At 39.4% G+C, this 270,651-nt stretch overlaps 8 protein-coding genes and 2 pseudogenes across 16 annotated transcripts; 6 read left to right on the top strand and 4 right to left on the bottom strand.

Annotated features, from left to right (window-relative positions):
- Positions 1-4,450: 4,450 nt before the first annotated feature.
- LOC148844461 (protein serine/threonine kinase) lies at positions 4,451-54,567 on the top strand. Of its 6 annotated transcripts, none has more exons than XM_088954380.1 (14): positions 4,451-5,281; positions 6,158-6,350; positions 6,602-6,648; positions 6,783-6,853; positions 6,961-7,074; positions 7,216-7,391; positions 7,465-7,553; positions 8,374-8,491; positions 13,627-13,700; positions 13,851-13,898; positions 14,202-14,370; positions 16,615-16,743; positions 29,418-29,525; positions 53,912-54,567. In XM_088954380.1, the coding sequence occupies exons 2-14, from the start codon at positions 6,267-6,269 to the stop codon at positions 54,098-54,100; spliced, it is 1,416 nt and encodes a 471-aa protein (XP_088810506.1). In that variant the 5' UTR covers positions 4,451-5,281; positions 6,158-6,266; the 3' UTR covers positions 54,101-54,567. The 6 variants fall into 6 exon arrangements, with proteins under 6 accessions (XP_088810506.1, XP_088810507.1, XP_088810505.1 ...); XM_088954381.1 differs by lacking the exon at positions 4,451-5,281 and adding an exon at positions 5,609-5,936 and having other exon boundaries at positions 29,421-29,525; XM_088954379.1 differs by lacking the exon at positions 4,451-5,281 and adding an exon at positions 5,653-5,936.
- A 3,415-nt stretch (positions 54,568-57,982) lies between these two features.
- Positions 57,983-67,574, top strand: LOC148844460 (kinesin-like protein KIN-14B). The gene is made up of 13 exons (XM_088952845.1): positions 57,983-58,742; positions 58,829-58,927; positions 59,684-60,083; positions 60,171-60,254; positions 60,601-60,768; positions 61,394-61,500; positions 61,743-61,921; positions 62,357-62,518; positions 62,769-62,984; positions 63,294-63,331; positions 63,801-63,928; positions 65,277-66,813; positions 66,974-67,574. Exons 3-13 carry the CDS (start codon positions 59,741-59,743, stop codon positions 67,087-67,089), a joined length of 3,078 nt encoding a protein of 1,025 aa, XP_088808971.1. The 5' UTR covers positions 57,983-58,742; positions 58,829-58,927; positions 59,684-59,740; the 3' UTR covers positions 67,090-67,574.
- Positions 67,575-68,974: 1,400 nt separating this feature from the next.
- On the bottom strand, positions 68,975-71,182 carry LOC148844459 (pentatricopeptide repeat-containing protein At5g56310-like). The gene is made up of 2 exons (XM_088952846.1): positions 70,692-71,182; positions 68,975-70,398 (listed from the first exon to the last, which is right to left on the bottom strand). The coding sequence occupies exons 1-2, from the start codon at positions 70,851-70,853 to the stop codon at positions 69,286-69,288; spliced, it is 1,275 nt and encodes a 424-aa protein (XP_088808972.1). The 5' UTR covers positions 70,854-71,182; the 3' UTR covers positions 68,975-69,285.
- Positions 71,183-82,442: 11,260 nt separating this feature from the next.
- On the top strand, positions 82,443-163,423 carry LOC148844458 (Enhancer of polycomb-like transcription factor protein). Its single transcript, XM_088953979.1, has 13 exons — positions 82,443-82,810; positions 91,794-92,260; positions 120,203-120,332; positions 120,838-120,940; positions 129,119-129,242; positions 135,427-135,492; positions 135,715-135,753; positions 150,212-150,292; positions 150,457-150,504; positions 159,840-159,890; positions 160,018-160,086; positions 161,925-162,170; positions 162,842-163,423. The coding sequence occupies exons 2-13, from the start codon at positions 92,111-92,113 to the stop codon at positions 163,094-163,096; spliced, it is 1,362 nt and encodes a 453-aa protein (XP_088810105.1). The 5' UTR covers positions 82,443-82,810; positions 91,794-92,110; the 3' UTR covers positions 163,097-163,423.
- A 990-nt stretch (positions 163,424-164,413) lies between these two features.
- Positions 164,414-165,348, bottom strand: LOC148844457 (protein LYK5-like; annotated as a pseudogene).
- Positions 165,349-168,209: 2,861 nt separating this feature from the next.
- Positions 168,210-170,254, top strand: LOC148844456 (plant UBX domain-containing protein 10-like). Its single transcript, XM_088955090.1, has 4 exons — positions 168,210-169,111; positions 169,262-169,435; positions 169,523-169,702; positions 169,797-170,254. Exons 1-4 carry the CDS (start codon positions 168,551-168,553, stop codon positions 170,022-170,024), a joined length of 1,143 nt encoding a protein of 380 aa, XP_088811216.1. The 5' UTR covers positions 168,210-168,550; the 3' UTR covers positions 170,025-170,254.
- A 2,742-nt stretch (positions 170,255-172,996) lies between these two features.
- On the top strand, positions 172,997-200,748 carry EULS3 (hydroxyproline-rich glycoprotein family protein). Of its 2 annotated transcripts, XM_088954618.1 has the most exons (4): positions 172,997-173,706; positions 173,967-174,089; positions 199,606-199,834; positions 200,410-200,748. In XM_088954618.1, coding segments are annotated over exons 1-4 (984 nt in total). In that variant the 5' UTR covers positions 172,997-173,076; the 3' UTR covers positions 200,412-200,748. The 2 variants fall into 2 exon arrangements, with proteins under 2 accessions (XP_088810744.1, XP_088810745.1); XM_088954619.1 differs by lacking the exons at positions 199,606-199,834; positions 200,410-200,748 and adding an exon at positions 184,244-185,108 and having other exon boundaries at positions 173,017-173,706.
- On the bottom strand, positions 188,570-189,373 carry LOC148844455 (large ribosomal subunit protein uL5 pseudogene; annotated as a pseudogene).
- A 9,383-nt stretch (positions 200,749-210,131) lies between the features above and the next one.
- Positions 210,132-211,569, top strand: LOC148844453 (NAC domain-containing protein 2-like). The gene is made up of 3 exons (XM_088956071.1): positions 210,132-210,392; positions 210,478-210,761; positions 210,852-211,569. The coding sequence occupies exons 1-3, from the start codon at positions 210,215-210,217 to the stop codon at positions 211,299-211,301; spliced, it is 912 nt and encodes a 303-aa protein (XP_088812197.1). The 5' UTR covers positions 210,132-210,214; the 3' UTR covers positions 211,302-211,569.
- Positions 211,570-212,368: 799 nt separating this feature from the next.
- Positions 212,369-255,091, bottom strand: LOC148844452 (pentatricopeptide repeat-containing protein At5g15010, mitochondrial-like). 3 transcript variants are annotated; one of them, XR_016102549.1, is made up of 3 exons: positions 252,106-255,088; positions 248,969-249,053; positions 212,369-212,745 (listed from the first exon to the last, which is right to left on the bottom strand). XR_016102549.1 is itself a non-coding variant. In XM_088956069.1 (1 exon), exon 1 carries the CDS (start codon positions 254,055-254,057, stop codon positions 252,294-252,296), a length of 1,764 nt encoding a protein of 587 aa, XP_088812195.1. In that variant the 5' UTR covers positions 254,058-255,087; the 3' UTR covers positions 252,037-252,293. The 3 variants fall into 3 exon arrangements, 1 of the variants encoding a protein (XP_088812195.1); XR_016102548.1 differs by lacking the exon at positions 248,969-249,053 and having other exon boundaries at positions 252,106-255,091; XM_088956069.1 differs by lacking the exons at positions 212,369-212,745; positions 248,969-249,053 and having other exon boundaries at positions 252,037-255,087.
- Between the last annotated feature and the right edge of the window lie 15,560 nt (positions 255,092-270,651).

The following is a 270,651-nucleotide window of genomic DNA, read 5'->3' as shown; positions in this document are numbered from 1 at the left end:
ATTTTTCTTTAATATGGCTGATTAATATAGGATTTAATGAAAGAATGGGATTAATACCATAAATGTAAGACTTGATGAGAGGGATTTGAATGAGGAGAATAGTGGTTGTTCAATTTACTTTTTTGTCCTTACAATTATAGAGGGAACAAAATAAAAAATTAGGGTCTTTTAGTCAAACAAAAGTTTCACACTCTCATTCACATATAAATACATCTATATATATATATATATATATATATATATATATATATATATATATAACTCGTCCTGCCATGTCAGCACCTCTCTCCTTTCTCCCTCACCTCTTTCCTAATTTCTCAGAATTTTGAATTTTTTATTTTTTTAATCTACATAATATCACTAAATCCAATAAGGAACTCACATATGCCAAGTGGCACCACTTCACCCCCACTTCCTCCTAAATTGTCTCTAATTCCTATTTATCTCCCAAATTATCTCTAACTCATATTATCTCTTAAATTATCTCTAATTTAATAGAGATATTCTCTCCTAAAATATCTCTAATTCCTATTTATCCTCTCCTCCACTTTTTATCTATATCTATCTAAAGAAAGTTTCAATTAAAAAAATTCAGAACTATTTAAATGTTATAACGGAATTATATACTAAATTTTAAAATATTTATTCAAAACACAAAAAGTTAATAGATTTAATAATATTCATATTATTAATCATTCAATATTTTTACAAAATTCATCATGGAATTATGTAGTAACAATATAAAATATAATTTTATGAATTATTAAATTTAAATGTTATTCAAATAATAAAAACTTAACATTAAAAAAAATAAAACATTATTTAAATATTTAAATAAATAAAAAAATTAAAAATAGCTAAATAACATAACAAAATATTTAATATTATGTAATAACATTAAAATAAATAAAATTCAAATAATAAGATTTTAAATATTTTACATACTATTTAAATATATAGATATGTAAATAACAAAATATTTAACATGACACAAATTTAAATAGTTAAAACAAAGAAATTATGTAATAAATATTAAAAAAATCTTAAAAGTAGAAAAATAATTATAATAGAATTCATAATATTCATATTAATAATAATTTAATCTTTTACAAAACTAATACCGAATTATGTAATAATATATAATTATAATTTTATGGATTATTAAATTTAATAAATAATTAATATTCTAAGAATTTAAATAACAATATTATTTCAAAAATTAAATAATATTGTAAATAACTAATTTCACATATATCAATTAATAATTGTAGAAAATAACCATCAACAAAATTGTATTTATTAGTAATAATTTTACAATAATAGTGTATATTCATTGTATATTTATATATACTATAATTAATGTTTATTTTATTTTCAGTAATTATTTATTGTTTTTATAAATATACTTTCAATAATTGTTTATAAATCTATAAATAGTATATTTATAGATTTATAAATAATAAAATAATATAATTATATTATTGAGGTAACCCTTTCTATTTTACTAATAATATAGAAAGGGTTACTTTAAAATAATATTATTCTCATAACCCTTTCTATTTTTGAAAGGGTTAAATATACTATTTTTTGAAAGGGTTATTAATAAATATACTATTTAATGTTGAACGGGTTACTTTAATAAATATATTTTCAATAACTATGTTTCTGAAAATATGTAATTAACAGTATTTAATTTACACTATTTAATAAATATATTATTTAAAAAAATAAAATATTTTTAATTAAAAGTAGTTAACAGTAATCAATTATGTTGATTAACATTAACAATAATTAATTACTATTAATTACTTTTAATGAATTAATTATTGTTAATACAACATAATTGATTACTGTTAATATTAACAGTATTTATTAAATATAGTATTTACTAATTACAGTAATTTAATAATTACAATATTTTTTATAATTACAGTATTTTAATAAATACAGTATTTATTAATTACAAGTATTAACTGCAATTAACAGTAAACCAAAGTAACAAAAATAAACTGCAATTAACAGTAGTTTATTTATTAAATAACAGTATTTTCAAAAAAATGAAAATTAACAGTAATTATTCTTTATAATTAACAGTATTTTCATAATTTTTAATAATTAACATCATTCTAAAAAATACTGTATCTATTAATTAAGATTATTGAAAACAGTATTTAATTTACACTATTTAATTATAATAATCAGTGATTATCACAAAATTAACCGTAATTATTTTGTATATTATTTACATATAAATAATTGTAGTATCAATAAATACATTATTTGATTTACACTATTTAATAAATACATTGTTTTTTAAAAAATAATATATTATTAATTAAAAGTAATTAGCACTGATTATTGTAATTAACAGTAATTACAAGTTAAGCTACAAATTATAAGTACAAGAAAATTACATTTAACTAATTAACACTAATTATTAATTAACAGTAGTATAATTCACAGTATTAAACAGCAATTATAATCTAAAATAGCATAAAATTACACATAATTATCAGGTAATTATATTTATTTATATATAAATAAATAAATTTCTGGAAATTTTCATATTTTCAGAAATATACTGGTAATTTCTTGGCTAAAACTAATTAAATATAATTACCTGATAATTATGTGTAATTTTATGCTATTTTAGATTATAATTACTGTTTAATACTGTGCATTATACTACTGTTAATTAATAATTAGTGTTAATTAATTAAATGTAATTTCCTGGTAATTATAATTTATAGCTTAACTTATAACTACAGTTAATTAAAATAATCGGTGCTAATTACTTTTAATTAAAAATATATATTCTTTTAAATAGTGTATTTATTAAATAGTGTAAATCAAATAATGTATTTATTGATACTGTAATTATTTATATGTAAATAAATGTAAACAGTAATTATAATCTAAAATATCATAAAATTACACATAATTATCAGGTAATTATATTTAATTAGTTTTAGCCAAGGAATTACCAGTATATTTCCGAAAATATGATAATTTCCAGAAATTTATATATATCTATATGATAATTTCCGAAAATATGATAATGCCATGCCAGCATGTCTCTCCTTTCTCCCCCACCCTTTTCCTAATTTCTTAGAATTTTGAATTTTCTATTTTTTTAATCCACATAATATCACTTAATAGGAAATGGGTGCTCGCACGTGGGATCTACTCCAACAAGTAGATTCCATTTCTTGGATGAAGAGAGCACCCATTTCCTATTATTAGATATATATAAGATCAAAAACTCTAAAGTTAGTTTAAGATGGAGTTTGGGAGTGCTTATCAACATGCACTCATGAGTGTCCGGTGAAACAACATTTATTTCAAACAGGGGTAGCATAGCAATTTTCAAAATGATGTGGCAAGCCCCAACGGGCTAGAAAGGAAATAAGAACTTAAAATAAGCCCAAATTTTGGGCTTCTCAAATAAACACTTATTTGAACTTATTTTCTCAATGCAAATAAGCACTTATCGATGTGTTCCACCTAAAATAAGTGTTTTTTGAATAAGTGTTTTATAGGCATATCAAAGTTTAGTCTAATTAATTTTAAAAAGGATAAATTACAAAGACCCATCATACCATTGGACTAAAAACAAATACCCCTTATACTTTCATTTGCAACAAAGGCTCCATAAACTTTTATATTGTTACAAAGACCCCTCTCCATTAGCATTCTATAAATTAAAGTTTAAATCTCAAAACTGCCCTTTTATCAATTTTCTCACACAATTTTACACTTTAATAATCCCAAAGTTCCTTAAAAATATTGGTTTTCATATGGTTAAAATAGATAGTATGGCATATGTATACATAGGTTCTTATTCTATAGCGACAGCAATGAAAATATCTTATTCTTCAATAATGGGCTCGTTTGGGCAAATCAAAAAGACACGAAAAACCCATTTTGGGCTGATTTTGGAAAGCTTCAAATTAAGCTTTTTGCGCCTTTCGTGTTTTGTTCTCGTGAAGAAATACACAGAAAGAGGCATGAAAAAAATGCTAAATTAGCTTTGGACTGCTCAAATCTTCATGCAAAAGTTCAATGCGTATTTTAACTATCAAAATTACCATAAAATCTTATTGAAAAGACGTGCCAAATGGGCGAGGTCTTCCTCATAACTTCAAAAAATTTAGAGATCTTTATCACAAATAAAAGTACACCAGTTATCACTCACCCCAAATTACGGCCTACGAGTCTTTGTAATTCATCCATAGTTTTCAAAACCGGACTGGACTGAAAAAACCGGTAACCGTTCAGCCCTCCGGGTCCGATTATACTGTAAATCGCTAAATCCTAAAAAACCACTGAAAATGTCAAAAAACTGATGACCCGGGCGGTCAAACCGCTAAACCATTCGACCCGGGCAGCGGTTCGCGGGTTACGAATTTCATTTTCGTTAATTAAAAAAAAAACGTTCCCTCCTCTCAGTCCTCATACCCCGACTCACGTTTCGCGGCAGCCATGACTGATGGCCATTCACGGCGACTGGCGACCGGCGGTGAACTTCACCTACGGCGGTTTGCAGCGGCAGTAGCTGTGGCGATTTGCCGCGGCCAACCGCTGGCGACTACGGTGGAGTCACCGGTTTTGGGTAAAAATCCACAAGATTTGGCATAGCAACCGCCATCGACCAAGATTTGGCATAGCATCTCCTTTGACCAAAGAAGAGAACAACGACACTTGCGTTTTCAACCGAAGATTTGTAGCGGCCAACAGCCTTTGTGCACTTGAAGGTGACGACCAAGACTTGTAGCGGCCAACTTCTGGCAAACAGCAGCACACTTGCGTTTCCGAACAATCAACTGCCGGCTACTAAGATTTACAGCGGCAACCGGTGAACATAGTGGAAGGATTGCATCGGCCAACTTGTATTGAAGCTTTCTTGCACCGACAGCCATCTCTTGCTCTGGCTAGCATGTATTGAGCGGCAGAAACCTCTACAACAACCATTAAAGCCGAGTTGCCTGCTGGACCTCCGCCAGATACTCCGAGGTTGCAACCAGAGAGTTTGGGGCTGGATTTGATAGCTAAGATATGGAATCTGCGGGGATTTGGCTTGGATGAGAGAGATTTAGTTAGGGAGAGGGAATGGTGATTCTCTAATGTGGTTTTCCGGAGGTGAATGAAGCTATTAACGGTAGCGCATCGGAAATGGGTGGTTTACCGGACACAATTAGTGGTGTTGGTGGAAAATGCGGAGTTGATGGCAGTAGTGGCCATCCTTGCTGGCCTCTGGTGTGGTATCTGAAGTCTGAAAAGAGTAAGTTCAGACTTATTTTTTAATTTTTTAATTTTACCGCTAGAATGGTCCAACCGTTCGAACCGTTCAACCCGATAACCGAACACATGACTGGACGATCTCCATTCGGTTTTAAAAACCATGAATTCATCCAAAAGAACTCTCCGTCTAACTACTTATTATGAATCATGATTACAATTGTTTATGGGCAAGGTGGCCCAATGGTCCGGCCCGCTCGCAGTTAGGTTTGGACACGAACTTAAGCCCAAGCCCATGGGCTCGAGTTCAGGCCCAAAACATCAAATCCGTTTGTTTTTCAAATCGGATTCGGGATTAGTAAAAAAACTTACCCGACTTTTTATATAGTTTATTTTCTTAATTCTTATTAACCCAAAACCCTAAATTGGTGTTTTCCCTTTCCTCTCTGTTCGAACTTGAACAAAACATACTTCCTCAAGGCTGGAAGTTCAAACTTTCTCACTCTCTTAGTTCTCACTTCTCACACACAAGCCACATACCAGTTTAGCAGCGCTACAGCGAAGTCTTCTATTCTCCAGCCAATGGGAACGACGTCTTCTCTTCTTCGACACTCGACAGTAACGTTGGCAGCACCTCAGTCACCTCTCACCACCACGACAGAGCACCTTCCCATTATATCCTCGATCCCTTTCTCTTGGTTTCTCCTTTGCCCCACTGCTCCACTTCACATTTCGTTTTTTGCAAAATGTTTTTTTTTTTTTTTTCTTTCATTGGAGAAAAAACTAGGGACTATTACATTCATTATAATCAGTTTCTATTGTTTAAATTTCTCTTGACAAATCCCGTGCACTGTACGGGTCTCCGCTACTCATGATATAATTGGATTTCTGTTTTCCCCTTCGCCGCTCTGTTTTTCAGCTGCTAAAACACACTCAGACAGCGAGGAAGAAAGACGGACTGATTTTAATAAACTCGTAAGCCTAACTCGTTATTAAGTTCAGTTCTCTCTGTTGCCACCGCCGCCGCCATGAAGTTGGACGTGGATGTCTTGAGATATCTATCAAAAGATGATTTTAGGGTTCTTACCGCCGTCGAGATGGGAATGAAGAACGTTAGTATTTATCTTTATCCCTTGCTTTCTTCCTTCCAATCGCTTTCCTTTTTGGACTATAACTTTTAGGGTTCTACTCTTTCTTGTTTCTTCCTGTCTCCCTCTTAATTAACCGTTTTTCCAACATTCGATTAATTATTCGTTTTTTAAATTCATCTATGAAACCAATATTATTACTATATAATCGTATCCATTTTATACTAGTAATAATTAAGAGGGTCTAAGTCTATTTCTACTCGTCTGATTTCCAGCATGAAATTGTACCGTCAGAGCTCATTGACCGGATTGCTGGTCTCAAGTAAGTCTTTGTTGTTACTCATTTATTTAATTTCTCTCTTTGTGTTTGTTAGCGTTAATCCGTTAATTATATTTTTTGATCAATATTACTCAGTTAATTATAATTAAACCACATTACAAATAATGCCCATATAGGCATGGAGGCACTTACAAGGTGTTAAAGAATCTGCTTAAGCACAAGCTACTGCATCATGACTCTTCAAAATGTAAGTGCATACTATGTTTTATCATCTTGAGATGCGAAAACAATAACCTCCCTTTTAAAGTGCAATGTGGATAACACACAGCCTGGTCAATGCTTCTGTATATACAGATGACGGGTTTCGGCTGACTTATCTTGGGTATGATTTTCTTGCAATAAAAACATTGGTTAACCGTGGAGTTTTCACAGCAATTGGTCGTCAACTTGGCACAGGGAAAGAATCTGGTAATTCTGTTTTAGGCTTTTAGCAATACTTTTTTTGTTCTCTTTTTCAGTAAGCAGATTGTTTTAGCAATATTAGGTCCTTGTCATTTCATCATTTGTTAATGCTCATATTGGTGCTGCTTTTTCTTTTGCTCATTGAAGATATATTTGAGGTTGCTACTGAAGATGGAACAGTTCATGCAATGAAGTTGCATAGGCTGGGTAGGGTCTCTTTCAGGGCTGTCAAATCTAAGCGTGATTATTTGCTGCACCGTAGTAGTTATAATTGGCTGTACTTGTCAAGGCTTGCTGCACTCAAAGAATATGCGTTTATGAAGGTTGGTTGCTTCTACTTATTAGTCAGCTGACCAATATCAATTGGTGGTTGTATGACATTTTCTGCTTATTTAGGCCCTGGGAGAGCATGGTTTTCCGGTTCCAAATGCCGTGGATTGCAATAGACATTGTGTGATTATGTCTCTTGTCCAAGGTTATCCACTGTAAGAATTTCTTTTGCTTTTTTTTTTTTTTAATAATTCCTGATCTCTATGTCTTTTATATAGGCTGATATTTTTAGATTTTACTAATATAATAGATGGCATTGACTTGAGGATTCCATTGTGGTTTCTTTGCTTTTAGTATACAATGTTTAAATGTTTTTTGGTAATTGAATAATTAATTCACTAATCAAAAGATAGATCTGTTACAAGTATCCCAGAGAGAGGCATGGGATGCAGCCTTACTCTTAATAGAAAATTACATCTAACAAAATAGAAATGAGATTATACTCAATTACAAAGCTGCCAAAACAAAGAATCCCTGTTAACCCCTTGTTTTATAAGAAAGTCAGCTGTCTCATTTGCTGATCTTCTTACCCATTGGACTTTCACTGTCATATTCCTTGTTAACCAAACCACATTCTTTAGATGATCCCAGCAAGAAAACCACAAAGCTGCCCAGAAACCATCCCACAACTATCTTGGAATCACCTTCCATTGGCAATCTTTGTACACCAAGTTGACTAAAAAGCTGAATCCCCTGTAGAGAAGCTAGTAGCTCTGCTTTGGTGGAGTCTCCCAGACCCACTGGGTCTGAGAGCAAAGCTAACACAGTGCTGTCTTTATCTCTCAAAACCCCTCCTATGCCAGAGAGGCCAGGGTTACCTTGGCTGATCTGCCCTTTATTTTTAAGTTATTATCGCACTTGTACTTTGCCTTTATTTACTTCTTTTAATTATCTCATTTGTTAGCTTTCTAGAAACAATTGATCCATATTCAGTTGTTATGGATTAATTAAGGATCCTTTTTCTTTCTAATGCAGCTCACAGGTGAAGCAATTGCAAAACCCTGACATAGTTTTTGAAACAGTTATTGGTCTTGTTGTTCGTCTGGCAGAGCATGGTCTAATCCATTGCGACTTCAATGAATTTAATATTATGGTATGGTTATGAGGAACTCTTGATTTTTAAGTGGTGTAGTTCTTCATTTGCTAGCATTATCTTCCCATATAATGTTTTGCAATCCTTTATTCTTAAAGCAGAATGGAAATCCTAGTTTCTTTTCAACTCAGAGAGTTTTTTTAAAGTTTTTATTTATTTATTTTTATCTAGAAGCTTTATTGAAAAAGAAAGAGAGGGAAGATTGATTTTTTGAACAGCTATACATCATTGCATCAAAAATCGATCCATGTATGTGGTCTTGCCTATGCCAAAAACAGAAATGCATTATTATATTAATATGTTGTTTAATATAGACTCTAAAGGACTATAAAGAGAACTGGAAAATATTTATTCCCAATGTTGCTTGGAATTATCATAATTTAAACCTTCAAAAGTCTTCAAGACCTTTGGATGGGGAAATCACCGCTGCAAGATCAATTCCCTGACCTTTATGCCATTTACGACTTAAAAAATGAAATGATTTCCAATCTGGGTGTGGCTTCCCATTCAGGTATCAACTGGAACCTTGGTTTTAGAAGAGGCCTTAGGGATAGAGAGTGCATTTTGTTGGTTGATCTTCTTAGAACCTTGCAGATAGTTTACTTGGACCCTCCAAACTTGGAGGATTCTAGGTTCTGGGTAATCTCCCCAGATGGGCTTTTCTCTTGCTCTTCTTTCTTCAGACACCTTGAATCTGCTAGACCCCAAGAGGTGGTTCTCTAGGTGAAGGAAATATGGAGCAAGCCTACCCCCTCTTTCTCTAGGTGAAGGAACCCCAAGAGGTGGTTCTCTTGCTCCTCTTTCTCTAGACACCTTGATCTCCTTAGTAATGCGAGTACATGTGATTTTCTGTAGAAAAGGATGCTTACCACCTGCCTCTCTCCTCATATGTGTTTTCTTTGTAGGAATAGTGGAGTGCCCCTCTCCCACTTATTGATATCCTGTTCCTTTGTGCTTCGTATTTGGGATTTTTTTTTTGTTCTCTCTTTGACTGCAGTTGGGTCCCTCCTCAAGAGGTGACATACATCTTCAATCCTAACTTCTTGATGCAACAAAAGAAAAGAGGGACAATATTGTGGAGAGCTACTAAAACAGCTATTGCTTGGGGAGTATGGGAGGAAAGAAATAACATAATTTTTGTTGGAAAAGGTAGAACTTTGGAAGAAGTCATTGACAACATAAAAGTGAGGGTTGCATTGTGGATAAAAACCTTAGACACTTTCCAACTTTTCTCAATCATCCTAAGGGCATGGAAGGAAATAGGACAGTCCTCTGGAGAAAAGGAATTTCTAAGAGTTGAATGGAAACTGCCAAAGGTTAACAAAGTAAAACTGAATTTTGATGGAAGCTCTATGGGCAACCCAGGAGTGGCTATGGGGAGCAATTAGGAATGCAGAATGTAAGATATTGGCTCTATATTCAGAGCCAATTGGCATTACAAATTCAACAAAGGTAGAGTTACTAGCATTACTATAGGGGCTCTAGTTGGCAAAGCAATTGGGTTTTTGATAGGTGGAAGGGGAAGGGGATCCAAAAGTTATTATATCTTGGGCAAGATGTGGCAGACATGTCCCATGGACCCTCAAACACATCTTCAGGGAAGTGGAAAGATTAGCAAAGCATTTAAATGCTGATTTCAGTCAGGTGGATCAGGAGGAGTTCAAATGGGTTAGTAGAAACTTTAGCCAAACAAGGGGCTGCAAGACAACATCTATATTGGGCATCGTTGTAATGTTGGATGTAATTCTTGGGGATGATGTTTGGGTCATCAAACTGTACTGAATCCCATATATTTTAATTAATAAATCAATCTTTATTGCTGATTAAAAAAGTCTTCAAGATTAGTGTTCGTGAATGATGCAGGGAAACTTTTGGATCAATTAAACTATTGGAGGATTGCTCATTTTGTTAATGTGGATCCAGGCGAGAATAAGGTTTCAAAGTGGGTTTGTTCTAAATGGAAAAACAAAGCAAAGTCTAGTTTAAAAACTCAATTAGATTTTTTCTCTTTATTTTTACTCGCAAAGAGGTAGATGAGGTGCTTTGATAGGATATAAAGATAGATTGCTAGAGCTTAGATTGGGTAGATGGAATCCTCTTGTTGGAGCAATAAGAAATGTTGGTGTGGGAGTCAGAAGTCTTGTTTGTATCATTGTTTCGTGATTTCTCTCCATGTGTGGTGTAAACAGTCATTCCATGTTGTTGGTGAAAGGGGTTGTGTGTGTAAGATTCATGAAAATATACTCTAGTACTTGAGTATGGAAGAACTTGGTTGGAGCAAGAATTTTGGTTGAAGTTAAGGAAATACACCTGATTCCATTGTCTTTGTTGTTGCACTTTGCTAGAGAGTGGTTTGATATAAGAATCGTGGTGGAGGCAAGCATTCCACTAAGATGGTTAGATCATGGGTCATCACTGATGTTTGCAACTTGTCAATGGAAGAATAGGAAAATGTCATTTAATGGGTAGTTGAAATGGAAGAAGATAAAAGGTTAGGGTCGAGAGGTTAAAGATGAGGGTATTTCTAGAAAGAGTATTGGTTTGAGCCAAATGCGAGTGCACTTAGGGGTGAAAAAGAGATTGGATCATGATCCGAGATCCGATCCTATTTGGTCAAATTTAGACCACCCCTAGTTGGATCTTCGGATCGGATCAGATCATATAAATATATGATCCTATCTGATGTGTTATATATTTATAAATATAAATATATATAATACATATATATGTGTGTGTTATTTATTTATTTATAAATATTATTTATATTGTATTTTTATAAATTTGTTATATTATTTATTTTTTATAAAAAACATGTATGTATACGATGAAAATAATTAAAAAATACTTGTATTTTTGTTTTTCTTTATTTAAATTGGTATATTTTATTTTTCTTTTAATAATTTATTAATTTATAAAGAAAACAAGTCGGATCAAATCAGATTCGAAGATCCGATAGGATTCAAATTCAGATCGAGTTCTATCAGATCCAGTCGGATCTTTGGATCAGATTGGATCCGACATGAACATTATTGGGTCGGATTTGAATATACCCTGATTCGAATCCGATCCTATCCGTTTGCATCTGTAAGTGCACTGGGTCGAATTATTTGTTCTAGGCCAATACTTGACTCATTTAAGGGTCCGTTTGGTTCACAGTCAGAATTGGAATGGTCTATTCCCATAATCTGTTTGGTTTCAGACAGGAATGGGAATTGCAATTGGAATAAGCAGGAATTGGATTTCATTCCCAAGGGAGGGGGAGCTAATGGCCATTCCCTCAAATGGGGGAATGCCATTCCACCAAGAATGGGATTCTGATTCCACCCGACCAAACAGTTGGAATCGGATAGCCCATTCCAATCCCGATTCCAGGACCCTATTACTGTGAACCAAACAGGTCCCACAATTGATTGGGTGGGATTTTAAGAGAGCAATTTTAGGTCTGAAAAGGAGGCAACTACTACAAGTGTGGCTGTGATCAAGAAGGGAGAGAACCTGTCCATTTCAAGCTCTAGAGACAAAAAGTGATCTTTAGAGGGGGAGGATTGGGTTTGGGTAATTACAAAATCTAACGGGAAGAAGGTTTTAAAGTTGAAGGATGATGCAAACCTGGAAAAGGCATGGTTCTCAAGGCAAGAAAAGTCTAAATCTCTTTGATGCATACTCTTTCGATGACCTAGGTGAAACTGGTTAGTAGTGGCTAACACTTCTATTAGGAAGGACAGATATGTGGTTGAATGGATGCCACCTGGGGAGGAGTTTATTAAGCTGAACTTTGATAGGAGTAACCGAGGTAACCCTGGACCTTCAGGTATAGGAGGAGTGCTGAGAAACAAAGACAGTAGTATTTATTTTTGTATTCAGGTTCTGTGGGTGTGGGAGACTCTATAAGGGCCAAATTACTTGCTGCTGTGCAAGGAATCCAGCTCGCAAACCAGCTAGGAATAGAACATCTGATTATTGAAGGGGACACCCAGGTGACAGCGGGTTGGTTGCAGGATCCTGACTTCATGATTTGGAGCCATAGAGATCTCCTCAAAAAGGTTAAATGGCTAACAAGGAATATGACAATCAGAGTTCAGTGGGTAGGCAGAGCAAACTCAATGGCTGATTCACTTGCAAAACATGGGGTTTCTCGGGCTACTTTATTTTGGGCTTCTGTGTAATTTCTTTTGAACTTATAATTCTGTAACTAGTTTTAAAGGAAAGGTTGCACCTTGTGCCTTTCCATGGGTTGCCTGTAACTCTTATTTGCTGGTTTAATAAAATCTTATTCATAAAAAAAAAAGACAGAGGGTGGAGAGGTAGTGGAAAATGAGACTTTCATGAAAAATGTGGTGTTGGAGTTAGAGAGGATAAATGAATATTCTAAGGATTTAAAGGATTCTGAGAAGGTGCCTAATGCTGTAAAGCATTAAGCATTTGGAGAAGCCAGAAACATCATAGATCCATTCAGGTTTTGAAAGTTTTTGCTAGGTTTATTTGGAATAGGGTCCAAACAAAATGGTGAAGAAATCAAAGAACAGCCTTAAAATAGGTAAAGAGGTTCTGGTTTAAGCCTTCGAAGAAGCCGAGTAGTTGAGTAAAGTAGTGTTTAGGCTTTTGTTGAAGTCTTGTTTTTTGTGGAGTTTCTTGGTGGTTGGGCTTTGGGTGAGATTGATGTGTGCATTGATTAGATGGCTTGTTAGTGGAATTACAGGTTGAAGTCTAGTTGTTGATTGGATGAGTTTTTTTTTGGTTTTGGTTGGATTTTATCATGGTTGGGTTGTTGATGTTAATACATCTTAGCTGGTTTTCATTGAGAAATATGTACTTCCGCATTTAATAAATGCATTTTCAAAAAAAATGCAATTACCCTAGAATTTTGATGGTAGTCATTTAAGTATCATATTTTTAGCTTGTCAAGATATCGGATCTTTTCTGGTATTTACCTGTGCCTCCACCTGTTAACCTCAAATTGTCTCTGTATTTACTTATTGGTACTGACATTGATTAATTTGATCCTAGTAACTGGTGCTCCAATGGTGTTATTGTTTTTTTTTTTGATAAGTACCAATGGTGATATTGTTTTTTATTGGGTTTTGTTACATAATAGTTTCTTCCTCTAAACTGATGGATAAGTTCCTTCATTGTAGATTGACGACAATGAGAAGGTTACTATGATTGATTTCCCCCAAATGGTATCTGTTTCGCATGCTAACGCACAGATGTACGAAAAGATTCTACTTAATATTCTTTCATGAACTTTCTAAATGTTGCCTCAATTTTATATGCCTTCAATTTCTTGCCATTAATTTTTATTCCTACATTTTTAGGATTGTGTTCCATTCCATTTCTTAGAAAGCTTCCTCTGTTTCAGGTACTTTGACCGCGACATTGAATGCCTTTTTAAATTCTTCAAGAAGAGGTCAGTTATTTTTTGTTAGATTCTTTCAAAGTTGAGGTTTAAGGGTCGGAAAAGAACAGTTATTTGAAACTTTCCTTGCTAAGATTTAGCGATCTTTCTTTGTTTGATCAATTTCATTCATATTTCAGTGTTACCCAGCTTTCTATTGCGTATTTGATTCTCATATATTAGTAGTCTATTTCATTTATTGTTAATTAGACAGATTGTTATAAGTTCCTCCTTGCAAGTATGGAGGATTCCTAAACATTGTTTCTGTTCAGAATTCCTTTTTGTTGTGTGATATGCTGATTTCTTATCTTTCAGGTTTAAACTTTCTTTTCATGAAAACAAAGACGAATGTGATGCTTCAGAATCAGATGTAGATGAAAATGGCAGGCCTTGCTTTTCCTCAATTGAGAAAACTTCTGGTTTTCTAGACAAGGAACTTTCTGCTAGTGGGTTTACAAGAAAAGATCAGGATGAGATAGAAAAGGTACCACAATGCATGATCTATAACTTGAATGGAAGATTTTTTTAATCTTCATATGGCTGCCTTTATATGTCATGGAGAGGTTTTTTTCCTTCCCTCTTCTTGCACCAGGGAATGGAAAGATTAGTCTAGCCTTCATAGTGTTTTTTTTTTAATGAGCAACTGAACAATTTACTTAAAATATAAAATTAAATGACTACATTCCAGCACCCCAGTGCTCAATGCCCACTTTGCGATGTGCCTTTGCACCCCCTTCCACTCTCTCTACATGATATATTACACAATATTTACAACTGTCCCATGAACAACTGCATCCTTGTTGCTCCTTGCTTAGCAAGAAAATCTGCCAATTGGTTGGCTGATCTTTTTATCCAATGAAAAGTAGCCTCTAATTTCCTTGATAGCATTTTTATCTCCTTCAATATATATCTGCATTGCCATAATCCTTCACTATTTGTTCTCATCCAGCTCGCCACTATCTTTGAGTCTCTTTCCACTAGCATGTTTTGGACTCACATTTCCCCCCTAGCTTTTTTTTTTCCCTCTTTTTGAAACTCCAAACCTTACTCAGGTGGAGGTGCGGCCACCTTAAATTTTATTAACCATTATCAAATGGAAAATAACAAATTACAGGGGAGGACTTAGCCTGCCTTGCCCCCAAAATATACATAATGCACTCCCTTACCACCTGAATCTGCCCAAGACATAATAAAAATAAATGCAAAGCCATCAATCTAATTAAGCCTAAGATGCAGAAGCAAAAAGGGAGTCTTCAAAAAGACATTGCTGAACAATGTGAGAGAGCTCCAATTTGTACTCGAAAATATAGTTCCTTCTAGAATCACAAAAATGGTTTCAATTCATGAAATTGATGTCTCTTAATAGATGGAAATTTGTAGAAGAGAAAAAAAACTATAGAAGAAGAGAGTTAGGTGCTAAGGAAAGAACAGGAACGGACTTTAACTGAAAAAAAATCCAATAAAGAAGTTGAAACATGGAGATTCAAATATGTGATAAAGGAAAAGCAAGCAAGAGCTTCTGAGTTGTGAGAAGCTCTTAGGTATGGACTCCTAGAACTGTAAACAGCATTGCTGATGGTTTAGCTGAACTAGGGGTTAACAGAAGAGAATTGTATTGGGACCTGTAAATCTGAACTAAGAAAAAAGAAGGCTAGCTGAGCTGCCGAGGCTAATAGGTATCTATATATCTACTTTGTAATATTCTGTTTCCATTAATAAAATTTGATCAAAAAAAGGAATTGCCACTACTGCACACAACACATCCTGTTGACCCAATGACTTAGAAACTTAAAATCTGTCCTAACAATAGCCTAAGTAAAAGGTAACAACTTACAATATCTGGACCCCACATAAGATGCAAAATGATCAAACTAACACCACAGCTCAAAATTTAGAAAAGAAAATAAGAAAGAACAGAAAATCCTGAGAACAACTCTCTCTCTCTCTCTCTCTTTTCTCTCTCTCTCTAATATGCGCGTGTGTCAAAGGAACAAATTTTTTTACAAGTATGTACAAGTGTACCTGCACTGTGCTTGTTTAGATGGTACAGTGGCTGTCTCATTCTTGTTCCCTCCCTGGATGACCTAGGTGGTTTCCAAATGGAAAGCCATCTTTAGGTCATCAATTTCTGACAAAAGCACAACCCTGAGTCATACTAGGGGTTTGCAAAGAGCATTCATCAATATTAATTTGCAGAAATGACCAATGGTTCAATTTGTTACAACTAGGAATTCCCTTTCACAATCATCTCATAATTTATAGAATGATCCATCTTAAACTCTTGCAGGGGGTCAATTTGCTCAATTCTTGCAGCATTGCCTGTGCCAATTGATTATTTAAGTACAATATATATATGGGGTACATTCCTATTCCAAAGAACCAGGGTGACTACTGCATGATGTGCAGCTTGTTGTTTCTATTTTGGTTCCACTTCCTAATCATAGTTTTGTGAGAACAACTCCCTCTCTCTCTCTCTCTTCTACAAGTGTACCTGCACTGTGCTTGTTTAGATGGTACAGTGGCTGTCTCATTCTTTTTCCCTCCCTGGATGACCTAGGCGAGAAAGGTTATCTTTTCTCCATATTTGATGATTGATATATATATATATATATATATATATATATATATATATGTCAGTTTTCCTCTTGCTCTCCTTGTAAAGTGTATTGTCTATTTTTTTTCATTATAATTTCTGACTTGAGTTTCTCTATCACCAATACTTGTGCAGTTCATTGAAGGACAGAGTGATAGCGATACAGGTTATGATGAAGACAAAACTGTCGATAAAGGATGCCTCCATGATGAGGATGATGAGGCCAATGTCAGCAATTTGGATAACTTGCGCTTGGTAGATCAGGTAGATACTTTAAATTGTTTTCTATAACTCCTGCAATGATTCTGACTAGAACTGAGGAGATGATACTTTGGGACTTCTGCAGTACCTGCGCTGGCACTGGGATTTTTTTTTTTTTTGGGGGGGGAGGGGATAAATGTGAAACAACGAGTGAATTAGAAGGAGGTGAAGAGGTTAAAGGAAGAGGGATGCATACTGACTAGGGATAGGTTGTCTAAGAGAAACAATTTGTGCCTTCTTGGTAAATGATTATAGAGATCCCTACAGAGTATTGCAGCTTATGGAACTCAAGTATTGATTATCGAGAGCAAGTATGTTGTTATTCCAATGATTGAGATATTGGACTGGCTGAAAGGATCACTCCCCTCTATTTTGGACTTGCTGTGAGGAAGTTTGTTATCTATTCTCCCCTTTTCCATTGGCTTATGACTTGTGAAATATGATCTACTCCCAGAATAAGGGAGATTCCACAAGGTTTATTTTTTGGTTTGCCCAAACTCTTTCGGTCTTTTGTATATCCAACCTTCATTCTTCAATACTTTGTTTTTTCTTTCTTGAAGAAAACATGGCTCTTGGTAGAGCAAAATGGAGGGACAGGATTTTTGTAGCCAACTCCAAATAGTTGAGATTAAGGCTGAGTTTAGTTGACCTGTCTTTCTTGAAACTTAGTTATGGAGGGATTTTAAGGGTAATGAGGTATGTTTTACCAATATTTTGTCCTCCTCATGGTGGGCTTGGATGGCTGATCCTCACCCATTTTACTATTGGGATTACAGAAATTTTAGGGCTTGAACAGTCTTAGGTGTCTTATTATAACCAGGGACTTAGTGTCTTCATATCTCTTTTTCAATACAATATTCTTTTTCTAATCATTCATTTAATTTATTTTTTATGGATAATTATTTACAATTTAATGATACCCAAAATATTTAATCAGATATTCTGACCTCTAATTAATTAACTGATATATTACCCATTCACTGGCATTGAATTCAGGCTGATAACCTGAAAACCATTATCTATCCTTGCGTGCTGCTTTTGTTCTTCATTTGGCATTAAATGGAGCCTGGGATGAAGGCATTGCTAGTTGGTTTGCATGCATAATGCATTCTTTCATTTGTAATGAAATTGGCCAACAGTAAGGGACCAATTTGAAAAAACAAACCAAAAGTTGAAAGGTAAATACAGAAGACCCAAACCACATAGACTGTCTCTATAGTGGAAGTAAGACCCTGGCATAAACCACTCTATCTTCCTTTTTTTTGACGAATTAACAGATTTTGTATTCAAATTCATGAAAGAATCCTTGCATGTCCAACCCAGAGAGAAGGGACAGTACAAAAAACTGCATGGTGCTGACCAAAACAAGAGAAATGCATTAATGCAAAACAGGTTTAAGCCCATGGGCATGGTGATGGTGGTCAATCTCAAATGTCTGAGGAAGGATATGGTTGAAATGGGTTTGAGGAAGACGGAAAGTGGCCGGACCCCTAGAGTGGCTGTGCTACATACCCTCCGGAGAGGGATCAGGCTGCTGTAGTTCCCTGCAGAATGACAGTGATCTAAGAGGAGAGGCAAGTTGGTCTTCGAGAAGAGAGGGAATTTTAGAGAGAGAGACCGACTGGGAGAGAGAGTTTGGGTCTTGGACATCCCTTCAGTTGATTCAGGAATATCTATTGTGGATCTTTTGGCTAAATCTGGGGTGGATAGAAATTTTTTTGTATAGTGCTAATAGTTTGTCCCCTTAAGTGGGGTGATTTTATAGTTGTGGGATCTTGATGGTTCTGTACATCTTCTCATGTACATCCCCCCCTTTTTGCCCCTTTTGAATAATATAATTATCCTTTCTCAAAAAATATCTATTGTTTATCTTTTTCTATTTCTTAATGCTTCTTGGTGACCCGGGCTGGTCATTGGACCAGACTGACTTGGTTCCAGTTTGAGATTGTTTAAACTGGGTCTGTGGTGAGTTGGATGTCTATGCTCTTACAACATAGAGATTTACAACAGAGACCTGGGGCCTGGCATCCCCTAATCAGTTTAGTTGCACTTGCCCTGGCTAGGCTATCTGCAAGGGAATTAGCCAACCAGGGAATCCACCTGAACAAACAATTTTGGCTTCTTCCAATACCATATGCTTCTCTTACCAAAAATCTGAATCTTCAGCGTGGTTCCTTCTCTAAGGCGATCCAAGCAATAACCACTTGGCAGCCCCCTTCTATGATCACATCCATGTAGTTCTTTAATGCCAACAGCTTGAGGCCTTGAATTAGTGCCATTAATTCTGCTGTCAAAGAATTGTCAAAACCATCAGCTTCTGAAAAGCTTAATACAATGTTTCCTCTCTCATCCCTAATCACCCTTCTCACACCACAGTTACCAGGAATTTGAATCTGTCGGCTTCAGAAGGTTGCCAATTGAGCATTCTGTCAGGTTGAATTAGTGCCATTAATTCTACCGTCAAACAATTATCAAAAGAAAACCAACAGCCCCTGAAAAGCTCAATGCAATGTTTCCTCTCATCTCTAACCACACTCCCTCACACCTGAGTCACCTGGGTTGCCCGGACAATTCCAATCATGATTGAATTTGTATCTGCCGGCTTCAGAAGGTTGCCAATTAAGCATTCTGTGGGGTCTTGCAACAGAAAGGCTAGCAATTATTTCCATCTCCTTAGCAAATCATCCATCTTCACCCCACAAAATTCCTCACACAACAATACCCATTGAGTAACTTCAATAAAACCACCCTGGCTCCATGCAACTTCTGCAAGAGACTCTGCTAGGTTTTCAACCTTTTTTTTGTTACTAGAAAATTCAGGGTAGCTTAGTAAGACTAAAAGTGAATTGAGAAGTATACACACTCTTCCATTATATCATGGGTGGTAACCAAATATACGGATAATGAGAAGTGTACTTATAGTAGAGTTCCAAACTTGGCCTTGATTGTAACACATCCAGTATAATAAATGCCTCCCTATACATCCTTTGTACTATCTTGAAGGGAAATAGCTGATCTATAATTCATCTAAACAAGCTGTTCATTTTCGATGCTAAAGATCTAGCCTCACTGATTATCAACAGTCCATGAGTTAACTGAATTTCTCTGTTATTAATGAAATTTTTTTTGCAGATCAAAAAAATAAAAAAAAAACAGTCGTTGAGTAATCTTTCAATATAAGCATGTGCCTCCCTAATTAGTTTTTTTGAGTTGTTTTAAATTCCATGGAACAGGATGTTCTATATAAGACTAAGAGGATGTTTACATTTTTGGTTTTCTTTGTTGTATGTGTGAGATCTGTTGGTGAAATTTTTTTAGTATAATTTTTCACATAACATAATTCATCCAATTAGACTAATAATTGGGGTTTTTTGTTATTTGGGTAAGCCTCGTTCAGGAAATCACGCAGATGTCAATTCATTACATCTCTGCTATGGGTAGATAAAACCTTTTGATTTTGATTCAGAAGTACAAATGAATAGATTAAACTAAGTATCAAATTTCTACAGAATTTTCCTTTGAAAATTCTGGCATATATTCCCTCTTTATTTGAGACAATACCAACAAATAAATAAACAAATTTTTTATACATAAAGTTGTGTGAAATAAAGAAGGTTCAGACCTGTCTAGTAAGGAAAATAAACCAGAAATGAAGAGAAAAAAAGAGAGAAGAGAAAAGGAGAAGAGAAGAAGAGAAGAGAAGAAGAGGAGAAGAGGAAGAGAGAAAAGAAGGGAATGTGAGGGTTAGGCACTCTTGGTCTGCCGCCCCAAATGTTATTTAAATTAAGTCTTCAACATTAAGTGGTACAGTGACAGGAATGCCCATCACTAGAAACAACAAAAAAAATCTAACAGTACTGTAGACAAGAAGAACATATGAGCAGGTGGTGGGACCACAAGCTGGTCAACCATCCCCCTCAAGTTGGGAAAATATATTGATCATTCCCACCTTTAATGTATTTGGTTCTATCATGCTGTATTGTGCTGTGAGCAATGTTGATGGCCACCTAATTATCACAATACAACATCAAGGGTCTTTCAAACTCAATTCCCAATTCTGTAAGGAAAGACTTCAGCCATAATATTTCAGCAACACCATTAGCCATAGACTTGTATTCAGCTTCAACACTAGACAGAGCAACAACATTTTGCTTCTTGCTCCTCCATGAAGCTAAATTTCCTCCAACAATGGCACAATACCCAGAAGTAGATCTCCTATCATCAATACAACCTGCCCAATCTGCATAAGTGTATACTTCAATCTTCATATGGCTACTATTTTTAAAAGGTATACCTCAGCCTGGACACCTCTTCAAGTAGGCTAAAATTCTCTCAACAACAAGGAGGTGTGAGGTCTTGGGAGAGTGCATGTACTGACTAACAACACTTGTAGCATACGAAATGTCGGGGCGAGTCAGAGATAGGTAGAGAAGTCTTCCTACAAGCCGTTGGTACATACCTCTATCATTTAGAGGCTCACCATCCTCTACATTAATCTTATGATTTTGCTCAATGGGGAGTATCAACAGGTTTAGCTCCTAGTTTTCCTGTCTCTTCCAATAGATCAAGAACATACAAAAATGCCATGCTTGAACCTCACCACTTTTATCCCAAGAAAATACCTCAACTCACCTAGGTCCTTACTTCAAATTCTTGATTCAACAGCTGCTTAAGAGAGTTAATCTCATCAATTTCACTTCCTGTCATCCACATGCATAGATAGGAGAGTCAAAGTAGATTCTTTCTTCTTAAAGAACAAAGTGTGGTCATATTTGGATTGAACATAGCCAAATCTTTCCAAAGCAACTCTAAATCTATCAAACCATGCCCTTGGAGATTGTTTTAGACCATACATATCTTTCTTCAACTTGCAAACTTTCTTACCAGTCTCTGCACCATAGAAACCTGGAGGTAACTCCATATACACCTCCTGCAAGTCACCATTTAGAAATGCATTCTTTAACATCCATCTGAAATAGAGGCCAAGAGAAGTTAGCAACAAGAGATAGTAAAACCTTGATGGTATTCATTTTTGCAATTGGTGCGAATGTCTCCAAGTAGTCAATACCATAAGCTTGAGTGTATCCCTTAGCCACCTACACCCAACATGCTTCTTCTCTCTTGGTTGATCAACCAGTTCCCAAGTATCGTTCTTTACAAGGGCATCCATCTCAGCCTTCGTTGCTTCCTTCCACTCAGGAACAACAAGGGCCTCTCGAACTGTTCTAGGAATGGGAATGGCAGCAATGGAGGCTAAAAATGACTTATATGATGGTGAAATGTGATCATAAGAAAGGAAATGAGATATACAATGGGCATGGGATGAGGTACACTGACGTTTCCCCTTATGTACTGCAATCGGAAGGTCAAGGTCAGCTAAGGATGGCAGAGATACAGTAGTGGAAGAGGGTATGTCATCAGTAGTAGGAGGTAAGGAGGAAGCAATGCCTGAATCTGATGCTGCAGAAGAGATAGGAACTGGTTTGGACTGATCATTACTAGAACCAACTTGCCGCCACCATCTTCTGTGAAACACCCTCAATTCTTTACACTTTTGACAACTCCCTTCAATACACTCCCCTCCACTTGCTGGAATGGGCAAAGGAACATCTCGACCAAACACACCCTTCTCACTACTCTCCCCCTAAGGTGAAACCCTAGGGTAATAAGGGACATCTTCAAAGAAGGTGACATCCATGGATGCAAATTTGGTTCTCGAGACATGGTCATAGCAACAATACCCCTTTTGATTTTGTGCATACCCTAAGAAAATTCATTTGGCAGCCTTGGGATCAAATTTTAAATGGGTAGGCCCAAGGATTTGGACAAAACAAGTGCAACCAAAGGTTTTTGGAAGAACAAAGAACTGCTCCTTATCAGGATACAATAAGTTAAAAGGAGCTTTCATGTCCAAGGCCCGTGAAGGAATCCTGTTAATGAGATAAACAACAGTAAGAATGCCATCCCCTCTGAAACGAATAGGAACATTACTATTCAGCATGATGCTTCTTGCAACTTCAAGGATGTGTCTGTTTTTCCTCTCAGCTACACCATTTTGCTGAGGTGTATGAGGACAAGTGCTCTAATGAATAATTCCATGTTCAAGGAGATAAGAGGATATGGGTTCTGCAAAATATTCTTAGGCATTATCGGATCTAAGAGTTTTATGTTAAACCCAAAATGAGTCAGGATCATTTGATGAAAAATGTGGGTCAAAGTGGGAACCTCATCCCAAGAGCGCATGAGGTAAACCTATGAAAAACGAGAGTGGACATCAACAAACAATAGAGAGTATTTGTACCCACCCATAGCAGGAATATGATAAGGCCCCCAAACATCAGTATGCACAATTTCAAAAAGAGCATAACTTCTTTTATTACTTTGTGAATAAGTTGATCTACAATGCTTTGCCAGTTCACAACACTCACACTTCAGACTGGACACTTGGATTGACTCAAACAAATTTGGAAAAAGATTCCTTAAAGACCAAATCGATTATGCCAAAGCATAATTTGACTCACAGACTGTGACACAAGAGACTTCCCATCTTCTTTCCTCTTCCCAGGTGAATGTTCAAGCAAGTAGATTCCATTCGTCTCACGGTCAGTCCCAATCACCTTCCTGGTAGTCAGATCCTAGAAAACACAATGATCAGGGAAAAAAGTTACTGAACAGTTCTGGTGTTTAGTGATACTACTGACAAAAAGCATATTAGTGCTTAGTTTAGGAACATGTAGAGTTGAGGATAAGGAAATAGCATTAGAGTCATTGACGTCTCCCTTGCTTGAAATGGGGACAAGAGAGCCATTAGCAATAGACACTTTTTCTCTGCCAGAGGACAAGCAATAGGTGTGAAATAATGAAGATAAACTCGTCATATGATCAGATGCACCTGAATCAATAATCCAAAAATGGCTAGTGTTACTTGGGGTAGAGGCATGATAGGCAGAGGTCCTTGTACCTGATTGAGCAAAAGCAGAGGTGGAAGTAGAATGAGAGTGTCTAGAGCCACCAACTTCACTCTCCATCTGAGATAAAGTAGCCCTAGCAGCAGCCAATGCATCAAGAGAACTAGACCTAGTGTTGGGAGTGGATGGAGCTCTTGTGGTCACAACTGTAGATGAAGCTCCTTTGGTTATAGATGCATTAGTATTTCCCTTCTTGTTCCTAAGTCTTTCTGGAATTAGTTGAGGATGAAGCTTCCAACAAGTGTCCTTAGTATGTTTTGGCTTCTTACAATAGTCACAAAACACATCCCTCTTTCCATCATTCTTTATCTCCCTCTCCTTATCACATCCAATCTTTGGTTTTATAGCTGCTAAAGCTGATTCCAAAGATGGGATCTGCAACATAACTTTCCTTCTACTCTTGTCACTGTGTACCGGAGAGTAGGCTTGAGATAAAGAGTCACACTCTCTAGTGAGAAGATTTGAGAATATTTGAAACAATAACCTCTGGTCCATGGCCTTTTAGATTTCAGAATATGTGGCTGACTCACCCGGACTTTGTGCATTTGATTGGGGATTGGTGGAGAGAAGAGTTAAGAGGGGTGAAATGGAAGGGAGTGAGATTCCACAAAAAGCTGAAGAGGTTGAGGTCCAAAATTAAGGAGTGGAACAAGGAACATTTTAGAAGAGTAGAGGAGCAAAAAATTAGTTTATTGTCTAGGATTGAGGAATTAGATTCCAAAGAAGCCCAAAGGATGATGAGTGAGCAAGAAAGGGTGTTAAGAAGAAACGTAAAGAAGGATTTGGAAGAGGTCATTTTAAGAGAGGAAATTTCATGGAGGCAAAAGTCAAGACATAAATGGATTAAGGGGATGGGAACACAAAATTTTTCCATGCGCTGGCCAATGGGAGGAGAAGAAAAAATTTCGTGGCCAAGTTAGAGGTGAATGGCGAGGAAGTAACAAATCAAGATGAGATAGCGAGGTTGTTTGTGGATCACGCCCTCTTAGGAAAATAGTTGTGGAGATGGCCTAGAGAAAGGGAGAGGTTGGGGCATGAAGTGATAGCGAGTGTATGGGATGGGATGCGGGTGTATCACGGCAAGCAACGTTGGCATCTCCTTGGAAAGCAATCCAGTTTATCCTCCCTCAATTTCTCAACCTTGTCAGGTATGATGTCAACTTTGGTAACTCTGTTTTATTCTGGGAAGACACTTGGGTGGGTTCTGTTGCTTTAAAGGACCAATTTCCGTCCTTTGTTCTATTTCCCTTTACAAGGAAAAAGCTCTCTCTCATTTTCTCCCTTCTCCTTTTCCACCCTCGTCCTTAAGTTGGGACCTTGGCTTTCGGAGAGGGTTGAGGGATGATGAACTTAACAGTGTTTCAGACCTGTTGTCTCTGCTTGGCAATTCCTTTTTGGACCCTCTTAGTGTGGATGTGAGATTATGTTCCCCTCATCCAAAATGTTACTTTTCTTGTGCTTCCTTTTTCAAGGCTCTTTGCTCTTCCTTGAGTCAGTGGGGTTTTCCAACTCAGGAGATTTGGTCTAGACCTGTTCCACCTAAAGTTGTTATTTTCTGCTGGGAGGTGTTTTATAGAAAGATTAATACCTTGGATTTCTTGCAGAGGAAAAGGCCTTTCATGTGTTTATCCCCTAACTGGTGTGTACTTTGCAGGGCTAGTGGTGAGGATTGCTCCCACCTACTTGTATCTTGTTCTTTTTCTAGAACTATTTGGAGTGGATTTTCTCTTTATTTGGGTGTAGGTGGAATCTGTCCACAGATTTAAGCCAACTGTTTGATTCCTCCTTTTTTGTGTGGCCTACAAAAAAAGGAAAATTGATGTGGAGATGTATTAGAGTAGCTGCATTGTGGACAATTTGGGAAGAAGGGAACGCAAGGATTTTCAAAGAAGAAGAAAGAAGCATTCAGGCCATTGAGGATTGTATATTGACTAGGGTTTAATGAATTCTATAGGAGAGGGGTGATAAGTTCGGGAATGAACTCTACTTTTTTAGCATTGACCCCATAGAAGAATAATGCCAACCAACAAGGGGATTTTAGGCCAATAAGTCTAGTCACCATTATTTAGAAGGTGATAGCAAAGGTGCTGTCTCTGAGGATTAAAAAGGTGATCTCCCCAATCGTTTCTCAAGCTCAAGGGGCCTTTGTGCAAGATAGACAGATTATTGATCAAATCTTAATTGCTAATGAATGTGTGGAGGCTCAAAAGAGATTAAAGAGGAAGGGAGTGTCTATCAATATTGGATTTGTAAAAAGCCTATGACTTAGTGGATTGGAACTTCTTGATTGAAATTATGAGGAGTTGTGGATTTGGAGACTTGTGGTGCAAATGGATCAAGGGATGCCTACAAACTAGTCACTTTTCAGTAATAGTTAATGGGACAGTGTATGATTTCTTTGAAGTATTCCGTGGGCTTAGGTAGGGTGACCCATTTCTCCTTTTCTATTTACTCTGATTGCTGAAGCCCTAAGTAAATTGATTTCAAGAGCAAATGGTGTGCAATTATTTAGGGGTTGGTAAGTTGGGAGAGATAATGTATTAGTCACCCATTTACAATTCTCAGATGATATTCTTATTTTTTGTGATGGAGAAAGTAGGGAGGGAGAGGAAAATTTGAGGCTGGTTGTGAAACTCTTTGAGAGAATGTCTAATTTGAGGATTAATTGGTTGCCACACTAATTTTTCTTGTAAATCCTTTCTACATTCGATGGTTGCCACACAATCTTCTCTTCATTTTCCAGTCAAATAATTTGGTACCCTCCTATTCCCCCTAAAATCAATGCTTTTTGTTGGGAAGTTTTTCATAGTTGTATTAATACCTTTGACGTACTTCAAAGGAAAAGACCAAATTGGTGCTTGTCCCCTAATTGGTGTGTCCTGTGTAAATTGAGTGGTGAGACTGCTTTCCACCTTCTTATTATCTTGTCCTTTTGTTAGTTTTATTTGGATTTGATTTACTTACCCTTTTGGGCGCAGGTGGGCCTCTCCTGACAGGGTGGAAGGTTAATTCAACCCTAATGATATCAGTGGTAAGACAAGGAGTGGAAGGATTCTTTGGAGGTGTACTAGAGCAGCAATATTTTGGACCATTTGGGAGGAAAGCAATGATAGAATATTTGAAAGTAAAGAAAAGGCAGGGAAGCTTTAGTTGAAACAATAACATTGAGGGTGGCACATTGGGTAAAAAGCTTGAAGCTGCTTTCAGTTTTTAAGGTCGAAGACTTTTTCAGGGTTTGGGGACTTATTGCTGTTTCATCATCTACAAGATGACAGTTTTATGAGACCTGGACCCCTCCAACAGCTGGTTGGAAGAAGCTGAACTTTGATGGGAGTTGTATGGGTAACCCAGGCCCTTCTTGTATTGGGGGGGCATTAGAGATGAAAATGGATTCATTATTGCTCTGTACTCCGGTCTTGTGGAGGAGGGTGATGTGGCAAGGGCAGAGTTTCTAGCTGCAGCATATGGGATTGAGAAGGCTAAAGAGTTGGGGATTAATAGACTGATCATTGGGGGGAGACTCAAAAACTGTGTTAAAATGGTTGCAGAAAGGGGAAGGGGTGACATGGCAGTTGAAGAATGATTTCAAAAGATTTAAATGGATGTCAAGGAACATGTCAATTCAGGTGGGATGGGTTAGGAGATCTGCCAACAGTTTGGCAGATAGCTTAGCAAAGCAAGGGGTTCAAAGAACATATATGTTTTGGGCACATTTGTAATTCTGTCCTCGGTCAGCTTACTAAGCTGATTTCTTTTGCAACTTCTTGTTGTATCCTAAAGCATCTTAATTAATGAAATTCATTCAAAGTTATTGATAAAAAAAAGGGGGAAAATAAAACTTTCGCTTCCTAAGGTGACTAGTGGCCCTCCACTTAAAGTGGTTAAAGGAGGGAAAATGGCCATCTTGTTAGAATAAGACAAGTGGCATCCACTTTATAACTCTCTCCCCTAGGGTGACATGTGTCCTTCCATTTAAAGTGGTTAGAGGAGGGAAAATAACTCTTTCTCCTAGGGTGACATGTGTCCCCCCACTTCAAGTGGTTAAAGGAGGGAAAATGTCCATCTTGTTAGAATAAGACAAGTGGCATCCACTTTATAAATAAGTGGGATGCCTCACAAGAAAATTAATTAATATAGATTTAACTCTTTTAGGGCCTGCTATCCCATTAAATGGGCTCTACTGAAGGCCCATTAGATGCTTATTGCATTACAAACAAAGCCCAATTAACTAGGGGGACTGTTCACTAAACTGGACTGTTGGCCTCTTTCTTTCATAAATTATTTCAGCCCATCCATAGGACTGACTGGGCTTAAAAAAGTAGGTTGGAAAGAAAGCCCCGTTTTCTTTTTTTTTTTCTTTAAGCTGTGATTGGGAGTAGCTTAAAAAATGCTCCCAGTCCAGCAAAATTAAGGACTTAACAGGGTGTTATCTCAATGGACAGTCCTCCCTCCTTGTAATATTTTTTTTCTCAATACTATAAAATTTAATTCTATTTTACCATTTGAAACAGGAGAGCTCAAGTCTCTTGAATTAATTGCAAGAATCTCCATGGTAATGGTACTCATCTCACTAGCTGAACCAACCAAATTCTGAGAAGAAATCATCTAAGGTTATATGACAAGAGTCTCAGATCTCATAAAATTTCTTTTACTATAGTGCTTGATTAGACAAGTATAAGGAAACTAATGTGGTCTTCTAAAAGGCCTCCAGCAGTCGAGCTCTAGAAGCCTAGGGTTCAAAATTAATGTCTCATAAAATAAATGAATAAATAAATAAACCTTATGATTGCATATTTGGAAGACTCTGAAGATTGAGTAACCAATGGAAGGCTAATATCTCATGATGCTATTGGTTGAAGTGACTGAAAGTTTGGAAGTAGAATCCTAGAGAGCTACTCTAATAGTTGTCAAATCTTTAATTTCCCGAATAGAATAAAGATCATCATGAGATAAGGGGAGAGGTGTATCATCACTAGAGGGAAGGGGATAATTCGTAGAGGGAATGTGGAATCATTCTACAAAGACCTGGTGATGTTAACTATTGAATCAGTGGGGGGGGGGGGAGGCAAAGGCAATTGCACATTTCTCTCTCTTGTGTGGAGGAGGTTGGGGGAGTAGATAACCATTGTTGGTAAGAAATTTGGTGTTTAGAGTTTTGCAGTTTTTAGGTCTTTCTGTTGTTTTGAGTAGGGAATGATGATCTTATATTGTACATTTTTTTTTAAGAAGGGAAAAGTGTTTTTGGCCTTTTTTGGCAATAGGTGGAGTATTAGTGTACCACTAGTAGGTGCGGTGGGAGGAAGGCCAAGGAGATACAAAAGTTGTACATGGTTTTTGGGAAGTAACCATGATCAGCCTGTACGTAAAGAGTAAATCCATTCTGTACAGAGGCATGCTATTGCTCCATCATCCTCCCAATTTTTTGTTCATTTTATCATAGAGACCTGTTATTTGGCATCCAGGCTGATTATTTGGCTGCTAAGATGTACTAGTGGCATTGCTGATGACATTTGCTGCCTCTGTTATTGCCAGAAGGGTGTTATTTTTTTGGCCATTTTTTCTTTTTGCTCCTAATATTCTCCTTGTCTTGGGATTTTTTATTTTTTATTTTTTATTTTTTTATAATTCTGTTCTCTCTCTTTCCCTGATAAGGTGATTTTCATAAATGATTAAATAACAGGTCCATCTTTTGTTGAAATGATATTTCAGCAGGTGCTTCCCAGTGTGAGTTGTGATGACAATAACGAAATGAAACGAAATCAGCATTCTTGTGAAGTTGTTGAAAACAATGGGACTGGATCAGAAGCAAGTGAGAAGGTATGAATCCAGGGCCTTCTTTCTAGGGATGCAACTTGGGTACATGAGCTGAAGAGTTTGCAAAGAACCGTTCAAAATTTAATAAAATCTCAGCTCCAGCCTGCCCAAGTTGCACCCCTACTTTTCATTTTGATTATGGTCTTTTATTTTGAATATGGACTTTTGTTTCCCTGGATGAACCATGTTCCATATTGTGCAACATCTCTTTGAGAAATATACTGCCTTATTTCTTCATTTTTAATGAAATATATTATTGATTACTGATAAAAAACAGTAATCATATTGTTACCTGAGTGCAATATTTGTTTTTGACAAATATGACCCATAACTTATTCAATGTTTTCCATGCAGACATATACCACATTTTCAATTTCTTATTTTTATTTTGTATTAGATATTAAAAGAATGCCAATAATAGTGAAGTTTTAATATCAACACACATTACATCATTAATTTAGTAATGCGATATCACCTATAATCATAATCAATTCCTCACTGCAAAGTAGCAATTCCCACCACCACTCGGGTTGAGAGGGCTTTGGGTTTGGGGAAAGTACCACCCGTCTCCTCTTGCATTGCCTCTATGCCTCTCAGGTTCAGGAGCATTTCTTTTCTTTGTTTGGATGTGTTTGGGTAGGACTGCTTGAAGTAAAGTAACTTTTCAGCACCAACAGAATGAGATGTACAACAAAGAGGCAAAAGATTCTATAGCAGTGTGTTAGAGGAGGCGTTCTTTGGGGATTTTGGATTGAAAGAAATGCTAGAAATTTTTAGGAAAAGACAAAAGGGCTGCATAATTGATTGAACTCACTATGATTAGAGTGACTCATTGAGCTTTGGTTTTTCAAGATTTCTTAGGCATTACCATACATGATCTGTTAAGAGAATGGAAAGTTGTGCTGATTTCCAAGTTAGGAGACCTGAAAGGTTGGCAGAGTGTGTAATAGGAGCTGTTCTCCACATTTCTGCATTTTCCTTAAGACCCTTCTATTCCTTGTCCCAAGTTCCCCAACAAACTCTAAACGAAATGCAGCTCCATAAAACTTTGCCTTTTTCCTTTGAAGTCTTGGGCACTCTTGAAAATATCTTTTGGACTGGTAGGATGAATAGACGGATTCTTGAACAGAGAAAAGAAATATTTCCAAATCAAAGTGGCTGATCTGCAAGAGAAATAAATGCATGGCATCCTCTTTGTTGGCAAACTTTTGAGAAATTTTTGTTACTATTGTGATAACTGAGACAAAGCCGAAAACTTTAGGGTGAATTTATTTGGAATTTGGGCAAAATTTTGGAATCATTCCCGAAAATTTGGAATTTTGACATATATTTCTTTTAAAATATTACATTTTTTTGTACAAAATCTATTGAAAACATATGACATAGAACTTTTTACAAAAAAGATAATACTAAAGTTTCATTGATTGACAAAATCAGTGATATTTAAAAAATTATCCAAATTGATGAGTGTGAAAAGTAAAGTTCACTTTTTGACAAAATTGCCCTTCTCTTCTCATGGGTGATGCTCCATCACCTTTGAAAACATATAACATCGAGAATCAATGACAGCATATAATGAAGTTTTCTTGACAACAACATTGTATTGGGATATCCCCAGGTTGATTGTCTTCTTGGAAGTAATAGCAATCAAGAAAAGGCTTGGAGTTGGCAAATCAATGTGGCCAGTGGCCTAACATCTTCTATGTTTGTGGGAATTGGGTTTCCCCATTTCATCAATCAACTATTGCAATCCAAAATAGCTGCAGCTTCTTCCCTGTGTTCTGTAAATTTCTTCCTTTCTTAGGGAACCCATTAGTTCTTGAAACAAATGCATGAAGTTTTTCTAAACCATCAACATGGAAAAAAACCTACCAAGGTCTCTATTGCTTTTAGTGTTTCTACCAGCATTTGGAAAGAAACTATGAGGATAAGGAGATCAGACAAGCAATTTTTTTAATGGATAGATCTAATGTTCCTAGGCTAGACGGATTTATGATGGCCTTTTTTCGAGATTGTTGGGACATAGTTAAAAATGACCTATTCGAGGTATCCAGGGAGTTTGAGGATAATTTTGTTGTTAGCCCTGGAGTTAATGCTACTTTTGTAGCTCTTGTTCCCAAGAAGGCTGCCGCTAAGCATCCTAAGGATTTTAGACCAATTAGCTTGGTGACTAGTGTTTACAAAATTTTGGCAAAGGTTTTATCCTTGAGGATCAAAGTGGCACTCCCCTCTCTAATTAGGCAATCTCAAGGTGCTTTTGTACAAGGCAGACAAATAGTATATCAGATTTTGATAGCTAATGAATGTGTGGAGGAGATGGATAGATCAAGTAAAAAAGGCTTTGTCTGCAAATTGGATCTCGAAAAAGCCTATGATTTGGTGGACTGGAGTTTCCTTTTAGAGGTGTTGAGTGTGGGTTTGGGGAAAGATGGTGCAAGTGGATTAAGGGTTGTCAATGGAGTAGTTAAGGACTTCTTCCCAGCATGTAGGGGCCTGGGACAAGGTGATCCTCTCTCCCCCTTTCTATTCACTCTTGTTGCTGATGGATGTAGATTGATTTCAAAAGCAGATAGGGAGGGGATAGTGTGTGGTTGGAGAATAGAGAGAAGTAGTGTGCCCGTTACTCACCTTCAGTTTACAGATGATACTATAATCGTTTGTGAAGGTTGGGGACCTTAGGAACTTAATAAATTTCTTTGAAAAGGCCTCGAATCTGAAAATCAACTTAAGTTGTGTTGTTGGAGTCAATATGGATGATCAAGAATTGGAGGCTATTGCAGATTGCTTAGAGTGCTACACCTTGTCCTGGGCAAGAGAAGAAAGATCATTTGATTAGGTGGGAGATAGTTAGTCGAAGTAAGGAGGAAGGAATAGTAGGATTAGGGAATATTGTTTATAAGAATGTAGCTCTTCTAGGTAAGTGGTTGTGGAGATGGCCTTTAGAGAGGGAGAGGTTATGGCATGCAGTGGTGGCGAGTATCCATGGCTGTTCTGGAAATGGTTGGGATGCAGGGGTATCCATGCGGGCAACTCTTGCAATACCTTGGAAGGCAATTCATGGCATCCTCCCCTAGTTCCTCCACTTTGTAAGGTACAATGCTTGCTTTGGGACTCATGTTCGCGTATACCTCTTTGTCTATAAATTGGGACCTTGGCTTTTGTAGAGGGTTGAGGGATGAGAAACCCTTATCAGCTTTTGAGCTCTTATTGTTACTTGATTCTGTTTGTTTGGACCCACTCAATCTTGATAGGAGGATTTGGACTTTGACTCCGAAAGGGTTGTTTACTTGTGCATCTTTCTTTAATTCCCTTTTCTCTAGTTCCTCTCCTTGGGCTTTCCCAGTTAAGGAAGTTTGGTCTAGGCCTATTCCCCCAAAGATAGCTGTATTTTGTTGGGAAGTTTTCTATGGTAAAATCAATACGATGGATAACATGTAGAAGATCCCTTCTTGTGTTTATCCCCTAATTGGTGTATTTTGTGCAAAGCGCAGTTGGAGGACTGTTACCACTTATTGATTTCTTGTCCTTTTATTGCAGCCATTTGGAACTAGGTTTTTGATTTGTTTGAGTGCAGGTGGAACTTGCCAGCTGAGGTAAATTTGCTGTTTTCCCCATCTACCTTTGTGTGGACCACAAGGAGAGGGAGAATTATGTTGAAGTGTATAAGAGCAGCTCTCCTTTGGACTATTTGGGAAGAGAGAAATTCCAGAATTTTTCAGGAGAAGGAAAGAAGCATTCTTGAGGTCAAGGACTGTATTCTTACAATGACTATTTTGTGGCTGAAATCGTTAAAGCTCTTTGATAATTACTCCTTTGATGATTTAATGAGGAATTGGTCTGCAGTTGCCCTCACCTCCTCTAGGAAGCCTAGAGTTCAAGTAGCTTGGACTCCACCGATGGAGGGTTTTGTTAATTTGAACTTTGACGGAAGTAGTCAGGGTAACCCAGGATCGTTTGGGATTGGTGGTGTACTTAGAAATGCGAACAGCAATATCATTGCCCTTTTTTTGGGACCGGTGGGAATAGGAGACTCTGTGAGGGCTGAACTCCTAGCTGCAACACAAGGGATACAGATTGCTTATCAACTTGGAGTGCAAAACTTAATAATTGAAGGAGATTCCAAGGTGGTAGTAGGATGGTTGGCTGACACAGGTATTGTCACTTGGGAATTTAAGGAGATCTTGAAAAAGGTCAAATGGCTATTGAGGGACATGACAGTCAGATTTCAGTGGTTGGGTAGATCAGCTAATGCCTTGGCTGATTATCTTGCTAAACAAGGGGCTACTCAGGTCTCCCTGTATTGGGCTTCTCTGTAATTTTCTTTGTCCTTTGTTATGTTTAGTAATTAAAGGGTTGATGGTTTCCTCCATCTCCCCTCCTTAAAGGGGAGGTAGCATCTCGTGCCTCTCCCTAAAATGTACCATCTCTGGCTATGAAATAATAAATCTTACAATTTAATGATAAAAAAAGTCTTAACGTAAATACAGAATATTATAATTTTTTTAAATATTTAGCAAATTTTTTGCCCTGAATTTCAAATTTTAACATGCCACTTTTCAGTCTTTGTGCGTAAGTTTTCAGAAATTTAAACCGTAGCATATGATGTCTATCTACCTATCTATGTGTATGTGCCATTGAGTGAGCTTCCCTGCACAACCGGGGAATCTTTCATGTGGCAAATTAAGTGCTACAACTATACTTGCATAAATATTTGTGCTAATACCACAAATTACCATCTCCAAGATGGAGGAAAAGTTTGTAGAAGCTGCAAGATGGAGTAAAGCGATGAAGATTGAAGCAAAAGACTTCCTTTTCGAAGAGATAAGGATCAGATGTCTGCAGAGCTTGAAGATTAGGGAGGCAAAGAAAGCCATAATACTGTTGGAAGGTCTTGAAGTGATCGAATGGATGCAGAAGTTTGTTTTGGGAGCAAGTTCTAAAGGTAAACAAGTGAACTTTATGGGGTTCAACTTATATGGGAGAAAAAGATATGAGCTGAAATGTAAAAAGAATGCAAAACGATGCTACATAACTCTGGAAGAATTCTTTGGAGGAAGAAAGAAGCAGTTAGCATAGTTGTCAAGGTGATGTCTAGGTGCCGACGATGCCAGGGTAACTAGGCACCCTTGGAGGCTCGCCTCACCTAATCACCAAGCAGTTTTCTGTAGCGTGTTATGAAAATTCTGAGGTTATAATTTTAAAATAGACCTTTTTTAAAACTAAAATATTCATTTTGTGTGTTTATATACTAATTTCATTTTATTATTTTCTTTTTTGTTAGGGATTAATCAATACAAACATTGTTAAATGCTGTATTGAACCCTCAAAGACTTCAAAACCTGAACCAATAAGTAAGGAAGAACATAAAATGTTGTTCAATCAACACATTTTTCTTTTCTTTACTAATTTCGTGTGTTTATATACTCTTCTTCTTCTTCTTCTTCCACCTTTTCTCTTCTTCTTTTCCTAAAACAGAAATAGGGGTTCAGCCCCTATGTTTTTTTTTTTAATTTTCTTTTCTTTCTTCTTTTTCTTCTCATGAATATGCTAGAATATGTTGACTTTATGTACTTTAACATGAAGTTTATACTTTTCTTATGAAAATTATGGATATTTATTAAGGAAATATGATTATGGAAACTAGGGAACTACCCCAGGATAATGTTTTTAGTTAAAAAAATCCATCACCTAGGCACCCTTTGCTTCCCAAAAGGGGTCATGGATGGAAGGTAGTGGCAGAGTTACTGAGTGATTTTACTCAACATCTTAAAATAGAACAAATAGAAGTTGTAGCAAAGGAAAAGAAAGTGGCTAAACAAAAGAGAGAGGAAGGTAGAAGAGGGACAATTTTTCTGGTTGGGGAGGCGATATTCTAGTTCCAAACCTTCCTCGATGGAGCAGTGAATGTCAGTTGGTGCTCGGATTGGAGGGATAACTTCAAAACACCTAGCATAGAATATTTGGCAAGTAGAAGAAGGAACTCAAGAGGCTGGTTCGTGACCTTGGAAGAGAGATTTGAAAGGGGAGAAAACAGATGATTATTATACCAGAAGGCAAAAATATGGGGGGTTAGGGTTGCTAATGAGTTGCATCGATTTGTCACCAGTGTTCAAAGAACAGAGTTTCAAGGGCAAGTGGAGAAGCAGAAGCAAGAAGAAGATAGAATGATGGAGAGAAAGGTGGGGCCGAAGGAGGAAATGAAGGAGAGAAGGAAAAGACTGGAGAAGTTGGGGTTAGAAATTGATACAGAGGAAAATGAGAACACATTGGTCTCCCTCTCCACTTCTGTTCCCAAGATATTGTTAGAAGGAGAAAGTGAAGACTGGAGGAGGAAACTAGGTCTCTCTGCGAAGAACAAAGTGGGAGATTGGAAACACGTCCTAGAAGAAGTTTCCAAGAAGTTGGGGTTGAAGCAAACGATCAACCTCATACTGTTTGAAGAGAACAAGGCGATACTGGATGTGGGGTTGGAAAAGGTAGGTTTCACCACAGTTCAAACCAAGGAGGGCATTATAATGGTGGAGAACTGGTGTCCCTTCTGTAACTCGTAGACTTTCAACAATGGTGACTTTCGGTTGAAGCTGGTTGCGCCTTTCAATCTATGGCAAAAGTGCCTACTGGAGAAAATTGCAGCTGCGTTGGGTGGTGTTCTCATCTCCTACAAGAAAAAAAATATGAAGGTTGTTGGATTGCGAATTGCAGGAGTGAAGCCTGATGCAATACCTCGGTCATTCGAACTGTTAGCCGAGGGCTCATGGAGCAAGATATGGGTAGCGTCGGAGTTGGAAGCAGCATTGTGGATTGGGAGTTCGAAGGTTAAAGAAGATGGTGATGTGGCTGGTTGGGTGACACATGGTGGTGACAGAGAAGACGCAAGACAGTTGCGTAAGAAACATGGTAATTTATGTACTGCTAAGGAAGTTGAAAAGCCAATAGTCTAGAAGGGTCGGATTCCAGAAAAATAAATGTATTCAAAAAACGGGGTTAGGGAAGCGGGAGATTTCTCTTTTAAAGAGATATTAATGAATGGGGCTGGAGTAGAGAATGGGGTGGGCCCACTAGGGAGTAAATTAATCGACCATACCTTAGACGAGTTAGTGGTCCGAACCAGCTCAAACTTGTTCAACTTGACCCACCGAATAGAAAATAGGACAGGTGTCACATGATGCTTTAAGTCATCACGTGAGGCAACCCTTGGGACCTTTGATAGACAGAACCAAGGGTCTATCATCATCTTCTTCTTCTCTGACTTCGAACATGAGGCAGAATGAGGGCAATCTAAGATGGAGCCTGCGGCCAAAGAGGGTGATAGAGCACCCTAATCCAAGATTCTCTAGGCGGAGAATTGATATGCAGACAATTAGCGAGTTAGATTGGTGTGACTCGGAGGAAGAATTAGAGTTTTCTAGTTCGGATGAAAACTCCTTAGCTAGTTGTAACCAAGGTTTGGAATTGGAGTTGGGCGACATGGAAGCTTTTTTTAAGCTTAATCTAGACGATCAAACCGATCAGATTCGGTCTAGTCTGGAACTGCTGGCAGACATAAGGTCTTTGGGTGCTGTAGAAAACTTGCTATCAAAGGAGGAGGAACCAAACGATAGCTATCGACAGTGTTAGGGAGCATCTTTAGGATTGAGTGAGGCGAGCCAGGAGATAAACGTTGATGCGCAAATCAAGGTTAAAGTGCTAGATCCAAGCCAAGGCCATTTGATTCAGAAAGAAATTGACCAACCAGCAACACCCACTGAGTCGGGATTTGGGATGCTATCTGTATGCCCTCACTGAGTCATCCTATTTTCAACCCAGGTTTACCAGGTATCCAAGGTAACTATGTGAATTCGGTTTTGGTTACTAATGGTGATTGTGATTTCCTTGCAGACATTACAGCCGAGAACCATTTTTCACAGAGAGCCTCAAAATACTGTAGGTGCCTAGACTGCCGGGGGAGCTAGGGATGTGGTGGGGGAGGTTGCAACAACCAATGTTGTAGGGGATAGCAGAGAAGATGATGACAGAAGATAGAGAGAAAGAAGTTGAGGATTAGGGGGAGGGTGAATCCGATGAGGAGCTAACGCAAAGGAAGTGGGCTGAGAAGTTGGGGCTGAAAATTTTGCATTTAGGCCCAAACAAGTCTCAGAAGAAGGGGCTGATTGAAAAGGAAAAACTAGACAAGAGGCGGGTAAGGTATCTGAAAAAACAGAGAGGAGGGTGAGGGGTGGTGGGTTAGGTGGAAGGACAGGATGAAGATTAAAGACAAGTTAGGGTAAATGATGTGATGATGATATGGAGATCTTAAGCTGGAATGTTAGAGGGTTGGGGAGGGTAGCGAAAAGAAGAATCGTAAAGGAAGTGTTAAGGAGAGAAAAACCATATGTGGTGATGTTCCAAGAGTCTAAGGCACAAGAGATTGATAGAAGGCGGGTAAGAAGTATTTGGGGAGGTAGAGACATAGGTTGGACAATGGCCCCGTCGTGTGGTGCATCAGGAGGAATAGTCACTATGTGGAATGAGAATACAGTGGAATGTTTGGAGGAATAATAGGTAGGTTCTTAGTGTCGCTAAAATTGTAGAATTTGGATGATAATTTTAACTAGGTGTTGATCAATGTTTATGGGCCTAATTCGTATAGGGAAATGAATGAGATGTGGGAAGAATTGGTGGATGTGAGAGGTTTGTGGAAGGGCCCGTAGTGCTTGGGGGGATTTTAATGTGATCAGACATACTGCCGAATCGAATGAGACAAAGGATAACCACTAGTATGAAAATATTTAATAATTTTATAGACACATTTGAACTGAAGGAAATCGGGATTGGACAATATCGATATACTTGGACTAACTTTCAGAAGAACTCGATGTGCTCAAAGCTGGATAGGTTTCTTGTGTCTTTGGACTGGGAGGAATATTGGAGTAACATGTTGGGCAGGACGTTGCCCAGGGTCACCTCAGATCACTGGCCGATATGTATTGGACAAGGGTTGAACAGCGAAGGGCCGAAGCCTTTTAGATTTGAGAACATGTGGTTAACGGTCTCGGGGTTTATGCATAAGGTTGAGAATTGGTGGAAGGAAGATAACCCCTAAGTTGTGTGGGAAGGGATTAGATTCCGAAGGAAGCTTCGGAATTTAAAAGCAAAAATCAAGGAGTGGAATTTGAATAAGTTCGGGAGGATAGAAGAGAGGAAGGCTTCTCTTATAAATAGGATTGAAGAATTAAATAAAAAGGAGGTATCCGACTCATTGGGTGTAGGGGAAAGAGAGGAGAGATTTAATTTAAGAAAAGAGCTGGATTCTACACTCCTTAGAGAAGAAATGACTTGGAGGTAGAATTCAAGAGTGCGCTGGATCAAAGAAGGGGATGGGAATACAAAATATTTTCACATTGTTGCGAATGGGAGAAAAAGGAAGAATTTGATCTCTATGTTAGAATTGGAGGGTCGCATTTTAACTAATCATGACGAGATTGCAGAGGCTTTGGTGGATCATTTTAAATCAATCTTAAGAAGGCCTATCTCAAAAAGATGGAAGCTGGAAGGTTTTGATTGGCCAATCCTAGAAGTTGCCGTTAGTAGGAGTCTGGAGAGAAAATTTGAATTAAATGAGGTTAAGGAAGCAGTTTTTTCCATGGATCACTCTAAAGCTCTCGGGCCCGATGGATTCATTATGGCTTTCACCAGGATTGTTGGGAATGGCTAAAGGATGATCTGATGCGAGCTTTTGTGGAGTTTTATCTTAGGGGGATTGTTAGTAAAGGGGTAAATGCCACTTTCATTGTGTTGGTTCCCAAGAAATCTGGTGCCTGCCACCCCAAGGATTTTAGGCCAATCGGCCTGGTGACAAGTCAATATAAAATCCTTGCAGAAGTCCTCTCTATTCAGTTAAAAAAAGGCCCTCCCGTCAATTATATCTCATTTTCAAGGTGCCTTCATCCAAGAAAGACAAATTTCAGATCAAATACTCATTGCCAACGAGTGTGTGGAGGATTTCAAGGTAGCAAGGAGGAAGGGCATTGTGTGTAAGTTGGATCTAGAGAAAGCCTATGACTTGGTGGATTGGGAGTTCTTAGTTAAAGCTCTGAGGAAGTGTGGTTTTGGGGCAAGATGGTGTAAATGGATTAAAGGATGTATTCAATCTTCCCATTTTTCGGTGTTGGTGAATGGTACAGTTAAAGACTTCTTTGGTGCACTAAGAGGTGTGAGACAAGAGGACCCTTTGTCCCCTTTCCTCTTCACCATTTTAGCTGAGGTCTTTAGCAGATTGATCTCGAAGGCAGTGGAAGTAGGATTGTTAAGGGGTTGGAAAGTAGGAAGGGAGAGGGTGGTGCTAAGTCATCTACAATTTGCGGATGGCATCATTATCTTATGTGAGGCTGGTGATGAGTTAGGGGCAAGAAATCTGAGAATGTTGGTAAAACTCTTTGAAAAAGTGACAAATCTAAGAGTGAATCTCCACACGAGCCATGTGGTAGGGATCAATTTAGCACCAAAAGAGATTAATGTTTGCGCCAAGGAATTGAGATGCTTAAGCAGTGAGTGGCCACTCAAGTATTTAGGGCTCCCCCTTGGTGCAAATCCCAGAAGCATAGATTTTTGGAATCCAGTTGTGGAGAAGTTTGAAAAGAAACTTGCGGTGTGGAAGAGGATTATATCTCTTTGGGGGGAAGGATTACTCTTATCAAGTCTACCCTAGCAAACCTTCCATTTTACTACCTTTCGGTGTTTAGTTTGCCTTAAGCTATGAGAAAGAAATTAGAGAGAGTATAGAGGGATTTCTTGTGGGAACTGGGCGAGAAGAAGAAAGATCATTTAGTAAGATGGGATCTTGTAACTAGGAGGAAAGAATTTGGAGGATTGGGTTTAGGAAGGTTGTAAGGAAAAGAATGAGGCTCTATTAGGAAAGTGGTTATGGAGTTTCCCACAAGAAACAGATAGGTTGTGGCACAAAATTGTGACTAGTATTAATGGGCTCTCTGAAAATGGTTGGGATGCTGGAGTGTCTTACAGGGTTTCTATTGCTTCACCGTGGAAAGCGATTCATAAACTCCTCCCATTGTTCCTCAATCATGTCAGGTTTGATCTCAACTCAAGTAACAAAGTCAAATTTTGGGAAGATGTTTGGGTGGGTGACTCTTCTTTAAAGACTTTATTCCCTTCAGTTTTTGCTCTGTCCCGCTTTAAAGTATAACCAGTAGCTGATTTCCTGACCCCCTCTCCCTCGCAATTTGGGTTTGCTTGGAACCTGGGCCTGCGCAGAAATATGCGTGACTCGGAGTTGGATTTGGTGTCTGCTATTATTCAGTTGCTTGATGGGATTTGTATAGATTCTACCAAGCAAGACACTAGAATTTGGATTCCTAACCCCCTTGGTGAGTTCAGTTGTGCGTCCTTCTTCAAAGCTTTGACTTCTTTTCAACCTTGGGTCCATTTTCCATTCCGTGAAGTCTGGTGTCACCCTATTCCCCCTAAAGTGGGTGCCTTTTGTTGGGAAGTTTACCATGGTGCAATTAACACCTGTGGTCTGATGCAAAGGAGGAGGTCTGGCTGGTGCCTTTCACCTAATTGGTGCTGTTTGTGTGAATCTAATGGTGAAACTGCTCTTCATATTTTTGTTTCCTGTCCTGTAGCTAGCAGCATATGGGAGTGGTTCTTTTCTCTCTTTGGTTTCTGTTTGAAGCCTCCACTTTCTGGTGGCCAAAGAGAAGGGGGAAAACCTTATGGAGATGCACACGGGCAGCAGTACTTTGGATGTTATGGGAGGAAAGAAATCTGAGGATTTTTTTAAGGGAAGAAAAGGTGTAAGGATTTACTGATAGAGGGGATTATGTTAAAAGTGACTTCATGGGTAAAATCGATGGAGTCATTCTTAGACTTTACTGTGAATGATATAATCAGGAACTGGAGACTGTAGCTTCCTCGTCATCTTTTAAAAAGAAGGTAGTAAGAAGCTGGAATCCACCTAAAGCGGGATTCCTCAAATTAAACTTTGATGGGAGCAGTTTTGGCAACCCGACATGGCTGATATTGGTGGGGTCATTAGAGATGACAGGGGGAATGTGGTGGGGCTGTTTTCCGGCCCTATTGGGTGGAGAGACTCCATTACAGCTGAACTAAAAGCTCTGGTTTTCGGTATATGATGAACTTACAATTTATCTATAATTTTTTAGGACTTTAGCATGGATTTTTATGCCGGTTTTATTAATTTTTGCCTTAATTTAGCTTAATGCTAAGAATAAGTTCAGGGATAATTAATCCAAGAAAAGGAAGGAAAAAGGCAAGAAAAGAAGGTTCAAAAAAACCAATTTCAGTCCAGCCCGGTCGTGGAAGCAAGAGAGAGCACTTCGGCCCAAGAAGAGCAAGTGAATTTCTTGAGAAAACCCAAGAAAAGAAAGCCTAGCTATGAGTAGAATTCGGCCCAGCAAGGAAGGCCCATTCTCAGCCCAAAAGAGCAGCTCAATGTATAGCTATCATGTGCTAAGAGAGAGCCTAAGTGCAGCCCAAATAGCCAGCCCTTAGGAGGCTTTCAAGAGAGCTCTAGAAAGTTCAAGAAATGGGTGTAATACACCCCATTCTAGAGGCTTCAAGAAGGGGCAAGAGCCCCCTTGAAAAACTATATAAGGAGGCCTCTAGGAGGGGGGAGAGGTGTTCAATTGCTTGAGAGAGGCTGTTCATGACCTTGGGGTTTCACCAAACCAAGGCTCAATCATGATTTATTCAAATGATCCAAATTGATAAATTGCTGAATTCTGAGATTGACATTTACTGCTTACTCTTCTAACCTGATTTGAAGGCAATTGGGCCAATGATTTAGATAGATTTTAATTTAGGATTTTTTAGCTTTCATTAAAGTTTTGATTTATTTGTTGATCAGATAAGAAGTGCTCGATTTAGTATTGGTAATTGTTTCCTAAATCCTCGTGGGAACGATACTTCACTCACTACTTTATTACTTGAACGGCTAGTGCACTTGCTAGTGTCACAATGAGCTACACATCAGTATACAAAAGGCCTCGGAAATAGGTGTAAGGAAGTTGGTTGTAGAAGGCAACTCCATGGTGGTGATAAGCTGGCTGAAGCAGGATGGAAAGGCTCCATGGGTATTCAGAAATGAGATTAAGAAAATTAATCACTCCACAAAGGATATGCAGGTTTTATTTCAGTGGACTCCAAGAGCAGCAAATGGGTTTGCAGATCAGCTAGAAAAGCAAGGGGCTAACAGGGAACATTGTTTTTGGGCTCTGTTGTAAGTCTACAAAGCAAATTTTAGGTGGAATGTCTTTGGACTTTGGGGTAGCCGAGGCTACCCATTCTCTGTACTAATATTCTCTTTTTTAATAAAATCATTTTCACTGATAAAAAAAAAACAAAAGAGAGGAAGAAACCATTGACAAGAAATGGACAATTGCAGAAAAAGGAAGAAGAAACTGTAAACTGGTAGCAACATCAGGAAAGGAGGATTGGGGGAAGAAATTTGTGGTGGAAACTTCAAGCCCACCAAAGTATTGTAGGGCTATTGTGCAGGTGATACTCAGAGTTGAACCTGCCAAAGCCAATGGTGATTACACATTTACACCTTTTGAATCTTGTAAAGCTTTGATTGATCTGGGTGATGTTGAAGTAGAGATTTCAGCTTTAAATATTCACTCAGACGGTGGTGCTGTCACAGTCTCGAAATAGTGTCCTATCTCTAACACCAAAAGTTTTGAGGTTGATGATAAGGTAATGGTCAGACTGCTTGGGTTGCCTTCAATCTCTGGAAGGAGGAAGTATTACAGTCAATAACTATAACCTGTGATGCAAGATTAGATGGTGTCTTTGATTTTGATCTTCATTCATTTAGCATACCTTGTTTGGCTTGCTACTTCCATTGAAGCTCAGCTATGGAAGGAGGGAGGAAGGGACAAAACAGGCTAAGTCAACTAAGGAAACCAAGAAAAAAGAGAATAACATTATGACTTGGGGAAAGTCTGTATGGCAGGGTGGGCAGAGGGATGATTGATCCTATGTTCAGATGGTGATAGGAGGCTTAAATGGAGACAGGAACATGCAAGAAGTTCAAAATTCAAAAGGAGTTGAGCAAAGGTCGGTTAGAGTTCAGGTTTCAAACCATTCTTGTGAGCCGGAATGACGCAATCCGAGGTTCAAGAAGCACCCAACGATAGTGGAGACATGGTGTTCCTTCATTCCGAAGACGGTAAATCAGAATTTTACGGACCTTTTTGAAGGTTGTGCGACGGAGGAAGAAAGTAGTTCAGAATCAGATTTTGAAGACTCCTCAAGTATTGGAAGTGTGGAACTTATAAAAACCAAATCACTTAGTGTTGATGAGAGCTTTCACATCGAGCTGTTATTCTTGGAAAATGATGATGTGGAACTTACAGATTTAGCCCAGAAGAAGCCCTCTCAAACTCTTTCTTTACCCAAGGAAGTGGAGATTACCACAGTTCTTATAGAGGAGAGGCAGGAGATACTGATTTCAATTCCGCTCCCAGTTCACTAGAGCAGCCCAACAATGATAGAAGACTAGAGGAACAGGGCACATCTCGGTCACCATTCATAGAATCATCAATTAAGGGGCAACTCCTAAAGGCAAATTTTGATGCAAGGACTAAAACAACATTGGTTGAACACAATGGGAACCCACAATCACCTCTTTTGGAAGGATTAGCCATGACTTTGCCCCTTCTTGTTGGTTCTCTAGCATCATTGCCCACTTCCCACAACCTTTCAGGTAATCTTGTCATTTCATTTTTTGGTACTGATGTGGGTTCTGTGCCTGGAACAGGTTTGCAGCTCAATTTGAACCAGTGGCCATGGATGGAGAGTATTTAATTGGGGACAGGGAGGGTAAAGAACAAGAGTAAGAAGTGTGTAGAAGGAAAATCCAGGAAGAGGAGTTAGAGAAGATCTGGGATCAGATTTGTGTGTATTTGGAGGAGATGAATCAATCTCGAAAAAGCTGCAAAAGGAGGAATTAGAGAGGATTTGGGGACAGATTTATGCTCTCCTTGAGGAGTATAGGCAAACAGAGGATTCATTGGAGGAAAATCAAGGAATTTTGGAGAGGCAAAACATAACAAAGGCAGCCTTAAGTAGATTTGGAACAATTAACAACCAAAGGAAGAAGAAAATATCAGAGGTAGAAAGGTTGATATCAAATATAGAAGGAGATTTGGAATTTAGCGGAAGAGGGGAGAGAAGGAAAGCCTCCAAATAGGGGTCTGATCTCAAAGAGGGATGCCAAATCTTTTGTCTCCATGAAAATCATTAGTTGGAATGTGAGGGGGCCTTCGGCAGGTATTGCCACTTTTTAGAGAGAGGATGTTGTGGAGGTACTGGAGGAGCTGATAGGTAATTTTTCAGTGTCGTTAAAATTTAGGATGGTAGAGGATGGATTTACTTGGGCACTAACTAATGTGTATGGACCAAGCAATTACTGAGAAAGGATTGAATTTTGGGAAGAACTTTATGGGATTCTAGGGCATTGGGATGGTCTATGGTGTTTCGAGGGGTGGGGATTTCAATGTAATCCAATTTATGAATGAATCAAATAATCCCCATCAGGTCATTACAACCAGCATACGGAGATTCAATGATTTCATTAATAATTGTGAGTTGAAAGAACTCCCATTGTTGCAAGCCCTCTATGGTCCAACTTTTAGGAGATACCAACCTGCTCCAAATTAGATAGGTTCCTTTTCAATGAAAGCTGGGAAAACAAGTGGGCGGATTTAATAACTAGAGCTCTACATTGAATCACATTTGACCATTGCCCCATTCCCTTAGGACATGTGGTTGACTCACCCGAATTTCATGAAGAAGGTTGAGGAAAGGTGGAGAGAAGATTGAGAGCACATACGAAGGATTGGAATAGGGAGCATTTTGGGTCCTCTTTGATGACCCAAATAGAGGAATTGGATGCGAAGAAATCCCAAAGAATCATAAACTCTTAGGAAAGAGACCGGAGATGGAAACTAAAAAGAGATTTAGATGAAGTCATCTTGAGGAAGAAATTTCTTGGAGGCAGAAATCTAGATGTAGGTGGCTCAAGAAAGGAGATGGGAACACTAAATTTTTTTATGAACTAGCCAATGGAAGGAGAAGGAAAAACCTATTATACAAACTGGAAGTGGATGGACTAGTCCTTGATTCCCAAAAGAGGATAGCCAATTGTTTTGTTGACCATTTCAAATCCATCTTGAGGAGACCCCATAGAGTAGAGTTAGAAGGTGTGAATTGGGCAGAGGCTTCCAGAAAAGAGTACAAGCTACCATAGTTTTCAAGGCGCCAAGGCGAGGCTAGGCGACTAGGGAGTGCCTAGTCGCCTAGGCGATGGATTTTTTATGTTAAAAACATAGATCCTAGGGTAGTTCCCTAGGTACCATAACCATATTTCTTTAATAATTATTCATGATTTTCATACGAAAATTATAAATTCCATATTAAAGTATAGAAAATCAACATATTCATGAGAAGAAAAGGAAGAAGGAAAATAAAAAATATAGGGGCTGAACCCTTATTTTTGTTATAGGAAAAGAAGAAAATAAAAAGTATTGGTAGTAGTAGTAGTAGTAGTAGAAGAAAAATATATGGAAAAGGAAAATGTGTTGATTAGATAAAATTTTTAGATCTTACTTATTGGTTTAAGTTTTTCTTTGAGGGTTCGATACGGCATTTAGCAATGTTTGTGTTGATTAAACCCTAATAAATAAGAAAATAATAAAAAGAAATTAGTATATAAACACAAAATGATTATTTTAGTTTAATAATGTTTATTTTATAATTATAATCTCAAAAAAGAGTGAATAAAAAAGTATTTTATAGTAGGAAGTAGAAAAGTGTTAGGCGATTAGGCAAGGCGAGCCTCAAAGGGCACCTTGTCGCCTAGGCGTCGCCTTGACAACCATGCAAGCTGCATGGAAAGGAATTTTGAGGAGAAAGAAATTAGATAAGTTGTTTTTCTCCATGAACAAATCTAAAGCACCAAGGCTGGATGGATTTACAACGAATTTCTTTCAAGATTGTTGAGACATAGTGAAAGAAGATTTGATTGAGGTCTTCAAGGAATTTGAGGATAATTCAGTGACTAGTCGTGGAATTAATGATACTTTTTTAGCCTTGATTCCCAAGAAGAAAGAGGCCAAGCATCCAAAGGACTTTAGACCTATTAGTTTGGTGCCTAGTGTATATAAGATTGTGGCTAAGGTCCTATCTTTGAGGATCAAAAGGGTGCTTCCATGTCTTATCATCCAAGCCCGAGGAGCTTTTGTGCAAGGGAGACAAATAGTATATCAGATTCGAATAGCAAATGAATGTGTGGAGGAGATGAGGAGATCATATCATCAAGGTTATGTTTGTAAACTAGATCTTGAAAGGCCTACGATCTAGTGGATTGGTGTTTCTTATTACTCGTGCTAAGGAAGTGTGGGTTTGTGGATAGATGGTGCAAATGGATAAACGGTTGCATATCCCCCTGCCATTACTTCATCTTGGTCAATGGGGTAGTAAATGGTTTTTTCCCAACTAGTAGGGATATGAGACAAGGTGAGTCTATAAATAAGGAAAGGAATTGTAACAGAATTGTAACAACAGTATATAAATAAGGAAAGGAAGCTAGGTAGGGATTATCGATTTGGGAATACAATCTCTCTCTCTCTCTCTCTCTCTCTCTCTCTCTCTCTCTCTCTCTCTCTCTCTCTCTCTCTCTCTCTCTATTCAGGAGGCAGGCTTCCTCGAAAGAGTCCCTGAGTTAGGCAGTTCCTAACAAGTTGGTATCGGAGCCAAGATGCCAAGCACAAGGTCGTCCGCAATGGAGAACAGAATCGACAACATGGAAGGAGAAATTCCAAGAATATTGGCTAACATCAAAGAAATCAAAGAAAGCTTCGCATCCTTGCTTGAATGACTGGCACAGGCACCACCGCGCCAAATTAGGAAGAGCATAGTGACACCAGTCATCGAAGCGGATCAAGAACAGCAAGAATCGAGTTTCCCATCTTCGCAAGAGGAGATCCCACATCCCGGCTTCTGCGAACAGAAAGATACTTCAATTACCACAACACACAGGGACCTGACCGTGTTCCATTAGCTTTTGTACACCTGGAAGGAGAGGCAATCATCTGGTACCAGTGGTACCGGCGACGGCACCCAAGAGCCACATGGGCAGACTTCACTGACGCCTTTACCATGCGATTTGGAGTTTCGGCCTTTGAGAACTATGATGAAAGCCTTGCTAAGCTACAACAATCCGGCTCCGTCCAAGATTATCAGATGGCGTTCGAAAGATTAGTTGTGCGCGTGCAAGGCTGGCTAGTAAACGAGCTTGTCGGCAATTTTGTTGGACTCGGGGAAGAATTGCGGTTGGAGGTAAAAGCCATGCAGCCTATCACCGTTCTTGAAGTAGCAGCATTAGCTCGACTTCATGAAGACAAATTGAATTGGGCAAGAAGGATTAATCGACCTCTGGGAGCTGTGATAGACCAGGTACACCGAACCCAGAACTAGGTATCTTGGGTAAACCGGAGCCCAGATCAGGAGTAGGAATCACAGGCAAGGACGCCAGCTTTGGTTCAGGCCCCGGCTCAGCAAAGGTATTAACCTGGGCTGAGATGCAAGCCCGACGGGAAAAGGGCCTTTGTTATGCATGTGGAGACAAATTCGGGCTGGGCCATCGCTATAAGATCCCTCAAGTTTTCTTCCTTCAACCTGAAACCGAATATGTCGAGCAATCAATAGACATTGAAGAGCCAATGGACAACCAAGAATTGGGGAAATGGACAAAGGAATACCCGGAAGTATCCCTGCAAGCCTTGACCGGTCTTGCTTCTTCTCAAATTATGAGAGTAATCGGACTGGTACAAGGGTGCCATGTGTCGGTTCTGATAGATAGTGGCAGCACTCTCAATTTCATTACCCAAACATTGGTCAGACAACTAGGGATTCTAGTCCAATCATGTACAGCCTTCCGGATGCACGTAGCTAATGGGAGAAACCTGGTGTGCGATAGTACGTGCACAGAATTAAAGATGAAGATACAAGGACATGAGTTTGAGGTAGATCTGCACCCCTTGGAAATCAGTGAAGCAGATGTAGTTCTCGGTGTCCAATGGTTAAGGCAACTAGGGCCGGTGATATGTGATTGGGCCCATCTCACCATGGATTTTCAAGTGGGCAGTTCACAGGTGCATATTAAGGGCAGTTGTCCAAGGATTCATGACCCATTAGTCTCGCCTCCCTAAGGAAACAGGTAGCAGACCTAACCACATCATATTAATGCAGATAGACTCCCACGGGAACGACCCCATTCTAGCCAAAGGAAGTAGATCCGAAGAAGGCCGCACACAACTACAGCAGCTGCTTCAGAAGTTCTCAGTGATCTTCCAAGAACCTAAGGAACTACCACCGAAACGTGCCCATGATCATTGCATTCCATTGCTGCCCGGAACTGCACCCACAAATGTAAGGCTCTATCGTTACCCCTATTTTCAGAAACTAGAGATTGAGAGGCAAGTGCAAGATATGCTTGACAGAAAAATTATACAACCCAGCCAAAGCCCATTCTCCTCGCCAGTATTATTTGTGAAAAAGAAGGATGGGGCATGGCGGTTTTGTATAGACTATAGGGCTCTGAACAACATTACTGTGAAGGATCGATTTCCCATACTGGTAATCGATGAACTACTAGATGAACTCGGCAGGGCCACCATATTCTCTAAACTAGACCTGAGATTGGGATATCATCAAATACGGGTCCATGAGGGAGACATCCACAAGACTTCCTTCTGTACACACGAAAGGCATTATGAATTTTTGGTCATGCCGTTTGGGTTGACCTTGGAACTACTAGTACATCTACAGATCACCTTGGAACTGCTAAGGACTCATAAACTCCTTGCAAAGGAGTCAAAGTGCGCATTTGGACAGACACAAGTACACCATTTAGGGCACGTGGTAAAAAATGGCATTGTAGCAGCAAACCGAAAAATATCTCAAGCATGATAAATTGGCCCCGACCTCAAAATGTTAAGGAGCTGCGAGGCTTCTTGGTTTTAACAGGGTACTACCGGTGATTCATCAGAGGGTATGGACTGATTGCTGCCCCCATGACAAGTTTACTTAAGAAGAATGGGTTTTGTTGGACTAGGGAGGCCCAGAAGGCCTTCGAGACACTCAAAACAATTGTCTCATCCCCAACGGCGCTCGCACTTCCAGACTTCTCAAAGGATTTCATCATTGAATGTGATGCGTCAATCCAAGGAGTTGGTGCAATCCTCATGCAAGAAGAAAGGCCACTAGCATTTTTCAGCAAAGCAATGACAGCAAAGAAATGGGCCAAGTCAGTATATGAACACGAACTAATTGCAATTGTTCTCGTAGAGCCAAATTACTCGGCTACGATTATGTCATTAAATACAAGGCAGGGCACACTAACTAGATGGCGGATGCACTGTCACGCCAGCCACAACTATTTCCATTACTTCTCACGGGCCCAACATGTTCCATCATGGGTCAGCTAAGGGAATAAGCTGACAAGCACCCACAACTGAGCAAGCTCCGTTCACAGGTCCAAGAGGACCCTACTAGCCACCCAGGGTACACAATGGAGAATAACTTGCTGCTGTATAAACGCCGAATGGTGATACCACAGGATTCAGCCCATATTTAGCAGCTTCTGGAAGTGTTCCACTCATCACAAGCAAGAAGACAGTCAGGGATCCTACGTACTTACAAGAGACTATCCACCCAATTCCACTAGAAAGGCATGCGAAATTCGGTCCAAAAATTCATAGTCGAATGCATCATTTGCCAGAAAAATAAGGCGGATACCCAGTCTCCAACAGGACTGCTACAACCACTCCCAATTCCTACACAAGTGTGGGCAGATATATCCATGGCAAGTCCGTCATTCTCGTAGAGGTTGATAGATTTACCAAATACTGCCATTTTCTCCTTCTGTCCCACCCCTTTACAGCCTCAGTGGTGGCTGAGATTTTTACTAAGGAGGTGGCACGACTGCATGGTACCCCTAACTCTATTGTCTCAAACCGCGACCCATATTTTATTAGTCGTTTCTGGGCAGAACTTTTTCGACTACAGGGAGTGAAATTCATCTACCAGCTACTACCCTCAAACAGATGGGCAGACTGAGGTGGTCAACCGGAGTTTGGAAACATATCTAAGGTGCTATGCAGGGGATAGGCCACGTCAGTGGCTCAAGTGGCTTCATTGGGCAGAATGGTGGTACAATACCACATATTAGAGTGCAGCAAGAATGACTCTAGGCTCTATATGAACGGGACCGACGCCCCTACTCCCATATGAGAAAGGGTCTACAACAGCAAGTTTCAGTAGCACGCCACAGGTGGAACAAACTGAGCCCTAGGTACTTCGGCCCATTTCGGATTGTGGAACGCATTGGGTCAGTGGCATACACCATTGACCTCCCAACAACATCAAAATTGCACTCGGTGCTCCATGTATCCCTATTGAAGAAATGGCTAAAAACGGGAGTAATAACAACAACCACCCTCCCATCATTCTCGGAAGATGGCCAAGTTCAAACTGAGCCCACCCAGATAACAGATTTCAAGTGGATACGCAAAGGGAATCACATCGAACCAGAGGCATTGGTGGTATGGTCAGGTCTCCCAATTGAGGATGCAACTTGGGAACCTTGGATTTACAAAATAGATTTCCACATCTTGACCTTGAGGGCAAGGTCGCTTTCAAGGGAGGAGGGACTGTTGAGACACAAATAAAGGGAATACAAGTGTACAAGAAAAGGCCACGCCAGCCTTTAGAGAATGTAACTAACAGCCACTAGAACAAACTAACTAACAAACTGGACAAGTGGAGAGGCTGGTATAACAGAATTGTAACAGCAGTATATAAACAAGGAAAGGAAGCTAGGAAGGGATTATCGATTTGGGAATACAATCTCTCTTTCTCTCTCTCTCTCTCTCTCTCTCTCTCTCTATTCAGGAGGCAGGCTTCCTCGAAAGAGTCCCTGAGTTAGGCAGTTCCTAACAGTTCTGGAACCCGATGGTGGAAAAATTCAAAAAAAATATTGGCAACTTGTATGACAAACTATATTTCCTTGGGGGTAAAAGTTACTTTGATAAAGGCAACTCTAGCTAACTTGCCAATATACTTCTTGTCAATCTTTAGAATTCCTAAAAGGGAGGCAAAGAAGTTGGAGAAACTGATGATGGGCTTCTTATGGGAACCTGGGGAAGAGAAAAAAGACCACTTGATTAGGTGGGTGGTGGTGAGTCGAAGCAAAAAAAGGAGGCCTAGGATTAGGGAATGTAGTGAGTAAGAATGGAGCTCTTTTAGGTAAGTAGCTTTGGAGGTGGCCCCTGGAGAGAGAGAGAAACCCGAAGGGCTTTGCTCACAATATCATGAAAGGCTATTTCTAGCATTCTCCCCAAATTCCTCAGGTTTGTAAGTTATGATGTTTGTTATGGAAACTCAGTTCTTTTTTGGGAAGATATTAGGGTGAGCACTCAACCCTAAAAGACTGTTTAAAAAGAAACCGATTTCATGGTTCCTTCCCCTCGGTTCTCCCTTTGGCTTTAAACTGGGATTTTGGGTTCTGAAGAGGGTTAAGGGATGATGAATTTTCTTGTGTTTCAAAGCTCTTGTTGCTTGTTGACTCTGTGTTTGGACCCCCCTAACCCGGATACAAGGGTTTGGTCTCTAACCTTGGTTGGCTCCTTCACTTCTCATTTGAATTGTCTTTACATCTTATGTTTATGTATTTTAATTTTAGATAATAGGTTTTTTAAAACATTTACTTTAAAATTTAAGTTTATATTTTTTATTAATATTATGATTAATATTTTTTAAAACATTTTTGGCTTTTTTTGAATTTTTTATTTTTTAGCTTTTTTTTTGTATTTTTGTGCCTTGCTTCAAAAAAGGCATGCGCCTCGCCTTGTGCCTTGTGCCTCAGGTGCAAATGACAAGGACAGCAGTGGCTTCTAGAGTCGCTACCTTGTGGTTGAAATTTTCACACTTGTTGGCAGATTACTCCTTTGATGACTTAAGGAGAAATTGGGCAGCAGTGGCTTCTAGAGTCTCCACAAAGAACAAAGACAGCAACATGTTGTCTTTATTTTCTGGACCAGCGGGTGTTGGGGATTCTGTAAGGGCCGAGATACTAGCAGCAGTACAAGGTATACAGCTGGCCAATCAACTTAGAGTGAACAATTTGATAGTAGAAGGGGATTCCAAGGTAGTAGTGGGCTGGCTGACAAGTCCAGAAACAGTTTGTTGGGGCTACGGGGATCTGTTAAAGAAAGTTAAATGGCTGACAATAAATATGACAGTCAGGGTTCAGTGGGTTAGCAGATTAGCAAATACAATGGCTGATTCTCTGGCCAAGCAAGGGGTATCAAGGGAAGATTTGTTTTGGGCTACCTTGTAATTGTGTTATAGGCTTGTGTTTGTTTAGTGCTTATGGTTCAGTCCTTGGGGGAGGTAACACCTCATATTCATGGAATTAATAAAATTACTCTCACTTATCAAAAAAGAAAAAGTAGTCTCCAAGTTCCTCTGATTCACCTTCTATTCATGGAAAAAAAATCTTGGCCGGAAGCACTTTGCTGTTTGTGCAAAATAAGCCCCTTTTATTTATTTTTTTATCAATAACAGTAATACTTTATCAATGATGTGAAAATTTAAGAAGATTTAGATACAACAGGGGAGGTAAAAAGACTTAACTCCCCTACAACAGAATACAAAGACAGAAGTTCAAAAATTAGCCCAGAAAATAGCCTCCTCCCTATTCACCCCCTGATTGGCCAGTCCATCTGCAAGTGAGTTAGCAGACCTCTTCACCCAGCTATAGTGTATCTCAATGTCTCTGCCCTCCCAACAGAATTTCTTCTTTTCATTGTTATACCTCCACAAGCCACTGTCCTCTTCCTTCAGCCAGCTAATCACCACCTTCGAGTCACATTCCAAGACCAAGCATCTGATAAGTGTTATATTTAAAAGTTGAAACTTTGAACAGCTAATATTAATTATGAAAACCATCAAGACATGGCGAGACATATGGTTGATATGTGGTATGGGATTGAACTGCAGCCAATCCATTGTGTCTACTTGATTTTGTTTGGTCATTAGGTTGGTTCGTGTAGGGAAAGCTCTCTACTTCAACCAATTATGTAACATTTTTCCCACGTGTATCTATTTCTTGAGTATTCACTTCTGTCTCTTGTTACATTTTGTCCTTAAAGAAAGAGCTTTTTGTTGATAAATTACTCTGCTACCGATTTTTTGTTAAATTATTTACCAGTTATTTTTGAGTTCATTCCTGATTGCATGAATAAAGCTCATTTTAAATGCTATTACTATCTCAAAATCCATGGAGTGAAGTTCCTATGTTTTAGGAGGATGATAATCGGAATCAAGGTGAAGATGATGCTACATTGATCAAGCGTCTTAGCAAACAGAGGCGGCGGGCAATTGCAGCAGCTCGTGGGGGTCGCCGTTCTCTTGCCTCTAGAAATTCTTATAAGGACAAGGGTGGTAAGACCTCTTATAATTCCAAGATCCAGAAGCAAATGGCAAGTTTTTGATGCGATCAGCAGCAAGATCCAATGTGTGAAACTTTTCATAGAAAGCGAGCAGAAGGGATTTCAAGTCTCTTCATCCGTCCAAGGGCTCCTGCCACTACTGCAAGCAGGTAACAACAGTTAGGACAGGAGCCAGTTTGCATGGTGGACCCTATCAGGGATCCAATTGAGCTATACCCTTGTAGGCTACAGTGCTACACCCAGTGACCCAAATTCTGTCATTTCTCATACATAGACACAATATTATGCATTGTGGATTTTATCTATTATTAATTATTAGGGTAGCGGTTTTCTTCAAGATTACCCAATTCCCATGTATTGTTCAGTTTATGTTGTTAAACTATAGGTTATTAGGTCCCTATGACCCTAACATTGGTTAACTTATACCAACCTGTGCCCAAGGAGGAAGAACCACACAGATACATCTACTAGCAATGAAATGATGAATGTTAATTTTTTGTGAATGTTAATTTTTTGTTGCTACATGGTTGAAGGGGGGAATAAAGGTGATGGAAAGGTATCTTTGTTTATTTCTAGTAAGAAAATATTTTTGGTGGTTCAACCATCCCGTTCAGCAGTTCATTGACATTTCAACGGTTTTTGGAAAACAACCTGGGTCAGGTGAAAAACAGAACTGAATAAGTGACCGGTTCTCGGGTCAAACGGTTGCCTGCGTCAACAACAGTTTTAAAACCATGGTCAATGCAATCTGTTTAGTAGAAAATGTTGATGTGGTGGGCTGAATGTGTTCTACTTTCACTTTCAACGTCATATGAGATGGGTTCTGGTGGAAATGTTCAGGGGGTGTTTCTTTAATCGTCCTCTAGTGTGAATTTACTTTAGGCATACTGTTACATTTGCAGTTATGCATGCTAAATGGATGATGTAGCAAATTAAAAAAAAAAAAAAAATGTTGTCATACCAAATAGCCTGTTAGCTGGTCCCTAGCAAGTTGGTCTTCGGCATCTTAGTAACTAAAATATGCCTAGGGATCCATGTTTAGTGTAAATTCCAAAGAGTGATCTTGATGGGTTTAGTTTAGACTTTAGATGCTAGGAAATGGTCCTGCCGTCCTGGCTTAGCGTTTAGGAGACGGGATCGGCTGCTCACATATAGAGCGCCCCATAGCCCATCCCCTCGATGCATTGGGAATCTCTCTCCATGACTAGAACGGAAGATGTTCCCAACGCACAGGGGATGGGTTGTGGGAAGCGCTCTTTGGGCAGCCAATCCGATCACAGCGTTTAGCATTACAAGTTCTTGAAAACTCTTGTATTGGGTCTATTTCTATCTTGTATCTCAGGATGGGACTTGGAAAGTTGGAAGATAAAGTATCTCAAAAATACCATTCCATTTAGGGGGCGTTTGGTTGGCTACTTTTCTCCTGATATTGACTGACCAGTTGAAAAGTATGTCGTATTTCCCATCTATAAAATGGCTTTGATAAGTAAAAACATTATTAAAACTGAACAATTAGCAACTTATGTGATTAATTGCTTTTTGGTAAGTCGCTTACCATAAACCTACTGATGAACCGAATGCCACCCTACAAAATGAAAATACCTGCTGTTGTTGCTGTTAAAGTGCTAGCATTACTATCATTGCCTTTGTAGTTGAACTCCTCAGTCCTCACCCACCCATGTGCCCGGAAACGAAACAAACAAAAAGGTAATTGGATGATTGCCAGCAGTAGTCATTTCCCTGGAGTACATAAAAAAGCTTAGTTGGGTCCCCATGTTTTAATTTTTCTATAACACACAACACATCACGGGTTACATTCGGTACAAAGGTCCCACTTCATCTTTGATCTTTCCCAAAAAACACCAAATTTATATTTCTTTATCTAATAATAGAGCAACAAACAATAATACTAAAATGAAATCAGAGTTCGCCCCAGATCTAGAATCCCTACTAGTTCAAGCACAGATATTTAGGTCTCCTAGAAGGACCATACCAATCCTAGAGAGTAGAGATGAATCTAGGAGACGTAATGTGGGGCTGCCCTTGACAAGTTACGGCCAACTACAGCCAGTTTGCTCTAGTCCAATGGAGGGCACAGGCTGATGCTACTATCCTTAGTATCTGTCAATCGTAATACTTGAAAGTAAGGATAAAAATACAGGGCGATACACCGGTAGGGCGTATCAGCCTGTATCAGTGCTGCTTTTTTATGTTTTTTGAAACTGGTTCAGAGGGACCAGTTTAAGGCCAGTCTACCCCCTGAACCACTCGTTGACCCGAAACGCTTCTTGTAGGAACATAATGGAAAGGCTCCGATGCGATATATGCCAATATATAACAAAATTTTGATCCTTGCCTGAAAGCACACAAAAACCATTGTCATACCACTGTACTAATGGACTAGAAACCAAGGGTTGGTGTTGGTGACGATGATAAGCATTCTCGAACATTTCATCTGCTCACAAAATAAAATAACACATAATTTTGGGCATTGATTATTTATCAATTACAAACAACCAGGGAGCTTCAGGGAGGAGAGGGTATGTATGATTATGATTATCATGCACTGGAGAGAGAGAGAAGGAATAACAGACACCATGTACGATCATTTTCATTGCATAATTCCTGTCTGCACATAGTTCGGTTTTGGGTCAAATTATCTCTGGACATTTCAATTCTGTATACAGGCATGGCATTGAACACGACAAAGAAAATTTTGAAGGTAAAAGGAATATAATCCGTAACCATGCTTTGTTTTTTCCTTTGCGCAATACACTTATACACGCTGTAAATCTTCAGACTCAACAGTAATTGAGTTTTGGTTCAGAAAAGAAAGTAGCAAATTGCATGCGGCTATAAGCCTTAATACAAGAAGACCAGATTAAACTCTAAGGATCTAGGTTGAAAATAAATTGAGGTTATTATTGAACGTTGCATAAAAAGAGACTTACGACTTAATTTGACACCCAATCTGTTTCAGGTATGGAGTCACTAGCTTCATGGTGTCAAGTTTGATCTGAACAAATTAATTAACTCGAAAGAGTAATAATTGCAGTTGAGACCTCAACTATTTATTCAAACTAAATTAAGGAGATAATATAGAGGAGTAGCACAATGTAAACTTAGATCAGTAACATAGATAGTTGGGCTACATGTAGAAACTAGCAAGCAAGACAAGCAATCATGGTTTTCAAAATTGGACCAGATCAGAATCGACTGGTTAATCATTTGAATCGTTCGAACGGTTTTGATCATTTTTTTTGTTAAAATGGATCAATCATTCGGATTGAATGGTCAGACCGTTCAAATCGATAACTTGTCCCTGACTGGTTCGGTCACCGGGTCAGTTTTAAAAACCATGCTAGCAATTAATAATTGCACTAAAATATAAGCAGAAGACTCCCAACAAAACGGGGTTGGGGCTGTGGCCCGTGAGGATGGAATTAATGAAAATGACTCGTGCTGGGTGCTGTAAAGAAAAGAGATGGCCCCTGGAGAGTAAAATGACAATGTTGGGTGGAACAAGTATGAATGCGTACATACGCGTACATGTATACAATTGAATGCTGACATACTGTGTGCATATTATGGTTGAGTGGGTGGGTCTTTCCAAAAAGAGTGAAATAAAAGATACCGAGAGTGACATATGGCCAACTTAGATGGAAATCATGGAACCCTGAGGGATGCCTATGACTAAGTCCGCCGTAGGAATGGCAACGGGGCGGGGCATCGGCGCCTGACTTACATTGCCACGTGGCTATCAATATTCAATACAGAGGCGTTTTGCCATTATGGAATTGGAGCATCCACATAGCCCATGTAGTTTTTTTTTTCCTTTTTCCTTTTTAAGAGAGCCTCTTCCCATTTCCCCACCCATCGGCCATCCCCATATATAGTAAGTAGTATAGGACCACTACGAGGATCGATTTTCAAATTTAGTGGTCGAGGTCGAAGCGGAACACTCTCAAGTCTCATCCTCGGCCCTCGGGGAAATTTGTGCCAGTGCCATTGTTGAATGTTGATATACGGTACTGTAGGGTCATTGATGTAATTGTGCAGCTAATCTTAGTACCTAATCAAACAATATTTTCTTTGTTGTTTCAGAAGATGGAATGGAATTTTCTTCGTCCGAGAGTGGTCTTATATCGGGATGCGTAGTTTACACATGAACTTTTGTCCATGAAGAAGCAACAAAATAAAATATGCCACGAGAACAAAAAAAAAATTGTTGTTTTTTTTTTGTCTTTATTTTCGTTCAAAAATCAAGGGTCATGGTTGGTGAGCTCAATACAAGTCATTAATGGTGACCCGGTAGGTTATCATTGAATCAGGGAACAGTAGACAATAGTACAAATACAATGCACAACAACTTCACCATCTAACATTAATGAAATGCATTGCTCCATTCGTGCAGTACAACAGTGACTGCCCACCCTTAGCGAGTCTCCTCCTCAACAGACAATCTCTCTCTCTCTCTCGACTTTGAAAATAAATATGTTTTTTTTTTTATCAATAACACGTTTCAGAATATGTTTATGTATATCAGTATATGAAAAAAGCTTTATTTATTGAGGCTTCAACATGGATTGCAAGAGAAAATCTAATAGTTGGTCGCAGGCTTTTCTCCTACGTGTCTGAACGGCAGTTAGTCATTGGAATGAGACTGGAATACCTTTTCTTCGGCGTAAATACACTTCTATGCAGTCCATCTTCATCCTCTCTCTCTCTCTCTCTCTCTGAGTTTTGACTAAGTAAAAATTTGGTGAGCAGTGAAAAGTAGAACTTAACCTCTTCGTCTTGAAACAAAGGACGTTGCTTGGGGTGGGAGACTTGCTCTGAGATCGATATTTTCCATGAAGCTTTGAGGAGGTAAATCTTTAATTTCTTTCCATCATCATGTTATCGAATCGCTGTTATTGCTACAATCAATTTATAATCCCAGTCAGACCAGTTCATTTCAGGAAGAGCAAATCGAAAAATCATGACAAGCCATGACGTCAGAAGTTTCTTCTGTTTGCTTTGTTATCCAGGCGTCAATAGCTCATTTCAGGCAGTGTTGAACCAGATATAATGATCTCATGGCGTCATTTGTTTTATTTTCTTTTTTGTTTATCTCTAGTGCTTTTCCTAAGCCGCATTCCAGGTTACTTTTTTTTCTTCTCCTGTAACAGAGCTTGGACCGATTTGTTTAATTATGCAATGCACCATGAAACAAATATTTCTTTTATCTTCTTTGTTATCTCAGCTCTAGCAGTTCGGCCATGTCAAACAAAAGCAGAAGTCCACTTATTTGCATTTGTTATCCTAATAGATTTCTATCGTTTTGCTCCAGAGAAACCAATTATGAGTACCATCCAGATGCAGTTCCTTTAATCTTATCTTTGTCATTATAATCTCAAAACAAGGAATTTTTTATCCTACTTTGGTGCATCTATTAATATTAAAACAGTAAAATCTCAATTATCATTCTATTGAACTGTATGTTTATTGATGAATTCCTCTTTCTATCCTCTTAAGTCTTATGTTTGAACATCTTAACTGACTTAGCAGACCCCTTCCCCCAACAAATCATGAAATAGTGTCCAAGTAGTTTATTGAAATTCCTTCCCTTTGTCGCATGTGAAGGTTTTATTTGCAGTGCTTAGACATGGAATAGAGCAAACGGGAATCCCTTTGAATGCTATGGAGTCAAGAAGATCAGGGCAAAGCCTAGCCAAGTCTATCAACTCTCTTCTGGGGTTAAAGACACATCTAACATCTAGTTGGGCTGATTCTGTATGTAATATCATCAAGGATTTGCCATCTGAAGAACCACATAAAGGCTCTCAGACAAAATATCCAGACTATAATACAAAGAGTTCCTTTGAGAGCAATGATGCTGAAGTGGGGACTACTAGTAATATTAAAGATTTAACATCTAAAGAACCATCCAGTGACTCACAGGTGAAATGCCTTAACTTTGATGGTAAAGGTTCCTCTGAGAAAGAAGATATTGATGTGGGCAAAGAAGTTTCTAAAATTAAAGGTGGGATCCTTAGTTTATTTGGAATCTCATTTATTGCTTCCTAATCATTATTCTACCTCCTCTTTCACTTTCTTTTCCTGTTAACAGATGAACTTTCTGTCTTAAATACTCATCTAAGCCAGTTGAACTTGCAAAGGAGGCATGCCCTGAATGAAATCTTAGACATTAAAGGTTAGACATGCTATCTCTAAATGACGAGCAAAAACTTGTCCATACTAGTCTAAAAAAAGAATGAAACTTGAAAATTTCTTCAGTGTGCTAAATGATATGGTAAGATGTTGTGCACATGAATGACTATGAAACACCTTGCCTTCCTGAATTCCAAGAACAAATTGAAGTCATCTGTTTTAACTAGGAACAGTGGACTAAAAGAGGTTCTCTGGAAAAAAAGTTGCACCATTAATTTTAAGCTATGGTGTTTATAGCAAGTCATTACAACCTCAATAATTGTAATATGTACCAATGGAGAATATTGAAGAAGTTCCAACTGCACATTCAATTCATTTCATAATTGCAGGGAATATTCGTGTATTTTGTCGCATAAAACCCATTATCAGGGAGGAGAAATCTGGCTATCTGGGGCATGTTGTGGCATCAGATTCCAGTAATGTGGTTCTGAAACTTGATAACAACAAGAACAAAAGTTACAGTTTTGACAAGGTTTTCCACCAGGGTTCATCACAAGGTGCTCTTCATCGGTTCACCAAATTCTATGTTTTCTTTTTCTTCTTATGATATACATCAATTCCCAGCTTCCAGTCCAATTAGACTCTGATTATGATGATAACGAATTGTTCTTAGGGCCTGTTCGCTTTTCGGTAAGTTACTTACCCGGGTAAATGTAGTTACCTGGGTAAGTTTTTCCTGGGAAACACTTACCCGGGTAAGTGCATTTACCCATGTTCTTTTATTTCTCATGTAAATAAGGTAATGATCATTTTAGCCATAAAAAATCATTATTAAAAGGGGCATTTTTGTCCCATTCAAGTGTTGGCAACTTTCCCCCTACGTAGAAAAGTTATTTACCCACCTAGGAGATGGGTATCACTTACCCAGGTAAGTGGTACCCAGGAAAATAAACTTTCCCTGGTCCCCACATAAATCTGAAAAAAAAAAAACATGGGGTTCTTGGTCAATGGGAACCAAAATGACCATCTTTCCCCCCTCTCAAAATCCGAAAAAAGAACGCCCCTTTAATGGGATCAGGACAATATATAGCTTATCTGGATGTTCAGTTTGCAACCATAATTGCATATGTTTAATTTTTGTGGTCATACCTCACTGAATCAGATTGTTTTTCATGCTCTCAGATGAAGTATTTTCAGAGATCGAGCCAGTGATCAAATCTGTAATAGATGGCTATAATGTGTGCATCTTTGCATATGGGCAGACAGGCACTGGAAAATCCTTTACTATGGTCAGGATTCTCTTACTGGATGAACAAATGTCTTTATCATGCTTTCATCATATTCTAGTTGAAAAATATTTGGAAATACGAATCATAATTTGGGCAAGAGACGCATAAGAACCATGGAGTCGACCTGCCTGAGTCTTGTTTTTATAGTTTGAAAAGCTAATGAGTAATGAAGATTTAGGAGGACCCAATGATATTTAACTGTTACAACTTCTAATTGTTGAGCCTTTGCATAAACATTTTAGGAAGGTAAACCAGATTCCCCAGGTGTTGTACCCCGTGCAATTGAAGCACTCTTTAAGCAGGTGGAGGATACGAGCCACTCATTTCTCCTTACTTTCAGCATGCTTGAGATTTACATGGGTAGTCTCAGGGATTTGTTAGTCCCTCAGATGAACAAATCAACAGACCCCATTACAAAATGGTGAGTTTTAGTTTCCTTCACTTCTCCATTCTGATGATTTTTTTTTAATGTAAGCCACATGGTCCTTTAGTTTATGTGGTATGTTTTAAAATTGAAAATCTAGTCCTGATCCTAAATATAAATTACCTGAGATAGAACTCCTATGTGTGCATGTGACAAAACGGGAAAAGTTCGTTGTTCTGAAATAGATTGCTATGAAAAACTCACCTGTGCTTGTGTCTGATACTCTGATGTAGAAATGATATGACTCAAAAGTTTTCTGTTTTTTAGAAGGTTCAGTACTGTGGTTTTTTAAGAATTTATGTTTATGTTGCTTCCATATGCTTAGAGATAATTCTGGCTTATGAAAGTTGCAAAAACAATACTGTACAATTTAAATAGCACTTTATATTCCCATTAATTAACATTTTAAGTTTGTTTTCTTTATTCCCACAGTCTTTCAATCCAAACAGATCCAAAAGGTGGGGTTAAAATCAACAACCTTGTTGCCATCAGAGTGAGTAATATTAACCAAGCAATAAGGCTGTACAAATTGGGGAGTCGGTTCAGATCAACTGCTTCTACAAATTCCAACCTTACTTCAAGCAGATCTCACTGGTAACTTCCTTCCCTGAAAATTGTAATTCTAGGCAGCATATAGAACTCCATGATGGAGTTCTTAATTGAAAGCATCAACTTAGTTAAATAAGGCCTGAGAGAAGTCATCCCCAGCTTAGGAAACCAACAATTAATTTACCAATCAAAACTTATCAGAATCTTGAACATGGACAGTAATCAGCAGATAGTAAGCTGTTTTAATTTGAGTCAAGTTTTTTATTTTTTCATCCCCCCCCCCCCCCCCGAACAGCTTGATCCGTATATCACTGACTTGTTCAAATGCTCCTGAGAGACGAAGAGAAATGAATAAAATATGGATGGTTGATCTGGGTGGAAGTGAGTGTGTACTAAAGACAAAGGCATGGGGGAGAAGACTTGAAGAAGGGAAAGCCATCAATCTATCACTCTCTGCTTTAGGAGATGTCATTAGTGCACTCCAGAGACGAAAATCCCATATACCTTACAGGTAACTACAAGTGTGAAACAATTCTAACTTGCATACTGTCTTGGAATTTATTCAGTTTGATTAGTTCAATATAAAAGGCTTCAAATGCCTGTTCTCCATAGAAGCAGATCTTTTTACATTGATTGGATAGAACCAACAATGGGATGACAAGAAACTGAATTTTAAATGTTATAAGTAGGGTTTTATTTTTCAATGTTTAACTGATTGATGTTATTTTTGAAAAACGATGTTATCTTCAAAATATGTTCAACTGATTGATCCTTCAGCATCTAGCTATAAAATATTAATTCAACTTTTCACTTCTCATAGGAATAGCAAGCTGACTCAAGTTCTCAGAGATTCTCTTGGTAACAATACCTCTCTCAGCTCCATATTTTCTTCCTTTTTTTTCCCATTTTTTATTCATTTGCAAACCTGTTAGCTTGAATCATTCTATTAAGTTTTCTTAACAAAATGATTGCCCTCAGAAGGGGAGGACAGGAGCAAATCATCCTGATAACTTGTGCCATATATGTGGCACAGAGACCAGGCTGTTCATCCCCCCATTCTAGCAATGCTACCAGAGGGATCTTACCAAGCCATACCTTCTGGATGTCTGAAGAAAATTAGTATGGATTACTTGTTTCTGAGTGGGAGAAAAAGAACAAAAGAAAAAAAGAAAAGGCTTAGGCATCATATGGCTTTGATTGCCTTGTCAGGTGATTGACCAAAGTATGCCCATAAACTCTCCCTGTGCATGGATGGTAGAATTTAGTAGCAAGGCTGAGTCTTTCCTGTCTTCCTCTACACTTAAATATTGTGCCCTCTTGTTTTCAGGGGAGGATTCAAAAACACTAATGCTTGTCCATGTTAGTCCCAAAGAAGAAGATCTATGTGAGACAGTTTGTTCCTTGGGTTTTGCAACACGGGCAAGAAGTATCCATCTAGGGATGGAGGAATCAAATGTAAGTTGTTATAAACTCCCACCATGATTACTTCATGAAATATCTATTTATTTCTATAGCACAAAAATTGGCACCTGACTCAGTCTCTACTAAACAGTTGGCAAGTCAAAAGAAAGGTTCTGGAAAAAAAAATGTTAGTCATGAGCCTTTGACTATAATGTTTTATTCATCATTTTAAAATTTCCTTTAACAGGAATAGAAGAAAATATATGTGGTATAAATTATTAATGTATATAAACTAAAGAAACAGATAAAGGAGAAAAAAGGAAAGGAAATGGAATCTCGTTAAATCTGTGAATACAATTTACGGAAAGAAAAGAAAATGTCAGTCTCATCCATTGTTTTAAAAGGCAGAAGCATTTAAAGTGGAAGGAATTGACCCTAAGGCACAAGGGAAGACACTTATCAGAATGAATTGAGTCACCACTTAAAATAAAGGAAAATAAACAATAAAAAAAGCCATTAGTTCTATTGATTAGAGGACCGTGTTATTAACACAAAGATTGTTGCCTTGTATATTTAAGTCCTACATTGACAAAACCATTAAATGTTAAATATCATAGGAACAACTTAAATACAGTTAGTTACCTATTTAACATCATTTTTTTTATGTTTGAGAAAATGTGACGTATATAATTGTATTAATCAAAAAGATCCATGTACAACAAGAGGCTATTACATTGGGAATTTACAAAGAGTTGCTTCTGTATCACATTCTGTTTACAAGAAAGGAGAATCGGAGTCAAAAAAGTGCTAGAGGATCTTCCTTTAAATAAATCATACCTAGCCGCTCAAGACAGCAACATCCCTATGATCTTCTTAGTGACCAAGACACCTTCCATAGCCTTGTTTTCAAAAATATATGCATTCCTTTCTCCCCAAAAGGCCCACACAACTGCATCCGGTACCACATTCCACACCTATTTAACATTAGATTCAAGGTTAATTAAAACAAAAAGGCAGATGAGGTACAGCTGGGTTCAAGTGCAGCATACCCTATAAATGAGCTTCACCTGTAATTTTAGGTGTGCTTTCTAAAAACTGGTCTCACTTATAGCAAGAGCCCTTGTAATACTTAAACGCATCTATTGTACCATAGTAGAGATTTTATCTCTCTTATAGGGCCAGGAGACTTAAGTTTCTTAGGACCTTAAAAACAAAACCTCTAAATATATATTCCCAAAAGAAGCTAAAAATTCATCTTTAATAACAACTAAGAGTCAAATGATAGTATTGCAAGGATTGCATTGCAGGAGCTTCATCTCCTCACTAGCATAGGAACGGATAAGATGTATGTTGTTAGTCTGGACTTTTTCAACCCCTTCCTAACCACTGAAAATGAAAACAGGAAATACAAGCCAAGAAGGAAATTGAAATGACCACACTGCTACAGAAGGTGAATGAGCTTGAATACGAGGGTCAAACCATTAAAAGGAATATCAAGAAGCTAGAAGAAAGATTAGAACATCTTATAAGGACAACATCATATGATGAGAACTTGGAGGCCTTGCATCTGTTTAATGAATTGCCACTTTCTAACATGGATATGGATAAGCACAACAATAGAGATGTTATAGCAGATCCCTCAATAAAACTGCCAAGATTTATGAGGCCAACCATTTGCAGTAGAAGGAAATCTGGCACAGACAACCAAACTTCAAAGATTTTATGGAAGAAGCATGCACTCCCTGGAAGGAAAAGATCTTCATCTGTTTATGCTGAGACTATAGCCCGCTCCATTTCAGAATACAGCTCCATATGCAGTACTTCCAAGACTAGCTGTTTATTGAATCTAGATATGAATAGTGGAGATAATGAAACAGAATACAGTCAAGATGCATCAGAATGTGACATCAAAATGGTTGTTTTCCCAGAACAGGAAGAACCACCAATGAATTTGTCTCGCTCAACAACTGACCATATCCATAAAAGTAACGTGGAATATGCAAATAGAAAAGAGAATAGAACTGATTCCAAGAGAGGCCTAACCATGAAAAATTGGATTCATGTGCAGAAGAATAAACCCACTACTTACACATACATTCATCAGGGTAAACAGGTGATAGCTATTCCTATTCCAGAGAAGAAAAGCAGGTGTGATGGACAAAACAAGGGAGAGACATTACAACATGAAAAAGGCTGTAATCATAACTTTCCAAAGAAAAAGTTCCTCAAAAATGATAGTATCAAGAAACTGGATAATTCAGGGGCAGCTGGAAAGACTACTATCGGGGTAGTAGTTGATGAAACACCAAGTAAATTGGATGATTTTGTGATTGATGACTCCAGCTGCAACCCCACTTCTACATCTTCCATAACCGACAATAAGGTGATGGAAGAAACATGGGATTCAAAAGATGGTTTCACAAAAAAAGATGAATGCATCCCTACTCTAGCTGCTGTGGTGTATGATAGGTTGAACCAGGGCGAGGATTATAGGGTATATGGAACATCCATTAAGCAGGTAGATGGACACAATTCATCAAAAGATTCTATGTGCAAGGACAGTCAGTGTAACTACTCACCATTTAAAATGTGGAATAATATGATTCACTTGAAAGAAGAGTCCCATGATCAGGTTCTATATTCCAAATTGGAACCAGAAATTCAAAGGCAGCCCAATGAAACTTGCAATGAAGCTATGGCCTGCCCTGGATGGAGGGAGGAAAAGATCCAAACAGAAGCTATCTCATCCGATGATAGAATGAAGAGTGAAGATAACGAGAATGGAAATTCATGTGCCTCTCCTCAATACATGGAAACTAACACTAGGCATTTCTTATCCACAATGAGATCACAAAGAGCTTTATTTAGGGACCCAAGTCTTGCAGACCAAAATCTTGCACGGATCTCCTTTGGGTCCTCAGAGAAAATACACACGCTAGGTGAGAACTCAAAAAAATATGTTTTTCCTCTTATCTTGTACAGTTTCTACAATGTGTTTCTCTTAAGATATGATGCACCAATTAAACAATAGTATATAATGGTTTCCATCCATTGGAGCACTCTGTATCATCTTACAATCAGTTCTTGTTTTCTGGTTAGGGATATATCACCTTTTCCGACAAAAAATTCAGATCATATGTGCCGGTGCTCTTCTGGGATTGGGAGTTCAAAACTTAGGACTCAACCATGACTTCTTCTATGGGTTGACTCTCTAAAGGAGCTTTCATGGGACACAACATGAAGTCAGGCCATGGAAATTGCCTTAGGACATTAACAATCATTTTACTTGTTTCTTTTATGAGGTTTCCTTGGGTTGAACAGCCTTGACTGTATGAACTTTGTTAGCTCCAACATGTAGATATTTGTACAAGATAAAAGAGAGGTAAAAAGGCAAGCATAAGAAAGAAGTAAAACTATAAAGGCTTGACCACAAGACATTGTATTCTCAGGCAAAACTTCTTTACTGAGCACTAATGTACCTTAAATTAAATCCATTTTAGTTACACCCCTAGTGAAGCAAATAGAATTGCTAACTTTATCAAAGTTGTTTGTAAAAGAGCATTAGTTGTACCTAAATAGAGTTCCCTGATGCCCTCACACTTATTATGAATGAGGGGTCTAGATATGCTCAGTTGTAAGGCCTTAATGCACATTACCTCTTTTGTTTGAATAAACTTTTATTGGTTTCCTCCCTAAAAAATATATTTTATTTTATTAGCAATTAGATCATGTTAAAATTATTTATAAAATCTTGTGTCCAAGGCTGCTCCACCAAATTGATGGCCACCTCTTAAATGGACTAAAGTCAAAATTACCAAAACAGTATGAACTTTGATGAATGGCCACATATAGGAGGGTTGCTCAGCTATCAGATGATTTAAACTAAAAGTGGAAAATCCCTTGGTGAATAGAATCAAGCACGCAAGACATGTATCCTTTTAATTAATCAATGAAATTTCCAGTTATCGACAAAAAAATGGAGCCTAGACCCATAAAAAGAAGGTTCATCATATTGGCGTGCCATATATGAATATATGATATATGCAAAGATATGTTACCGGTTTTGTATTCCATCAAGCTACAAAAGGCATGCATCAGCAAGATAAGAAACAGTGCATAGTGGCAACATAATCAAACACAAAATAGAAGTTCTGCCATAGTGTTTGCACAACAGCTTCTTATAACAACCATATTGTCCTTGTATTAAACAAAAACGCTTATTGGAAATAGATATAGATTGCAAGATCATATTAAAAAATGTTTGGATGATGAAAATTAAAGTAAGTAGTCAATGCAACCAAAACAACTGTATGACTAAGGTTACTCTGCTACAAGCCTACAAGTTGGACATGCAAGAGCTGCACAACTTTTGGTTGCCTTGCTGGCTCATGTCAATATGCATTGGATTTATTTCAAACGTTAACGTATGTGTAACTACATATGCTTTGGTTCTACTATTATGTTCCCAAAAACAGTATGGTGTAAGGAGGATTTAGGCAGTTGGCGATACATGAATGTGCCCTTTTATTTGTCTCCTAAACAGCTGAAATTAGCTCTTATTTCTGCAGTGGACAGAGAGAGACTTATTACCAAGCCAGCAAAGAAAAAATTATCATGTCAAAACCATGAAAATAATGGAATATGCCATCTTCGCGAGAAATTTCTTACATGTTAAAATTCCTTACAAGCATAATGGCCACATCAGTACAGGTTTTTTTGTTAAAAACAGAGAAGCATTGCATGGGTGACGTCAACTGCCTAGGCGTAATTTCCTAGGCCACCAACTGGGTAGTGGGGGCAAATAAGTAATTATGCCATCTTTACAATATTGATACGAGTATATAACCCATTTCAGGTTGATAAGAGTATGTGGAGTTAAAAATATAAGGATCGTAATCCCTCTAATGTATGTGTCTCCTCTGAACCAGAAGGTTATTCAAAAACATTTTCATCTTCTATGAAAATCGGGTGTAAGTTGTCATATAATCAATTAGTCATTTAATTTATTGTTTAGAGATAAATTTATATATCTACGCCTAGCATTGAACATTTCAATCTAACTACGTACCTGATAGAGTTTGTCTTTGAGAACCTTCATGCACTAAAGGTCCATCACTTGTAACATCAAATCCATTAGAGATAATATCATATAGCAAGAGACCCAGTAAAGTCTAGCTTTCAGATCCAGGCAGTCTGAACAGTCGAAAGAACTCTTAAATTTGATCACCCGATTCACCTGTGGCGTTTGATTCAAGAGAAACCATTTTCTCAGCCCCACCACCCCAAATAAAAAAATTAAAAAGAAAAATCCTTTAGATTTCCAAGTATAAGTTAGATTCCTTATACAAATTATAGCAGCCCAGCCGGTCAGACGACGCATAATTGTTTCCTCATTCCTCATCATGGTCAAGTTACCCCTTGCATTCCTTTGGGACATATCCTGTCATCTTTAATATCTTGTTAATCTCATAAAGTACTTTATATATCCATTCAGACTGTGGATGTGACTTGTCTCCAGCAACAAATTCATGGACTCTGTTGTTCACTTCGATGGAACTTCCACCTGGCATCTTTTTTACTCCTTTATCTCTCATCATCTTCCTAACCAATCCGACTTCATGCCACCTCCCAAGGGCTGCGTATATATTAGATAGAAGTGTGTAGTTGCCACTGTTGTCAGGCTCGACCTCAATGAGATGCCACAAAGCGCATTCCCCGAGTTCAACATCACCATGGATTCTAGAAGCAGCTAGAAGAGAACCCCATATAGCTCCATTTGCTTCAAATGGCATTTTCCGAACTAGTTCCAGTGCCTCCTGAAGATAACCAGCACGGCCAAGAAGATCAACCATACACCCATAGTGTTCAATCATTGGTGTGATCTGATAACGCGAGCTCATGCAATCAAAATGCCAGCGACCTACGTCAACCAATCCAATATGGCTACAAGCAGATAAAATGGCAATAAAAGTGACTTCATTTGGCTTAACTCTTGCTCTTTCCATGTGAGAGAACATTTCAAGGGCTTCTCTGCCAAGTCCATGTAGAGCTAGCCCCGCAATCATTGTAGTCCAAGTAATAACACTCCTATGCTTCATGTTTTCAAATACTTCTATAGCCTTTTGTATGTTTCCTGACTTAGCATACATGTCTATGAGAGAATTGGTAAGAGGAATTATCTTGTACAGTCCACGTTTATCAGTATAGTTATGGATCCACTCCCCCAGCTCAAGAGCACCCAGATGGGAACAAGCGGAGAGAACAGCCAACATTGCAATTTCATCTGGCTCTACATTCTCAAGCTGGATTCTCCTAAAGATTTCTATTGCCTCATTTGGTCTGTTCACCTGAGAATAACCCGCAATAACTGCTGTCCAGGAGATGGCATTCCTCTCAGGCATGCGCTCAAACAGAACCCTTGCGTTGTCAACGTCACCAACCTTTGCGTAACCGGCAACCATTGCATTCCATGAGACAACATCTCTAAAGGGCACCCCATCAAATAGCTTCCGGGCATCATGTATCTGTCCACAAGACGAATACATCTGAATTAGACCAGTCACCACATGAACATTAGAATCTTAACCCTGTTCGAATTGTCTGACCATGAATCTCCTTTCCTGCTTCAATAGCAGACAGGTGAATCACAGCCTTCAATGCAAACGGAAAAGAATAAGTATCGGGTCGAAAGCCCATGATTTGAATTCTATTGAATAAAAAGATAGCCTCTTTAGCAGAGTCGGTTTGAGAGAAACTCTTGATCATGGTGTTATATAGATAAACATCTGGTTGTGTTTTAAGGGTGAAAACCAAATACCCATAATCCTTGAAACTCAAGATGGAGCATGTTTCGACGAATTTGCTGAGAAGAAGATTGTCCTGATCGAACCCTCTTGGAACCATGAACCCATGAATTTGAATTATGTGTCTGAAGTTTGAGCACTGGCTCAACAAGGAAACAAAACCTCGGTCTAAGCATGTATGGAGGTTCTCTCTGAAAGAAGATAGAGAAAAACGCAGAGGGAAAGATCTGAGCATTTGTCTTCTACACTAGGTTTGACATTTCGGAAATTTGTTACCAGAAAAGGAAAAACTTAATCATTTCGGAAATTTCATTCCATGTGAGCTTTCGGGATGATAAATTTTTAACTTCTCTTCTTTTTCTTTTGCTCCCGAAATCCCGAATTCCCGGTGACCTTGGAAGCCCCACAGCATATCCCAACCGTATATTGGTATCATCTCACTCACAACTTCATTTCGAATGCACGTTGAGATGTGCATGTGGGGTGTCTGTAGGGCACTCTCTTGAGGCGCACATGTGATCGATGGTAATCGAGGGCAATTGATGAGCACTCGTTACCCACACTTGCTCCCACATCTGTACTAATCGAACATTGATGCCGTGTATTGGAAATATCTCAATGAAAAGGGAGATATTCCTAATGCGCAACTGTTATGTTCTTTGGATTGAAATGTGAGAATAAGTAATGAGTAGCATATCAGAACCCTTGATGATGTGATATTTTAAATGTTTTAAAATCCTCAATTTGCCCATAGATGATAATACATTAAAAATTTTTAAAAATTAAGGAAATTACATATTAATATCTCACTTTGGACTTAATTTCATTTTGGTCCATGAATTTTAAAATGTGTCAATCTAGTACTTAAACTTTTAAAACATGCCAATTTAGTATTTATTGTTTAATCAATCGTCAATAATGTGTATCACATGATGACATGTGTTACTTAAAATTTTTTAAAATGTTAAAATTACCTTTCGAAACATTATTCATCATCTTCTTTCTTGGTAATTAAGATTGAACCAAAGTAATGGTGAACAACTGCAAACTCATCGAGAATCAATAAATATGATGGAAAATTCTACAATCACTTCTTTCCTGGTGGTCTTTTTTATGGAGAGCACAAAATTGATCTCGACAACATCGGCATGCATCTATCTCTAGAGTTCAAGAATTTCCAATTCTTTCTAAATCAGAAAATCGGAGTCCCTAACTTAGAAATTAAAACGTAAGAAACAAGTTAACCGAACTGTTTGGGTGATCTAGCAATTGGATCAGCTGGAAAGGGAAACCCCACCTTCATGGCATTGTATACACACTAGCGAAACAGTACATGCCTACCTTTCACATCCAAACACAATGACTAGAAATGAATCTCTATCTAACACACCCAAAATAACTAAAAATGTATAGCAACCCAACCTAGTCCACCCCCTTTGCTGGAAACAAACAAAAGAAATTAAGGAATCAGAGGATGGTTCTATTAAAACATAGAATGAAAGTCAAGCAGAATCTATTAATAAACCTAGAAATTACTCAATTGTCTGAGTTCTTTGCCTGTTAGAGAGGGGCAAAGCATGAGAAAGAACATGGTTATCACTAAATTGATTAAGGTTGTTAAACTATTTAGGATTTAGGAACCAAAGCATCAGCACAAACCACGTAAAAAAAGTGTGAACTTAAGTTGTTCAAACGTTAATGGGAATCCTAAATGAGAAATGCATATTAGGAAAAAAAAAAGGATAAACTTATTATTGGAAATTGGGGTCACTGGAACTTGAAGGAGAAGCTCTAAGGCGTGTCTGAAAACACTGTCTTTAGAACGTTATTTACCCCCACTCAGTTCCCTTGAGTTTGTTGTTGGGTTACAGCTTACAGGCAAATCCGTTCCTAGGATACAACAGAGCCTTGGGTGATAATATACAACTAGCAAAGTTGAAAAAGTTTTCGAAAAACTTTCTATGAGACAATAGCAGACCAGACTGAGAAAGACCAAATGAATTTTGAAAATTATGTGTGCAATTCATTGATTCACGCTCCTTAAATAATTTCTAAATATTCATGGAGTAGAGAAAGGTGTTGGTTCAAAAAAGGCTCATTGAATAGTCACAATTTAAAAAAATTGTGACTATTAAAAGGTAGTTAATAGTTATTGACTGTTAATTTTGAATAGTGCCTCTTGATGGCTCATTGAATAGTGCATCTTGATGTCATAGTCAAATAAGAAAATTTTAAAAAATAAAAAATACAAATAATCATAAAAATTAAAAAAAAAAGATAGAGAAATTTTTGGGCACATATCTAATGTTATGTATTTATAAAAAATAAAATATTGGGTACATCTCTAATATTATGCATTCGTTATATTGAACAAAAATAAGTATTATACATAAGAAAAAAATTCAATGATAGAAATGTAATACAAAATTTAATGTCAAACTAGAAATCAAACTATTTTTCTTTTTGGGTGGTGGGTTAGTGATTTGGGTCAAATGATATCATAGACAAACAAAAATTTAGTGTGATAAGTAAAAAATATTTATATAATATAAATGAAATATAATTTAAAGGGAAATTTATAGTCAAAGCCGGTTATACATTTAAAATTAGGTTGTAGGTTTGTCCAAAAACCAACAAAACTCTGATAGCCAACTCTACATTTCAAATTATAAAAAACCCTGTCATGTCATTAGAGCCTTATGTGGTTGTTGGCAACATGGGACTCATAATCCATGTTTGACACAAAAAAAAAAAACTATTCCGAAAATAGGTCTTCAATTTTTGTCTTGCTCCCTCTGTCTCTTGATCTCCCTCCATTCTCTCTCACTCTCGTAGTCATCTCTCGATCTCTCACTCTCTCAGCTTTGATATGTAGCCAAATCAAAACCTCAATCTCTCTCTCTCTCTCTCATTCTTCTTTCTCACTCCCAATCTCAGTTAATATGTCCTTCTCCCTCAGTCTTTCTCCCGTTACCTCTCTCATTTTTTTTTATTTTTCATACACTTTTATAATATTAATCAACCCGTATAAAAGAACTAAAGGGACCAACCGCTTGTACAATCAAATTATAAATTTCTATCAAGTTGGTGTAAATTTCATAGCTAGTAGTTTCTTACGAACTTTTATCAAATTGGTGTAATGAATTTTGAACTATACCAAATTTGGTCTCATGTTTTTTATACGGTCTGATTAATACCATATAAGTGCATAAGAAAATTAAAAAAAAAAAAAGAACAAGAGAATGAGTGTGAGAGAAAATAAGGGAGAATGATAGAAATTACAAGTGAAGGAGAGATTAACCGAGAAAGAGAAAGAGAGAGATTGGGGGATAACGATAGGTAGAGAAAGAATGAGAAAAATTGACAGAGAAAACGTAAAACCAGAAACCAAAAACCATTTTAGAACGAATAATAAAACGAATAAGAGTTGCGAGCTAACCTCGACCTATTAGAAGAAATTAGAGAAGTCGCTCACATTTGGACTAAAACATATCAACAACGTGTTGCGCGATACTATAATGCTAAAGTCAGAAAACGTAACTTCCGAGTTGGCGACATAATACTCAGGAAAATCATGATGCCTGAGCCTGAAATAGGGAAGCTCGGTCCAGACTAGGAAAGTCCCTATAGGGTCTCTAAAATTTTTGGTGGGAATGCATATGAACTTGAGACCTTGAAGGCAAAATGGTTCCCCAGGCATGGAACATAGACAACATGCACCAGTATTATGCCTAAAATGGAGATTCAAATAGCTTGCCAGCACCGGAAATTAGATCGCCCAATAGTAGGCAATAGATAAACCAGAAACAACACAACACAATTAAGTCACACACAACAGACAAGCATGGAACATTGAAAGAAACAAAGTCCTTTATTGTTGAAAAAAGGAAAAAGGGGGAACCAGAACTTCCCTCCCCCCCCCCCCACAAGAGGCAGGCCAAATGGCCGCCTATAAGGGGGAATCAACCTAACTTCACTTATAGGGCCCAAGTCCAACAAACCCCCTATTAGATGTGCACTCTCAATAGTCTAAAACCCAGACTCACTGGGACTACAATAATTACTCTGGGATTCAACCGACTCAACCATGTCAAACCTACACACAGTCCCAACAGCACTATCGTCCATCTAACTCCATGGCCCAAGAATTTCAGAGCCCACAAGGGTAGAACCAATTATAGTAGATGTATCATAGGAACCAACTGGTCCAATCTTACAAAGCTTAGCCACAACCTCCTCTGACCCATATAGTAGATGACCAATTCATGCAGCTGATTCTAAATCAACAACAGTCCATCGATAGATTAGAGAGCCAAATAGGACAGCTAGCCAAAGTCAGGCAAGAAGAGGAGTAAGGCAACTACTGAGTCAACCGGTTGCAAATCCTAGAAATCAACCACCGAGTTTTCCTCCACAGCAAATTCAACCACCTCCTATGAACCCTCAACTTTAAAATACCAAGGCTATTACAACCTTAAGGAGTGAGAGAATTTTAAAGGGCCCATGTGAGAAAAAGAGAGTTAATGAAGAAAAAAATGAGCAAGGAGACCATAAGTTGGGGGGATGAAAAAGGAAAGGAAAATTTAGAAGAATAGCCTATAGTGAACCAACCCGTAGTTCCCTTTTCAACTACACTCATAGTCGGGCCGGTGCGAAAGAACAAAGAGACTTGCAACAAGGAAAGTCGAGAAGTCCATCTTAATTTCCCTCTCCTCTACGCAATCAAATATATCCTGACCTATGCCAAGTTCTTGAAAGAGCTGTGTACTCAAACGATGGAGCCATGATCGGCCCCACAAAAAATGATGTTCTCGGCAGATGTTAGTGCAGCTCTCCTAAACCAACTTCCCTAAAAAATGAAAGACCCTAGTGCTCCTCTCATAAGGTGTGTCATCTCTGGAATCACCTTCGATCGGGCCCTATTGCATCTTGGGGCCAGTATAAATCTGCTTCCATTCATTATTCATGATAGGTACAGGATCGGCAATTTAAAACCTACCCTGATAATTCTACAACTCGCTGATTGGTTAGTCAAGACTCCTTGAGATGTTATTGAGGACGTCATTGTCACGATAGAGGGTTGTCATTTCCCATTTGATTTTATCATCATAGACATGACCCCAACCGAGAAACTGAACTGTATCCTGATAATCTTAAGATGTCTATTTCTAGCAACGGCTAATACAAACTATAAATCAGGAGAAATGGACATTTCATTAGGGGAGCAGAAAGTCCAATAAAATGTTTTTAGTGCCTCAAGTATCCAAACCTAGGGGAAGATGAGTGCAATGTGGATATAGTGGATGATTTTTTAGAGGCCCTGCCTACCCCTTGGTTAGCCCAATCTGAACCCTGTTTGTCGGAAGATGAAAGTGAGTCAGAGAGTTTAGATGAAAAAAATGTGTGCATGTGTCCAGCTGAAGACGTTAAACTTAGCACTAGTTGGGAGGCAACCCAACATAGTTTTAGTGTTTCTGATGTCAGGATTAGAGTTTTTCTTTTCTTGATTCGAGACCAGTTGGTAGACCTTGAACCACCCTCAGGAAAACCTATTAATTGTTCCCTTTGGCCCAAGTCCTTTTTTCATCAGTCTAGTTATGCCATTGGGGATAATGGAATTTAAGTTGGGGGCTGAGGAAAGAGAGAGAGAAAAATGAAAAAAAAAAAAGAATGAGAAGTAAAGCCTTTAAATATGTAGAATTAAAATTTCACTCAAATATTTTTAATTTTTTTCCATTAAAAGAGATTCCCAAATAGAAAAAGTTGAGAAAACTGATAAAAGAATATTGAATTTTTAGAAAATGGTACCAAGTGATAGGAGTCAAAATTGGTCTTATTTAAACATTGTTGAAACCATTTAGAAATTGGAAAATACTCACAAGTTTGCCCCTGTAAAGATAAGAAGAGAACGATTGAGAAATTAGACAAAAATTATTCAAATTGTTAAAAACAGTGGACTACCCTGAACAATGTTTGCTAAAAATAAGAGAGAATAAAAGGTCAATGGACACCCTAGACTTAATAACGGGGTCTCTTCACCTAAGTCAAGTGTCGAGATTCCCATCAAATGGAAAAGGGAATGGCAAAGACAATCACCTAACACTTAGTAATCGAGTCTCTTCACCTAAGGCAAGTGTCGACATTCGCGTAAAACGGTGAAAGGTAACAATAGAAATAAGTGTGCAAATCAAATTCAGGGGTAGAAATCCACCGTAAAAAAATGCTAAGAAGAATACACGTTTGATTTTAAAAATCAATCTCAGCTTATCAAGACAGTTTGCAAATGTAAATGTATATAAGAATTTTAAACCAAGTTTCTGTAATATTCAAAGTAAGATAGTTTGACCCCTTAAACCCAATACTGACCTATACAGAGTTTGAAAATTGTAGAATCAGAATGCTTGACTAATTTTGTTAGGGATGATGTTGAGATGGAAGGATCTCTATGATCAGTGTAATTTTAAGGTTGCATTGCTAAGGGACTAGCAATGGTTAAGTTGGGGGTGTGATAATTCTGCATTCTAATGCCTTAGGGGCATCATTTCAGGGGTATTTTCAGCTCTAGAATAGTCAAATTGTGTCATTTTCCTAGTTATTTTCAATATTGTGACCTCAGAGGGTTTATGTACAAATTTTGTGCAAAACTGAGAATGTTTAATGGCTGAATTGCAGTTATTGGGAAGTTGGTGTGAAGGTCCAACTAAGAAAGAGAGTGTTTTTGTGAAAAACTGAGAACAAGAGGGCATCTCCTATTTGCTAAACCCATAATGGCGCATCTCTTACTGTATTAGCATGCTCCTCTCTCCTTAAACCCCAGGGTGCCTTTTAACCCATTCTTTTCAGTTGTTTAATTTCCACCCTCCACTTCTTTTAATCTCCACCATTCATTCTAGGGCACTCTTTTTGTAGCTTTTAAATCCTAAGGCGCCACCTAATTGCTAATCCTCACCATTCATCCGCTAACCACTAGATCTCAACCCTTCATTCCATCTTCTATCCTAGCCATCCACTTTAGGGCGCTACTCATCACTTTTAATCTCCACCTTTCAGCCCTAGGTGCCTCAATCTCCACCATTTATTTCTGGACACCCAAATCTCAGCCCTACATAATATTGGGCACCCTGATCACCCCAAAACCATCTTAACCCTCCATTAGAAACCCTAGGGCACCCATATCTTTACTAAATCCTGGTTGCAGCCTCCCTCTTTCTCTTTAATCTCAGTTGTGTCCATCATTCTCTATAAAAAAGGACCCAAGGGCTCCTGAGAAGGGGTTGGATTCTACCTCTAGGTAAGACGAAAGGTTGATATTGATAAATTCAAGGGTAGAGGAAGAGGAGGACGCACAAGCAAGAGGAGGGGTTCCTACTTGTAGTTCGCCAAAGCCACTATTGCCACCTCTGGATTCGAATCCTAACCATTAGTCTTAGATTTAATTTTAGTTATTTCAATTCCAGTTTTGTTATTTTTTTTTCTGCAATTTATTTTCATTATGTTTGATCTTCGTTTTCTTTTCTACAGATCTGGAATTCGGCCAGGTAAGACGGAAGGCCTAGCTCAAGAAGTTCGAGGGTTGAAGGAGAGATCCGAAGACTGCTACCTCTGATCGGATTACTGATTTTTTGTTTTTTTGTTTCCTTCATTTATTTATTTATTTATTTATTTTTCTGCAATGTTCTAATTCTATCTTTTTTTAGTTTAATTACTTAATTTTTATATTTCTATACTTCCCTCTTGTGTTTCTTATCCGGATTTGAGTATGTATTAATTTTTCCCTCGCTTCCCTATGGATACGACCTGTTCTCATCATTTTACTGCGTTAGTAGTTGCTTGAGAATCATACAAATTTATAAATATTTAAATTGGTATTCTGAAGTGGTTAATGACACGCTCTGTATCACACCAATAGACATCCATAAAATTGAGTAGTTCATATCCCAAGGTCGCATCCACCAGGTGATCTATGTTGGGTGAAAGGAAGTTGTCCTTTGGGCAGGCTTGGTTTCAGGTTTGTAAAATCTATGCACATCCACCATTTGTCGTTTGCTTTCTTTACTAGAATTGGGTTTGCCACACAGCTCGGGTATACAGCTTTCCCACCTCCTTGTTCACTATGTTCCATCGTTCTGGGGCAAGGTTTCTCTTCCTCTGCCGGACTGGTCTATCTGTAGGGTCCACATTAAGTTTGTGAGTTATCAACCTAGGGTCTATACCAGGCATTTCAACAGCTAACCAAGCGAAAACCTCTAAATTATTTAATAAGAAACTTACTAGTTCAGATCGCATGGGTTCCTTGAGGCCAACTCCTATTTGGAGTGTTTTTTTAGGCTCAGCTTCGGATGTATTGCAACTGTTTCCTCAATTGGGCGAGTTCTTTCGTCCGCATTCTCTGATGGTGGCACTAGGTCGATATCGACTGTCATCTTGCCCTTGGCTTTTAGAGAAGCTACATAACACTTTCAAGATTCTAATTGGTTTCCTCAAAGCATACCTATCCCCGTATCTATTGGAAATTTCAATGCGATGTGGTACGTTGAGACCACAGCTCGCAATGCGTGTAACATTGGTCCTTTGGATTGCATTATATGGCGATGCGATAACCACTACCAGGAAATCATGCTCAAAACGCACCGTGTGGGGTGGCGAGCCCGCCTCGATCGGCAACCTGACTCTGCCAATCGGGCAAACCACTTCACCACTAAATCCCACTAAGGGTATGTCGGTGGGCTGCAGGTCACCTTTACTAAGTTCCATCATGTTAAAAGCCTCTACAAACAAAACATTTGTCAAACTGCCCAAATCTACTAGGATCCTTCTTACCTTGAAGTCATTGATGAGTAGTTTTACCACTAGGGCATCATCATGGGGGTACTGAACCTCGCGCATATCATCTTTTGTAAAATAAATAACTTCCTCCTTTCGGGGACGCTTACACAACTGACTGTCCTCTTGCTTTAGTTCTTGCACTGCATTCTTCCCGCCTGATGTGGTGTAGCCTGCTATTGTTGAGCCCTTAGTGATTACGCTTATGGTCCCTCAGACCTGCCTTTCCTATGTTTGTTGGTTTCGAGTAGCTTGCTCCTGCTGCCTGCTGTTCTGGGACGCCTCCTTGCTGGTTCCTGCCTCAGGTTGTCGTTCATCCTTGATGAAGCATCTAAAGTAACCTCGTTTGATGAGGCCTTTGATTTCGTTCTTTAAATTCCAACAATGCTCAGTGTCGTGTCCAAAATTCTTGTGAAAATGACAATACTTATTTGGATTCTGGGAGTTGGGGTCTCCCTTCATCTTGGGAGGCCATTTCACGTAGTCATTGGAATGAATCTGCATTATGATTTCCTTTCTCTTGGTGTTTAATGTGATAAACACTTTGGTGTATGCTGGTGGTGTTGCTGAATGCCAACTTGTTCTTCTGGATGGTGACCTACTTTTGCGGCATAGCAAGTTGCTACGCCTTCTCCTTGGGGATCTGCTCTTTCTTGGCGACCTGCTCCTTTGCCTAGTCTAGCTTGTGCTTGCCTCCATCTACTCGCTTCCTTTTCCATGCTGCTTCAAATTCCGTTCCTACTACCTCTTCTGCCCTGATGAAGTCGTGGGATACTTCAAGGAATTTCTCCATGGTTGTTGGCGGATGTAATTCGAGTTCCCATTTCAATTCACAATGCTTGACTCCTTTGTTGCTATGAGCTGTACGGAGGGATCCAGGTCAGGGATTTGTAGTCGTTCTATATTGAATCTTCAAATATACTCCCTGAGTGTTTCGTTGGGCTTCTGTACAATGTTGAATAGGCATGTTGTTGATTTTGAGTGTTGCATGCTAGTGACGAACTAGTTAATAAGTAGCCTAGCGAGCTGATCCTAGTTTCTGATGGATCTTGGGGCCAATCCTGAATACCAAAGCCATGCTTCCTCCTTCAGCGTGGTGGGGAACAAATGCATATGTTGGCGTGCCTCAAAGCTGTTAGCATGCTCTACTGGGTCTATCTTCCCTCGGTAAAATTCCAAAGCAGGAGCTTGGAAGTTTTTTGGGCACGGTGCTTTGAGGATCTCTGGTGCGAGTGGGATTTCGCGGGTCAAGCTAGGCTGTTTTGAAAATGGAGTCATTTTACTGGTTGTCGTGTTGCTCTCTCCAGGTTGGGCACCGTTGTTTGCGCGGACGAGCAGTATTTTTCCTCCCCGCGTGATGCGTACGCTTCTTCTTCTTGTTGCACTTAGTGGAGCTAATTGCATTAGTTTTGGCAAGTACCTCGGCTTGGCTTTCCGCAGGTACCTACTCGTTCCGAGCTGCTGCATCTTCTCTGTCCAGGATCTAAAATTGACTGTGGATCCATGGGTGAGGTGGTTCTTCCAAATTATTATTCTGTGGAGGGAGTTGTTGACTGCCTTGTAGTACCTGTTGACTATCATGGGGAAGTGGTTGATTTGGTGCCACGTGATGCTGCTGTTGGGACTACTATCATTGCTGATACTGCTGCTGCTGTGGTTGGAACTGTTCTTATTGTTGTCAGAATTGCTGCTGTTGGAATGGCTGTTGCTGTTGCCCAGCAATGAAGATGAACCTGTTTTCCCATGATCGTATCTGTTCATCATGTTGTGCACACACTATACCAAGTCGTTGAACTATTGTGCGTCCACCACTGGGGAGGTGCCACAGGATCCACAATCGAAGGTGGGGGTGGCATATTCATGTTTTCCGACACATCGATGGCGGGTAAAAGAATGTCAATCTGGCCTATTGTGTCTGTTGGTACTTGGCCATTGACATTGTTGGCTGAAGGGTTGCTAGAAGATGCCATTGAAAGATTTCTTCGAGGAAAATGAGAAAAGGTAAAAGATGAATGAAAGGAAACACTAGCTTTTTGCTGCGTTTCCCACAAATGACGCTAATTGGTGAAGCACAATCTACTCACTCCCTTGTGTTTAGTAATGTGGCTCGAACTGGGTTCCAACCCGACGATGCCAAGCTATAATGCCGAGCTGTGAGCTGTGAGTTCGAGGTAAGAAGAGTTGTACGAAAATAAGAGTTAGAGTGCCTGGGTAGATTTTACCAGGGAGACACTCCAATGCTTAAGTTAGTAAGTAGGACTAAGTGAGAATATGTAAGAGAGTATGAGAGCTTATGTGTGCATACCTTTTGGATTGATCTTGGGTCTTTTTATTGCTATATGGGGTTCAGGTGTCATCAGGCAACGTCTTTGACTCTACTGCGGAGCTATTTCCGCAGTTTGGGGTTGTGCTGGACAGTTAGTCGCTAGATTCACGCGACGGTTTACAAGTTGCTTACGAGTCTTGTGGCATACGGTTTAGCGAACTGTTCTTATAGTTGTGGTAACGGTGTTCGTGCGGGAGCAATGCGTGGAACGGTTTCGGGGGGAGTTGTTGTTGTTGGTGGGCCGAGCTCGCCTCAACTCGGCCGCGTACCTGATGTAGATTGCCACGTGCCAATTTGTTGAGCTGTCTCGCTGAGTTGGACGTTGTGCCGCTGACAACGTCCACGTGTCTATAATTGTGTGGATTGACCAAAATGCCCTTCATCACAACCTATAACCTGCTTAGCATTCATCCTCCACTTCCACAATTCTCAAACCCTGCATCATTGTTAGTTTTAGGCCATGAATTAGGGAACTTAGGATTGCATTGCTCCAATGGTCCCTAATGGGGGTGTCAATGGACCGGTTTCGGGTTGGACCCCGTCCAATCCGAAGGTATTATGGACGGACCGGACGGTCTAAATAATCGTATGGACTCGGACCAGTCCAAATTTAAGTGGTCCATCTATAATGCGGACTGAATTTGGACAAGGCCGCTGAATCAAAAGGTTCGTTCATTCGTTTGAAGTTTTCTCCAAAATTTTCTTCGAAGACCTAGCTCTACGCCTCACCGCTCCCTCCGGCAATTGAACGAAGAAGAAGGTTTCTCTCCGGCGGTGGTATTCCTCGAATTCCGACAGTACTTCCGGCTGTGGTTTCTCTCCAGTTGTTTTCTCTCGTCTCTCTCTCTAGCGAATAGCGATGGTGACCATCATTCCATCGTTCTAGTGTTATCCGGCGACCGACGGCACTCCCCAGTCTCTGCTGTGGTTATCTATCTCATCTCTCTCTCTCTTTATCCAGCGGTAGACTCCTTGCTCGTTCAGGTATTTCCTCTCTCTGTCATTCCAAACAGTTTAATTTTGTATTGTTTTTGGTTTTGAGTTCAGGAACTTCAAGAGTAAGACTATGATATAAGAAATAGTTATTGATCTGTTTTTGGTTTTGGGTTCAGGAACTCTGCACTTGAGCCCCCCCCCCAAATTTTCTGAGATAAAATAAGAAATAGTTATTGATCTGTTGGATTATATAAGACTATAATGTGACTCACAAATATGAAAAGATTGCTTATCTTTCATAGTGGAAACTTGCCAGCCACCTTAAATTGCTCTCATAGGGTCCTTTTTTTTCTACATGGATATGCAGAATTTCTTACTAATAATTTATATGAGAAACAAAAGTTAAAAAAAAAAAACAGAAAAGATTTGGAGAGAAAAAAACAGATAAAATAGAAAGAGAAAAAATAAGAAAAGAAGGAAGAGCTCAATATCTTCTAGAGGGCTTCTGTGTTTCAGAGTAACTAGTAGGCTTTGTTTTGGTTGTGTCTTCCACATATTTATACTCTCATTGGAGGAACCTGAAGTAGTTCAGTGCCTTCACAATAGAAGATACAACAAATAAATTTCTGGAGAAATTTAGGCATCTGAAAGTTGCCAAAACATGTGAGTAGAAGGAGAAATCAATGGGTGCACCTAGATTTGGAAGCTGGCAGCAGTTTCTAAATTTATGGTTTCTATTTTTGTGTTTTCAAACCAACTGTTATTTTCTGTGTCCTATTTTTTTAAGAAGGTCTGCACTTAGTAGAATAGGAAATTATTAGTTTAAATCAACTACTGTTTTGAAGAGCTTCTAATTTTGAATTTCTGGGTTTCTCTTTCAGTCAAGAAGAGTTCTATAAATATATGTATTTCGGTTCAAAAAAGACAAGGAATGAATTAAATTTAAGCTTTTTTCTTCCTTAGATATTCGTTCTACTTCTTTGTTCTCTTGAAAATCAGTGTTAGAGAAACACATGATCTCTTCTTTTCTTGTTATTTTCTAGTAGTTCTCTGCTACTAGAAAAAACCAGTACCTATTCTCTGGATTTTCCACTAGACTCAGAACATACCTTGTTGGATTTGAAGCAAGGCTACCTATTGACCTTGCCTTCTACCTACCAACCCCTACATTATAAGTTTAGAACCTCTCCTTCATTTTAATACAAAGTTTATCATTCATCAAAGAAGAATCATATGCATGCACTCCTAAAAGATGAGAACTGCAGAAACAAGTTATTGGCAGAAACTAAGTGCTCCAAAATCATTAGAAAGCCCCAACAATGACACCCTAACATTGCAGAGGCACTGTAATTATAGCACTAAATTTGGATGTGATACCTTTGTGGCAATAAGCTCTGCTTCCAATGCATCAACACGGCAAACAGCAGCATTTAACAGCTCTTCTTTTTCGTAAGGCATTTCAATTGGCTTTGCTTGAAGCATGTCTACCTTATCCTCCAACACCTCGAGTCTCCTCAACACAGATTAGAAGTGTTAAAACTTTGTACTTAGATTAGATATACTTAGCCAAATTAAGAACATTGTTAAGAAAAAAGATAATTGATAATTATTCACCTTGTTGATCAATACCTCAGCCTAAATGATGAAGTGTTAAAACTTGATCCAGATTTGAAGATATACTTAGCCAAATTAAGAACATTGTTAAGAAAAAAGATTATATTCACCTTAAGGGGACTGGCTTCTTCAATCAAAGCATTGATTCGAAAAGGAGGCGTAAATTCCTGGGTCATACAGTAATTCATCACATTGGATTGGACCAGTCCAATCCAGTCCAGGTTGAACATATTGAATATTCCAAAAGGACAGTGGATTGGATTGGACAAGTCGAATCCGGTCCAGGTTGAACATATTGAACAGTCCAATAAGCCAATGGATTGGATTGGACTAGTCCAATTTGGTCCAGGTTGAACGGTCCAATAGGACAGTGGATTGGATTGGACCAGTTCAATCCGGTCCAGGTTGAACATTTTGAACAGTCCAATAAGTCAATGGAATGGATTGGAGTAGTCCAATTTGGTCCAGGTTGGAAAGTCCAATAGGATAGTGGATTGGATTGGACCAGTCTAATCTGGTCCAGGTTGAACATATTGAACAGTCCAATAAGTCAATGGATTGGATTGGACCTGTCCAATCCGGTCCAGGTTGAGCAGTCCAATAGGACAGTGGATTGGATTGGACCAGTCCAATCCGGTCCAGGTTGAACATATTGAACATTCCAATAAGTCAATGGTTTGGATTGGACTAGTCCAATTTGGTCCAGGTTGGAAAGTCCAATAGGACAGTGGATTGGATTGGACCAATCCAATCCGGTCCAGGTTGAACAGTCAACAGGACAGTGGATTGGATTGGACCAGTCCAATCCGGTCCAGGTTGAACATATTGAACAGTCCAATAAGTCAATGGATTGGATTGGACTAGTCCAATTTGGTCCAGGTTGAACAGTCCAATAGGACAGTGGATTGGATTGGACCAGTCCAATCCGGTCCAATAAGTCACTCCATATTTCGAGTTTTGAAAAGGCTGTCCCAAAGAAAAACTAATTCCAGCTATATATTTATAAAAGTAATATATAGCATTCAGGGAATCAGTCAAATAGGTAAATAGGTACAGAAAACAGAGAAATAAATTAATCTCATAGATGGCTATTAAAGAAAAACCAAGGGAAAAACTGAAGTAGAGCATAATATCCACTGTGACTAGATATTGTCATGCTATTTGGTTGGCCAATATTGTTAATATTGGATGATAATAGCAATACTCACACCCATTTTAGAAGGGAGATGACATTATGACATTTTGGTTGATAATTTCTTAGGTGATTGTAACATGGAGTCCATCATGAAAACAAAAAAGAATAAAGAATAACATTCTAAGCAAATTGTTAACTAATTGGAATGTGCTCAATGTCATGTAACTGACTTGCATCTGTAACCACAGCATCAAAATTTTCAATCCGCACGTGAGGTGTTTGTTCAAATCACTAGAACACTCTGTCTCCTCCAATCTTTCTGTTTTCTTTTTTGTAATGCCTTTTATGTTCTTTCTTGTTGTTAATAATTTGTGAATCAGTTACTAACAGGCCTTTGTTTTGATATCCATTTATGTCTTCACTTGCATTTGGTTCCTTGGTTCATTCTGACCACCAGCTGGATTTCCTGAGCATGATATATCTTTTTCCCCATCAATGCCTTCATGGGCATTTCTTTTCACTGTGTCTGCAACTTGTGAAATGCCATCATTCTGCCTGTACTTAACATCAATATCAATATCATCCTCATCGCAGCACTCGTTATCTTCATCGTCACTGTCATCAGTATCTTCATAATCTGCACCACAGTCACCATCTTTATATTTTTCAAAGTTCAGAAGCTGGGTTTCATCCATGCTCATCCAGTTTACTAGGCAGTCCTGTTGATTGATTTCTTCAACGGCCCGGCATGGAATGTCATGCTTTATCTGTTCAGACAAGATTGAACTTCCTGCAACTTCTGCATCTTCAACTTCATCATTTTCTATCTTTTGTCTCTTGAACTTCTTAAAGCTTCTCTCTGCTCCATTATGACAATCATCCTGGGAGGGAAAGAATACCAGAATAACTTCCATAAGTCAACTTGAGGAAAAATTGAAACAAAGATAATGTAAGAACTGTGTTAACTCAACTCTAATGGAGATATGTGATTCTGTTTCGATTAGTGTGGACTATGGAGATATATAATAGAAACTAATCATGTAGCACATTAATGTTGATGAGATCTCTAAACCTTATGAAGTTCCAATTTTGAACAAAGAAAGCCATGTAAGGAGGATATTTCTCCATAGTCTATACAGATTAACATGACACATGAGCTTATAGAATCCAAAGGTCTAAAACTATAGTAACTGATGTTGGTAAATGGTAACATTGGCGAACAATGACTTCCAAATGTTTTACAGCATAAATAGACCAATGACTTCCAAATGGACACACGATGAAGAATTAACTTTTAGGCATCTATAGATTTTTTACACGAATAAAGAGATTTCTTGAATCTTTTGATGCAAAACGTTGTAAAAACATATTTTTGTCATTTAAAAACACATTTTTCCAGTAACAGTCAATAATATCTTTTGGAATTTTCGAAGAATGCATTCGCTCTTTGGAAGTTTCCTATATCGCATCTAAATTGTCAGTTTGTCACATCTTTTGTTACAGGAAAGTAGCTTTATAATCCCTCCGAGTCTTGCATTCTGAGACCAAATTGAACCTAGGCCCAGTCAGATATAGATATTCTGCTTATATCAGAATTTTGATAGTTTTCTCCAACATTTTCTTTTCTTTTCTATTCACATATCTAACATGTTGGATACAATATTTTGTGATTAGGATGAAGAAATTTTGTACCCTTGCTTCCCAAGTTCATAATATTTGAAAGGAACGTTGGTCTAAAATTGACATTTGATTCCCATTATCTCTGCATGGATCTTCATTGACTCCAAAACAAAACCCAAAATTCAGAGAACAATGATGCAGCAAATTTTAAAACATAATATAGTGCTATGCATGGTTTCTGAATTTCTTTTAGACAGCTGCTCTCCCAAGTTAATAATTTACTTCATCTGTCTTTTAAAACCACAATTTGGTTTTGCTTTTGTTCTAAATACAGGAAGAAGTTAAAAATTTACTTATATAAAAAAAAAAAAAACAGAGAGCCTACAGAAAATGCCCACACGGATAATGAATCCATCCAATAGAAGAAAAAGGAGATTCACATTGTTCTTCTGGTTTGCCTGAGATGAATAGCTAAGCCTCATAGGCGCAGTTAGATTAATTTATGGACTGGAGCATTAAAATTTCTAGGAACATGTAAGAAGTCTACAGGCCCAATATCTACACAACATTTCTTAATTTCATCTAGCTAGATTGCCATGAAATACTTTAACCAGCAAATTTTAGAGCCAAAATAACAGCTTGCGTATCATAGAACAGTGATTTTTTTTTTCCAATTCTTAGCTGTTTGCAGTGCTTCTGAAATTGCTAAGCTCTGATGTTTACTTGCAGAGGTTGTAATATCTGCTGCTTCACATGCTGTTACTGGGTTTCAGATTAGTGATCCCCAAAGGGTGATAATATTGGTCTCCACCAGTGGCAGGGAGGTGTAAACTAAAATTTGATGGGTGCTATTTGGGTAATCCAGGGATGTCTAGAGTGGGGGGAGATGTTAGGGACCATTGGAGGAATGCAATCCTAAGTTTTTTGGGTTCCGCTGGTTTTGGGAATTCCTAAAGGGCAGAATTGATGGCCCTAATTCATGGCCTAAAACTAACAATGATGCAGGGTTTGAGAATTGTGGAAGTGGAGGATGAATGCTAAACAGGTTATAGGTTGGATGAGATTTCAGAATCAGATTCGTGGTAGTTCAGGCCTATGGTGAGTTTGGCTTGCTAGGTTCAAATTTGAACAACTAATTCAACTGGGAATCCTAGGAGTGTTAACATGTTGGCAAATTCTTTAGCAAGAGCTGGGATTGGAAGAGACTCTCTTGAATGGGGTTAGATGTGAGTCTGTCCTTCAAATCTGATATAAAATTGATAAAAGAAATAAGAAAAAATGAGAGAGAGAAATGTTACAGCAGAATAGAAGAAGATGGAGAAGAAGAAGAGAAATAATAAGAGAGTTCGATGGTTCTCTCTCTCTCTCTCTCTCCCTCCCTTTACTAATCTTTTATTAAACTTAATTAATCATGCTAATTACAAGTTTTCCCTTTAAGTGGGCGGCCAGCAAAGCAGTAACTTAAAAGAACTTAAAAAGAGGTTAATAGGCCCATGAACACATAAAACAGATATAACATTACTTAAACATAAATTATTGGTAAAAAAAACATTACTTAAACATAAAAGAAATATTAGGGCCCATTTGGTCTAATCTCTCTGCACTCCCCCTCAAGCTAAGCATATATAGTGTGTCAGCTTTCCTTTTGGAATACCTTTGGTGAAAACATCAACCAACTACTCTTTTGAAGCAATAAATGGCAAGCGAACTTCCCCTAAAGCAACTTTCTCCCTTATGAATGTCTATCAACCTCTATGTGTTTAGTTTTATCATGCTAAACAGGATTATGTGCAATGTTAATAGATGCCTGGTTGTCATAGTAGAGCATTATTGGTTTTTCATGGTCAATACCCAACTCTCTCAAAAGTGATCTTAACCACAATAATGCTGACACTCCATGAGTCGTTGTCCTGTACTTTGCTTTAGCTGAGGATCTGGCAACTACAGACTGTTTCTTACTTCTTCGTGAGACAATGTTCCTTGGCATCAAGGCACAACATCTTGAGGTGGATCTCCTATAATCAATACATTTGGCTCAGTCAACATCAGTGTATGCCTCTAGATTCATGTGTCCATGCTCGACAAGCAGAATACCTTTCCCTGGAGTACCTTTCAAGTAACACAAAACTCTTTTTGCAACTGCTAAATGTGTATCTCTAGGAGAATGCATAAACTGACTAATAACACTTACTACATATGAAATATCTGGTCGAGTCATGTAGAGATATAACAACTTCTCGAGCAGTTTCTGAAACACTTCCCTATCATTCAATAATTCACTATTAGTAGCAGAAAGCTTATGGTTTAGGTCTATAGGGGTAGAAGCCGGTTTAGCACCAAGTTTACCAGTCTTTGCAAGGAGATCAAGAACATACTTGCGTTGAGAAATGAAGATACCATCCTTAAATCTAGCAACTTCAATTCCCAAAAAGTATCTGAGATCCCCAAAATCTTTGATATCAAATTCAGTGTTAAGAAATCTTTTGAGTTTAATCACTTCCTGAGTGTCAGTTCCTGTAACCATAATGTCATCAACACAAACAATTAGAGGAGTCACCAAAGAGTTACTTCTCTTTACAAACAAAGTATGGTCAGATTGAGTCTGTGTATAACCAAAAGAAACAAGGGCAGCTCTGAATCTCTCAAACTAGACTCTAGGGGACTGTTTGAGACCATAAAGAGACCTCTTCAATTTACACACCTTCCCTTGCATTTCCTTTCCATACACCCTAGAGGTAAAGACATATGGAGCTCTTCATGTAGGTCTTCATTTAGGAAGGCATTTTTAACATCAAACTGGTGAAGGGACCAATCGAAAGTAGCAGCTAGAGACAACAAAACTCGAACTGAAATCATTTTAGCCACATGAGCAAAAGTCTCAAAGTAATCAATACCATACATCCGAGTGTAACCCTTAGCAACCAATCGAGACTTAAGCCTCTCAATAGTGCCATTAGAATGATATTTGATAGTGAATACCCATTTAAAACCCATTGGTTCCTTCCCTTCAGGCAAGTCCACAATATCCCAGGTATGGTTCTTATGCAAAGCATCTAGCTCAGTCATCATAGCATCCCTCCATTCAGGTTTGGACAAGGCTTCTGGTACAGACCTAGGAATCACATGGGTAGAAACAAAGGCAAGAAAAGAATAATAGGTAGGGGATAGAAGGCTGTAGGACAAATGTTTAGAGATACAATGTGTTGTACACTTCCACTTGCCTTTGCAAAGGGCAATAGGATGGCCAAGGTCCGGTAAGCTAGTAGGTGGGTCAGAAGAAGGTTGACTTGTTACCTCAATAGTGATGGGAGGTGCAAGAGGCTCTGATGAAGGAGTGGAAACAACTTGCTCATGCTATATTCTTTGTCTTTGGTACCACCTTTGGAGAATAGGATGTGAGGAAAATATAGGAGGATGAGCTGGGGGAGGAGGGGGAGCAGGAACATGTGAGGTAGACATAGTGGAAGGAGAGGCAACAGAAGAAGTCGACTCAACAAAAGACTCAAAAGGAAGTAGAAGAGGAATAATTGGAAACATAGCAAATGATCCTCAGAATGCTCCCCCTCTGGAGGAATACCAAAGAAAGGAATAGACTCAGCAAAAGTGACATCCCTAGAGACAAAGCGGGTGTCATGAATCGGATCAAAACAACATATCCCTTCTGTGTGGAGGCATATCCTAGAAAAATGCACTTATGTGCCTTAGGCTCAAACTTGTGTCTCTAATGATTATGAACATGAACATACCAGGTGCACCAAAAAACTCAGAGAGGAAGAGAAAAGAGATCCTCATTTGGAAAGAGAAGGCTAAACGGGGTCTTGAAACCCAGAATCCGTGAAGGCATAAGGTTAATAAAAAAGTGACAGTAAAGATAGCATCCCCCAAAATTTAATAGGAACATGAGATGCAAAAAGGAGGCATCACGCTCTAATACCAAGATGTGAGTCTGTCCTTCAAATCTGTTATAAGACTGATAAAAGAAATAAGAAAAAATATGAGAGAGAAAGAAAGGTTACAGAAGAATAGAAGAAAAAGATGGAGAAGAAGAAGAGAGTTTGATGGTTCTCTCTCTCCCTTCACTAATCTTTTATTAAACTTAATCAATCATGCTAATTACAAGTCTGCCCTTTAATTGGGCGGGCGGCAAAGCACTAACTTAAAAGAACTTAAAAAGAGGTTAACAGGTCCATTTAGAAAAGGCCCATTAACACATAAAACAGATACAGCATTACTTAAACATAAAAGAAATATTAGGGCCCATTCGGTCCAGTCTCTCTGCAGGGTTGTCTAGGCTGGGCTGTAATGTGTAACAAGTCTCTCTCTTTTTCTCTTTTTTACTTCTTAGGCTTTTGTTTGGAAGCGGTCTTGCTGCCCATTTGTTTTGAGCAGCTGGTGTTTGCTTCTGACTAATGAATTGATTTCTGTTATTTATTGAAAAAAAAGTACAATTGATGGATAGGGGTTTTGTTTTATGCATTTAATTCCACTCTCTCCCAAGTTCATATTGCCACAAGGATGTGTAAAAAACTGTCTTTTCCCTTTCTTCTGTTGTCAGTTTTTTTTAAACTTGTTTATTTTTGGTTGGTTATTTAATTATGTACAGTTATATTCTGCTATTTGTTAACATTATTATTATTATTTTTTTTTGTTTTTTCCGGGCAGATGGGTCCCTGGTTGTAACTTCCCAATTTTAACACTTCCTGAGTTGAGCCTATTAGGGGCAAGTTGAGTGCATAAACCATTAGTTCGCAATGCTGTGTTGGTCCAACACAAAAGGATGTTTTCAATCGTCAATTGTGCTCTTTCTGTTGCTCGGAATAGATGTTTAATCTGCAACTGGAGGATTGCTTGTTAATGCCGAGTTTTGTTACATTTGAGTAATATTGAATATTGTTTCTTCATACTGCTCCTTGATTGAAAGTGTAATGGGTATGCCATGACCCATGAGAAATATTTGCTTCACTGGGAGATGAGTGGACATGAGTAGGTTGTCATTCAGGCCTCGTCCTCTAGATATTCATAAAAAGATTCAGATTGTTAAATCTGTTAAAGACTTTGAAGATGAGGAGGCGACAACTTCTACACGTAATTCACAGTTACTTCGTTTTGCTGCAGAGGCTGATAATGAGGTAATCCTTATGTCCTGATATTCCATTTTAAGCTTATTCTCTGATGCACTGTTTCAATTGCTTATTCTGCAACATATGTGTGGTAGCCAACTTTGTACTTCTTCAAAAGTGCCATTTTGTATTTTGTTCCCTTACTCACTAGAAAATATAGACATATTGCGCTTTCTTTCAGCTTTGTATAGAAACCATTTTTCTTTGTCCAATTAGCTAATCTAAATTGTACTGTAATAGATATAGATCGCTGTTTGGGATTGAAGGAGTATTCATTTGTTGTATGGTTCAACTGAGCCTGTTGCCTTTTCTATTGTTTTCTTTGTAGTTGTCAAGGGATCACTTAGGTGATAAGCATTTCTTGAGGGTTGCTTTATGTGGATGCTTCAAAATATAGCAATGGATTGTACTAACTTAGTTTAGAGGGCACCCGCCTAGCCTTGCCAAATGGCAAGATGGACACCTTATGCCATTTGTTTGGAGTAATACTTGAACTTTCTACCAAAAAAAAGTAACGCTTGAACTGTATTAATTTAATAAAAGAATAATTTATAAACAGTGTGCCAAGCATTCCATGTAATGGCTGGTAGATACCATGTAAGACAAAAGATTATGATCTTATAATTGAGCTCAGAACATTTGACCCCAGAGATGAGAGGTTTCTTGAACTGGTGCAAGATAACCGGGTTGTTTCAGTGGGTCAAACTGTATCATGTGATGTGACCACTTAATGTATCACATGCATGGGCTTGAAGGGGGGGGGGGTAAGTCCTTGGACCCAGTTTGAAGATTGAAGATGGATGTTTGGTAGACCTTAATAGGGGTCTGTCTTCACCTTCAGTGATCTCAGAAAGGGATGATATAGGAAACCAGAAAAAGAACAGGCCTGTAAGGAACGTTATAGAGATAACTGGTGCTGAAAGGGAGGGGGGGGGGTAAGTCCTTGGGCCCAATTTGAAGATGGACGTTTGGTAGACCTTGTTTTGTTGGGAACAAAATGGAAGGGAGAGAAAAGTTCACAGCTGCAATGAAATGGAAAAGGGAGTTACAGGTTGAGGCTAAGAGGATGATTTTCAAAGAGTGCAGAAACCAGGGCCAATGTACTTTGAAAATTAGGGAGAAGAGGAAAACTACCATACTACTGGTTGGAGAAGCTGCACAGTGGTTGAAGGGTTTTGTTGATGGGGCAATCTTCTCTGTTAGAATGCATGGTTGGAAAAGCTCGTTGAGTGTTACAAGCAGGAAATATGAAGTGGTTCTGAGGTGTAAAGGGATGGTTTGTAACAGTTACAGCGTTCTTTGAAGGAGGTAAAAAGCAAATGGTTTGTCTGCCAGAAGCGAAGGGATGCTGTGACTGGAAGCTAGTCAATGAGAAGATACAGCAGTACCTGATTCATTCTGAAGAAAGAAATATGGAGGATCAATTGATTGAAGAGGATGCTGATGTTGCTCAGTCTAAGGGGGTGGAGGAGAACCCAGGCTGTGATATGGGTGACTCTTCTTCAAGCGATGGTCAACGAAAGGTACATGGTTGGTGATTATTGCAAGTTCTCACAGGGACCAAAAATGGCGATAGAGGTTGAAAGAGAAGATTGTAAGAAGAGGTATGTAATTATTGCAAGTGGGAAAATCAATGCCTAGAAATCAGTTCTGGATGTGGTGGTGAAACGGCTTTAGATCAAGAATGCAGTGGTTATTCTACCTTTCGGTGATAACAGAGCGGTCTTCGACATTGGTGATGAAGTGGTGGAAGTTTCAGCTGTGCAAACTGAGGTAGGATTGGTTTTGTTTGAAGGCTGGAAAATGAGTTGCAATGAAAAGGAAACTGCTGCTTCGAGTATATTAGTGAAGATGGTGGGATTGCGTTTCTATCTTTGGAAGGAAGGATTTATTGAAAAGGTAGTAACAGCTCTTGAAGGCACTCTGGAAGATTATCTTTGATGATTTGTATTTCGAGATGGTTGGAGGAAGCTGGAATGTTATACCATGCTACTGTGATCTGCTGGTTGAAGGTTGGTGGAGGAAAGTTTGGCTTGCTACGGAAGATGAAGTGCCTATCTGGAAGGGCAACTCAAAGGTTGATGGTGATGGTGATTTGGCAAGATGATTCCCATGTGGCGAAAGGAGAGAGGGAGTAGGGGGGATTGGAAAAGACAAAATTATCAGGGAAGTGGAACAGTCAAATGATGTAGTCTATGAAATGGTTATCACAAAAAAGGGGAGTTTTTCTAATAAATTTTAAAACCTTGAAAAAAGAGTGGGGCCATCCTCTTATGTTGATGTGGTGAAAGGTGGAGCCCAGTCTGATCCTAGGTGGGGTCCAGAAAGACTAATGAAGGAAAAGATCCTGGCCCTGTCTGAACTGATTATGGGCCAGACCGGGAAAGGGTGTGGTTCTAAACCAAGTTAGGTCAATTTAATTGGCTCATATGACTCTCTAAATAGTCACTGGGAGTTGTGGCCCTTGTAGGTCAAAGAACTCGAGGGAGGACGATAACTTTGATCTATCATCTTGCCCCTTAGCTGCTACAGTGAAGATTGATGCCAGGCCTGGGTCAAAACAGTCAATGCAGTGGAGTCCAATAGAAACAAATGTGGAAAAAGGCATTGGTAGATCAACAGAAGATCGGCCCAATCCAAGATATAGTAGGGAGAGATCAGAGGAGAAAGATACAGTGGATGGAGGATGGTTGGATTATGACATGTCCAACGGAGATGATTTGGAGTTAGACACAGATTCGTTGATTGGCAGCATGTGTGAAAATGAAGGTACAGTAGAGGTGGAAGAGGATCTTAATATATCTGAACTTTTCTTTGAAGAGACAAAGGTGTTGGAAACAACCCCTGATTGGAGTCAGGTGATAGTTGGAAGAAATTTGAAGGAGGTGGAGGATGTTTTGGTTGTTGAGGAGGTAAAACCAAAGGCCAGACACAAGAATCATTGCCCTATAGAGACCTCTCGCAGGGTGTTTCATAAAGAGGTAATGGTGAGCCATCAGAAGCCTAACAAGGAAAATCCAGAAGGGAGTAAGATGCTGAATAATGGAAGTCCAGCACAGTGTGCCTCTTCTATAGGGAACTTGCCACAACAGACCCAACTCGGAAAAGCTAGTGAACCCCTTTCTTCTGATTTGGGGAAGGCTACAAAGTCTTCCCCTACACCCCCTCCAGGTATGGTGCTATAGTTGTGAATTTGGATTTGGGTACTGACTTGTGTGCTATGTCTGCAGCCTTTACTTCAGCTCCCCAGTTTGTCCAAAAGCCGCGAGCTCCTTGTTCTGAGAAGGATTGGAGACGAAGAGTTTCTGGGTCTATTTCTAAGGAGTAAGGGAGGAGAAATTTGGGAACTAATTGAGAAGTTTTTGGAGGACATGAAGAAGAGTGAGTTGGAGGTTGAGAGTCTTACTGATCATGTGGTTACTAAGGTGAATTCAGGTTCTAGATCTATAGAAGTGAGGGAAGAGATAGGGAATGGATGTGGAAAGAGTACAGAAAATTCAGTTGGTGATTTTGTGGTAAAGCTTGGGTGTAAATTAAAAGATCCAAATGATTTGAAATCTTTCCTACAAAAGAAGGAAGATGGGAAGATGAGGAAGAAAAAATTGAGTGTGTCAAACAAGCAGTTCGTACCAGAGAGGAGAAGACAGAATTCTGGGGTGAAGAACTGAATAGTTTGGCCCAATCCCAAGAGCCTCAATATATAGATTAAAGAAATAAGAATATTTACAGAAAAGGCCTTGCATTTCTAAAGAGAAAATAACAATAAAATAAGAGATACAGTACAACAGGGACTATATTAATGTGGTACATCAGTGAGACTCTTCACACTCCCCCTCAAACTGATGCAAAGGCATGAGCATCAGTTTGCTTATAAGGAACAAGTGTCTGGATCTCATCATGGCCTTTGTGAAGATGCCTGCAACTTGCATATTGGAGGCAACATGAGTGAGAGAGATAGAGTCCACAAGAAACAGGTCGTGGATAAAGTGGCAGTCCACCTCAATATGCTTCGTCCTTTCATGAAAGACAGGATTAGAGGCAGTCTTAATAGCACTAGTGTTGTCTGCATACGGAGGGATGGGTGTAGGAGAGGAATGACCCAATTCCATGCATCAGCAATCTTAGAAAGGAGTCTAAACTCTACTTTTATCACTTTGGTCCCAAAGAAGAAAGGGGCTGAGGATATTAACGACTACATGCCTATTAGTCTAATAATAGAAAGCATGTATAAAATCCTTGCAAAGGTGCTAGCAAAAAGGATGAGGCTAGTCATGGGGCACATCATTTTGGAGTGCCAGGGAGCTTTTGTGGAAGGAATGCTGATGGTAGATGGGGTTTTAGTGGCAAATGAGCTGATCGACTCAAGGATGAGAAGTGGAAGGGGTAGGCTGATATGCAAAGTAGATCTGGAGAAAGCATATGATCATGTGAACCGGAGCTTCCTGGACTATGTGCTTAGAAGAATGAACTTTGGGCCTAAATGGAGAAATTGGATGAAGGTTTGTTGGGTACTCCTTCCTTCTCAGTTCTAGTAAATGGGAAAACTTCTGGGAACTTCAAAAGTTTGAAAGGAATCAGGCAAGGGGACCCACTATCCCCTTCCCTGTTTATTTGCGTGATGGAAGTTTTAAGCAGATTGGTGAAGAGGGCTGGTTTGGGGGGTTTCCTAGAAGGCTTTAACAGTAGGTAACGAGAAGGTGGAGGTTAATTTACTGCAGTATGCTGATGACACCTTGATCTTCTGTGATGCATCACAAGAGCAACTCTATTTTGTGAGGTCAGTGCTAAAATGGTTTGAAGTAGTCTCGGGCATGAAAGTTAACTTAAACAAAAGTGAGTTAGTGGCTGTGGGAGAGCTGACCAGTTGGGCAGACTTGTGGGGATGCAAGGTGGGAAAGTTGTCTCTAAAATATCTGGGCATGCCCCTAGGTGCTAAATGTAATCTGAAAAGAATCTGGGAGCCAATTATTGGAAGACTTGAAAAGAAGCTAGCATCCTGGAAAACCAAGTATCTTTCTTATGGAGGCAAGGTTACCCTGGTGAAAAGTGTTTTATCCTCCCTCCCATATTATCTGCTTTCTTTATACCCAATCCCGGCAGGAATGGATGCTACCATCGAAAAGAAGATGAGGGATTTCCTCTGGAGAGGCTGGAAAGTGCAGAAATACCACTTGGTGAACTGGAACAAGGTATGCCAGCCCAAAGCTGTAGGGGTTCTGGGGGTTAGTAGGGTGAAAAGTATCAATACTGCTCTGCTGGGGAAGTGGTTTTGGAGATTTGGGGAAAGTCAAGGAGAGCTGTGGAAAAGGGTGGTGTAGGCCAAGCATGGTGTTAGAAAAATGGGATGGGATCCAGGAACTTCAAATCACTCCTATGGATACTCGGTTTGGAAAGGTATTGAGAAATCTTACCATTGGTTTGTAAAGGTGTGAAATTCAAGGTAGGAAATTGGGAGAGGGTCAAATTCTGGAAGGATGTTTGGTGTGGGGAGAGACCTTTGAATGAGAGGTTCTCTGTTTTGTTTGAAGTTGCAGCAAACAAGGAAGCTAAGGTTGTTGAAAGTTTGCAAATCGAAGATGATAATGTGGTTTGGATCTCACAATTGAGGAGGCTCTAAATGATTGGGAAGTGGAGGAGTGGATGGAACTTCTGCAACTCCTTTACAGCACTCAAGTGGAGGCAACAAGGGTTGATAGTAGAATCTGGAGGTGGGAGAAGACTGGAAAGTTTACAGTCAAATCTTTTTACATGATGGTGGACAGTTCAGAAGGACTTCTGTTCCAACACACATCATTTGGAGTAAAAATGTGCCTTCAAAGATTTTATTTTTTGTATGGACAACTTACCTCAACAGAAATACTTACAAGGGATAACCTCTCTCGGAAAGGTGCTCTGCTGGACTCAAATAGCTGTGTCCTATGCGAAGGACATCTGGAAACAGTGAATCATCTATTACTTCACTGCAAATTTTCTTCAGAGATCTGGAACAGAATCTCACAATTATTTGAAGTGAAAAGTTGCTGCCCAGGTTCAGTACAGGGTTTTGTAAAAGGTTGGAGAGTGGAGGGCTTGAGTAAAAGAGGAAGATTAGTTTGGAATTTAACCCCAGCAGTGGTTTTTAGGTGTCTGTGGCAAGAAAGAAACAGTCGGGTTTTCAAAAATAAGACAAGTTCTGCTGACTCTATTTTTCAAAAAGTTGTGGGAAAGATGTTTTCTTGGTTGTCTGGTAATAGGCTGGTTAGGGGTATGGGTTCTTAGTCCATTTTGCACAGGATAATCTTTTTGTAAAGCAGGGTGGGGTTCAAGTTTAGAGGGATCAGTTTTCTAGTTCCTTTAGCACTTTATCTTGCTGTATATTTTGTTCGTATTTAATACAATGATACCTTACTTTCCCTCCAAGAAAAAAAATTCCATGAGATTAGAGAGTCACCCATGAAGGCACACCACCTGGTAGTGGAACGACCTGTGTCAAGGCATCCATCCCAATCTGCATCAGCATAGGCCCTCAATTGTATAGAAGAAGATGAAGAGAAGAATAAAGAGCCCCCAACATAACAAATGATCCGATGTAACATAGTCAAATGGGGTTGACAAGGGGCAGAGACAAACTGATTGACAACTTGGACTTTATGTGAGATGTTAGGATGAGTCATGGTGAGATATATGAGAGATCCCACAAGTTGCTGATAGAGGGAGGCATTAGTAAGCAAGGGACCTTCAGACTTGGACAATTTTACATTCAACTCCAAGGGAGTGTCTACTCGTTTATCGTCGATAAGACCGACCAATTGGACAAGATCAGAGGCATACTTGTGTTGGGCTTGTTGGCAAATGAAATACCCCCGAGAACTTCTTTGAACTTTAAGTCCCAAAAAATAGTCAAGAGGGCCTAAACCCTTAATGTGAAAGGAACTATGAAGAAGAGACTTGAGCTCTTGAATTCCTTCAATATGATCTCCAGTCAACATGTCATCCACATATAGGAGGAAAATCATAAGACCTTGGGGTCTTTTCTACACAAAGAGAGAGTAATCAAAAGCACTCTGGTTATACCTGGCTTGCACAACAACATCTCTGATTTTTTCAAACCAAGCTCGAGGAGCTTGCTTTAGCCCATAGAGAGATTTCTTCAACCAACAGGTGAGGGAGTGATAACTATAGTACCTGGGTAGAGGTTTCATATATACAGTATCTTTTTGGTGTCCATGTAGAAAAACATTTTTCACATCTAGTTGAAAGATAGTCCAAGAGTGTGCAGTAGAGAGGGCTAAGAGAACACGACTATAGTGATCTTGGCCACTAGGGCAAATGTCTCCTCATAATTGATGCCATACTCCTGCATATAGCTTGAGCCACGAGCCGAGCTTTATATCTGATTAAAGACCCATCAGATTTCAACTTGATGGAGTTGACCCATTTTCTCCCAATAACAGAGCCATTTGAAGGTGCTGGAACTAGGTCCCAAGTGTCGTTCTCGTGCAAAGCTTGAACCTCTGCATCCATGAGAAAGAAATTCCTTGTGGTTAGGACTATATCCCACAAAAGCATACATGACAGATTGAGTTGAAAGCTTTGAATGTTCACGAGGGGGAAGATGTACAAAGCATAGACATACAAAAACATGAAGATGGGAAAGATTTGGGGGGACTGAAACATCTTTTGGTAAGGAGATATGTTATCAAGAACTGATGAAGGGATACAATTAATGAAATGCACAACCGTACTAGCGACCTCACCTAGAAGGTGGGGGGCACATGTGACTCTTGTAGAAGAGTCCTCACAACATTGAGAATGTGGCCATTCTTTCATTCTTCCACACCATTTTGTTGAGGAGTGTTTGGACAACACCGTTAGACTTGTATGCCATGATTTTTCAAATAAACCAGAAATTCTCTGTCATTGTATTCTCCTCTGAGTCGGAGCGTAATATTTGCACACTTTCTTGAAACTGCACTCAAACCATGGTATGAAACAACCGAAAGGTTAGGAAAACTTCTTACTTGTGTTTAAGAAAGTAGATCCAAGTGTACCTAGTATAGTCATCAATGAAGAGTACAAAATACTTGTATCCCAATCGAGAAACAATAGATGAAGTCCAAACATCACTATGTATAATTTCAAAGGGTGAAGTGGGATGTTCAACTTTGTGAGTGAATGGAAAAATACGACTCTTAAACAACAAGAAACACAAGATGTATCAAAGGATTTCATATAAGGAATTTTAGTTCTAATAAAACTAGACTTAAACAAATATTTAAGTATTTCATAGTTTGGGTGACCCCAAACGCTTATGCCACAAATCCCAGACATAGTTTCTTTGACCCAAAACAAGACTCGATGTAGAAGGATTAAAATAAGTAGATGATGGTGCTGATTGTGATCTCTCAAGTTCCAATGCAAACAAGTGGCCCTGCCTACGCCCCTTCCCTTTCACCTTCCTAGTGCACCAGTCCTAAATCAAACAACCACCGGAGGAAAAGATAGAATCTGACCTTCATCAACTAGTTGACCAACTGAAATATGGTTAGCAGTAAGTTTAGGAACAAGGAAAGTTTTGGTAAGGGACAAGGAGTTTGAGACACAAATCATCACTCCCAATAATGTCAAGTTTCTCACCATTAGCAATGACAATATGTTTATGGTTGGCCTTAGAAGGTCTGTTTGGTGGTTTAGGGTAGGCTCCAGTCATATGATTTGTAGTACTAGAATAACTTGAGAGGGAGAAGAACAATAACTAGAGAACTCACCAAATAGACCAATAGCAGAAAAGGCAGATGAGATAGTAGAGGATACAAGTTGTTGTATCTCTTCCTTATTCATGAAAGTAGAGGATTCTCCCTTGGCAGTAGAGGCATCGGTCATTTGTTCCTTGGGACACCTAATAAGTCCATGGATGATTCTTCTTCATAGTGCCCTTGGATGGACAAATTGGGCAGTTTGGAATGATATAACCATGCTGTTTGCAATAGGTGCAGACATTCTTCTTCTTGCAATGTGATTTATATGTCCAAACTCCTTACACTCATAACATTTGAGTTTTAGAGGGATCCTTCCCACCAGATTTCTTACTCTCATGTGCAATAAAAACAGTATGCCCCCTCCTTTTGACATTATTTTGACATTATTTTGAGCCTTATTGCATTTCTTGATAACGTTGTCTTAGACCCCACTAGGGCAGACTCTAGAATTTGGACACCTTCTCCCAATGACATTTTTACTTGTGCTTCTTTCTTCAAAGTCTTAAGTCATTCCACCAGTCCTACCTCCCCTCCTTTTCCTGTTAATGAGGTTTGGTGCAGAGCAATACCTCCTAGGGTTGGTAGTTTTTGTTGGGAAGACTATCTGGAAAGAATCAACACTGGTGCTTTACCCCAAAAGAAGATACCCAATACTTGTTTGTCACCTCAGTGGTGTGTTCTTTGTAAAGCGGATGGGGAGACTGGTTTTCACCTACTGGTGTCTTGCCATTTTGCGAGGTCAATTTGGGAATGGGCTTTGTCCCTATTTGGTTGTTGTTGGAACCCCCCATCAGACTTGCAAGGCCTTTTTTCCCCTTCTTTTTTTAGGTGGCGGATAAAAAGGGGAAGGACAATGTGGAGAGGACTAAGGGCTGTAGTATGTTGGACACTTTGGGAAGAAAGAAATTCCAGGATATTCTCAGAAGCTCAGAGAGGAGCAGCAGATCTGAGGGCTATCATTCATATTAGGGCGATACAGTGGCTGAAATCTTTGGAGCTTTTCACAGATTACACTGTGGATGACATGTTGAGGAAGTAAGGTAAAATTGCAAGTTGCACACAAACTAAGTCAGTAATGAGTGTGGCTTGGACCCTTCCACTTAGTGGATTCGTGAAATTAAACCTTGATGGGTGTAGCAGGGGAAATCCGAGACAATTGGGGATTGGGGGAGTTTTTAGGGATGAAAATGGGGTCATTTCTGCCATGCTCTCAGGCCCAATTGGAGTGGGTGACTCTCTTAGAGCTGAGATCTTTGCAGTTATGGAAGGAGTCCAAAAAGCAAAGGAGTTGAACATCAGGAAACTCTTAATTGAAGGGGATTCAGAGGTGGTGATAGGGTGGCTGCTTAAAGATCACAATGGCTTATGGAAGTACAATAATGAGAGGAGGAAATTCAAGTGGCTGGTGCGGGAGATGGAGGTTAAGATACGTTGGGTTAAAAGATCGGCTAATTCCCTAGCTGACGGTTTAGCTAAACAAGGGGCAGAAAGGGATTCACTTTTATGGGCCTAGCTGTAACTTTAGTGTGTTTTCTTTCTTTTCTCTTTCTTTTTTCCTTTTCTTGAGATTCCTTGTTGCTCTTGGAAGATAAGCGTGCTTGTCTTCCTTTTGTAAATCTTCTATTGATGAATTAATGAAAGTGTTATTGATCAAAAAATAAAAAAAATAAAAATAAAAACAGTATGTCCCCGAATCAATATCTTCCAAAAAGAGAAATATGACTGAATATCTTCAATACAGATATGTCACTCTGTAGAGGAATCAAAATCCTCCAAGAAACTGTCCGGAACAACACCAACCAGATTGTGTGCTGTGTTGACAGTCCAACCTGAGTGTTCCAGGTCTGTTGAACCGAGGAGAGGATTAAATACCCTCCATACTGAATACAAATGCCTACCAAGTAACCGAAGGGTAAAGATACCCTAGGGCAGCACAAAGAAAACTAGGGTTCTAAATAAATGACAGTCAATTGAGAAGATAGAGAGATTCACCAACCTGATGTGGGGAGTTTTCCAGATAGGGAATAACTTTGTGCAGTACAAATTGGCTACCAATACAATTCAGATGACAGCTTGAAGAGGAATGTAGTAGGTCTGTTGAAACCCCTCAATCTGAAGCAATAGCAGCCAAGGATTTAATGTTCAAAGCTTGGAGAATACCTGGGAATACACCAGTCAAAGGAAGGAGGAGGAAAACTTCTGCTGCCCTAGAGAGAAGATCAGAACTCCTCCAAAACTTGTCCAATCTCAAAGAAAGTTTCTGAGTTAGTAGAACAGACCAGGGTGACACAACCAATCAAGTTTCTTTCCAAACAGAAGCTTTCCAAGAGAGTTCTAGGAAGACCTCTTGCTGAAATCACAGAACAGAGAGCAAGAATTAGGGTTGATCAGAACAGCCCTATCTTCAGACAAAGCACCCAGAAATCAGCAACCTTTGAGATGTCAGAGAGTGAGCGTGAAGCAAATACTGATTACAGAGCAGTGTGCTCTGATACCATGTCAAACAAGCAGTTCGTACCAGAGAGGAGAAGACAGAATTCTGGGGTGAAGAACTGAATAGTTCGACCCAATCCCAAGAGCCTCAATATATAGATTAAAGAAATGAGAATATTTACAGAAAAGCTCTTGCAGGGCTAAAGAGAAAATAACAATAAAATAAGAGATACAATACAACAAGGGACTATATTAATATGGTACATCAGTGAGACTCTTCACAGAGTGAGGTTGAAAGACCAAGGTTGGATGTGGAATGTGATGTGGACTTTAGTGAAAAGAGTACAGAAAATTCAGTTGGTGATTTTGTGGGAAGTCATGGGGGTAAATTAAAAGATCCAAATGATTTGAAAGTCTTCCTACAAAAGAAGGAAGGAATGTGATGGGAAAATGAAGAAGAAAGAGTTGAGTGAGGTTGAAAGACTAATGTTGTATGTGGAATGTGATTGGGACTATAGTGAAAGGAAGGGTAGAAGAAGAAGGAGCAAGTAAATAGGTATTGAGGTAGGGGTAAAAGGAATAGGTTAGAAATGAATGTTGTTAGTTGGAATGTCCGAGGGCTAGGGAGTGTGTGTTCATGTGGAAGAGAACTCTAATAAAGGAGTTGCTTAGGAAAGAGAACACAAACATAGTTCTTATTCAAGAATCTAAACTATTGGCTTTTGATGGTAGGTGGGCTAGGAGTGTTTGGATGGCCGGGGGAATAAGTTGGGCTATGTCTGTCTTGGGGAGCTTCGGGAGGACTAGTGACCCTTAGAAGTATGATGTGGTGCAAGGGATGGAAGAACTGGTAAGGAAATTCATAGTCTCAATCAAATTCCGACAAGTGGTTGATGGGTTTGAATGTTTTTTTTTAAAGATAATATAAAAAAAATATTAAATAAAAAAACAATTAATTACAAGGAAGGTGATAAGCAATCACCAGAGAGGAAGCAAAACCTAGAGAACCAAGCAAAGAAGCCCCAATCCCCAAGAAAGAAAACCACCCCAAACATAGAATAATACTTTTGACCCAGCTAAAAAGAGAAAACCTCACTACAACACTATGGTAAAACCCATTCATAAAAAAAACACTATGACGAAACCTAGACCCTACAAACCAATATCGGCACTCGTCGGAAACCCATCCCTATTGCCCACTCCCAACCAAAACTCCCACTCAAAAACTCTTCTTATCATCTTTTTGAGAAAAATCTTCTAGTCACCTTTTCTCTCATCTTTTGTGATCTTTGATGAGCTTATTAGGCCTAATACCATATAAGCCTCCTTTTTTCTATGCAAAGACTTTTGAAACTGGAACTTGCTGCGGACTTTTTTTGTTCTTTTGAAACTAGGTTTTGACAAATATCTATGGTCCCAATGGATACAGGGAAAGGAATGATATGTTGGAAGAATTGAAAGACATAAAGGGATTGTGGGAAGGACCATGGTGTATTGGAGGGGACTTCAATGTAATAAGACGGGGAAACAAATAAGGAGAGGCAAAGAATTACTACTAGCATGAGGAAATTAAATGAGTTTATAAATTTTCTTTGAGCTCAAGGAGTTGCCTCTCTTGCATAATAATTTCACATGGTCTAACCTTCAGACTAACCCGATTTGTTGCAAATTAGATAGATTTTTGTTTGTAGTGGATTGGGAGGATCATTGGGGAGATTTGGTCATGAGGGCTTTGCCTAGAATAACTTCTGATGATTGGCCAATTTCCTTGTCCAAGGATGATCTAAGAGGAAGGGGTCCATCTCCTTTTTGGTTTGAGAATATGTGGCTTTGTCACCCAACGTTCAAAGAAAAAAAAAGTTTAAAATGCCCAAAGGAATATGTGGAATTTTGGAAAAGTTGATGAGAGACTTCTTATGGGAACCAAGAGAGGAGAAAAAGGATCATAGGGTTAGGTGGGATATAGTTTCCAAAACCAAAAGTGATGGTGGGCTTGGTTTAGGCAATTTGCAAAAAAAAGAATGAAGCTTTGTTGGGGAAATGGCTTTGGAGATTGACTTTGGAAAGGGATAAATTATGGGCTCAAGTTGTCTTAAGTATTCATGGGCAAGCGACAGATGGCTGGGTCTCTGGAGTTTCAACTAGGGCTACGAGAGCTTCTCCTTGGAAATCAATTCATGACATACTTCTTTCTTTTCTTCCTCTAATCAGGTATGATATGTGCTCTGGTAATTGCGCAAAATTTTGGGATCATGTTTGGGTGGGAAGCACTCTGCTAAAAGAACTTTTCCCTTGTATTCTTTATCACGGTTTAAAAATGAGCCAGTCTCCATTGTTTTGACCACCTCTAATTCAACCATTGATTGGAATTTGGGTTTTAGAAGGGCCCTTAGAGAACTGGAACTGAACCTCATTGCTGACCTTCTAAATATCCTTGAGGGGGTGGTTATTGACCCCCTTAGGAGGGATAGTAGGATTTGGGCTCCGTCTCCTTCGAGTATCTTCTCTTGTTCCTCTTTCTTCAAGGAACTGGCTCATTCCCCTCCCGTCTTTGGAATCCCTTTTCCAGTTTTGGAAGTCTGGGGTAGACTTCTATGGAGGTGTGTAAGAGCAGCTGTATGTTGGACAGTCTGGGAGGAAAGGAATCAACAAATCTTTCATGACAAAGGAAGAAATAAGGGTGTAATCATTGAACTGATTTCTATAAGGGTGATCCATTGGGTTAAAACTTTGCAAAGTTTATAAAATTATTCAGAAGGAGACATCATCAGGAAGTGGAAAGAAGTGGCTTGGTCAGCTCCAAGAAAGAATGTATCCCACCCAATTTGGTCCTCTCCAGTTATAGGTTTCACTAAACTAAACTTTGGTGGTAGTAGTGAAGGAAATCCAAGTCTGTCGTGTATAGGGGGAGTCTTCAGGGATGATGAAGATCGAATTATTGCATAGTATTCTGGTTCTATTGGATGGGGGGACTCTCTTAGAGCTGAAATATTGGCTGTCTTAGAAGGGTTAAAAAGAGCTCAAGAGTTAAATATTAGAAAATCGATAGTGGAAGGTGACTCTAAGTTGGCTATAAATTGGTTAATGAAGGATACTTCTAGTCTGTGGAAGATTCTGAATGAAAAAAAGAAAGTTAGACATCTCACCCAAAATATGGAAGTCAAGCTTCAATGGATAAAGAGGTGTGCCAACTCCTTGGCAGATTCATTGGCCAAACAAGGGGTGGGAAGAGTTAATTTCTTCTGGGCAACATTGTAATCTGAATTGCTTTCTTGGGAGGGTTAAGAATTTTTACCCCTCCTTTTGTACCTTTTCTATTATTATCTTTTAATAAAAGTCTTTGTTATTTATAAAAAAAAATCGTTCAATGAAAAAAGATAAGGAGTGGTGGATGGAAAGTAATCCAAGGTTTAAATGGGAAGGCATGAAGTTTCACCAAAAGATGAAGGATTTGAATGTTAAGATAAAAATTGGAATATTAGATATTTTGGGACATTAAAAGAGAGTAAGCGAGAAATAATCAATCAAATTGAGGCTTTCGATGATGAAGAAATTCAAGGAACTTTTAAAGAAAATGACAAGCACAAAAGAAGGGTATTAAGGAAGCAATCATAGGATATATTGTTCAAAGAACAAATAAGTTGGAGACAAAATTCCAGGCACAAATGGATAAAGGAAGGGAATGGAAACACTAAATTCTTTGTGGAATATATCAAATCTATTTTTAGAAGACCCTTGAATGAGAGGTTAGGATTAGGACAGATTGACCAAGACTATCGGGAGATCACAAGGTTTGGATAGAAATAAGTTTTAATTTTGGAGGAAATAGAGGAGGTAGTCTTTTCTACGGATGGAGCAAAAGCACTTGGACCAGATGGGTTTACGGTGGTTTTTTACCAGGATTGTTGGGACATCTTGGAAAATGATATATTAAGGGTCTTTGATGAGTTTTTTGACGGAGGGGTTATAAAACCAGAATTGAGTTCCACTTTCATTTCCCTGGTCCCCAAAAAATTCGATTCAAACCATCCAAGAGAGTTTAGATCAACTTAGTCAATAGTTTGTATGAAATCATTACGAAGGTGCTTTCGCGAAGGGTTAGATCTGCTCTTCCTTCCATTATTTACCCAAATCAAGGAGCATTTGTGAAGTATAGGCAGATTATTAATCAAATTCTAATTGATAATGAGTGTGTGGAGGAGATGAAAAGAAATGGGTTAGTCTATAAGCTTGATCTTGAGAAGGCCTATGACTTGGTGGACTAGGAATTCTTGTTGGAGGTGATGAGAAACTATGGTTTTGGAGACAAATGGTTTAAGTGGATTCATGGGTGTATTAAGAGCTGGTGAGAGGATGGAGAGTGGGAAGGGATAGAGTGTCTTTTACCCACCTACAATTTGTTGACGATACAAACTTATTCTGTGAAGGCGATAAACTCAATAGGGTGAGAAATTTGAAATTAGACTGAAGGGGCAATGGAGTTTAAGTGTTCGAGGCAAAATAAATTGCTGGCCATGTTTAAAAAAAGGACCATGTAGAGAACAATGATGTGGGGCCCACAGCTACGGTCCCACTGTGTTCGTTGGGTAGAAGGTGTTCTAGTCTTCCTAGGGTTAGCTATTGGTCATTTAGTTGTTTCAGTTGTTATTTATTTGTCTTTTTGCTCTATTTTGTTATGTAAAGACTAAGGGCAGATCTGTCCTTTCCATGTAATGAGCATAACCTTTAAATATTAGTTAAAGTGGCGGCGGCAGAACATCAAGCTTCTGCTCCTCCTTTTTAACTCTTGTGTTCTACTGCTTCTCCTCCCTCTTCCTCCTCTTTTCTCTTTACCTTTCTTATTTTCGAACCTGAAATCCATTAGGGTTCAAGACTGATAACAGTCCTGAACTTCTACTTGGTATCAGAGCTAGGGTTTTTCATGTGAGTCTAGTCCAGCCGACCACATGAGAACCATCTAAGGCTGGAAGCTGAGAAAGTAGAGTTCGTTGACTGGTTCTTGGAGATCTCCAGAGGATTAGCAACTGTTTGAAGAATTGCCACAGTTGCAGCGAGTTGGCGATCAGGAAGAATCAGAGAAGGCTAGGGTTTGGGTAACCTTGGAAGGCAACGAACAACATCCTATTGTAAGTTTTTTTCATTTTCTGATAGAAGTACTATTAGAGAAGATAGGGTTGACCTATCTAGCAAGGGCGGCCGAACTACTCTAGGGTTTTATCTTTCTATTCTCTAGGGTTTTGTCTTAATCTTGCGGCAAACCCTAGTACTAGACTGCACCTTGTGATCTAATACTACGGCAAACCCTAATAGTTCTCTCCTCAACATTGATCAGTTTTAGGGTTTCATATTAACCCTACTACAAACCTTATCCGTACGGTACTGTCTGGATTGTACGGCTGAGAATTTACTTTTAGGACTGATTAAAACCCCAATTCGGCTTCAGCATTTCAGATTGTTCTTCAAACTGTTTTTCAGTTTTCTTTTGGGGTTTCGAACTCTTCTAAGGGGGTGAAAACAGTTCGGACTGTTGCTGTTGTGTGTGGTTACTGATTTCAGATCAGTTTTATACCTGTTTCGTGTACATCCACTGTGAGTACAGATTGGTTCTATACTGATTTTGTGATTGTGGTTGGTAGTCCAAGTGCTGTTTTTGACTGTAGTAACCCTAATTTTGAGACTTCTGGTTCTTGACCGAAATGGAGTTTAAGAATCAGGCAGAAGGCAGTATTGGGAACAACAGTTATGTGGTATGTGGGCATTATAAGAAACCCACACACACAAAAGAAACATGTTGGAAGCTACATCCTTATTTGGTCCCGGCAAAGTTAAGAAGCAAGAAGGGTAACGTTGATGTGGCAATGCATACTAATTCAGCATCCTCGTCTGGCATAAGAGGCACATTCTTAGAGACCTTAGCCGCAGTTCGGGCTGCTCTTATACAGTTGGAAGGGGAAGTTGGGAACTCAGCTCAGCCACCGCAGTCACCATTATCCCCCGCCACATTTGCTTCCGCACATTCAGGTACTCGAGCCTCAGCTTGCCATGCCTCAGCTCCAGGTACCACTGAACCCTGTTGGGTAATAGATTCATGTGCATCCGACCATATGATTAGCTTGCCTTCATTGTTTATCACTTATCATTTATCTTTTGGTAGGGATAAAGTATCTATTGCTGATGGCTCTCTTGTCCCCAGGCTATCGGATACCATCTCCTTGTCTTCTGTCTTACATGTCCCTAAACTTGATACTAACCTTCTTTCAGTCAGTAGTATTACCAAACACATGAACTGCTCAGTAACCTTCTCTGACCGGTGTGTTTTTCAGGACCTGAAGACGAAGAAGGTGATCGGGACTGGCCGTGAGACGAATGGGATCTATCTGCTCGGGGAGAGTTCTCGTCGGAAAGAGTTAGGGGATAAGAAGTCACTTGTTTCCCAGAGTGTGAGTTCGGTTATGCTTTGGCATAACCGATTGGGTCATTTGTCTTTTCGGTCCTTAAGGAGTCTGTTTCCTAATTTGTTTGAGTCTGTTGAGTTGTCCCAGTTGCAATGTGAAAGTTGTGAGTTTTCTAAACATTGTAGACACTCTTATTCGTTGAGCAATAAAAGGAGCAATCGTCCTTTTGATCTTGTGCATACGGATGTTTGGGGGCCATATCACGTTCCTTCCATGGGTGGGTACAGATATTTTCTGTTATTTGTTGATGACCATACCCGGTTTTCTTGGGTTTATCTTATGCGTTCACGAGATGAGGTTCCCTCCCTAACTCAAAACTTTCACCAAATGATCCTAACCCAGTTTGATGCCAAGATCAAAGTTCTTAGATCTGATAATGCAAAGGAATACTTTGCTAAGCCATTGGCATCTTACCTTCTTACTCATGGGGTTATTCACTAGAGCACTTGCCCTCATACACCTTAGCAGAATGGGGTTGCAGAAAGGAAGAATAGGCACATCTTGGAGGTGGCTAGAAGCATTATGTTTACCTCCAATGTCCCTATTCGCTTCTGGGGTGATGCTATCCTCATGGTGGTATATCTTATTAATCAGGTTCCTTCCCGGGTTCTTGATATGTCATCTCCTTTTTCCCTTCTATACCCAGATGAGGAGTTGTTTACTGTTCCCCTCAAAACATTTGGTTGTACCTGTTTTGTTCAGCTTCTCGGTCCCCATCACTCCAAGTTCGAACCCAAGGCCTCCAAATGCATCTTTCTTGGTTATGCACAAACTCAAAAGGGTTATTGCTGCTATGATCCTGTCTCAGGGAAGAAGTTTGTATCCATGGATGTCACTTTCTTTGAGGAAACACCCTACTATTCTCGGGTCTCTCCTCAGGGGGAGAGTAGTGAGTGTGGAGATTTGGGTCTTTTTCTTCAAGGGGAGTGCAGTGAGGGTAGGGTTAATACTTTTGGGGCTGTTCCCTTACCTATTCCAGTGTGTGATGAGGGCTGTAGTAGCGAGGGTGGTCAGGGGGCCGGTCATTAGCAGTCCTAGCCAGCTCCAACCTCTTCTGTGGCTCCAAGTCCAGATATTACAGTCCTAGGGCCCACAGAGACTCCTTCCATTGTTGCTACCTCACCCCTTGCAAATGACCTTGACCTTCCCATTGCCATCCGTAAAGGAAAACGACATTGCACCACATCTACATCCCACCGCATCTCCCAGTTTTTGTCCTATGATCGCCTGTCTCCCTCCTACAGGTCCTATCTCACTTCCGTTGCTAATGTCCCTATTCCAAGAACAATGCAAGAAGCCCTATCAGTCCCGGAGTGGAGAGGTGCAATGCAAGTTGAAATGGATGCCCTGTTGAAAAGTAATACCTGGGAGCTAGTTGACTTGCCCAAAGGAAAGAAACCAGTTGGATGCAGATGGGTATTTATTGTGAAGCACAATGCGGATGGTTCCATTGAGAGGTACAAAGCTCGACTAGTTTCCAAAGGGTTCACTAAGACTTATGGTATAGATTACTTGTAGACATTTGCCCCGGTAGCCAAGATGACCACCATTCGGGTTCTATTATCTCTTGTAGCAAGCTACACTTGGCCTTTGTACCAAATGGATGTTAAAAATGGCTTCCTGAATGGGGACTTGTAGGAAGAGGTTTACATGTAGTTGCCTCCTGGATTCTATGATACAGAGGCAGGTAAGAAGGTCTGCCGGTTCAATAAGGCATTGTATGGTTTGAAGCAGTCACCTAGAGCTTGGTTCGACAGATTCAGACTAGCCCTTGGGAAGTTCGATTATGTACAGGCCCAGTCAGATCATACACTGTTCATCAAGAGGGTGGAGTCCTCACTGACACTACTTGCAGTATATGTTGATGATATTGTGGTGACAGGAAATGACAGCCATGAGATTGAGTCCCTCAAACAGCTCCATCAAAAGTTTGAGGTGAAAGATCTGGGTACACGACGGTATTTTTTGGGTATTGAGGTTGTTAGATCTAAACAGGGGATCTTTGTCTTTCAGAGGAATTATGTTCTAGATCTGTTGGCTGAAATTGGAAAGCTGGGTGTCAAACCTGCAGATACACCCATTGATTAGAACCACATGATTAGTGCCGAGAGTGGGGAGCTGCTTGAAGACAAAGTTATGTTCCAGCAGTTAGTGAGAAAGCTCCTATATCTATGCCTCACTCGGCCAGATATCAGTTATGCAGTTAGTGTTGTCAGTCAGTACATGCATTCTCTTAGAACCACACACCTTCTACCAGCAGAAAGAATACTAGCATACTTGAAGAGATGCCCGGGTAGAGGTATACTGTTCAAGAACAATGACCACAAGAAGGTGGAAGTCTATACGGATGCCGATTGGGTAGGGAGTGCTGATGACAGAAGGTCTACCTCTGGATATTGTTCCCTTGTGGGAGGTAACTTGGTCTCTTGGAGGAGTAAGAAACAGAGTGTTGTCTCCCGATCTAGTGCTGAAACTGAGTACAGGTCAATGGCTAACGGAGTGGCTGAAATTCTTTGGCTGAGATCACTACTTGAGGACTTGGGTATTGAGTATGAGAAGCCCCTGATGCTGTATTGTGATATTCAAGCGGCTATTAATATAGCACACAACCCGGTGCAGCATGACAGAACTAAACATATTGAAGTTGATCGACACTTTGTACGAGAGAGGGTCTCATCACAAGAAGTGTGTCTCCCATACATCACCTCCAACATTCTGCTGGCAGATATCCTCACCAAAGCTGTACCACGGAAGAAGCTAGAGGCGGATCTATCCAAGTTGGGAATGATAAACATTTATTCCCAACTTGAGGGGGAGTGTAAAGAACACCGATGTGGGCCCCACAGCTATGGTCCCACTGTGTTCGTAGGGTAGAAGGTGTTCTAGTCTTCCTAGGGTTAGCTATTGGTCATTTAGTTGTTTCAGTTATTATTCATTTCAGTCTTTTTGCTCTATTTTGTTATGTAAAGACTAAGGGCAGATCTGTCCTTTCCATGTAATGAGCATAACCTATAAATATTAATTAAAGTGGCGGCGCCAGAACATCAAGCTTCTGCTCCTCCTTTTCAACTATTGTGTTCTACTGCTTCTCCTCCCTCTTCCTCCTCTTTTCTCTTTACCTTTCTTCTTATTTTCGAACCTGAAATCCATTAGGGTTCAAGACTGATAACAGTCCTGAACTTCTACTGACCTTATTAGTGTTGAGAATGAGCAAGGGGAGGCTGGAGAAAATGGAATAGAAAGGGGACATGCATCTCGGTAGAAAGAGGGACATGTACACTTGGCAAGGCCTGATGATGATTGCCCAACACATGATGGCAATGGGGAGCACATGGGGAAAATTGAAGTAGACAACTCAGGAAGGATATATTCAAATTTAGGACAGGTCTTCAATGGTGGGCCCAAGAATTTTGAGTCCATTAGTTTTGGGCTGAAGAATAGGCCTAGTGATTTTGGAGGGGATGCTCAAGTTTTAAAATGTTATTGTTGGAGTAAAGAAAAGGGTTTTAAAATTACTAAATCAGGTAGCTTGAGTGCGATGCAAAGGACGACAGAAGGTTTTGAAAAATTAGATGATTGAGTAGGTAATGCAGCGGATGAAGAGGGGTCGATAGAGAAGGAGGTCACAGAAGAGGCTATTAGCAATGTAGAAGGACTCATCTAGAGAAAAGCAAAATTCTTCCCTAGGAAGAAGAATTTATTGATTACAGAGAAAATCGATAAGGAAGAAAAGATATGTGAAGAAGAGAAGGAAGAAGTTCATGAGGGTTCTGAAGACAAAATCCATCAACAGAATAAAGGAGAAGAGCACAAAGTTTTACAGGAAGGCACTGACGGTAAGGAAGATTCTACAGAAGAAATTAAAGTTAGAGATATGGAAAAGCAAAGAGCGGCTATGGAAGAAGGAGAAAGTGGAGAGGTGGCAAGGGATGTGAGGGAAGGAGATGGAGTTGCAATCAGGGAAGAGGGGGAGAACAGTCAAGGAGCTGAGATGATTGGGCTTGTGGGGGCAGAGGAAACAAGAGAGGAGGCGGAGGTGGGAAAGAGCATAGGATGGAAAGGGGATAATGGTTTAGTGGACGAGAAGGGAGCGGAGAAAGGAGCAGAGAATGAGGGAGGGGGAAGTGAGGGGGCAGGAAACAAGAGCGGGGTTGGGGTCAGAATGTATAAGAGGAAAAGATACAGAACTTTTCCTTTAGAAGAAAACAGAGAAAGGGGACTGAAAGTGGACTTAGGGAGGGGAGGTCTTGAGGGAGGAAAGTGAGGACAACATAATGATAGATGAGACACATAAGGTGGAGGTAACTTGTGACATTGAAAAAGTAGTGAATGGGGAAGTGGAAGTTATCAGAAATCTGGGTCTATTTTTCTTAGGAGGGGAGGAGTTCGTGAAAGAAGCTTTCAGGTCTGTGGAGGAAGGGAATGGGGAGAACAATAATAAAGATGATACAATGGTTAATTACAACTCAAGTAATTTCATAATTCAGGGGATGGAAAAGCCTAACGGAGGTGGGGAGGATAACATCAAAGAGAAGCAAGAGGATTTGGAGGGGGGTGGTTGTTCCAGATAGGGTAAAAAATCTGAGGAGAAGATGGAAGAAGCTGTTGGAACTTTAAATACAGTTAGAAGGCTCAAAGGTCAGAAGATCAAGAGAAGCCAACAGCAGATACCAGTCTCAAAGGATTTTGCAAGGATAAAAGGAGGTATTTTTGGCATTGCACCTAACAAGAAGGTAAGGAAACACCAAAGTGCAGTCAGAAGACAATAGGAAGATGACAATCAAAATGATTAAGTTGACTGTTGATTTGGAGTCTTTTGGGGGTTTGGTTTCCCACTTTGGGTCTAGGGTGAGGGTGGTTTTATTTTGCTTTGGTTTTTGTATGGGTTTTGGATTTGAGTCTCGTTGTTCTTATGTTGTTTCTTTTTGCTTTGTATGGGTTTGGATTTGTTGGGATGGTTTGGCATATTTGGATGTCTTAAGCAGTTGTTGGGGGTTTTTGCTGTTCATCCGGGTGTTTTCTGTTTTAATATAACTTTTATTTGTCTTCAAAATAATAGTGGTGCAGTTGTCAAAGATGAAAATAAATTTCAATAGGAGTTGTGAAGTGGGGATTAATATGGAGGAAAGGGTGGTATCAGAGTGTGCAGCTATCTTGGGATGTGAAATTTCACAATGGCTAATGAATTACTTGGGGTTACCTTTGGGAGATAACCCGAGGAATGCAAGTTTTTGGAACCTTGTGGTGGATGGATTCACAAAGAGACTAGCTTCTTGGACGAGGAGTAATCTTTCTTTGGGTGGCAGAATGACATTAACTAAATCAATTCTGTCCAACTTGCCTATCTTTTTCCTTTTAGTGTTCAAAATTCCAGCAAAGGTTAGTAGTATCCTAGAAAAGCCAATGGGAGATTTTTTGTGGGAACCAATAACCTAAAAAAGCCAATGGGAGATTTTTTGTGGGAATCACAAGAGGAAAGGAAGGACCACATGTTAGGAGATTGTAAGTAGAAGTAGGTCTGGAGGTGGGTTAGGAATTAGGAACATTCAAAGGAAGTATAGGAAGTGGCCGTGGAGACTTCTGGTGGATAAGGATAAACTCTGGGCAAAGGTGATTATTAACATCCATGGGCTAGCAACTGATGGCTGGGATGAGGGAGTATTGGCTAGAGCTACTACTGCATCTCCTTGAAAATCCATACATGCTATCCTTCTTTCCTACCTTTTTTCAGGTATAATCTGTGCTCTGGTAATTTGGTAAAGTTTTGGGAACATGTCTGGGTGAGGAGTTTGCCTTTGAAAGAACAATTTGGGTCTTTATTCTCCATATCCAACCTTAAGAATAAGCCTGTATCCACCTTCTTGTCCTCCTCTAGGAGGGGTTCTGAGCTTGACTGGAATTTGGGTCTTAGGAGGGGAGTCAGAGTCTTGGAGCTGGAGAATGTCTTGGCTCTGCTTTTAATTCTACACAATGGGCTGGCTGATGTGCTAGCAAAGCAGGGGTTAATACACCCACTTTATTTTGGGGGGTCACATATATGATGGATTATCCTTGCACTGTAACTGTTAATTAGTATTTTAATAAATAAATTTTCTGTTCTGGTAAAAAAAAATCAAAATTGGACTCAAGTGAAGAGGACGTTATGATCAATGAAACCCATGGAGTTGAAAAAGTGCTGACCTAGAGACTGTGGTCAATAAAGAAATGGAGGTAAGTAAAATATTGGGTTTGTTTTTCTTGGGGGGAGAGGAAATTGGCAGAAGGACTTAGATAAATGGAAGAAAGAGCTTGTCTGCAGTTAAAGAGTAAAAAGGATTCATAGGCAGATGTTGAGAAGTGGATGACCGATTTAAGAAATGAGGAAGTCCAAGAGAGACGGGTCTTGTCCGGGGACACTTCTAGAAAGGGAAAAAGGCTGGAGAAGGCAGATCAGGTGTTTGAGAAAAATGCGGTTTGGGAGTAAGAAAGAATAGTTTTTGAGCCTAAGGAGATACGAATTTCATTGAAGGTCTTGTCTGCAGTTTAGATGATTCAATGAATGGTTCAGGTTTCAAAAGTGTTCACAAGACTGAAGGGGGTTTATTTGGATTGGGTCCTGTTAAAAAGACAAAGAAAGCAAAAAGGACTTTGAATTAAAGGATCTCAATCTAGTAGGATAATAACTATTCCATATTGGTCTCAACTAGACAGAGGCTTCTTTAAGCTTAACTTTGATGGAAGTAGTATGGGAGACCCTGGATCATCAGGTATAGGTAGTGTTTTAGAGACGAGAGTGGCCGTTTTATTGCTCTATGCTCAGGACCAATTGGGGAAGGAGACTCTCTTAGAGCAGAATTGTTGGTCTTGAAGGAAGGAATACAGAGAGCAAGATTGTTGATCATTAGGAGATTAATTGTAGAGGGGGACTCTAAACTGGTAGTGATCTGGCTACAATGTGATAACCTGTGGATGTGAATATACAGTAATCTGAAAAAGAAGTTTAAATGGACAACAAAAGACATGGAAGTGAAGATTCAGTGAGTCTGTGCTAATTCTATAGCAGATGTATTAGCCAAGTAAGGGGTGGAGAGGGGAACACTTTTCTGGGCAAAGCTGTAAGACAGGAACTTTGTAGGGGAGATACAAGAGTTTTTGTCTCTCATTGACTTTATGTTGTATTATGTACTTTCTGTATCTATCTTTAACTTTTATATTAATGAAAATTCTGCAGTTATTGATAAAAAAAAAGTAATGAGATTTCTTTTCAAGATGATGGGGCTATTATGCTGTGAGCTTAGAAGGATTAGAGGGGATTAGAACTGCAAGCAGGTGGTTTCATTGTGTTGGATGGGTGGGATGGCAAGCCTTGAGTTTTTAGGGCTTTGAAGTAAAGTTATTGTGTGATTGATTTTTATGTTTGGTTGTATAGGGTTGGGTGGGTCCTTTTTTCCTTTCGCATTTCAGGATTGGTGGATGGGATTTGATGTGCAATAGTTTTTGGTTTGGTTTTTCTCTGTTCCTTTGGGAATGGGTCATTTCTCATCACCTTTTCTTTACCTTGTTCTTCTTTCTTTAATAAAATTTATTTTTTATTTATCTTCAAAAAAACCATTGTTAATTTAAAAAGAGCCCCTGCTTCTTCATACATTTAGTATGAATGTTGTTTTGTTGATTCAAACAGGTTTTCTATGTAATGTTAGGGTGGAAAAGAAGAAATTTTGTTTGGTTAAGTGGGACTTTGTGTGTAGACCTAAAAAGATGGGGGATTGGGAGTGAGAAAGGTGGGAGTCCTTAATAAAGCTTTGATGGGGAAGTGGGTATGGAGGTTTGGGAGGGAGACAGAGGCTCTATGGAGGATGTGGTGGTATGTAAGTATAGGGTGGTGAATTTTGGGTGGGATGTGAGGGAGGTGAGGTCATCTTATGGGGTAAGTGTGTGGAAGAGGATTATGAAGTTCATTGATGCTTCCTTCTTTCTCTTGGAGGGTGGGGAATGGGTCTAGTGTAATATTTTTAGAGGATGATTGGATTGGAATTAGAAAGCTGTGTGAGCTTTGCCCTACCTTTAGGAGATCTTTGTTTGATTGGGAGATGGAAGAGTCTGTGGAGCTGCTGGATAAGCTATAGGTAATGGAAATTGACCCTTTTGTCACAGGGTAGGTTTGCAACAGAAGAAACCCGTGTAGCATCCAGGCCATGTGCGGCTAGGACAAGCCTAGTGTTGAAAGGGCCATGTGTTGGCCCGATGAAGGCTCCACCAAGGTTAGTGGCATTGGATCATGACCTTGCGGTGCATGGCCGAGGCTCTTTGTGGCTCTTTCCGGTCCATGGGAGGCACCTCTTCCGTGCTAAAGGGGGAATGCCATGATGTGAGGCAACTGTGTGCCGTTGATGTAAGGCAACCGCTGGGTTGTGAGCACACCCTGTGCTATGGACAATGGGGTAGCTTGATTAGCTTGGGCATGGGGCTGGTGAGGTGTAGGGACATGCTTGGGCTTGACCCGCATGGAAAGCCTCCCCTTAATGTGCATCGCATAGTGCCGGTCCATGAACTGTCCCCATGAGCGTGTGTGCCCATGAGGAACCTTGGTAGCCATGCTAGCCATTAACCAAGGCCGCCCCACAAGGGATGTTGGTTTATGGAGTGCCAAGGTTAGGTACCCAAGGAGGTTGACCACCCCTCAAAGAGTACGTTAAGCTTTTGTAGGTCTACTAGTAGGAAACATCACTTTTCCGAAAAATCATACTGGAGATATTTATGATAGTGCCACTCAACGAAGGCCACCAAGCGTAGGTTAGGCTAGGCCTGTGTCAGATTGTGACACTTTGGTTTCAGATGTTAAATGGTGGAAAGAATGTAAAGATGGAAGATTCACAATCAAACCTTCCACCTTCCTTTTTTAATAATTTCTTCTTCACTCTTCAAAAAAAAATCTATGTATAATGCTTTGATAAGGAATCAGCTGGAGGCTGAACAAATTAGAGGTGTTTGGGGGAAACCAGTTCCCCCAAGAGTGGAAGCTTTTGCATGGCTGATTTCAATGGGCATCTATGCTGAAGAAAAGAGGCTATCAGTTCCCAAAGAGATGTGTTCTGTGTTTTTCAAGCTCTCCAAGGTGTCTTGATGGGTGCCAAGGGACTCTGTTGAAATTTTTGGTTGTTGGCCGAGAGTTCATGGAAATCCTAAAGATAAAGTTATTTGGAGCTGTATTCCCTTTGCTGTCTGCTGGGAGGTATTGAAGGAGAGAAGCAAAAGAATCTTTGAGGGGAAGATGAAAAGCATGGAAAGTTGGGGTGGAAATCAGTTCAAAGATTGTTATTGGGTGCTGGTTCTTCCAGAATTTGAAGGCCTCAAGAAAGAAGATTTTGGGACTGACTTTTGGCGCACTTTAAATGGCTGATTAGGATTTCTTTTCTTGCATTGTGTATCATGTCTTCCATGGATTAGTGAGTCTATCTTTTTTTGTTCTTTATGCTGTTTGCCAGGGTGACTCCTTGGTACCTGTGTTAGTTGTATTTACTCTTTTTAGTAACAAAATCTTCTTGTTTATTTATCTTAAAAAATTAAAGTTTTATTTGTATCCAAGGATCGAAGTATCAGTATTGAGTATCGAATTGGATAGCTCATATACAAATGCAAATACGGATACACTTTGGAAAGACATGGATACAGATGAAAGATATCGAAACCCTTGGATAGGCTAAGAAATGCATCCAAATCACATAAATACATTAATAACACTAAATCTAAAGCTGAATTATCTGTGAATAAGGTATAAACACATGAAGATGCACACTTTAATAGCTTATATGAAGAGAAACATTGCAAACAACAATACTAACATGAAGATGCACATCATACAATTATATGTTATATTTAACATATAATTTATATGTAAAATGAAATACATAAATCATGTAAGGTAGACAAAATAAATTAATTTTATAAATTTCAGTTCTTATTAAATTTTGGGGAAATTAAATCTTAAATTAACTATTTCAGTTTTTATAATTATAATTCTGTTTTGATTTTCATAATTATAATTTTCAATTTTTATTAAAGTTAAAAAGTAATCCAAAAGCGGTTAATACATAATTTCATCGGACTAAGCACCAATGCATTTTTGTATCGGTGCACATCAGATCATATCCACCGATACGGTTCAATAAGGAGACATATCATGCCGATACACAGAACTTGTGAGATATGTATCCAGTTGTGGCATATCTCATATCTATGGCCATGGATAGGGATACAATACTTCTCATATCAGGAGTATAATATCGATACTTTAAACCTTGTTTGTATCTAGCCAGAATTTGACTGATTATATTTCTATCTTACAGGTACAACAAACTTCTAACAAGAAAAGTGCCCCTGAAATACCGATCCCACAGTTTGTTGTTGTGGATACTTATGAACGAGATTATTCCCGCACCTTCACTCAGCCAACATCTTATTTGCGTGGAAGGGGAGGTTTGTTTGTTTTTTTTTTTTTCTTTTGATCAATAACAGATTTCTTCATTGTAAATTATTTACAAATTATACAGTCAAAGGTCAGAGAGCATGGTTAACACCCCCCCTCCCCCCACGTCGCTGCCGCAATGCTTCTTACGAATCTCTTAAGGTTGTGCTCAGAAAATTTGTTCCCAATCCACTGCCAATTTGACTAATCCGTCAACCATTCCATGTAAATATCTCTTCACCCAATGTATTTGCAGTGGCACATTCCTTTTGAGCCAGTTGAACTGCTTGATTTCATTTATGTAACTCTATGCTTCATTATTAACCAGCCAACTAATTATCATCTTGAAGTCCCCTTCAATGGCCAATTTTCCACTTACATCTCTTTTGCCCACTGCGCCCCTTGTGGAAAGGGAGGTTTGTTAACTTTGTTCTTTGAATCTTTAGAAACTGTGACAGTATCTTCTACATAATTTATCTTTTATTGGATTATTAAGATTTTGCTTATAATTTGCAGCTCGGGCTGAGCTTGGAGAGTTTATTGAGTATGACCTAGACAATGAGGATGACGATTGGATCCAAGAGTTCAACAATGAAAAGAAGATTCTTCCACCTGAAAAGTGACATCACTTTACCATGTCCATTTGATATATAATATATATTTTTTCTCTTGTAATGCTTTTGCATTCCTTATATAACAGCGTCTGTTCTAATTGTCAATTTCTTTTTATTTAATTGCATTTTTTTTGCATTTTCTGGTAAATCCAATTTAAGCTGAGGCAGATCTATGTTGTACTATTGTTTAGTTTTGTTTTATTATATTGAATTATCTGGTTCATTTCCAGCTTATTTCCACAAAATAAACGTTTAAATAAAATGGAAAGAGAAAAAAGAAAAGAAAGGGTCTTTCGTACAAGTGAAATACTTCTCTTCAGTCCTTGTTGAATAACTTAAGATAACCTGATATTGGACACATGGGAACTAGATCATCATGGGAATTTAGTATTTTTGTAACAAAAATATTATTACTTGTAGGCATAAGAATGTAGAGAAATGAAAATGAATCCCAATTACAGAGTATCACTCTCTACTCCCCAACCTGTATACCTTCTAATACAAAGTTTCTCCTTTCAATGGAGCTGTAATAGCTATAAATTGATAGCAACAGAGAATCTTCATAGCAATAAAGAGAAAAGCACAAGAACAACTCACATACCCATTGCTATCTTAACAACCAGACACACACCCTAAAAAGGTTCCAAAGAAACAAAGGCTAGCCCTAATTGGATGGCCTCAATACAATTCTCCCCTGTAAACCCTGCCCTAGCAAGGGAATCTACAACTGAATTGGCTGAACTTTTTCAGGTCCAGTTGGCATTGGTGATTCCTTGAGGGCTCAAGTAATGGCGGTTTTTGAAGGGTAGGCAGAGCAGAGGAGTTAGATGTGCCCAAGTTGATTGTATAAGGAGATTTACAATTGATGATCCAATGGCTACAAAATAAAGAAATGATTTATGGATGTGCAAAAACACAGTAAAGAAGATTAAATGGATAGCCTGGGGTATGGATGCTAGAATTCCATTGGTGCAAGGGATGACTAACAGCGTGGCTGATTCTTTGGCAAAACAAGGGGTTGGAGAGATCAAATGTTTTGGGCTCAATTGTAAAGCTTTTTGGTATTGGAGATAAACTGTTTTTTCTCCTATTGTACTTATAATCTTTATAATTCATATCCAATCAATGAAGTTTACGTTTATTGATCGAAAAAATAATCTAGCCTCTCTTTAAAAGTGATAAATTGTCCAATTACCTCTCCACCTTCGTGCATCTATCTAATTACCAATTGAGAGTTTCTTTCAATCTTCAAGGAAGTGTATTTGAGCATGGGTGCTAATCTGAGATCTTGAAAAAGTGGCATCAGTTCAGCCCTTGTTCATTTTAAATTACCTAATCCTAATTAAACAATAGCAGAAGCCCATGATCTTAGAAGGCACCTTTTAGCCCTGATAGACCCAGATTATGGAAACTCGACTTGATGATTCCTTTAAGAGTTGGATAAGGATTCTGGATCTATGTAATGTGGAGAACAGGCCTACCAAATCTGTTCTACTGATTTTTACAGTAGAAATCACCTAAGATTAAATAGAAAATTGAACTTGAAAAGATAGAAAGAAAGCAAGCAAGCTGCTACATGTTTTCTTGGTGAGTTGAAGGAAACCACACTTTTGCAAGCCAAATTCACTTGGTCCAACCTCTAGGAAAACCCCGTATTCAAAAACTGGATCGATTTCTTTTTAACTTAGCTTGGGAAAGTTTGTGGGGAAATTTGGTTGCTAGAGCTATGCGCAGGGTCACCTCTGATCATTGTCCTATCAAGTTAGGTTCAGAGTCCTTTGCTACTGGACCTAAACCTTTCAAATTTGAAAATATGTGGCTAACCCATCTGGAATTTGTGAATAAAGTGAAGGAGTGGTGGGGGAGGAGCTAATAGGGATAAACTGGAAGGGAGTCAGATTTCTTAAGAAATTAAAGAGGTTAAGATCTATAATAAAAGAGTGGAATAGGTATTATTTTGGGAGACTTGAGGAACAAAAAAATGAGCGTGATCAATCAAATAGAAGAATTGGATCTGAAGGAATCTCAAAATATCATGTTTGAGGATGCCAAAGGGTTGAAGAGACAACTGAAAGAGGTACTTCTGAGAGAGGAAATTAATTGGAGGCAAATATCTAAGCATAAGTGGATTAAGGAAGGGGATGGGAATACCAGGTTCTTTCATGACCTGGCCAATGGGAGGAGGAAGAACTTTGTGACAAAACTAGAGGTGGATGGGGAGGTGATTACCAACCAGGAAATTTGTGGACCACTTCAAATCAATATTCAGGAGGCCTTTGAATGAGAAAGCAAGTGTGGAAGGGATAGATTGGCCTAGGGTGGAGGATGATAAGGCAAGGTGGTTAGAATGGATTTTGAGGAAGAAGAGATCAAGCATGTTGTCTTTCTAATAGATAGATCTAAGGCTTCTGGCCCAGATGCTTTTACAATGTCTTTTTGCCAAGATTGTTGGGAGGTGCTAAAAGAGGATTTATGTGATGTCTTTTAGGAATTTGTAGACAATGGCTTTGTACGTCCTAGAGTCAATACTACATTCTTGGCTCTAATTCCTAAGAAGATTGATGCCAATCATTTAAAAAACTTTAGGTCTATCAGTTTGGTGACAAGTATCTGTAAAATTCTGGTTAAGGTGCTCTCTCTAAGGATTAAAGAAGTCCTCCCATCCATCATTAGGCAAAATCAAGGGGCATTTATCCCAGGAAGATAAAAAACATATCAGTTCCTAATTGCGAATGATTGTGTGGAGGAGATGAAGATATCTAGGCAAAGGGGCTTTGTTTGCAAGTTTGATCTTGAAAAGGCTTACGACTGGGTAGATTGACAGTTCCTCTCTGAGGTATTGAGGAATTGTGGTTTTGGGGAGAGATGGTGTAAGTGGATGCTTGGGTGTGTATCCTGCCACTACTCTATATTGGTCAATGGTGTGGTAAAGGACTTCTTTCCAGCTCGCAGGGATATCAGGCAAGGGGATCCACTTTCTTTGTTCGTCTTTACTTTAGTTGTTGATGTGTTGAGTAGAAGCACTTCTAAGGCTGACAGGGAAGAGATCATTAGGGGTTGGGGAGTAGGGAGGAACAAGGTCCCAGTTACCCACATTCAGTTTGTTGATGACTTAATGATCTTTTGTGAAGGGGGATTTAGTGAAAAGGTATCAAATCTGAAGGAGTTAATAAAATGCTTTAAAAGACTTTCTAATCTGAAAATAAATTTGGAAAAGAGTTGCATAGCGGGTATTAGTTTGGAGGACAGGGAGATTGAGGTTATTGTAGGGTGTCTTCAGTGTTCTATCTCATCCTGGTCCTTGTCCTTTTAGGGCTTCCTTTAGGGGCAAACCTTAAGGGGAGTAGGTTTTGGACCCAGTGGTAGAGAAGTTTGAGAAGAGATTAGCCTCATGGAAGAAGAATTACATTTCTTTGGGTGGAAGGACTGCAGGATCACGTTAATAAAAGCCACATTTGCGAATTTACCCACTTACTTTTTGTTTGTCTTTAGAATACCGCCTAGGGAAGCCAAGAAACTGGAGAAATTAATGAGAGACTTCCTTTGGGAACCAGGACAAGGGAAAAAAGTATCATTTGATTAAGTGGGAAATTGTGTGTAGAAGCAGAAAGGAAGGGGCTTGGGGTCAGGGAGGGTGGTTCAAAAAAATCAAGCATTATTGGGGAAATGGCTTTGGCGTTGACCTTTGGAGAGAGAGAGGCTTTGGCATCAAGTGGTGGGGAGTATTCATGGCATCTCAGAGGATGGGTGGGACACAGGTGTATCAAGGTGGGCTAACCTGGCAGCACCGTGGAAAGCCATCCACAAACTCATCCCTTAGTTTCTCAGATTTCTTAGGTATGAAGCTTGTTCTGGTAATTCTGTCAGGTTTTGGGAAGATATCTGGGTGGGAAATACCCCTTTAAAGGACCTTTTCTCTTTGTTGTTCTCTATTTCTTCATTTAAAAAAGAGGTTATTTCAAAATTTGTCTCATCCTTGGGGATAACATTGGAGCCAAATTGGGATTTTGGCTTTTGTTGGGGGTTAAGGGATGCTGAAGTTGATTCGTTATCTCTTTTGCTTGGCCTCCTAAACCAAATTTGTCTAGATCCTTTCAAGCTAGACAAAAGGGCGTGGGTCCTTAATCCCAAAGGGATGTTTACATGTGCCTCTTTCTTTTTTTTTTGATAAATCATGTGCCTCTTTCTTTAAGTCCTTGTCCCAGCCTCTTATTCAACAGGTCTTTCCCTCGAAGCAAATTTGGTTCAGGCCAATTACCCCAAAGGTTATGGCCTTTTGCTAGGAAGTGTACTATGGAAAAGTAAACACTTTAGAAAACCTACAAAAGAGAAGACCCCTCCTTTGTATTTCTCCCAACTGGTGTACTATTTATAGAGCTCAAGGGGAGGACTGTTACCATCTATTCATTTCATGTCCACTCTCTACAGAATTGTGGGTTTGGCTTCTCTCTTTGTTTGGGTGTAATTGGAGCTCGCCAGCAGAAATACGGTTGATCTTTGACCAATCTACCTTGAGTTGGCCTACAAAAAGAGGGAGATCAATGTTGAGATGTGCGAGAGCAGCCTTGATTTGGACAATATGGGAAGAAAGAAATAATAGAATATTTCAAGAGAAGGAAAAAAATAAACAGCAACTAAAAGACTGTATTGAATAGGGCAATACAATGGTTGAAGACTTTGGCTCTGTTCCATCAGTTCTCCTTTAATGACTTTTTAGAGAAACTGGTTGGCAATAGCAAGGTGCTCTTCTATCAAGAACAAGGCAGTCCCACTGTTTTGTGTCTGATAAAACCTTAATAATTAATTCAAAGATCCTCTAACAGCAATAAATCAACTAGAAATGCTAGAATTAACTGAGACACAACTAGAAGTCATCAAAATAGAATTGAAAAACAATTAACTAGTGAAATCAGAAGCTTGTTGCTTCTTTTCTGTTGGTCTCTTTAGACTTGTCACATACCTCTTCTTACTCTAGGGCTGAGGCCTCTCCATCACTATGAATCTATTGATGGAGGGGGGATGACACAATGTTTGATGCAGGATATAGATAGTAAGAAGAGTTAAAGCAAATAGTACTAAAAGAAGGAATTGAGAAGAGGAATGAGAATACAACAGCAGCAAAGACTTAATGGAAGAGGAACGAGAACACAACTAGGGGTGTCCACGGTTCGGTTAACTGAACCATGGCCCATTTTTGTAAACCGAACCGGTAGTACTAGTTTTTTCGTTTTGCCAAACCGAAACCGAACCGGTACCACCTATTAACCGGTCCTCCGGTTTCGGTTTTTGACTGGTTTGGTTCTTCGGTTTTTTATATTTATAATATATATTATATAAATAAATGTATAATATTATATTATAAATAATAAATGGTATATAATATATTATAAATATTTTAAAAATATATAATATATTTGTAAGTTGATCATTATAAATATAATATTAAGTATATATTTATATATAATGAATATATATTTATATAAAATACATAGAAAATATGTGACATATTAAAAATATTTATAATATATATATATATATATATATATATATATATATATATATAAATATATATACCGGTCAGTTCGGTTAACCGTTGGTTTTTTTATAGGTTAACTGAAAACCGAACCGGTCCTTCGGTTTTTCAAAAATTCCGAACCAAAACCAAACGGACCAGTTCGGTTTTTCATGGACACCCCTAAACACAACAGCAGTAAACTAGATTTAGAAGGACTTAGAACCTTAACAAAAACATCATTCCTATCATACCTGGATACCTCCACATGCCTAGTGTATTGGTGTTTCCAAACTAGGTTGCATTCCTGTTCCCGTATCTGGACATTAAAGCCTAATTCAATTTCATTTCCAATGCATCATATCACACGACGTCTTCCTCTATATTTATAAACTAGACAAGTCAAAGAGAAACTTTCTAAATCCTAGAACAGCTAGTAGACTCAATATTCACCTAACAAATATGTAGACTCAATACAACAACTAGATACCACAATGGAGGTTTTCTTATACCAAGCCCATCAAGAAAACCTGTTAATTGAGCCAGTTGGGGGCTGGAAACGAATGAACCAGATAATTCCAGAAACTCATCCCTCTCTCATCTTTCTATTCTTTCAGGTAATGTTGATCTTATTCTATCTTCTTTTTTGGCTGACCCAAGTGCTCATTTCACTGATTCTCAGTTCTAGCCACTAGCCAACCTGGGACTGCTGTAAGCCTGTAACCATTTATGAAGTGGGGGTTGAAAAGAACTCAGTAGTGTACAGTGAGAGAGAATGGTGAGGTTGGAGAGAAAATATATGCTATTTTACACATGATTCAGTAATATTCTAGTCCTGTTGGTGTGGAATGCTGTCAAATATATAAGCATGACCTCTTCATGAAGAGGGATTCCTGGATTTTATCAGTTGGATAAATTGGTTCTTCTCATAGCCATGGTGGTTGGCTAGATACATTTTTTTTTTTAAGGATGAATAACTTATAAATTTTATCAATGAAAATCAGAAATATTACAAGCATTACAATCAACCTTTGGATGGGGTAGCAATTACTACCGTACCACTTCAAGAACATTGATATTATAAACAAGCTCAATACAATTGATTTCTTGTAGCATTACAATCATCCAGCATATTTGCTCCTTGGTAACCATTTAATCTGTCTTAGCTCATTTCCATAGCCCTTCACTGATTTCTCACTATTTTTTAGTCATACAGTTACAACCTTGGAATCACCTTCTACAATTAAATTATTTATATTCATTTCCTTGGCCCATTGTAATCCTTGAAGTACGGCATAAAGTTAAGCCGTTGCGGAGTTCCCATCACCAGTTGGATCCAAGAACATAGCAATTATGCATCCATCCTTGTCTCTAAGCACCTCTCACACCTGATGGACTTGGATTTCCTACACTGCTCCCATCAATGTTTAATTTGACAAACCCCTCCACAGATGGTGCCCATTGTTTATTGAATTTTATTTTCCTCATAGAAGATGCAGCTACCTCCCTCCCACCTTCTCCACAAGTCATCATATGAATAAGAAGAGAACAACTCCATGGAAACATGGGTAAAGCCTCAATGGTGTCCATTGTTTATGCATGGTAAAGCCTTTACCCAATGGACCACCCTAATCATGATATTCTTAATAATTTCACCCTTGGTGCAGGCTTCTTCCTTGAAGATTGTTGCATTCTTCTTCTCCCATAGGTATCACAAGACAGTGATTCCACATACTTCCAAAGTAACTAACCCCTTGGCCGGACTGAAGGAGTCTTGAATCACAAGACAGTGATTCCACATATTTCTAGGTTGTTGACTGTACATACTCCCATAGGTATCACAAGACAGTGATTCACCACTTTCTGTCATAGGAAACGCATGGGGGGAGGGCTCTAGCTAAGTCTCCTCTTTTGCAAAACCTTTCAATAGAAAACTTGTACTTTAGGCAGCACCAAGCCTTTTCAAAGGACCATTCCAAAGGAGGCACAAGAGGACAAGACAATGGAGTTCAAGGTCTGGGAATAGAGAGGATCCATAGCCAGTGACACATTATTTTCCCCTAAACCTCTTTTCCGATCGATGTCCCAAGACATGAAGACAACCCTAATTTGATGTTTTTTTTTATCTATTGGAACCTTTGCCTTTGATAACCTCAAATATGCATCACAATATATTTTCAAACTTTAATTTTCTATTCAATCTTTTTAAAATAATAGTGAGGATAGGGTTTCTTTTTTGGGAGAAAAGGATTGTTTGTATTGTTTATTGAGTACTAGTAAATTACAATTTGTCTACAAAATGCACATGTTGCTTATCAAAACTACTTTCTCTTTCATATGCTGCCATGTGTAGCATTTGAGCCCAACAACTTGTTCACACCTTTTTCCTTAATGCATTTTAATTTTGTAGTAGATAAAGTCTAAATTCCGAGGTCTCAGTTGATGATGACCAACATGCATGTAAGAAGCTACCTTTTGGTGTTCATGTCCATGGGAGTATGTACAGTCAACAACCTAGAAATACTTGTGTTAGATGATTACAAAATATTGTTTTGGAAATTGTTTTCTTTAAAACCATTGAACAATTCTTGCTGCCTTTTTTTCCTTTTCTAAAATTGATATTTCTCCTGTCACCAGTGGTAATTGTCTGTGCATATGCATGTCAAAACAGGTTCGAGGCTCTTCTTTTCAAATTGGAGGTTTTGGATCACAAGGCCCGGGAAAGAGCAGGAATCATAATGCCTACTCTTGGTTCACCTGTCCCTGTTCTTTTACAGTTGGATTCTGCAGTTGAGGTGAATTAGGTTTCATTTCTTTTGAAGATAAATAAAGAAAAAAATTTATTAAGAAAGAAGAAAGAAATACAAGAATGATGAAATTATAATTGTAAAACATTATGAGCCCTGCTAGCCACTGCTACACTCGTATACCCATTTAAAACTTCAGCCTACACCATTTACATTGGTAGCTAAAGAATCTGCCAGATTGTTCCTTTCTCTTGGGATCCAGCATATCTGTGCTCTTAACATAGCTAGCATTCCTCTTATTTCTCTTAGTATACTTTTTTACCTCCATATTCTGGGTTGCCCTCAATTGAACAGTTAAATGTTATCCTGAAATCCCCTTCCACCAAAATATCCTTTAATTTTTGTGATGCTGCCAATTTCATGCCATAGGGTGCAGAAATTTCTGCTCGAAGAACTATTCCTTGTTCTGTCAGGCCAGAATAGAGTGACAAACTTGCTCTATTTGCACCTCTTATAACCCCACCATGCCATTCCACTTGCTCCCATATAACTTCCGTCAAGATCCAATTTGACTTGCGGAGAATAAGCTTAACATTCACTTTTTTATGTGAGAATTAACAATTTAAGACCCTAACATGGACTTGTTTGGGTTTGCCTCGAGGGGCATTGGTACAAAGGTGGCTCGTAGAATCATGAATGCAATATATTTTACACAACGTTCAAAATTTCGATACGTATTGGCGCCTTCCCGATATGCCCCTACAGGGGGAGTTTCAGGGTCTGATTTGGTTCAGGGGGTAGACGGGCTTAAGCCGACCCCTCTGAACCAGTTTCAAAGAAAAACTAAAAAAATAAAAAATAAAAGATGAGCAAAGATACAGGCTGATACGCCCCTACCGGCATATCGATATGTTGAACCTTGGTTTTACATTACATTAGTTACTTGAAGCAATGCAATTGAGGAAAAAAAGAGATAGTGGGTTTTACATGCTTGAAAATGCTTTATGTGTATGGTTTTATTTTTAAATTTTCATTTGAATATGCTTTACATGTTATGTTTATGTATTTTAATTTTAGATAATTGGTTTTTTAAAACACTTATTTTAAAATTTCAGTTTATAATTTTATTAATATTACGTTTAATATTGTATGCATTTTTTTTTTATTTTTTTGGTATTTTTTTTAATTTCTGACATTTTTTTTTAAAATTTTAAGTTTTTTCTTTTGTATTTTTGTGCCTTGCTTCAAAAAGGCGCACTCCTTGCCTTGACACTGCCTGTTCCTACACTGATTGTGTGACCACCAGTTGAGAGGGCGTACACTCTTTGCAGAACAACATGACAATCTTTGGCAATAGGTTTAACTAATTAATTATATATTATAGTATATTATTTATTTATTTTCCTTGCAACTCCTAGGTGTCAACTCTTTTGCAATGCTGATTGCATGTATACATTATTCTGCACTAGTGCTCTATAGTGAACCATAGAGGAGGGGCCTGGGTATGGTGTAGATGAGAGATGACTGCTGAGGAGAGAATTCTACATATTTGTGTAACTAAATATATGCACATTGTGTGTGTGGGGGGGGTCGTGAAGGAATGCAAATCTCCAAAGGTGTAAACTACTCATAGAAGGAAGTAACAAAGCTTGTGAATGTTAAGCTTATGCACTGGCTTAAGCAGGTTGGCCAGTTCAGAGTAGACCTGTTCACGGGCCTGGCCTGACCATTGGGCCTAGATCTTGAGCCTGAGCATGGTCGTATATAAAGCGGGAAGCCCGATTTGGACAGATATTTTGTAATAAATTAATTATATATTATTAATAATATATTCCACTCTATTCATTTAAACTTCTTTCATAATTAAAAGGTTGTCTCTACCCCTAGCATAGATGTAATTAAGAGAATCTGATGCATAGATGTAATTAAAAGGTTCCCTCAAAGTGAGCTACCCAATGAATCTGATGCATAAGGTCATGGGTTCAGGAGCTACAGAACTCAGGAAGACTGGGAGATGGAGAAGATTGGTGAAGGTGGAAGGGAAGACTGTTGTTTGAGAGCTACAGAACTCAAGGTAAGCTCACCTTGAGGGTAAGGGAGATGAATGTGTCGATGGTGCTGTTAGTGGGAAAAGAAGTAATAGAATTGTTTCAGGGGTTTGTGGTAGAAGCCTTATCTCAGAGAAGAGAAGATACCTATAAGAATACAAAGATTGAGGTAAATAGAGGGTTTAAGGCTGAAAGGAAATCAAATGCTAAAGGAAGATTCATTACACTATATGAGTTTTTCGGTAAAGGGAAAACAGATTATATGCTTACCTGAAGGAAGGGAAAGTGAAGGATGGAAGGAGATTTCAACAGTCCTCAGAGAGTTCTTGGAGTATAATGAGCAGCAAGAAGCCCAGGTTTATAACAAGGAAAGGGAGACCACTTAAGCAGTGAACAACATGGAGAACCAGAGCAGGTCATAGAGGAGCAGAAGGATCCAAAAGACTTCTCAATGGTAATTAGAAAGGGTGCTCAGGGAAGTAGGGTGATTGCCTAACGGAGGTATGGAGGAGTGGAAAAAGAAACTGGTGATTCAAACTAAGCAGTGGCCAGTGGATTGGAAGTTCATAGCAGTAATGGAGTTAAAAAAAAAAGCTCCATTAGTATTACGTTATTACCCCATTTGAAAAATGTAAGGCTCTAGTCAATTTACTGGATAACAGTGTCAAGATGGTGCCCTCTGTCTAATGCCAGAGAAGCTGGTATTGAAGATAATATCATCGTTAGAATAATTGGGATGCCCTTTCATCTGTGGAAAGAAGAAGTTTTTGAATCCTTGGCATCCATTTGCAGTTCTCAGTTGGTTGGTGTTTTTGCATGTGATCTTCATTCAGCAGCCTTAAAGCTCAATGGTGTGAAACCAGAAGAAACACCCAGAAAGGTGGAGTTTGTGACAGATGGTTCATCTTCCTACTCTGTGTGCATGACAAACTCCATGAAAGCCTTTCTGGGGAAGGAAGGTAGGAGGGAAGAATATGAACAGGTGGAGAGGGAGTGCTTATGTGGCAGCATTAGGGAACAAAAGTTTCACCAAATTGGAACAGCAGGGGTAGAGTCTTGAGAAAGCCAAACGACAAAAAAACAGTGGCAGATGGCTCTTCATATGCCCAAGTATTAATTAATAGTTTTAAAGAAGACACATATGTCTAGATAAAAGAGAATTTAAATTCAGGCCAGCAATTAAGTTGAGGAATTGCTGGGGTCAACCAGAAGGGAGAGTCAAACCGGGTGGGCCTAACAGATCAGGCGCATCCGTGTGGCTCTTTAAGTAGTCACGTGAAGGAGTTCGGGATTAAAGAGGGAGTTGGGCTGGTTTTGTCAAAAGTGATATGTGGAGAACATATGTTGGAAGGTGGGCCGACATTCAGGCCCATAAAAGAGAGGGCACATGTTTTTTTAAAGACTCACATGAGTCAAGTTGGGGGGATGATGGGGGGTGGTATTTTGCGTCCATCATCGTCCTTAACCGAAGTTTGACAGATGAGTGTGGGAAAGGAAAAAGCTTCCACACAGTCGGTTCTGCGGTGGATTCCAAGAGAAAACAAACATGGTGGATCGCTGGAAAAATGCAACCCAAAATATGTCTGTTGCTCAAGAAGATTAGCAGGGGTTGGGTCATATAGGAGGAGGTTGGGGAAGGCTAGTGCGTCTAATCGGTTGAAGGCAAAAAAAGTAGCTGGATTTAAAAATCATGTCTTAAAACCTTCCAGCAGTTAAGGAAAGAGGAAGGAAGAGGTTTGGGAGTGGGTGACCACAAGGCTTGTTTGCACTGAAGAGCTGAGCTCGTCAAGTTGTCTGAGAAGTTTGAAGGTTGAAACAGGCCCAGATACGATCCCGGATGAATCTCAAGTGCTTTTGCTGGAACCAGATGATGGTGCCACGAAAGGTAGGGCTGTGGTAGAGGAGAGTTATAGGGTCTTGACGACAATTAGTTCTGCTGAACCAGCTGAGGTTGAAGGGGATGAGTAAATGCTCTAGGTTATGCATCAAAGAGTAAGGTGAGTTCAAGAGGGGCTGGAAGCATGGTCTTGGACCTGTTTTTTTGGGGAGAAACGAGTGCAGTGGAAATGGATCTGGCTTGTGAGGAGGAAGCTTTTGAGAAAATCGGTTTTAGTAGGAAAATTGGGGGTGGATTTAGCTATGAGAAAGGTTGAAGGAGTCTCAAAAAATCTTGTTAATGACACACTTAAAACAGGCAGCTGGTTCATGTTACCAAAGTCTTTCATAGGCATAAGGAAGGGCTAGTTGGGGACCACCCTTGCTGCAGATTCAAGATAATTTACAAAAGGAATGGATCGAAAATCAAGGCTTGAGGTCAAACCTTGAAAGATTTTAGGTTCTTTTCCATCCAATAAAAAATCTGAGGACTCGCAAAGGGAGAAGGGGGAAGAAATGGGTTCAATCTTACAGAAGAGAAGGAAGGTGAAGAGAACATCGCTGTGAAGGAGGTCATAGAAAAGGTAGCAGTGGAGGGAGGGGGGAAGGGTGACAGATCTAGAGTGTTGGGAAATATGGCAATGGCAATCGCAGAATCTCAATTTGAGGAAGAAAGGAAAGGAGAGGGGGGGGAGTGGAGTTGAAGAGTCTTCTAAGGAAGGTAACTCGGAGAAGGGGAGGGTGGGTATTGATTGACTAGTGGATAGACGTGGAAATTGGGAAGCCTCTTGGATAATTCTTTTTGCGGGGAGGGAAGTGGTGGTGAGAAGAGCAATTGAAAATAAAAAAAAAATAGAAAGGAAGAGTCTAACAAATTGAGAGTTCTTGGGGAAGGGGGGAAGGTAAAAGAGGAGAGGAAGGAATTGTGGACAAAGAATGATGATGGGGGGTGGGGCTGGGTGAAGTGGCCACTGTTGAGGATGGAAGTTTAAGAGTTTTAGCAGAAGTCTCGGGCTTGTGTCTGGGTTCATTTATTTTGCCTTCAAGGTTATGTTTCAAGACTGTCTTTATCATGGTTGGAAAAGAAGAAAGTCCTTTCTGTAGTGCAAGTTTTGATAGTGTCAAGCTGTTGGCATATGTGGATTTTATTTTGTTTGTCCAAGTTTTTCTGTTGTTTTTGGTAAAAGTGGGTGGGGCTGGTTTGCGAGTATGTAGTTTGGATTTGAAGTTAAGGGGCCTTTTCTTGTGGTTGTTGTGTGGTGATATCTTATCACATTCCTTGTTTGATATATGCCTTATTTTTTCTTTTAATAATATTTTTTTATCTTAAAAAATGTAATATATTATATATTATATAATATTTTGTATATTATTTAATATATAGGATAGTATATAATACATTTTTTTCTATTGATATTATTATTACATGATATTATATAATATTTATTATATTTTTATTGTGTATATAGTTATATACTATTATTAAGTTGGGCTTGGGATTGGGTGGGGACTATTTGGGAAAGCCCGAGCCCGCGGGCTTAACATGAACAGGTCTAGTTCAGAGGTATATTGCCTGACTTTTTTCTTTAACGTGTTGACCTTCCAAGAGGGTCCTTGGTTGGATTCCTTCGTCAGAAACATGATGTAGCTCAATTGAAAACTGTGTAGCAATGGGAGCCTTTGGCATAGGAGTTGTTTTCTGCTAGTTCTAGGTTGATATAATTTTGGTCCACTCTGGTCCAGTGGGATGAAGAGTCTCTACCAGAATGACTTTCTTCCCTCACCTCCGGCTCTCAGATTATCTTTCTCCTTGAGATGCAGCCACTTGATAAATGAGGATGTTTTACAGGTGATTATTTGTTGGATGACCGTTCCCTCATGAGGGTCCTAGGGCATGAGTCGTTACATTAGAGATAGAATATCTTTGGTGAGCAAGGGTGAACCCTCCATTCTATTGGACCCCAGGATCTGCAAATTTATTTCCTGTCTTGCACAAATAGGCATTCATAGGCAATAGTATGTCAGAGATTTGTTTCTTTGTACCATTTTGTCATTGATTTTACTTTGTCTTCTGTGGGATTGGACCCTGGGGTTGTATTGCCTGGGCTATCTTCTGTTATAGGATTTCTTTTCCCATAATCTTCTTCCTTTGATCTTTGTGAAAATTCTGTAATAAAAAAAAAATCCAGTCCTTATCATTTTGGTTTGTCATGAGATGAGGGTTTTCCCTTAGAGGACATGTGGAATGTTTTGCTTGAGAGATCGATTTTTTCATGTTTTAACTGTTTGCAGTTGCCTTTATGATGCAGGCATTGCAGTCTCATTCCGTAAAGTATGCAGTACTGCATTCTGTATATAACTACTGGAAGACAAAGGTGTGTTTTAGACTGTCCAAGTTGGTTTCCTATTTAAGTATGTTTGTGCATGTCAAGCAGTTAACAGTTTAGTGGTTTTTCTTGTTCTTCATTTATGTAGTTAAGAGCATATTTTATTTTGTTGTTAACAAATGGTGTAGTTTCAGTTTATTTATGAATTATGTTTTATGTTTTATGTTGTTGACTAAATTCTTTTGTATGGTTTCTTGCTCTTTTTATCAGCGAGAGCGGTGGCAAAAGCCTATTCTACGCCGCTTGCAGGTGAGTTTGGTTACTTTATTAATTCATAGTTGTTATTGGGTCCATTGTCATCCAAGTTAACTGACTTAAAACTACCCTGCTTGTTCATCTTGGACCTGATTTGTAAGTTGGTTAAATTAACCTCCACATGCTAAATACTTGGAATGACCTATATGTGTAAAATTTTCTATATAGAGTAAACTGACATAGGGCTGGAAAACCACGTCTCATATTTTTACACTTCAGTCATTAGGAAAAACACAGTTACCACTACTGAAATGACCAAAGACCATACTGCCCTTTTATTTATAACCTTATAGCTTACCTTTAGTAAACCTCAAGTGGAGCATAGATGTCGATCATGCTCAACTTGCCTAGAATCCTGTCAAATTAGTAACTCCCTTGGTTAAGAAGTTAACAAGTTGATCATCTATTCACATAAAGGTGCTGATTTGTGTCAGATACTTCAGTTTTGACTGTAAATTTTGCAACTGATAACACATCCATTTCCATCCATACTATATCCGGGTAGGATAAGTTTTTGAAGGTAGATATCATTTGTCAAAACTTGTTTAAATGTAAATAAATAACACATGGAGATTTTGTTTTTATATTACAATTTGTTACAAAGTGCAATTTTACATTTTCTAAAAGCGTTAATGCTATAGAGAACATCCAAAAGTATCGAAATCCTTATATTGCTCGATTTCACATTGGTCAATAATTTACTTGGGTTTGGGAATTGGGTCTACCATTGGGAGGCAATCTTAAATCCACAATCCTTTGGAACCTGGTAGTGGAAAGATTCACCAAGAAGCTGACTGCTAAGAAGAAAATTTACATCTCTCTTGGGGGAAGTGTAACGCTAATTACGGCAACATTAACTAGCTTACCCATTTACTATCTTTTGTTTTTAAGGTTCTGAGTTCAGTAGCAAAAAGGTTAGAGGAAAGCATGGGGCTTTCTTTGGGAACCAGACAGTTCTAAACAGGTTTACTTGGCAAAATAGGAGTTGGTTTGCAGGAGTCTCATAGAAGGTTAGAAGGTGGCCTAGGGTTGGGGAGGATTACACTTCTAGGAAAGAGGGTGTGGAGGTTCTGATAAGCTATGGCATGCAATCTGATACTGATAATGTCTAGGTTATCAAGAAAACCCCACAGAAACCTACATATAATGAGGAGAGAAAGAAAAAGAATAGAAGAAGACTGAGGGGCCGAACTAAAGAGAATAACCTACCGACCTAGTCAAATGTTATTTATAGATTTCTAAAGTGAGGTATGATTACTTTTATTCCCCTGATTAAGCATGTGCTACAACTTTAGTTAGGACATGGTTGTCCATTTACAATGACATTAGATCATAATAAAAACATGATGAAAGTACTAAAACACCCCTGATTAGGTGACTGTTAACACTCCTCAATCTGGAGAGCATATATCATAAGGTTCCAGATTGTTACATATGTATTCTACTACTCTTCTGTGGCTAAAACTCTTGGTAAAAAATCTGCTTATTGCTTCTCCTAACCTACATTGATATGTTGATCTCTCCACCAAATGCATTTTTCTCTCACAAAGTGACAATCAACCTTTATGTGTTTGGTCCTTTCATGAAAGACCGGATTAGAAGAAATATGGATACTTGCTTGATTGTCACAATATGGTTTCATAAGTCTTCTCATGGGTGAATACAACTATTTCAAATAGATGCTTTAATGGCATAAAGCTCACATGTGGTATGTGCCATATCTCTATATTCAACTTCAGCACTATCCTTGCAATAACAATATGCTTTTTATGTTAGACAGTTATATGCCCTTAGCTTCAATCAGAATGATGTACATTATGAATTTATTGTAAATGAATAAAGTACATATTTGATTCATGTTCTTGTGGTGTGTTTCTGTGTAATACCCTTAAACTGGACACTTATGAGACTCGTGTTAGTTTAGAATGTTCACAGTCGTTGGATAAGTCTGGGGAGATTTATCCTGCCAAGGCTTACACCGGTATGTTTCCAAATGTTGGGGTGGCCTGTCTCAGCCGCCAGGGTGAGACCCAAGGCACATGCAGTGTAGGATTAATTCAATCTTTGAACCGGATTAGATTTCCAATATTGCCCTGGACCTTGGAGATTGATGGGCAAAATTGGGAAGTTGCACTTGATCCCAAGACTTGATTATGATACTGCACTAGGTGTTGGATTAGGTTGAGATCCTTAGCAGGGGCAAAACCTAGGTATGTTGGGACAGTCGGAGAATTCATCTGAGTGGGTGATCATAGTGACGGGATCAACCCCTTTGTCGGACAAAGGTAATGATCGGGGATGCACTCTCTCTAATGGAAACCAAGACTGCCAGCAGCCGATTTCAATCGTTGAAATTTTGTTTTGCAAAATATATTTATATACTTATATGCATATATATATTACGGTTTTCAAACGTTTGCAAAATGTTTTAATTCTTAGGATCTATGTGAGCAGAGAGTGCAACATTGTTCCTTACAGCCGAGAGAGAGGTTCTCTCTTGTCGGGCAGTGTTTGATCATTATGGGCTGAGAGGTTAAGTGTAAGACCATTGAGGATAATACCTGATGGGCTAATCTTGCATCTGCCCACAGTCCCTACGTGTTATAAGGTGGCTTGGCCCAGGGACCACTTAGGGTAAGTGTTGGACCCATAGAGCCCATGTGTTGGGTTTTAGGGGGGTGCATTGTCCATAATAGTGTATTCGGCCAGGCCTTGTAACAAAGGCTAGGCTGAACCCATGTGGCTGATGTGTAGATCAATGTTTGGGTCCCACGCCATACAAGGAAGCCCAACTGGGCAGCAGTTTGGAAGGCTAAGTGAGCACATATCCTTATTGGGCTTAAAGCCCATTTTGAATTGGGCTGATTTGATCAGTTAAATGATGGGCGAATTTTGAGATTAGATTAGCAGATTCAGAAACCTCCTAATGGGATTAGGAAAGGGCTGATCTAATCTGCAGATAAGATAAGGGTGATAAGGGTTTACCCTTATCACTTAAAGGGAATTCTGATCCAAATCATATTTGGATCAGCAACTCCTAATGGGATTAGGAGCTGATCTCTTTAAGCTTATAAAAGGAGGAGGGGCGGCAGCCTTTAGAGAGATTTACATATTCACATTCTCTTCAGAGCTGAAATCATAGAAGAAAGAATTCAGCATCTTTGCGCTAATTCTTTCTTGCCGCTATATTTGCCAGTTCGATCTCCTATTCTCAATGGGAGTTATCAAGATTGGATCTTGATATCAGTCCTTTGTGAAAGGGCTGATCGGAAGTCGTGCTCACGTGCCGTCCAACTGATTCTTGCTTAGGATCTAGTTCTTTTGAAGAACGTTGTTGATTCTGCTCCGTCCTACACTGCACCTTCTTCAGTGAGAGCAGTCTTTGGTTATTTCCTTGGGCGTGAACACCTTCATTGGGAGATATTGTTTCTTCGTATCAGGTATATCCCTCTCCTACTGTTTTTGTTCAGATCTGGTTCGGTTCTTGGTTTAGATTGATCCTTGAAAAATATGATTTTTCTAAAATAGGGAATACAATTTCCAATAGGATTGAAGAATTTTTTTTTTTTAATTCACCCATTCTATTCCGCAAGATTCGGGCGTCCATACGATGGATCTCTCATCCCTTCATTTTACTCTTCTAAGTGACTAAATTACCTCCAAGGAAAGTTTTGTATCTTGTTGTAGACCTCCTATTAGAGGCTAATCCAACCCAATCATCAGAAGTATAGGCTACAATTTCAAAAAGCACCTCCAAGTGCGTGCTTTCTGAAAATTTGTGCCTTTTGTTCAGTCTTTTTGTGCTTAGCAGTTGGGTTGGACCCCATGTTTGCTGATGTTGCTCATTCATTCATCCTAATAAAAGATATTTTGAAAAGACGCTTAAAGTTATAAAACCTTTTTTATAGGGATTAAGAATTTAAGACCCTGATATGGACTTATTTGGGATCGTAGAATCAGGGACGCATAATGTTTAGCATCACATTAGCTATTTGAAGTAATGCAATTGGAAAAAAATAGAGATTAAGAGCTTACATGCTTGAATATGTTTTATATGTTATGCTTGTTTTTTTTTTTCATTTTAAATATGTTTTACATGTAATGTTTATGTGTTTTTAATATAAGATAATAGGTTTTTATAAACATTTATTTTAAAATTTAAGTTTATATTTTTAATTAATATTGTGCTTAATATTTTTAATATTTTTCATTTTTATTGTTTGGCATTTTTTTTTAATTTTTAGTACTTTTTGCATTTTTGCACCTTGCTTCGAAAAGGCGCATAACTTGCCTTGCGCCTTGCACCTTGGGCATAAAATGGCCCGTGCACATTTTTTTGTGCTTTGCACTTTGGAAACATTGGCCTCTTCAAGAAAATCAAGGACACACTTCCTCTTAACACAAATTAATTCTATGCTTTGTCTTTGCAACTTCAACACCCAAAAGGTATTTTAAGTTACCATGGTTTTTGGTTTGAAAATGCTCCTATAAGAACACTTTTAACTTTTCAATCCTCTTAGTGGAAGGTTAGGAGATTAGAGAGAGTCGGGAGGTTGTAAGGATATTTGTGAATCATTTTAAGTTTCTGTTTTCTGAACCAGTTGGGAGTTGTTCAGACTGGGTGGAATTGGAACGGAATAGAATCTCTGAGGAACAATCCCCAATTATCGAAAAGAAGGTTTTCGGTGGAAGAAATCTAGGAAGCAATCTTCTCAATGGATAGATCTAAAACCCTTGGACTGGATGGTTTCTCTATGGTTTTTTATCAATAGTGTTGGGAATTCTTGAAGTTTGAGCTCGTGGTAGTCTTTAATGAAATTTTCCTTAAGGCTGCATTTGGTTGCACTGGAAATAAATTTGCACTGATGCAAAGTTATGGTAGTACAAATGATTTGGGTGCAAATTTGGATATATTTTTATTTCAAATTTTACTTTATTTTGTTTGATTTCAGTACAAATGAAGTAAAATAAGACCTGATGTAGAATAAAGTAAAATCCAAAATAAAATTAAACTAGAATTTGCATTCTTTTCATTTGAACTCCCATGCATTTGTAGTAGTGCAAATAAAACTGCACTGCAACCACACATAGGGTAAAGGGGAGATCCCCTTTGGAGCAAATGCTACTTTCATATCATTGATACTTAAGAAGGAGGCAATTTCTCCAAAGGACTTTAGGCCTATTAGTTTTGTTAGGAGTCTTTATAAGATCATCTCAAAGGTTTTGTCAGAAAGGCTCAAGTAGGTTTTACCATCAATGGCTTCTCCGTTCCAAGGGGCACTTGTGGAAGGCAGGTAGATAGTGGATGAAATCCTTAGTGGCTAATGAGTGTGTTGTCGAGAATAGAAGGGGCAGAAAGAAGGGATCAGTATGTAAGCTGGATTTGGAATAGGCCTACGGTCTAGTTTATTGGAGGTTTCTTTTAGAAGTCCTGGAGAAGTTGGGATTTGGAGTTGGATGGAGGCTATGGTTAAAAGGTTGTGTCAACTGAAGGGATGAGAGATCCATCATATGGACAACCGAACCCTGCAGGAAGGTAGGGCGAAATTTCAAAAATTTCTCTCTCCCACGTGGGAATCATATTCCCTGTTTTAGAAAACTGCATTTTCAAGGATCAGTCTTGAATCCTAAACTGAATCAGATCTGAAACCAAAAGGTATGAGAGAGAGATACTTGATACGGAGAAATAATAACTCCCAATGAAGGTATTCACGCCCAAGGAGATCTCCAAAGACTGCTCCCACTGAAGATGACACAATGTAGGGTGGAGCAGAATCAACAGGCTCTTCACAAGAACCAAATCCTTCAGCAAGAATTCGATGGAGGGTATGTGAGCACGACTTCAAATCAGTTTTTCACCAAAAACTGATGTCAAGAACTTTTCTTGATCGCTCCTACAGGTGGAGAACGAACTGGCAATGACGGCAATAGGAGGAGAAGACAAGAGCAGAAGATGGCGCAATCTTACTGTTGCTTTCTTTCTCTCTTGTATCTGAGTCAGATTGAGTGAATGGAGGTTCGCCCTCCTCCTCCTTCTATAGCCTTAAAGAGATCATCTCCTAGTCCCATTAGGAGTTTCCTAATTCAAATCCTTATTTGAATCCGGACTCTCTTTAAGAGATAAGGATAAGCCCTTATCTTATCTAAGGATCTCACTGATTGGCATATCAAAGACAGCCCAATCTGACACCAAGTGCAGTATCATAATCGAGTCTAGGGGTCAAGTGTAACATTCTAGTTTTTGCCCATCAATCTCCAAGGTCCAGGGCAATACTGGAATTTTGGTCTGGTTCAGGGTTTAACCCACACTGCATGTACCTCAGGTCTCACCCTGACAGCTGAGGCAAGACACCCCAACCAACTTGGCGGCACATCAGTGTCAGCCTTGGCAGGATGAATCTTCCCAGATCTATCCAATGACTGTGAAGATTCTAAACTAACACAAGTCTCATATGTGTCCAGTTTAAGGGTATTACACAGAAACACACCATAATAACATGAATCAAATATGTACTTTATTCATTTACAATAAATGTCATAACGTACATCATTCTGATTGGAGCTAAGGGCATACACTGTCTAACAATTCTTATTATGGCTATGGTTAAAAGGTTGTGTCAACTCACTCCATTACTCAATTCTTATTATGGTGTATCAAAAGATCTCTTTCCAGCTAAGTGGTATAAGACAAGGGGACCTTTTAACCCCTTTTCTTTTCACCCTAGTGGCTGAGGTGTTGTGCATAATGATTATGAAGGTAGATACACAATGGCTATTTAAGGGTTGGAGGATTGATGGGGATCAAGTAATTGTTTTGTGTGGATGTTGACCTAGACATGGTGAGAAATTTGTAGTTATTGATCAACAACTTTGTGGGCATTTCAAATTTGAGGATAAATTGGGATAAAAGTGGAATTGTTGGAATTAGCTTGGATGAAGGGAACTTCTAAGTTTTGTGGAGGTATTGGGATGTGAAGTAAGGATTTGGTTTGTAACCTACCTAGGACTACCCTTAGAATTCTAGTATTTGAGCACAACTGATACAAGAACACTGAACTTAGAATCAAAATAAAATCATCTACCAACCCCATTTCAGACTCCCTTAAGCCTCTCCTCTATCCTAAATCCCAAAAGGTACCATTACCACACTTTCTTCCTTGTACAAGCCAAACATTTTCCCAAAATCACACTTTCTTCCTTGTGCAAGCATCATACCTACAGAAAGCAAGAAGGGAAGGCAGAATTCCGTGGATAGCATTCCAAGGTGAAAACCTAGAGGCCATAAGGTTGTGGCCAGCACCCCATCTGTTGTTTTCCAAGCCATGAATGTTTTTAAAATTTTTGTACCACAATCTATCTTGCTCCAAGGGGAATCTCCATAACCAAGGATTTAAATCTCAATACGACATGTCCGATAAGGGGCATATCATATTAGTAATTCAGTATCGGTGTGTATGGGTACGAGATACACTACGAACAGGGGCATGTCCCTTGAATCATGCGTATTGGGTCAATATGGGCATGTATTGGTGCATATCACATTGTATCAAACCGATATGCACTAATATGAACTGATACTATATTGCACTCACTTTTTATGTCTCTTTATTAAAAAATGATTATAGCATGATTTGAACTCTAGTCATTTTTACACCTCAATCTTTGAGTGTGCTTTTACACCACTACGCCACCTTGCTTCTTGTGATATTGAATGAAACATAATAACTTTTATAAACCTTTGTGTTCACATGCAATCCAACAAATAACATATGTTTATGTTCAAAACTCAACTTCAACTAAAAAAAAATAATAATAATATTCAGAATTGGCATTTTATAAACTAATGGAATAAATAATCTATTAAATCCACATTTATATAAAAAATGATTTTTAATCTCAAAAAATTAAACAAAAATACTAGTAATAAAATAATGATTTAAGTACTTCAAATTTAGAAATTTGTACATGATAAACATCTTAAAATTTTTATATATTTTTAAAATTACTAGTTATTATTTTAATTTACATTAAATAAAAATATATTTACTATTATATAATAAAAATATTGTTTACAAAATATTTGAGAATATAATATTGAATGAATGTATCAAATAAACTTACTTTTATACCATAAGCGATTTTAATTTCAAAAAATTATAGAAATAAAAGTATTAATAATGGAATAAGTATTTTAGTAATTAAAAATTATGAATTTGCATATGAAATATATCTTAGAAATTTTAATAGATTTGATAAAATATTTGTTGTTTAAAAAAATAAAAATGTTGTTTACTAAACATTTTAGAATTTAATATTTAGTTTATTTTTTTATTAATGTTAAAAAGTGAAAATAGTAAAATAAAAAGTTGGTATAATAATTAAAATATAATAGTTGCTTATGTTTTCTGCTTTGAACATAAATAGAAAATAACAAAAGTAATGGATTTGTGCATGTATTGATTTGTAAAAATCTATATAATATGTTGCTTGGACTCTTGATTGATGCATTATTGTATAGTTGTGTGATATTGATGCATCCCTCTATATTAATTGTTATGTATTTCTTCATATATACCATTAGAATATGCATTTTCTATGTATTTGTACACTGTTTGTGGAATTTGTATGTATTTTCATATTTTTCGTATGTATTCATGTGTTTCCAAAGCATATCTGTATTTGATTGTCCAATACAATACCTAATATCGGTACATTGATCCTTGCCCATAACCATTTACCCAATAAAGCTTGATTCATAACCATTTATCCAATAAAGCTTGATTCGTCACCCTGATATTTCTTATACCTAATCCCCCATATCTTTACTTCTAGACACCACCTCCCATTTCACCAAATGTCCTTTGAATCTCCTAGTTCCCACAATGAATCCCTCGTTAATTTCTCAAGTTGATTGACAACCTTACTAGGAATCTTGAAGGTTGAAGCTAGATAGAAAATAAACGACAAATTGGCCAAAGTGGATTTAATTAGAGTAATTTTATCGCGTAGTGAGTAGTGAGACCAATTTCTCTTCCGCCCTGCAAGCTTTTTCGTGAATCTTTCCACTATTGGCTACCGGAAACTTTCAAAGTTCGGATCCCCTCCGCTAGAGGTAAGCCCAGATAATGTAAACACCATTCCCATACCTCATACCCCTCAATCCTAGCTAGAAGTCCCACCTCATCTACCAATCTATTCACTCTCACCACACAACTCTGATCCCAATTCACCTTAAGATTTGAAACCCTTTGAAATTTAGTCATCAATCTCTTGAAGTTAATGAGTAACTTCGAAACCCTTACACAAAACAAAATAATGTCATCTACAAACTGCAGATGTGTTAGTACCATTGCATCCCTCCCAATTCTTGAACCTCTTATCAGGTTATCAACATCAACTTTTGTAATCATATCACTCAAAACATCAGCTACTGCGGTGAAAAGAAATGGGGAAAGTGGGTCAAACTTAGTATCAAACTATCAATAGGAGGAAAGTAACCCCTTATCCAATTGCACAACCTTCCTTGAAACTCCTACAACTTAACTGTAGTCGAATAGGACTACAATCAGTCCTAGGTACACTATGAAAATAATCAAGAAAGATTGAGAGAAAGAAGGAGAAGACGAAGAGAAGAAGAGAAGGAGAATTTGAAGAGGAGATTTGAGAAAAAGAGAGAGATAGAGTTGACAATCTGTTGCCCCACTCTACAATTTATATTAATACTCAAATAAAAGTGAAAGGGCTGAATTACCCTTACTGCTTAAATGGCAAAAGAAATAATAAAAGAACTAATAAACTATAAACTATAAACTGAAATAACTAACTGCTAATACAATCACACAAACATAGTGGGGAACACATCATTGTTCTCTACACTCCCCCTCAAGTTGGGAATAGATGTTTGTCATTCCCAACTTGCATAGATCTGCTTCTAGCTTCTTCTTTAAAACTACCTTGGTGAGAAGGTCTGCAAACTGCATGTTGGAGGTGAGAAACTCTGATAGTGGTCATCTTTGCTACTGGTGCAAAAGACTCCAAGTAGTTTTTGTCATATGTCTGAGTAAATCCCTTGCAACTAATTTGGCCTTATACCTTTCAATGGAACCATCAGCATTATGCTTCACAGTAAACATCCATCTACATCCAACCGGTTTTTTCCATTTAGGTTGATCAACTAGCTCCCAGGTATTGTTCTTTATAAGGGCATCCATTTTTACCCTCATTGCATCCTTCCATTCAGATACTGACAAGGCTTCCTGCACTGTTCTAGGGAATGAGGATATCAACAATGGATGCAAGAAAGGACTTTTAAGATGGAGACAAATGATCATAAGATAGGAACTAGGAAATACAATGAGTTGTAGATGAGCTGCAACGACGTTTGCCTTTAGGGACTACAATGGGGAGGTCAAGGTCATCCAATGGAGGTAAAGGCTCAACAATGGAAGGTATCTCATCTGTAATGGAAGATAAAGGAACTGTGGTACCTGGATCTGGATCCGCAAACGGAATAGGGGCTGGCCTGGACTACTGATGACTGAAATTAACCTGCCTCCACCATCTGTGATAAACTCTCAAATCCCGACACCTCTGACAACCCTCCCCACTACACCCCTCTTCAATAATTGGGACAGGTAATGGAACTTCTGATGAGTGAACCCCAACCTCACTACTCTCCCCCTAAGAAGAAACCCTAGGATAATAAGGTACATTCTAAAAGAAAATGGCATCCATAGAGACAAACCAAGGAAAATGCATTTTGAGGCTTTAGGATCAAATTTGGAACGATGAGGACCAAGGGTCTAAACAAAGAAAGTACAGCCAAAGGTTTTAAGGGGAATGGTGAACAACTCTTTATCAGGATATAAAAGAGTGAATGGGGCTTTCATATCAAGAGCCCTTGAAGGAATGCGGTTGATGAGATATACAATTGTATGAGTGGCATCTCCCCAGAAACGTATAGGCACATTGGAGTTAAACATGATGCTTCTAGCCACCTCCAATATGTGTCTATTCTTCCTCTCAGCAACCCCATTCTGCTGAGGTGTAGGAGGACAGTTACTCTGATGGATAATCCCATGGTCAAGGAAATATGAGGCTAATGGTTTTGCGAAATAGTCTTTTACATTGTCGGATCTAAAAAATTTGATTTTGACCTCAAACTGGGTTAAAATTATCTGATGAAAGATCCAAGTCAAGGTAGGAACCTCATCTCGAGAACGCATAAGGTAAACCCAAGAAAAGCGGGTATAGTCATCAACAAACAACAAGAAATATCTGTACCCACCCATAGCAGTGATGTGATAAGGTCCCCAAACATCGGTATGCACAATTTCAAAAGGAATACTACTTTTATTACTCAATGAATAGGTTGTTCTACAATGCTTTGCAAGCCCACAACTTTCACCTTTCAAATTGGACATTTGGACAAACTCAAACAAACTTTGAAACAAACTTTTCAAAGACCTAAAAGATAAATGACGCAACCAGTTACGCCAAAGCATAACCTGACCAACAAACTGAGAAACAAAAGACCTCCTAACCTCACTATCTTCCCAATGTGAGCTCCTTCCAAGCAGATAGATTCCATTCGCCTCATGGCCAATCCCAATCACCTTCCTTGTCTCCAAATCTTGAAAAGCACATCAATCAGAGAAAAATGTTACTGAACAATTCTGGGTTTTAGTAATGCTACTAATTGAAAGCAAATGAGTACTAAGTTTAGGAATATGCAAAATCGAAGATAGAAATGGCATTAGACAACTTAATGTCTTCTTTGCCAAAAATGGGAACAGGAGAGTCATCAGCAATAGACCCTTTGTCTCTACTAGAGGATAAGTGATAGGTAGTAAACAATGAGGACAAGCCAGTCATATGATCAGATGCACCTAAATCTATCGCCCAACAGTGTTTACTGTTACCTGGGGCTGAAGCATGATAAGCTGCGGCCCGTGTACCTAAATGAGCAAAACTGAAGTGGGAGGAGCTGATGCTGTGTCTGACGGCTGAGATGATGGTGCTGAATTACCAACTTCACTTTCCAACTGAGTCAGAGCATCCCGGACAGCAGCTAAAGTGTCTAGGGATGTGGCACTTGTGCCCGATGAGATTGCACAATCAGTAGTAACAACCACATTGACATTTCCCCTTTTGTTTCTGAGTTTTACTGGAACTAGATGAGGATGTAACTTCCAACAGGTGTCTTTAGTATGCTTAGGTTTCTTGCAATGTTCACATACTAGGTCACTCTTGTCTTCCTTCTTCTTATCCCTCTCCTTATCACCCTAAACTTGGGTTTAGCTACTGCCAAGGCTGATTCAAAAGGTTGATGCTGCAACATGACTTTTCCCCTACTCTCTTCACTGTGCACTAAGGAGTAGGCTTGTGATAAAGTCACACTTTCTCTTGTGAGAAGTTGTTGTCTCACAATATCATATTCAGAATTCACACCGGTTAGAAATTCAAACACCCTATTAGTTTCAACTTGCCTTCTGTAAGTCTGAGCATCCTTCTGGCTTTCCCACTCAATATCAGAATTCAGAATTCTTTCAAACCTTTTACACCCAGAGATTGCTTGACCAGCACCTAGAAGGTTCAGCCACCACCCAAAAATGATGAAACAGATTTGTTGGTTTTCCAGAAGCAGAAACCTCACTCTTGAATGCTGAAACTGGTCAAATTATTGCCCTAGAATTGGCAACAATCAAAACTGTTCAAATTTTAGGGTTTCTTTCTTGACCTATGATCAGTTCTTGGATTGAAACCCTAAAAAACTCAGGAGAGAACTAAAGCCTCCAGCCGCACCTCCCAGATTGATAAAAAGATGGTCTTTTAAGGTTCGATCTCAAGAAAAAAGTCAACTTACTCAGAAAAGTCTAGCCGCCACCTTCCAACCAAGGTCTGAACCCTAAAACTGAGATTTCTTCCCTTCTGATTCTTCCTGATTGCTGAACACTCTCCAAGGCCCTACAAACATTTGGGAATCGACTGCACACTGCCAGCAACCTCCAAGAACCAGCTGATGAGCAAACCTCTGCTGAAACTTCCAACCCTAGGAAATTCTCATGTTAGCCTAATTAGACTAGCATAATAACTCCTAGGTTGGCTCTGATACCATGTAGTCGAATAGGACTACAATCAGTCCTAGGTACACTGAAAATAATCAAGAAAGATTGAGAGAGAAAGAAGGAGAAGACGAAGAGAAGAAGAGAAGGAGAATTCAAAGAGGAGATTTCAGAAAAAGAGAGAGAGAGTTGACAATCTGTCTCCCCACTCTACAATTTATATTAATACTCAAATAAAAGTGAAAGGGCTGAATTACCCTTACTGCTTACATGGCAAAAGAAATAATAAAAGAACTAATAAACTATAAACTGAAATAAACTACCAACTGAAATAACTAACTGCTAATACAATCTCACGAACACAATGGGGACCACATCACTGTTCTCTACATTAACACTTCAAGAATGAACTCCCAATCATTAATAAAAAAAAAAAGAATGAACTCCCAATCCACCAAATCATATGCTTTAAGTCATTCTATCCAGCCATTTGGTAGAAACTCCACAGTTTAAACCCATTGACAACCTACAACATGCTTCAACAATGGGAGAGTAGTAAACTCCCATGTGTTTTTATGTTCAAGAGCGGAAAATTCCTCCTCCATTGCTTTGAGCTACCTTGGAGAGGCAGGAGCTTCTTGGACAATATAGGAATAGAAGATAGTTAAGGAATAAACTGATAATGGAAGAAGATAAATCAGAAATTGAGATGAAGTTGGAAAGAGTTTGGCCTACTCTATTTGTTTTGATTATGATTCATTAGGAATATAATTCTAACGATTTAGCCAATTCATCAGGAATAGGAATAGAAGATGGTAAAAGAATTTTGATTCATCAGGGATAGGAATAGAAGATAGTAAAAGAATTATGATTCATCAGGAATAAACTGATGAACCAGTTCTTACGATTTGGCCTACTCTATCCCTGATCTAGACCACCAAGTTTTGAATCACTGCTGTAATTTAAAAAAAAAAAGGCCATTGTCCAATGTTGGTCTCAGCTATCTGGGGTCTTGGGAGGTGTAGACTGGATATTGTCCTAATCATTGAATCACTGCAGTAAATCCAATTGGAAATTAAGTCCTGTTTGTGTCCACCAATTAAGAACCATATAATGCACTTTTCTCATTTTTTTTTTGAATATCCATGAGAAAGTTCAACTTTTGTCTCCTATTTGATTTTAAATTGTCATCAGAGTGACTCCTTGTTGTAGTGATTCTGAAGACATATTTACTTCTCTTCTACTTACTGTGGCAAAAGGATTCAGATACATGAAGATAAATGTAGTATAATGCATGCTCTGCTCACCACTATCTTGTTCCATGGATTAGTTAAGTTTTACGGCACTGGAAGCACCAGCTAATGTTCAGATTTTTTCTGCCTATTCAGCCACCTCCACCGGTTAATGACACCAATCCGTACAATGTATTTAGACCAAGGGAGAAAGCACACAGACTCCATACAAGAAGGGTGAGATGTTATGCTTAGTTTGGTGCATGACTTTTGTTGCTAGTTAAATATTAAATACCTATTCCAATTGAGTAGATAAGTTCTATTTTTGTTCTCGTTGAAGCACACACAAACCAGATTTACTAGTCAATTGAATTACAAGCTTTTCTCTTCATGGTTTTTAGATGCAAAGGAGAGAAAACAATGTGCAGTCATTTGAAAAACTTCGTCAGGTAAAAACCACTATCACCTTATTCCTGTGTATTCATAGAATTCATCTTGGCTAATATGCATGAATACCATAACTATGGTAATAAGGGGGATCAGCTTGAAAGCTTAGAGCTTGGTTTAACCTTTCGGGAATAATTATGGTTTGACCTGCATACATAAGCTAATCTTTCAGTTTGTCCTACAGTCAATATCTTCTTTGTCTTTATTTCATTATCCTTTGAAGTAATTGCCTTTCCTCTTTCTTTATGAATTATGTGTAGTATTTACCTTTCTCCAATTTGATTGTTAAAGAAATTTTGTTGCTGACATAGATAAGGTAAGCTTGCCATTGTTATATCTTCCAGCTCACTCCGGATCTGCTACCCACATAATTTTCCCACATCCCTACCCACAGCACTACTGTCGTGTATTGGGAACATCTCCCCATGAATGGAAAGGGAGATATTCCCAATGCGCATCTATAATGTCTAATGGGTAGAGATGTGGGAACAACTCATGGGTAGCAGATCCGAGACCCTACCAGCTGGTGCTTGCATTCCTTTCCGTTCTTAGAATTACAAGTAGTAACTTGGATCACTTCATCTTTCTAGTACCATCTGCAAGTTCAACAAAAAATAATTGAAAGAAAGAAAAGAGTTGAAAACAACCCTTTTGAAGTATAGAACTGCTTGAGATTAGATGCAAAACTAGAAAACAAACAAGAGAAGATTAACCTCCCTCTAACACTAAAACATTTTATTAAGTTAATCTTTGAATTATTACAGAGAGGCCCTTGGGTGGGTAAGAAATTAAAAAAACAGAGTATATTAGAGTATGGGCCCAAAATAAGGCCCATTACAGAAGAAAACATAAACATAACATAGAATGACAGCCTATGGGCCATTCGGCCCATCTCCTCTACACTCCCTCTCAAGCTGAGCATAGATGTTAATCATGCCCAGCTTGCCAGTGTCATGTTGAAGCCTTGCCTTGGAAATATCCTTGCTGAGGAAATCTGCCAATTGTCCTTCAGAAGTAATGAATGGAAGACACACTTCACCGAAAGAGACTCTTTCTCGAATAAAGTGTCTATCAACCTCAATATGTTTGGTTCTATCATGTTGTACTAGGTTGTGAGCAATGTTGATGGCAGCTTGATTATCACAGTACATCATCATGGGTTTGTCATGATCAATCCCAAGTTCTTCCATCAAGGACCTTAGCCACAACAATTCAGAGACCCCATGTGCCATGGCTCTATAATCTGCTTCGGCGGAGGATCGGGCCACAACTGGTTGTTTCTTACTCCTTCAAGAGACAATATTACCAGCCACCAGACTGCAATACCTTGAAGTAGATCTTCTATCATCAATATTTCCAGCCCAATCAGCATCTGTATAGGCTTCAAGTTTCAGATGACCATGCTTGGTAAATAGAATTCCTTTTCTTGGAGAGCCTTTTAGATAGCACAAAATTCGTTATACTGCTGCCATATGAGTATCTCTAGGAGCATGCATGAACTGGCTAATACAACTGACAGCGTACGCAATATCTGACTGAGTCATGCACAGGTATATGAGCTTCCCAAGAAGTCTCTGAAAGACCCCTTTGTCTTCCAACAATGTTCCATCCGAAGCTGAAAGTTTGTGACTCATATCAATGGGAGTTGCAGTTGGTCTAGCACCCATTTTTCCAGTTTCAAACAGTAAATCAAGGACATATTTCCTCTGGGAAATAAGAATCCCATCCTTGGATCTAGCAACTTCTATGCCAAGGAAGTATCTCAATTCCCCTGGATCCTTAATCTCAAATTCTGTACGGAGCAAAGGCTTAAGGGCTCGAATGCCTGAGGCATCATCACTAGTCACTATAATGTCATCAACATACACAATGAGATACACTGCTAGAGATCAACTTTTCTTCACAAAGTGAGTATGATCTGACTGTGTCTGAACATAGCCGAATTTAACAAGTGCAGCTCTAAATTTCTCAAACCAGGCTCTAGGAGATTGTTTGAGGTCATAAAGTGATTTCTTCAATTTGCATACCTTTCCTTGCATATATTTCCCTTACATTCCTGGAGGGAGACACATGTAGACCTCTTCATGTAAGTCATCATTCAGAAATGCATTTTTTACATCCAACTGATAAAGAGGCCAATCAAAGTGAGCTGCCAGAGATAAGAGAATCCCCATAGATGTCATCTTGGCAACAGGGGCAAAGGTCTCTAGGTAGTCAATCTCATATGTCTGTGTGTAGCCTTTTGCAACAAGTTTGGTCTTGTACCTCTCAATAGTTCCATCAGCCCTGCATTTAATGGTAAAGATCCACTTGCACCCAACTGGATCCTTCCCTTCATGCAAATCCACCACCTCCCAAGTATCATTTTTGTGTAGAGCATCCATTTCAGACTTCATGGCATCTCTCCATTCTGGAATCCCAAGAGCTTCTGACACAGACCTTGGAATGGGGTTAAAAGCAACTGAAGAGAGGTAGGCAAAGTATGAAGGAGAAAGTAGATCATAAAAAAGGTGTTTGGAAATGCAATGTGCAGTGCACTTTCGCTTTCCTTTCCTAACGGCAATGGGGACATCAAGATCTGGGAAAGATGGTTACAAAGTGGGTGAAGCAGTACTTGTTATCTCATTTGTGATTGGGAATGTATGAGTCTCATCTGTTGTAAGGGAAACAACTTGCTCATTCCTAGATCTTTGCCTTTGATACACTTTGGGATTATGGGTAGGACGAGGAGGTAAAGAAATAGGGGCACTAGGGCAAGAGGAATGAAGTGGTTGATCTTCCTTTGATTCATTTGGTGAGGATACAGGCTTGTCATGTGACTCAACTGGGACAGGAAGAGGAAGAGCAAATACTTGTGACAGACTCTCCCCCTGTTGACAATGTCTTTCCTGAGAGGAACCATAAAAAGGAGAAAGCTCATCAAAGGTAACATCCATAGAGACATGTCGAGTGCCAGTTTTTTGATCAAAACACCAATAACCCTTTTGTGTGGGGGAGTAACCAAGGAAGATGCATTTATGGGCTTTTGGTTCAAACTTATGTCTCTGGGCTCTTGGAATGTAAACATAACTGGTACAACCAAACACACGAGTGCCAGTCCTTGTCTGGATGAAGAAGACTAAAGGGGGATTTAATCCCTAAAACCCTGGATAACATACGGTTTATAAGATAGGTAGCAGTAAGAAGAACATCACCCCAAAATCTCGTGGGAACATGTGAGGCAAACAAAAGGCTCCTTGCAACTTCAACAATATGTCTATTTTTCCTTTCAACAACACCATTTTGTTCAGGGGTTTTAACACAGAAGCTTTGGTGAATAACCCCCATGTCAGAGAGATACAAGGATAAACTCTTCTCAAAATACTCTTTTGCATTGTCAGATCTGAAAACCTTAATTCTGGTATCAAATTGAGTTAAAACAAGCTCATGAAATTGCCTCACAAGTGTTGGGACTTCATCACGGGATTTTATTAGGTATATCCAATTGAATCTAGAAAAGTCATCAATAAATAGGATGAAATATTTGTAGCCCCCCATAGAAGATAAGTGGTAAGGTCCCCACACATCAAAGTGCACAATATCAAAAGGAAAAAGATCTTTTATTGCTCACAGGGTAATTGTTTCTACAATGCTTTGACAACTTACATGACTCACAATTGAGACTGGACACACTGACTCCCTTAAACAATTCGGGAAGTAAATGACTTAAAGCAGAAAAAGGTAAATGACCCAACCGACAATGGCTCAACATAATTCGACTGACAGACTCTAAAGAAGTAGAACCAAAGGCAGCATTCTTGGGATGATCAAAGCATTGGCCAGGAGTGTCGAGCAAGTATATTCCATTTGCTTCATGGCCACTCCGAATCACCTATCGAGACTCCAGGTCCTGAAACACACAGTGAGAAGGGAAAAATGTTACACAACAATTCAATGACTTGGTCAAGCTACTTACAGATAATAAATTGGTATTTAATTTAGGTACATGAAGAGTGGAAGATAAGAGTAAGGAGTCTGTAGCGTTGACAGTTCCCTTGCCAGAAATAGAGGCAAGAGAACCATCATCTAAGGTGATTTTGTCTTGACCGGGAAGCAAATCATACGAAACAAACAGAGTGGAAAGGTTGGTCATGTGATCAGAAGCACCTGAGTCTATGATCCAAGGGGTCTTAGGATTACCTGAGGTGGATGCATGGTTAGCAGAAGTTCTTATACCTGAGTGAGCAAATGCGGTGGTGGCTGAATTTCCAGAAGGGTTGGATGATGAAGTTACACCTTCAAGATGGTTGATCATCTTTCCAAACTTCTCATACTCAGCTTTCATGGCTGCCAACTGTGCACAGGCAGGCTCAACTTCTGTATCTGTACCCATGGCTGCATTTGCACTCCCCGTCTTTCTACTATCATTTTTTCTTTTGGAACCGAATAGGGACAAGACTGGGATGCAATTTCTAGCACTTGTCCTTGGTGTGTTTCGGCTTCTTGCGATATTCACAAACCACCTCCTTCTTTCCTATGCCACTGGGAGCCCCTATAACCCCTTTGAGTTTAACCCCCATATTTGCAAAATGATCATTGATGCCAACTCCTTGAACTTGTACTTGTCTTCTACTCTCTTCATTGCTGACCAAAGCATATGCTTGCGGCAATGAAACACTTTCCTTGGGCAAAATGTTCTGCTTTGTGATATCATATTCAAGATTCAGCCCAGTTAGGAACTCAAATACCCTGTTCCTTTCAACTAATTTCATGTATGTTTCAGCATCATTGGGGGTATCACATGTTACAACCTCTATCAGATCAATCTCTTGCCATAAAGATTTCAGGGTTGGGAAGTATTCCGAAGGGATTTCTCCCCCTGTCTTAGATTCTTCACATCACTTAGTTTATAGGCTCTGGCAACTCTCAATTTCTGGGAGTAGGTTTCTGCAACACTATCCCAGATTTCCTTAGCCGAGTTCATCCAAAGATAGTGTTGACTAATCTGTGGCTGCATTGAATTCACAAGCCACCCAATCACTGTGTAGTTCTCTTGCATCCATCTCTCATAAGATGGATCGTCCTCTGGGGGAGCTTTCTTGCTCCTAGAAACAAACCCCCATTTTCCTCTGCTACAAATATGGATTTTCACTGATTGTGACCATGCCAAGTAGTTGGTCCCATCAAGTTTAACTGTAGTTATAGCCAACATAGAATCGACTGGGGTTCCCAAAGTCTGTCCATATTCAGCAGCACTCTTGCTTTCAAGGTCTGAGAAGTCCATCATGAAAAGGTTCCAATTAGGGTTTTAATATGTTTCTCAAAGTGCAGGGATTCTTGATGAACTTGGTTTGAGCTGAATCGGCAACACCACACAACTCACAAAATTAGTTCAGTCTTGACAACCGTGACAGCCAAGCTCGGTGGCAGCTCTTTCTAGAAAAAGAAATATTATTTCAGCCTTCAAGGGGCAAGCAACAGACCTCCAAACACAAAGTATTCCAGGTCCCCAACAACCGTTGTCCCAAAGAGAAGAAATAACAATCCACAGTCCTTAATAGGCCTTTTAACAAACACTCTGTGTGCAGTAGTTAACACCCTACTGATAACTAGTAGAAACCACTTCAATAGTATTTCGTATAGGTCCAAGAAAAGGCTGGGCTGAATTAGAGACTAATACCATTGAGTCCAAACCAGTTTCAGCAACTTGACAGTCCAACAACAGCCGAACTGCTCCCCAAAATAACCTAGAAATCTCTGAGTTGAATCAGTCCAGCAACAACCGAACAGTAGGGCAGAATGGAGAGGGGTTTCGAGTACTTTAACAGCCCTCCCAAGCAAAGAAAATAACCCAGCAATAATTGCGGTAACTTACAGTATGTGAATCTCTGATTTGAGCTTCAAATTAGGCCGAACACCTTTCTCTATGATTCTTCCTGGTCATCGAACTATTCTCCAAGTGGGTAGAGACTTGGGCACCTTCCAATGACCTCCAAGAACCAGACGAATGACTTTAAACTTCCAGCCATAGAACATCCTCATGCAGTCGGCTGGACTAGAACCACATGAGGGTCATGCCAAGCTCTGGCCTGCTTTGATACCAAGTTGAAAACAATCCTCTTGAAGTATAGAACTGTTTGAGATTAGATGCAAAACCAGAAAACAAACAAGAGAAGACTAAGAAGATGAGATAAAGAGAGATGGCGACAATGAGAGTTAAAGAGTGAGAGTTTCGAACTTAACCTCCCTCTAACACTCTAAAACATTTTATTAAGTTAATCTTTGAATTATTACAGAGAGGCCCTTGGGTGGGCAAGAAATTACAAAAACAAAGTATACAAGAATATGGGCCCAGAATAAGGCCCATTACAGAGGAAAACATAAACATAACATAGAATGACAGCTTATGGGCCATTCGGCCCATCTCCTCTACAAAAAGTATACAAGATGTATATTCCAACATCTTAGCCCTACAAGATCAACTAAACTAAAGGGCACAAGAATAAAGCAAAATACATGACATCAACAAAATGATCAGCTTTTTTTCATGGTAAAGAAAATTTTCTCAAAGAAAACTGAAAAGAGCATAGAGAACTTTGGCTCAACAAAAAAGACTATATAGAGTTACCTTCTCATGCATAAAAAACATCTCTATCACGCAGTGTTTTAAAAGCGCGAGGGCCAATTCGGGCCTGAGGCGCAAGGCGAGATGTGCGCCTTTTAAGAAAGGCGCAAAATTATAGAAAAAAAGGCTAAAAAATAAAAAAGTTAGAAAATTAAGCATAATGTTAATAGAAAAAAATATAAACTTAAATTTTAAAATAAATGTTTTAAAAAACCTATTATGTAAAATTAAAATACATAAACATAACATGTAAAGTGTATTCAAATGAAAATTTAAAAATAAAAGCAAACATATAAAGCATTTTCAAGCATGTAAAACCTACAATCTCTTTTTTCTCCTTAATTGCATTGCTTCAAGTAGCTAATGTGATGTAAAACATATTGCATTCTTGATTCTATGAGTCGCCTTTGTACCATGCCCCTCGAGGCAAGCCCTACTCTGCTCCAGTTCGCTCGCTCACCGAAGCTCCGAGAACCCCCCATTTGCTAATGTTGATCATTCATTCATTGCAATAAAATATCTTCTTAAAAGGCAATGAAAGCTATAAAATCATTATTTTCTATGTGAGAAATAAGAATTTCAAACCCTAACATACACTTATTCGGGCTTGCCTCGAGGGGCATGATCGGGGGTCTGGGGGTGGAGCCCTTGGCCCAGCTGTTAGACTCAAAAAAAAAAAAAGCAAAAAGTGCAAATTTTTAAAAAGGAGCACGCCTGGGCTGAGGCGCAAGGCATATCAGGTGTACGCCTAGGCGCACCAGGCGTGCGCCTAGGCACGCCTTTTAAAACACTGCTATCACCCCAATCATATACACCTTTTTGCTCCTAGCACACCGTAGCCCACCTACCACCTCTGAGCTAATAGATTCTCCTCCCCTTATCCTGATTCCCTCTACCTATTACATTTGTGTTTAGCCCTATACATAATCAGCTGTCACCTGATTGATTGTCCACATCATCCACATTCCTATCTAAAAGAATAGACTTATTGGTTCCTGCTAAATTACTGACTTTAAAACTCCAGTGAGAATCAAGATCATCAATGACACTCCCATTAAAGCACAACCACAATTCCTGAAGGCCAGCCAATGGCAAGGACAAAGATACCATCCTTTCTAGTTTTTTCTCTTGCATTACATGCCAAACCAATGTTTCTAAAGGTACTGGAGGCATACACTTGGAGTCTTGGATGCATGCGTCCAAGCAAGATGTTAAGAAAATGTCTAGAGGTTAGTGTTTTAAAAGTGCAAGGCGCAAGGCGAGGCACATGCCTTTTTAAGCAAGTTCCAAAATTACAAAAAAAAAAGCTAAAAAATAGAGAAGTCAGAAAATTTAAAAAAAAGCCAAAAAAATGCAAAAAAAATATTAAACATAATGTTAATAAAAATATAAACTTAAATTTTAAAATAAATGTTTTAAAAAACCTATTATCTAAAATTAAAATACATAAACATAACATGTAAAGCAAACATATAAAGCATTTTCAAGCATGTAAAACCCACAAATTAATTCTCTGAGTCACCTTTGTGCCACGCCCCTCGAGGCAAGCCCGAACAAGTCTATGTTAGGGTATGAAATTCTTATTTCTCACATAAAAAATAATGATTTTATAATTTTCATTGCCTTTTAAGAAGATATTTTATTAAAATGAATGAATGAACAACATTAGCAAATAGGGGATTCTCGGAGCTTTTCTTATTTCGTTTTCTTTTTCTTGAGGGCTCAAGCTGTATTTGGAAGATAAGAGTGCTTGCCTCGAGGGGTGTGGTCGGGAGTACGGGGCACATACTTTTGAAAGGGGTGCACCTAGGACCTGGGCGAGGCGCATACCCCAAAATGCACCTCGCCTATTTACCTCGGCGCGCATGAGGCATACATTGTATATGCTCTTACCTTTTAAGCTATTTTTTTGTAATACATATATTATAAATAAAAGTGAGGGAAACAATACCAAGAATGAAAACCCTCCAAATTTGTCTATTGTAATATTATACTAAAATGTTAGAATTAGAAATGGGGGTACCATGGTTCTCATTCCTTCAATGCATCACATTAAATTGAATATGAGATGACACACTTATGTTAATGTTATGCAATTTATGTGGATCGTTAATTCTGATACTCTGATTTTCCACTTTGCAAGTGATATATTGATATCTGGTGACACTTATCTAATTATGGATGATGATACTTCATGCCGTGATACTTCATTTCTATGTTTTGAATGTTATGGTTTTATCATTAGAACTTGCAAATATGAAATTTTCTAATTTCTCATAAATTATACTCTCTCTCCCTCTCTCATGAGTATTATGACATTTAGTTGAGTATTTGTTGGGCTTGATATGTCTAGGTACCCCCCCCCCCATCTCCTAGTTTACTACTGTTCAGCCGTAAAACCAGAAAGGATAAAAGAGAGAGATTGAGAAAATAAAGAGAACTCCAAAAGGTGTAGTGGTCAGCCCCCTTGATCATATTTATATTAACAACTAAACAACTAATAATAGATTTAAGCAAAATTCAACAGTTAGCCTAATCTATGTATATGCCACAAATTTCCACTCTCTTGTAGAGCTGGTATATGTTTTCTCTTGAAAATAGGTAAATGGAACTGTTATGATGTTATGTTACATATGTTCTAATGTTATTTTAAATAAAAATTAGATTATTGTTTTAACTGTTCATGTTGTCCTTGTGTTGAAACATTTTATTTGTTGAGTTCACTATCTTTAGGTGAGGCGCAACTTGGACCAGGCGAAGACAGTGTTGGAGGCTTTGATTAAGGTACAACATCTTTCTGGTGACAAATTTAAAATCTCCTGAGTTTCTTTTGTTCTTTTTTAGCTTGTAAAGATATTGAACCAACTACAAGGATACAAATTCTATTTCCTAACAAAATAATTGGTTGCAGAGGGAAGAAAAGAAAAGAGAGGTCATGGAATGTGAAGTTAACCTTCAACGTAATCAAATGAAATATAAGGTAAGTACATGATTTCAAGTCTCTTCTGTTTTGATTGCAACAATATTTTATAGTGCTTTTTTATTTTATTATAATTTCCTTCAATGAGTGGAGTTAGCATTGTGTTGTAATATCCCAATTACATGGATGAAATGATCATTTGTATGAGACATGTGCAGACGATTTAATTCCTTTAAATCATCTGGAGTTGGAAATATGAAATCAAGCCAGTCAGTAAAAAAATTGCAAAAGTAAAACAAGCAACCTCTGGTAAAATCAAAGACCAAAAGAAGTATTCAGCTCTAGCAATAACACTGTATTGTGTTTTAATATTGCTGTTACAAGGATGAAATGATCATTTGTAGGAGACATGCAACATTTACAACTTATATCTTGGTTGGAAATACATTATCAAGCCAGCCAGTATAAAATTTGCCAAAATAAATCAAGCATCTCTGGTAAAATTGGAGACCAAAAGAAGTGTTCAGTTCTAGCAATCACTGTCTTCCCTGGAGCTCTTGTGATAAACTGATAACAAGGGACCAGGTTCATAGAATTTATCCTCTTCTTGAGAAAACCCTTAGTCCCTTATCGTTCATGCTTGGATGAGGATTTTCAGGTTAGATGAGACCACCCAGTATCTTCCAAAAGTTTTATAAAGTTGGCAGTATACCTTCTAATAATAGTAAAACCACAAGAAAATTCACTAAAGTTTAATAGAAGGCACTTTCCAGCAATTGTTTGAAGAATGTCAATCAAAAGTGAATTTATAGAAATCAGCTATGGAGAATAGTAAAGAAAACTTAAAATTTTATTGCAACAACCAGAAAATATATCAACAGATAAAGATAATATATACTTTCCTAAACTACCATTGATCATTCTGTACTCGTATTTTGCTCTAAAATCTATTAATTGAACTCCCTAAATTATTTGAAGAAAGAAGACACAGCTAGACAGTTTTCTACCTCAACCAAAATTTACCATCACTCACACATGCCTTAACCAAACAGTGAGGTGCACTGGTCAAACATTTGATTTGATGATTGACTGGAATCTGCAGTCTTCAGAAAGTCATATTGTGCCTCTTGGTGAGGTGCACTGGTCAATCTTAAAGACTCTGTCCAAACAACAAAATTACTTCCATTCAATTTTATGGAAGTCATCTAAAATGACATGAAATCAATAAACAGCACGATGTAGAAGACTTGGATTCTGTTCTCTTTCACCAAATTCTAGTTTAAAATAATCATCACCCGTCTGTTCACCACTTTTTCTTGCTTCACTTCACAAGTCACAGATTATACTTCACAGAAAAGGTCTTATAGACCGTCAACCAGATCTGCTCACCTATAATTCTCATTTCACTTCACCAAACAGCAACTTCAATCACCTGAGTCCAGAGACTGTGATCAAGTATTCTTCACAAACAGCTTCATAATCCCTCACAATCTGTGCCAATAAAAAGTATAATATCACTTTACACCAATCATAACAGTTATTGTGATGGATCATACCATCACCGAATGCTCTGAGAGCAGACCAGGACTGACGTACTTGGAGTTTTTGAATTGAAGGAATGTTGGAGGAAAGATCACAGCTGCAACACAGATGTACAGATTATGCTGTATATGGTGTGCAGAAACAGGTGATAAAGAAAGAGTTGTAGAGAGAGTGTATTGTAAAGAAAAAATATATATTTCTCCAAATGTAAATTAAAATAAACAGTACACACAATTAATATAAATACTAATCCACAGCTTCTTAAATTACAGTGATCATGTTATATTAGAGAATCTGTTGCGGCTGATAGTGATCTTTACTGAGCAATTAATTGGCAAATTGTCATGGCTTTTCAGCATGAGACACAACTCATTGAAGATGGATTGGCAATCCCAGGCTTCCCACCCATCTCTTCTAGAATTGGATCAAGTGAGGATGATTTTATTGACTCTGATGACATGGAAAATAGTCGCCCTAGTATTCGACCAGCTGCTGTAGGAAATCTGTCCTTCATGGACCCGAAGACAATGTTGATCCCAACAGGGCGGATGAAACGAGAGTTGAGACGGCGGCATCTGCCTCATGGATGGTTCCATAGGAGGGTATACAAATATATTTTTTCTGCAAGATCAAGTTATATTTATTTATTTTTATATTATCCTATTTCCTTGCAACTTTTGGTTAGTAGCAAGGAGTGGTAAACCAAACTGTAAGTACATGTTTCCCTCTCAATTGTTTTGAGCGCCATGATAAGAAAACATACCAAGGTGACCAAGCCCTAGTCCAACTATTTTGAGTCTGACTTCTCAAATCCTTCTCCATTCTCTGTGTAGTCCACTAGCTTGAAACAAATGGGATTCATGTACAAGAGTTTTGTACAAGTTTCTTTTTCAACTTTATCTGGACTTGGTGGTGGTGCAAAATATGGCCCTTGAGTGATATGGTGTGACAGGATTCTTGTAGCTTATCCAAAAATAGTTGGAATTAGAGCTTTATTGAATTGAGCTGGGACCTTCTTTTATCTGGGATTGGCAGTGGCAGTGCAAGACAGGATCTGCAAAATTCTTAGTTGGGATGGAAACCTTTACTCGATAGAAACAGTTCACCAGAAGATTATATGCAACTTGTCCCTACACTACAATTTATTCGGAGTACCGTTTGATGTGGCCTTCTAAGCATTTTTCATGAATATCGTATTCCAGTTTATATTTTCTTTATTTTCCCATTGCATGGAAAGTAACTGCTAATGCAACCTAGTGTGGGATTAATGCAGGATCCTCTTGAGCCAGTTTTCTTGTTCACGAGACCTCTAGATCCAGGAAAAGTGGCTGCTTCAGGCATTGCACCACCAACTCCTCCAGTTGATAATGAGACATCTAAACTGCGATATCGTTTTCATGGAAGAATTGGTCGTGGAGGCCGGATAGTATTTGACCGATGGAACCCTCTCCTCAGATCTCCAAGTAGCCATGATAACTCATGTATCCCACCAAATCCCAGGCCCCTATCACACATGGTTGAGAATTAGTTCTTCCCACTTTCCTTCATGTTTCGCACAGGTGAATCTGGACCTAGAAAATCTCAATGGAAATGGAATTTCTATGTTTTGGGATGTTACAATGGGGCTGGCATAATAAAAGAACTTTGGAGGCCTGGCCCGGGTATGTCTTTACAAGTGGTGGCAAGGCCACTTCCACGACCAAGCTTGTAGAAATGAATGTCTCTAGCTTGACATGGCCTTTTCAGGCGATGTGGGTAGTTTGAAAAGTAAGCGAGTCTGCCCGGACTTGCCCTAGCCCGTCATTTGTACAATTATTGCCGTCTTGGTAATACAACTCTGCTTCATGTTTTAACATTGTGGGACTCTCTCTCTCTCTCTCTCTATATATATATATATATATGTGAGTGTGTATGCGCACTTGCTATCTCTCTATCTGCATATTTGCATGGGTTTTTTCTAAACGTGGGCACTGCAGCAAACAGGAAATTTCCTAGATCCTCTGCCTATCGATATGCAAATGTATCATGCCATGCACGATTTATCCTATGTAACTATGTTTAACCAACTTTGATGCCATTGGTACGAGAGTTTGTGTTCACTACAAGTAAATAATTGAACAAAGATGCAAAAAAAAGAGTATTATCTCATGTTAGAAATGAATGCATCCTGCAGGTGATTTTTGACAGGATGCAAATGTTGTATTATATTTAGAGGTTACAGGTCTTCAATTTGGATTGGTTTGTAAGTTTTCCTAAACGAGCTCGAAAGGAGTTCATGGTTTTCGTGTGGCAAAGCAGTTTTGAGCTCAAAAGGAGTCTTCAAATTCCCCTCTTCATCCAGAAAAAATTTAGGCTAAAAACATGGTTCAAACTTCGAAGTATTGATTTATTGATTTCCTGTCGTTAGACACGTCATATCACGAATTATGTAAAACAAATTAAATTGGGAATATGTTTTCTGAGTTGTCATATCATGAAGGAGATGTTCCAATGCAGGGTTGCAAGAGTTGTGAGGCCCGTCTCAGGACAAAATCTAAATTCTTCATTTATTGTGTGAAATAATAAAAAATTAGAAGTTCGAAATTTGAATTAGGTTTAACACATAATCATGATTTTTTAAGCCAGCATAATCTTGACCATCATCTAAGCCTTGTCAACTACTTAAATCCTATTTTACATTTTCATTTTATTTAAGGGTAAATTTCTTAAGTTATTCCTACTGGTTGTGAAGTATCCTTATTATTTACATATTATCTTAAAGTACTCTTACTATTTCTAAAAATTGGCATCATCATCAAATATTAATAGAAAGAAATGAAATATCAAAATTGCCCTTTACTATTCCTCAAGTTTCAAAATTAAACTCAACTGATGAGCAATTCCGGTGATGATGCCTGATCCCTTTTATCTGGTGAACTGTGTTTTGCTGCTGGAAGACGGTGAAAATGGTGGTGTTCCCCTACCCCCAGACATGCAGTACCACTCAAGGTTCAAAATATTGATACACCGGTAGTGTGTATCGGGTAATATCGGCACTTTTTTTTTATTTTTTATTTTCAAAACCGATTCAGAGGGATGGTTTAAGGCTCCTCCACCACCTTTTGTTCCAACGATGTGCCTTGTCAAAGCAAATTCACCTTCCTCCCCTTGAGTCGACCTTGCTAGATCAGAATTAGCAATCTTGGCTCTGAAATCGCTACCAAGAAGAATATTGCTGCTCCTTATATCCTTGTGAACATGGGAAGGACTGGTAAAACTGTGGAGGTAGCTATGCCCCGTTGCCACATCCAAAGCAATTCGAACCCTCTGTGTCCAGCTCAAAACCTTTCGTCCACTTTGGTTGCTATAGATCCAGTCACACAGAGGTCCGTTCATGGCATACTCGTACACAAGATACCAATTCCCCTCACTAAAACAAACACCCTAGAGCCTGATAAGATTGAAATGATTGATCTTGTTGAGTAAACTTATTTCCTTCGAGACGTCCCTGTTCATCTTCTTGATGGCAGCCAAGTCCCCATTAATTGTACTTTTGAGGGGTTTCTCGAATGAATTGATGACAGTAACAGAATTAATTGGGCGCCTCCGACTTCTTATTCGTAAGACAACATAATGAACAACGGCCAAGACAGCAATAAGCACAAATAAAGTGGCTGCAACTCCAACTACCACATAAACCCATGTTTTCTTGGAGCCTTTACCCGATGGAGGGGGAGGAAAAGAACAGTGGTACCACGAGCTCGGGGCGGAGGGGATACATACATACATATAAAGGCACATACTTCCATAAATGTGTATGTATAGACATACATTTATGTCAAATTTTAGCATAAAGATGATCGACTAATCCAAGCTCTAACCCAACTTAGGTGTATCAAATTTCAACGTAGATTGGGCTTACATTGAGCACAAACTTGACCCAATTTGCCCAACTTACATATTAATGATCCAATATTTTGGGTAAAATGGATCAACTAATGATGCTATAATTAAATAATAAAAGTAAATAATAGATAGAATTACAAAAACAAAAATATAAAAAAAATTTATAGGAAAACTTAACATATCTCAAATACTACAAATTTTCCATATTTAACAAATATAAGTGTGATAAACAAGAACTGATTTTACAATTAATCATGGAAACAAAATAGAAAATGTAAAATTTTCAAAAAAAAAAAAAAGAGATTGGTTTTCTTTCAAGTCAAATAGGTCAACTGTCAACGCATAATGTCAGAATTATATAATAAAAAGTCAAAAATAGATAGAAATGGAAATGATAGAAAATACAGAGATTTGTCAAAAAAAATTATGCACATCTCTAATATTAAGTGTTTATCAAATTAAACAACAATAAATATGAAAAATAAAAAAAAATATTTTTATTAACAATTGAAATAAAACATGAAATTTAAATTCACCAACACACCATGCTGTAATTACTTATCCTTTTTAAAGGGGTTTTGATTTTGATAAGGATATTAAAATTATTATTATTTTCTAAAAGTATCATGTAAAATTTAGGACATCTATATACATGAATACAGATATTTAATATTAACGTATGCAAATTAGCAAATGTGAAGAGATGTTGGGTTTTCAGTTGGGTTTTGGTTGCGCAAGGCCAGGTTCGCTCTAACTAATTTCATATTGCAACATGGCCCAAGTTGCATCCTTACCCACTTGAAGAGGAAGCCACCCTAATTCCGTGAACCTAACCGTATATATTCTTTGTAGTTGAATGCTATTCTTGAAAATGTGTGAAAGCATGAAGGGGAATCGGATTCTCTATATATTGTAGTCTATCTTTACTGGATTTTTATATGCATATCCCACTTTGACGATCAATCGCCTGACAGTTCATTAAAGCTAAAGCGGACTAATTCCTTTTGGCATCTCTTTAATAAATCGAAGTTGAAGGGAATCCAAAGGTCTAAATAAAAAAGCAACCCGCCGACCCACCCAAAAGAAAAAGAAAAGAAAGTAATGGTCCGAAGTGTCATTGGAAATAAAGCACAGGCTCTGAAGAAGACCCGCACCAATAGGGAATAAACAGGGTCCAGTTATAAGGATGATTTCTTTTGGCAAGCCTCATTCCCATCCCTAAAGTATATTCTAATTGCATTTTTTTTTCAAGTTTCTGCATTTCTACGTGGTAAATTTTTCGGTCCAATATGAAATAAGGCACAGTTTCTGCATCTTTTTGCGAGTCTTACAATATGAAGCTAGTTGGGGGTTCTCAAAATCTATACTAATGAAAATTTTATTTAATTAAAATATCTCAAAATTTTTGAAATAATAAAAAAATCTCAATATAAAAAAGAATATCACCATAACGATTGCGTTGGCTTTTATCATATGATGTCTTTAAAATAATCTAATACGAAAATTATAATAAAGGGCGGCATAATCTAAGGTTGGATAATAATATTTGGAGTGGTGGAACTGAATGACTTATTGCTTTATCGTTTAGTGAATAAGTTATTAAGTAAGTTTTAAACTCGATTGTTAACGACAAAATGAAGTCAATCGTTGATAACCATGCTATCAAATGCTTTATTATTAATCCTTTTTATCCAGTAAAAGACAAAAGAAGTCCTGGATTCAGCAGCTATCATAAGAGCTTATCGAATTTATGGCCAACTAAGGGGTAGTCCAGTTGTGTGTTTGATGAATTGTCCTAGCGGTAGTCGGTTAATAAAAAGAGAATTGTGTGATTATTTATTAAGGTTGTTGATATGATGTTATATTGTTCATTTGAAAAGAGTGACAACTCCTATAGTGTCGAGCTGTGATTAATATCAGAAAAAAAATCTTTTCGTATTTATTAGGGGTGAGGGTCAGTTCCAAGTTTTTGGAACTGTTCCAGGGTTAGTTCTGGCTTTGATAGTTCCAGGGTCGGTTTCAAAGTTTATCGAATCTATTCTTTTTTATTTTCTTTAAAAAAAAAGGAAGCATATCCTTTAAAAGCTTGATTTTTAATAATAATAATATATAATTTAAAATTTATATTATTTTTATTGATTAAATTGAGTAATTTAATATGTAGATTATTATAATATATTAATATATGTTTCAAAATTTGTCATTATAGTTTAAATTTTGTAAATATTACCTTTTAATATTATGTATTACATACATTCAAATATTAAAAAAAAAAACTGATTAAATCACTTAAGTAACTATCAAGTGAGACCATGGCTGTTGTAATCATGAGTGCTTAGATTCAAATCTTTACATCTTTAAAAATATTTCGGGGTTTATTTTAAGATAAATTCAGTTCCAAGGTTGGTTCATCTGGTCGGTTTGTCCAATTTTTTAGTTGATTCACAATTTCACACATTCAAGAGGACAAAATGTAATTAAGGCTCAGTTTGGAAGGAGTACAAATACAAATATGTAGAGTGCAAATGCATATAAAATAATACAAATTAAATGCAAAGTTTTATATTCTACATATTTGTATTGTAATCCTTCCAAACTGAGCGTAGGGGGTTTAAAAAACATCCATGGTTTAAAAAACAAGTATTCAACAACGCCGACTTATTTTTATCTTTCAAAACAAAAACAGATCTAGTTGAAAAATCAAAAACATTATTATTGTTTTTTATGTAAAATTGTAGTTTTTGAAATCAAACTTTGGTTTTCCCGTATGATGTGTTTCTGGTATCATTGTCGAATCCTTAGGCACAGAATATATGAATAAATTTGAGAGTGGGGTTTGGCACAACCATTGGATTGCTCGGTTGAGGTTCAAATCTTGAAAACAGTTGTAGGCTGCGTACTCCCTTACGGGCCTTACCAGTTACCCCTAACCCTGTACGTAGGAGTCTCGTGCATTGCACTGTAATGTATGAATAAATTTGCTCCATTTTTTTCTAACAGGATAGCACAGAAGAATTTAGAGTTCACAATTTGTTCTGCTCCACCATACTAAAAGCAAAAACAAAGATAGAGAGTTCTTCAGCCGAGCTAGCTAGCAATGTCGTTGATTACAAGAGAAACTGGGAGAGCATCAGGGGATGCATTTTTCAATGGGATTGTCGGACGAATGGTGAACCTCCCGCGGAGTATCATAGAGGGGGTTTCCCGAACCATTGGTCATAGAGTAACTCCCACAGTTGCAGCAGGAAGAAGAGATCAACAACAAAGAGCAACTTTTCAGTGGCAGCATCCCCAAGAGCCGCCTCTGGATGTTCCCGAGGAGTGTGCCTTCCTTGCTAGCTTTGAACAGCAGTATGGTTTCTCACATCCTTTCTTCTTTGCCTGCAGTTTTGCCAATGTTCTGAAGATGGCAGAGGATGAACACGAGTTCGTTTTCATCTATCTCCACTCTCCAGATCACCCCTTCACAGCTCCTTTCTGCACCAATACCCTATGTTGCGAATTGGTGATACAATTCCTTGATGCAAACTTTGCTTCTTGGGGTGCATTTGCAAGTAAGGGAGAGGGATTACCGATGGTCGATGCTTTGCAAGCAGAAATTTTTCCATTCTGTGCAATAGTTGCTCCTTCTGGTAATAGTATAGCAGTCCTGCGACAGGTGGGTTGGGGTTGCCTTTGCTTAACTAGAAATCCTGCATATTTTAATAGGATTTCCTGATATATAGTATCTAGCAAAATGAATTAATATAATGATGATGAGTTTGGAACGCTTGAGTAATTTTCTCTTGTTTCCTTGTCTTGTATGTAGGTTGAAGGTCCTGTTTCCCCAACTGAGTTGGTGGAGATTTTGCAAAGAGTAATAGAGGAACAAGGCTTGGCTTTTGGTTCTGGAAGAGAAAAGGAAGAGGAAAAGAGAAAGATAGATCGACAGCTAAGGGAAGAACAAGATGCAGCATATCTTGCATCACTTAAGATTGATAAGGTGTCTATATAGTACGCCAAGAACAACTAGTTAGAAATTTTATTGCACATTGGACTAATAGATTTCATTGACCATATATAATTCCAGGAGAAAGAGAGAACTAAAGAACTAGCTGCAGGAGAAAAGGTTCAGAAGCCAGTAGAAGTAAAGACCAAGGCAAATAGCGAAAAACTAAACCGAGAACGGCCCAATAAAATCAAAGCGACTAGCAAAGAAACTCAACGTAGGGAAATTGCTATTCATGGAAAGGATCCACAAACTACCCAGGTAGAACATTGTCAAAACTATTATTCTGGGCTCGATGTTCCACTTAACTCTGCCAATGGTTCTGATAATTACTTATTGGTAATTGGTTCTCCAGATATTGATACGGTTCCCCAATGGGGAAAGAAGAGAACGTAGCTTCTTATGCACAGACAAGATACACTCAGTATACAGATACATCGATTCACTCAATTTACCGGGGATAGGAAGTTATAGATTGATCTCCAGTTTTCCGAGAAAAGTTTATGGTTACGAACAGATGGGAATGACCCTCAAAGACGCTGGACTCCATCCAAGAGCAACCCTGTTCCTGGAAATCCTGTAATCTCATTTTGTTGTCTATGATAAAAATAATGAAACCAGCAAAAGAAAGTCAGGATCTCATTCAGTAATGCAGTTGAGAAGTGAGATTAACTTGAGTTTTAATTTACACAATGCCCTGGGCGTCTGTATCACAGTTATTGATTAGTTCCGGAGAAAATAGTGTAACTTGTCTCTTTAAAGTAAAATGAAAGAAGAAAACAACTAGAATTTGCCGGTGCAACTGTACTTGATAATTGTATGTATTTATGGTAAATCTTCGATGATAAGTACAAATCAAGTTTGTTTTGTTACAAATATATAATGTACAACACTTGCATGTATAGCTCTTGATACCTGCATAGGAGATACATCCTCAGTGATCTCTTACACCCCCACAAGGTCAATGGTATAGTACAATATCAATTTGAATCGAAGAATGACTAACCTCAATGATTGTCGGATGAGTTGGTACTGAATATTTATGTGTACTAGTTATTGGAATGTGAAATCAAGTCAATCTTAGTTTTTAAATAAAGGTAATTTAAAATTAATAGATATTAGTTTTTAATTGGGACCAGTACAATGTACAAATTTTGTAAAGCAAAATTGGAGTAAAAGTGGCATTCGCAAGTGAGCTAAAGCAATCTTACTCCAATCCAATTAATTAAATTTAAAATTAATGTTATTTAATAATTAATTAACTTTAAATTTTCTTGATTGATTTTATAAGGGCCTATTATTTATTAATGTAGTTATTTTTAAATGGATTTTAAATTAATAAATACTGTAGTTATTAATTGTAATTTTATTTGAAATTCTAATTTATTTTATTAATTGTTTATTTTAAACCACAACTAAATCTATTTTCATCTTTTTAGTGATATTTTTTAATGATTATAGTATTATTAATAATTAATCACAAATGAAATTTAAAATTATATTTTTTGTGTTAATATTTTTTACTAATTTATAATCAACTATTATAAATAATAAAATAATTAACTATTAATAAAATTAACATGTCAAAACCAAGCTAGATCAGGTTCATAACTGGTTCTAACATGTTTGTTGGTCATTTGAGCTGATCAATCAACTATGAATGAACGGATCTAGCCATAAATTGTATCAAACATGGTATATCAGTATTGTCTAATGGACAGGTAAGGCACAACCATCCAAGAGACAGATGATATAACGGGTGGAATTGTTTGCAACCGTGAAGAGCACAATGATCGTGTTCAATGTGGGTAGGTTGAAATGGGCAAATCTGGAACCAATTTTCGTTGCTTTCTTCGCCGATTGGTAAAATGGATTATGCATAACCCATGTCATTAGTGCATATGCATTTTCTTGATGTTTCTAGCGATAATACGGGTGGAATTGTTTGCAACCGTGAAGAGCACAATGATCGTGTTCAATGTGAGTAGGTTGAAATGGGCAAATCTGGAACCAATTTTCGTTGCTTTCTTCGCCGATTGGTAAAATGGGTTATGCATAACCCATGTCATTAGTGCATATGCATTTTCTTGATGTTTCTAGCGATACATAAAAACTATGCATTGAAAAATAATATTGTTTAGTAGATAGGGCTGTTAACGGGTTTAGTTTACCCGACAAAATTGAACTTACCGAACCAACTATGTTGGCTTGGTTATGTACATGGTTTTCTCCCAATTAGTAATAGGTTGAAGCTGGTTTATTCTGTTTTGAATTGATTAAGACCAGAACCAATTATATAGTCAATAATATAAAGATAGATCTCTTTTGTATAATTGTTGTTTTGTTTTAATGTCTAAAATAATAAACTTTTTAAATAATACATAAGTTCATTATCATTAAAAAAATATATTTTATCAACATATAAACATTTTAGCATTTTTAATTTCAGCTTTGTTAAGGTTATATTATGAAGTTTCTAAATTGTTATTATCATTGGTAATTATAGGTGTCAAGTATAATTGGGTCATGTCAGATCCGATTGTCACAATTAATAATTAATTTGGTTATGAGTCAATCTTATGTCCTAATTAATAATGGAATTGGACAGATAGAAAAAAGGGTTATAGTGACAGATCAAATCCGTCACTATAGACTAATGAACAAATGATGAAATATCATCCGTCACTTGTAGTGACGTCACTATAGCCTATAGTGATGGATTTCAATTTCCGTCATTTACATTAGGCCTATAGTGAGAGTTGCATCCATCACTATAAAGTCTAACTATAGTAATAAACAACATATATGACCGTCATTATAAATCTTAACATATAGTGACTAATTTCAAAATTTGTTATTAATTTTAGGCCTATAGTGACAATTACATTTGTCACTATAAAATCTTGTTATAGTAACAAAATTTGTCATCATCCCCATCCCCAATTGTAAATAAGGCATGGAAATTTGAGGATTCTTCATCCTTTGATGAGGAGTGGGATGCCTTGCCCTTGAATTCACCCAACAAGGAGTGATTGAATTGCTCTAAATCCACTTGACATTGGGGACGGGGTGGGGATGGGGTAGAGTGTCTTGACTATGGGAGGGATAGGGATGGGGTGCCCCGCCCTAAACCCACCCCGTTGTCATTCTTATATAATTGTTAATTATTAGTGAAATTAATAAAAATATTAATTTTTATAATTAATTTTATTTATTTAAAGTTAATCAAAATTTCATTTAAAAATAATAATTATTACAAATTATTAATAAAACTAAATTTATTAAAAAATATTTATTCATATTAAATTATTAATAATTATTTTTCTGTAAATCAGCATTAAATAAAAAATAAAATTATTAAAATTTTAGATACTAACAATAACTTTGAATACTTTTAATTAATTAACAATAAATTTTGATTATGATTTAATATTAATTAATAATAAATAAAATTATTAAATCTTTTAAATTCTCTCGTACACCGCACGGGTCCCCGCTGATAGCGGCTGGCCACCCTCGTAAACTCCGTTACGATTGGACTAAGAACTCTGAGGTGGGCTGAACAGTCATTCTCCCTTTAATATTTGGTTCATCGTCTTGAAGGCGCGATTAACGCGGATTCGCGGTGAACTGAAATGGAATTCCCGTTTGACCATCCCAGGCAATATGGGGATACAGAAGAACAGTACCCACCACCAAACTACAGGCCAGAGCTAGCATCTGAATCTGGTCTCAGCTACGATGCCTATCCACAAGACCGTCCAACCTACCAACAATGCCCGCCACCACGTTCCCATCATTTCGAACCCCAACTTGAATATCCGTCCGTCCGACACATTTCTCACCACTCCAGCCAAGGCTTGCATCCATCCTACTCATCTGAGTTTCAGCCCCAGCCACACTTCCCTTTAGTCCAGCACTTTTCCCACCAAGTAATCCAACCAGACCCACCTGGGTACTCTTCAGTCCAGCATGTTTCTCACCAAGGTTTTGATCCATTCCCATCTGGACACCCTTCGGTTCAGCATGTCTCGCACCAGGTGAGCCAAGGGTTGGATCCGGACACTCCTGAAGTTCACCATGAAACTCATCACCATTATCGTCCTCACCTACCTTCGTTCGTCCATCATCACAACCAAGAGGGTTCTGGGCTGACGAATAAACGAACTGTTCGCATATACACCAAGGCTGAGATTGGGTACTCGCTCACCATTCGAGATGGGAAAGCTATACTTGCGCGATCTAATGAGAATGACGAATTTCAGGCATGATTTCCGACGATTCATATCTGAACCTTGTGGTTGGACTTTGTGCTTTTTTGTGTTTCTAGTTTTTTTCCTGGGTGTTTCTGGTTTGGTTCTATTTCGGTTTTTCTTTCAGTTCAATTGATGAATCCAAACTATTTCTATTTGGGTGTTGTGCTATTTTCTTCATTTTTCCTTATTTAATCTGCTTTTGATTGATATTATCTGGTTATTTCTGTTTTATCTTTGCTTTTACAATTGGGTTTTTTATATTGTTCTAGCACTGGTACAAAGACGAGAAATACAGCACAAGGGTAAAGGATGAAGAGGGATTTCCCAGTTTTGCTCTGGTGAATAAAGCCACTGGTCAGGCCATAAAACATTCAATTGGAGCCACCCATCCAGTGAGTTCCATCTACTAAGCTGAATTACAACGTAATTATCTAAATTTTAAGAATTCTTGAATTCTGCACGAAGTAACGGTGGGTTTTATGTTTCCTTCCCTTTGCATATAAAATATTATTTGTAGAGTACTCTATAAAAATGTTTATAGTTCCTTCTCAATTGTTTTCTTCTCCTTTCATTTTCTCTTATTTCTGTAATTTGAGCTTCCATCTATGTTGCAGTGAAAATTGCGTTTCTGATAAGTTTCCTTTGATAGGAATGCTCATTATTCTTATGGTTGTGTGTGTTTGTACATCCTACTTTCCCCCCTAAATGCTGCTCGATATATGGTTTACCTTGAAAAAGGTTTTGTGTCTGTTATGTTTCTTGATATTTCTACTTTAGGATCATTGATTCCCATGTTTCTAATGACTTTATTGTTCCTACTCTCTTTTTGGTGCTATAAAAAGTCATCACAATTATCATATTTTATCTATTTTTTTACACATTAGCCTTTTCTTGTCTCTTATCTTTACTTTGCTTCCTTTCTACTGTTCATTTGTCATTTATCTTTGGATTAATGCTTGAAGAGTGTTGGTCATTTACAAGTTTTTCCATAAGAGCAGCTTAGAATAAAACACAAATGTCTAGTAGGAGATCTAAGTTCAAAAAGTTAACTGATCCTAAATCGTTAGGTGGGGGCATACAAGTACCTAGTTAGGTTTGACATTGAACTACTAGTGTTAGACAATGAATATATACATCGCTCCAATGTCTTGGTTGAGCACCATGAATCCCAAAGTCACACGACTCATGGATTCAGATCTCGAGACAGCCGGTCCCAGAGAGTTCGCATCGTTTGTGTCCTAGGGACAGAATTTTTTCTGTCCCATCCAATTAAAATTGAAAACACCACCCTCTCCCTCTTTCATATCAAACTGATGGAACCTAACGACAATCTCCAATGCTTCGGTAAATCACAGTTAAGCATATCTCGCATGAATCAAGACAGGGATTGAGAGAATTTGTGTCTAAAATCGCAAGCATTGGTCATCTTTGGCATAGAAACCTTGTCCGGTTAAAGGGATGGTGTCGTAGATTCATAGACAAGGAGATGTTCTCCTCGTGTATGACTTCATGTCAAATGGGAGCCTAGATAAGTTCCTTTTTGACCAAACCAAGTTGATTCTGAGCTGGGAATGGAGATGCAAGATCATCAAAGGCGTGACATCGGGTCTATTGTACTTGCACGGAGAATGGGAGCATGTAGTGATTCACAGAGACATTAAAGTGAGCAACGTGTTGTTGGACGGTGAACTAAATGGTAGACTGGTGATTTCGGACTCGCTAGGTTGTACGAGCATGGGCTGAACCAAAGTACCACCCGGGTGGTGTGCACGTTGGGGGTGTCTGGCGCTGGAGCTAATGCATACGGGGAAGATTACTATGAGCTCGGATGTGTTTGCTTTCGGTGCTTTGCATTGTTGTTAAGGCGACGCCTAGGCGGGCACCTAGGCGACGCCTAGGCGGGCACCTAGGCGACAAGGCACCCTTTGAGGCTCGCCTCGCCTTGCCTAATCGCCTAGCACTTTTCTACTTCTTACTATAAAATAGTTTTTTATTCATTCTTTTTTGAGATTATAATTATAAAATAGACATTATTAAACTAAAATGATCATTTTGTGTGTTTATATACTTATTTCTTTTTATTATTTTCTTATTTATTAGGGTTTAATCAACACAAACATTGCTAAATGCCGTATTGAACCCTCAAAAGACTTGAAAATCTGAACCAATAATTAAGGAAGAACTAAAAATTTTATCTAATCAGCACATTTTCCTCTTCCATATATTCTTCTTCTTCTACTACTACTACCAATACCTTTTATTTTCTTCCTTTCCTATAAGAAAAATAACCTATATTTTTTTTTTATTTTATTTTCATTCTTCCTTTTCTTCTCATGAATATGTTGATTTTCTATACTTTAATATGAAATTTATACTTTTTTTATGAAAATCATGAATAACTATTAAAGAAATATGGTTATGGTACCTAGGGAACTACCCTAGGATCTATGCTTTTAACATAAAAAATTCATCGCCTAAGCAACAAGGCTCCCCCCAATTGCCTCGCCTCGCCTTGGTGCCTTGAAAACTATGGTGCTTTGTTTGTTGAGGTGACTTACGAGTGGAGATCCATTGAGCCAAAAGTGTTGCCAGAAGAGTTAATATTGGTGGATTGGGTATGGGACAGATGGACAGAAGGGGGCATCTTGGATGATGTGGTAGAGACCCAAGGTTGAATGGGGTTTATAACAAAGTTGAGGTTGTGATGGTGCTCAAGTTAGGGTTGATGTGCTCTAGTAGTGATCCTGTGTCACGTCCGACAATGAGATAGGTGGTAAGGTATTTGGAAGGAGAGGTGAGGTTGTCAGAAGCGGTTAACGTGCTGGGGGAGTACAAATCGAGCAAGAACGAAGATGGGTTTGATGATTTTGTACATTCCTACCCATCTTTGTTTGAGAAGGTGAGTTCCCATTCTTTCATGGGAACCATAGACATTAAGGTTGAAATTCCTCCTTCGGCATCACCCTCTCTCTTCTTTCTAACAGAGGTGATTCTGACAGAGAATGACGATGAGAAACCAGGTGAAAAAGTAGTTTCCTCTCTGATTTTGATTGGGGTGTTTTCTATACAGTCATGTTTTCTTTTTGGTTGTAAACTATTAACTTAATCAGCTTGCAGAAGCAAAATGCATCTCGTCACATAACTTGACAACGAAAAGTGAAACTCTTGAGTTAAGGCCCGCTTTGGGAAATCAGAATTAGTCCCTGGAACATAAATTCTTGTGGAAGTCAGTGGAGATTCGGGTTGTGGGGGCAGTTTGATGCTGTGTAGGGACAATGGGGAGGGAGGAGAAGAGAAGAGAGAGGGAATGAGAAAAGAGAAAGAAGCGGATTAATTGGATTTCATAATTTTTTTGGAGGCCAGACTACCATTAGGTCTAGACTCTGTCAGTTTGAAATGAAAGAGGGAGAGGGTGACACATTCGATTTTAATTGGACGGGATGGAAAATTATGCCCCTAGGGGACTGATGATGCAAACTCGGTCTCGGAAACAAGAATGCATTTGCCTGCCATTCGAGATAACCCCTCCTTGACCTCATTGTCACGGAGCTTGTGAGGACCAAAACCTTGGACTCGTTGGCCCTTAGCTTTGCCTATCTGCCTCTCCCCCAGCTTCACCTCTCTCTTGGATTCACCAAGATCGTGTTGCGACTCACTCCACAAGAAGCAACGTGTAACATGTGGTAGACCCCCACTCCAAGATTGTGCCACGTGGCGAGAGCAGGAGAGTGGTGTTAGGGAAAGCCAATGCAGGTCAGCGGTCCCCCACTTTATGCGTGCCTCATTGAAGCAACCTGGAATTTGCTGCCCCAACCAACTGGGAGTAATTGGGGATTGTCCCTAAAGCTGTGCATGTCTGCATTGGAAAACTTTTTTCTATAAATATGGAATTTTGTCTCCTGCTAGGACATAACCTTTTGAGCAAACTCTTGCCCTTGAGTCTTCTCTTCCTTCTCCTCCCTGATGCCCTTGCCCACACAAAGACTCTCGGCATCCAGACCCCTGATTTTCAGAGCTTACAGATTGTTTCATGCCTATTGGCTTACATTCAAATTACACAAGAAACATTAAATCTAAAGCTAAAGGAAGTCTAAGGAACTGAATATACAAAAATTAGTCATTGAAGGGGACTTAAAGCTGGTCTTAAGGTTGGTTACAAGAAGGTAGTGGACTTAGGAAATATGCTAATGAGAGGGAGATTAAGTGGCTAACTAGAGGACTGAAAATCAAGTTTCAGTGGGTCAAGAGAACAGCAAATGCATTTGCTAATGCTTTGGCAAAGCAGGGGGTGGGAAGGGATCAAATGTTTTGGGCTGTTCTGTAACTTTTTCTTTTTTGTTATCTCTCTTTGGAGCGCTGTAACTAAATTCTTTTAATCTAATCAATTCCAGTTATTGATAAAAAAGGGAGAGTGTTCCCCACCACAATCTGAGTAGCGAGTTTAAAATGGCTTCGCTAATAGCCTTTCTCAGGAGGACTTGCACTAAGTGAACAGCTCCCCCACCCTTAGGCTGTGTTTGGTTTTAAGGAAAAAGTAGGGAAAGGAAGAGAAATATAAGGAAACCTTTACAAACGTTGTATAGATTTCCCTATGTTTCCTTACATTTCCCTACCTTTTCCTTCAAACTAAACATAGCCTTAACGACTCTTGCCTTACTAAACAAGAAATTAGGACCAAAGCGAAATAAGACACTAGCGCTTTGGGCAAGAAGGGCATGATGAAGGGCATCAGCATCCTTGGGCAAGTGACTTCATTAGAGCATTGCCCCCAGATGCCGTTCACCCAAATATGGAATACAACAATACAACCATGCCGTCTACAGTCACTATAAACTCGCTCCATGTAGTAATGAAGGTATGCGGGCTTGACGACCACTACATTGCGAGGGTATTCATAAATCCTAACTTGTTGCTCTTCGACAAGGCCAAAAGAATAGTAAATTTCCATAGGCCTAACTCATGTAGTTATAGAGCAAACATAGGGTTGTGAAGCATGAAATCGGCTCATTTCCTAAATGGCTCACATCTGGACTTGAGCGTCTTCCACTAGAACTTTGTCACCTTGCACTCTTTCTGTAAGCTTTGAAACATGTTCAGAGAGTCCAAAGGATTAACAACCAAGGCAGGATCAAGATCAGAATGCTCATTTAACACTGTTGTAACCTCTTCCTAATCCAGAGACTTCATCTTCTGATGGAAGTCATTGGTAATAACATCAAAGGTCACAACCTTTTCCATTCTTATAGTAAAACAGCTGTAGACAAGACCAAGGAGATGAGCGAAGCCAAAGCCTAGGAAACTTGATCTCCAAGAAACACTAACAACAATAAAAACAACAGATTTAGCAAATTTGAACACCATACAGTGTTTAAATATCACCATCACAAAAAGGCACAATCATTATTCTCGTAAACTAGCACTTAATTACCTAAACATGCCATGTATTGACCCTATGGGCTCCTTGGCTACAAAGCTTATATGATTGACGTTTCAGTTACCTACTATGTTATGTAACTAGGATTCAATTTTTTCAAGAGTACTACCAAAAGCGGAGTGCCCTACCGATACATTCGTAGGCAGTGTTTAGGAAACCGGACCGGACTAGTTGAACCACGACCTAGGACCATGGTTGGTTCAGTCACACCCAAATAACCGTATATGCTAAAAACCCAGTGAAAACCGGCCGACCAATTGGTTTAACCGGAAAACTGGTGAACCAGTCCCGGTTTTGTAAAACCACCCACTCCTTAAATAATTGAAATTTTAAAATGTGTTTAATTTCCCGGTGCGGAGGCCTCTTGGAAGTGCTGGACACTTCAAATCTTATCGCGGCTGAATTGGGTTTGAGAGGGATTAAAGTGGAAGAAATTCCAAGAACAATGAAGGTGGAAACAGGCGGATTTCAGAATGTGGTTTGGTTGCTTTCGTCAGTGGAGGAGAGATTGTGGAGAAGCATGTGGGAGGTAGAAGACGATGATGTGGCAAGGGTCTAAGAATCAAAGAAGGTTGGTTGTTCTGGCAAAATAAAGGAAAATGAATAGTTGTCCAATTCGAAAATTGGAAAACATGGCATTAATGTAAACTTTAAATCCGAGCCCTCAATTAATTCACGTGTGGCTTCCAAATGGTTATTTGTGGAGGTGACAGCTGGATCGGTCAATAAAGCCCCCTTTAATGCTAAGCCCGCGCCTGTAGAGAGACCGTTAGGCGAACCGAGCGAACTACTGCGCAGTTCGACCCAAAGGGTGGCAAACGTCAGCAGGGGTCTATCATCGTCTTTCTCGACCCCCGTTGTGTGTCCCCCTGCCACGGTTTTGACACAAAGAAGCAGGGCCACTTCTAAAGCTCCAGGGATCGCCGGAAAAGCAGGCTGAGACACTTGGGTGTGGAAACCGGTGCCGACGAACAACTCTACATCCCCTAATAAGCCAAGTCCGAAATTTAATAGGCACGAGCGCGATGAATCTGAAGAGGAAAGCTATTGGGAAGATCTAATGCAAGAGAAGGCATATCATCGAAGTTAGAAGATAGCATCGGAAGTGTCAACACTGGTAAGATGCGCATCTTGTGGGAAGACGAAACGATGGGAACAGAGCTGCTATTCGAAGACCCCACTAACTACGCTAGCTTGGTTCCAAGAGAAGAATCGGGAGATTGTCCAGCGCCAGTCTTAGTGGTGAACCCAATGTCAGTCTGGAGGGGAGAGGAAGAAATCCAATGGGAGACACATCGTCAAGATAATAATAATGGAGTTTTGGATCTTGGCACTAACCCAAACAAAGAAGCACAGGATGAACAAAAAACTGAAGTTAAATCAGACTTGCCTGCCAAGGATTCCGAATTAGAGGGTATTGATAAAGGGAAGGATTCAGACTTGTTGGCACAGGGAGTCCCTAACCCCGTTTCTCTGTTTTCACCTTTTCAATCTGTGAGTCCTGGTATACACCACTCTAAACTATGTTTATCGAACTGCGCAGGTACAACCAATGCCAATCCTCCCTTGAATACTCTAATGGACTATGCCACAGGTCAAGATTCTGAGAACCTTCCGGACAATAGCTTAGAACAAGAGAGAGCTAGAATATGGTCCGAAGAGGGGAGCCTGAAAAGAAAAAGAGGGGAACAATAGGCAGCCATTGATAAGGGGTCTTAAGTAGGTTGAAATGAAGATAGTCAACTGGAATGTAAGAGGCCTTGGAAGTGCCAAAAAGGGGAGGATAATCAGGAACATCTTAGAAAAGAAAGACCAGATCTGATTCTGATTCAAGAAACCAAACTATCAGAGCTGAATAAAAGGTGGATAAGAAGCATTTGGGAGCCAGGGGTCTAAGCTAGTCATATGCCCCATCATGGGGAGCCTTAGGAGGGATTTTGACCATTTGGAGAAATGAGGAAATGGAATGTGTGGAGGAATTGATTGGTAGATACTCAGTCTCCTTAAAAATTAGAAGATCCTCAGATGGGTGTGAATGGATGGTAACAAACGTATATAGTCCTAACTCCTATAGAGATAGGAAGGCCTTTTGGGAGGAGTTAAGTGCTATTAGAGGAATTTGGCAGGGACCATGGTGTGTGGGAGGTGACTTCAATGCTATCATATTTTCGGGAGAAACAAACAAGCCGAACCAAGGAATCACTACCAGCATGAGGAAGTTTAATAATTTGATCAATTGCCTTGAATTGAGTGAACCTCCAATGTTAAGGGTGGACTATACATGGTCAAATTTTCAATCCCCCCAACCTGTTCCAAACTGGATAGATTTCTCATCACTCCCGACTGGGAAGAATTGTGGGGCTAAATAGTAGTAAAAGGGCTACCTAGGGTTACCTCAAATCATTGCCCCATCTTCATTGAGAAGGAAATTCCAGGGGGAGGCCCGACTCCATTCAGATTCGAAAACATGTGGTTTGAGGATCACTTATTTAAAACCAGATTGAAGGATTGGTGGCAGGAACTCAGACCTTTGGGGAGTATGAAAATGTTATGCTTTGCATGGAAATTAAAGAGGATAAAAAGGAAAATAAAAGAGTGGAACAAAGAGCATTTTGGGAGGGTAAAGGAAATTAAAGAAAATATAGTAAGGAAGATTGAGGAGCTAGACAAGAAAGAGGCAATAAGAAGGTTATCAGAAGAAGAGAGAGAGAGGATCGATGGAAAATCAAGCAAGAATTGGAAGAGATTTTAAGGAAGGAGGAAATATGTTGGAGACAAAAGTCAAGATGTCAATGGATTGTTGAAGGAGATGGTAATACTAAGTTTTTCCATGCAATTGCAAATGGAAGGAGAAAGAAAATTTTAATTTTTACTGTGGAGGAGGGGGGTCAGGAAGTTAGAGAGAGTCAAGAGATCACAAGAATCTTTGTCAATCATTTTAAGGAAATCTTCACAAGCTCAAGCAGGGTGACAACAGGGCTACCAGAAATGGAAGGGGATAGGCTCTCACAAGAGCAGTCTCAGGTGTTGGAGAGGAACTTCACTTTGGAAGAAATTAAGAATGCAATTTTTTTCCATGGAAAGATCAAAAGCCCCAGGTCAGATGGATTTTCAATGGCCTTTTATCAAGAATGTTGGGACTGGTTGAAAACTGATATTCTAGAAGTGTTCAATGAATTCTTTCACAAAGGAGAGGTGCCTCGAGGGGTGAATGCCACATTTATCACTTTCATCCCAAAGAGGAGGGAGGCCAAAACCTCTAAAGATTATAAGCCAATTAGTCTTGTTGGGAGTGTATATAAAATTATTACAAAGGTTCTTTCAGAGAGGATAAAAAAAGTACTACCATCGATCATTTCACCATTCCAAGGTGCTTTTGTGGAAGGTAGGCAGATTGTGGATCAAATTTTAGTAGCCAATGAGTGTGTTGCAAAAAAAAGAAAGGGTAGAGGAAAAGGGTTGGTGTGTAAGGTGGACCTAGAGAAAGCATATGATATGGTTAATTGGGAAGTGCTACTTCAAATTTTAGAAAGGTTGGGTTTTGGAACCAAATGGAGATCTTGGATTAGAGGATGTTTAAGTTCGGTTCATTATTCAATTTTTATTGATGGAGTAGCAAAGGATTTCTTTCCGGGTGAGAGAGGAATTAGGCAAGGAGACCCCTTATCCCCTTTTCTTTTCACTTTAGTGGCTGAGGTGTTAAGCAGAATGGTGGCGAAAGCTGATTCCCAAGGTTTGTTTAGAGGGTGGAGATTAGGTAGAAATCAAGTGGTTGTTACTCACCTTCAATTTGCAGATGACACAATTTTCTTTTGTGAGGGAGGTAATGAGGAAGGAGTGGTTTACCTAAAGTTGCTATTGGAAAACTTTATGGGGGTGATAGGTTTAAGGATAAATTGGACCAAAACAGGCATTGTAGGGATCAATTTAGAGGAAGGGGAACTTAATAGATTTGCAAAGATTTTGGGGTGTGAGATTAGAAGTTGGCCAATTAGCTACTTGGGGTTACCTTTAGGTGGGAACCCTAGGTCAGAAGGTTTTTGGAAGCCAGTCATTGAAAGATTTGCTAGGAAGCTAGCCCTATGGAGAAGGAATTATATCTCTTTAGGTGGAAGGATAACATTGATTAGAGCCACTTTGGCAAACCTCCCTATTTACTTCCTCTCAACCTTTAGAATACCCTGTAGAGTAGCAAGGAGGTTAGAAAAATACATGAGGGATTTCCTTTGGGACCCAGGGGAGGAGAGGAAGACTCACCTGATTAATTGGGATCAAGTTAGAAAGCCCAAGGATAAAGGGGGTTTGGGAATAGGAAATATTTCACTTAGGAATTCAGCTCTGTTAGGAAAATGGTTGTGGAGATTCCCGTTTGAGAGAGACAGGTTGTGGCACAAAGTCATTGTGAGTATTCATGGTGTGGTTGGAAATGGTTGGGATGCAAAAGTTGCCTCTCATATTTCCTCATATTCTCCTTGGAAAGCAATTTATGAAATTTACCCAACACTCCTTAATTCTATTCGATTTGATGTAGGCCGGGGTAATAAAGTTCGTTTCTGGGAAGACCTTTGGGTGGGAGATAGTCCACTTAAAGATCTCTTCCCTGACCTATACACTGTCAAACTTCAAAGGGGAAACATTAAACATTTTGGGTGATCTTGGACCAAATGGGGTTAATTGGAATATGGGATTTAGAAGGGGCCTCAGGGAAAATGAGTGTGCCTCTTTAGTTCAATTGCCGGATCTATTAGGACAAGTTCATTTGGACCCATCCCTGGAAGATTCCAGAATATGGAAAGGTTCCTCAGATGGTCTCTTCTCTTGTTTCTCCTTTTTTAGTGTTCTTGCCACACTTAATAACCCGGATGGGGACTTCCCTATAAAAGAAATTTGGAGTAAGCCTATCCCCCCAAAAATTCAAGCCTTTTGTTGGGAAATTTTCCTTGGCAAGGTTAATACTTGTGATATGCTGCAGAGAAGAAGGCCTTTTGCTTGCCTTTCTCCTCACATGTGCTCCCTTTGTAAGGAAAGTGGTGAGACCTTGACACATCTATTATTATCTTGTTCCTTTGTGCATCACATTTGGGAATTATTTTGCTTTCTCTTTGGTTGCAGGTGGGTTTCCCCGCAAGATATGGCGGGACTTTTCAACCAAGATTTTTTGAGGCAACCAAAGAAAAGAGGGAAGGTTATGTGGAAAGCTACAAAGGCAGCCATTTGTTGGGTGATTTGGGAAGAAAGGAATAACAGAATATTCTTGGACAAGAGTAGAACAATTGAGGAGGTAATCGACACAATTAAAGTTAAAGTAGCTCATTGGGTAAGATCTTTGCATATCTTTCAAGAATTCTTAGTCATGGACATTATAAGATCTTGGACAGAAGTAGCACAATCTTCAAGAGTGAAAGAGAGAGTAAGGATGGAATGGAAACCTCCATATGGTAACAGAATCAAACCAAATTTAGATGGACGCTCTTTTGGAAATCCGGGACTGTCAGGTATTGAGGAAGTAATCAGAAATTCTGATAAGAGAATATTAGCATTATTCTCTGAACCTATTGGCATGGGCAACTCTCTAAAAGCTGAGTTAATGGCAATGCTACAAGGACTGAAGATAGCTAAGCAACTAGGAATGGAGCATATTGAAGTTGAAAGGGACTCCAAGGTGATAATCTCTTGGGTTAAAAACAATAAAACTACTCCGTGGACTTTCAAACAAGTGATAAGGGAAGTGGAAAAGGTCGCAAGGGAGGTAGAGGCTGAATTCAAATGGGTTAGAAAGAGTGCAAATGGGCTAGCTGATTATCTTGCTAAACAAGGGGCTTTGAGGCAACAAATGTTTTGGGCTGCAATGTAAAGAGGGACAGAAATATGTAATAGTATGGGAGTTCGAATCCCATACACAAAGTTGTAAAATTTTAAATCTAGTATCAAATAAAATTTTTCTTTGCTGATAAAAAAAAGTGTTTAATAGGACTTGAACCCATGACTTCTTATTTTCATACATTGCTTAATTATCATTAGTCCACCTTTTTACTTGTTTTAATTAATGATTCTTTTATTCTGATTAATGAGTGCAATTTTATTAATCAAAGAAAGAGTGTACAGTCAGCCTAAGAGGAGGCACAAGGTGTTACCTCCCCTTGGAACTTAACAATATGCAAATAAACACATACTAGACTGAATTACAATTATAAGGTAGCCCAAAACAGGTCTCCCCTTGATACCCCTTGTTTAGCCAGAGAACCAGCCATTGCATTTGCCGATTTGCTAACCCACCGAAACCTAACTGTCATATTTCTTGCCAATTAATTAACTTTCTTTGAAAGATCCTTGCAACCCCAAAGGGCTATTTCTAGATTTGTCAGCCAGCCCACGACCACCTCGGAGTCCCCCTCAACTATCAAGCTTTCCACTCCAAGTTTACTAGAAAGCTATATACCTTGTACCACTACTAGTATCTTTGCCCTTATAGAATAACCAACACCCACTGGTCCTGAAAATAAAGGTAGGATGTTGCTGTCTTTATCTCTCAGAATCCCTTATATGCCCAAGGGCCCTGCATTGCCTTGACAGCTTTCGTCAAAATTCAATTTTACCATTCCTTCCGGTGGGAGTTTACAATCTGCCTGTAGTCTGTTCTTTGTGGTGGCTGTGGATGCCATTGCTGCCTAATTTCTCCTTAAATTGTCAAAGGAGTAATCCACCAATAAGTCTGAGGATACACTCCTTTACTTAAGCAAGGCTTCTTTCCTTTTTCTTGAAAAATTCTAGCATTTCTCTCCTCCCATAAAGTCCCCAAGCTAGCTGCTCTGATACACTTCAACATTCGCTTCCCTCTCTTTGTCAATCTCCGAAAGGCAAAGGGAGTAAACATCAACTTTACTTCAAAGGGCAAGTTCCACTTGTACCCAAATAATGATAAAACCCAATTCCAAATATTGGCAGCAAAAGAGCAAGATATTAGCAAATGGTGACAATCATCACTCTTCACTTTACACATAAAGCACCAATTTGGGGACAAGCACATAGAAGGTTTCTTCTTTTGCAAGTTTTCCACAACGTTGATCTTACCATAAAAGGCTTCCTAACAAAATATAGCTATTTTAGGAGGTATTGGCCTTGGCCAGATTTCTTAATAGGGAATACTAGAGAGAAGGGGGTAGAACAAAGGGAATTAAAGAAAGAAACACAAGTGAAAGAGATAACTGGGGTTAGAGAGCAAATCCTTTTATCAGGTCTAGGGGGGTCCAATCATACAGAGTGTAGATGCAACAAGAGCTCTGAAACACAAGCAAATTCATCATCCCTTAAGCCTATTCAAAACCCAAAATCCCAATTTAAAGCCAAAGGGAGAACCGGGGGGGAGGAACCTTGAGATAGGTTTCCTTTTAAAGAGGGAGATAGAATAGAGGGAAGGGAAATGGTCTTTTAGGGGTTGAGTGCCGACCCAAATATCTTTCCGAAGCAAGCAACATACCCTACAAACATGAGGAATTTTGGGAGAACGCTAGAAATTGCCTTCTAGGGTATTGTGAGCAAAGCCCTTTGAGATACCCCAGCCCAACCTGATTCAGAACAGCCATGGATGCTTTTAGGGGTTGAGTGCCCACCCAAATATCTTCCAAAAAAAGAATTGAGTTTCCGAAGCAAGCATCATACCTTACAACCATGAGGAATTTGGGGAGAACGCTAGAAATTGCCTTCCAGGGTGTTGTGAGCAAAGCCCTTTGTGATACCCCAGCTTCCCAACCTGATTCAGAATAACCATGGATGCTTTTCAACACTTCATGTCATAACCTCTCTCTCTCTCTCTCTCTCTCTCTCTCCAGGGGCCACCTCCAAAGCCACTAGGGGTGAGAAAAGGGTTTATTTGGTTAAAACAGAACCAAATAAACCAAAATTTGAAATGGAAAATGAACCAAAACTGAAATATTGAAAAAACGAAATAACCGAAACTGAAATTTTTGGTTATTTCAGTTAACCAAATTTCAACACTATATATATTATAGATATTATATGTGTAATATGTATTATACAATGTATATAGTAAATTATATATTTCAATATATAATATAATGCAATATAATATATATTGTACATATTATATAGATAATAAAGTTTGGTTAATTCGGTTTTTTCGGTTAATTGAATTTCCAAACTTGAAAGCTGAAACGAAAATTTTGTAAAACTGAAAAACCGAAAAAACCAAAAAAATCGAAACCAAAATTTTTGGTTCAGTTTTTTAGTTTTAACCTAATAATGCTCACCCCTAAAAGCCACTAACCTAAAGAGCTTCGTTCTTACTACATTCCTTAACCCTAACCCCCCTTCTTTTTTTCTTCAACTTACCACTTCTCACCTAATCAAGTGATCTTTTTTCTTTTCCCCAAGCTCCCATAAGAAAACCCTCATCAATTTTTCCAACCTCTTAGCCTCCTGTTTAGGAATTCTAGAAGCTGACAAGAAGTAGATTGGCAAGTTGGCTAGTGTTGCCTTAATCAAAGTTACTCTACCCCCCAAGGATATATAGTTTCTCTTCTAGGCTGCCAATCTTTTTTCAAAATTTTCCACCACAGGGTTCCAAAACCTACTTTCCTTTGGATTAGCAGCACCTAGGGGAAGTCCTAAGTAGGATAAAGGCCATTGAGACCAAGTGCATTCTAAATAGGCTGCTTTAGACTCCATCCCCATTGCACAGCTCTTCTCAAAATTATTTTCAAATTTGAGGCCCTCTCAAAGAGAATTATTAAATCCTTCAGATTTCTCACCTCCGTCAAAGCACAACCCTCACAAAAGATTATAGGGTCTGACTATGATATGGAAAACTATATCATATCTAAAACCTCTACTACTGCCATGTATACAACAGTTACCGGAATTATTTAAGTAACCGGTAATTATTTTTTTATATGTTATTTAAAATTTAAAACTCTTTAATCTATCCGTTAACCGAATCCTCCCTTACCCATTCTTATCTCTTTCCAGTTCCCTCTTTTGGTCGAATTTCTCCCTCTTGAAATCGTAAATCCACAATGCCTTCAATCAACATCCAAGAGGTTATTCATCTCCCTCACTCTCTATCACAGGTATATTCTTCTTTCTTTCTTTCTTTCTTCTTCTTCTTCTTCTTCTTCTTCTTCTTCTTCTTCTTCTTCTTCTTCTTCTTCTATAAAATTCAGAAAGAGAACCGATACCTACATATGAACAAAAGCAAGTGAAAGATATCCTAAGAAAAATAAAAATGGAGAACCAAACAGAGAAAAAGGCTTACGAATCACATATGTATCTAGGATCACGTAATGAAACACCTACAAAACTACTAGTGCTGATCATATTGTCTGAGCCAATATGACCCAATCCAATATAAATCCTGATCAAACCTTGCCTATGAAGCTGGTCTACAAACCTTGTTTATACGAGTGGGTCTACAAACCTTGCCTAAGAAGCTGGTCAGATTGGATCATATAATGGTCTACAAACTCACATAAAACAGAACGAATATTCCTGGTCTACAAACCTTGCCAAAACTTAAATGGGATCCAGATTAATGGGGATCTCCCTAAGAAGCTGCTATTGTCTGAGCCTTGTTAAGGATCACTCCTTCATATTTCACTTGGAACCACTTCATAGCATCCTTCTTTGTGACCCTGTGTTGGATCCCAACACGAGATTTGCATCTACGACGGTGAGCAACGTGATATCCTGATCGTTCGAGAATGACATAAAAGTCCATACCATAAATACCGGTTGAAGGATCATACTTGATACACAAATCGATATGCTCCTGAATACCAAAACCGAAGCATCCAGTATCACTAAAGTTCCTCCCCTGAACAACTTGTATTCCTTGACCTTCAACCCACTCTCCAGAAGTTGCATCGCCTTCTCACCCCTGACTGTGACGTAGCATGCAATCTTCTCATTACGTCTTATACCAAAAGACCAAACGGTGTACCTAGCCTTTGAGAAAACAGGGGTCTGCCCACTCAGTTGCTCCAACACCTTCGCGGCTTTGATGAGACAATCTCCACTTTCACCGATGGAGATGTTGAAGACTAATTTTTGAACTTTGATCTCTTGTATTGGGCTCGAGAGCTTCTTCTTTGAAGCCATTGCTCTCCACAACTAAGGTTACAGAGGCAACCGAGTAGGTTGATCGTTTATGGAGGGAAGCGGTGGGATAGAAGAAACCCTCGCCATATTCAAACTTACACCTGATTAGCTCTCAGGTGAGTAGGGGGACGGTGACATTTAACAGCGAATACGCTAACTTCTTTCTTATTTTTAAATAATTTTTTTTTTTATGAAATGTGACTTTAATTGTTTTTTTTAAACCGGTTACCTATGACAACCGTATTCACAAAACAGAAAGTCCAATGTTGATTGGTCCATCTCATCCAATATGATATGGAAAAGATTCTTAATGACCCAACCCTATCCGCTTCTACTAAGAGTTGTTAAAAGCATTAGCAACAAGAGTGAATAAGAAAGGTGATAGGGAATCATCTTGTCTTAGGCTCCTAATAGCTGGGAAAAAGTCATTAACAACCATTTATCCATTTGCACCATCTATCCCCGAGCCCACACTTAGCACGAGTAACAAAAAACCCCAATGCATTAGATCATAGGCCTTTTCAAGATCTAGTTTACAAACGAAGCCTTGATTACTTGATCTCATCTCCTCCATAGATTCACTTGCTATTAGAATCTGATTAACTATTTGTCTCCCCTGAACAAAGACACCTTGTGCTTGACTGATAAGGCAAGGAAGCACCTTTTTAATCCTTAGAGATAAAACCTTAGCCAAAATCCTCTACACACTAGTCACCAAACAAATAGGTCTGAAATTCTTTGGATGCTTAGCCTCTTTTTTCTTGGGAATCAAGGCTAGAAAGGTAGCATTGACTCCGCGACTTATCATTGAATTATCCTCAAATTATTAGAAAACCTTAATCTTTGACTATATTCCAACAATCTTGAAAGAAGGCCATAGTAAACCCATCCGGCCCTGGTGCTTTAGATTTGTCCATAGAGAAAGCAGCTTGCCTAATTTCCTTCTCCTCAAAGTTCCTCTCCAACCAGCCTTTACTCTCTTCCGGAAGTCTTTGCCAAGTCACACCTTCCAGTTCCACTCTAGTTCTTAGGGACCTCCTTAGAACGGATTTGAAGTGCTCAACAAAGCAGTTGGCTATCCCCTCTTGGGAATCAAAGACTAGCCCATCCACATCCAATTTGGATGCCAGTTTTTCCTTCTCCTTCCATTGGCTAGTTCATGAAAAAATTTGGTTTTCCCATCTCTTTGTTGAAAGTTTATGATTATTTGGAATTCCTTCGCATCCAACTCCTCTATTTGGGTCATCAAAGAAGATTTCAATTATTCTATTCTCCCAAATTGGTCCATGTTCCATTCCTTAAAATGTGATCTCAATCTTTTCAAGTTTTTGTGAAATCTTACTCATTTCCACTTTACCCCACTTAATTCTACCCTCCACCATTCCTCAACCTTCTTCACAAAGTCTGAGTGAATCAGCCACATGTTTTCAAACCTAAAGGATCGGGGTCCTTGCCTAAAAAGGCTCCTATCTTAAGCCAATGGGATAATGTTCAAAAGTGATTCTAGGTAGAGCTCTAGTTATCAAATCTGCCCAATTGTTTTCCCAGCTTTTCATTGAATAGGAACCTATCTAGCTTGGAATAGGTTGGTATTTCCTGGAAGTTGGACCAAGTATAGAGAGCTTGCAATAGAGGGAGTTCCTTCAACTCATGGCTATTGATGAAATCATTGATGTAAAATGAATTACATGAAACCCCCCCCCAAAAAAACACCACAGACCATCCCATATGATGGCCCTTGAGTCCCATATAGCTCTTCCCAAAATTCATTCCTGTCTCTATAATTGCTTGGTCCATACTCATTAGTTAGTGCCCGAGTGAATCCACTCTCCACCACCCTAAAGTTTAACGACACTGAGAAATTACTTATTAGCTCCTCCATTACCTCTATAGAAGGTGGCAATGCCCCCCAAAGCCCCCCAAGAAAGGTGCAGAAACCCAACTTAGTCCTCTAGATTTCCAAATACTTCTTGTCCATCTTCTATCAATTTCAGCTAATTTGGTCTCTGTAACATCACAATATCCAGCCTTTCCCTTCTAAGAAGGTCCTTAATTAGCCTTCTTTTCCTAGAACTCCCCAGCCCCCTCACATTCTAGTTGACAATCTTCATAGAGACTAAAGTTTTGGCATCCCAGGCCCCTACTTGGAGGCTTTCCTTCTCTCCCCTCTTCCACTAAATTCCAGATCACCTTCTATGCCTGAGATCAACCTCTCCACCTCTGATCTTTTCTTCTTCCTTCGGTTGTTAATAGTTCTGGATTTGCCTGAGACAACTTTTGTTGTGTTTGGCCTCTCCAAATTTCCTAGATTTTCCTCCATGGATTCCTCTATATGCCTATACTTCTCGAGGAGAGCACAAATCTGCCCCCAAATCTTCTCTAATTCCTCATTCCGCAACTTTTCTGAGGTTGATTCATCTCCATCCTTTTTGCAGCCCTTCATCCCAGACTTTACTAAACTTTTTTGATGTTCAGCCTTTTCTACCGAGTCCTCTTTTTTCTTGTGCTCCTCCAAATACGCACAAATCTGATCCCAGATCTTTTCTAACCCCTCTTCCTGGATTCACCTCCATCCTTTTTGCAGCCCTTCATCCCAGACTTTACTAAACTTTCTTGATGTTCAGCCTTTTCTACCAAGTCCTCTTTTTTCTTGTACTCCTCCAAATACACACAAATCTGATTCCAGATCTTTTCTAACCCCTCTTCCTGGAGTTTCCTTTTCCACAACTCTTCCTCTTGTCCTTTACCCTCCCTGTCACCATTTGGATTCTCTCCATCCATGGCCACTCCTTCAAGTTGAGTTGCTAGGGTACCTGTACTAAGCACAAAACCCACATCAATACCAAAAAACGAATTGACAAAATTACCTGAAAGGTTAGGGGAACTGGGCGATGACGCTGAAAAGCCAACTAGAAGGGGCGAAGCCAAGGTCAATCCTTCCATGTGAAGTAACTGTGGGTTCCCACTGGATTCTACCAAAACCGTATTATCCATGGAATCAGAATCTGCCTTCAAGAGTTGTCCCCTGACTGATGACTCTATGATCAGTGACAAAGATGCATCCTGTCCCTCTAATCCTCTATCATTGTCAGGAACTGGGAGCAAAATTGGGATCCGGTGTCCCTTGTCTCTCCTCTGTAAAAACTGCCTTGTTCTCCACTTCTTTAGGTAGAGAAAATTTTGAAAGGGCTTCTTCTGGGCGATTTCTCAGTCCCACGTCGGTGTGGAAGCTTTCATCCTCACTAGGTGGTTTAGATTTGGAAAGTTCTACACTTTCGATGCTTGAGGTATCTTCAAAGTCTGAGTCCGAGCTACTTTCTTCCTCTGTTGCGCAGCGCTCAATAGGGTCCTTTTCATTCTGATTCACCATCTCTGGAACGTTGGAACACCTTGCCTCCACTGCCAAGTGCCAGCGGGTGTTTCTTAAACCTTGGGTTGCGTTGTTCCAGGGAATAGGCCTTTTTTCCTTTGCTTGGAACCCAAACCCAGTTTGGTTTCACCGCTCTGTTGTGGCTGAAACATTTACCAGCAATCGGTGACGAACTGGTCTTTTTCAAAGGGGACAATGATAGACCAGTTTTTGCATCCATCATCTCCGCCCTTCCTTGGTCACATGCTCTTTTAAAGAGAGGCGTGGGTTTTTAGAACTTGGGTTCACCCCTTTTAACATCGCTGGCCCAGACTTATCTAAAGGCCTGCTAATTTGATTTGGGCCTGGGCCCAATCCCCCAAACTTTTTAATGATCGCATGATCAATTAAGTTGTCACGTGATGGACCTCAGTTCGGTGGACCAGATTGAACCTACTCAAGTGTCTGATTTGAACCTTGAAATCTAACCGACCCTTGCTCATTTCCTTTTGAATTTTGAACCTCTTGCACATTCCTGTCTTCATTTAACTCTCCTGTCTCTGCCTGAACATTCTGCCAGCCCCTCTGCCTACTCTGCCCTGAAATCTTTCCCAGGTGTTGAGGTTAATCTCTTTTCTCTCTTCTTTCTTGGTTTCCTCAGTTGATTTAGCCTCTTTTATAGTAACATTTCTGCCTTGCAACCCATGTAACCAGGCCTGTTCTGTCTCTTTATCTTCCTCCTTTCATCCCTCCTTCCACAGCTGAGCTTCAATAGAAATAGCCAACCAAACAGGGTATGATAAACCATCTGATACTACCTCTATCTTTCTTGGAATGTCACTGGGTTTAACTCCACTTAGATTCAATGCAACTGAATGAAGATCATAAGCAAAGACTCCATCTAGTCTGGCATCGCAGATTATAGCTATTGACTGTAACAACTCCTTCCAGAGATTGAATGGCAACCCAAGCAGCCAGACTGTAACATTATCCTCAATCTCAAAACTTTTGGTATTAGAAAGAGGACACCATTTCAAGACTGTAAAAGCACCAGCCTCTGAACGAAGATTTAAAGCCAAGATCTCTATTTCAACTTCAGCCAGATCAATCAGAGACTTAAAGTTTCATAAGGTGTAATCACAATTGGTTTTGTCAGTTTCAGTTCTTTGGGTATCACCTGTGCAATCCCCCTCAATTTTTTGGTGGGCTTGATGTTTCCACCACAAATTTCTTCTTCCGTTCTTTCTTTCCTCCTGTTGCTATCAATTTAGAGTTTCTTCTTCCTTTTTCTGCAATTACCAATTTCTTTTCATTGGATTCTTCCTCTCTATTTCATTTACCCACTTCCTTTTCCTTTCCTACATCTTTTGTTTGTTTTGTTTTCGGCTATTGTGCAATCACTCAGTAGCTCAGCCACTACCCTCCATCCTTGACCTCTTTTACCTTCTGGGAAGCAAGCTAACTGCTTTTTTCCTCCAAAAAATTCCTGTAGAGTTATGTAGCAATTTTTTGCATTCTTTTTGCACTCCAACTTGTATCTCTTCCTTCCATCTAAGTTAAAATCCATAAAGTTCACTTTTTTACCTTTAGAGCTTGCTCCCAATACAAACTTCTGCATCCATTCAATCACTTCAGCACCTTCCGGCACTACCGTAGCTTTCTTTGCCTTCCTGATCTTCAAACTCTGCAACCTTTGATCCTTATCTCTTCAAATATGAAATCTGTTGCTTCAATCTTCAAAGCTTTCCTTCATCTTGCAGCTTCCACGAACCTTTGAGGTCCAAGAGTTGAGTCACTCTTGGACATGTATCAGATTCTGACACCCATATCCATGTATTGTCCATGAAACACTGCTTTATAAAATATTAATGACTCTTTATTGTACATATTACTTTATTATGCACATATTTTAAAGAAAGTGTAAATTTAAGATGCTTGAACCATAGTTATTTCCTTTAAAAATTAAGGAACTTGCCATCTATCCACTTAAAGGTTGTAAAATATATTATATATAGGATTTCGGTGACCCGTAATACACACACACACTCATATGTGCTGTGTCATCTTTGTTTGACCACTGGTTTGACCCCAATTGAACCTATGACCTGTGAACCCTCCCTTTTCTGGTTCTATGCCCGGTCCGGTTCTCTGAACATTGCTTATAGGTCAAGTTACCCCCGCCTTCATAACCTGACCTCGCAGCCTCTCACCCCCATCCCCAGCACTACGACTTGGTCCCACATCTCCTAATGTCACAAAAATCAACCCCTACATCTCATGTACACATCTCAGAACAGCTTCACAAGCCCAAGCCCCACCAACAGGTCATTCCCTAGGGGCTAATCATTTCTGAAAATACTTCAGAATTTTGGGGCTAATCCTTTTTGAAAATCCTTCAGAAATTTTTAGGGGCTAATTCTTTCTGAAAAATCCTTCAGAATTTCAAGGGATAATCCCCCAAAAAAAATTCTTCAGATTTTTTGGAGCTAATAGTTGAGAGCCTCGGACCAATCACTTAACGTAACTTAGCCAAGAACCTTGAACTAAACACCTAACCTAATTTCTGCTCAACCAACAGAAGTCTCTGTCTTAGAGTAGGGGGCTAATGTAAGATAACGAATATATACATTGTTGCGGTGTCTTGATGAGCACCATGAATCCCAAGCTCACACGCATAGAGACTCACAGATCAGGATCCTAGGACTTGCAAATGAAGCCGATCCTAGAAACAAGAATGTGTTCTCCCACCATCTGAGATCGCCCATACCCAACCTTGCTGTCATGGAACTTGCGAAGCCTGAAACCTTGGACTTGATGGCCCTCAACTTTGCTTGTCCACCTCTTCCTCAGCTTTTTCTTTCTTTTGGCTTTGTCAAGATCGTTTTGAGAGCGGAAGAGTGGTGTCAAGAAAAACCTTGACCCCAGGATTGTACCACGTGGCAAGAGTGGGAGAGTGGTGTTAAGGAAGACTGTCACAGGCCAATACCTGGTCCTCCACTCCATGCATGTCCTCACCGAAGCAACCTAGGATCTGCTGTTCTAGCTAATTGGGAATAGTCGAGGAATATCCCTAAAGCTATGCATGTTTGCATGGCCAGCTTTTTGCTATAAATACAGGATTTGGTCTTCTGCTAGGGCATAACCTTTTGAACAGATTATTGCCCTTGATTCCTCTCTTCTGCCCTTCCTCTTTTCCTCCTCCACCCTAAGGTCCTTGCCCACACAGAGACCCTCCGCATCTAGAACCCCAACTTTTAGAGCTTACAGACTGTTTCTCACCTACTGGCTTACAACTAGTATGTTGTTTAGTTGGTATGGAAGAAAGTTATCGTCTCTTTTGTTCTATTGCAGTGTTCACACAAAATTATGTTTCTTTTAGTTATCTCCTAATTCATCTCATCAGTATCTTGAGAATAATTTTAATTTGAAACATAAAATTAATTTCAAGAGTCTTATTAGAGATGCTCTAGAAATTTGAAAAGTTAAAGATGCAATCATGTCATTATTTGTAGCTTTTGTTTTTTTTTTTCAGTTTTAGTAGATTAATTATGCATTCAGAATTTCAGAAGTTGAGTCCTTTTTTTGATTAGTATGATTTCTGTATTAATAAGAGGGAATGGCATCCTCAAAAAGCATGTACAAGGAATCACTGTCCATACATGATAGAAAGGGATATATAGTGAAACCCTTTACTCAAAAAACAGAATTGCCATAGGGTAAAAGACTTAAACATACCCTGAGTTTTTTTAATGGACTTAAATGTACCTTGTAGGGTGATCTCACTGGACTTAAACATACCCTCCAATAAAACATTAAAACTGCTAACATGTGATGCCATGTGACCCATTTAAAATTTTTAACACCCCATATTGTCCTTCTTTAACATTGTTTTTCTATCAAGAAAAAGATAATGGGTCTGTAGGGAATAAAAAATGGCTTTGATTGATGAGAATATGCTACTAAAAACATGAAAAGACGCTACTTATTGGATGGAACAGAGGTGAAATGAGGTTAACATGACGGTGATGAATCAGCCCGACTAGTAATGTCGTTTTATATAAACTTCAACTGGGATTGCAAACATAAGAGGCGAAAATTTTCTGCGTTCCTTCAGAAGCTTCATACCAACTAGATTATGTTGGAGATGCTAAGTCAGTTTGCAGGAGCCAGTTCGAATTGTTGGTTGAAGGGGGTTAGTTGCTAACTGAGGTGGTAAGGAGGCACGAGGATGAGTAACACAGGAGAGTGGTTGGACTGGTGCAATTTTAAAATGTTTTGAAAACTGTGATTGTATTGTAAATCATAGAGAAAGTTGAATCGAATTGAATCGTGAATTGTATCGTAAAACGTAAGATTATTTCTATTGTTTACAAACTTGTCAAAAATTAAACATATAGATATATTAAGAGGCCAAATATATATCGGAAAGTGACTTTGCTCTATTTTTAATTTATATATGCCATATATGTACCTAAAACAATAGAATTCACCACTTGTACAATAGAAGCTTAAGATTATATAATCAAGTTTGACTTGAAAGTCAAACAAATCCACATACAATAGCTCTTTAACCTACATATGATGGAAAATAAACTCAATTTCTAGTCTTAAATAACATAAATAAATCATTTTCTAGTAAGGACTTAAAAAAAGTCTCCCTTGGAAAAACTAAATATAAACAAGCAAATATTAAAGTAATGAACTAATTCTTAATTGAATTAATCTGAATGGTAGTGAATCGTAGAAATCATAAGATTTGTGAATCAAATCATAGTATTCAAACAAAAATCATAAAGATTTTTGTAGAAAAGGATTCAGACATAGGATTCAAATTGAAATCCTTGGGATTCATGATTCAAATTGTAAATCGTATTGTATACTTTAAGGTTTTGACAACGCCAATTCAATTGGTGTGTAGTGAACTGTAGAAGAAAGAGAAGAAAAAAGAATGGAAAAGGAAAACAATGGAGAAGAGGAGTGAATTGCTGACTTTTCTAACAAAGTGTTAATAATGGTGATTAACAAAGGGCAGAATTAAGTGCTGCAGTTCTCTATTTTGAATGAAAAAGAAAAAAAAAAAAGACAAAAAAAAACACATTACCCAGCTCCAATGTAGACTATGGAACTCAAAAACAAAACATCCTAGAAATAACTGAAATCATGAGTAGAGGAAATAGAATGTTGGAAATAAAAAGAAAACAGGTAAAGCGTAATGTAAGAAAACGTATTTTACCTATTAACACTTGGTACCTGTGTCAACTTGAACTTCAATGATGTTTTGAATGAACAGTGGAGTTGGATACTGGATGGTTTAGGAGAATAGCTTAGCTGTCTCAAACAACTCTTAGTCATGATATCAGCAGCTAGAAGCTGCAAGCATCCTGCAGGAAGAAAAAAAAAGGCAGAACCAGAGAGAGACAGTGAGCTCTGTGGCCCGCGATTCAGATCTCTCTCCCTCTCTCCCTCTCTCTCTCTTACTGTACTAATGTGGATAAGCAGTGGAGTTGGATACCAAAGGGCTTGGTTTCTAGGAGAATAGCTTGGCTGTCTGAACTAACTCTCAATCATAATATCAGCAGCTAGAAGCTGCAAGTGTTCTGCAGGAAGAAAAAAGGTAGAACCAGAGAGAGATGTTGAACCCTGGGACCTGTGTTTCAGATCTGTTTATGTGTGTGTACTAACGTAAATGAGCAGTGGGGTTTGGATACTGAAGGGCTTGGTTTCTAGGAGAATAGCTTAGCTGTATCAAAGAACTCTAAGTCATAACATCAGCAGCTAGAAGCTGCAAGCGTCCTGCAGGATGAAAAGAGGCAGAACCAGAGAGAGACATTGAGCCCTGGGACCTGCGTTTTGGATCTTAGTCATAGTTTCAGCGGTGGAGCTAGATACCAAAGGGCTTGGTTTCTAGGAGAAAGCTTAACTGTCTCAAACAACTCTCAGTCATAATATCAGCAGCTAGAAGCTGCAAGCATCCTGTATGAAGAAAAAAGAGGCAGGACCAGAGAGAGACTTTAAGCCCTGGGACCTGCGTTTCAGATCTCTCTCTCTCTCACTGTACTAATGTGGTAACCAAAGCTCTCTTGTAGGGGTGGCGGTAGGTTTTGCAGGGGGTGGGGTATAGGGAAGAAGATGGCACTGTTTAACAAAGGGCAAAAGCATCATCTTGTTAAATTCACCTATCATAATGTCAGGAAGGTATATTTAAATCTATTTATAAACCTCAGGGTATGTCCAAGTCAATTAGGAGAACCTCAGCGTATGCTTTAAGTCTTTTACCCTTAAAAATATTCCCCTCCCAATGAGAACAAAAACGATTTTAAGTTAAAATTTTGCATGTGCTTGTAACATCTGATCTGGCCCACCCTCAATAGAATGCTCAGCTCTGCCCAAGATGGATTCCCTAGAGTTTGCCTCAGGTAAAGGGAGATCCAAGGCCTTATTTTGATTCTATAAATATAGCCACTGTAATTGAAGTCTAAGAATTGATTTAATGACGAAGGCACGTGCTAATAGTACTGCGATATTCTTTTTTTCTCACTGTCTATCTCTTTATCCCAAAAGGTGCCATCTTTCTTATTTATCATAAAAAGGGTGCTATCTTTCTTCTCATTTTCTTCTCTATCTCAGATCTTAATCCCCCCGCCCCTAATTTATCTCCTTAGTTTCCCTTCTTTGTCCATCATATTTATCCTAGCAAGAATGTCAATTTTATACTCCCAATATCAAATTCAAATGCTGAAATTTTTGTTTTTTAATTGAAATAATAACCAGATAAATTTGGCCACATAGCAGATCATGTTCTAAAAGTTGACTGCATGAACAATAGTTTGTCAGGTCAAGAAGTGAACACATGGCACCTTCTTGGAGGGTGGGGAGCTGAGCTCAGCCAATACTAATTAAATTTAATTTCTTGTGGTAAAAATATTCTTAAAACAGAAGTGGACCTAGTTCCTCATCTATCTTATTTCAATACTAATTAAATTTAATGCCTTGTGTATAAAAACTCTTCCAGGTTCAGCTAGTACCTTACAATCCAGATGTTCTCGATCAGTCAATCCTGTGGACAGAGAGCAAAGACTTGGGTGATGGTTTCAGGTGCATAAGAATGGTAAATAACATTCGCTTGAATTTGGATGCATTTCATGGAGATAAGAACCATGGAGGAGTTCATGATGGTACTATTGCCGTGCTTTGGGAGTGGAAGAAAGGAGATAACCAACGATGGAAGATTGCTCCCTACTGTAAGCCCTTAAATATCTCGTTTTAAAATGGTCTACTGTATATCTGGCCCTCCTTAGATCCTGTATTGGCGGGAGCCTCTTGGCTGCCCATTGGTATTCTGTTAAAATGATGTCTAAGGCCTTGTTTGTTTTTCAGGAACCTACTTTCCTAAGTAAGTGCAATTACCAATGTTCTTTTTTGTTTAATTTATCCGGGTAAATCTATCTTGTGGGTGCATTTTTTACCATTTTATTTTTTCTCATTTACCCTCTACTTGGGAAACTTAATTTACCAAGTCTGAAAAGGGTATCATTTACTGGGGTAAATACATGGGAAAATCAATTTTGCCATGAGTCTCATATGTTTCTGAAATAAGAACGTGGGTAAGTTATAGCAACCACAATCCTATTGACCAATTTTCCCCTCTTCAAAATCCCAAAAATGAACTGGGCCAAAGAAAAGTTACAATTTCCCTATGGCCCATGAAAAATCGTGTCTTTCTATTTCGTTCATATTATGATGCGCAGTATCAAACTGTTCATAATACCTGACTTTATTTTGTTTATTTCTGGCTGTTTTACTCAACTGGTTGCAGGATTCACTTGTTTGGTAGCCTTCCCTGTATATAGAAGGTTGTCTTGGGAGGAAAAGATATTCCTACGTGAAACTTCTGAGTTTATGTACCTAAACTAGAGTGTGGATGGAGTTTGCAATGCTTGTGGGACCTTGGTCTTTTACTAATGTGCGTTCGTCTCATTGTTAATGAATATATGGTTTTGGGAATTGCAATGCGGTTTTTTTATAAATTGTTTCCTATAAATTGTTCGGGCTACTTATTATGTTATAAGCTGCTCATTTTGGGTATGAATATGCGAGCCTCGTTGAAAATTATTTACTTGCAATACTATTAAAAAAAAGATTATTTATTTGCAAATAAGGGTGTTCATAGTCCCGTTTGGTTCGGCTTTAGCTTGGAGATCTTAAGTCAAACCGCTAAATTTCGGTGACTAAATCAAACCATTTTTAGTATAGAAACCAAATCAGACCAAATTATTATTATAGAACAATTCGGTATGGTTTTTAATATACTTTGGGTCATTTTATTGAGCTTAACCCAATTAGAAGAATCAGGATTTGCTCCTCACAGGCACCTGCACATCCCATTGTGTATTGGGAACATTTCTCTGTAAATAACAAGACACAAGTACGGGAGATATTGACTTCAATTAAAAAGTTTAAATAATATGTATACTTATATAAATAATAAATATAATTTAAATATCAAATTAAAATATTAACAAGTGCCACTTATTCACACTTTCTCAAACACAAACATCTCCTTGGACATAAAATTATAAGTTAAAAATGCAAACAAACTTTAAATGAATATATTTGTACATATGTATGTTTAAAATATGAATTGTATTATATACATTAATAAATATAATAATTTGGTTTAATATAGTTTATGGCTTTGTTTGATTTCTACATTTAGAAAAGTAGACCAAACTAGAAAGTTATGGTTCAAGGAATTCTCTAACCAAAACTTTGTAAGACCAGATCAGATGAAATTGTTAATTTTGATTTAGTTTGATGGAGTTGAAGGGATAGGATATCCATCGCATGGATGCTCAAAGATTGTGGAATAAGGGGTGAATTTCAAAAATTTTTCTCTCATTTCAACTGAGAATCAAATTCTCTATTTAGAAAATCATATTTTCAATAATCATTCTTGAACCATAGACTGAATCAGATCTAAACCAAAAGAAGTAGGGAGGGATTATATCTGATACGGAAAAGCAGTATCTCCCAATTAAGGTGTTCACGCCCAAGGAAGGATCCAAAATCTGCCCCCACTGAAGATGGCGCAGTGTAGGGTGGAGCAGAATCAATAGTGTTCTTTCAAAAGAACTTGATCATTCGCAAGGATCAACTGGATTGCTTGTGAATACAACTCTAATCAATCTTTTCTCCAAAAGATTGGTATCAAGATCAAATCTTGATTTCTCCCAAGAACTAAAAATTGAACTGCTGGAACCGGCGGCTGCAGGAAGGAGGCGGCAAGAGAGTGTTTGCAGGGTGCAGAATTCTCTCTTCTTGTAATCTCAGCTCTGAAGACAATAGTGTGTTGGTTGCATGTCTAAAGGCTGTCACCCCCTCCTCCTTTTATAATCTCAAAGGGATCAGCTCCTAATTCCATTAGGAGTTGCTAACCCAAATCATATTTGGATTAAAGTCCCTTTAAGTGATAAGGGATAATCCTTATCTTATCTGCAGATTAGATCAACCATCTCCTAATCTAATTATGAGGCTTTCAAATCTAAATCTTATTTAGATCTAGGGTCTCACCCTGGCAGCTGAGACAGGCCACCCCAACCAACTTGGTGGCACCACAGTGTCAGCCTTGTCAGGACAGGTCTCCCCAGACCGGCCCACTAGTTGTGGACATTCTAAACTAACACGAGTCTCATTAAGTGTCAAGTTTAAGGGTATTACATAGAAACATACCAAGGGAACATGAATCAAATATGTATTTTTATTCATTTACAATAAACTCATAAATTACATTAAATTGATTGAAACCAAGGGCATACAAAACTGTCTAACAGGAGTTTGGTGGTCTAGACCATATAATCAACACCCTTGCAAAGCAGATCAAGTTGGACTTTTTTATAGTAAGAAAGGGTCTCAAGCTGGATATGTATCTTTGTGTTTTACACTATTTTTTTTAACCTGATTCGGTTTTATTCGGCTTTCTTTAAGGTCCCAGTGATGAATTCAAAATATTTCCTACGTGACATTGTGTAATTTGACCTAATTTTTTATTTCTTTAATCTGGGTTTTGGTTGAGTTAAAGTCCTCGCTGTAGGTCAGAACAGTTTAAATTGAAGCTCGTTGTCTGAATAGGCCATCTGTAGATTTTCTAAAACGATCCAAGACAAATGATGTACCAAATCACCCATTTTTTTAAAAAGATCCAAGCCATATAAATAATGTATCAAAAATAAAAATAGCTAGAGATCTAGGCCATCCAAAAGATCTATTAAGTTTAATACGTTCTCAATTGTCCAAATTATGTAAAAAAATTGAATTAATCTAGGTCATAACGTACCAATTCAACCCAAAATTCGGGGCTATCGAAAGTGACATCACAATATCAATGAATCAATCTTGGCCATCCGAGTAATGCACCAAGTCCAATCCAATCTAATCTAATTTAATAGATACTTTGGGCCATCAATTCTGAACTGGTCCAATTCAATATGTCTTATTGGTCTGCCTAATCTGTCTAAATTGTTTTTGATTTGAATGGATCTAACTCAAAACCGGTCTATTGGTACCACTAGTTCCTATTAACCTTGGCCATTCAAATATGCACCAAAGTTTCTCGAGGCTCGGTTTGGAAAGAGTACAAATACAAATATGTATAGTATAAATACATACAAAATAATACAAAATACAAGGTCTTCCACTCTACATATTTGTATTTATACTCCTTCCAAACTGAGCCTGAAGAAAAAAAAAACGTGAGTTAAGTAATGTAGTAAATAAACCTACGATCCTAACTATAGTAGCCTCTTAAGCTACTATACCAAATTATAGCCACTCAAATTATATACCAAATTAACCCAAAGATCTGGGATGTTAAAGTGATATCTTAAAATCAGGGAATTAATCTCAACATTCGGAACAATACTCCAAGATTCCAATTAATATAGTGACTATAGTCTATGATGCACTAAATCAACCAAAAAATATAGGTTGCTAAAGTGGTTTCTTTAAGAGGAATGGATCAATTTTGACCATATATTGGCAATCAAGCAATATGCTAGTTTTCAAGTAATTTCAGTCATTCAATAAATGCACCCATATTTTCAAACAATGTAAGATCGACTATCTAATAGTGGCTCAGTTGGTGGGATCTCTAACTCATTGTAACAGAAACTTGGGATTAGGGGTGCAACTTGACGGGTTCAATCTAAGTGGCTCCTTACTGGCAAGTGACTCAGATGCCTAGCTGAATAATGATGAGCTATATAGTTCACTAGGGCATCTTGCAACAAGACGGTATCAGAGTGCCTGGACTGCTTTACCCTGGGTGGGCACTCCAATGCTTAAATCAATGAACTGGAGATTTTGGAGAGCTAAAGAGCGAGAGCTAGTGTTTTTGAGAGATGAATGGCACATACCTTTTGAAATGAATGGCACATACCTTTTGAGGTTGGAGGTGAGACCCTTATATAGGAAGACGTATTTGACCGATCCGAAGTCCTTAGAGATAGTGGCACACGTAAACCAGGCTCTGTGCCTTATTCAATTTCCTCCACAACATTTGGTGTGGGAGCTAACTTTCGACAGACCCAAAAGTGACAAGATGCATTTAGAGGAAGTCGGCGAGAACATCTCCCAAGTCGCCACTTGGACTCAGTCATGTCAGAAAGTCCTTGAGGGAGGTCACTCCTCCTCGAGGACTTGCCGACTTGTGGTACCTCGTCAGTATCGGTCGAAGTGACCTCAATGTGAGGAGCGACCTCCCTCGATGACTTGCCAACCTGACTAAGTCTAGGTGGTGACCTGTGAAACGTGCTTGCTAACCTCCTCTACATACATCCCATCACTCCCAGGTCTCTCGGAAGTTAGCTCCCGCACTGAATGTTCTGGAAGAAACCGAATAAAGCACAAAGCCTGGTTTACATGCGCCACTACCTCTAAGGACTTCAGACCGGTCAAACATGTCTTCCTAGAGATCTCAGACATGGTGCATGAAGCCCATGCCAAACAATGCCTATATAAGGGCCTCACCTCCAACCTCAAAAGGTATGTGCCATTCATCTCTCAAAAACACTAGCTCTCGCTCTTTAGCTCTCCAAAATCTTCAGTTCACTGACTTAAGCATCGGAGTGCCCACCCCGGGTAAAGCAGTTTGGGCACTCCGACACTGTCTTTTTACAGGTCAACAGGCGAACTAGCTAGCTCAGCATCCAAGTCAGCCTCCAATGGGGAGCTGCCAAATCACGCATCATCAATTAGATCCATTAGAATTTCTATATAAACTTTTTAGTAAATGTAAATTTAAAATCTTAATTCAAAAATATCTTAGAATTTCTACGATAGATATCATGTCATTTGCAATTCATAAATTTTAACTACTAAAATAATTAACCTATTTTTGTTTCTCTTGAATTACCAAAAAGTTAAAAAGTTTTTTGTTTTTACATAAAGCTGTTGATTGATCAATGGATTTTATAGATGATTCATAGATCCATTTTATAGTTCTTTCTTACCATCAAAACCATTAATTTTGGACTTCCCCGTTTTTTGGGAAAATCTATTGATCTATTAATACAGGCAAAAACATTACAATCCCATAACAAATCAATATATCATTGCAATTCAAAAGCCGGAATATATAGATCTACTACTAAAGATTTAAACAAAAAATGCATCAATCCTCTTATTCTTGATTTCAATGAGCTTTTTTCTCCTTTTTAATGCAATATCTCAAGCGTTTGTGCAAATGAAAATTCTCTCAAAGGCATCTAGGATGACCATGGAAAGCTTGAAAGTGAAAAAATAAAAAAGAGCGTTGACGAAAAAATGCACCAATAGAAATCATTCCACTGGCACATGGTTGGTTAATGGAGAATTCTTCTGACTAGCTAGAATCATTTATTACATTACTTCTTTTTTTTTATAAAAAAAAAAAGGTAAAAATTAATTGAGCTTATGGGCGCTTAATTTTAGGGGCGGATTCAAGCCGAGCCGAGCAGAGTAGTATGAAGCTCGAGCTAGGCTCGCCAAGATTGTATAAGGCTCGAGTCGAGCTAGAATATTGAGTTCGAGCTCAACTCGAGTCAAAAACTCAAGCTTGAGTTTAGCTCGGCTCGAGCTCGATTTGAGGAAAAATATTTTATAAAAATAAATAATTATATATAAAAAATATTTTTTATTTGATATTTAAAAATTAAGAATTATAATAATTTTATTATATATATATATATATATATATATATATATATATATATATATATATATATATTCGAGCTCGACTTATTTACTAATCAAACCTATAAATTGGACTCAAGCTCAATTAAAACCGAGCCAAATTGAACTTTTCACGAATCAAACTCGAACAGCTCGTGAAAAACTCGGCTCATTAGCATAATTTATTTCATTTAGTTAAAGTGAGATTGAAGAAAATTCTCCTTTGCGTATACAAATTGGCCAAAGCCAAACATGCGTATATGGCCAATTTGTGTAGGACTAAGCTTTAATGCTAATGGGCGCAACTTTGATGGATCTGGAACACAACTCACAGAAGCAGCAAGTTACAATTGGAGACAGCTAATCAATCTAAATAGGACAGGACAGGAGCATGTACGAGGCTCTAAGTCCTTACTCAGGTCGTTTAATATTATTTGATTTTACTAAATATAAAACATTGGATTTAATTATTATGGATTGGATGGGATCAAATCCAGATATAATGGGATCGTTAAACGAAATGCAGGCTTTATATTCAAGTCTGTCAATGGATTCAAAAAAATTCGAAACCCAATCAGACATCCAATTTGGTATTTCGAATTCGGAGAATAAAGCCTGCATTTCGTTTAACGATCCCATTATATCTGGATTTGATCCCATCCGATCCATAATAATTAAATCCAATGTTTTATATTTACATAAATTTATTATATATGTATATAAATTCAAAAGTAATTTCTTAAACTTTTCAATTTTTTTTTTTACTTTAAAGAAAATTAAGTAGATTCAGATTAGATCCAAATCCGATCCTAATTTGGATTTAAAGTTTCAATAATCAGATTAGGTTTAGATGAGGCTGGAGCTGATCCAAATCTGACACAATTACAGCCCTAATTATATAATATATATTTTAATTAATTTTTCAACCATAATTATATTATACATTTCAAAAACATATTCCCATACATCAGAAATAATTTTTTTATACTCTTTATAATACCAATAACATGAACCTTGAATTAGATCTAGGTCAATCCGGATACTCATATTAACTGCACAATACGGGAATACTATTGCTCTATATTGGGTTGTTCAGCTAGTATGGACGTATTTTAATTCCTTTTTGTTACATTTTTTTGTTACATATAGTTGTATATGTTTAAACTTTAACATTTAATTATTAAAAATAATTGATTATTAAAATTTATATATTTATGAATATTAACAAGTACAATTTTGGTCTCCCAAATAATTAAGGGATCATTTGGTTTGTGGGAATAGGTGATTTAGAATCAAAATCAGAATGAGTCATTCCGATTCCAATTGTTTGGTTGGGCGGAATTGGAATCTCATTCCCATTGCTGGTGGAATGGCATTCCCCCATGTGAGGGAATGGCCATTCCCTCCCCCTCCCTTGGGAATGAAATTCCATTCCTACTGATTTCGTTCTCATTCTGATTCCTGTCTGAATTAAACAAATTATGGGAATAAACAATTTCGATTCCGATAGATTTTGATTCTGATTCTAACCAAAATCAAACAGACCCTAAAATATGAATGCATGTTTTTAGTTTTGAACTTTTTTATATATTTTTAACATTTTCTAAGTGTGTCCTAATAGTTCACACTTCACATGGACTATCAGAGTATGTATTTCTTGTACGTGTATATCTCATCTATAATCATCATTCAGACTTGGATTTAGTATTTTTGATGTATATGCCTGAGATTTATTGAATTTTTCTAACATATCCATGTGTATCCTAAATTTCTCACCATATCTAAAATACATCCCCATGGCCATTCCCTCTTTCTCTCTTGGAAATGAAATTCTATTTTAACTAATTACAATTTATGTCTGAGCAAACAGATCATAGAAAAATCATTAAAAATTCTGATTCCAACTATAAACCAAACGCATAGTAATATCTATGAACCGTTAGAATGGGCCGACCAAACTGATCTTCCCTTATCATTCTAGCTTTCAGGGGCCCACAGAAAATGATTTAACACCTGAAAGGGAGAAGGCAGGAATAGAGCAAGTGCAGATACAGATAATATCTATGTCAAAACTTAACCGAATCGACAGAAAACAAAAAAGAGACGTATGCAATGACGAAGAAATGATGCCATTAGCGATGATGCAATCAGTGGCAACATCAGCAGATGAGCGAAAGGATGACTCAACGTCAGCAGCCAAGCGAAGCTGTGCCTGTGGCAACCTTTCCCGGTTCGATGGATAGTAGATGGCCAATAAAAAACCACGTGTCTTTAAAAAATAAAAAAAACCCGGCAATTGGGGGGATGGAGATGTCAAAGAGACCAAACCGCTCTACAGCTGTCAATCGACATGGGAAGACCACAATATTTGTTTATATATATATATTGTTCTCAATAATTGTCATTTGGGTTCGAGTCGTTCGACTATGATACCCAAAAAACTTGTAACCAATTAACAGCGGTATCATAAATCAAAATTCACAATGATTTCGATTGTCAAAGCTTTTTCAGTATCATATATTGTGGTAGCATAGATTTATTTTATTTTATTTTCCGTTGTTAAAAATCAAAATACAAGAAAATTTACGGTCAAGAACATATATTGTTGCTGAATTTTTCATATACTGCGAATCAAATAAATCTAACGACTGCTTTACATTAAAAAAGAATCAAAGAGTCTCGTACCAGCGTTAACGACTGGTTTGAAAGAAAAAGTAGGGAAAGGGAAAGGTAGGAAAACCTTTACAAACCTTATATAGGTTTTCTTACCTTTCCATTTCTTTTCCTCAAACCAAACATAATCTTAATGTTTTTATTTTCTTTAATTTAAAAAGATCACAAAATTATGATAGAACTAAGTAAAGGAATAATAAAAGAAAGAATAAACTGAGAGAGACCAAGACTACTTCATTTAATATAAAGCCCCGCATGCACCTGGTTCTCTAGCCCTTGTGTAGGGGATGTCAATTGGACTGGATTTGGTCCAATCTGATCTAATCTAATGTAGGTTCACTATAAATGGACCAGGTCCAATCCAATCCAATGAATGTTTTAAACCAATTTGGACCGGTCAAATTCAATGCCTGGACGGTCCAATCTGTTCAAATTCATTTTGATTTAGATTAATTTCAACCCAAACCCAGTACATTGACATGTATTCTTATCATAATATCAATGGATCAGATATTGACTTAATCCAACCCAGTCCAATATAAATTTGTTATGAACGGATCAGGTCCAACTCAATCTAATAAATATTTTGGACCAGATTGGTCCAATCCAATGTCTTGTTGGTGTGTCCAATCCATCCAGATTGATTTTGCACTGGACGGGGCCCAATCCAAAACCGGTCCATTGACACCCTTAGCCCCGTGACACAAAAAAAAAAGACACTAAGCCATGTGGCTTGCTAATTGGGGCTTAAACAAGGCCACTAGAGAAGCTTGTATTGTATTTCAACGTGGCAGGGAGATTGATGTGCGTAAACTAAACAACCGGTTCAACTTTCTTTGATGACTAACCAGAGGGATTTAACTTCAGAAAAATCATATCTGGATCTGCCAATGTCGACAATTCACAATTCAGAATCCATTTTTTGGTCTCTTTCGTTTGCAGCATTAACACAGTACAACACAGTCAAGATTGCCGGAAAATTAATAAAAAAAAATGTTGATCATTTTGATCTGATGTCCTTGCAAGAGAGTCCACTTCCTGATACCGGTTAAGATATTTAAATACCAAACCCCACCACCTCCCATTGGCATTACGCCCCATCCGAAACCAACCTGATGATGAAAAAAAAACCATTTATCCGAGTGATCCCTATTAAACTGAAAGTTTGCTACCCAATAGGAAACAAGGCTCAGTTTGGAAGGAGTATAAATACAAATATATACAATATAAATACATATAAAATAATATAAAATACAATATTTTTCACTTAACATATTTGTATTTATACTCTTTCCAAACTGAGCCCAAGTAAAATAAGAATAGGCTACTCTAAATTATAGAGTAAACAAGAAATTATAATTTGTCTCCTGCCCCGCAGAAACGCCAAAAGTCTGCGGGCGTCGTTTGCTGACCCTTCGGGAGGCGTCGGCGGTCTCATCTCCAAGCTTTGACTCAGTTCCGCCCCGCCTCCCGCGACACGACAAAATGGGTCGACAAGAGGATCCCATTAGCGCCACCGTTCCTCACAATTCAGTCCATGGGTGGCGTCTTATTCCCCACGTGCGTCCTTTTATTCCACAGCCCCTATGGCTATGGGACCCACCCCTGACGCCCTCCGGCACCTGACTATATATACCCAAAGACTGCATGTATGGTTATGGTCATAGGCAAACTTCACAGTTTTTTTATTGCTCAGAACACAAACGGAACAAAGCTGACGAGAAGAAAATCAGCGAAGCAGCATGGGGAGAGCAAGAGACGCAGAAGCTGAGTTAAACCTACCACCTGGGTTCCGGTTCCACCCAACTGATGAGGAGCTCGTTGTTCATTACCTTTGTCGTAAGGCCAGCTACCAGTGTCTGCCTGTTCCAATAATCGCTGAGGTCGATCTCTACAAATATGATCCATGGCAACTTCCAGGTATCTAACTTGATCTAAAAAATTCGATTTAATGTAATTCAGACAGTATGTTTCTTTTTTTCTCATTCTCTGTTGAATGGAGCAGAGAAAGCTTTGTTTGGAACCAAAGAATGGTACTTCTTCACTCCTAGGGATAGGAAATATCCAAACGGATCAAGGCCCAACAGGGCCGCTGGACGTGGATACTGGAAAGCAACCGGGGCTGACAAACCCATTAGACCAACAGGAAGTGCAAGACATGTCGGTATAAAGAAAGCACTAGTCTTTTATTGTGGAAAAGCACCAAAAGGAATCAAGACTAATTGGATAATGCACGAGTATCGGCTCACAGAATCAAATCTGCGGTCCAACAAATTTGGCAGCCTAAGGGTATGTAACATTAACATCACAAGTGGTACTACTACAATTATATACTATTATTATTTTGTCGAAGCTCACATCAAACTCTCGCTCTTGTAGTTGGATGATTGGGTTCTCTGTCGAATTTACAACAAGAAGAACAACTGGGTGAATTCTCAACAGCAAAAGGAAGAAGACTCCCACGAGGAAACTATGGACTCCTTTGAGGCAGTTGAAACAGGATCTGAAAGCTTCAGAACCCCAGAGTATGATGTTGATAACGATCCTTTTACTGAAATTAATGATATGGGTGTAACTGAGGTTAGTCCATCCCAAGCACTACACATTGATCAAGTGGCAAGAACTGATACCAAAGGAAGTTTTCAGGTGGGGGAGTGCGTAAAAGAAGATAGTGTCTGGTTTTCAGACCTGAATCTTGATGATTTACAGAATTCTTTTGCAGTACTTGGAGCAACTCCTACTCTAGATGTAGCAATCCAAGACTACTACTACTTAGGCCTTTGTTCTCCTCAATTGAAACCCTACCAGGACAATCAATTTCTTTTCTGAACTGTTCTGAAAATTCTATTATTATCTATGTACAGAAGAGAACACAAGAACCAGTAGAAGTATGAGATGAGGCTCTCTCCATGATGATTTACATGAGATTCTTTTGTTTGTTTTTCTTTTCCAAATCACCTCCCCCACACCCACCCAACCCACCTAAAAGAATCTACAGGATTGGAGTGGTGGGAATGACAAGCAATTCCATGAAGAACAGAAAGAAATTGTTGTAAATATTCAAAATATACATAGTAACATTTTATTTTCATGGTCATTTTCTATGGTTTCAAGTATACACCTGATCCCTTACCCATCCCCTTAATGAAGTAAGGACATTGTACAAGATGTACAAGATCACTTACCATTTCAGAGTGCAATAGCAAGATTAACGTTGGAAGCAAGGTCTACCTATGGAGCTGGACTATCAAACGGCAAAGCAAAGGAATGAGCCTGAGCTGGTGAACATATAGAATATACCTCAGTGGAAGATCCTATGCTATGGATATAGAAGATCACTCGTACACAGGTGTAGGAAGAAGAAGAATATTATGAGAAGGAATTTATGTAAAAAAATGAGTGTTCTAATGAAATGTGACGTCAGCATAAAGAAAGGCAAAAAAAAGTGAGGACTATAACATTTATGATCTTCCTAGGTTTTTGAGTATACTAGAAAAACACATTTCACAGAACTTGGGTTAAGCCTATCCATGTGACAATCAAAAGCATGTGTAAAGCTACCCATGTAACAATAAAAAGTACACAAGGAATGAGGAGTCTTACCATCCAAAACTGAAGAGAATGGATGATTAATTAGGTAACAGGCAATAAGAACAGCATCGCTCCAATAAGACTTGGGTACAACCATCTGAAGGAGAGCTCTAGCAACATCTAGAAAGTGATGATTTTTACATTCTACTACACCATTCTATTGAAGAGTACGCACACAAAAGGTTTGATGTTTAATACCATGAACATAAAAAAAAAATGCAGAAAAAGATACAGGCAGGCAAATAGTCCCTGGCATTGTCAAATTGGAACACAAAAATACTAGTCCAAATTGAAGGATTTAAAAATAAGAAATAACACAGATCTTTCATTAAATATAACCAAGTCATCTGTGAATGGTAACAAATGTTACAAAGTACTTAAATCCTACATAAGACACAGCAAAACAGGAACCCCAAACATCAAAACGAACTAATTGAAAGTGACCAAACACACGACTAATGATGCATGACGAGAACGATGACCTGTGGTGTTTACTCAGCTGGTAAGCTTCACACTTCAAAGGACATGGACTTTAATGAAGAAAATAAGCCCTGTAGACTCAACAAGGAGGGATGACCCAAATAACAGTGCAACTGGAGAGGCGACATGGTAGAGGATGACTGCAAGGATGTGCTTCCTAATCCACCAGACTGAAGTCCAATTTGTTTCTTTGTCTCAAGTCCTGAAACACCCAGTGAGAAGAATAAAAAACAATACTAGTCATACGATTTAGTCAATTTGCTCATAGATATTAAATTAAAAGAAAATTAAGGAAAAAAATAAAATAGATGATAAAAGTGCCTCCTATCCCACATGCATGCGTTCTGTCTTAAAAGTGGTAAAGGCTCAAGTCACATTTTCTTGTCTTGTCACTGTATCTGCCAAATTTGGTACTACTTGTTAACCCTGTTTGGTAAATCTTGGAATGACCTGGAAATGTTCCTCAAAGGATGAACTCTTCCAAGTTTACAGGAGTCTCTTTGAATGATCTTTGGCCGAAGGTGGTGGTGAAATAACTTCTGAACAGCACTTTAGTAGAAGTTGAGAGAAGTTGAGGGAGAAGATGGAGAATAGGTTCGTAGAAGTTGCAAGATGGAGGAAAGTGATGAAGATTGAAGCAAAAGATCTCATATTTGAAGAGATCAAGAACAGAGGCCAGCAGAGTTTGAAGATTAGGAAGGCAAAGAAAGCTACGATACTGTTGGAAGGTCTTTAAGTGATCGAATGGATGCAGATGTTTGTTTCAGAAGCAAGTTCTAAAGGTAAACAAATGAACTTTACGAAGTTCAACCTTGATGGAAGGAAGAGTTATGAGTTAGAATGCAAAAAGATGCTGCATAATTCTGCAGGAATTCTTTGGAGGAAGAAAGAAGCAGTTGGTTTGCTTCCTAGAAAGTAGAAGGGGTAATGGATGGAAGGTAGTGGCAGAGGTACTGAGTGACTTTACTCAGCAGCTGAAAACAAAACAAGTAGAGGCTGTAGCAAAGGAAAAGAAAGGGGGGTAAACAAAAGAGAGGAAGAACCAATTGATAGGAAATGGATGACTGCAGAAAAAGGAAAAAGAAGTTGTAAACTGGTAGCAACAGTAGAAAAAGAGGATTGGGGGAAGAAATTTGTGGTGGAAACTTCAAGTCCACCAAAGGACTGGAGAGGTATTGCTCAGGCGATACTCAGAGAATTAAACCTGCAAAAGCCGATGGTGATTACTCCTTATGAATCATGTACAGCTTTGATAGATTTGGGTGAAGACGAAGTAGAGATTTCAGCTTTAAGCATTCACTCAGAGGCTGGTGTTGCCACAGTGACGAAATGGTGTCCTCTTTCTAATACCAAATGTTTTGAGATTGAAGACAATGTAATAGTCAGATTGCTTGGGTTACCTTTCAATCTCTGGAAGGAGGAAGTATTACAGTCAATAGCTGTAATCTGTGATGCAAAATTAGAAGGTGTTTTTGATTGTGATCTCCATTCAGTTGCAGTGATGTTAGGTAGTGTTAAACCCAGTGACATTCCAAGGTAGATAGAGGTTGTTTCAGAGGGTTTAGTATACCCCGTTTGGCTTGCTACCTCCATTGAAGCCCAGCTATGGAAGGAGGGAAGAAGGGAGGAAGATGAAGGGGCAGAACATGCTTGGTTGCTTGGTTTGCAAGGCAGAGTAGTCACTACAGAAGAGGCCAAGTCATCTGAGGTAACCAGGAAAAAAGAGAAAAAAGAGAATAATTTAACCACTTGAGGAAAGTCTACATGGCAGGGTAGGCTGAGGGATGACAGGTCCTATGTTCAGTCGGTGACAGGAGGATTAATTGGAGGCAGACTTGCGCCAGGAGTTCAAATTTCAAAAGAAATTGAACAAAGGTTGGCAAGGGTTCAGGTGTCAAGCCGGTCTTGTGAGCCAGTTCATTCTGGTCCATTGAACAGAGGCCAGTCACATGTTTATAAAACATGTGACTGGTAAAGAGGTTGGGGGGCTGGGCCCAGGCCCATTAAAAATTAATGGGTCTATTCTTGTGAATGGGCCGGCTGTTTTAAATAGTGTGGACCCAGGATCTAAAGAGCCACACACCAATTTAAGTAGGCACGTGACCAAAGGAAATGGGGAGATGATGGACCAAAAAGATGGTCTATCATCGTCCCCTCGAGCAAATCTCATCTACCGCCTGCAGGAGAGAAAGTTAGCCACAGTGGAGCAGCAAATCTGAACTGGGCATGGGTTCCGAGCAAGAAGAAGAAAGTCTACTCCCCGGAACGGCGCAATCCGAGGTTCAAGAAGCACCCGTTGCCAGTGGAGACAAGGTGTTCCCTCATTCCGACGATAGTAAATTAGAATATTACGGACACGTTTGAGGTCTGTGTGACGGAGGAAGAAGGTAGCTCAGAATCAAATCCTGAATGCTCTTCAAGTATTGGAAGCGTGGAACTGAAAAAAGCCAAATCTCTCAATGCTGATGAGGGCCTTCACACCAAGCTTCATTTTTTGGAAAACAATGATTTGGATTTAACAAACTCAGCCCAGAAGAAGCACTCTCAATTTCTCCCATTACCTTAAGGAATGAATTGGGGTTTACTATAGCTATTATAGAGGAGAGGCAGGGGACACCGGTTCTTAAATTTGCTCCCAGTTCGCTAGAGCGGCACGGCATTGATAGAGGAATAAAGGAACAGGACTTACCTTGTCACTGATCACAGAGTCATCAACCAGGGGACAACATCTAAAGGCAAACTCTGATGCAAGGACTAAAACAACATTGGTTGAGCACAATGAGAACCCACAGTCATCTATTTTGGAAGGATTAGCCGCGACCTTCCCCCTTCGTGTGGCTCCTCAAGTCATTGTTCTCTTCCCACAACCATTCAGGTAATATTGTCAATTCGTTTTTTGGTACTGATGTGGGTTTCCTGCCTGGAACAGATGCTTTTGCAGCTCAACTTGATGCAACAGCCATGGATGGAAAGTATTTAGTTGGGGACAAAGAGGGCAAAGAAAAAGAGGAAATGACAAGGGGAAGAGAACCACAGGAAGAGTTAGAGAAAATCTGGGATCAGATCTGTATGTATTTGGAGGAGTTTAAGAGGAAAGAGGAAGAGGCAGGGAAGTATGAGGTTCAAGAAGGTTCAGTAAAAACAGGGGTTCAAAGAAGGAAAAAAGCAGGGGATGAATCAATTATGGGAAAGATGCAGGAGGAATTAGAGAGGATTTGGGGACAGATTTGTGCTCTCCTTGAGGAGTATAGGCAAACAGAGGAATCTTTGGAGGAAAACCAAGGAATTTCGGAAAGGAAAAATAAAACAAAAGCAGCCTTAAGCAGATCTAGAACAATTAATAACCGAAGGAAGAAGAAAAGATTAGAGGTGGAAAGGTTGATATCAGATTAGAAGAAAATTTGGAATTCAGCAGAAGGGGGGAGAGAAGGAAAGCCTCTAAGTAGAGGCCTGATCTCAAAAGGGGATGCAAAATCTCTTATCTCCATGAAAATCATCAGTTGGAATGTGAGAGGGTTGGGGAGTGCTAGGAAAAGAAGGTTGATTAAGGACCTCCTTAGAAGGGAAAGGCCGGATATAGTGATGCTACAGGAGACCAAATTAGCTGATATTGATAGAAGATGGGCAAGAAGCATCTGGAAATCTAGAGGAATAAGTTGGATTTCAGCACCTTCTTGGGGGGCTTCGGGGGGGATTGTTACTTTTTGAGAGAGGATACGGTGGAGGTTTTGGAGGAGCTAGTAGGTATTTTTTTCAGTGTCGTTAAAATTCAAGATGGCAGAGGATGGATTTACTTGGGCTCTAACTATTGTGTATGGACCAAGCAATTACAGAGAAAGGAATGAATTTTGGGAAGAACTTTATGAGATTCAAGGGCTTTGGGATGGTCTGTGGTGCTTGGGGGGAGATTTCAGTGCAATTCGATTTACGAATGAATCAAATAACCCCCAACAGATCATTACAACCAGCATATGGAGATTCAACGATTTTATTAATAACTGAGTTAAAGGAACTCTCATTGCTGCAAGCTCTCTATACTTGGTCCAACTTTCAGGAGACACCAATCTACTCCAAATTAGATAGGTTCCTTTTCAATGAAAGCTGGGAAAATAAGTGGGCGGACTTGATAACAAGGGCTCTACCTAGAGTCACATTTGACCATTGCCCCATCGGCCTAGGAGCCTTTTAGGCAAGGACCTCGATCCATTAGGTTTGAGAACATGTGGTTGACTCGCTTAGACTTCGTGAAGAAGGTTGAGGAATGGTGGAGGGAAGACCTAAGGGGGGTGAAGTGGAAAGGGACCTAAGGTTGAGAAATCCTCTCTGTTGACCCACATAGAGGAACTGGATGCGAAGGAATCCCAAAGAGCCATAAGCCCTCAGGATAGAGATCAAAGATGGAATCTGAAAAGAGAATTAGATGAAGTCATTTTGAGAGAAGAAATTTCTTGGAGGCAAAAGTCTATATGTAAGTGGATTAAGGAAGGAGATGGGAACACTAAATTTTTTCATCACCTAGTGTCCAAACTAGAAGTGGATGGAATAGTCTATGATACCCAAGAGAGGATAGCTAATTGTTTTGTTGACTATGTCAAATCCATTTTGAGGAGACCCCTAAGCCCTAATGTGGAGTTGGAAGGTCTGACCTAGCAAAGGCTTCCAAAAGAGAGTAGAAGTTGGCTGAAAAGGAATTTTGAGGAGAAAGAAATTAGAAAAGTCGTGTTTTCCATGGACAGATCTAAAGCACCAAGGCCATACAGGTTTACAATGGCTTTCTTTCATGATTGTTGGGACGTGGTAAAAGAAGATTTAATTGAGGTCTCCAAGGAATTTGAGAATAATCCAGTGATGAGTTGGGGAATTAATGCTACTTTTTTAGCCTTAATTCCCAAGAAGAAAGAGGCCAAGCATCCAAAGGACTTTAGACCTATCAGTTTGGTGACTAGTGTTTACAAGATTGTGGCAAAGGTCTTATCTTTGAGAATAAAAAAGGTGCTTCCTTGTCTTATTAACCAAGCGCAAGGAGCTTTTGTTTAGGGGAGACAAATTGTAGATCAGATTCTAATAGCAAATGAATGTGTGGAGGAGATGAGGAGATCGGGGTGTCAAGGTTTTGTTTGTAAACTAGATCTTAAAAAGGCCTATGGCTTAGTGGATTGGGGATTCTTACCACTCGTGCTAAGGAAGTGTGGGTTTGGGGATAAATGGTGCAAATGGATAAATCGTTGCCTTTCAAATTGACATTATTCCATCCTAGTCATTGCGGTAGTTACTGATTTTATCCTAGCTAGTAGGGGTTTGAGACAAGGTGATCCCATGTTACCTTTCCTTTTCACTTTAGCCGTCAATGCTTTTAGTAGACTCCTCTCAGAAGCGGATAGAACCGGATCTCTAAGAGAGTGGAGAATAGGTTGAGATAGAGTTTCAGTAACCCATCCCCAATTTGCAGATGACATAATAATCTCTTGTGAAGGTTGTGATTTGATGGAGGTAAGGAATCTGAAGGATTTAATAATTCACTTTGAGAGGGCCTTAAATTTGAAGGTAAATTTTGAGAAGAGTTGTGTTGTGGGAGTTCATTTGAACAAAGAGGAGTTGGAGTCTATAGCAGCCTTGTTAGAATGCACTTGCTCTCAGTGGCTTCTATCCTACCTAAGACTTCCATTAGGTGCAAATCCAATGGAAAGTAGGTTTTGAAACCCAATGGTGGAAAAATTCGAAAAAAGATTGACAGCTTGGAAGAGAAACTATATTTCCGCGGGTGGTAGAGTTACTTTGATTAAAGCAACTTCAGCCAACTTGCCATAATATTTCTTGTCAGTCTTTAGAATTCCTAAAAGGGAGGCAAAGAGGTTGGAAAAACTAATGAGGGACTTCTTATGGGAACCTAGAGAAGAGAGAAAAGATCACTTGATTAGGTAGAAGGTGGTGAGTCGAAGCAAAAAAGGAGGCCTAGGCTTAGGGAATGTCGTGAGTAAGAATGAGGCTCTTTTAGGTAAGTGGCTTTGGAGGTGGACCCTGGAGAGGGAGAGGTTGTGGCATGAAGTAGTGAAAAGTATCCATGTTCTGAATCAGGTTTGAATGCAGGGGTATCCCGAAGGGCTTTGCTCACAACACCTTTTTTTTTATCAATAACACTTTCATTAAATCATCAATAGAAGACTTACAAGAGGAAGACAAACACACTTATCTTCCAAGAGCAACAAAGAACCTCAAGAAAAGGAAAAATAAAAACACTAAAGTTACAGCTTAGCCCAAAACAGTGAATCCCTTTCTACCCCTTGTTTAGCTAAACTGCCAGCTAGGGAATTAGCCAATCTTTTAACCCAACATGTCTTAACTTCCATCTCCCGCACCAGCCACTTGAATTTCCTTCTCTCATTATTGTACTTCCATAAACCATTGTGATCTTTAATCAGCCACCCTATCACCACCTCTGAATCTCCTTCAATTATGAGTTTCCTGATGTTCAACTCCTTAGCATTCCGGACTCCTCCCATAACTGCAAAGATCTCAGCTCTAAGGGAGTCACCCACTCCAATTGAGCCTGAGAACATGGCAGAAATGACCCCATTTTCATCCCTAAAAACACCCCCAATCCCCGATTGTCCTGGATTTCCCCTACTACACCCATCAAAGTTTAATTTCAAGAATCCCCCAAGTGGAGGGGTCCAAGCCACACTCATTACTAACTTGGTCTGTGTGCAATTTGCAATTTCACCCCACTTCCTCAATATGTCATCCACAGTGTAATCTGTGAATAGTTCCAAAGATTTCAGCCACTGTACCGCCCTAATATGTATGATAGCCCTCAGATCTGTTGCTCCTCTCTGAGCTTCTGAGAATATTCTGGAGTTTCATTCTTCCCAAAGTGTCCAACATACTGCAGCCCTTAGTCCTCTCCACATTGTCCTTCCCCTTTTTATCCGCCACCTGAAAAAAGAAGGGGAAAAATGGCCCTGCAAGTCTGATGGGGGATTCCAACTACATCCCAATAGGGAGAAAGCCCAATCCCAAATTGACCTCGCAAAATGGCAAGACACCAGTAGGTGAAAACCAGTCTCCCCATCCGCTTTACAAAGAACACACCACTGAGGTGACAAGCAAGTATTGGGTCTCTTCTTTTGGAGTAGATCGCCAGTGTTGATTCTTTCCAGATAGGCTTCCCAACAAAATATGCCATTAGGGGTAGGTTTGCTCTGTACCAAACCTCACCAACAGGGAAAGGGGAGAAGGTAGGACTAGTGGACTGACTTAAGACTTTGAAGAACGAAGCACAAGAAAAGATGCCATTGGGGATAGGTGTCCAAATTCTAGAATCCGCCCTAGTGGGGTCTAAGACAACACTATCAAGAAGTGCAAAAAGGCTCGAAATACTGTCGAAGTCTGAGTCCCTCAAATCCCTTCTTAGACCCAAGTTCCACCCAATCCCAGAAGTGGAAGAGGACGGGGTGGTGAAAGACGAGATTGGCTCATTTTAAAAATCAGAAAGAGCATACAAAGAAGGAAACCGATCCTTTAGGGGGGCACTCCCCACCCAGGTTTGTTCCCAAAATTTTATGGAGTTACTGGAATTCAAGTCATACTTGATATTAGGGGAGAAAACTGGTAGCAGGTCATGAATGGCTTTCCAAGGAGAATTGCTTATGGTCCTAGCTCTGATTCTAGCGTCCCATCCATTGTGCTCCAGCCCATGTATACTTGCCACTATTCTAGCCCATAGCTTCTCCTTCTCAATAGGGAACCTCCACAACCACTTTCCACACAGAATCATATTCCTTCTCCTAATACTCCCAAGCCCCAAACCACCACAAGTCTTACTCCTACACACTATCTCCCAGCTAACTCTATGATCCCTCTTCTCCTCTCCCGACTCCCACAGGAAATCTCTCATTAGCTTCTCCAATCTGTTAGCAACCTTCACTGGGATTTTAAACACAGACAAGAAAAAGATGGGTAAGTTAGCAAGTGTGGCCTTAATTAGTGTAATTCTCCCACCAAGAGAGAGGTAGTTCTTTTTCCAGGATACCAGTCTTTTTTCAAACCTTTCCACCACTGGGTTCCAAAAACTCTCTCATGGGATTATCACCTAATGGCAACCCTAAGTAGTTCAAATGCCACCCTGAGACTTCACACCCCAGCACTTCAGCACTCTCCATGATCCCTGATCTCTCCCTCCTCCAAATTCACCCCCACTACACAGCTTTTCCCAAGGTTAACCTTCAAGTTGGACATTTGCTTAAACAGTTGTATCACCGACTTCAAGTTCCTGATAAAGCTCACATTACCGCCTTCACAAAACATAATCGTGTCATCAGCAGACTGTAAGTGAGTGAGGGGGGTTTCCACCCTCCCAACTCTCCAGCCTCTAATGAGCCCCCTAGAATCTACTCTGTGAACCAGTTTCCCCAAAACCTCCGCAATTAGAATGAATAAGAAAGGAGAAAGGGGGTCTCCTTGTCTTATACCCCTACTGGTTGGAAAGAAATCTACCACTGTCCCATTCACTAGCACTAAATAATGACAATTCCGGACACAACCCATGATCCACTTACACCATCTAGCCCCAAACCCAAATTTAGTCAAAACTTTCCTCAAGAAATCCCAGTCCACCAAGTCATAAGCCTTTTCCAAGTCCAACTTATAGACCACTCCCTTCTTCTTATCCCTCTTAAAGTTCTCCACACTCTCATTAGCAATTAAATTCTTATCAGTAATTTGTCTTCCACTCACAAAAGCTCCTTGATAGTGTGCAATGATATCTGGCAATACCTTCTTCAGCCTCATAGACAACACTTTTGCAATGATCTTATACAAGCCATTAACCAAGCTAATAAGCCTAAAATCCTTCGGGTGGGATGCATCTTTCTTTTTTGGAATTAAGGCTATAAATGTAGAGTTCACACCCGGATTGACAATTCCTCTCCTGAAAAACTCCTCAAACACCCGCAAAAGAACATCTTTCAAGATATCCCAACAGTCCTGATAAAAAGCCATTGTGGGTTTCCCTAGCATACCTTGGATTCAGCCTCTCTGAGGAGCGTCGTAGGGGGCTAAGCTCCTCTAGACTTCGTCGGGAAACCCACTGCAAATCCAACTTCTTCTCCATTTTCCGTCGTTGCGCGCATTCTCCCCCCCCCCCCTTTCTCGCGACTTGGGACGATGATAGACCATTAACATCGTCTACCTTGGTAATAACCCTAGTCACGTGACTCTTTAAAGGCTCACGTGCCTTTTTAAATGACTGGGTCAGGCCCGCTGACCCATTTGGGCCTTTATTAACAACTATATCATTCCACATGGGCTTTGGCTTTGGCCCATTCTTAATAAACCGCGACTTCACATGACTTTTAAAAGGGCCATGCACGTCCAACCCTAGGCTCGGTTTGGTTTTATCAGGTCTAGGTTCAGTTCTTCCCTGGACCAACCCCTTTCCCTTGTTTAAGAAAGCCAGATTGGCGCTAGTTACAACCTGTGCAAAAGACATGCCACCCTCCAGACTGTTCACTGCTTCCACACACATAAAACCCACCCCCTGAATGCTACCTTTTTGTTTCTCCAGCATTTGTTTTTCCATTTTAGTGAAAGTGCTTTTCTTGTTTGAATCATCCAATCCTTTCTTGCCATGCAATTCTTCTTCAACCTTCTCATCTCCCTCCCTACGAGCCTCTTTCCAAAGCACAGATTCAATGGATGAAGCCAGCCACACTGAGTAACATTGTCCTTCAACTAGCACCTCTATCTTCCGAGGAATCTCCTCAGGTTTTACTCCATTCAATAAAATGTAAGCTGAAAAAAGATCTCCCAAAAAGGCACCTCCTAGTGATCCTCCACACATCAAAGCAATGGCTTCAGCAGTTTCTTGCTTCCACAAGTGAAAGGGAAGGCCTAAGAGACGCACCAGCACTCCATCTTCAACAAAGAAACCTTTGGAGTTTGATCCCGGACACCATCTTGATAATGTGAAATTTCCAAGTTCAGCTTGGATATTTAATGCCTCAACTTCTACTCTATTCTCAAGCAAGTCCAGCAAAGCCTTGTCCTTCTCAAAAGGTGTTAAAATAAACGTACTCTTCAACTTCAAGCTTGTTGTTAACAGATCTACAACTTTCCTCCAGTCTAGAATGTGAGTTGAAGCTTTAACTATCAGTTAACTTTCCCAATCTCCTCTCTGTATGTTTACTCCCATTCTGTATTTACCTGCCTCAGCTGTCACTATAAGAGTCTCTTGCTTATTATTGCTCACCAAACTAGTAGAACTGCTTATCTTCCTTTTTACTATTACTTCTCTTCTAGCACCCAAGTGTTGCAGCAGTTCACATAAGACCCCATGAACTGCCTTCCAGCCCTGACTCTTCCTTCCCTCTGGGAAACAGACCATCTGCTTCCTACCCTTGCCAAAAAAATCTGTCAAAGAAATAAAAGAACCTTTAAAGTTTCCCTTACACTCTACAACAAACCTTCTTCCAGTTCCTGAGAGAAACTCTTTCCAACTATTTTGTTTGCCTTCGTTACTTGCACCTTCAACAACCTCCTTGAACCCTTCAATTACCCCCAAACCTTCTAATAGCACCATCCCTCTCTTTGCTTCCCTGATTTTCAAGCTCAGCTGACCATTTAGTCTCAGTTCCTCAAATAGAAGCTCCTTAGTTTCAATCTTCAAAGCTTTTTTCCAATGGCCTACCTCCACAAACTCTCCCATCTTCTAGACCTTACAATCACGATTCTGTTCTCCTCACCAATCTCACTCTAGAATGGAAATAGTATCCAGAGAGGAAACTAACAACAAGAACCTTGGAAGGCTATCTCTGGCATTCTCCCTAAATTCATCAGTTTTGTAAGGTATGATGCTTGTTCTAGAAACTCCATTCTTTTTGGGAAGATACTTGGGTGAGCACTCAATCCCTAAAAGATCGTATCCCTTCTCTCTATTCCATCTCCCTTTTTAAAAAGAAACCCATTTCATGGTTCCTTCCCCCCCCCCCAGTTTTCCCTTTGGCTTTAAACTGGGATTTCAGGTTTCAAAGAGGGTTGGGGGATGAAGAATTTCATTGTGTTTCAAAGCTATTGTTGCTTCTAGATTCGATGTGTTTGGACCCCACTAACCTAGATAAACGAGTCTGGGCCCTAACCCCGGTTAGCTTCTCCACTTGTACATATTTCCTTAAAGCCCAAGCCTTTTGCTCTAATCCTTCCTTTTAGGTCTTCCCTGTTAAAGAGGTTTGGTCAAGGCCAATTCCCCCCAAAATAGCAGTGTTTTGTTGGGAACCTATTATGGTAAGATCAATACTGTGGAAAATTTGCAAAAGAATAAACCTTTTATGTGTTTGTCCCCAAATTGGTGCTTTATGTGTAAAGTGAAGGAGGACTATAACCATTTGCTGATATCATGCTCCTTTGCTGCCAATATTTGGAACAGGGTTGTTTCCTTATTTGGGTACAGGTGGAACTTGCCATCTGAAGTAAAGATGTTGTTCACTCCAGCTGCTCTTAGGAGATTGACAAAAAGAAGGTAGCTAATGTGGAAATGTATCAGAGCCGCTACCTTGTGGATTTTGTGGGAGGAGAGAAATGCTAGAATATTTCAAGAAAAGGAAAGAAGTCTTGCTGAAATCAAGGAATGCATATTGACAAGGACAATCTCATGGTTGAAATCTTCACAATTGTTGGCAGATTTCTCCTTTGATGACTTAAGGAGAAACTGGGAAGCAGTGGCTTCTACAGTCTCCACCAAGAACAAATCACAAGTTGAATGGAAGCTCCCACTGGATGGAATGGTAAATTTGAATTTTGATGGCAGCGGCCAAGGTAACCCAAGGCCATCCGGAATTGGTGGGATTTTGAGAGACAAAGACAACAATATGTTGTCTCTTTTTTCAGGACCAGTGGGTGAAGGTGATTCTGTAAGGGCAGAGTTACTAGCAGCGATACAAGGTATACAGATGGCTGGTCAAATTGGAGTGAACAATTTGTTAGTAGAAGGGGATTCCAAGGTAGTGGTGGGCTGGCTGAAGAGCCCAAATACAGCTTGTTGAGGCTACAGGGACCTGTTAAAGGAAGTTAAATGGATGACAATAAATATGACTGTTAGGTTTTAGTGGGTCAACAGATCAGCAAATGCAATGGCTGATTCTCTGGCCAAGCAAGGGGGGTCAAGGGGAGATCTGTTTTGGGCTAATTTGTAATTCGTGTTTCAGGTTTGGGCATGTTTAGTGTAGATGATTCAGTCCTCGGGGGAGGTAACATCTCATGCCTCTTCCTAGGTTGATTGTATTTTCTTTATTTGAATTAATAAAACTACTCTCATTTATCAAAAAAAATCTTGGAATGCCCCTCAAAATGCCATGGAGCTGTCTTCTCAAGATCTACTTATATCAACAAAAAAAATGAAGCTGTCTTCTCAAAATGAGCTGTCTTCTCAAGAGCTGCAACTTTGTGGGGGGATGGAATGCAAGGGAGTTTGATAATTGATAATAAGTTGAGGAGTGTTTGACCAACTTAATCAATGTAAGAGACGCACCTAAGATAGAGTCATAATTAGAAGTGATTATAAAGTTGTCATTTCATGGCTCAACTTTCACCGGTGTTTTAAAAGCAGAAGGCGGACAAAAAGCGCATAGGGCATTTTGCGCTTGAGACCCTTGGCGTGAGGCACAAGGTGAGGCACATGCCTTTTTGAAGCAAGGTACAAAGATTAAAAAAAAAATCAAAAATTGTGCGAACAGTTGTGAAAGAAGTGTAAAAATTTCAAAGTAAATTATGAAAATATTAAAAAATAAAATTATGAATTAAAAATGCAAACTCTAATTTTAAACTAAAAAAATTACAAAGCTTATTAGCTCAAATTAAAATACATAACCATTACATATAAAACATATTCAGAGTGAAAATGCAAACAATAAAATCAAACATAGTTAAGTATGTCAATTTTTCAATTTCTTTGTTTCTTTCCTAATTGCACTATTTCAAATAGATAATATGATGTTAAACATAGTGTTTAGAAAACCAGACCGAACCGACCGATCAAACCGGTTGAACCGTGACCTGGCACCTTGTCCGGTTCGGTCATGCCCCAATAACAGCAACTAATCAAAAATCAATGAAAGTCAGCTGACCGTCCAATTTAACCAAATACTAGTGAACAGGTCCCGGTTTTGTGAAACCACCTGAGTCCTTTAAACAATTGAAATTTTAAAATGTGTTTAGTAAGACTTGAACCCATGACTCATATGTCCATATATTACTTAATAACCACTAGTCCACCTCTTTACATGTGTTAATTAATAACTCTATTGTACATATTACTTTATTACTCACATATTTTAAAGAAAATGTAAATTAAGAAACTTGAACCTAGTCATTTGCTTTAAAACTTAAGGAACTTGCCATCTACCTACCATATTTAAATGTATTAAAAGATAAAATATATTATATATAGTATTTATATAACCCGTAGTATATATATATATAGATATACATATACACCACCCCGGTTGAACTCTCGCTTCTTTGGTTCTATGCCCGGTCCAGTTCTCTGAATATTGGTTAAGCATGTTTCATTACTGATTTCCAAGTCGCCTTTGTACCAAGCTCCTTAAGGCAAGGCCAAACAAATCCATATTAAGGTCTTAAATTCTTAATCCCTACAAAAATTGATTCTATATTTTTAATTGGATTTTAAAAATGTATTTTATTAGGATGAATGAATGAACAACATTAACAAATATGGGGCTTTCGGAGCTTCAGCTAGCGAGCAAACCTGAACTAAGGCACAAATTTTAAAAAGGCACACGCCACATTGAAGCAGAAGGCACACCTTTTGAAAATGATGTGCCTAGGGCCTAGGCGACGCACATACCTTAAAATGCACCCCGCCTATGCACCTAGACATGCCTTTTAAATCACAAACTCTGATTGCACCTTCGGACGCATACAACTCAAAAACATGCGATAAAAAGAGAACCAATATGTCAATTCCAGCCCTCTTTCATTTTCATAACAGGCCTATTAAAAAATTAAAAATAAAAGGAATTCACTAAACTTATCAAACTAACCTCTCATTGATGTATTGTTTCATCGAGATTCAATCCAAATCACGATGTAATTTTCTTGTTCCCAAATGAGCCTCTTCAATTCTTTTAGGTTTATGCTCTACTATGAGTAAAGATATGTCTGCAATTTGCACATATAGGACAAAAGATCCCAATACCATTCATTTTGTTAGCTTAGAAGTTTAGAGTCCTGGATAGAACAACCAAGATTTTGGGAAGAGACCTGAACCGCTCAATCACCTTAGCTGATAGTTTAGCTCAAGCAAGGGTGAACAATGAACTAACTATCAGCAATGTATATGGAGAATGCCAAGGTTATAAGTCCACTTGTAATCTGATTGTTATTGTTTCGACTGTTGCTACAGTAGTCCGAACAGGAAGAGGAGGAGGAGGAGAAGAAGAAGAAGAAGAAGAAGAAGAAGAAGAGAAGAAGAAGAAGGGTCTGTCGAAAATCTGATGGTTAACCCCTTCAGTCGGCCCCCTTAATCTATATTAGGTTCTAATCATAGTTACAAAGACAGAAATGACCTTACTTAAATGTGGGGCAGAGTAACTCTAATAACACTGCCACATAAGCAAGTTACTTAATAAACAGAAGAAGACTAAACTACCCTTATTCGGCACATCTTAACACTCCCCCTCAAGCTGGAGAATATATGTCCTATAATCCCAGCTTGTTACATAGATAGTTCACTTTCCCTCAGCTTAGAGCTTTTGTAAACAAATCTGCCCACTTGGTCATTGGAGCTCACATGTTCTGTATTTATCTCTCCAGCAAGAACCTTCTCTCTCACAAAGTGGCAATCAACCTCTATGTGCTTTGTTCTCTCATGAAAAATAGGATTGGATGAGATATGGAGTGCAGCTTGGTTGTCACAGTACAATTTCATAGGTTTATCCATGTGAAACCCAATTTCTAGTTGGAGATTCCTCAGCCACACTAATTCACAGGTAATGTGAGCCATGGCCCTATATTCGGCTTCAGCACTACTTCTGGCTACAACCGTCTACTTTTTACTCTTCCATGTCACAAGATTTCCTCCCAGAATGTGCAATAGCCTATAGTAGATCTTCTGCCACTCACTGAGCCTGCCCAGTCTACATCTGTATACCCAACTACTTCAAGTTTTCCTCCTGGTTTATACAGTAGCCCACGGCCTGGAGCTCCTTTCGGATACCTCACAATTCTAAGGACTGCATCCCAGTGAGGTATATGAGGGTTCTGCATGAATTGGCTCACCACACTGACTGCAAAGGAGATGTCGGGTCTCGTGTAAGTCAGATAGTTCAGCTTTCCCACTAGTTGTCTATACCTTCCAGGATCTTCAAATACTTCTCCTGTATCACTGTTCAACTTAACATTTGGTTCCATAGGGGTCTCAGTCGGTTTTGCACCTAACAGTCCTGTTTCTTCCAATAGATCAAGGAAATATTTCCTTTGGCACAGATTCACACCTTGTTTTGACCTGGCAACCTCTATTCCCAAGAAATACTTTAATGTTCCAAGGTCCTTTGTTTGAAAATGATTTTGCAGAAATACCTTTAATTTGCCAATCCCCAATTTATCATTACCAGTGATGACAATATCATCCACATAGACCACTAATAAAATCTTCCCAGCTTCCGAGTCATAGCTGAACACTGAGTGATCAACCTGGCATTGCTTCATTCCAAAACTCTTCACCACTTCGCTGAACTGCCCAAACCAAGCACGTGGAGATTGCTTCAACCCATAAATTGCTTTCTTCAGCCCGCACACCTTACCACCCTCCCCCTGAGCGACAAACACAGGTGGTTGCTCCATATATACCTCCTCCACTAGATCACCATGGAGGAAGGCATTCTTTATGTCAAGTTGAAGGAGAGGCCAATCATACATAACTGCCAAGGAAATTAAAACACGAACGAAACCAATTTTAGCCACCGGTGAGAATGACTCCATATAGTCCACACCATACACCTGTGAGTAACCTTTAGCAACAAGTCTGGCCTTCAAACGCTCCACACTACCATCTGGCAAATATTTCACAGTATACACCCATTTACAGCCCACATCATGCTTCCCAGGTGGAAGAGTAGTAAGTTCCCACGTTTGAGTATGTTGAAGAGTAGAAAGTTCCTCCATTGCCCGCCGCCATCCAGGTGAACTAAGAGTTTCTTGAACATTGTTAGGTAGGGAAATAGAAGATAAAAGTGAAACAAACTGACGATGTGATGCAGAAAGACGAGATAATGAAACAAAATTGGAAATGGGATGGAGTGTGGAACTACGTTTACCTTTCCGTAAGGCAATGGGTAGGTCAAGATCTGAAGGTTCAGCAATAGGAGCCATGGGAGGATCCGCAGATGAGGTAGAAGCTGGAGGAGGGGCCGGTGTCGTTCGACGTGTATACACTTGTCGGATCGGTGGTCGTTCAATGGTGACCTGCACTAGATGAGGAGACGAGTCTACTCCAACAACAGCCTCTAGAACTGAATCACTGACAGAAAGAGGAAGAGGAGGTAAGGGTGAGGACAAGGGTGCTTCATGACTGAAGAAGAAGGGGACAGACTCAAAAAATGTGACATCAGGGTAGACATAGCACTTTCGGGCAATAGGATTGTAACACTTGTACCCTTTTTGAGTCCAAGAGTAGCCAAGGAAGACACATTTAATTGAGCGTGCATCTATCTTGTCTATTCCAGGACTCAGATTATGAACAAAGCACACACAACCAAAGACATGAGGAGTTAATGGAAACGGAGATAAAGTGGGAAACAAGATGGAAAAGGGGGACCGACCATGAAGAATAAAAGAGGGCATCCGATTAATGAGAAAACATGCAGTGAATACAGCATCACTCCAAAACCGTTTAGGAACATGCATGTGGTGAAGCATAGACCGAGCAATTTCAAGAAGATGACGATTCTTCCGTTCAGCCACCCCATTTTGTTGAGGGGTGAAAGCACACGAGGTCTGATGAATAATGCCATGATGTTCTAAATACTGTTGAAATGCAGTAAGAAAGTATTCGCGACCATTATTTGAACGGAAAACTTTGATTGGAACACCAAATTGTGTGCGTATTTCAGCATGGAATTTTTGAAAAATGGAAAATAATTCACTTCTTTCTTTCATTAAGTAAATCCATGTCATTCTTGAACAATCATCAATAAAAGAGACAAAATACTTGTACTCATTATAAGACTCTATTTTGATCGGACCCCAAATATCTGAGTAAACCAAAGAAAAAGGACTCAACATACAACTCTCAACTCTTGGATTGAAGGACACACAACGGTGTTTACCAAACAGACATGACTCACATTGTAAAACTGACAACTGACTCAATGATGGAACCAACATCTTGAGGACCTTGAGAGATGGATGTCCCAGACGGCAATGCCATTGTAGAGGAGTAAGGGAAGTCTGAAGTTCAATTGAAGATCCACCACCGTCAAGGTAATACAATCCACCAGCTTCATGCCCCCCACCAATCTTCTTCCCCGTCTTGAGATCCTGAAAAACACAAGTGGAAGGAAAGAAGGTAACAGAACAGTTAAGAGCTTTGGTTATTTTACTAACAGACATAAGATTGAATGGAAACTTAGGTACGTATAAAACAGATGATAAAGGGACAGAAGCCAAGTCAACATTACCAACACCACAGATGGGAGATGAGGACCCATTGGCAAGTGTAACAGTTTGTGGTGTGGAGGTTTCAGCAAGAGAAGAGAACACACTTGGAGTCCCAGTCATATGATCTGAGGCTCCAGAGTCAATAATCCAGGAAGGAGTTTTAGATGACATGCAAGCGATGCCTGATTGGGCATATGTGGCAGTGGTATGCTGTGAAGTAGTTTGAAGGAACCGTTCATACTCATCACGCGGAACACTCACCATCTCCCTCCCAGAAGTAGATGTAGATGTGGAAGGAATTAGGTCTGCCAGTTTACTGTCACTAATAGCAACCTCGCCTGCTACAGCATGATTAGCCCATTTAGAGGGAGAGCCATGTAGATCATAACAGAAATTCACTGTGTGTCTATCCCTACCACAATGAGTACACTTCCTTGTAGAGTTATTTTTTCCTCTGCCACGGCCTCTCCCTGAGTCACGGCCACCCCTACCAATCATGGGATTGCCACGGCCCCCTCTGGAATGACCTCCCCCTCTTGTACTATGTCCACCACCTCTAGCTGTCACAAGTGCTGATCTATCATACTGTGTGGGGTTCTCTGTCTGGCCCAGAGAGATTCTACGAAGTCTTGAGAATACTTCCTCAAGTGTAGGAAGAGTAGAGCCCCCCAATATTTGAGCTCTAACTGGTTCATATTCCGACTTCAGCCCCACTAAAAATCTTGTAACATCTAGCTGCTCCCTTTGCTGTTGTTGAACTTGAATATCTGGAGTAAGGGGATCATAGACATTGAGTTCATTCCTTATATTCTTCATGCAGGCATTGTACTCTTCTAGTGTTTTGGTTCCTTGTTGTAAATCAAAGTACTCCTAATACAGCTGATATACTCTTGTTGTGTTATCTTGTCCAGAATATAGCTTCTTAGCATGCTCCCATATATCCTTAACCGTATCAAGGAACATGAAGTTGGCATTGATTTTGGGTTCCATACTATTCCACAGCCAAGTCATGATTTGAGCATCTTCTTGTTCCCAATCATCAAACCCTGGAGAGTCAACCGGTGGCTTCTCATCTCTAACATGCTTTGCTTTCTTCTTTGCCTTGAGAAAAACTTCCACAGATTTAGCCCATGGAACATAGTTCTCCCCATTTAGCTTAATTGAGGTTATTTGTACTCCTAGGTAGTCGGAAGAAATTACTACACTAGGTTTCTGATCATTGTAGCCATCTCCTATTGCTGCCATTGTACCTTTTCACGGTTGTCTCTAACTTTACTTCTTAGCTACAAGTGATTGATGTTGTTCACAGTTTGATATTTCAGCCCCTATTGCAGCCTCTAAACACCACTGCTGACTTCACACACTTGTTCTTATTCACACTACTGCTGACTTCACACACTTATGTCCCACATAAGCATCAGTTTACCATTCACTAATCACAAGTAGAGGCCCTCTTACAACCACTCAAGCACCACAACACAGCCAAATCTGCTGCACCCAGTTCAGACTTATTTAACACACTTAAGAGGGCATTACACAACCACAAGGAGTTCGGCAAGGTCATTGCATTCTACCTTATACCGTATCAAGAGGGCATTACACAACAACTTACAGCAGCCCTACACATTCGGCTATTACACAACAACTTACAGCAGCCCTACACATTCGGCTACTGCACACACAGCCCTTCCTAGGGCAACAATGAACCTAGTTCTCTAGGTTTTACTCAGTACAACAGCTTCTTGTAGGGTTTCTATCCAGAAATATAAGTAACACTAGAAGAAGAAAGAACTGACCTTCCTTTGAGAATATCAATCAACCATTCACTACTGAAGTCACTTTCCTTGTTGAAGAAGGTTATGCCTAGCAGAGAGACAAGTTGTACTGTTTCTGACCTAGGGCGAACTAGTTCTCTCCATCGACTGATCAGAAACGAAGGTGAAGAGTCACGAACAGTGCTGAGTTGCTTTACCAACTGACTTAGGTCAGGAGCATTGCTCTGATACCATGTTTCGACTGGTGCTACAGTAGTCCGAATAGGAAGAGGAGAAGAAGAAGAAGAAGAGAAGAAGAAGGGTCTGTCGAAAATCTGATGGTTAATCCCTTCAGTCGACCCCCTTAATCTATATTAGGTTCTAATCATAGTTATAAAGACAGAAATGACCTTACTTAAGTGTGGGGCAGAGTAACTCTAATAACACTGCCACATAAGCAAGTTACTTAATAAAAAGAAGACTAAACTACCCCTATTCGGCACATCTTAACAGTTATAGTCTTTATCTATGTGACCAGCTTGACAATGCTACCTTCGTACTTCCCTAGCTATCTACTTTATTATTATATGTGGCAGCACCTGATTTTTGCTCGGTCCGCCACTTGAACCCCTAATTCATCCTAAACACCTGATCAAACGCTTCCAATCTCTCTGAAACACCCAAATCCCAAAAAACCCAACTTTCAGCCCAAAAGCCCTCAAGTTCACCGTTAAATCTACCGATACCAATCCAATGGCCCTAATCAACCCCATTTACACCTCAACCCTCATATCAGACACCACCATCAAACTCGCGACCTTCCAAAATATTTACCCAGCAAAACTCAACTCAAAATTCCTTTGTTTATCCTCTCATCAAGTGAATATTCCATTTTGACCCCTCTCGTTAGCCTAAAACACCTACAACCCAATCTCCCATCTAAGTCGTACACGAACTAGTGTAGTCAGTGCCTCAGGCTTTGGAGTCACTATAAATGCGAAACGATTTTTGATGCCATTCTCGAAGGTGACATCACCTCCATTTCCTTAACAAACGGGTGGCAACTCCTAATCAGCCCAAGTGAGTTATTTCACGATGCTCACAATATGGGTTTCTCTTCCTTTTATTAATACACATAACCCCCATACTAAGTACAGGGCAACTAGACCTATGTATTTTTATTAGCAAAGAATTTATTTATTTATTATAATGAAAAAAGGTAACAGATTCTTTAGCTGCTTTGCTCTCCAAAGCAGTGTTTTAAAAGGCATGGGAGGCATACGCCTGGAGGCGCGCCTCAGGGCGAGGCACCCGCAAAACACCCTAAGGCGTATGCCACAGGCATTGAGACCTTTGAGGCATACACCTCATACGCTTTTTTCATGAGGCATGCGAGGTGTACGCCTCATGCACACCTCATTTAAAAAGACAAAGAAAAAGAAAAAGGAAAAGAAAAAAAAGGAAGGAAAGGAAAAGAAAGGGAAGGGAAGGAGAAGAAAAAGAAAGAGAAGAAAAAAAAGAGAGAAAAAGAAAGAAAAGAAAAGGAAAGGAAAGGGAAGATAAGGAGAAAGAAAGTGGGCTGGGGCCTAAGCCCCCGGACCCCTTGGCTGAGGGGGCTTCACCCCCCTTTTCAATACAGCCCCAATTTGGTTTTTTTGTGTTAGGGTTCAACTAGTGCTATGCATCTTCATCTTTCTTAATATAAAAGATTTTAAAGAAAAATGACATTTTTCTTCCTCCTCACCCCCCCCCTCCTCTTAAGGATGCTTACGCCTCTTATGTTCTAAACTACGCCTCATGCCTCTAGGTACACGCCTCACGTCACACCTCCGCGTTTTAAAACATTGCTCCAGATTATAGCAATATACAAAAGTCCCATATTACATGGAACAGCATCCCACTGTTGTAATGCAGCCAGCTACATTTTTGCTCAAAAAAGAGTAGGTCTATCAACCCCATGTTTTGCTAGGGTATCTACCAATCCATTTGCTATCCTTTTACCCACCCGAATATATAGTTAAAAACTCTTAGCAAGAATGGTGATCTCCCTGAAAGAAAATATGTATTTCCATACAGCTGAATTTCTTGCTTAGCCCAAGAAATGATCAATAATGAGTCCCCTTCCATTTCCAACTCTCTAGATTCTAATTGTTCTGCTAATTTCAGGCCCTGTAGGAGTGCTATTGTCTCAACCTGAATTGAGTCTCCATACCTAATTGGTCCTGAGTACACAGTCACAACTTCTCCATGATGATTTCGAAATACTCCCCCTATTCCTGCTCTCCTAGGGTTTCCAAGGGAACTATCATCAAAATTCAGCTTCAATTTATTTGGCTATGGGGGTTTCCTATCCATCTTTGTAATCTCTTTATATGTGCCCATTTGTACCACTTCCTCCCAATTTTCATTATATCATCTGTTGAGATATCTTTGAATGTAACAACAGTTTTTACCTAGTGTGCAGATCTGATTTTAATTGTTTCAATTACTTCCTCTTTAGATCTACTCTTCTCATTGAAAATTCTTTGATTTCTTTCTTCCCAGATGGTCCAAACTACAGCTGCTCTTGTAACCTTCCATAAGCATTTTGACCTTTTTTTCTGTAGCCGCATACAATTAGAACTGAATAAGCTTACCACATCTTGTGGTGGTGGTGGTGGTGGCAGGAGGGGGGAGGAGTCCCATTTGCAGCCAAAGAGTGAAGAAAAGTAATCCCAAATGCAAGACACAAAAGAGCATGAGATTAGTAAATAAAGAAGGGTCTCACCACCAAGGAATGAAGTACCTCAAAGATTGCTTTCCAAGGGGAATTTTGATGCTATTTGAGCAAGTCTTGCGTTCCTGCCATTGTCTACTACACCACAGGTGCTCCCAATGACCTTGTGTCATAACCTTTCTCCTTCTAGGGGAAATCTCCAAAGCCATTTTCCTAGGAGAGTTGCATTCCTCTTGACCAGATTCCCTAATCCAAATCCTCCTTGGTCCTTGCCTTTGCATACATGTTCCCACTTTACCAAATGATCTTTCTTTTCATCTCCCAGCTCCCATAAGAAATCTCTCATTATTTTTTCCAATTACCATGCAATTTTTATCGGAATTTTAAAGGTGGATAGTTAGTAGGTGGGTATGTTGGCTATAGTGGATCTAATCAAGGTGATTCTTCCCCCCATAAAAATGTAGCTTCTCTTCCACATAGCTAACTTCTTAATAAATCTTTCTATTATGGGTTTCCAAAAACTCTTCGCTCTCGGGTTACCCCCCAATGGCATGCCAAGATAATCTAGGGGCCAATTTTTTACCACACAACCTAATGTTCCCACAAGCAAGCTAGTTTCTTCCTCTCCCAAATTTACTCCTGCCACACAACTCTTTTCCCAATTTACTTTTAAGCTTGAGACTGAAAATGATCAACTAGGGCCTTCAATTTTCTTAAGCTGGAACCCAAGCAGTCCTCACAAAATATGATTATGTCATCTGCAAATTGCAAATGGGTCACCACAACCTGATTCCTTCCTACCCTCCAACCTCTAGTCTAATTTTCTAGGTCAGCCTTTATAATCAGCCTACTTAGCACCTCCATAACAAGGGTAAAAAAGAAGGGGGAGATGGGATCTCCTTGCCTTAATCCTCTATTTGCTAGGAAAAAATCTTTAGTCACACAATTGATCAGTATTGAGAAATAAGCCAAATTGATACAACCTTCGATTCACTTTCTCCATCCACCACTGAAACCAACTTTTTCCAGTAAGCCTAGAAGAAAGGACCAATCTACCATATCATAAGCTTTTTCTAGATCTAATTTACAAATTAAGCCTTTGCCCCCTTGTCTTTTCTTTTCTGCCACACATTCATTTGCTACAAGAATTCGGTCAATTATTTGTTTCCCCTTCCACAAAAGTTCCCTGAATTTGGGATATTACCGGGGGCAATACACTCTTAAATCTTCTCGCAAGGACTTTAACAATGATTTTGTACAAGCTACCCACCAAGCTTATTGGCATATAATCTTTTGGAGATTTAGCATCTTTCTTCTTGGGCACTAGGGCATTGAAGGTTGTATTTTGTCACGAGATGACAAGATTGACTCACCCCTACTGAGGAGAAGGCTGATGGAAGAGGTTTCATGAACACTCTAAAAGCTTTTAGAAGCCCCAAGACACTTAAGAGAGTTCAAGGAGATTCCAGAAGCATTCTAGAAGCCTCGTGAACACCCTTGAACCTTGTACATACTCCTAGAACTATTCTAGAGCATTCATGTATCAAAGAGAACTAAGATAGATCTAGAAGAAGGAGAAGTCTAAAAGGAAGTCTAGAACATTCATGTTCTAGAGAAATCCCTTAAGGAGGTGGAGGTGCCTATAAAAGGGGACCCCCTCCCTCATTTGAAGCAAGGAAGCAACTAAGCAATCAAGTGTTGTATCCCTCTCTTGAGCAATACAAAGAGTTCTTTGAGTTCTCCATCTCTCTTTCCCTATGTGCTTTGTGCCTTTGTTGCCTAAGTGTGTGCCTCAGTGTGAGGGATGAGTGGGTAAGCTACTTGGTCTTAGGAGCCAGGAGAGTGCTCTAATTAGGGGAGGATGACTTGAGGAGCGACAGACTACTGCCCAAGTGCCGCACAAGACGCTAGAGGAGACTAGGTTCGTGACAATTTGCTCTTGGTGATATTCCCTTCAGTATAGAACTCAGTGAAGACCTCCATCAAATCAGATTTTATGATTTCCCAACAATCTTGATAAAATGCCATTGAGAAGTCATCCAGTCCATGGGCTTTAGACCTCTCCATTGAGAAAATTACCTCATGAACCTCTTCCAAACTTAATGGCTTTTCTAGGAGGGCTATTATCGCTTTAGACACTCTAGTCCAATTCAGATCCTCCAGCTCCAAGTTCCTTTCACCTACAGTGGCAAAAATTAACTTAAAATGATCCAAAATTATCTTTATAATTTTTTCCTCTGTAGTTATCACCCGACCTTCAATCTCAACACTAGAGATTAGATTTTTCCTTCTTCCATTTGCCACTGAGTGGAAAAATTTGTGTTACCGTCACCCTCTAAGAGGCACTTACGTCTCGATTTTTGTCTCCACGAAATTTCCTTTTCTCAGATTCTCTTCTAATTCCATCTTTAGGCACCATCTTTCTTATCTTTCCTCCTCATTGCACACTCTTTGGGCTTCCCTTTGATCTAACTCCTCTATCCTTTTAGCAATTAACTCCTTTTTTTCTTCAATTCTCCCAAATTCTTCCTTATTCCACGCCTTAATCCTTTCTTTCAGCCTCTACAATTTTTTTATGAACCTCACCCCTCTATTTGACATCAAGGTTCAAAATATCGATACAATTTTTTTATTTTTTTCGAAATTGGTTCAGAGGGGGTGGTTTAAGGCAGCTCTACCCTCTGAACCACTCACCAACCTGAAACACCCCTTGTAGGGGCGTATCGAGAAGGCTCTGATACAATACCTATCGGCCGATACGGGCTAGGTTTTCAAGACTAGGTTTCCCCATAGATCTTCCATCCACTACTTTATTTTTTCAGTGAACTTTGGGACTTCTAGCCACATGTTTTCAAGACTAGGTTTCCCCATAGATCTTCCCATGCAATGGAAAACAAGAATCTATCCAGCTTTGAACAAACTTGATTTTCCTAAAAGTTGGACCAAGTAAAGGAGGCTTGTAAAAGGCAAGGTTCTTTTAGCTCTAGAGACTCTACCAGGGCATTAAACTTCCTCGTACTGGTGCTTATGGTCTGGTTTGGGTTATTTGCTTGTTCTTCACGGTTCTTTGGCTTGTTCTTCAAACTTTACAGTGAGTACTTTCTTGAATCCATCTTTTCCCCAATGTCTAGCTTTGATAGCTCAGATGATTCTTCGAGTAGGGCCGACGTAGGTTCCACCAACCGAGTCGTGTCCCCAAACTGCCTCAGTGATCCTGAGGTGGAGCTTGAGGTCGGATGCTAGACAGGTTTGGTCCTTCAACCATGACGCCTGAGGGGCTTCAATCCGTACTTATGTCTTACAATCTTCCTGGGGGGTACACATATTTTATTCCTTCGGGCAGCTTTCCTTGGGAACACGGTCCTGACGAGATCGTGATTTTTCGAGAGCAGCTCGCTGTGGGGTTGCGACTTCCTTTCCATCCCCTTCTCGTCGAAGTCATAAACCACTTCGGTGTCACCATTTGTCAGCTTCATTCGAACTCTATTCAGAACCTGGTGGGGACAGTTTCCCTTTTTTGCGAGCAGAACTTCCCCTTGGACTTAGAGATATTCTCCTCCATCTTGATGTTCAAGAGACAGGCGGGTTCTCTTCCTGGGGGGAGACGGGCGTATTACCTTTCTCCTCGCCAAGGTTTTAAGCTTCTGCACGATCTTCCTAATAAGGTCCCGGCTTGGAAGCGGGACTACTTCGGCGTGCGAAGTGCACAAGGATGGCCCTTTCAGACCGGGTGGGGTGAGGCCGCTCCCGATTTAGGCGTAACTCTCGATAAAGAGACGGTGAAGGGCCTCCGGCAATGGGCACGGCAAGGCTTAAAGTGCCACCACTACTTAACGGAGGCCAAGCTTATTGCAGCCGGCCTGAGTTCGGGTAGGTTTCTAGCTATACGGTTCTTGCTTGCTCTGTTCTTTTCGTTTTTTTTTTCTTTTTTTGATGTCGAACTCGTTTCTACAGGTGTCATGGACGCGGAGAGAACTCGTGGGGGGCGTTTGTTTCAAGGTATGAAGAGGAGGAAGCGGGTCGCCAAGCGAACTCGTACCGAGCTGTCCCTAGATGAGGAGCCCCAAGTTCCAGACCATACGCCGGAGATCTGCCCAGGGAGCCCGAAGTGACTCCACCGGTGCACGAAACTGCCGGGGCGCCTTACGCTGAGACCACTCATACGAGCGCTCCTGCGTACTCAAGTGCTCCTGCTCACTCCGGGTCTGCTCATACGCGGGCTGGGCCCTTAGGCTCGGGAGCTCAAGGGGAGTTTAGGAGCGTGTTGACGCCGAACTACGCTCTTCAAAAGAGTAGGGACGCTACTTTCCCTGAGGAGGTCGCGGCGTGGACCGATCTTCCCTTGAATCAGGTCGCTTGCCGCGCCGTAACACATGCCATGGTGGTAAGTTAGATTTCGTCTTCCTTTTTTATTCTGTTGCTTCTGCTGTCATTTGCTCACTTGTTTCTTTTGGTAGGTGAATTCTTCAATTCATGCCTTGGCGGCCCAAGTGGAGTGGAGCTCGCGACAGGCGCGAGCTACTGAGGTTGCCGCTCATGCTGCTGAAGAAGCCTTCCGTGCTGCAGAGGCAAATACCCGGGCTGCTGAGGCAGCTGCTTATGCTGCTGAAGAGGCTGCTCGCGTCGCGATGGCCAGGCGGGCGAGGTCTCAGCGTGACGCCGAGGCCATGGGGGTAGTTGTCAAGCATATGGCGGACTTGAAGTTGGATTTGCAGCATCAAGTCGAATATCTTCAAGAGGACATCAGGGAGAGAACACAGATTTTTTCCCAAGGCATTGAAGACGCCAAGAAGAAGGCAGTTGAAGACTACATTGCCTCTCCGCGTTTTGACGATCTGATGGTGGACTCTTATAGAAGGGGGTTCAAGTTGAGCCGATGGATGATCCGGAATACGTACCCCGACCTCGATGTAAGTGCCATAACCACTTCGCGTATAACTCAGGAGATGGCCAATGCTGCCGATAGCGAGCCGGACTCTGAAGGAGAGGCAGGGCCTTCGGGTGTTGTTGAAGTGCCTTCCGATGGCGAAGTGGCTCCGGGCATGTAATTTTTTTTTTGTCAATGTACTGTTTCTTGCAATGGAATGTCTTTTTCCCCTTGCTCATCTTCCCCGAACTGTTTCTTTGTCTGCCACTATCCGGGTTATTAAATTTCCGCAGTCTTTTACGTCGCGAACTGGTTTTTTGCCGAGCTGATAATATGCTCTATTTTGTTTGTCTACGCCGAAGTTCCTCTTGGCTTGCCTCGTGGCACCTAGGACCTGATTTCGTCCACTTCGCTTGGAGGTTTATAGGTAGTATCGCCTTAAGTTCACAATGTTCCACGCTCGAGGTACTCGTTTGCCTTCCAAGGTTTCGAGTTCGTATGCGCCCCCGAGCGCTCTTTTTACTTTATACGGCCCTTCCCAATTAGGTCCAAGCTTGCCCATGCCGGGTTCGGGCACCATAATCTTACGAAGGACCAGGTCGCCGACTCGAAAGCTTCGTTGCTTTACTCTGCTATTGTAGTAGCGAGCTACCTGCTGCTGGTATGCCGCTGTTCGGATGTGCGCGAGGTCCCTTACCTCGTCCAGTAGGTCAAGGTTGGTACGTAACTCGTCTCCGTTCGTCCGATCGTCGTATGTTCCTAATCGCAATGTTGGTATTTCGATTTCCGCCGGGATCACTGCTTCAGTGTCGTAGGTGAGGTTGAAGGGGGTTTCTCCCGTGGCTGCTTTTTCGGTAGTTCGGTGAGCCCATAAGACACTTGGTAGCACTTCGGCCCACGATCCCTTAGCTCGATCCAGACGTGCTTTCAGTCCGCGCAAGATGGCTCTGTTCATTACTTCCGTCTGACCGTTTGCCTGCGGGTGCGCGACTGACGTGAAATTTTGTCGAATCCCCATGTTCTGGCACCATTCTTGGAACTTGATATCCTCGAACTGTTTGCCGTTGTCGGAGATTAGTACCCGAGGTAACCCAAACCGACATACTATGTTCTTCCAAAAGAAGTTCTGTATGTTTCGAGCCGTAACAGTTGTCGGAGGTTCGGTTTCTATCCACTTCGTAAAGTAATCTACTGCAACAACTAAGAATTTTCTTCCGCCTGTTGCTGGTGGGAATGGCCCTAGGAGGTCGATGCCCCATTGTGCAAAGGGCCACGGGCTGGCGAGGTATTTGAGGTCGGAGGCAGGTTGATGGTGGATATTAGCATGCTTCTGACACTTGTCGCATTTTCTGACGAGCTCGACAGCTTCCGCCTTCATCGTTGGCCAATAGTATCCTTGTCGAAGTGCCTTTTGGGCGAGTGCTCTGCCCCCCAAGTGTCCGCCGCACAGGCCTTCATGAGTGTCGCGGAGTACAAACTCGGCTTCTGCAGGTCGCAGGCAACGCAAATAGGGGAGCGTGTACGACCGTCGGTACAACCGTTCGTCTATTATGACGTATTTGGCTGCCTGGCGCTGCACCCTCTTGGCCGCATTGCGTTCTGCAGGGAGGGTTCCGTCTATCAAGAAGCTCGCGAGTGGATCGATCCAGCTCGGCTCTGCCTCCAAGACGGGAGCAACCTCCTCTGTCCCCCCAAAAATACTAGGCCGAGGTAAGTCCTCTATGTACACAGTTCTCATATTGTTGTGACTTGTACTGGCTAACCGGGACAGGGCGTCGGCCTCAGTGTTTTCTAACCTCGGGATTTGCCTGATGATGTGTGACTGGAAGTTGAGCAGGGCTTCTTTTACTTTGGCCAAATATGCGATCATGGAGAGATCGCGTGCTTCGTACTCGCCGGTAACTTGGTTCACCACGAGCTGAGAATCGCTGCAGATGACCAAGTGTTTTGCCTTTACCTTTCGCGCTAGGTCCAGCCCGGCGATCAGTGCTTCGTACTCTGCCTCGTTGTTGGATGCCACGAACTCAAAGCGTAGTGCGTATTCTAATTTTGTGCCGCTCGGGCCGCACAAGACTATTCCAGCTCCGCTGCCTTGCCGGTTCGAGGAACCATCCACGTGAAGGATCCAGGGCTCCTCATCCCAATTCGCGCTTCGCCTGACCAGGAGAGATGCCACACTGACTGCTACTTCACGGGTTTCGGACACTATGGGCTCAGGAGCTCCGGGTTCGCCCGAACTGGGGATCTCGGGCTCGACCTATGGGGCTTCGTGGCTGAAAGTGCACTCGGCGATAAAATCTGCCTAAGCTTGGGCCTTGATAGCGGTTCTCGGTTTGTACTGGAGGTCGTACTCGCTGAGTTCGATGGCCTATTTCGTCAGTCGACCAGAAACCTCGGGTTTGAGTAAAACTTGTCTAAGAGGTTTGTCAGTCAGGACGATGACGGTGTGAGCCTGGAAGTATGGGCGGAGTTTCCGAGCTGCTATTACTAGGGCGTATGCTAGTTTTTCTATCTCCGGGTACTTTGCCTCTGCTCCCTGCAAAATTTTACTAACATAATAGATGGGTCACTGGACCCGATCTGTTTCTTTTATTAGTACCGAATTGACCGCCTCGTCGCTTGCCGAGAGGTACAGTTCTAAGACCTCGCCCACTTCGGGCCAGGCTAAGGTTGGCACACTAGCGAGGTAACCTTTTAGTTCGTCGAACGCGAACTGGCAGTCCTGGGTCCACTCGAACCCTTTGCCTTTGATTGCCTTGAAGAAGGGTAGGCAGCGGTCTGCTGATTTGGACAAGAAGCGGCTTAGAGCGGCTATGCGGCCGTTTAGCCTCTGAACCTCTTTTACTTTCCGAGGTGGTCTCATATCTAGAATGGCTTTTATTTTGTCCGAGTTGGCCTCGATACCGCGCCGATTGACAATGTAGCCTAGGAACTTGCCCGAGGTGACTCCGAAGACACATTTGCTGGGGTTCAACTTCATGCTAAACTGACGCAGGATTTGGAAAAAAGAATCTAAGTCTTGTATTAATTCTTGTGAAAACTGAGTCTTGACGACCATGTCGTCTACATAGCACTCTATCTTCATACCAATCAAGGGCCGAAACAGCCTATTTACAAGTCTTTGAAAAGTCGCTCCGGCATTTTTTAGTCCGAAGGGCATGACTTTGTAGCAATACAGGCCAAACTGGGTTATGAAGCTGGTTTTTTCCTCATCGGATGGGTCCATCCTAACTTGGTTGTAGCCCGAGTAGGCGTCCAGGAAGCTTAGCAACTCGTTTCCCGAGGTCGCGTCCACTAGGCGGTCAATTCTGGGGAGGGGGAAGCAATCTTTCGGGCAAGCTCGGTTCAGGTCGGTATAGTCGACGCACATGCGCCACTTGCCGCTTGCCTTTTTTACCAACACCGGGTTGGCCACCCAGCTCGGGTAATGGACTTCCCTTATGAAGTTTGTTGCGAGGAGTTTCTCGACCTCCTCGTCGACCGCTCTCCAGCGTTCTGGGGCTAAGTTGCGTTTCTTCTGTCTAACGGGTCTGACTACAGGGTCAGTATTAAGTTTGTGAGTTATCAGTCGGGCTAATGCCGGGCATGTCGACCGCGGACCAGGCAAAAATATCTAAATTTTGAAGTAAAAAACTCACCAGTTCGGTTCGTAGGGGATCCTCGATGGAAGCTCCGATGCTTAGTGTGCGAGCTGGGTCCGTAGCCGAAGTCGGGATTGCGACAGTTTCCTCCGTGGGCGAAGCTCGTTCCTCACCTTGCTCCGCAGGCCGCTCCAGTTCGAGGTCGTCGGCCGCCTTGGTTTTTCCCTTCAAGGCAGCAACATAACACTTGCGGGACTCGAGCTGGTCGCCCCACGCTACCCCTACACCGAAGTCCGTAGGGAACTTCATGGCCAAATAGTAGGTGGAGACCGCCGCCCGTAGGATATGCATGATCGGCCGCCCTATTATGGCATTGTATGGGGAGGGGGTCGCGACTGCCGGGAAATCATGGTTGAGTCTAACCGCACAAGGCCATGTGCCGACTTCCACAGGGACAGTTACTTTAACGAGGGGCCTGACTTCCTCTCCGCTGAAACCCACCAGGGGAGTGTTCGTGGGCTTCAACTCGCTCCTCTGTAACTGCAACTGGTCAAATGCTGATTTGAAGAGGATGTCCGCTGAGCTGCCCGAATCTACGAGTACGCGCCTGACCTCGAAGTCGTTGATCCTTAGTTTAATGACAAGCACGTCATCATGGGGGTAGTGGACTCCTCGCGCGTCGTCCTCCATGAAGAAGATTGGTTCTTCAGTCTTTGGTCTCTTTGGGGGGTTCCGTTCTTCAAGGGCCGTTTCGCGAACTGAAGTCCGGGCTGCTGCCGAGGTACACCCCGCTACCACCGAACCTCCCACTATTACATGGATGGTTCCCCGAACTAGCCTCTCTTCCGGAGGCTGCTTCTGCAACGGTTCGGCAGATCTGTTGCTAGACTCGAGGGCATCCTTTTCGTGTTCCCCTTGCCGACCTGCCTTATTGTTATTATTGTTGTGCTGTACAAAGTTTCTCAAGTATCCGCGACGGATGAGCCCCTCTATCTCGTCCCGGAGGTTATTACACTGTTCGGTGCTATGACCATGGTCTCTATGGAAACTACAATACAAATTCTTATTTCTCTCGTTCGGATTTCCCTTTAGGCGAGGTGGGCACTTAACGTACGGGGCGTCCTTGATCGTCATTAAGATCTCCGTCCGCCTCGTGTTTAACGGCGTGTAGTCCGTCCGAACTGCTTGGGGGGCCCGGAACGACTGGTTCGGCTTCAGCTCCCGGGTCGGGTTTTTTCTATTCACCGGGTTGGAGAGCTCGCCTTCTCTCTTTCTTTTCTCGTTCCCACCTTCGGTTCGTTGGTTGATTTCTTCCTCTGTCCTCATGAGCTTATCCGCGAGTTTGAGGAATTCGGCCACGGTTGCGGGCTGGTTGGCCACCATGTGCCATTTGAATTCTTTGTGCGTCACCCCTCTTTTGGCCGCCGCGAGCTGCACTGCGGGGTCCAACCGCGGTATCTGCAGGCATGCTTCGTTGAATCGCTTGATGTAGCCCCGAATGGATTCTCCTTCTCTTTGGACTACTCCGAAGATGCTTTCCTCTGTTCTGGGGCACCGTTGGCTGGTGACGAAGTGTGCGGTGAAGACCTGCACGAACTGGGCCCAGCACTTTGTCGACCCGGGGGCCAGGTTCCTGTACCAAGTGCGGGCTACCCCCCTGAGGGTGGTGGTAAAGGCCACGCACATGCACGATTCGCTGGCCCTGGCGAAGTGCATTTGGGACTGAAAGGCGTCAACGTGGTCGTTGGGGTCGAAGGGCCCGTCGTACTTGTCCAGAGGTGGGAGTTTGAAGTCTCTGGGTAAGGGGACCGCCAGGAGTTCCGATGCAAGGGGGGAAGGAACCGAGAGAACCGGGGCAGCCCCTACCTCGTCCGAGCTCGTGTCTTTGCCTCTGGATTCCGACAAGGCACGGGTGGCGGATCGGCGACTTCGCCGGCGCCTTCGCCGTTGAGCGAGCCTTGTACTGGCGCTGCTGGCCTCCATGTTACCGAGCTCGATGGGCCCGGAATGCTGGTAGTCCGCCGCCAGGGCGTTGAATCGATTTTCGGTGAGCGGGAGCTCGGGCTTGGAGCACCGGGGTGCCGACCTCGCGGGTGAGGCTCCCGACCCGCCTGCGGGTTGCGAGGCGGGGATGACACTTTTCTCTCTTCGGCCTAGGGACGAGGCCAGGCTGTTAGGGTGGTTCTGGGGCCGGGAGGCCTTCGCCTGGTGGGGGCGTCCATCCTGCGGGGAGGCCTTTACCGGCCTCGGAGCGGGGTGGCGAGGTGGAAGTAGTGGTTGGTTCAGTGGCAGTTGGGGGAACTGCTGTTGATAGTGATACTGGGAGATGTTGTGCAGCACTTGGTCCTGGTGAAGATGGTGCTGCTGGAACTGTTGCATTTGGGCTTGCATTGCCCGCATGCACTGCATCAAGTCCTCCAACCGGTTTTGGCTGGTTGCCAAGGGGATGGCAGTCGGTTCAGTGAAGGTTGTCTCAATGGGGGGAGGAAAGGGGATGCTTGTGGTAGGAGGGTTTACGGGTGCCACTGCTTGTGGCGCGTTCAAGCTGGGGATCCCATCCGCCGAAAGAGGGATGGTGAACTATCCAACGCACACCATGGGGACTTGAAGTTGTTCCCCGGTGGCGTTTGTCTCCGTGCCACGTCCGGTGTTGCTGGAGGAGGCCATGAGTGTTGGGTTTTTTTTTTGAAGAAAAGGGGTTATCGAAGTTTGGAGGGAGGCTTTTTGAAGCATGTTCCCACAGACAGCGCCAATTGATGGAGCGCGATCCGGCCGGTCTTAGCTGTCCGCGGTCTTGTTTCCGAACGGGGTAGCAGGGAACCTGAAACGGAGATGGGGAAGCTCCGGGGGGAACCCGGTGTAGAGGCTCCGAAGCTCAAGTTAGAATCCTTCAAAAGCAAGGTAATACCAGATAGCGCAAAGTTTTTGCATACCTCCGTTGTCGGGGGGCAGGGGGCTCTTATAATCACTTCGTGCACTCGTCCCGGAGCCCTTGTCAGGTCAGGTATGATTACCCTTGTGCTTGTCAATTCGGCCGTCGTCCTTTCTGCTGAGACAGAACCGTCACTGCCTAACCGTCATCTAACTGGAGATGGCGGTGTCAGTGGCGGTGGCAGGTGGCCGTTCAGGGTGCTGCCGCCAAACGTCAGATCCCAAGTCAGTCAGGCGCGGCGCCCTTGGGCACGAACTTCCTTAGTGTCAGGCGTGGTACGACTTGTTTGGTTTTGGTGCCAAGTGATGCGAAGTGCTGAGCGAGGCGGTCTTGAGCTCAGAGGTATCTATAGGGCAGGTCAGTTCGGCAAAGTGTATCCCGAGCTGCTACAAGGTGGGTCAGTTCGGCAAAGTGTATCCCGAGCTGTTACAAGGTGGGTCAGTTCAGCGAAGTGTATCCCGAGCTGTTACAAGATGGGTCAGTTCGGCGAAGTGTATCCCGAGCTGTTACAAGGTCAGTTCGACGAAGTGTATCCCGAGCTATTACAAGGTCAGTTCGGCGAAGTGTATCCCGAGCTGTTACAAGGGGTGAGTTCGGGCCCCCGGTAGGGAGTTCAGTCCGCTCGTGTCCCCTTGTTCCCGCCTAGGCTTGGCCCCTATTGCCGAGCTGTTGTTTCTGCCACGTGTCACGTAATAGAGAGGTCGGGCCAAATCTTCCTTCATCACCATGGATGCATCCCACGAAGGGGTGAGCGACCAACTCAGCCCCCTACAATTCCAAATGCTTCTTATCCACCTTCTATTCAAATTTGAGAGTTTTGTTTCTTGAATCATTACAACCTATTTCTTGTCTTTCCTTAATACATTTCCTATAACTCTCCTCTTTTTAGCATTACCTATTCCACTCACGTTCCAATACAAAATTCAATTCACTTATTTTGGTACGCCCCTTCTACTTCCAGCTCCTAGTCTCCCCCTTTCTTCTTCCTCTTTTTATTTTCAACCTTTTCATAAGACACCCCACACGCTAACTTTTCCACTTCAATCATTTTCCTCTTCCTCTTTTTATCCACACATCCTTCCTTCCTAAGGTAGACTCTAGGTTTTCTTTACTCTTTCCCTAGGTTTTTTGGTCTTCACCCCTTTCCCTTTGGTTTCTCTCTAGGAACACTTCCTCTGTCAATGATTTTAATCACCTCCCCCTCCCTCTCTGCTTCACTTTCTGCTAATTCCTGTTTTTCCATTTTATTGTCAGCAGAATTTTCCGTCTCAATTAGGGTCTCTAAATTCCCCAAGACTAGATCCATAATCTCCTTTTCCCCTATACCCACACTTCCACTTGTTGGTTTTTCTGGCACACTCAGGTCCAAGATCACATCAGGTGTAGTTTCCAGGACCGGATATGCACAACCAAGAACAGTAGATTTAGCACAAAGAGCAAGAGAATTAGCAAAGGTAGGGAAACAAGGGGAAGAAAGAGAAGAGGAAGGAACTCCCTAAAACGGAAGAGAGAATCCCTGCCCAAAGGCAGACTTTGATGGCATGTATTCCTCTTCAGCAACAGCCTGGACCACTAAACGGTTCTGTTCCTCAGTTGATCCTTGATTTGGGTCATTTTGGAGGCCCAAGTCCCCAATACCGATCCCTTGCTTCTGAGCTTCTTGGAGAGCTTCTGTAAAAGTAAAACCCCCACAATCCACAGTAGGCTCTTCCACGCTCGCTTCTTTTAGTTCCAGAACTAGTGTCTGCCCTCTCCAAATAATAATTTGGTTCTCAGACAATCTAAGTTTTCTATTTTGCAACCCTACATAAAAGCTAACACTTCCGATTCTTGAAGGTTGGTCGTCTTCCTCTTCTTCAATATCTCTGAGATCTTCCCAGTCCACCTCACCTTCAGACTCCTCATGGATCTCTCTACAGTACCATGGGCTTGGTTTCTCTGGCATCGTTGACTTCTCTACCCCCCAAAGACTCCAATTGAGGTTTAGGTTTGACTACTTCAAGATGTTTGGCACCAAAGAAGCCAAGGGGAGAGCAGCTCTGCTAGCGGCAATCTCTGCAGAACACCTGGCGAGCTCAACAGGGGTCGATTGGAACGGTGATAAACTTTGATGGTTGTTCTTAGGAAATCCAAGATCATCAGGCATTGGTGGAGGCTTAGGAACCACAATGGGGATTATATTAGCTTTATTTTTTTATGATAAAAATGAAGATATATTAAAAAAGAAAAAAAAAACAAATACAGCCTAAAGAGGTGCTTCCATCTAAACTAAGGAGAGGCTAGGCACCCGAAGCCCAATACAAAAAATCCCCTGAACATCTTACCACCCCAGATTAGAATACAAAAAGAAGCAAACTGAGGCTACCAGGGCCTAGTGGGACAAAGAGACTCATTCAGATCAGAATTGTTGATTGTATTACAAGGGCTAAGAATCAGTAAGAAATTGAATTTAAGAAACATTGCAGTGGAAGGGGATTCAAAGATATATTTGTTTGAGGGTTGGGTGGTCTATCACCCAAATATGGGTTGTTTAGCAGGCATGTATATATTCTATTCTTTCAAATATTAATCAATTAAAGTTATTTTTATCCAATAGAAAAGGGTATGCACATCACTACTGAGGTGGCAAAGGTGATTATCTAATAAGGAAAATGGTAATCTAGTCGAACCAACATCCATATGTGAACATCTTCATGAAACACCAGAACCACGAAACAGGTGAAAAAAGTCAAGAATGATAATGACAATTTATCACTTGTGGCATATGCACTCTAATGGCAAGACACATGTAAAGTAAAAGAGAGCTAATAAGTTAAATATCTGATAACTAATTGCTGGATCGTCCATAAAATCAGCCTCCACATATACATGCATGCAATAAATGTATATATGTCGGTATATGTACCTTGAGCTCATAATTCACCAACAATGTTTTAAAAGGCTAATGGTGTTAGTTTAACTGTAATGGAACAAAAAAGAGAGGCGAAAGCCTGAAAAATTACCCAAAAAAAATTATAAGTTTATATTGATCAATAACTGTAACATTCATTAAAAGTATTAAAGCAAGTGAATTACAAAGATTACATCCTAAAATCAGGATTTTTTTATCAATAACAGAATGTTTTATTAAATTATAAAAATTGTGAAACTTTGAGTACAAGAGAGGAGGGGTAAAATATCTTAACTCCCCCGCAACAGAGAACAAGAAGGAAAGCTAAAAAGTGGCCCAAAACAAAGAATCCTTAAGCACCCCTTGCTTGGCTAACCCATCAGCCATGGAATTAACACTTCTCTTCACCCAGCTGTACTTCACCTCAATATCCCTACTCAGCCATTAAAACTTTTTCTTTTCATTTCTGTAGCTCCACAAACCATTGTTGTTTTCCTTCAACCACCTAATTACCACCTCCGAATCCCCTTCAATGATCAAGCACCGAATGTTTAATTCTCTTGCTCTTTTGATTCCTTCCAAAGCTGCTAAAATCTCTGCCCTAAGAGAGTCACCCTCACCAATAGGGCCAGAGAACATAGCAAAAATAATCCCAGCCTCTCCCCCAATCCCAAAAGGCCCAAGATTCCTTAAACTACAACCATCAAAATTCAATTTCATGAATCCTGAAGGAGGGGGGGACCAAGAAGGTCTAGAGGTCCTTTTGCACTGAGACGAGGTAGCAACTTCTTTCCACTTTCTCAAAAGATCAGCCATGGAGAACTCTGAAAAAAGCTCCAAAGATTTCAGCCAATGACTGACCCTTAAGTGTATCAATTCAGTTAAATTCTCCATAGACCTTTCCTTGTCTGGAAAAAGTCTAGAGTTCCTCTCTTCCCATACGGACCAGCAAACAGCTGCTCTAATGCTTCTCCACATGATCTTCCCTCTTTTCTTAAGCCATCTAGAGAACGAGGGAGAGAACAAGCTTTGCAAACTCACGAGGGGATTCCAAGTGCACCAAACAAGGATGAAGCCCATTCACAAATAGTCTTAGTAACCAGACAAGTAACCATAAGGTGGTAAGCCGTTTCCCCATTAGCTTTACAAAGAATACACCTATTGGGAAGTAAGCAAGAATTAGGTCTCTTTCTTTGAAGCAAGTCGGTTGTGTTTATTCTTTCCAGGAAAGTTTCCCAGCAAAAACTACTAACCCGAGGAGGAATGGATTTACTCCAAATCTCATTAACGTGGAAGGAAAGGCCAGAGGGAGCAGGAGGATGGACCAAGGTCTCAAAACGACGCACATGAGAAGGAACCATTGAAGGATGGGGTCCAAGAAAACATTTTCAAGGGTGGCAAGTAGAGACGACGGGCAAACCCAAATCAGTATCCCTTATTGTTCTCCTCAACCCTAGATTCCATTCAAAGTTGGAATTAGAATCAGAAAGAACTAAGAAAGAAGAAATGGGTTCAATCTTCAGGTCAGACAACGCATATAAGGAGGGAAATTGCTCCATCAGAGATGAGTCCCCAACCCAAGGCTGCTCCCAGAATTTTACGAGATTACCAGAGTTCAGATCATACCTTATCCAAGGGGAGAAAACCGGAAGCAAATCATGAATGGCTTTCCAAGGAGAAGCAGTTGTAGTCCTTGCCAAGATTCCTGGATCCCAATCATTGTCTTCCAACCCACGTATACTAGCCACAATCTTCATCTAGAGTTTGTCCCTTTCCATTGGAAACCTCCATAACCATTTCCCCAACAATGCCATGTTTCTTTTCCTAATATTCCCAATCCCAAGCCCTCCTAACTGCTTGCTTTTAGTTACCACCACCCAACTCACCCTATGGTCTTTCTTCTCCTCTCCTGGTTCCCACAAGAAATCCCTCATTAACTTTTCCACTCTACTTGAGACCTTTGCGGGAATCTTAAACACCGACAGAAAGTAAACAGGAAGGTTAGCTAGGGTAAACCTAATTAAAGCGATTCTCCCCCCCTAGAGAAAGATAATTTTTACTCCATGAGGCAAGCCTTTTCTCAAGTCTTTCCAAAACCGGGTTCCAAAAGCTGTCCTTCATGGGATTATCTCCTAAAATCAGGATGTTGGAAGTTCATAAATGATAAAAATAGAAAAATAGATGTTACAAACATCTATAAAATATAAGTTTATAAGCAACAAGTTTTAGGCTTTTAGCGTTTAACAAAATAATAACTAACCAACAAACAACCATAACTAATCCAAAGTTGTCAAATTATTCAAATGACCAATCATAATATTTTAGAATATCAAAAATTCCCCACCATCAAAATTGGTTTTACTAATGGGATTATATGACGAATCAGCCATATAAATGATATTAGATTTCTGGTTACCCAATAATTTATAAGAAAGGAAACAGCTTAGTTGATATGATCTATACAAAAAAGAAATCAATTAAAAGAAAATAAATCAACTAGGAAGAAAAATGAGAAAAATAATTTAGGATGTCTGATTTATGGTCGGTCACCCAAAAGTGTAGAATACTAAGAAAAATCCCATTTGGTTTAACCAAAAATCCAAAGAGACTTACGAAGGCTCTTCATGGTCCTTGTATTCAACTCCCACAAAACACCAAGAGAAATTACAAACTTGATTTTCCCTATTGGTTTTTCCTTTTACTCCTTTTATTTGGCTCATAATTATTAAAGTGCCCCCCTCATATGGTTTGAACTATAAAAATACATATATTTTTTATACGAAACCACTCAATAGTAATTAGTTCCTGAGGCTTACACTTTTCTACACCTCAAGTATGCCTCACACGTCACACCTTGAGGTAAGGTGTATGCCTCTTTCTGACAAGGGCCTAAGCCTCACATCAAAGTTATGAGACTTAAGATTTGAGGCAAAATCTGTGCACCTGCCTCAAGGCATACACCTCACATCTCAAGGCTTAAGACTTTTAAAACCAAGTTCACCAACCCCAGGTGATCTTTTTTATACTTTTCACAGGCATAATTTGTATGAACATATTTTACTGTAAACATTGACAAAGAACACTTCCAAGCCCAATTCTTCCAGTGATTAAAAAGGCATTTGAGAGACATTGATATGGGTCTAGATGTGCACCTGCATTTGGTAGGGAAATTGATATTGTTGACCAGTTGAAGAATGTTGGTTGTTATATGGATCAGATACTGCAGAGCTTCATGTACTATTATGATCAGATTCTCAACTCAACTAAACCTTGTCCCAGCTTATGGGGTTGGGTACATTCGTCCTGTTCCACCATTCCACTATTATGGCAAGAGATTCCACTACTCCCAAAAAGAGAAACCCTTTTCTCTTGTAACCTTTCTCATTTCAGGTTGTCTGCAAAAATCTCTTTCATAACCAGTGTTAGCAGTGATTTTGGCATTGCTTGAGGAATTGCAATAGATTAAGTTATCCTTCAAGCCAAACATCTGCCACCTTGTAGTTTGCCTACCAGATGCCCAAATCTGAAGCATCTCATCAGTTTTTGGTTCAGGCAAAAACCCCTTCTCTTTCATCTCTTCATAATACTTAAAGGCTTCCTCCAATTTCCCGTTCAAAAAGAGTCCATGTATCAGGACAATGTAAGAGCTCCTGTCAGGGCTCAATCCATTCTCTGCCATCTCATTCCATACCTTGAAGGCATTTTCAAGTTGGCGCCACCTACAAAACTTTCTAATTAACATTTTATAAGTGTCATAAGTTGGATAACAACCTGTCTCCTTCATTTTTCCTAACAGCTCAAACACATCTACCTCTGTTCTCAGAATACGAAGAAAGGCATGGTATGTCCTAATAGACGGAAACAGACCATGCTGCAACATTTCGTCAAGGAATTTCCTTGCTTCATCTATTTGACGAGCCTGGCAAAGAGGCTTGATCAGTGAATTATAAGTAACAACATTTGGGATGAAGCCCTCCTTTTCCATCGTCTTCATGAGTTCATGAATCTCCTTCACAAGTTTGCCTTTTGCAAGACCATAAATGACAGAATTATAAACCTTCCGATCTGGAGCAACACCCAATTCCTTCATCTGATTAAACAGCTTGAGAACATCATGAAGGTTTCTAGTTTTGGAGTAGCAAGAGATCATACTGGAATATGAGATGGCATCCCGTGTTATTCCTCTTCTATCCATCTCTCTCCAAAACCTTTTCGCTTCTCGCAGATTGACCATTATGTTGCACCACCCATTGAGTATGATATTGAAGCTCTTAGTATTAAATGGGAATACATTGTCATTGCAGAAGAGTAAATGCTCAGCATCTTTCACATTTTTATATCGGCACAGAGCACAGAGAAGATCTTGGAATTCCTCCATCTGGATGTTGAACTTAAACCGTTTGAGAGCATAAAAAGTGCTGATTGCCTTCGCCACATCATGTACAGCACTGTATCTCCTGATCATAATTAAGAGCGTCTTAGTAGTCACCAGCGATGGACCAGTTCTACCTCCTCTCATTTCATCAATGAGGGTCCATGCTGTGTCAAATTTTCTCATCTTTCCCAGAATCGAGATCATTGCATGGTATTCACGAACAGAATGAGTGTAACCAGGCTGCTTTCCGGCCCACAAAAAAAAGGTGAATGCTGCAGCCCAATCATTTTGTATGCAAGAAAGAACTCGTATCACCAATTCTGATGAGACATTTATGCCACATAACTGAAGCTTCTGCTTTGTCTCAATGCTAGCTCTCCTGAAATCCCGTAGAATATGCAAAATTTTTTCAACATCTCGAACAAGGTTGTCATCTTTGACATCCAATTGTTCAATATCAATATCACTGCCACCAAAATCTTCACCATCACCATGTTCTGATTCAACCATATGGGTACTTGGATTCCTGGAAGTAGAGCAACTAAGAAAAGAAAACCTAGTGGAGAAACAAGAATTCAAATGACCCATGAAAAGACTAGAACGGGAAGGCTTCAATTCATTTGTAGTTATGGATTTTATGACGTGGGTTGGATAATTCGACGAATTGATATGGATTTGAATCACGAGAGAGAAAAATGCATGGTTATATCTTCTTCTGAAGTTCCACATGTCGCTGGTTTAAAGTGGGAGGAACTATATTGGATATATCAAGGGGAGAGAGAGAGAGAGAGAGAGAGAGAGAGAGAGAGAGAGATTTATATCATTACATTAGTACAACTATAAAAAATCAGAATAACGTGGGATGAGAACGTCTCTGCTAAAAAATGGCATAAATGACTGAAGCAAAAGAAAAGGAACATCAATGAATTTTGTACCTTAGAGTAGTTTGCTCCTTCTTTCTTGAAATGGTTCTTTGAGTGACTATTTAAAATGACTGAATTAACTACAAAGGAAGATCTATAAATTGTGTACCTTGGAATCGCTTCTTCCTTCTTGTTTTTTCTTTCTTAAATCGATTATGAACTTAAAATGGACTCTCTACTTGGGTGCAGCTTTCGCTCAAAACAACAATTCTATACTACCTACTCATAACCCTCGACCTTTACCAAAAAACTCGTAACCCCCGAAAGCTTTCAACACCCTGGTTGAAATCTATCTATATCCACTGTTTTCCTTGCTTCTCGCAATTGATCGACATCAATTGTTACAGTCATAACCACAGTGGCTTGCAACTATTTCTCTGGTTCATAGCGTTTGAAGGAAACGATTCTGCTATTTGTGTTTGTTTCTCTACTTCCACAAACCTCACCCCTCTCTATCTCCACAAAATGCATTTCTTTTACTATGATAAAAATATCTGAACGACTTTAATTCTGAATAACTTGATGCTATACATTTGGAACTAAACTATACAATGGAGTGGAATATAGAGTTTCCATGGATTGGTGTAAAAACAAAACAAGGGAGAAGAGGATCAAAGAAGAAAAACGAGCCTTGACCTAACCATGAGTCTCGCAGAGAACCACGAGCCTTCACCGGAAAACGCACCAGAAAAATATCATCAAGAGAGAGAGAGAGAGATGCGGCAGAGAGTGAGAGATACGGCTGTTATAGCCTGTTTCGTGATATAGGACTCCACAAATATGGATTGGTGGTGGAGATCGACTGGAGAGGGAAAATTTGAGGGGAAAAGAGAAACGGAGAGAGAGAGAGAGAGAGAGAGAGAGAGTTATAGGGTATTGGAATTTCGAAAACCGAAAAGAGAACAAGGGTAAATTACTAAAACGTCATTGAAGTTTCTAATGGTGGCTGAAACCTCTTGAAATTTCTAACAGTGGCTGAAAACTCCCCTTGCTTTTATACTGATTACGTTGTCCTCCCTGAAATTTCAGACACGTGGCAATCACGCCCCCACGATATTAAAGCATTACAGGGGTGAGCAAAATAAATCGAAAACCCAAATCAATCGAAAAAACCGACCGAAATCGAATCGAAAACTTGATTAATCGAATCGGTCGATTCGGTTTCGGTTTGATATTCTTAAAATACCGACGATTTCGATACAGTTTCGATTAACCTTTCAAAAAACCGACGGTTAATCGAATCGACCTATATATGTATATTAATATATATTATATTTTTTAAAATCGAACAGGCTTATCTGCCTTCTCACTTTCTTCTCGCTTTTTCAAAAAAAAGTTTTAAGTACGACTGACTTTCTGTCATTTTAACCTTTTTGGTGACTCATCTACAGGCGCCTACAGCTAATTAATCAGTTAGTACCTGCAGCTAGCTAGTTAGCTACAGCTACACCTAGCTACAGTCGTAGATAGTCTTATAGACTGACGCGCAAGGGCCTTTTCTAATCTTCCATTCTTCTTTTCCTGTAATCAAATTAAACGCTTTTCCCTCTCACTCTCAGATCACCATCTCTCATCTCTTGGTTTTCTTCTTCTCCAGACCAATCGACGGCCTTCGAGTCTCCGACTGACGACCTCCGGACTCCGATCGACGACATTCGAGTTCTCAGTCTCTCGTCTCTTAGTTCTTTCTCTCTCAGAATAAACGCCATTCTCTTTCTCTCTCACTCTCAGCTATCAGTCTCTCATCTCTCTCGTCTTCTTCCCCAGACCGACTGACGGCCCCCCGAATTCTCAGTTTCTCATCTCTCAGTTCTCTCTCTATCTCTCGTCATCTTTCCCAATGAAAAAAAATCACAGATCGACCGTCGACCTTTCTCTCTCTTTTTTTTATGCTTTTTTTTTGAGTGCATAAAAAACCGAAAAACTGAACCGCGATTAACCGATCCATCATTAACCAGTCGACGGTTAACCAATTGCATCGGTTCGATTTCGGTTCAAATACTCAAAAAACCGATCAGATTGATTTGGTTCATAAAATAACCCCACGGTTCGGTTAATTGAACCGTGAGAACCCCTACCCCTAGTGTTATAATTATTTTCTACTCTTTAGAAATTTTTTAAATTAGTTATTTAAATACTTAAAATGTAGTTATTTTAAATATTTTGTTATTTAAATACTTAAATATTATATAAAATACTTAAATTTTAGAATACTAATATTTATTGAATTTCATTATCCATCAAATCATAATTTATAATATACATAATTTCATTAATTTTGTAATATATTAAATTATTATTAATTTCAATATTATGTTATAATTATTTTTCTACTTTAAGTAAATTTTTTTATTTATTACATAATTTCGTTATTTTAACTATTTAAAATCTAGTTATGATAAATATTTTGTTATTTATATATTTAAATAATCTATAAAACATTTTAAATTTGTTGTTATTTGAATTTTATTTATTTAAAGCTATTACATATAAATTGATAATCCGAAAAAACATAACTTAAATTGTTAGAACATTATTTCATGATATATTTCATAAAAATATAAAATTATTTTTTGTGTTTTTAATAAATATTTTAAAGTTATTATATAATTTTGTTAGAATATATACATAATTCTTAAATTATTTAATACAAACTTCCTTTAAATAGATATAGATCAAAAGTAGGGGAGAGGATAAACAGGAATTAGAGATAATTTATGATAGAAACTCTCTACTAAATTAGAGATAATTTTGGAGATAAAAAGGAATTAGAGATAATTTAGAAGATAAATAGGAATTAAAGATAATTTTGGAGAAAGTGGAGGATAGTGGGGAAGTAGTTTAGGAGAAATTTTATAAGAAAATATTATTTAAGTTATTGGGAAAGTGCATCTAAATTTGAAAAAATGACATGGAATTAAAAAATAAAAAATTCAAAAAAAGGAGAAAATTTCTTCACCATCTTGTTCTAATATATACTAGCAGGGACTCATGCCATACACGGGATTTATTAAGTGAAAGATAAATAATAGAAATGGTCATTTACTAAAATACCTTTATATTTTCATTGATTTACTAAAATCTACCCTATAATTAGCATTTTATTAAAACACCACTTATAATTTGCAACGGATTTAATCAATCTTCGACTAGATGATAGTGGAAAAAGACAGTGTTGACCCTAATGTTCATTTAAATAAATTTAAATAAAAGAAAATAGAAATAAAAATACAATTTTTGCCCTTAATAAGACACGGGCAACCACTCTATTGGCTATGTTTGGCCAATTTTGTTTTTTGTATTAAAAAGTGTTAAGGGTATTTTTGGAATAAAAAAGCATGGCCTAATAAAAAAACAAACACTCCTTAATGAAATTTTGATTAAATAAATAAGTTGTTAAAATATATGGGATGTTTTAGTAAAATTAAAACTATAATGTGTGTTTGAATAAATATGTAAAACTATAAGGTGTGTTCTAATAAATGACCATATTAGAAACACATAAGAGTATACATTTTATATTTTCAACTTTTTAAATAATTAATATTATTCATATTTTATATACTACTTTTAATAAATTTCTCATAATACAAAAATAACAATAATTAATTTCAGTTAAGTTTATTCATCAAACATATGAAACTGACCAACCCGATCAACTCGACCCGAGTTGGTCTATTTTCTACTATTTTATGTCGACTTTGGACCAAAAAATTCTCAACTTGACCAAATTGGATCAGTTTCACTTTGGCAATTTCTAAATCGACCAAAATCGAATGACCTAACCATGGATATATATTAATATTTATATTTTGAATAATTTTTAATATTAAAAAATGAGAATTTTCCCATATTTTTTAGTTTAAAATGTTTTATTTCATAAATCTAATTTTTAAATTTAATTTTTAATAATTGCACTATAACATTTAAAATTAAATTAAATTTTTAAGTTTAAATTTTTTGAAATGACTAACCTTTTGTGAAAACCAACCCAAACCAATACAAATTGAGTGGGTCAGTTTCACAAAAAGTCAATTGGTTTCAGCTGACCAACTCCCCAAACTGAACAAGTCAATTTGGTTGGACAAATAGCTACAGTCGGACTGAACCAACTCATGAACATCCATAATTTTAGCTAAATTAATAGTCTTATCTTCGATAAATAACAATAGTCCAATCTCTAATAATTATTGAAAATTTATAGCGAAAATACACAATTATTGAAAATATATGATAATAAAAAAATACAATAAGTACTAAAATTATATAAACTTAGTCAATAAATAGTATAATCTCAATTCTTAAATAATAGTTTAATCTATAATAAATATTAATTAATCAATAAATTATAACAAAAATACAATAAGTACAATAAATTAAATTTAAAAAATTCAATAATAGTAGTTTAATTTCCAATAATTATTGAAAGTTTTCTGTTAAATAACGAAACAAAATAAATCTATACATAGTCATTGAAAATACATTTATCAGAAAAAACAATAAATAATTACTGAAATACAATAAATATTAATTTTAGTATATATAATTATATAATAAATATAGATTATGAGTTTAAAATTATTATTAATTTTTTTAAGTTATTTTCTCAAATTATTACTTGATATAAGTGAAATTAGTTATCTATAATATTATGTAAAAATATTAAATTATTATTAATTTCAAAATTATGTTATAATTATTTTTCTACTTTGAAGATTTTTTTTTAATTTGTTACATAATTCCATTATTTTAACTATTTAAAATATATTTATGGTAAATATTCAAATAATCTAATGTTATATATTTTTTTATAATAGACTATAATTAAATAAAAATTTTAATTTGTAAAAAATCATAGTTTTATAATTAACAGAAGACTCTTTATCAACAGAAAATGTGCAAGCCCGAGCTTGAGCCCGACTTGACCATGGGGCCTAGATCTTGAGCCTGATCCCAACCCTTATATAAAGCCTGAAGCCTGATTTGTACACAAAATATATTATTTTCAGTATGCTTTTACAAATTAATATTATATTAATTTAGTAATAATTTGATAAATTAATAAACTAATTAATATTTCCTAATAGTAATTTGATATTTATTAATATTTTAAGATATATATATATTTATTTATTTATTTATTTATTTATTACATATAACATAAGTACTTTTTTATATATGTAATAGTATCTGGTTGTGCCTATTTTGTCCAAACCTGCAAAATAATGGGTCAAGGCAGGTCGGGCCGTCGGGATACCCGACCCATGAATAGGTATAATTGTATATATCAAAAATCATATGAAATAAAAATATAAACATCTTTCTCAACTTTTTTAATAAATGAACCTCTCATAGCTTGGGTTGATCCACGGCCTAGCCTGGCCTAAGGCCATAGACCAACCCAACCCACGGCACAGCACAGGCCTGTGCAGGCTTGGGTCGTGCGCCATGCCAAACGGACCCCCCAAAGCCCAAATTATCCCAAGGGAGGGAGGCGCGGCCCGATACGCCCCATGGGCCAGCACAACATAGTGCGGGCCGCATGTGAGTCGTGCCATGTCGTGTCGTGCTGACTGCAAGTGGGGAAATTTGTGGATTCCCCATCCTTGATGAGGAGTGGGGTGCCTTGCCCTCGAACTCGCCTAACATTGAAGAGTAGTTACCTTGCCCTAAACCCGCTGGACACTAGGGATGGGGCGGGAATGGGGTAGAGTGTCTTGACTATGGAGTAGGGACAGGGATGGGGTGCCCCACCCTGAATCCACCTCGTTGTCATTCCTATATAATTGTTAATTATTAGTGAAATTAATACAAATATTAGTTTTTATAATTACTTTTATTTATTTAAAGTTAAGCAAACTTTCATTTAAAAATAATAACAATTATTAGAATTACAACAAATTATTAATAAAACTAAAATTATTAAAAAATGTTTATTCATATTAAATTAACAATAATTATTTTCTATAAATAAATATTAAATAAGAATTACAATTATTAAAATTTTAGATATTAACAATAACTTTGAATACTTTTAGTTAATTAACAACAAATTTTGGTTATTAATTTAATATTAATTAATAATAAATAAAATTATTAAATCTTTATGATTTTCCCGTACATCACACGGGTCCCCGCTAGTTTTATTTTAAAACTCCAAATTTGCCCTTACTCGACATTGGAGGGTAAATTACTTAACCTCTCCTAAATGTTTCTAACAAATACTTATACCTCCCCTACGTCTTTTTTAACTAAACACAACACACATTAACTTTTAAACATAGGTGGAAAATAGTGTGATTCAATTCCACGTCCCTACCCAGCTAACATGCCAACCAAGCCACCACTCAATTGATTCACCTCCCTTTTGACTTCTCTAAAAAGAGACCAATCAGCTCCTCACACACACATCTAACCATGTATTAGGAACATCTCCCATACTTGTTAGTTATTATTCACAGGAGATGTTCTCAATGCATGGGGGATGTGCTTATGAGGTGCCCATTTGTGAGGAGCAGATCTAGTTCCCTCCAAAAATCTCTCTTGATGTTTGTGACAAATTGTATTACTTTATGTTGGTGATCCTCTCCTTGTTCTATTTTCAACAATGATTAGCCAATAACAACAATTATCATGGGAACCACAATTATTAGAGCTCAAATCAGCCCCCCACAATGTCCCACAATACATCCTCGCCATGTATTAGGAATATCTTCCAATGATGACATCATCATTTCTAATAATATCATCAAGAGATGTTCCCAATATACGGTGGGGATGTGCTATGGGAAGTTGTAGGGGGAAATCTTGTGGGGGGCTTATTTGAACTCCAATTATCATGAGTAAAGTGATCCTCTCCTTGTTCAATTTTCAGTTAATGACCACCCATTAAAATTGCCAACGTCTGCACAGTAATGAACACCTGTACAAAGATGTTAAAATTCCATCAACTGTTCAAAATTTAAACAATGTTGGATAACAAATTTTAACAAAATTATTATAACTCCATGGCATTACACTTTGACAAATACTTGGAGCCCATTAGATGAAATTCACCCAATGTTTTTTGGGGGAGAAAATCCTATTCAATACCCTATACTTTAAGGGGTTGTCTCAAGTCAGTCCCTAAACTTCAAAACATGTCTTTTTTCAATTTCCAAAAATTGTCTAATAGGTATCTGCCATTATTAGTTCGTCACTTATCTACATCATGTGATGACATGTGCGACTTAACAATTTTGAAAATGTCAAACTACCCCTCGAAAGAAGGCACTGTTCATTGTCTTCTACTTTGAGACTGAACCAAAATAGACATTGTTCACTATCAGCACCCATAATGGTTTTTTTCTTTTATTTCCTCCACAAAAGTTACATCCAAGATCCAACAACCAAACTCCAAACCGAAAAAATTGATAATGGAAGTACACGGGGATAAGAGGAGAACTCTCCATCATCCTCAACCTTCCTCTTCCACTGCTACCACCACTACATGTTGAACTAGTGGCGATCGCGTTTGATGCCACTAGGGACGTAATGCAGGAAGTGGCAACCCTCACCAAAGGAATATTTGATGGTACTGAAAAACTTGGTGCAAGGCTTTAATTTGCTTCCTATACCAGGAGTAAATGACTCCATATCAACCAACTGTATTATCATAGAATTATGACCATAAAAGATGTGACTTCCCAACTGTATTATAATGATGCCAATAATAATGATTCCTTCAGCTGTAGGTGGATCAAGATGAGAAACTGGAGTAGTTGATGGTCTACCGGTGGTGGAACGATACATCATCTCTATGAAGGGGATCAAGGGTCGTCTCAACTGATTGCCATCGGTTTGCATTGTATGTGATTGCTGCCTTTGTAAAATGAATTTATGATTTTTATCTTGAGTCTCAAGGTAGAAGACAATGAACAGTTACTTCTATCGAAGGGTAGTTTTGACATTTCCAAAACTAAATAACAGACTATTAATGGTAGGGACCTAGATAGTTTTTAGATGTTTAGGTACCATAGAGACGCATTTTGAAGGTCAGGGAGTGACTTGGGACAACATCTAAAGTACAAGGTATCGATCAAGAATTTTCTCTTTTTTGATACATTTATGAGAAAAATGCAAAACAAACAAACACAACGGGGGAGCATCCTGCTAGCTACATCCAAACACATTAAAAGGTGAGCTCCTAGGGAAAATCGGGCGAACGAACTTCATCACAAACATGAACTTTGTTTGCAAGCCAATCTGTTGTAAAATTACCTCCATGATGAATGTGGTTGTAACTAAAGAATGCTAGAGAGGAATCCTTTAAGGATTTGCATGCTTGGAGGAAAGAGATGCATGTCCAAGGGGGCTTGACTTAACCCTTGAGCATCTTGATCGCAAGAAGAGAGTCACCTTCGATGATGAAGGTCGGACTATCCAATTGAAGGGAAAAGATGTGGGCCTCTCTAGCCACCTAGAGTTTAACGTTGGAGATAGTCAAAGTTCCCAAAAAATCCATTTCTGTCATCAGGATTTGGGCCAAATGATTCCTAGCAATGCAACCATAGGGACTCCTAATGTTTTGTTTTGTAGAGGCATCAAATTTAATTTTGACTATGCCCAGGCTTGGGGGTCCATTTTTATCCAAGTTTTCTCACCTAAGAGGCCAGGGGAGGGGCTTGAGAGAGGGATGCTTGCTTAGAAATATTCATTCATCTTGACTAGCGCCATTGAAATGATCTCATTGGAGGGGGGATCGATTTGTTGTTGAAGATCATATCATTCCTATTTTTCCAAAGGTACCAAAGGCAGAAGGCAGATTTTTCCCACATGCCCTGATTTTTCAAATCATCCATAGAACTTAGAATGGTATCCAACCACCCCACAAGATTAGTCTCTAAGTTTACTCCAGAGGCTCCTAGATTAAGGTCCAATATTCCCCAAGTTTCTTTAGTCACTTGGCATTTAACAAAAAACATGGTTTCTATCCTCCATTTCTCCATAAGAGCGACAATTCAGATTAATATTTAATCAACTGTCATTGAGCATTTTTTTCGTTGAGAGATTGTCTTGGTTAATATCCAAAGGAATACCTTGTTTTTTTTTCTAGGCACACAATTTGTCAAATTTTCTTTATTAAATTGCAAATAGAGGGGTCAAGGGAATTCTGTACTCATCAAAAGTCTTTCTTCTTCATCCCCCAAAGCCCCTTCTTATACACACCTTACAGCATAACTGCCTTCCATAATAAATGCCCAGCTGGCCGAAATATAAATGTCCCATTCTTCTTATTCCCAACTAACAAGCTATAAATGCTAAATGCTCTATACTCTTCCTATTCTCAACTGACAAGCTATAAATGCCACAAAAACTCTCCTTATTCCCTCCAGCCAAAAATTCCCCCACGTTCAATTATTTCTTCCCCTTGGCCGCCATATGACCTTTCCCCTTCCTGGTGTATGTAAAATTAATTGGGGGCCTATCATTACCCGCCGCCCAAAGTCTAACCTTGTCCTCAAGGTTGAAATGAGGAAATTGGTCGCGAAGTAAGTCAAAAGGCTCCCATCAATCTTCAAAATCAGGCAGGTCCTGCCAATGGATAAGCACTTCCGAACCAGTAACACCAGGCATAGTGGATGGACGCACCCACCGAACGGCCGCAGGTTCCGCCAGCATTTCCATATCAGCTGACAGAGTGGAAGGAATCACGGGAGAAGAGATATGATTGCCAATTGCTTTCTTGAGATGCGAGACATGAAAAACTGGGTGAATCCTTGCCTATGGAGGAAGTTGAAGTCTATAAGCGACAACACCAATTCTTTCCACAATAGCAAATGGTCCACAAAATCGAAGGGCAAGCATTTCATTGGCTCGGCGAGCTAGAGACTGCTGGCGATAAGGTCGCACTCGTACATACACCGAATCCCCAACCTCAAAATTAACATCATGGCGGTTCACTTCTACCGAGTCTTTCATCTTTTGTTGTGCCCGGTGTAGATGAGCATGCAACTCCCTGAGTATAGCATCTCGTTGAAGGAGAACAACTTCAACATCAGCATTAGTCGTAGAGCCAAGCTCAGGGGATTAATGGAGGAGGATCACGCTCATAAACCATCTTGAAAGGTGTTATGCTAGAAGCAGTGTGAAAAGAGGTATTATAGATGTATTCTGCCCACGATATCCAAGAAGACCAGCGGGAGGGGGAATCAGCTGCAAAGCACCTCAAATAAGTCTCCAAACAGCGATTAACCACCTTCGACTACCCATCTGTCTGAGGATGGTAAGCTGAGCTACGATGCAATTCTGAACCTTGCAGGGTAAAAAGCTCGCGCCAAAAGAAGATCATAAAGACCTTATCACGATCAGATACAATCGAGCGGGGAATGCCATGTAAATGGACTATGTTGTGCAGGAAGGCCTGAGTAACCGTGAGAGTTGATAAGGGATGACTGAGAGGGATAAAATGGGCATACTTGGAGAAACGATTGACCACCACCATAATTGCATAAAACCCCTTTGATTTAGGAAGAGCCTCAATAAAGTCCATAGCAATATCTTCCCAGATTTGTTCAGGTACGGGTAAAGGTTGCAAAAGGCCAGTAGGGGACATAGCTTCATATTTACTGTGTTGGCATACATCGCAAGCCTGCACAAACTCCTGGACAAAACGCCTCATCCCCCTCCAATAAAATTCAGCTGCTATGCGCCTATATGTCCGTTGGATACCCGCGTTTCCTCCCACAACTCCCGAATGAAATTCCTTAAGTAAGAGGGAGATAAATGGGGAAGAAGCCGACAAAACCAATTTACCATGATAACGTAAGTGTTCTCCAACTAAAGAATAGGCGGGATAGGCAGTTGAATCCTGCTATATGGTATGCTTGATGTTGGCAAGAAAAGGATCATCATCAACTTGCTCCTTAAGGTCATCAAAATCAAGAAAAATAGGTACTATAAGTGAGTTTAAGTGCATTTCGGCAGGAACTCTGGGTAGGGCGTTAGCCACGATATTATCGGCACCTGGTTTGTACTGAATCTCAAATTCATAATTCATAAGCTTAAGAAGCCACTTATGATGCTCACCTTCGACAATCCGCTTCTCCAACAAATACTTGAGACTCCGCTAGTCGGTCCGAACAATAAAGCGTCTTCCAAGAAGATAGGGGCGCCATTTTTTAATAGCAAAGACAATGGCCATTAATTCCCTCTCGTAGACAAATTTTGACTGTGCCGACGGGCTAAGCTTGTGGCTATAAAAAGCTATAGGCCAATTACTTTGCATTAATGCCACCCCGAGACCTACCCGGATGCATCTGTCTCGATCAAGAAGGGCTGGGAAAAATCTGGAAGGGCCAATACCGATACGGTCGTCATAGCCCGTTTCAACTCCTGAAATGCATTCTCAACCTCCTCATTCCATGAGAATGCATCCTTTTTAAGTTGTTGCATCAATGGCCATGCTATTTTACTATAGTTACGCACAAAATGATGATAATAGCCTGTAAGTCCCAGAAAACCGCAAAGATGGTTGAGCCCAGTCAACCATGGCATGGATTTTAGAAGGATCGACAGAAACACCAGCCACACTGATAATATGACCCAGGTACTCAATGCTAGGCTGAGCAAAGATGCATTTCTTTAAGTTGGCAAAGAGATAGTGGGTGTGCAACACAAAGAAGACCTGTTGAAGGTGATCCAAATGAGTAGCTTCGGAAGCACTATAAACCAGAATATCATAAAAAAATACTAGCACAAAGTGATAGAGGAAATCATGGAATACAGTATCCATTAATGACTGGAAGGTCGAGAGAACATTGGTGAGACCGAAGGACATGACAAGGAATTCGTAATGGCCCTCGTGGGTGTGAAGTATAGTCTTGGGAATGTCCTCACTGGGACCCGAATCTGGTGGTAGCCTAATTTAAGATCGATTTTGCTGAAAATAGAAGCACCATGGAGGTCATCGAGAAGTTCTTCGATGACTAGAATGGGGAACTTATTCGTAAACGTAGCATGGTTAAGGGCTCTGTAATCCACACAAAAAGCCAACTTCCGTCTTTCTTTTTGACTAAAAGGACCAGGCTCGAGTAGAGGCTTGTACTTGGCTAAATAATACCCGCAGCTAGCATCTCAGAGACAAGATGTTCAATCTCATCTTTCTAGCATATTCCATAGCCCGTGTAAGGGGTAAGCCCGTAGGCATATCAAAAACATCTTTGAACTCATCTAGTAAGGCGGAGATTGGTGGGGATGTAAGAAAGACAGAGTTCAGCGGAGGATCCACTATCTGCAATTGTTTTAATTCTAGCAAAACCCCTTGTCCCTCATGTTTTAAGTTGCGCATCATGGCATGCAAAGATACCTGAGAGGAACAGAGAGAAGGGTTGCCTTGCAACTTTACCCGGACACCTCCCAAATTGAGCTTCATAGACGTGTTGCCCCAATTCATCACTGAGTCCCTGAGGGATGCTAACCAAGGAAAACCAAGAATGACATCCGTAGAACCCAACTTTAAGGGAAAGAAATCAGCAATGACATCCAATTCAGGTAAGTTGAGGCAAACCTGATGACAGACTCCGGAAGTTCTCACCTCATCACCATTTCCCATATGAACTCCAAATTCATGTGTAGGGGTGCGGGTTAATTTCAATTATTCCACTAAAGTTGCAGAGATAAAGCTGTGGGATGCGCCCGAGTCTACCAATATGACCACCTCACGTGACAAAATGCATCCACACACCTTAAGAGAATTTGCCGCACACAACCCAACAAGAGACGAGACACAAAGTGCGGCTGATTCTGGAGCCGGAGCAATTTCAGTGTCCCCGGAAGTGCAGTCCCAATTAGACGCATAAGCTTGAACCCATAAAACCTGAAGTGATTTCTGAGCACAACGATGTCCCAAGCTGTATTTCTCGTCGCAATGGAAGCATAGAACCTTCGCTTGTTTTTGTTGCTTCTCTTTGTCGGCCATCTTTTTGAAAGTAGGAGGTGGGGCCTTAATAATAGGGGCTGATGAAGGAGGATAGATTGCGGCTCGTGTAGGTCGAGTGACAGCCGAAGTAGTCACTTGCGAAACCTATGAGTTAAAGTGGGTTCCAGAGAGGGACGTTGCGGTCCCACGAGGATATGAACTGGACTGTTAGGCCCATAAGGCCTAATTCTTTTCCTCAATTTTCTCGGTTGCAACCATTTTTCTAATCAGTCCAACGGGTTCCATCTGTTGGAGTTTGACCTGGATATCTGAGCGCAACCCATTCACAAAGGTTGCTTCAAGGACTGATTCTGGTAGGTCACGTAAGGGGGCAAAAAGCACCTCAAAATGGCGATGATATTCCTTGACAGTAGTGGATTGACGTAATGATAGAAGTTGCTCCTACAATTTTCTCTCCTGAGTTGATCGAAAACGTTCAAGGAGGAGTTCCTTGAATTCTGCCCAACTACGAAAGGGTCATCGACCATCCTCCCAATAATACCACACCAATGCATCACCCTCTAAACAGACCATTGCCGCCCGCAGACGTTCCGCTAGAAGCAAGCCATTAATCTCAAAATAGCACTCCGCACGAAAAAGCCAGTCGTCTGGATTTTCACCATAAAAAATAGGCAGCTCCAACTTCCGAGGAAGTGAATCAGAAGTATGTTCCTGGACTGTCATTGAAGGGGACGTCGGGAAAGCTGCACTCTTCCCTTTGTTATCCGCACGACTTGATGCAGATACAAGAGGAACATTGTCAGGTGTAGACAAAGGAGCTGACAAGGACTGTTGCTGCAGCAACAGATCAAAACGTCTTACCAAGTCTTGAACGCCTCCTTCCAGGGATGTGATCTTCGAAAGTCTACCTGTTATCTCATCACGCAAGCCATCCACTTCAAAATGCAAAGAAGTCAAGTGTTCTTCGAAACCCTCCACCTGCGACGCCACTTACTTAGCTGTCACCATGGCCGAGGAAAGACGTGCTCTGATACCACTGATATGTCCCAGAAATTTGACATGTAGTTCACAGACTCACAGTAGAATCCAAACCACTAGTACTTCAACAGGGAACTGATATTCATTCAGAAGAAAAGAAGATCACTTACAGTAGGTCGGTTTTTTGAGAGACAGTTGGCTCTCCCAAGCTCTCTTAGAATTCTGTACTCAGCATAAGTCTTTCTTCTCCATTCCCCAAAGCCCCTTCTTATACACACTTTACAGCATAACTACCTTCCATAATAAATGCCCAGCTGGCCAAAATATAAATGCCCCACTCTTCTTATTCCCAACTAACAAGCTATCAATGTTAAATGCCCTATACTCTTCCTATTCTCATCTGACAAGCTATAAATGCCACAAAAACTCTCCTTATTCCCTCCAGCCATAAATTCCCCCATGTTCAATTATTTCCCCCCCTTGGCCTCCAGTTGACCTTTCCCCTTCCTAGTGTATGTAAAATTAATTAGGGGCCTATCAATAACCTCTAAAGGGTTCCAAGTTATGTTCTCTCTATCTATGAATTTACTAACCTTAGTGTCCATATTTTGGGGGATCCTGGACTAATTATTCATCGTGTCCTTAAGTGGCTTACTGTCTATCCAATTATCCATATAGAAGTTACTTGGCTCTTCATTACCAATTCCCCACATAATTCCTTTTCGAAGCCAATGAGTTTCCTGACAAAATTTCTTCCAAGCCCATTAACAATTTTTCTTAGGTTTATGTTCCAAGAAGTTCTCTTGCTTTAAGTACTTACTTGTAACTACTTGCACCCATAGGTTGTTATTATCTCTTAAGATCTTCCAACCCAATTTATCGAGATTTGCTTGGTTTGCAAGAGTCGTTTTTCTTAGACCCAAGTCACAATTTTTCCTATCCATGCATATATGATCCCATTTTGCAAGGGAAAAACATTTACTATTATTATTATTATTATTATTATTATTATTATATTTTCCCCCACAAAATCTGCCTTTGCATTTTATATCCATTTCCTTAGTTACTTCTTTTAGCATACCAAATATGTTCATCTGAAACTAAGCAAGATTCCCTACAACTGCCTTAAGAATTGATGTTGCGCGATCTGGTCGTTCCCTGCTAGATGACAGCTCAGATGGCAAGCTAGGTAGGTCGACTAACCAAGACGTAAAGAGAGATCAAATTGTGCAATATCAATTGGCACCGTTTGTTGGAAGATGAGTTTGACAACAAGGGCATTATCATGGGAGTACTAGACCCCACATGTGTCGTCTTCAGTAAATTATATCACCTCTTCAACATGCTACCACTTTGGCGGGTTCTTCTCCTCATGGATCAGCTTACGAACTAATTTTTGGCTAGTCGAGGTGTTGTAGCCTTCCACTATAGAACCACCTATTATCATGCTAATAACTCCTCGAATCGGGTGGTCTTCCTGCAATAGGTTATGCGAGGGCTAATCTCTCCTCAACAGAGGCTCATCTCTTATTGACTAGTTGGCGGGATGGTCACGGTCATCCTTCTTGATGAACTTCTTCAAGTAACCTCTCTTGATCAATTCCTTGATTTCATCCTTGAGGTTAGAACAATTTCCCGTGTCATGCCTTATGTCCTTGTGGAAGTGGTAATACCTATCCCTATTGTGGTTGGTTGGGTCTCCCTTAAGGCGAGGTAGCCACTTCACATACTCGGCTGACTTGATTTTCATCAGAATCTCCCCACTCTTTACATTCAATGGAGTGTAGTTCTTGGTTTTTATGGGCAAATTTGGAAACGTCGGCCTGACGACATGCTACTTCTCTATGGAGACCTACTACGTCTACGAGGCAACTGTTGCGTCTGGGAGACCTGCTCCTCTTCTTTTGTTTGCTGTTGTATTGGTTATCCGCTGACCTCTTCCTCTTTTCACTTAGCTCAATCCAAGACCAAAGCACCTCCTCAGCCTTTGTATACTTGGCTTCCTTATCAAAGAACTCCTCCATTGAAGCAAGAGGATTCAACTCAACCTCCCAGTGCAAGTCAAGGTGTCGGATGCCGTTAACCATCATAGTGAGCTAGACAATGGGATCGAGGTTCGAGATCTAGAGCCATTCTAGGTCAAACCTCTTGATGTAGTCCCTAAGCTTTTCATATGGTCGTTAAACCACATTCAAGAGAATGGTTGCGAACTTTGGGCAACGTTTTCTAGTTGTGAAGTGAGTAGTAAACAAATCTGCAAACTAGTTCCATGTCTTAATTGAGTCCGCAGCCAACACAAAGTACCACATCTGAGCTCTATCTTGAAAGCTGGTCGGGAAAGCCATGCACAGGCACGCATATGATGTCCCATGAAGTTGCATTAGGGCCTGGAAACTATCAAGGTGGTCGACTGGGTTAGTTACCATCATAAGACTCGAGGCTGGGGGCTTTGAAGTCCTTTGGTCGAGGAGTCACAAGGATCTCGACTGCTAATGGTGATACC

Source organism: Nelumbo lutea, chromosome 7, assembly GCF_056320005.1.
Source record: "Nelumbo lutea isolate HS-2025 chromosome 7, American lotus-T2T, whole genome shotgun sequence".
Classification (NCBI taxonomy): Eukaryota; Viridiplantae; Streptophyta; class Magnoliopsida; order Proteales; family Nelumbonaceae; genus Nelumbo; species Nelumbo lutea.
The sequence above is the reverse complement of the archived record's forward strand: the minus strand, read 5'-3'. Positions and strand labels throughout refer to the sequence as shown.

Excerpts from the sequence above, each read along its gene's own strand:
- LOC148844461 (XM_088954380.1), top strand. The coding sequence starts at position 6,267 with ATGAAGTTGGACGTGGATGTCTTGAGATATCTATCAAAAGATGATTTT. Across the intron at positions 6,649-6,782 it reads GACCGGATTGCTGGTCTCAA|GCATGGAGGCACTTACAAGG; the intron begins GTAAGTCTTTGT and ends ATGCCCATATAG. Across the intron at positions 16,744-29,417 it reads ACTTGCGCTTGGTAGATCAG|CAGGTGCTTCCCAGTGTGAG; the intron begins GTAGATACTTTA and ends ATGATATTTCAG.
- LOC148844460 (XM_088952845.1), top strand. The coding sequence starts at position 59,741 with ATGGAGTCAAGAAGATCAGGGCAAAGCCTAGCCAAGTCTATCAACTCT. Across the intron at positions 60,769-61,393 it reads CCACCAGGGTTCATCACAAG|ATGAAGTATTTTCAGAGATC; the intron begins GTGCTCTTCATC and ends TCATGCTCTCAG. Across the intron at positions 61,922-62,356 it reads ACAGACCCCATTACAAAATG|TCTTTCAATCCAAACAGATC; the intron begins GTGAGTTTTAGT and ends TTATTCCCACAG.
- LOC148844459 (XM_088952846.1), bottom strand. The coding sequence starts at position 70,853 with ATGCTTAGACCGAGGTTTTGTTTCCTTGTTGAGCCAGTGCTCAAACTT. Across the intron at positions 70,399-70,691 it reads TTGAGTTTCAAGGATTATGG|ATACATGATGCCCGGAAGCT; the intron begins GTATTTGGTTTT and ends TCTTGTGGACAG.
- LOC148844458 (XM_088953979.1), top strand. The coding sequence starts at position 92,111 with ATGAGTAGGTTGTCATTCAGGCCTCGTCCTCTAGATATTCATAAAAAG. Across the intron at positions 159,891-160,017 it reads TGTTGGAGGCTTTGATTAAG|AGGGAAGAAAAGAAAAGAGA; the intron begins GTACAACATCTT and ends AATTGGTTGCAG. Across the intron at positions 162,171-162,841 it reads ATGGATGGTTCCATAGGAGG|GATCCTCTTGAGCCAGTTTT; the intron begins GTATACAAATAT and ends GGATTAATGCAG.
- LOC148844456 (XM_088955090.1), top strand. The coding sequence starts at position 168,551 with ATGTCGTTGATTACAAGAGAAACTGGGAGAGCATCAGGGGATGCATTT. Across the intron at positions 169,112-169,261 it reads GTATAGCAGTCCTGCGACAG|GTTGAAGGTCCTGTTTCCCC; the intron begins GTGGGTTGGGGT and ends TCTTGTATGTAG. Across the intron at positions 169,703-169,796 it reads AGGATCCACAAACTACCCAG|ATATTGATACGGTTCCCCAA; the intron begins GTAGAACATTGT and ends TTGGTTCTCCAG.
- EULS3 (XM_088954618.1), top strand. The coding sequence starts at position 173,077 with ATGGAATTCCCGTTTGACCATCCCAGGCAATATGGGGATACAGAAGAA. Across the intron at positions 173,707-173,966 it reads ATGAGAATGACGAATTTCAG|CACTGGTACAAAGACGAGAA; the intron begins GCATGATTTCCG and ends ATATTGTTCTAG. Across the intron at positions 174,090-199,605 it reads CAATTGGAGCCACCCATCCA|GTTCAGCTAGTACCTTACAA; the intron begins GTGAGTTCCATC and ends AAACTCTTCCAG.
- LOC148844453 (XM_088956071.1), top strand. The coding sequence starts at position 210,215 with ATGGGGAGAGCAAGAGACGCAGAAGCTGAGTTAAACCTACCACCTGGG. Across the intron at positions 210,393-210,477 it reads TGATCCATGGCAACTTCCAG|AGAAAGCTTTGTTTGGAACC; the intron begins GTATCTAACTTG and ends TGAATGGAGCAG. Across the intron at positions 210,762-210,851 it reads ACAAATTTGGCAGCCTAAGG|TTGGATGATTGGGTTCTCTG; the intron begins GTATGTAACATT and ends TCGCTCTTGTAG.
- LOC148844452 (XM_088956069.1), bottom strand. The coding sequence starts at position 254,057 with ATGTGGAACTTCAGAAGAAGATATAACCATGCATTTTTCTCTCTCGTG.